Source organism: Metopolophium dirhodum, chromosome 4 (genome assembly GCF_019925205.1).
Source record: "Metopolophium dirhodum isolate CAU chromosome 4, ASM1992520v1, whole genome shotgun sequence".
Taxonomy (NCBI): Eukaryota; Metazoa; Arthropoda; class Insecta; order Hemiptera; family Aphididae; genus Metopolophium; species Metopolophium dirhodum.
This window is the reverse complement of record NC_083563.1, coordinates 35,316,992-35,596,497: the sequence shown is the minus strand read 5'-3', so window position 1 is coordinate 35,596,497 and position 279,506 is coordinate 35,316,992. Positions and strand designations below refer to the sequence as shown.

Here is a 279,506-nt window from a genome sequence, read left to right as displayed (position 1 = left end):
TATTTCCATTAGGTATACTCGCTTAGCGCGATGTTACTCTGCTGGTTAGATACCTACAACCTACTAATTTATTATAGTATCTAATATCTATATTGTATACTTGTATTGTTATTTGTTAATATAGATTATTATATCTACGTCCTACGTATTATATTTTATGTGCGTATATACTTATGTATTATGCTACTGTTTTATGCTCTCCGGTCTCGAACAATAAAATTATTTTTATTTTCTATTAGTTCTATACAATGCCGTGTATGGTTTTTTTTTATTATTAGCGAACGCCGAATAGAGAATGCACAAATACAAGTGCGCAGTCGCTATTTCACGTTTAGAATAGGACTAAATGTCTAGATGTAATGTATGTTATATGTATGCATATTATAATAGGTAGGAGCGCTATAAAATATATATATTTATATATATCGCCATATAGTACCTTTATATTATTATGTCCAGCCCAGCTCATTGTTATATATCGATTGGGAATCGAGCAATTAATTGTATAGTCGTGTCATTACGTGTTTTAGATACCCACCTAGTATATGATTTCAAAATTTCCAATTGAGTGAGGGGAGACACCTACAATATAAATAATTAGGTCACCGTGGATAGTATGGGACATGGGTTATATTATAACGGGCAATTTATGTATGATAAGAAATGAATATGTACAAATTGTGAAATTAAACGGCCGACTTACATGGCTTATTTTTTGTTCAACAGCTTTAAATATTATAATATAATATTATGTATAAAATATAGGTGCATATCGTTTAGAATAATAATAAATACAAATTGATGCTATTTTGACCAATGAGCGAGTTGCCTGCAATCGTCATTTATCTTCGTGCATTGTCCAAGTTTCTGCAGTGCAAAACCCTCGGTGACTTTATTATAAAAATACCCACCTGGCTACCTATAACCTAGTCGACGGCAGTAAAATCAAAAGTACTGAAAACCACTCAACGCCATTACAAGCACGTGTGCACCACGGCCCATAGTATCATTCGTTGTAACTTGTAATATATTTCATCAATAATTGTCTTTCAATCAGATGTAATAGGTCGCAATTAACTTTAATCCTACATTGTTGACGCACTAGTCAACAGCTCGCGATATACTTGGACGTGTTTTCGTTATAGTAATTATTACTGGCCTCAACGACCTGTCAAAACGCCATTTTGTAATTTACCGTCGTATACGATGGTCGAATAATAATTTTTTACAACACCTACAGAACTTTTATGCATTATGTTTTTTTTTTAAAGGTTTACTCGCCCTTAATACCTAGTCTTAAATCTGAACTGTTTCGATTTTGTTTTGCGATGACGTGTTTTTTCTATTGTTTACCGACTACCGGAAAGGAAGTACTTCAAAAACTTCGGATACACAAATTACCAACTTCCGAATTCCATCTATATTGTTGGTAATTGTAATAATTTTTCGCTTTTCTCAGTTGTGAATTCACTAATCGGGCAAAAATTGCCAACAAATCCCGTATTAAATTTTTAAATAATTTTAATTAGGTACCCGTACCTATATATATTATATTTTTAATTGTATGTACTTACATGAAATAATAATAATATGTTCTAGAAGATTTACAATTTAATTTCGATTACGACATTTCTAAACATTTCTTTAAGTTTACGATATTTGTTTTTTTAGATTTGTTTTTAAAGAATTCGTATTTTTTAAACAATAAGGGGGACGCAGCCGACCCGGGCTCGATCCTCGGTCATGGGCGGCATTTTTCTTCGGACAAATCACGGTGACTGGAGAACAAGTGCCGCCATCCCCCACCCGGGCATAGCAGATACCTACGGGTGCTCAAATCAAAAATTCTGCCAAAACTAACACACACGTGTTCCTCCCCCTACCGACTCAAAAACCTACAAAACAAAAATAGCTAATGGCCTTAATTGCCGGGCACAAGATCAATTAAAAAAAAAAAAATAATAATAAGTTAAAATACATGGTTACTTATATATCGATATATTTTAATTATTTTTATGAGCAATTTGAAAACGACTGTTTCAATAACAATATATTTTAACAACATTAAACTCTTACTTATATACCTACGCCGAATTCCTGCGCTCGTTTTTCGAATCCGATAGTTTATCATTTTCAACCAATAATATATTATATTTATACATAGGTAACTAGTGGGTACACCACTAATCACTATGTATAGATACATGATCATATAACAGATACCCGATATGAGAACATGACGTTACAGAAAATAATATTATTTAAACCATAAAATAAAGTTATCTTACATCAAACAAATAAATAAATGATTTATTTTTTAACAGAAAAAAATATTGGTCCCAATCACTTATATGCATTTATTAATAAATAATAAATAATACATCAAAAGTCTATGATTCTTCAATTTTTATTTCATTTTATTTTGTGTTAAAATTACCTATATAGTACCCCTCAAATTTCGTATACAAAATTAACTGTAAATTACTTATACAAAGTTACTCAATAACAATTTTATATGGAATAATATTAATGTAAAAAAACTCAGATGGTAAATTTTGTTTTGAAAAAGTTATTTAGTTTATGGTACGATGCTTGAGTACCTCTTAGACTTAAATCTCCTGATTTTAATGACCTGTAAACTCTCCCAGGTCTACTCCAGTACTACCTGATGGTTACATGTAAACTCTCCCGAGTCCTAAGTCTGCAATAACTTCGTTTATGCCCAATAATTGTATCATAATAATTTAATGTTTATAATAATGTGAACATACAAACTTTTAAAGTTTAATATACATATGGATTTTATTTAAGAAAATTAAAATTATTTAAACTATAGTAAAATAAATAGTAAAAATAATAATAATTTAAACTAATTTCAAATTAACTTAACATTTTAATTTAATTTTTACAATAATATGAAAATACAGATTTCATAAAACTTTGTGTGTCTATTTTTTGGTCTGTTCAGTCTATAATAATTTTTTGCGTCATAATTTTAATACGATTCGGCATAGTTTACATATTTCCTTCAAGCAATCATAATGTTAACCCAGGAGAGTTTATCATTGGTAGAGTTCACTAGTTTTAAAAATTAGGAGAGTTTACCACCACCTCTTAGAACTTTATCTGGGAACCATAAAACTTACTGATCATAGACCAGTGTGGTGTGGCCATCCTGCATGAATCCATCTCACAACTTTTATAGAAGACTACACGTATGAACGTACTTATAGTTTTTTTTAAACCAAATATTTTTAATAAATAATTTTTGTTGGAAGTATTTTTGAATAATGTTTCTTATCCAAATAATATATGTCTTTTGTGGCGTTGATGATATATTTTATAAACATGTGAACCCCACCGCTTTCAAAAATCAAAAGTCTGCATTTTCAATATGGTTGGACAATGGACATGGATCGTTTCACTGTTTTCACAGTGTTAAGGTTTTGGCGATTTCACGTTTTGTGTGGTGAATTGCACAGTGTCGTTGGAAGTTGGTGAGTTGTTAGGGTTGAATATATTGAATCTGAGTACTTTAATTATTATAAATATTTATTTATTTTTTTTTTTTTTAGCTAGAGAATTTTACAATCTGTAAAGTAATGGTTTACAATAAGCACAAGTGATTGAAGAATTAGTATAGAAAAGACAAAATAATATGGGTAATGTAACAAACAGGTTGAATAATTACAATTATTTACATTAATTCAGACGGGGGGTTTGAGTGAATCGACCATCCGTTGATGGGACTTCATGACATGTGGTATTATTATAAAATAAAGTATTAAAATCTTCTAAGAAATTGAAAAATCACAAGAATTTACACATGACCTCAGACCTAGGAAGAAAAGTGTTAATAAAACTCGATAAACGTTTTTATATCATATTTGGTATTTAGAAAAATGTAAACATTGTTTTTTGTATTCCATAATTTCAACTATACCTGACTTCGGTTTGCGGGACATGAAACTCGACTATTTGATCATCAATCTCCCGCAGACAGAATTCTAAAATATGTATAGGTTAGTGAGTAATGTAGGTAACTGAGTTATGGAGTGAGACCAGTTTTCACGGACACACAGTATATTATAACTAATATACATAATAAATATTATAATTTATATTGTTACTTAAGTTTTTATTTTCTTTATATGAGTTTATGTTCTTATGTCTTATATTTCATTATGACTGAAAAATTAGATTTATTATAATATTTACTTTAAGTCTTTAACATCCTTTTTTATTACTAATCTACTTATCCGTGATCCGTCAGTATGGAACTTATTAACTAGGTACCTATAACAACCTAAAATTGCTAGTCCACTAGAACTCAAACCCCATTGACCATTGCGTATAGGTACCTACAATTACAATATAAGTTACAATTATTATGGATAGGTAGATAATGTTTGAAGTCTGAAATATTTCACTATTTGATTAAAAATGTCATTAAAAAATTAATGATTTTATGGTTCGGTTGCAATCATCACTAATGGGTTATAAGTGATTGTTCTACCCAATATTATACATTTATAAAGGCGAAGACAAAATTTGTTAATGTACTTAAAAATAAAACTTATTTAAAAAATAAAAATAAATTGTATTAATATATTGAAATATTTTACGTATTTTAAATATTTTATGTAATTTTCAAACACTTATGATGGGTACTGATTTTAAATACTTTTTAGTTTGTACATGTAAATCTTATCCTTAAAATTTTTTAATTGTTTTATTTGTTCAGACGTTCAGTTGAACTTTATATATTTATTCATTGATTTAGATATTTATTGTCATGAAATGTGTATGAAATATATTACAAACTAAAAACATCAACAATAATAATATATAGGTACTATATTGTATAGCGTACCGAAATTCAGTGGCGTAGCCGGGGGGGGGGGGGGGGGGGGTGTTTTGGGTGTTAAAACAACCCACCATGGCCGTATTTATAACAAAAAAATCAATATAGGAATACAATCATTTGGTCGTGGTAAACTGTATTCTGTTATACCATATTCACACACTACCACGATTTTGTCAACTTTACAAAAGGTAGGTACAATAGGTATCTGTGGATAAATATGCGAGAAGTCGCGTTGCGCATACGCGTTTCGACCACCTAATTCGGTGACTCGTCGCTATATCGGCAACGTTTTTTGTATTGATTTAATACGCCGTGGCTCCATCCATATAGTATATGATCTAAGGGTGTCGTATTATTGCACTCGTGCAGATGATATTTACACTACACCATCATATGGAATTTGCGTTATCTACTGCAATGGTGATAATAATCATTATTATTCAATTATTTTATAATTACCTTGTGTTTACAGCACTATAAAATATGTCAATAATTGTTATCAATATAAATATTATCATTATAAAATAGTAGGTAAATACATATTATAATTTATAAAAACAATTTATTACTACATTGTAGTGAGGGTAAAATCCTTCACAAGTTACATTTTATTATAAAAAAAAAAAAAACACCCCTTAAAAAAATCCTGGTGACGCCATAGCCGAAATTCTTCTCTAAGATTATTAATTATCCTACATCAGTGACTTTAAATTGCTTACGGACTGGACATGGAAGGGATCACCTGATACACAAATGGAGACTGCATACTACCCATTCCTTTAGCTGTGGTCATGAATCATAAATTCTCACAAGGTAGTATACGAATGCTCGATCTGCGCATTCAAAGGCACTCTAAATGATATTCATACGGGCAATGGATATGCAGTCGAATGGATACAAAACCTGGAACATTAATTATTTTTTAGGTTCCATAAATCTATGAGCTTTTGCCTATTAGAGTTATTATGCAACGATTAGTATTTAATATTATTATCATAGTTCACTTAATTGTTTTTGTAATGCTTATTTTGTTTTATTATATTATTTATTAATATTTTTTTATCTATATATTAGGACTTTAAAACTTTGATTTATTTTATTTTGTTTCATTTTATTTTTAAGTTGATTCTCAATTTATTAATATATATATTTTTTAAATTTGTTTACTACAAAATTATGAATATTTATGTTGTCTTAAGACAAATTGCTCTAACTTGTCATAAGACATAATGTATGTTTATCCTACGTTATTTTTAACATTGTATAGTTATAATAAATACCTAGTAAAACAGTATTAACCATTGGATAATAATGTAAAAAAACAAATAATTGTTGGTCGTTGTAATAGACACCAACCATTTTGAGTACCTACTATTATATTTTGAAAATCTGTGATGCTGCGTTATTATTTATTAACGTATATTACTGTATTATTTATGTGTATCCTCTTCGTGGATTGAGGCTCGGATTGCAAAAACCAGTTGTTGTTCAACTTCAACAAAATTGTATACAACAGTTGTGGATCCTCGAAGTTTTATACATACATATATAGCAATTATAAATTAGAATCACACTGTAGTATCTTTCGTGTTCGTAGCCCATGGAAAAATCTCCAGAATGGCTGTCTATTCAACATCAATTGGAATAGACCAACAGTTTATAAGAACTTAAAAATTTGGTAGGTCGTTGGTAAGTATATTATATTATTAATGACACTATGGTAAAAAATATTATAAGTAGGTAGCTGTAATAATATTAAAGTCGTGACTATTATTTCAACTAAACACTTAAGAACAATCAACTACATTTTTAAATTTTTTACACTTGCCAAATGTATTTCAAATATTTAAGGTGGCCCGGATAGCTTATTTTATAATATGTATTGCAGTTCAATAAGTACTCTTACGTTTTTCACGTTCATATTCTCTATACATTTGTTTGGCATACTTATGTAGGTAGTATAGGTATGTGAAATATTTTTTGCATACATTATAATTATATATTATATATACCTATATAATATACGTATCACTTATGGTTATAATTTGTTCTCTCGTATTTCACAAATATAAATGAAGGGTTGCTTGAGTGCTTCATTGTTTAACACGTTAAATTCACAAGTTTAGGGTGCGTGTTGCTGATTTTGAGAATGACTACCCTTTTACAGTAACATGTATTGGAAGCACAATTTAATTTATATACTATATATGTATATAATGTACATGAATATGTATTTGTATATATATATATATTATGTGATATAATGTATAGACTCCGTCTAGTCAGCACTAACCACGGCCATTACATAAATTATCTAGTATCATACACATTTATGCTGATTTTTATTTTATAGGCTTTTGATGTAATTATATCTACATATTGACTGGTGTCGTCAGTAATATCTGAGAGAAAATAATATATTTATGGTTTTCGTTTAGCTATATTTTATCACTCTGGTTCGGGGACGGTAAACGAGAGCTTGTCTCTTTTTCAGTCTTTCCTGTTTGGTATAGGTAGAAATGAGGGGGTTCTGGGATTATAAGCCCCCAAGTATCAAATTAGCCCCGTAAATGTTTTTCATATTTTATGAAATAATTTGTTTTTTATTTATGATTGAATAGTTATTGAATATTGCTAGTTAATAGTTGTGATACATTATAACTAAAAGGAGTAATGAGGCGTAATAAAACATGGTTGAGAATTTCATTGGTTTTAAATCCATACAAAATATCTGTCTATATCCTAGCTATCCTCATATTGAAAAAAATTCGTCAAAAAGTATTAATAGCGACGAAGACGGTATTAAAAAAATATTTATAGATATAGACTCAAGGCTGGAGAAGTTAATGATTTTTTTTAACTCAGTTAAGTTAAGTTAATATGTACCAATAACAAAAAGTTAATTTAACTATAGGTTAACTCAGTTAAGTTAAAAGTTAATACACACTTTTTGTTAACTTTGTATTAAGTTAAAAAAAGTTAATTTGTTTATACAACGCTAGTGTACTTAATTTTTTTCCAACCCAAAACTAAATTATAGGATATATAGTGTTAATATTTCATACAGTATTTCCATATAAGTTAGATTCGAATGATATACATTTTCAACTTTAAACAATTTACGATACATATTTTTGACATGAAAACGAAATAGACTGAAATAGTGAAATATTATAAAATTAAAAACAAAATAAATTAACTTAACTTACTTCTTAAAATGAAAAATTAACTCGTTAATTTCGCGTTAATTAATAAATAAATTTAGTAAGTTAACAGTTGAGTTAATGAAAAGCCAAAAGTAACTAGTTAGGTAAGTTAAAAAGTTAAAATAAAATTAACTTTTTAACTTAACTTTAACTTTTTAACTCATTAATGCCCAGCCTTGGATATAGAACTAAAAAAAACTTTAAATACCTATAAATAGCTTAAATTAGTTTAAATATTTTTAACATTTCATTATATATAGAAAATGATAATTTAAGTACTAGTGAAATATTTCAATATTTTCTACGATAAAGTTTTTATGAATTACAACAAAATAAATAAATCATAATTTATTTACCTAACCAATGTCAGCATTTTAACAATCACTCACAACAAATTTATAATATGTATACTTACTTTTTATGTTACAAAAAAAAGAGTAATCTTTTATTATATTTTTGAGCCTTAGGTAGGTATTATATTTAAAATTGTAATCATTATTAACTACAAAATAATTTACACATTTTCATGGTTTTGATGAATTTTGCAAAGATATGATCTTTAAATTCTTATAGAAAAAATGTTTGATCTTTAAATTACAAATTTCGTCTAATTTACTACCATCTTCAATACTACCTCGAAGTTGAAGATTGATCCATTTTAAAAGTTATTCAGATACAAAAAAAACACCGATTGGCTATATACCTACAAATACAATAGTTACATTTATCTCTTCACTCAGAATCTAAAAAATATATCATCCAATTTAACTTTTTGTAAGTGCTACGTACTTCATTTTATATTTATCTACTTTCTTAACTAAATCCGTAGCTGCTTCAGGATTTTATAAAGTCAGTACATTTCAGGTACCAATAGTAAAATCCAATTTACTATTCCCAGTCATTTTTCCAAATAATCTATTCCGAGGCTTCTCGTATGAGTCCTGAACAGTATATAGTAGAATAAGTGATCAATAGTTATATTTTATGTTCAATTTTAGTGTACTTGCAGCTACAGTGAGATTATATTCATTATGAAATAGTTTATCATAGTTAATTTACAGGAGGGTTTTCGCTTGAACGAGGATTGAATCAGTTATTATTTTTAACTGTATTAATAATTTTAATTTATATATTAAATGAAAGGTGCTAGAAATTGGACTGGAATACGGTTCAAGATAATATACTAAAAATTAAACGACGTGTTTGTTCCGGCTAGCCATTGAGCTTTAAGTAGACTGTAATCGTTTAGTTATATTTGCAAGGTTCCAGTTGGAAGTAGGTAATAACTCGTTCTTGTAGAATCGTGAGTGTACTGCCTGTTTTAGTGATACACGCTCGTGGATGAATTCATGGTCTCAGCCAAAACGACCAATCTCAGACGACTTCGGGTCATTTCTGCACTACGTACCGATGCAACGGGTGAGATTATGACTTTCATCCGTGAGGAACTTTTAGTATCAACTGTGGAATGCTGGCAATGTTGATTTGTCACTACCTCCAGTAAGGCGGTACTCCTCAATATAAGTACATGCAAGGAGTGTCAATGTACCTGATGAGGGATGTTGTTTTGATCACATGTCATCCAAGTATATTTCCAGTGAACAGCTCAGCACCCTGCGTCAAGTCATACCTCCCGCCGGCTGAGCTGGCTTGATCCATCGCTGAGATTACCTAGCAGTCCTGTTCTGGTCGTACCGCGTTTGATGTGCTCGCAGTATCTCCTATACCATGCTGTTGGGTTAGGGTCCCCGATAACATCAATAAAGACACGAATGTTGGCGATGCCTGCAGCATTCCATGTGCGAGTGGCGGTATTGTATGCTACACTTCACTGTAGCAGATGGCATGTTGTTGAACCTGAACCCCCAAAAACAGGGCCCATCATTCTCTTTTACCCTGGTTTTCGGGAACAAAGCTGCCGCGTCTACTCAAACGCAGAGTGTGGTAGACGATACGTCGTTATTGTCTCCCAACGGTAGAAAAATTGGACCGAATCGTTTCAGGAGCCGGCCCAGGATTCAGATCAGGGAACAAGACAGCTTTCTACGGGAAGGCAAAAGCTTCTTATTCAGCTGAACACGTTCAGTCAACTAGTAGTAGTGACCCCACAACCAATGGCAATTTTTCCGGCCAATCTAAAAAAAAAAACAGTTATTCTGCCCAAATACGGGAACACTGTCACCAGCATGGCACAATGCGAATGCTATCTCAAAGCATCTAACGACGCTAGCCAGTCGACTGCAGTCTAGAAAACCTGGACCCAGGTGGTGAAAATTAAAGCCAGAGGGTCTCACGGCACAAAAGGCGACAGCTAACTGCCACAAGGAGGAACTGACAAGGGACTGTAACATGGCACACGCTTGGCCTAAACAACGATAAATCAAGGGTATCGGACATGGAATAATGACCACTATAAGAACCTAAAATATAGGGCTATACGCACTGAAATTACAAACATGATACAATGGATCGTATGCTGTTGCGAAGGAACTAGAAAATCATGGCCCACAAAATCTTACCTACTTGGCACGACAGACCAGTTAAGGATTTTGGGAAAACGAGATGGCAAAGGCCAAAGATGTGGTGGGCATAATGTTTTGATAATCTTTGTGCCACACTCGCAAAACCCAGTCCACGATGGAAGAATTTGAAATGTGCAGTTAAGAACAGCTCTGATATTCCACACTATGATCGCATCGAGCTGAGCTTATTTAATAACAACATGTCTTCTGTGATCGAGGGAAATTCTGCGTGATGGAGATTTGTCTCTGGCATTGCCCAAATAAAACAGGATCCATTAATACTGTAGACTATACCTTTTATCCCCGTTGTGTCCGTCGTGTACATAGTTACGGTTGTTGACATTGAGATATTTACTCATTGCCCGTAGTTGCTGACTACTGTATTATGTAGTTATGCTATATAATATTGTTAAAAATTAATTTTAACGAGTTATTTTCCGCAGAATTTATTATTTAACAGTGGCATTCAATTTACAACAAAAATATAACGTTAAGACAAATAAAATGTATGAAACTTAAGGATCCTACCAGTCACGATATGCGACTAAGAGTAAGTAACGCCTGTTTCTACTAGCTCCTGGATGGGTAACACCCGGGTTCATAGTAGTAAACACCTTGCCACACATACACGTGTTTGCTTACACACCGTAACAACCGTAAGAACACCTTACCGTACCAACCACAGTTCATAACTCCTAAAACAGCTAATAGCCATAATTGGCATGTGTAATTATGAGATATTAACTAAGCTATTATTAATTGTAAGCAATTTATGAAGTATAATTATTTACTTTTATTTTGAAGTTTTGTAACGGTATCTATACATACAAATATCATAGTACATTGGACAGTCAATCCGGTGGTTGTCAAACTTGAGAGATTATGTACTAAAATACATAGAAGTGCCACAGCACCAACAGGCGTATCGCTTTAATAATAATATTTATTATTAAAACCAATAACAACCATTTACAATCAAACATTTCAAACGTAAATCTCAGAATCCCTGTTATTTGAGCACCTCCCTGGGTTGACCTCTAATTTACCCTTTTTAAATTAGCCTATTTTCTTCCCAGAGGTCTAATCTATCTCTGTACAAAATTTAATCGCAATCGGATGAACGGTTTAGGAATGCATAAAGGATACACCACTGACACACACAGTAAACATTCATTTTTATATGTATAGATAATTTAAATAAATAAGTCGTTTTAAAATTGAGTTTTCAATTATTGATATTATCAATATATTTTTAACTTTATTAATTGTTCACTAACAATTAAACAAATACATAATTTTTCGTTACCTAAATTGTATAGTGTTCTCGCCTCTTCGGAAGGAATTGTACAATGTACTATTTGTGAATCGCAGTGTCAGGGTACAGGACGTCCGACACCTGAGGAGAATCCTAATAGCGGTCTAGCGTTAGGTAGAATAATATATTATTGTCAACTCTGTTTATAATGTAATATATAATATGCAATTCGCGTAATAATAATAATAATAATATGTCATCCGTACGACAGTCGAAACGCCGAGAACGATGAGAACAGTGCCAGCGCAGCAACGACGGTTTATTTTTAGTCAAGTTTTTTTATTTTTAAAAAATGCTCTTAACTCACGGCCCCACGATTGAAGGCAATAATATTTATATTGTATTGAAGATGATAATAATAATAATAATAACAACCATAAGGCCGCAGTATATAGATAGCGTTTGTGTTGGTACTTATATATAATACGATATAATATTATAATAGTACAATATATGTACCTAACGTCGCGACCGTGTCGTATTGTCAGTAGTTGTCACATACTGTTATATTTGTATAGCATAGAAGACTTGAAAAAAAAAAAAAATTAGCGCACGACATATCATTGTAAATGAGGAACTAGTCTGAATGGAGACGGATATAATATACGTGTAAATGGGGTACCTCGGCTAGCGTAGTCGGTGCGGAGATCAGAGATGTATTGTGAACGGGAGGCTGCAATCATAAACAAGAAAAGGCGTACGAATAATGTGCGTCCGCATACATGTAGACTAATAGACATAATATATAGTTATAACAATATTATTACGTTTACGGACGACCTGTTGACGCAGTGCCTCGCGGTCCCCAAATAAACGCGTAGATTAATAATTCTTCGGGTTGGGCTCCGTCTTGTTATTTTCTATACATACTTCTAATAATAGACGATCGCCGTCGGCCGCGTGTACAAGTCGTATAATAATCGGTCGGTTGCGCGTCGCACACGTATACAACAGCTCCAACGACTGCTCTTCGGAGATCGTCGGCCGGACCGAGTCTCTGCGACAGTGCGACCGAAAGCCCGCCGGAGAAGTCATCCGCGCGGCCTCGCCGGGATCGAATAAACGACGGCGACCGCACTACTACGTTACTCTCGACGAACCGAATAATTTTTGAATTTAATTTTGTTAACGATATCCGGTCCGTTGCGTACTCCCGCACTCCCGAAGTGCGCGTGCAATATCGTCTCATATTATATTATACGACAGCGAGAGTGGACCGAATGTCGTACATTATAATTATTATTATCGTTTATCACATATCATTATTATTATTATTATATTATACGTGCCGTGTCTGCGACCGTGTTCGAAATCGTCACCGACAGAGTGCAACAGGAAACGCATTCGGAGTGCAGCAGCAGGAAACGCATTCTGATTGCATGTCAAGTGCATATACAATAATAATATTATATAATATCATTTACTTCGCCATCGCCCGCCAGCTGTTACCCGTTTGCAGTATAATCGAAACACCGAGTAACCGAGGTCCAACAAAGCAAAGGTAAAAAATTAATATCATTGTCTTATAAAACGAATCACACACACACGTGCCAACGGTAATGCAGCAGACTATTGTGATCAATTAAGCATTCCATATTGGCAGTTGGCACTCACGCGGCCATAATATTATTAAATCCACTCGTGTATACAGCGTGAATCACGAAACCCCACCGCAATGATGTCTTCTTACTGTGAATATGTTCTTTCTAGTTTTATTCTTTTAAAATTGTATTTAATTAATTTTATTTTTTAAATAACATTTAAAACACGCCTACCGTACTCTATCTCTATGACTATAATCCATTTACAGTTTTTTTAGATTCTGAGCGAAGCGATGAATGTATTGATTTTACAATGATGTGTGTTTTTTTATTTATTTTTTTATTTTTGTGTCTGTCATCACCTTTTAGGACAGTAAAAGTGCTTGGATTTTCTTCAATAGTAACTTTTCTGATAGGAAAGTGAATCTAGTTGGTACTTTGTAACATCTTTTCAGTAGTTTTCAAAAGCGACGTGAAAAACAAAAGAAAAATTAAGGAAAAACGGGAATTTTTAACGCAAAATCTGTTTTCGAGAAAATCGATTTTGGTTTTTGGTGTAACTCTAAAACAAATGACCGTAGGGACATGCAATTTTATGATAATTCTATTTTAAAATATTTTGACACTTTTTGAGCTGTTTACGGACATTGTCAGTTTTCAATTTTTTTAGTTTTTTTTTTCTATAAATATCTGTTAGGTTATATAATATTTGTTGGGTAAAAAAGCGTGAAAATTTAATATAAGGCTCCTGATATATCGTTCTAATAGCAGTTGAAAAATATTAAAAATACATAAGCACAATTTTTTTCAAATTTTGACAACATTTATCAAATTTATTATTTATTAATTATTTTGTAGTTAAAAATTTTTAACTTTTATGGCTAAGGATTGAAAATTTAAAACAAGGCTCCACGTAAATAGGTTATAATATATAAATTACTTTATTCACAATAATATCATCAAATATACTTGGTAATATCATAGGCTGACTGACCGTTTTCGCTCAGAACCGTTTTTCTTATACAATGATATTATATCATTGAATTCAAATTTAACACCATCCATTACAGTGACCCACTTGTAACCTACTGTACAACAGAGCGATATCCACTTACCCACCTTTTTTTAATTAAAAGTTTTAGAATTCTTTTAAACACTATGTTTTCAAATATTTAGATTTTTCGTGGCATTTACTAAGGCACAGTGTTATTTTCCGAATGAGAATACATTCATCTTTACCATATATTGATAATCCAAGAACTCCTTAAATGCCACTTAAAATCGAAGTTAATACAGAAAATACTTATTTAATTCTACTTAACATTTTAAAAATCAGAGAATAGGGGTGAACGTACGCTTGATGAGTTATCTTTTGTATAAATGTATGTATAGAAGGTACAGAGTCAGTGGTGTATTTAGGGGGGAGCAAGAGTGGCAATGTCCATGGGCAACATACTTTAGCTGGAAATGTTAACAACAAATATTATTATTACAATAAATTATTTACAATATGAAAAATATATTCTAAACATAAAAATTGTAAAGGTTAGTTATAAAATAGAACGAGGCAATTTTTTTAATCTCGATCCTCCCGCCCCTCCCCCCTCGAACAGTGATAAAATACACTCCTGAATCGAGTGCCGGAATATGTGTAATGACTGTAATGTATATATAATGATTAAAATAAAAAGACAATTTCTGTAGGAATCAACAACGCCTTAAAATTATATTGGCCACAATTTTTGAAAGCCACTAATAAAGTTAAATACCTATAGATTATCTAAACTCATAAAATGTCTAATATATAATTTTAAGTATTTTATTATTCTACAATGCGTATGATATTCAATGTATGAATGTAAATTATAGTCTATAGATACTAGATAGGTATAAGATATCTAGTGCATTTTTTAAATATATAATTAATTTAAAATTACAGTTTTAACTTTTTTCTATACTTAAAATATAAATAATTTATTATATTTTTTCTTATATAGTTATATTATGTGCATGTATAGAATCTACTGGTTTAAAATACATGTGTAATATAAGAAATATCGATGGCTTATCAACATTTTTTTAAAGGGGGTGTCTCATTAATATATACATTTATGTATTATGTAGGTATAAATCGAGGTATATAAATTTAAATATAATTGTTTAAAAAAATATGAACCTAATAAAAGCAATCGGCTAATCAAGACACTCATATAGCTGCAATGCTGCATGTATGGACAAAAGAACATCAATTATATTTTTATACTTATTTACAAAATAATATATAATTATTACGTGTTAAAGGGAGGTGTCAATAATGTGTCATATCACCCAAAAATCTCACTTACGCCACTGAAAAATATTATATTGTTTAATTTTATTTTCGCTTTAGAGTTTCGACATGATAATTATTTATACTTCATCATTTGTTTCTGTTTTAATAAACTCTATAGCATATCAGCATAAATATAATATTATTATAACAATTTGTCATATTATAATATGTACTATGTAAATGTATAGGTACATTGTAAACGCACTAAATAAACGGGCTGCATGTGGATTTGCACTATTGCAGTGGGCTTGAATTTAATCTCTTCAATGCCCACACACACTCATAATTTAAAATATTATGCGACTACCACCGTTTGTATATCACTTTGATATCACATTTTGAAATCGAAAAATCGAAAATTCGAAAATATCAAACTACCTATAGGTACCTATGTAATACATATTGATACCTGTATTGGATAGGAATAAATAATAATATAGACGATGGCGAATAGCGATGCACGTCTCACGTGTAGCACGAGTAACAACCTTTAGTATAATTATTTAAAGTCATCATTATAACACGTATAGAATACGCAGAGACAAGTATCACGAGACATGCTATTAAAAAATATCTGAAAATTATATTGCTCTTGTAATCGGTATATGATATAGACTTATAATCGTGTTTCGTGGAAATATTCCATTTCACTGCGATTTGAATTCTTAACGATTTTGTATCGTGCAAGCACAATATAATTATAATATAATAGTATTATAATATTAAACAACTAATTGGCCGACGATTTTTGATCGATATTTCTTGAAAGACTGCATAATATGCAGGCGTCCGAATGATTCACGGCGCAATTCGTAATTTATTATTCTGATATTAGTATTAATTTTAGAAAAACCGTTGAATTTGTAAAACGATTCTGAACGGTAGGTAAACGGTTGGCTGGACGTTTTTGAACAGTCAAAATTGCATTAAATTTACTCCTGTTTGATTTTCTAATCAGAAATAAATTGGCGGGAAGTGGACCGTATTACCACCCGGAACATTACCAGAAAATATCTACGCAAATAAGTTATTATAACCAACGTATATACATAAATGATAAGTGTTTGAGAATTATTAACGAATTACAATTTCGGCTAACAAATTTAAATTTTACTTCTATTATTTGACGATTTTAACGTACACACAGTTCAATAATAATATGTACTGTTCATACCGCTCCGAAGTGTTACGACTAGACAGTAACGATAGACATAATATTATTATCAATAGAGCTAAATGAGTTGCCTATACTTTTTCGCCGCAAGGAGTACTTATAGGTACACGGTTCGTTGTATTAAATTTATTATTATTACCACATTTATTGTACTCTCAATGTGGCCAGAGTATGAACTATGAATCGTACTCAGACACCGTCTAAATAACATTATTGTCTTGTATATTTTTAAATTTGGTGGATAATTAATATAATATATTATCTCTATACTAGATGAGTGAAAACCCGATGGAGGGTATTCACTATTTCACTCTGAACAGTTGGATGGATTTTGTGTGCAAAAAAAAAAAAAACACTTATGCCGGGAAAAAGATGCAGTAATAAATAATTATTCTTTTTCCACCCCCCCCCCCCCTTCACCATATTAACACGACTGTGTACACTAGAACACAGTGGGCGGTGGACAGGTACTGCAGTAGTTGACTATATAAAACGATAAATATCGGGTTGTAGGTAAGTGTAATTTATTTAATGCTTTAAAGTTTAAAAAGGTTTTTGTAAAATTGAGCACTTGCATGAGCTAGCTTATAAGTGTGATTTTCAGATCGATTTTTGCGTTAATTTGTTTAAGGCGTTCCGACGTGAGTAGGTTTACGTATTTTCGTAAAATATTTACATGGTGCAGTTACGACGCAATCGTTGTCAAAACTGGCTATGAAAAACAATACATCGTCATTCATCATCAACGTTTAAACAATTACGTTTTTACGACGTACACCTATCTGTATGTGTATGTATATTTCCAAGTTGTTTTCAACCATCAGTTACTATATAATCGAAAAAAGGTTACAAAAAAATTGTTAATCATTAATATACACCAATCTACATTTTATTATATATTATTATATTATGGTATGTATATAAAATATACTTAATAATAATAATAATTATTATTATTATAAATATTAAAAGTATTATCCAATAACTAAAATATATTATTTTTTTTTTTTCATTGAACATTTAAGCTTCGACAGCATAGGTCATTAGCTTAAAATATATTATTATTAATTGTGTCAGGAGACAAAAATATTCGATGTTCAAGGAAATGTACAACAAATTTAAAACGAAAAAAAATATATTAAAGACCGCATATTTTTAAAAAATTTGCTATATTTTTTGTACCCGTGTTTACTTAGAAGAATATAATCGAAATAATAGTAGGCAATAAATTAATGAAATTATTGACAACTCGGGCATCAAAGCCGTCAAAGCTCAAATATCGTTTTTTTCATTTTGGAATAACCAGTAGGTAGTATATAGGCATGATGAAATAAAATATTATGTACGATTTGACCGTTATTGATTTTTCGTCTTCTATATATAGAAGTAAAGTATTATCATATGTTCAATCATGTGTAATTACGCAAACTCGATAAATTCTGAAATGTTCCTGCTTGTATTTTAGCCTGTATACTTACCGTACGCGTATTTCAATACTATAGCTATTGCTTGATTGGAGTCCTGAAGACAATAGTTTCTGAAATTGACAATACCTAAAAAGCAAAATATGTGTCAATACTAGGCCTCTTGGTGGTCCCATAATATTATTAAGTTAATCCCAAAAAATCGATTATTATTCATAGTACATGTAATGCATATTTTATTCATTCGTAATAGATAATAATATACTATGTATTTAACAACATATGATGCAAATTGTATTAAAATTTACTATATTACGTGTTTTATTGTAATAAAATAGTATACATTATTATATCATTAAGTATTAACACATTATGTAAAATTAAATCTAAAATTTTTTTCGTAGAATGTTAAAACAAAGTTTGATATTATCAGTCTCCCAGAATGACAGGTTTTCCGGGAATATGACGTATTTATAATTTATATTCATCAATCTGTTTATCGTTTTGACCGCCGTCTCGACTGTATATCTGATTTCATGGAATTCTCAACTGTTTCTAAAAAATGGCATGTGATATTATGTGGACGACTCGAGTTCGCATTAAAGTGTTTACATTATACATAATAAAATATATGATATTTCGTATTATTTGTTACGTTTGTAATATTTAAACTTAAAATATTCTTCGATTACATATTATAATTCGGCGCAGATGGTACACAATACTATTATAGATGGGTTGGTTCTTGGTTTTAATTTATAAAATAATAAATATACCTACCACATTTGAAGCCAAGCCTCTCTTTTCGAAGGTTATTTTTCATATTCTGAGCGGGGCTCCGATGTATTGATTTCACAATGATTATTATTTTTTTTTTGTACCTACACTTTTTTATAGTAGAAGTAGTGGAACACATATGGTTCAATATTCGACTTCGATGGTTTTTTATTGTAGTAAATAGTTTATACTATGATGAGGTCAAAACAAAAGTAAAAATGTCGAATACATTTCGAAATAATCGGGGAAAAAACAACAACCGCGACAGAACTGTGTGCAAGTAAGTAACCGATAAACTATACAGTAGGCGACATCTAGTGCACCTCTTCATTGCGTAGGCGGAAGGTCGCTGAAATGAATGTCGATGGTTACGTGGCAAAACCTCGTAAGTCTATTTTACAAATTTTGAAAACCATTTTGTTAACTGTTTGATATTGATATTGATGTTATAGTTACGAGTTTCTGTTTTTGCGTTTTATCTCATGTAAATACCGGGGACAATAACTAATATCAAAAAAAAAAATTGAAAATTTCGACACGAGGTTTTAGCCATCGATGTGTTAAATTTGAATTTAATGATAAACCATTTCATACGAAAAAAGATTTTGAGCAAGATGGTCCGTCGTCTTATATTAATAAGTAGGTATATTTTATTATATAGGTACCTATGTATTTATATTACTAAAATCGTTAGGTATTTATTGTTTAAACATCAAATTTTGTCAAAATTTGAACTTGAAATGCCTATTATAATGTCTTTGAAAATATTATACAAAAAGTTTCTCATAAGTTCATCTCACAGCAACTACTACATTTGCACAATATTAATTATAGACATTTGAAATAGAAACTAAATTGAATTGGATATTTAAACGATAAATAGTGTTTTAGTAAGTTTATAGTAATTCGAAAAATATTATTCTTAGGGACTTGAAACTTTTCCCCATTACTTGTCATATAGTTTAATATTCAAACCCTTCCATGATATATGTTGATAATGACTTAAAATATATGATATAATAAATGTGATTTTTTTGGTAAAAATTAATTCAACCAACCGTATTTAGTAATTGCAATATAAATATATAATAAAATATCCATTGAAACCATATAGTCTGACAGACCACCCCCTCGTATGCAATGATTTATCATTGAATTCAAATTAAACACATTCATTACATTTACAATATTAAATGACGAAGTACCTGCACTCGACATCTATAACTACTATTGATAGGTACAGCAGAGCGACTTCCCGGTGTTTTTTTTTATTTTCATTCCAATATTATTGATTGATTTAATTATTATATAATACAATAGTCACAAATTTGTAATGCGCATTATGTTGATCGATATTTCTTGTACACATAAAATAATATTCTTATATTTAACAATTCGTCCTAGTAGATTAAAAGAACTAACGTAAAGACGATTACCAAACGCTAAATCAATATGAAATCGTGTGATTACCTTTTCACAATATTGATCAATAGGTATTCAAAGAAGAATGCCGAGGATATAATATTGCTATCTGATTTGTGGAACAGGAAAATTGTTGAAAAAAACAAACGCTGCAAACGCTTTTCTAAAAAAAAGAGATATTATGAATACCACCCATGGAGTATGATGTTTTTATTTTTGATTTAATAACACTGTTATTACGATTTAATCATTAAATATGGTTATCTGGCAACAATTGTACAACAATAATATCTGTTGTTCTCTCATATCATTATGGTAAATGTATATAATAACAATGAACAGTAATAATATTAATTTATTGCAAAACTTGTGGTTAAGAAGAAACCGTACAATGTTTACAAAGATGTGCAACTCGTTCAGTAGAAATCGAAATATTTTTAAAAAGTTGTGAGTAAAACATTAATATATCATAAGAAGAAGATCCCACATGAGTAGACATAATACGCCGTAATACGCTTAATTTAGTATAATTTTCAAATAAAATCCAAAAGCGAAGTTTTGTACTGACAACTTTGAATATAAAATTACACCTTTCACGAGCATAATATACAACATGTAATCACACCGTAATTCTCGCCACTAAACCATCTGTCGACTTCAAATTATATTTTAAAAATACATTTTTGAGATAATCATATGTTTACCCAGAACCACCGAACAATGAACAATTTTGCATAAATTTAACGCGTTTCACACGCAGATTTCCAAATCTAACAAATATAAATTATAAGTTATAACAATATGCCGACGTATACACTGATGCATCCCTGCGCCTTAATTGTGAAGGGGGAGTGAATATTTTAAAACGTGAACAATGGACATTAAAATTTACAAAATCATATTATAATGCCTGCAGATAATTATTTTTTCACGACAGTCAGTAAATAAATTATAATTATTTACAAATGTTTTAAGTTTAAATTAAAGAAATTCAATCAGATGGTAAATTTAATTTCAGTTTATATATAATTTGAAATGCACTATTTACTATTAAATTTACTAACAGTGTACTATTTTACAATCGTCACGATTATTGAACAGTTATAATATAAGCTGAAAAATACTAAACGATTTGGAAAAAAATCAAATTAACTTAAATGCATAAGCTAGACTTTATCTGTAAAAAATAACACCTTCCTCCCATTTGAAAAACAGCTTTGTGTATTCGTCTTTGACCAAGTATAGTCGCATAATACAATGATAATTAACATTGTAAGTTCGAGTCTTCTCTCGACTACATCCTTCACCACCATGATTTTCATATTGATGGAAAAAGTTTGCTGAATATAATATATAGTAATACAATATAATCATAGGCGTGCGCAGACCTGAATTTCGGGGGGGGAGGGGGTGCCTACAATATTATTAGGCCCTCTCTTAACAAGACATGTACATATTAATCGATGGTTCACTGGTACCTATATAACTACTATAATAGAAGCAACTACTAATTACCATAGTTATATATTTCCTTAGATCAATATATATTTCTAAGATAATTTAATTGTTTATTTATTATCAATTGTACTTGTTTAGTCAATAACACCTATAGCTGTTATAATCATAATTAGTAGTTATTCTGCACAAATTTAAATATTGTACCTACGTTTTATAATTTTTTTTTTTATCTTGAAACATGATTTTTTTTTGCCACATAGGTATATTAGAAAAAATTACATTTAATTCTAGTACCTAAACTTAATTAAAATACGGGCCTTATGATCTGAGACTTACATTTTAGGGCACCCATTACAAAATGGCATGGGTGCTCAGACACACCCGGCACATACGCACATGTTATATGTACAGCCGTACAGGACATAACTGCACGTAAATTAGTTCAATTCAAATCATATTATTGTTTTCTAACATTTATTTGAAATGCATACAGTTACAATGTTACAGTAATAATTCTGAATGATTTTAATATTGTATTTCCAACTCAAGATCTGTTCTCAATTTTAGACAATTTATAAAATAAATGAATAACATTATGATACAACATCATTGTTAGTTATGAAATCTGAGTATTATGACATTTGCGTGTATCTGAAGATGTTAGCTATTTATAAATTTGTTATGTGTTAATCACGCATGACTGATGTATAAAAATATACTGAAACTCGTTCAATATATAATATAATATATTCATTAAACACGACAATATTATGTATAAATTAATTTCCTAGAAATGTTAAATTATTTGAAAATCATCTATAATAACAACAATCCCAAGTGAATTAAATTAATGGTTTTAAAAATAAGGCAATATTCGAAGTAAAAATTGCAAATAGGTACCTAATAAGTGAATAAACTTATTATATTATTTTTTTCTTAGATTTTTAATATACATTTGCGTGGGACCACCTGACGGTACCCGACTCATTTGTTTACAATATTTTTTTTGTTTCGCAAGTCATCCACGGAATTAGTTGACATTTATTTTTTTAATAAATAAAATTACAATAATCGAAGCAAACACATGAAAGAGAAAATGGTTTTACTTACGTAAATCGTTCCAACAGTTGGACGAACGGTTAAATGTATGTGCAATGTGCATTAAATCAGATTCTGATTTCTGAGCAAAACATAAGAAAAATATTAATCTTAGAAAATGTTATTTTTTCCAACTCGAGCCCCTCCCACAAAATAAAAAAAATAGTATTAGATTTATTTCAGAGACACATACAAAAAATATGTAGAAGAAACAGATATTTATAGTCATTATAGTTTAATATGGAAGATAACATGGACAGAAAAATTAAATATATTTGCGTGTACTTATTTATTTATTCATTAAAATAAACGCCATATAGGCTCAACTAAAGTATAGAATGTAGATAATTTAGATATGACATGAGTAAATTTATAACAACGTTAGTTAAGTTATTACTTATTAATCACGTATGAATACTTAACTTAAATTACAGTTTTACATATGAAAGAGGTGGTTTACTGATGAAATCAGTATGATTTCAGTATGTATGTTTAATTTATTATTAGTGTTTGAACTTTCCTCCCTATCTGCACACTTCCATGTTGTCAACGACTTTACAAATTTGCATTCATCTGAATCAATTTTGTGTTGTTATAGCTTTAATGGTAATAGTATTTTACCAAACTTAAAGGTACTTACCTAAGGACGTGATCTATGAACATTCGTCAGTTTATTACAGTATTTTAAATTTTAAGTGAGTTATAACTTTTAATCATATATGAGCATTTTTAATTGCAATATTTTACTTACTCATATAGTCGTTGCTAACTTCCAAACTGTGTAATATAGGAAAATGTTTTTCATATCCATTTTAGGAACTTTTCTATTTACCGGACACCCTTTTTGTGCAAATTGTTTTTGTTTTAACGTGTGCAGTTAAGCATGCTGAAAACGATAGTAAAATCTGAATTTGACGTTTGGACTTAGTTTTAAACTTTTAAAGTTATACCTACCTAATTAAAATTTATATTATTTTCATATACATACGTCACCGTTGTGGTCACTCGCTCCAATAATAATTGTAATTTTAATTGTATTATAATCGAAAACATCCCTCGAATTGTTATGTACTTATGTAAAACCACCATGGATGAGTCTCGGACTTCAAATATTTATAACCTTAAAACCAAGTCCGACGGCCAAATTCTGACTTCATCATCATTTTTAGCATGATGAACTATGCATGTAAAACCAAAAAATGGCAAAACTAAGGGTGTCGGGTAATACAGAAATATATCCGTCCAAATTAAAAATATAATACCTACAATAAGTAAAAATAATGATAAAACATCGATAATGTTTTTTTGATAATTACAACCATGCTTTTGTTTTCTATTAGTTATACATAATATGATGTAGAGAAGATATAATATATAAAGCCGTGGATAAATATTGATAAAATTAAAAATAATAACAATAATAATGAAATATAAATAAGTACTTTTATGATTGTCCTTCAACAATTTTAAAGCATTGTTGGACGTAGGACAAATCAAATAGAAGTAGGACGGTTGGCTACCCCACATTTAAAATCATACAATTTTAAATAAAATCATATCTCTTATGAAAATCGAAATAATAATTCACTCTGATGAAAAAGGTAATAGAATTAAAGAGTCCTATTGGTTAACATTACACTATTTATACTTACAAGTACCTACCATACATAATATTATAATGTCTTTTTTTTAATTTCGTTACAGTATGAATAATAGTATGATAATACAATAGTATCGTCAATATTATAAACTGTACAAGTCGTTTTATCATGTATATAGGATTGTGTTTTTTTCTTTATTTTAGTATCTATTCAATTGTGCGTGTATTTACCTACTTGTTGTATGGAGTACGGACACTCGGAGTAGATATCGAAGCGTTATGTTATTTTTGAATATCAGATCATAGGAGTATAGAAAACACGTGCCAATTATATTATTTTTTTTCATAGAAAATGAAATTACATTTATTATATACGTGATCATTTTTTATAATTTTGAACGATAAGAACGCGGAGCCCAATTTGATTACCTGTACTTCATTATCAACTACTTGTAAGAGTGTGAGTTATAATATATGATATATATGAAAGTAATATCATATGAAATGTTATCAACCTTTTATTAAAAATATAATGTTGAGCGATCATATAGAATTAGCTAATTTTGTTAATTTTTGTATGTGTATTTTATACATGGTTATTGATTATAGGCTACCTAGGTCCTATGTATCGTTTAGAGTTTATTATTTTCACCAATATTCTCGATAAAAAAAAACCCTTTAAACGCTGATAAGAGTATTTCGGATTATTCTGTCAATACTAAAATATTTTGTTGATATTAATTTACTAAGTACAATTTATATTGTTATATCACAATCGATAGTTTCCTATGGAATTGGGATATGGAGTGACACGTGAAATATACCTGACTCCTCTGATTATGACTTTGAAAAGTTTATTGAGGTTAATTATGCTTGGTTGGGTAAGGTATTCTACTGTTCTATTACCTATACAATGAATTTAATGTTCTTCCAGTTACTAATACATATATTATATTTAAAAAATACTCCGCTACTTATTTATAAACATAAATACCTATTATGTAAATCCGTATTCAGGTATAATACTATAAACAAAACAAACACCAACCTAAACACAAATAAAATTTATAATAGGTACTATTGTTGAGCAACAAAGCACGATGAACAAAGGCACTAAATTATGTAAAAAAACTTGTAATTTATTTAGATAATTTTAGTACCAAGGTATTAAAAGGTATTAAAAATGTTGTTTGGAAATTAAATTTTAACCATGTAGTTATTTTATTCAACTTTATAATGTTATTATAATAAATGTTACAACTTTATAACACAAATTCCATACATTATATTACAAAACATTTTGAATATTAATTAATACAATTTTACTTAGATCTCTTCATTTCGGTACAAGCTTTTAGTTTTTAATAAGGAAACTATAAGGTACTGTAATAAAACATAGCAATATTATATATTTATGCGAGAGATTTAATGCAAGATTTATTAAGGACGGGTCTTACAGGATCATTGGGTAGAATGATAACATATTATAATATATAACCTACCTATGTCCTGTAATGGATAAACACATACAGACAACATAGTTTACGTATAGTAATTATTATATTCAGGTAATATTACTTTTGGACGCCTATACTTGATATCATTGTGAGTGACAAAAGCGTCACATTATCTACTACATTGCGCGGTTCTAATATGTTAATAGTTGTAATTTAGATTAGGTATTTTTAAATATTGTATGATGAAAAACACTAAACGATCCTCTCTGACGTATTTTCGTCCGTGGTTTTATGTTGAGCAATTTTTATTTGTTCCAACACAATGGACTGTATATATTGAGGTCATTAAGGGCGAGTCCTGAAATTTAACCAGACAAATTTAAAATGAAAATGAGTAATTTATCGAATTGGATTGGAATGCGATGTAATTAGACGGACGGTTATTTTACATTTTTAATATATAATAGTAATATAATATATCTATGTAACATTGTAATACGCTAATACTAATAAATATTAAATTAATTATTAGTCTTAGATTTTCTATAGTGTTTAGATTCATTGTTATACTTACATAGCGAGCTGAACAAATGATGAATTACCAAGCGATTGAAGTGTATAATTTTAATGTTGACTACATTTGTCAAAATTACGAAAATTTACGATTAAATGTAGTTAAAAATGTATAAAATGATCAATTGTAATATCTAGGGCTAGGATTTTAATGACCTAAAAACACTAAAAAAAATTACCTTAAAATAACTTATAAATTACTCTAAAATAATTTAATAATTACCTAAAAAATGATATTAAAATATAATTAAAAAATGTATAATAAATATTAATTATTTAAATTATAATATTATGAAAAAATTAAAAAAAACATTTAAATGAAGGATTTTGTTGATTTTTATAGGTGCTGCTGGTGAATGCTTGAACTGGTTTAAAATTAATAAAATAAGAAATACCTTTAAAATTTAAAAATAAATTTAAAATGCAAAATAAATACTATTTATTAAAACTCTTAGTTACTTATAAATGTATAAGGCTACTAAGTAACTAAGGCTTGAACATAAGATAAAACAAGCTTCCTTATAAGTTGTTCTAAAATCAAACTAAAATTCTTAAAAATACATATATATAAAAGGTGATTTATCAAACATTCTTACCCCCTTTTTTCTGTCAGTAACGCAGATTAAAATCTGTTTTTTTAAATTTTTAAATATTGAATGAAAATAATAACATTGGATATTCACACAAAAATAACTATTTCAATTTTTAACGGTTGTTATTCAAAACGTATAATTTGTAGGGATTTGAAAAATTTTTCGCCACTGCATATATTATTATTATTATTTAGTATACGTATGTTATTACATTTTCAAAATATTTAGATTCATTTTGAGGTATATATACAATATACATACTATGAAGGCTCGAACTTATTCACGCTGTTCTTCGGTACGTCGGTATTGATTTATAACTGTATTAAGTTAAAAACAGCTATAGTAATATTTTATGAAAATGAAATGATGTTATAATTATATGCGATTTGTTTTTGGCCAAAAGTTTTAGCTACGGTTTTTACGGTACTTGTTGGTTCAAACTACCGTAATACTAGATAATGGAAAAACAAATTACTAATAGAATTTAGTAACAGACCTAAATATATAAGAAAATATTTTTAAAAATTTAGACTTGCAGACCGTCTCCGCTCAGATTAGTTTTTCGTATGCAATGAATTTATTAAAGAATTAAAATTGAACACATTAATTACACTATTTAGTGACCTACTCAATGACAAGGGACACTCGACAGTTAGTGTCGTCTATATACAGCAGAGCGGCTTCCATGTTTTTCACTATTACTTTTTTTTAGATTCTGAGCGAAGCGATGAATGTATTGATTTTACAATGATGTGTGTTTTAGATTCTGAGCGAAGCGATGAATGTATTGATTCTACAATGATGTGTGTTTTTTTTTTTATTTTTTATTTTTTTTTTTATTTTTGTGTCTGTCATCACCTTTTAGGACAGTAAAAGTGCTTGGATTTTCTTCAATAGTAACTTTTCTGATAGGAAAGTGAATCTAGTTGGTACTTCGGGGGGTCAAAAGTAAAAATTTCCCAGTAGTTTTCACAAGCGACGTGAAAAACAAAAGAAAAATTAAGGAAAAAACGGGAATTTTTACGCAAAATCTGTTTTTGAGAAAATTTTTCTTTTTAAATCTAAGATTTGAAAATGTAATATAAGATTACTCATAAGTTTGTCTACCTTTATCAAAAAAAAAATGTCTAGAAGAAACTTAAATTAAATTTTTATGAGCGTCTGAAATTTATATTTTTACAACATTTGATATTTACTCGATTTCTCATGTAACAATTTTCTTATTTTATTGTAATTAAAAAACGAATGACTGTAGATACTTGAAAATTTTACTGAATGTTTATATTAGCATTTTCTATACACCATAAAATGTTGAAAATATTTTGACTCTTTTTGAGCTGTTTACGGACATTGTCAGTTTTCAATTTTTTTAGTTTTTTTTTCTATAAATATCAATAAATTTTTATTTGTTGGGTAAAAAAGCGTGAAAATTTAATATAAGGCTCCTGATATATCGTTCTAATAGCAGTTGAAAAATATTAAAAATACATAGGCACAATTTTTTTTTATAAGCATTTAAAGTTCAAATTTTGACAACATTTATCAAATTTATAATTTATTAATTATTTTGTAGTCAAAAATTTATAAATTTTTAACTTTTATGGCTAAGGATTGAAAATTTAAAACAAGGCTCCACGTAAATAGGTTATATATAAATTACTTTATTCACAATAATATCATCAAATATACTTGCAGGTAATATCATAGGCTGACTGACCGTTTTCGCTCAGAATCGTTTTTCTTATACGATGATATTATATCATTGAATTCAAATTTAACACCATCCATTACAGTGACCCACTTGTAACCTACCGTACAGCAGAGCGACATCCACTTATCCACCTTTTTTTTTTATTTATTTTTTTTTTTTTAGTGTCTGTCATTACCTTTTAGGACAGTAAAAGTGCTTGGATTTTCTTCAATAGTAACTTTTCTGATAGGAAAGTGAATCTAGTTGGTACTTTGGGGGGGTCAAAAGTAAAAATTTCTCAGTAGTTTTCAAAAGCGACTTGAAAAACAAAAGAAAAATTAAGGAAAAACGAGAATTTTTACGCAAAATCTGTTTTCGAGAAAATCGATTTTAGTTTTTGGTGTAACTCTACATGAAATTTTGACTGAATGTTTATATTAGCATTTTCTATACACCATAAAATGTTGAAAATATTATGACTCTTTTTGAGCTGTTTACGGACATTGTCAGTTTTCAATTTTTTTAGTTTTTTTTTCTATAAATATCAATTAAATTTTATCTGTTGAGTAAAAAAGCTTGAAAATTTAATAAAAGGCTCCTAGTTATTGTTTCAAAGGCAGATGAAAAAAATTAAAAATCCTTAGTCACAGTTTTTATTTATAAGCATTTAAAGTTCAAATTTTGACAAAATACGGAAAAATCACGAAAGATAGCAAATTATTTTGATGAGAACTCATAAAATTTTTTCTTTTTAAATCTAAGATTTGAAAATGTAATATAAGATTACTCATAAGTTTGTCTACCTTTATCAAAAAAAAAATGTCTAGAAGAAACTTAAATTAAATTTTTATGAGTGTCTGAAATTTATATTTTTACAACATTTGATATTTACTCGATTTCTCATGTAACAATTTTCTAATTTTATTGTAATTAAAAAACGAATGACTGTAGATACTTGAAAATTTCACTGAATGTTTATTTAAGCATTTTCTATACACCATAAAATGTTGAAAATATTTTGACTTATTTTGAGCTGTTTACGGACATTGTCAGTTTTTAATTTTTTTAGTTTTTTTTTTCTATAAATATCTGTTAGGTTATATAATATTTGTTGGGTAAAAAAGCGTGAAAATTTAATGTAAGGCTCCTGATATATTGTTCTAATAGCAGTTAAAAAATATTAAAAATACATATGCACAATTTTTTTTATAAGCATTTAAAGTTCAAATTTTGACACTATTTATCAAATTTATAATTTATTAATTATTTTGTAGTTAAAAATGTATAAAATGTTTAACTTTTATAGCTGAGGATTGAAAATTTAAAACAAGGCTCTACGTAAATAGGTTATATATAAATTACTTCATTCACAATAATATCATCAAATATACTTAGTAATATCATAGGCTGACTGACCGTTTTCGCTCAGAATCGTTTTTCTTAAACAATGATATTATATCATTGAATTAAAATTTAACACCATCTATTACAGTAACCCACTTGTAACCTACTGTACAGCAGAGCGACATCCACTTATCCACCTTTTTTTTTTTTTAATTTGTCGAAATATTTTATTATTGTATCATGAATTTAAAAAAAAATGTTTGTAGTTTTATTTTAATGCAAATTTTGATGTGTGTGTATGGTACGAAATCCTATAAAACGTCGCAGTTGTTCACTACATAATAGTGATTGAATTGGGAAAAATTTAGAAGGGGCCAGGGGGATGCAAAAGTATAATTAAAAATGTGCGTACCTGAGTGTTCAAATGTCAAGGATATAACATGGAGGGGTAGGTATAACAAATTTTTTTACAAAGAAGCGGGCTCCGTCTTCTTGTATAAAGTACCCTCTAATTTCTAAATTTAAGCACTGGTATTAGTTGTAACAAGAATATGTCACGTCATATTGTGAGTGTTGACACTTTTTTGTTTGACGCAATTGTCGGTACACTTCAAGAAACAATATATATATAATAACCTTACGTATATGAAACCAAGTATTCGCTATTTCGCTAAGTTGGTGTTGTATCTTTTTCTGAGTAATCATTTTGATGTCGTTTGTTTAACTTGACGATGATTGATGCACTTTATAATATCTGAATTTATTCTCTTATACAAGTTATGACGTGTGTTATAATTATTTTTTTTTCCACCCCTAACTTGGTAATAGTAAAATATGATTAGTCGTTGTTCGTTATACGCTATATATATCGTGTTCTCGAACTTACATCCATATTTTTTATAACGTCAATAAGTTTAACCTCCCAAGACTTTTTATGATATCAACGTCACTTTCAGTTGTGGTGAAAAATGCACAACCATGAAATATTTTAATTTTTAATGGACTTTTTGTAATTGTAGGTCTTAGCGCGGTGACGAGGAATCGTTTTTTAACGACAATTTTCTCAAATCACACTTAAATAGTTAAATATGTCGGTAAATACTCCTGGGATACAGACGCGTACAATTTATAATATTATGTAATTTTGAAAATTAGAATTGTTTGTTAAAATATCGAGTTGCAAAACACTGTTTGCGGTAAAAAAAAATATAAAAAAAAATACATTCATCATTTTGTACGTCGCATATTCGCGCACGATTAGGAAGAGTTAACCCCCTCTCCAACCACGAAGCAGGGATACGAATATTACAAGTATGATAATTTGTTCTCTGTTTAGAAAATCTGAAAGGACGTTACACGATGGTTAAAACTTAAATCACAAAAAATGATTTCAAATGAGCAATATTACGCTCACAGTCAACAATATATTACATAATATTATTATATCATACACTAAGGTATAATAGGTTTAATGTTTATATAAATTTAATTATATATGTAATTGTGTAATTTAATCGAGTTGCTACAGGGTTACCGCAATAACATATAATATAATCACATTCACACAATATACCTAGATATAGGTACTAACCTATACAATAATGATATTATATTATGTGTATTTTCTAAATTAATAATTTTACACAGACAACGTAATAATACACTTATAATATGGTTATATATCAACTCATATAATATTATTATAACATAATATAGTCCGATTTACTGCGTAGGTACCTACATGGGTAGGATCTATGGACAAAACACGAACGTGAGTAATTATATTTCGCGGGTTTAACCTTAAAAATGGGGATATGATCATGATGCGAGCGAATTACTGTTATTATATTGGCATAGTAAGTTATAAATTACACATTATAACCTATTTATTACACATCTCACATCTACCACTCGTCTAACGCGTGCAAATGTGACAACAATTCATAGGTATATGGTATGTATATCGTATACATTTTATTGAGACAATCGATTGTTAAACAAAGTGTCCCGCAAGATAAAAGAAAATCATAATTTTTAGTAGATAACTATTATAGATCTGTGCGCCTAAGTACACACAGTATTGTAGATTAACTTTGAATTGCTTGTGAAAACTATTGCCTCTTCGTATAACAAATTATAATACAATATATTTTCGATACCTACGCATATTGTAGCCAATAGTTATATCATTTGTCCTCCTCAATAAACTTAAAACTTTTTTCCAAATAATATATTTTTGAACTTATAAGGTTCTCAAAAATCGTATTAATTATTATAGTTTTGAATTTTTGAGTGTAGCCTCCAACTCTATTATCTAAAATCTCTTTTTCACTAACAATCCCTGCAAGAAAACCTCCGCGACGACTTAAGGGGAATCGGTGTTGTGATCTATTAAATTAACACATACAGGAATAAAAAAAAAATTAAATACCTAGGGTCGTAGTCCCTCCGCTGGGAGGCCTCTACATACGGGATAATGTGTCATTTATTTTTATTTTATTTTATTTTATTTATTTTCATCAATTGTTCTTATTGTTCATGTATTGAAAGAGATTGAATAAAAATACTTTAATAACAAAAAAAAAAAAAAATACCTAGGTATCTTATAACTTATCACTTGTAACATACTTTATACGTAATATAAAATAAATGATCAAAGTTTGAAGCGTCGTCAGGGGGGGGGGCTTCTTTTTAAAAACTGTTCATGTATACCTATATTTTTCAGTTATCATAATATATACTTATTATGATAAAAATATTTAAACGTTTATTTTGGCTTTTATACTTGAAAATCTGCCAGGGTCAAATTATTATATAAAGGTATGTTAATATTTAAAAAAAATATATTTATTTCGAACAATAAAATTATCCTTTTTAAACATCGAGTATTTTAATAGTTATGTATTTACAGGTGGGTGGAGTAGAATTCGAGCAACAATAAACATCCACCCATACAGGCTGCAAATTCAACCTCGATCGTCTGAATTTTTTTTTATTTTTTTACAATATATTCACGTGACTGCGCGAGTATTTACTCATACATTTTACACGGTTATATCAATGAATAGTTATTTCGTTTAAGTACTTGCGTAAATACAATAATACATAATATTATATAGATAGGACGTTCTTTAAATATACATATCGAGTACTTATTTGGTATATTAATTACGAACAGTTCTATTTTTAAACCCATGAAAATTGATAACAATTTTATGTAAATATGTTACATAAGAAGTAATTAAGAACAAAGCTGTTCCGAATCACATATATTTTGAAGGTTCCTTGTACCGTGCTATAATACCTCTATGGCTACATAATGTAATATTATAATTTATATTTATAGGAATGTAGGATTGGTAATACCGGAAATCGGTTTTATGGTTTTTACTTTTTAGGTATCTAGCTCAAATTCTCGATTTATTCCGGTTCGTAATACTGATATAGTAGTTATAAGCTAATAACGATTATACACGTTTTCATAAGTTCTATTGATTTTTGTATGTATCAGAAGTTGCCTGGTCTAAAAATATCAATAAATTTGCAACAATAAATTGTGTTTTTTTTTTAGTGTCCTCATAAATATTAATATCTACAATTTAACAAAACTGATTAAAAAAAAATTGATGTTTTAAATAATGTTACGTTTATATATCATAATATATTTTAAGATTCTTGATTTAAGTATTAATCGTTTGTTAATGTCCGTTAATATTTAACTGTTAGTTTGTAAAATAATTATCAAATGTTATCTTTTATGAAGGTATAGATCAATGTCCAGCTTAAAACAAAAACTAAATGAATATGAATATGCATAATATCTAAGATAAATAATAATAATAATAATTAATATGTTTATTGTTTTTATCAATTCCAATTATTTAATTTAACATAATATGAAGATATTATGTATAATATTTTACTATTATTTCAAAGAAGTAACTACCTTGAAAAATAAAGAAGTATTCAGAATACTAGGTAGCCAGGTAGGACGTATCCAAGTATGTGACTACCTAGCTACATTAATATTGGAATTAAGCCATAGTATAAGTTATATATTATTATTATTAAGGAGGTAATATGTATTAATAATTAAATATTGAATACTATTATATAATATATTAATATATTATATAATAGTCTTGTAGACCATGAATTATAAACCTATTATTTACCAATTATTAAAAAAGCTATACAAGTACCGTTTTATATTCGAAACAATAAACTTGTTTGTGAACCAAGTAAGTAACGCGTAATAATATAATATACACGTAAATAGGGCGTTAATAATATTTTAATGCTGTGAACTACAATAAAGGTATGAATATAACCTATAAAAACAGATTTCTATTGGTAAAAATGTACCTATAGAGTTACTTTTAGTTTTTACAATAATTTATTCTCAGAAGTACTATACCCGTACTTGCCTAATAAAATAATAGTGTAATGATTATATAAATATATTATAATTGCGTGATATGAACCAAATTTTTTTTTTTTAACTACTTTAGAATATTGTTTACACACTATTATTTCGAAGTAATTACTAATAATTGTATTACAGTTACACGCCGTTATATAATTATATTATTATTTGTATTTCGCTAATGGTAGGTACAGGTTTCTGCTAGTTGTATCAACGAGCGAATCGTAAATAATTATCAAATATTGTAGGTAGGTATGTGCAATGTGCTGCAGCCCGACGAAAATCCCTGCGCAACCACCTATCAATCGACGCCGGTTCCACTATGACAGGACGTCGGTTTTATATTGTTTGTAAACATTATGAGAATTTTCTAAACGTCGACGTTAACATAAAAAATATTATCAGTTACCTATAAATACACGGGTACCCGCACCCACTACATGATAATTATTGAAGCATTGCGTGAATTTTAAGCTTACAACAATAAATAAATATATAATATACAGTAATTATTGTCCGCGCGTCCCCTGTGAACATATCGGTAATTAGTTTACAGTTTTATGTCCCACTGAACGTCACGGCGTTTACCATAAAACGTTTACGACAGAAATAAAAACAGTTTATGAACCGTAATAAAAATTAAGAGTCTAACAACACAAACAAAATAAATGACAACTGTCACAATTATTATAATGTAGCTATACAGAAACCATAGGCACACAAATACACAAGTGTCGAGTATTGTAGTATTGTTTAAACAAACACTATAAAGTATGAACCGTATATTTATATTTAAGTACAAGTATCCGATCAGGAGATTAGTACCAGTGATATCTACTACTTAGTAGGTATTTAGTTGAATATAGATGATTCGTATTACCCGTACGAACGAATAAATTATCATTTTTTTTTTCTTATTATTCGTGTCATACTTAGAGGGCGCCGCGAATAGGAAAAGTTTGGCAACCACCGGTCTAGTTCCACGTGGTTAGTTCCGCCCGGAATACTGCGAGAACCGTAACAACAATTATAATTTGAAATCTCATTTTCAAAAATATTATAGCATGGTGAGAAATCAAAATCATGCGAAGACTCTCGAGGTGCCAAGATAATCAAGGTTTTATAAGGGGTAGGAGTTATTGTTATAGGCAGTGGCGTAACTGGATAAAAATCTAGGGAGAGCAATAAAATTAACCTCCCGTTCGGCCGTTCCTGTAGTCATAATCGCGATTTCAAGAATATAATATTATTCAACAAGAGAAACGTAAAATAAATATAAACTTTTATAAAGTAATTCGAGGAAAAAATATTTTAATATTATAATATTATGTTAACAGTCTTGTTAAGAATACTTTTTAAATGTGGATTATTTGGGGGGGGGGAAATGATACTTTTGCCCCCTCACAAACATTTCAAGTGGCCCCCGCAATTACGCCTATAACTTATACGACTTTGGTTACAAATAACTTCATGTTATTATAGTTTCCTAGCACAGCGGGAAGTTAACATTCTTAATTCGGGGTGCCAGGGTAGCAGATAAATCCGAATAAGTACCAAACATATGTTGAAGATTATTTGTTCATTGACTAAGCACGTCGTAAGTCAAGCTAAACACAAACTTATCAACCTAATAATAATAAATTGCGTTATTAATTTTATTTTAGTTTTTAAATTATTTCGCCAGAGTACCTATAACGGCTATAAGTTATTATTATCGGATTATCCCCATACTACTATTGTCACGTATGACGTAGGGCTTACGTCACGTCGTGTTTACATTGAAAACGTTTTACAATGTATTCATTGATTACTAAATTGTAAAAAAAAATACAAAAAAAAAAACGATATTTGTATTTTCTTGGTAAGTAAACTCAGCAGTACATATATATTATTATCAATGTGTTATAATAATAAATAATAACACATTAATATGCTGTCACGACGCATTTTTTCACTTTTCAGTTTCACCGCTGTCGTTGTTTTTACAATATTATACTTAGACCAATCGTCCAGCTTCTATCAATTTCACAAAGATATCACAACCCCTTAAAGTTATCGTTCAATCTGTATCTATGTAGAATTAAATTAAATGTCTCGTGATCCAACTGCCCAATATTGACAGTATTATACATTTGAATTTTTTTTTTATTGCAACGGAACGTTTCGTGGTTGAAAGGTGAGAGTGTATATTATAATTTATACAATAATACTAATATAGGCCCATTAAACGTATTCTATTTTTACAGTTAATTTCGGTTATATTATCGTTCGGTATTACAAAGGTCAGACATTTTGAGTCAATAGGTAGAGATAAGTAATTATTTTCAAATCTGTGACCTAGTAAATTTCAACGACGTACGTGTTCACTAGCAGTGGTACACTGGTACACAACATACTAGCCTAACATCGAGGACGGTCCTTATCAGAGTAACAATTTTAAGAAGACACACAAGAGCCACACCCGCACCTTTTGTTGTATCCGTCTACGTTCGGTAGTTCACGTTTAGCTTCGTCAGTTTTAATGTTATTGCGAGTTGACCTACCATCAAACTTAAATGTAACAGCATTGGTTTCTATTTTCGCGATATTTTAATTTTAGGCAAGTCGTGAGCATTTTTATATTGCAATATTTCATATACTCATAACTCGCGATCTGTCGATGGTATGTCCGCGAGGAAGGGGCCGTCAAATCCCATCATCTAGTTTGCTTCCATATTATATGAATTCGTACACTCGTTTTCGTGTTTACATTACCGTGTACACGTAATGTCATACAGCTATAATAATAAGTTAATGATATTAATTAACGTGATTCTTTGAACAGCCGTCGCGAGAAAAACAATTCTCAAGGTTAGGCTTTGGATCTTATTCAATTATTAATAATATATAATTTTAACTGCACGCGTATAGTAGTATGATCTTGGGTGCGAGATTTTTTTCAATTTGTTTTTTACTCGTTACCCCGTTACCAGACGGATTCTTTTAACGTTTTTTTCTCGTTCACCCCCACCTTGACCTGACCCAAAACAAATACGCAACCGCAGTTAATATCGCTCCTGACCATTACACGCGGATTTATACTTTTATCAATAACGTTATGACCTATGACAATTATAATGTATGATCTATAATTATTTTAGTAGGTACATTACACGTGAATAGTGTTGATCATCTGAAACGACGACTTTCTCTGTTATAATAATCGTGTCTCATAGATAATAGCATTGATTTTAATTTTTAAAATGCACGTTTATTTTTTAAATAAATAATAATAGTCGAACGATCGTAATATTCCTACAGATTACGTAATTCAGATGTTTAGAAATGCAATAAAACCAGCCGTTCGCTTTTTTAAATTCAAGGAATTGTGATTGGCCGCATGAGTTTGGAAATTATCTAAATTTAGAGTTTTTACGATTTGAACATGTGTTTTCGTGTAATTGATTTATCATTGTTCCATTAGGTTAGGTTAGGAATGTATCGTTTAATTTTATCGTTATTCGTTTATTACGGCTGGTGTGGATTGTTGATTAGTGAAACATATAATATAAATTGTAATAAATGTTTACTAATAATATTTTAACACTTTTTTACAAAGTGAACGGAGACAGTGTCTTCAAAAGTGTCCTTTAGATCGATGAGGAATTTGAGGCTGCGGGAATCCTATATTATATAATATAACGTTCTGATCGGACTGAAAAAGGAGCGAACTCCAAAGGACGCACGCTAGGTATACCTACCTCACTGTTTACTTAGGTGCCGTGTACGGTTCAAACCGACAATAACAGTTTAGTACTTCAGGATTTTACGAGATAACTTTCATATTATTGTTAATAGGTAAGTTAAATGCGCACCAAAAACTTTTTATCGATTACAATTATATTATATGCATAATGGTATTTATAAGTGTAAGTACATTCTGTACCTAGCGATAATTATTTATAAACTTGAATTCAAGTTTTAATTTACTCTAGAAACCCGATAAATATAATATACCTACGTAGTTTGTATTGTTTGTAATAATTATTGACTGTACAGTGCACACTCGATTATACAGTTATTGCGTTTTAGTATTAGTCGCAGAGTACTTACAATATAGTACATTAAAATATAATAGGTAGAATAATATGAACGGGATTATATTTTACACATCTCTTTGTACATTTCGTTATCACACATAGAATCATATAATAATTAATAAATGTCTATTAGATAGTTATCGAATCAAGTTTTATCTCTAAAGTCTAAACTTAATAGATGTGTTTTAATGTGGATTACATAGTAATCTTAGATAGAGCTTCATGTTAAGTGAGCGCATATAGGTACTTCCTAAACTATTTTCTTTTCCTCGTTGCAGATTGAAAATAAAAATATCGTTCTTAGTTAATAGTTTCTCTAAAAATCTAATATTTATATTTATCTACGATTTTTTTTTGTATAAGCACCTATTTTAAATTCAAATTTTGATAAAATTTGTTAAAATCGCATACATTTGCAAATTGTTTTGCAGTTAGAAAGTGTTTAATTTTCATAGCTAAAGCTTGACAAGTAATGCAAGGTTTCTCTTAAGTATTTCATACTGGAACCAGAAAATCTAAAACTATATGGAATAGTTTTTTTGAAAGACATTTGAAGATTTTTGTACAACGTTTGGACAAAATGCAATATTTAAACAAAAAATAACGATTTTAGTTATTTTTCTGTAATTTTAAAACATTATTCATGAGGATTTGAAACTTTTACAGTTTTACTTTTTTAAGAATATGATTGTATTTAGTTTGTGCAATGACACTTTATAAATATGAATGGATTTATTGTATGCTTATTGCCTATTCATAGTTTATATCGTTTATTATCGTATTACTTTAATAACAAAATAAATGTCTGTAATCATTAATATCAATATATATTTTATACGATAATACTAGCCTATTATGGCCTATTATGACCGACTCCGCACAGAATCTTTTGTATTATTTATCATTAAATTCAAATTTAACACATCCATTACGGCTACTAGCTAGTGACCTACTCAATGACAACGTACACTAGATTCCTACTGTATAACAGAACGGTTACTTACTTTACCAGTTTTTACTTTTGACCTCTTAAAAAATACCAATCAGTTCCAATTTGCTACCAGATACCGCCCTCAAAGTTAAAACTCCAATCATTTTTCTACCAACTAGAAAAAGTGTCTCTCAATAAAAAAAAAATCACACACATCACTGTAAAATCAATACATTCATCGCTTCGATCAGAATCTATTATAATAACATATACCTTATATCTATACATATTTATTTGTACATATTTGTCATATTATAAATCAGTAGAATATAATGGTTTTCAGGTTACTCATAATAAAAGTTTTGTGAGCCCAATTCTTCATACTTATTTTGCTGTCACCACTACCAAGCGAATTGAATGATTAAAATATAAATTTCACTACCTACTTCAGTGTTTTATTTCGAATCTTATAAAGCCCCTTCATTGATGCATTGGTGCATTGGTGTATATAGCATATATCTGAGCTTTTTTACCACTCTATATTTTATTTCATTTTATTATTGGAGTACTCTTTATATGAACCAGACAAAAAAAAAAACACTTATGCTTTGCATACGTGACAAGAGTACAAGACTGAAAAAACTGTATCACGTATTATGTTAAAGAAAAACCAATAGGTGCTACACAATTAAGTCAAGAGAGTCCCCGGACCACAATTAAAGAGAGTATATAATTTTCTAAATTATTTAAAATATGAAAATTTAAATCAGAAATTATAATGTGTGATAACAATAATTTGGAACAAATAGTAAACCATTGTAATACATATTTATTTTTATAAAATTTAAAATGCACAATAAATGCAAGTCATGATTTATCAACTATATTACAAAAAAAAAAAAAAAGAAAAAAATTCATTACCTAAAATCTTTCAATCTACACCATATAATAACCAATACCCTTGAAGAAAACAATAATTGCTGAAAAATAAAATACTTGCAAAAAACATTCGAAATTTAAGAATGCAACATCTGCTATAATCGAACTGCTATAATAATTGTATATATACCAAAGATTTTTAAAAAATATTGTATATTTATTATGGGTATATAAAATAAATAGACAAAACATAAAAACTTGGGATGAACATCCGATTTCTTTAAACCACTAATTTTGTAAAAGTAATAATATAATAATATAATATAATATTGATGTATTGTCTATATTATACATATTATTGAAATTAATTTACCATTATAAATTAGTTGCGCTTTATTATAGGTAGTACATTTTTCATTGGATAAGGTCATATCTTCTTTAATAAATTATTTATCGTTAAAATAGTATCGATTCCGAAAAGAATAAGGCTATTCCTCACAAAAATGTGACTATATTAGTTCAATTCCTAACCCTTGCGCAATGCGCAATGTCTGGAAATCCAAATACTAATACTAGTTCTCCATTATAGACCTCTTAGCATTAGCTCTGCACCATACTTTATACTAGTCGCATATTTATTGACCATAACCTAACCTAATCTAACCTAACCATACTATAATACGACTTATCGTCGGTTTTACCGCCTTTGAATCAGGCTTACAGTTTACTTCTCCACCATTTCTTTCACATTTCATTAGACTCATCCCCCCGATGCACCCTACATTAACACGTTGATCACCAAAGGATTTTCAACATAGTTACTTTATTTTGCTATAAAACCTAAATTTGAGCCTAAAAAAAAAAAATATATATAATATAAATATACGAATGACATCCATAGTTTATTGGGATTATCCTTTTCTATTTAACCATTATTTTACGTACATATTCTTAACTTCTGCCTAGTTAATAATATTTAATTAAAGTTTTAATATTATATACCTCAACCCATGAATTTTAATAACGATATGATTCCCTCAAAAAAAGTAAGTCGATATCTTGGAGTCCACCTAGACAAAAAACTTACATGGGCCATTTATATAAAAACTAAGATAAAATCTCTTAACATCTCCCCAAACTTAGACAAAATTTTTTTTTTATAAATTCTTTACATTGCAAGATTCATTATAATTATATATATTTTAATTTAAATGTATACATATTATAGTTTTAAATTAGTCTTATGAAATAAATGTGCTTCTTATATGGTATTGATGATAAATATAAAAAACATTGAGATTAAATATTGGACCTTTATAAGAAGATTTTTATACACGACGTGTCGAATTTTGGTCTCAAGGTAACAGTGTTATAAAAATAATTATTTAGTAGGTAGGTGATTTCGTATGGCAATGAGATGAGATTCGTTTTTGGATCACATTTTTAATTAATCAAAAACAAAATTAACAGCATAACTAAGTAAGCCAATTAAGACATATGTATACCGTACACGATTTCAGGTCATTTTTCAAATTCTTTTTAAGTAAATTGCCAAAAAACCCCTTGTTGGTAAAGACAAATACCAAGTATAGATCCTATTTCGGATCTAAGGTAGTCAACGTATAAAGAAGAAACAGTTTGTGACTTCAATCACATCATCATCAACTCTCCTTTTCTTCTTCTTTGTAGGCCCCCTTCTTTTTCAGTTTTATCCTCATTTGGTTACTTCTCTCTCGATTCAAATATCCTCCTTAATCACCACCGTCCTAGCTATTGTTATCGTACTGGTTATCAACTTTACTAACGCAACGATGTCTCATTTTTCCTAATTTTATTATGTATTTTTCATGCTTTATAGCCTGCCGTAATTTCCTCAACTTAATGAATAAAGTAAAAAAAATCAGACAAGACGTATATAGGTACCCTGCTGTAAATTAAATTGTTGAATACGATAAAGAATGATTCTAGTTATCTTATATTACATTTTCAAACTGTTTAATCACAAACAAACATTTTATCATACATTACCTATACGTCAAATAAAAACTAAATATGCCGAAAATGTCAAATGTCTATAAATAGCTTAAAAAAGGCAAAAATGGTTAAAAAAATGTATCGTATACTGGAAGTGTATTATATAAACATTAGTTGACATTTCAAGTTTCTACAGTTATTATATTTTTTTAATTACAACAAAAAATCGAAATCGATTTGGTCAAAAACTGATTTTGTGTAAAATTCCCGTATTTGTTCGTAATTTTGTTTTATTTTTGCTCGATTAATTTGAAAAGCACTACAGGTAAATGTATTGCTTTTTTTGCAACTTACTTTTTTTCTTCGCCCTTTTAAGTTAATGATCGTAGTATAACCAATACATTAATCGCTCCGTTCAAAATCTAAAAAAAAAAATTATACAATAAATAAAATATAAAATCTAGAAAACATTTTAATAATATACAGGTATATACGAAATATAACATATTATTGATATTATATAAAAATATCATCATAAGAAAATACCTACTTTAGACATATTTGTTTTATAAAAGTATGTTATGCTTAAAGATGATCACTTATTTTTTGTATTGAAAGGTTTATCTTTTTTTTATCCATAAAAATTTAATATTGAATATTTCTTATAAAAATAAAAAAAAATGATATTATTATTATACTTTAATCACATTTTTACATTCGGAGTGGAGCAATGAATCATAATAATAATAAATATTATAAGTTATAGGTTATAGGTATATACAATGTCGTCTAGCAAAAATTATTTTAACCTACAGTATAACAATTAAAAATTTAAATTACTAGTAATTGTATAAATAAATGATAAAATATTCTTAAAAAGAAAGGCTGACGTTCTCTGCTCATAATCGTTTTTTAGACCTATGTAATGATTTGAATTCAAATTGCACACATCAATTACAGTCACTTACTTAATGACGAGATACACTCAAGCTTACGAAATAGCAGAGCAACTTTTCCGATTTTTTTTCAATTTAATTAGAAATGGTCATTGAAATTTATATGCACTGCCTTTATAAAATTAAAATTCCAATTCCCTTATTATATACAACAGTTAACGATATTTTTATCAACATTTTTATTTCAAACATACATGTTTGAAGTATATTAGTATTAAAAGTAAAATATTCATAGGTATTATATGTACCAGTTATAAGTTTAAGTAGACCTTTTGGGGAAATTACAGCGTTACATCTGAAAAAAAAATGTTTAATTTAACAAGCGATTAGTTTCAATCTAATTTCGATATTATAATGATTTTGTTTTTATTGGGAAAATTAAAATTTTACGAATGTTTTTTTTAAGCAACTGATTTATTAAAGATTAATAACTGTGTAATGCGTATACTTTTCTGAACTAATATATGCTTTTTTATTACGGCATCGCCATATGGGGGCTTAACTGTTTGCACATTGTTGGCCCACAAGCAGCATCGTTTATTGTATAATATGTACCTATAGGTCGCGGAACGCACACGTCATGTTGGCTATCGGGCGTTTAAGTGTTTTACATCGTATCACGGCTCTTTGTATAGGCAAGATATTGTACTCGTTAATATTCCGAGACAACGAAGTATCAATGGCGGATAAACGACAATATTATTATTATTATACAATTTTATTATTTGAACCAAATATTTATACCCATAAACAATGTTTGTTTGCCATTATATTGATTCTATTTTTATATTAATAATATATTCGTATAGATACTCGTGTAGTCGTGCAGCTGAATTTCCGCATCGGCAGATAAATAATGTAGAGGATATATTATATGTTTTATTTGTAAATAAAACAATTACCAATAATATCACGTATTTCCTCCCACGTCGATTACGGACGTAGTACATGAGTAAGAACATCATCATTCGTCACAAACCAATGGAGTTTTTGATCGCGGCAACCGAGCACATTTTAAACGGCAGTGTACTTTTATAATATTGTCGGTAGGTATATTATTATGGTGATTACTGTGCGTAAGATGTATTGAAATATTTTACGTGACCAAATAGGCACGCGCACCGACAGTGTGCACCTTCTGCAATAAAACACTACAATTTACATTAATTCATTTCAAATGTTGTATTTTCGATCTAATTTATTGACGCACCGCAGTTGCACACTAATTATACTTGCACCAGTGTAGATGCAATACTGCAGCAGTAGGCATGCAGTTATACCTATACCAAAAATATTATACTCACTTGTTGTCGTGTTATTAAATTATAACTATAGTAGTGACTGTCGTGTTCTATTCCCAACTAAAAATAAAAACATTTTTTTTTCAACTTAATTGATTTAAAAAAATCACAACGTTTTTAATAATTTATGTAATATATATAATTATATAAATTATATAATGTTAAAATACTATAACAGTTATTATCAAAAAATTAAATTTGAAAATTCAGCTTATCTTGTTTTCTAATTTACACGAATCTTATTCGATTAGAAAATGTGGCTTATGTTATTATTATTTTGCTAAATCAGTCTTAGATTAGGTGAGTACCAGATTATGTTAATTATTTTTATGTATAATATATCATGTATCAGATACCATGTATCAGATATATAGATAATATATCAATAGAACAATTGTATTTAAAAATTTTACTTTATACTCGGCTAAATTTATGTTAACCATGTTATAATTTAAATGTTTTTGAATTTCTTTGGTCGGTTTGTAGCTAATATTATTTTAATACAACTTTTAATAAGTGTACATTATCTGTAACTAAATAACACAATATTATATATTAAATGCCATTATATAAAAAGAAACAGGAAAACAAAATTCTGCTGTATAGTATGTTTTGAGTAAACCGCATAATTTGGGAGTATGTTACACTGAAATGAAAGTATTACATTTAAATTAAATTACCCAAATACAACTACATGCTTAATACACAAAAAAATATTCAGAGTGGAAGGACTGGTGGATCAGCATATCTACCTACTTCTAAAGAAATTTTGTAATTTATATTGAAATTGGTAATTTTCAATTACGGTAGGTTAAACTAATTTTTTAAAAAATAAACCAAATTTCAAGTCGGCACCATAATAGCTTAAAATTAGTCTAAATATTTTTAAATGTTCGTATTCAATATTGTGAAAAGAAAATTATAACTTAAGTAATTCTGGAATTGTTTGAAGCTTTTGCGATTAATATTTTTTGTAATTACAATAGAAAAGCAAATACTGTTTGAGAACAAATCGTTATTTTTAACCATTTGGAACATCCAACTGTCAAAATATTATATTTTCAACTGTTTTTTTAGTTTTTAATTGTTTTGAAATGTGCTGCAGAGTGCAGTTGCCAGTTCTGGCAAGTTTTTTTTATGTTTGTTACCCCAAAATACCAATTTGATTAAATTTGTTACTAGAATCCATATTTTAAATTGAAGATTGGAGTTAATTTGTTCTTATCTCCACATAAAAGTGTAAGACCAATATATTCCTCACTCCGCTTAGAATTTAAAATAAGTTGATATATGTTACGCAATTTAGTACTATCACACATTATAAACATACATTTAAAATATTAGATAGATAATTATTTATTTTTAACATTTGAATTATTTGTATAATTACATACTCGTAGTTAGGCTAGGTTAAAGAGAAAAAATAACACAAACATTTTTTTACGATAACATAGAAGAACCAGGAAGTTTGCTTGGGTACTTATTTAATACATTGCTATGTATTTATTTTTTATATAATTTGTTCCGTAAGAAAGAGTACATTGTCATAATATTATACTATGTTCCATTGTTCTGAAACGTTTGGTGCAATATAATTATTTTATATCTTTTCTATGATTTGACACGAGTATTGTGCATTATAATATTACATATTATATTATTATTATGTCGGATGGTCGTAGGTACAATGTCTTAAGAATTGTCTGGATTCAATAATATTATGTTAATCATATTTAAAAGACATTAATGTGTCTTTGTTGTTTATGTAATTTCGATAAATCGCCATGTAGGACAAGTAATAAGAGATTTTGGATTTGGTAGTTTCAAGTATATTTGCGAATAACGTCATAATATTTGCAATATAGTCATATAGATACGTCATATTATAGGTAATTACTAATTGGTTAGGTACACTGATATTAAGTGTACAGATGATTGTCATTATAAAAATGACAATAATTATATAATAATAATTAAATAATGATTAACGATTGATAAATGAATTCAAAACCATGTAAAAAAAAAAATATAAAAATAATACGACTGCAGTCTTCTACATAACCGTTAACTATATACACATCTATTGTCATGTATCACATTGTTGCTGTGCAATACATTTGTTCTTGTCATTTTAAAATACCAAATAAATTTCACACATTATGCGCTGGCAGTCGATACTGAAATGTGGGGCGACAATCCAAAATGTGTACTAATTCCATTTTCTACTTAGATATTGAAATATTGATGGTTTATTGTTATGAATAATTGTACTATTAAAGGGATATACTTATTATACCAACAAAATTGTATAATGTTTTAATAAATATTTTTTTGTTTTGTCCGATACGTAGATATATGATAGTTTATAGTGGCCTAAATTTAACATTTTACTTTATTGATTTCGCCAAGACTTACCATTTCCATTAAATAGAACGTTAAACATTAAACGTTAATATTATCAATTATTTTAAGATAATATCACAAAATTAAGATTTTTAAGTTTTTAACACATCGAATTCACAGTAAAATTAACGTTTGGTAGTCTGCTTATATGGAAATGAGGAATAAAGCACAATACTGTAGTTTTGGTGCAATTTGTTATCAATAATAATGGAGTTAGTGACTTGATGGTTTTATTAGATATCAGCGGATAAAATATACAAACGAATGAAAATAATAAATTCACACAATATTTATTCATAATTTAATCAAATAATAATATAACTTAAAATGTATGGGTTTCATAAAAATGAAAGACCATAGGTAACAGTTAGTTATGTATTTAATTCAATTCCATTATCTATATTCGTACTATATATGGGAAATATTGCACTATGGTCTACATTGAAAATAGTATTACGTTATGTAAACATTTGAGAAATTAGTACCTACCTACCTACGTTTTGCTCCATTTTTGCAAACCATAAACTAATATTAAATAAGTGGTATAATAACTTTTGTTTTAGTTCCGCCTTTGTAAATAAACGTTTTGATGTCATTCATACAATTTAAATTTATTTTAAGGAAAACAAAATAACTTTTAGACGAAATATGATGGGTAGCTTTCTCGAATTTTTCTCTATAAGAATCATTATATAACTTATTTTTGTCAATTTATGAAAAGTACTTTGGGATTGTCGCCCCACAATTGTGTCTTGTAATAATAAATGTTATCAGTTTAGGCGAGTTTAATCATTGTTATTGGTTAAATGTTTCACTCTTTATATGGACAACAATAGATTTTGGAAAAAGACAAAATTCATACCAAACACAATATTATGTACCCTTAATTTGTAAGATATCTTTATTTACTATAGATAGAATATTATACTTGTACTAAGCGTATAGGCTATAAACAGAGTAATAAATCGTTTGAACACATTTTTCAGAATGACTATTTAAATTTACATTTTTCAAATAAATTTAATTTTTAATAACTAAAACAATTTTGAAGATTTTAACTATTTTAACGCTGTTTTCAATGTTGCGTATAAAATATAATGGTTATAAATGTCTGCGCAATATCATCAATACAACATTGCATTAGTAATGTTTAAAAATATGTAAAAAGACATAAATTTAAAATGTCGTGATAACTTATTTAAACAATTTTTCGATGTATATTTGTTCTTGTATGTAATTACTTTTCTGTTTTCCTTGAATATATTTTAAACGCATTTTTTACAGAACTGGGTAGTGGGTACCTAATACCTATATAATAGTTATACTTGACACTTGACAGTATCCGACATAAACTGGTCGGTAAAATATCTTCGATTACACATCTGCACAGTCCGGACAGTACCTATTAAATCAGTTCTTGTCAATAGTCATATTTTTTTTGTAACTATCAAACATTGCACTTGATACTGTCAATAATATATTGTGTTACTTCAAAAGTATTGTTAATTGTTATTCGTTTGTTACAAACTCGTCGGTAAAATGTGTATTGCAAATGTTTTTTAGTTGCGGCACGCATTTGTTTTGCGTCAAGACCGTTTTTGTCGGTAGCGTATTCAGGAAGGGGTAAGGCAGTAATGAGACATTTTCTTTGGGAACGATTTGTTATTTTTACTCGAATAACTTTTTTTCTGACATCTATCGTTTTAGAATTCTGCCGACAAAAATACCTGATGGTAGAGAGGGTGGTCAACTTATAATTCCTGCAGGCTACGCCCCTGCATTTGTGTTTTTTTCCCCCGAGTACAGTTTATTAAGCTAAACGATTTTATACTCTACTCCGAGGTTGTTCAATTCATTTTTTATGTAATTAAAATCAATAATTAAATTAGTTTGAGAAAAATACACACATATTATTATTGTTGTTGATAAACGCGGTAGATTGTAAATAATCACTTATTGATAAGATATATGTACATATATTATGTATATTATTAATAAATCAATACATATATATATACAGTCCAATGTTTCATTGACTTCAATTTTTGGACTATTGTGATTCAATTGAAAATATTTATGGCTTTGTCAGCTATCGCTATTGCTATTGTCTATTTGTCTTACATGTGAATTTTCGTTTAGACAAAATTAACTTTATTAATAGTAGTATATAACCCATTACTGAAAATTACAATAAATGTTTTAGAAAAATCCACAATTTATAATTACGTTTCCCACATTTATATTATATTATAATATGTATACCTACACTATAATATACTTGATTTGTCGAAAGCATATTATGACAGTTTTGACAACGTTGCGTTCTTGATGTATCATATTATCACGCGTAATTGTATGTTTTTTTTTATAAAAATTCATTTGACGGTTTGACCTGCCGACAATATGATGCAATAATACAACTACAAAAACAGATATAACACGCGTGCAAACATAATTTATTAAATTTGATCTAACAGGGCATAAACTCGTGCATTTATAAAAGTTGTCAATAATTTCTGATCACCGAAGTATGAATTTATTACTTTTTTCTATTTAGAACAGATAGGCTTACATGCCATGAAACATACAAAGATACTAGTGTATAGTAATATTTGACTAAGAATTATCTTTTTGTAAATATTTTTCAATTTTTGTAGGATACGTTTTTCAAGTAGTTGTTAAAAACTGTATTCAAAAAGGTGTCGCCCAACATCACAATTATTGAAAATTCGACGTTTTAAATTCAAATAATAATTTTTATACTTCTTGTTATTAGTTTTTTATAATATGTCAATTAAAAATTGAAGACGATAATATTACATTAATAATCTTCAAAATAATTTAAGCAGCCTTAAAGATAAGCACCTACATATGCAATATTATTATTATTATTATTGGGTTTTAAAGTTTAATACAATTTATATACAACAACAACATGTTTTGTATTCAGCATTATTTTGTAATAAAAAATAAACTAGCTTTACCAAAAAGGAAAATATTATCATAAACCTAGGTTAAATTTTCATCAAATTTAAATAAATTATTTTTTTATTTATAGGTATATTAAATACAAATACACACTTTCTAAATTGTAATTTATTTACAAAAAGGATATGAGAAAAAGTTAAAGAATAAAAATATTACATTAACCAGTTGTTATAATAATATATTATACGTGTATAATACACGTCTTGCCGTATTACATAAAATAAAGATGATAAATTACGACTGCAAATTTTCTTGTGGGTTGAACTGAAAATTCGCAAGAATTATTTCATAGGAGTCAGCAATATACAACAACAGATAATTTGAAATTACATTCAAGCTAAACCTATACAGTTTTTAAAGTCAAATTATCCGTTCCTGTTTCAAAAGACGAAATTTATATAATATATTGTACTACTATATTAAGAGAACGCCATACCCCGGCATGTGTTAACCCGTCTTAGAATAGTATACAACATGGAAAATTTGGGTCAACAGAATTAATTTTATATATTTAACCATAATATTAGAGTTAATTGACCTAAACTATCTTGAAAGTAATAAGTATGGGCGTATGGCTAATACTGGATTTTTATCTAGTTTTTTTAATTTGAAAAATCTAAAATCAGTAAAATTCAAAATTTAATATTGGTATTATTTTTTGTTGTAGGTACGTTGGGTTTTTACAAGATTTAAATTTTTAAGCAAGTTATGAATATTTTTATATTTTAAAAAGTAACATAGTCATAACTTATTCAAAAGTGTAAATATTGTAGAAAACCGAAGTACAAACACAACTAATGTTCTTAATTTAAAATTGTGAAATAAAAAATGAAATTTAACTATTTCAAAATTAACTAACGACGCATAATTGATTATGCTGAACACAAATTTGGTATGTAAGACGGATACAACATATTCGAGTGTAGCATCCTATTAAGCCCGCAGAAAACCGTAAATAATACATAATATGAAATCTGCGTTTGGGAACAGATGGTCTCCGCAAATTTGAAAAATAAAATCAAGGAAGAAACATCACCCAACAATTTCCATCAAATTACAATAAAATGTAATTAAACTCTACGATTATTATACATAATAATGTAACTAATATTTTTGTCTTGTTATTTCGAATTAATTAAATACGATGGTCAAAAATGTTTTTTGGCTAATGGTCAAAAAAATAACAAATAATATCGTAGTTCATTAAATTAAATGCATAATGAAACGTTATTATTCAACAATAACGTTGCCCTTGGAAGCGTATACATATGTTTTACGTTGTATTGTTTTACGATAATATGTCACCTCCTCGTATTCAAATGTTCGATTGCACAAAACTACCATAATAGTATAAGGCTTATACATTGGAAACGATTTTAAAAATATTAATATAGAACATAATAATGTGATTATATTATGAACATATTATATGAATATTTAATGATATGCTCCAATTGGTTCTAAATGATGCATCATCATAAAGCATAATATAACATTAAGATTATAATATTTCAAATATTATAACATCAGATCATGTTTCACTGTTTTAAAAATTAAAAGCATAATTATTATACTCTTAGTGTTAATTTAAATCTGCTTGAAAATTTATGAAACCTGTAATTGAATAGGTAGTCAAGAAAAATAAACGATTTTCTTATAATTTTCCATAAATAAATGTTATTCTATATAATGGACATTTTCATGTGGTTTATAAGAATACGAAACTTAACGTAAAAAAGGTGGGTAAGTGGATGTCGCTCTGCTGTACAGTAGGTTACAAGTGGGTCACTGTAATGGATGGGGTTAAATTTGAATTCAATGGTATAATATAATTGTATAAGCGAAAACGGTCAGTCAGCCTATGATATTACCAAGTATATTTGATGATATTATTTTGAATAAAGTAATTTAAATACCTATTTACCTATTTACGTGGTCTCTTGTTTTAAATTTTCAACCCTTAGCTATAGAAGTTGAAAATTTTATAAATTTTAACTACAAAATAATTATTAAATTATAAATTTGATAAATGTTGTCAAAATTCGAACTTTAAATGCTTATGACAAAAAATTGTGCACATGTATTTTTAATATTTTTCAACTGCTATTGTAACAATATATCAGGAGTCTTGCATTAAATTTTCACGCTTTTTTACCCGGCAAATAAAATTTTATAGGAAAAAAAACTAAAAAAATTGAAAACTGATAATGTCCGTAAACAGCTCAAAAAGAGTCAAATTATTTTCAAAATTTTATCGTGTATAAAAAATACTAATATAAACATTCAGTGAAATTTTCAAGTATCTACAGTCATACGTTTTTTAATTACAACAAAATAAGAAAATCGTTACATGATAAATCGAGTAAATATCAAATGTTGTAAAAATATGAATTTCAAACGCTCATAAAAATTTAATTTGACTTTCTTGTAGATATTTTTTTTTTGATAAAGGTAGACAAACTTATGGATAATCTTTTATTACATTTAAAAATCTTAGGTTTAAAAAGAAAAATCTTTATGAATTCTCAACTCAAAATAATTTGCTAATTTTCGTGATTTTTCCGTATTTTGTCAAGATTTGAATTTTAAATGCTGCCAAATAAAAACTGCGACTAAGGTTTTTTGATTTTTTTCATCTGCCTCTGAAATAATATACTAGGAGCCTTCTATTAAATTTTTAAGCTTTTTTAACAAACAAATAAAATTTTATTGATATTTATAGAAAAAAAAACTAAAAAAAATAGAAACTGAAAATGTCCGTAAACAACTCAAAATAAGTCAAAATATTTGGAAAATGTTATGGCGTTTAGAAAATGCTTATATAAACATTCAGTCAAAATGTCATGTACCTACGGTCATCAGTTTAAGAGTTGCTCCAAAAACCAAAATTGATTTTCTCAAAAACAGATTTTGTGTAAAAATCCCTGGTTTTCCTTAACTTTTCTTTTGTTTTTCGCGGCGCTTTTGAAAACTACTGAAAAGATGTTACAAAGTACCAACTAGATTCACTTTACTATCAGAAAAGATACTGTTTAAGAAAATCCAAGCACTTTTACTGTCCTAAAAGGTGATGACAGACACAAAAAAAAAAAACAATAAAAAAAAAACACACATATGATTGTAAAATCAATACATTCATCGTTACACTCAAAATCTAAAATGATATTTCTCTTACTTAATAAAATAAATAATAATGTAATATATTGTTTAAGTGGATATACAGTTGGAATTTTAAATAGATTACAAACTTTCCAATAATGCGACTTTAACAAAATTAAAAAATAGTATTTTTCAAATATTAGATCTACTGTTAAAATAACTAAATATGTAGAATGATGCAATATATTACTACGGAATAAGGTATAGGTATACTCGACAGTTCATGTTCTGCAGTATAATATTTTCTTGTTGAAATAGTCCTATGTCTAAAATAAAACGTACCAATGTTTAACTAACATAAGATTTCACAATAACGATGAATAATAAATAATGTGTTGCAATTATAATAAAAAATGTCAATATAACGGTAGTATTTTCATAAATATTTACTTAAAGAGCCTGTAATGCAAATTAGTTTACACCTAATGAAGATATCTATATATAATTCACTTGAAATAAAAAAAATTATATTGTTATAATAATATTAATTACATAATATTGTATAAATAATGCTAAGTTAATAGTAATTAAAATAAAGGAGGGATAGAGTTTAAGATTTTTATATATTGTTGTTCATTTATTTTGCCCAAATTTATGACTTTTGTTCTCAGATTATACTGAATAAAGTATATATTCTTTAAATATGAAATAATAATACATGTATAATATTGTTAATAACTACCGAGAGACATTTGTTAAATAATAATATTTAAATTATACTTACCTACAGACATTATTGATCTAATAAAAAAAAGAAGATTTTACGTAAGGTAGGTACTTTTTAATATCTTATAAGATCGAATATACAGAGGGATTATTTTAACAGAAAATGCTCAATAGTTCATATAATATACCTATTAGATTTTTTTCTAATTTTTTTCATTTGAAAAATCTATGATCAGTAAAATCCAAATTTAAATAATTTAATATTGTCGTTTTTTTTCACCATTATATTTTTCGATGATTTTTTTTTTGATACTGGTATCAACTTTTGAAAACGAAAACTAACGAAAATCTATATTATGTGTTTTATTTCTGAATATATTTTTTTTAAATTATGATTTATAAATGTATTCAGGTAATTAACGAATATAGTTTTTAATAAATGAGAATTTCAAGTTTAGATAAGAAGAGTGAAGTGGCAAGGGGTATCTCGGGAAATGTATGGTGCACCTCGGCTTATCTATAAACTTCAAATGTTTATTAAAATAATAACTATTCGTTCAGTGTTCAATATTTGTATTATTCATGTGTCAACAGTTTTAGATTATATGAAAATATGAAATTAAAAACCTATATTAGGTGCTTGGGGGGCCATCTGAAAATCAAAAGCTAATACAGTTAATGCTTTTCAAAACTTTAGTGTTTATTGCTGTTATAAAATAATCATCGCGTAGTATATTGTTCATACAATCTATACTTGTGCTAATGACTAATATTATACAAACTATGCACATATAAGGAAACATAAATTACGAGTACGGAGTACATAACATTTTATAGAAATTGTTTTGAAATTGTGTTATCAAATTGAATATACCTTGCGAATGTTTTAAAATAATCAGTGCAGTGCAGTTGGGTATAAATATATATTATATTGTACGGATGTATAAATGAAACTTTTTGATGACGGATGAGATGATTGTCTCGGTGTTAACAACCATTTTTTTTGTATTACATTTAAATTTAAGACTCATGTCTGTACATTGAAATAAATAAATTTAAAAAAGTCTACTACTCTTCCAATAACAATTATAACACTTAAATCATATGCGTTAATTATACTTAACATAATATAGTTTGAAGAAGTATAAAAAAAGGTTATCATAATATACTATAAGTATATTATTCGAAAAGCGATTGCGCAAACTAATACGCAAAAAGTTTATACTGATAATTATTGATAAATTATCGATCGTATAACATTTATCTATTAGCTTAGCTATGTACCGAACTCGTTGTGCTATAACCAAACTCATGATATAATAAGCTGAAGCCGGTAGTTGAACAAGGTAAAATTAAGTGAAATATTGAAATGGTGAGTTGTTAAGATCTTTAATTGTGTTTCGATGTTTTATAGAGTCTCATAGAGACTTTCAGAAGCGTTGAAAGTGCCCATGATGACAATCTTCTCCAAAATAATCAAATAGGGCTATAATCCTCCCATAACTTAACAACGATGACAACGAATTGGACTATTGTACTCACTAATTTTAAAAAAAATTTTTCTTTAATTTAACATGTAATAATCATACCGGTTACCACTACAATATAAATGCGTGGTCGTGATCGATATGTAACGTAAACTTATGTTGTACAGCTTAGTGTTTATTTATTAATATAAAAACATTTGACATTTTACTACATTATAATGTATAAAATATACTTGCACAAAAACACAATAAATATCGGACACACACACACACACACATATTTTAAATATACCTACTATAAGTGTGTTATCTTGTTGTATTAATGATTTTTATTTTCAGTTAATAAAACAGTCTGCTCCCACGGACTGAAAATCGTTTACGACGCCTCTGCCGTCTTCGATGCAGATACAATAACTATGTAAGTTACCATAATTTTAAATATATTATCTCATCCCTTTCCAACGAGCAACACATATACTATATAACAACACAAGTTTCATGAAACCCGACGTTGTTCCCGATGATAATATTGTAGTGTATTTGAAGTCATTTCCCACACTGATATTTATTAAAATGTATTCATAAGTCTCGGATTATAATAATATATTTGTATTTTAAGACAAACCTATACTGTCAGTTTACACAATGTTATATTATATTTAATAATACCGCAATATATTAAATATACATATTATGTTTAGCGGCAATAGCCATTGCTCAACTAATAAAAAAAATAACATAAAAAATATGTTTTCTGTGGTAGTATAATACATATAATAGTAGTCTACGCGTTTTGAATAAAAGACGTTCGGAGTTTAATATATATAGGTATACAACATAATCGCGAAAATCGTCATAATATACGGTACAGGCCTCTTGTCTGCAGAGCGTCGCAGTTATTGTTTATCATAACCAAACGCGGAAACATACAATTGTCAAAATAAATTTTAGTCGTTGTTCGTGATCCGAGAAAAAATAATAAAGTTAGGTCTTACCGGAAAACTAACGTTTTGAGTCTTGAGTGTTAATCAAACCAACTCGATAATTACGTAATATATTATGTATACCACAAGTGAAATTTAGATACTGCACAGTCACCCATAAATGAAACACAACTAATACAACGGACTACACTCTACAGTATAACATAATATTATTATCGTGCGTTATAATATTATATACAGGGTGATTCCCCTAGCATGCTCACCGCCGTTTTTTCTTGTAATAAAGAATTTATTCAAATTCTGATTTAGAAACCTAACCCCGACCAACCTAACCTATAAACCCAATCTCGTAATATTACGTTTAATTATTTCTTAATCCTTTAACCGGGTGACACGTTTTATACAATTCAGTGTGACATACCAGGTATACCGTAAACCGTTTACGAAATTTCTAAAAATTACCAAAAGTCACACATCGGACTATAGACGACTCGACGCTGATGTAACGTCCCAATATCGAACCGTATGGTACCTATATTTATTATATTATTTACTATAGTCTATAATAATAGTTCGGTAGAAATGAAGAATCATCGAGTCGTTAATGTTTTGCTGGCAATCGCTACAACTATCTCTCGCGAAATCTTTATGACGAAAATGTAATGTTTTACATAAATAATAATTATATAGCATTAATATCAAAGGTACAGCCACCATTTTACCCATAACAATCGGACGTTAAAAATATTTACGAATGTGTCATAAAACTTGTCATTAAAGGCCCGAGCATGTATTGCGTACCTATATATATACATTATATATATATATATGCGATATTGCTGTATAACGTGACGTAGGTAAACTATACCATGATATAGATTGGGACCACAGTTGTAAAGACTTGTCCGCACGCTTTTCATGGTAGATCAGCGGTGGAGGGTAAAATATTGGGGTCTGTTTTTTTTTTTTGAACATTTCGTCTCATTTCTATTTACTTGATTATTTCTAAAAATGTGTTTCCCTCATTGTTATTTAGGTCTACTAATCGGGTTCACCTATAGGTATTTCACTATACTTTTGTATGGTGCATAGTCCAAAATATTTAAAATAGATTTTTCTACATCACGCGTGGTTTTAAGTAATGGTTTTGACGAATCCATTATATACCTAGTAATTTGTAATTATATGACTCTACTAGAAATTACACAAAAAAACATCGCAAGTTGCATCCACTTTTTAACCATTTCTGTAACTTAACATCGACTGAAAATAAAACTATATAAAACTATTAATCAAAATTAAGTACTTTTTTTTAAAAATTATTTATTAAAAACATCGATTGAAAATTGTTTTAACAGTTGAAATATTGAATATTTTAATTTACAAGATAAACATTTTTATTTAAAATATATATAAATTATAATATATTGCAAAGTGAAGTTTAAATTATATACATATATTTATATAGCTATAGCTTATAATATTTTCTAATGATAGTATGTGAAATATAATACTTTTTTGTTGAGTGGAGAGTATATTCTGAATGTTAGGATGTTGGAAGATTATAGTTCTGGATCTGTGTGGTTAGTCGAAGTGAGTGCCGATTTAATTTGACTTGTCCCAGGTTTTTGACATAGCTAGAAGGCAGGCGTTGCTGCTAGAGGCAACGAAATTAGATAACTTTTAATTAATTAATCAAGAAAACGCGATAAACTCTATGCGGTTAATTAGTGGGAAGATTTAGCCACCAAGATGTTAACGACAAGAGGTAAATAATGAGCGTAAGTCATGCTTTAAAAGTTAATACTTAATATTTTCCGTACTTACATAATGGAAATCCATAAACATTCAATACATAGATTGGAAAGCAATATAAAGATTGGGAACGTAAAATATAATGTTTTTTTTTGCTTTCATTCAAAATTATAATGAAGAAAAAGATACTTTTTGGTACCGTATAACGATCGCCCCCTTAATCCAAGTTATGATCTTGAATCATATTTTATATTTTGTAAGTTGTTTGTAATAATACATAATATATATATATATATATTATATATACATTAAATGTGGATAAATTTACACAAAACATACCACATAAACACACAGATAATTTTGTTAAAAAATAATAAATTGTTATATTAATTAGGTATCAAAAAACATCTGTTTTATGCAGTGAGTTATCGGGTCGCTTAACGGATACACTATAATGCAACAACCAAACCCAAACATATTTTTATGTTGGTCAGAATATGAATTATTATTTATGAATTATATTTTATGAATATCAATTATCAACAACCAAATGCGATAGATACAGTGTTAATTGGGGGAACGAGTTAACAAAACGCGCACTGGTGGAAACAATTTGTACCTTCCGATTCGGGATGTATAGATATAGTTTTATATTGGTTATTTTTACTTTTTATAATTAATTAATTCTGGTATCGAAACTTTATACGCTTTTATAGCTAACCGTATACGTTGGTAAGTACAATTTCTACTAATATTATCAAATACATTCAAATACACTTCACTTAAAGCAAATTATATGCGAAATGTCGGAAAAATACATACAATCTTCCGACTCGAGTCCCGACTCCAAGTTAGGGGGGGGGACCCGCCTAACCATCAGTACGATAGGCGTCGACAGCGCTCCCAGTGTTAATCTGTCTTCCCATAAAATCGGTTATACTTACGCGTCAAAGTTGGTTACCAAGATTAAAACCATGGTTGAAATATACAGGGTTATTGCATATACATACACCCCTTCTCAATCAAATACTTGATAAAAATAAAAATGGCAGCGTAAAGGGAGCCAATAATAATCAATTATATATTTGCGGGATTTTGAATGTGTTAGTTATTGTCATCGTATTTTTGATGATAAGAAAAATTTATATCAGTGATATCCCTTTACGCAGCCATTTTGTTTCTGATGATAACAATCCGAGACGATATGCAATAACCTGTATACTTCAACCATGTTTAAAACCAAAATGCACATTTGTCGCTCAGTCAGTGGCTTGTAAACGAATCGAATATTATGCATTTAAGTACTTGATATTATATTATGTTATCGTGCATAACTAAAAATTGAAATACAGCGCGTTATGCTCTTATTTTACCGAGGTTTTTCTAGGACTTCCCAAACCTCCCCATATTATATTAAGTAAATGCAATTAATTCTTACTTCTAAATAACAGTCATAGAGGATTATAATATACAACTATTCCTAAAAGGAACCCATCAAAAATCTGGTTGACTTTGAGTATCCTACCTTGATTACATTCTTTAATAATTGAGCAGCACTTGTCGTCAAGTAGGTACTGAACAGGAGGTGATCAAGACTCGTTTCACCATTGCAACACTATAGTACTTTACAGTACCTACGCACTCGCAGGGTAGACGGGAACCTAACAACTACATACCTACCCTTCGTGTATACCTTGCCAGTTAAGTATGATAGGTAGTCGCTCACTCGCTTCCTGAGTAATAGCCCACCCAATATAACTAAATAAAATCAAATATTGTAAATATAAAAGTTTAGGTCGACCCAACTTTATAAATGAATAGTAAATAATACCATAATTTCAATGGCCAATCAAAATACGATAAAATGCTCACTCTACACGACAGACGACGTAGCTCTGAATTCGGTTTTATATATACTATCACAGATATATATAATATCTAGATACTCGACTCTCCATATACAACACCATTATTGAATTGTGATGCCCAACGCCATTTGTCACTTGGGCAATGGTTTACAAATTCTAATCGTTTTGATTGGCAGCGGGCTTGTTTGATATGAAATGTTATTGTTTATTATCATATTACCTTTCTAACGATCAGTAAACATTGTCCAAGTCTGCCAGCGTCATTGATATGAAAAAGTCGGGTATCTAGTAGTTATTATATATATATCTGTGTATACTATCGACCGTGTTATCACTTGTCTGCACGCGCCAAATGAATTATTATGAATTATAATGATTTTTTTAGATTTTTAGTAACGGTATGAACTATTTAGGATAAACCTCTTATGTATAATTTTTTTAATAGCAAAACTGTTTGCAAATTTTGTAAATTTGAAAAAATTTGAGCTTCAAATGCTTATAAAAAAATTGTTCATACATATAAATATTTTTAAATAGCTATAATAACAAGTTATGCGGAAACTTTAATTATACATTTTTTAAACTTTTTGACCTTGCAAAAATTATGGGAATAATCAAAAAACATTTGAAAATGTTATGTCTATAAATAGCTCGAAAAGAGAGCACATATTTAGAAAATTATACCATGTGTAAGAAATGAAAATATTGAATTGTTGTGAATATTTCATGAATCTAAGATAATATTTTGTTTTTAGTCTCACCGAGTCATAGTAAGTACAGTAATGAAATTAAAATATTTAACGGTAGATATATCAATTAAGAAGATAGCGCAGTATTTGTTCTCTCTCTCTGACCCACGTGCAACATGGCAAATTATATAATTTGTATTTTAATGATTATAATTATATTAATTTCTAAAATTAGAGTGAAATGACCTATTATACAATTTAAAGGTAAGATTATTATCCCGGGTATCTCTAGGCGTTTTATTATATTTTAATTTTAAAGCGAGTTAAGAGTATTTTAAAATATACAAACAATTTACAATTTTAAAGTACTCATAACTTGCTTTGAAATTAAAATATAATAAAACGCCAATGATGAAACGCCTTAGATGATAATCTTACCTTTAAATTTTATGATAGGTAATTTCACTCTAATTTCAGAAATTAATATTATTATTGATTATATTATTAAAATCATTATTGTGATTGTAAAATTTGTTATGTTGCGCGTGGGTCAGAGAGTTAAAACAAATACTGCACTAACATCCTATTAATAAAATTAAAATAAATGTTTACAGACTAGGTTTATAGGTCTAAGGTATGGAAGTATAAATGCGGGCGATCATGACGAAAACGTGGTCGTCAGTCTGTGCGATTTGAAATTGCCAAATAATTATCTGCAAAATAATATGTGTAACAATAAATTAAAAATAAAAGTAAAATTAAAAACTCTTTAATATAATTTTAATCGTCGTATGACATAATGATAATATAATAACCGAAATTTTTTTATGGATTTTGAGTGGGAGGGCATCTCTCACATGAGTCATGCCCCCTGTGTCTGGGTAAAACAGTCGAGTGACACACACACATATTAAGTGCATAATCGTTGCTTCGAGTTACTCGTATTAGTCAATAGCTTATAGGAATCATTTCTATACATTTCTATATATCTACAGCGATCTTCTAAGTTATTTTATTACTGTGGCTGTCAAGTGACAACGGAATAATTGGGTAGGGTGTGATTGCCGTGTGAATTCACTGCAATGAGGACAAAAGTTCACCAAACATAGGGCATTTTAGTATAGCCGTGTGCCTATGTATAGAAAGGTATCATCTAATATTAATATAAACTAATAATTTCAAAGAGTATTGATCGAGATAAATACCTTTCAAAGTTTTCAAAAATTAAAAAAAAAATCGAAAAAAATAAAAGATTTATTTTTAAATCGTTGGATAGTAATAACTACTAATAAGTAAGTAATAATACTAATAAGTAATTTTTTTTCTTACGGGTAACCAATTGTTAGAAGAAATAAACAAATATGCGGTTATTGTCCACTCGTGTAAAAAATATAGCGACCAAATATCAAATACAGGTTAGTATTGTTATCCAATCATAATAACAATTTAATTGTATACAACCAGTACCTACAACTATTTATGTATAAAAATAATAAATATTATACAGAACGATTTGTTTAAAGCAGTCATTCTCAAAGTGGGCGATAGCGCCCCCTAATGGGCGTTGGTGGTCTTCAGGGGGGCGGTAAGATGCCCGAAGGAATTTTGGGGCGTTGAGTTAGGTTTAGGGGGCGATACAAAAAATTATATATATAAATATTATAATTATATTATATTAAAAAAAGTCTCATTTATATATTTATACATATATTAATACAAAATGTAATATAGTAAATCTATATTTATTAAAACAAAATACTTTTTCACTTTATAAATTTTATATTTTGAATTCATAACTTTTTTAGCATGATTTTAATAAAAACAATTTTAATGTGAATAATTTTAATTATAAATGTTTCGTTTTAATAAAAATACTTTTAAGTATGAAAAAGTATGCGTTTTAATTGCTGTCATCCAAAAAGCTAATTTAAAATGTATGTTAGAACTCAGAAATTAGATATAGCATATTTATATATTATAAATTGTAATATCTATTTTTAAAAGACATAACAGATGCTAAGTTAATTTTTTTTTTTTTTGGGGGGGGGGGGGGCGCTAGAAAATTTTTGATTCTCAAAGTGGGCGTTGGATGAAATAAGTTTGAGAACCTATGGTTTAAAGGTAAACACTTATTTTCACAAAAAGTAACACCAAACGTTTATGGAAATATTTTTTTTTATATAACTTTGTAGCATAATGTTTATTGTTTCATAATGCCTTCGAGTTATTTAGGAAAAATATATCCAAAAACGTTAATGTTCTTCTAAAAAATGAGTGTTTACATTTGAAAGGACCGCCCTGTATAATAACAACAAAAATATCGCGGCGGAACGTACAGGCTAAATAAAAAATACAAACTGCGTCGCAGACTCCCGCGGCGGGAATAATTGCGTTTTGAAACACGCCACGGGCCAAAAATCCTCGGCTAAGTTTAGCCACGACATTCCGAAAATAAATATGGGATCGAGCTATAGGTACAGTGTACATAGCAATCGTGTACCGTTTGCTTGACATATCGTTGGCGCGTATATAATACTCATACCCGGGTTCTGTTCCACGCGAGTTCCGGTAAAGTCTACAAGTCGTATGTGACACCACGCGTGCTTTCCCGAGCACTGTACGCCTTACTATACTTATATGAGTTACGAAAATCGTAATATAATTTAATCACTGTCGTGTTTTAAACGCCTGCAGTCTTTCCGACTACACTATATTATTACTATCCTTATTATTATCCGATCACAATATTCATATCGAGACTTAACTCATCATTTATCACGGCTGCAGTCGACTCGTGGACGTGTTTATAGAATTTTCGCGCGCCCCCTGGCACACAGCTGCGGTCAATACCGCTAGTAAATGTCAATACATTGATACACTATATACTTACAACATACAGCACGATAGAACTCAGAAGTTCTTCAATTTTTTTTTTACGATAAATTCTAAAACCGACTGCAACTAAAACATTTAGTGGTGGATTTATTTTTGTCTAATCGATATTTTTGACACACTGCTGTCTGCGATCCACGATATATACTTGTCAAAACGGAAAACCGTCTTCATATTATGTGATGGGAAATAGCAAGAAGAAGAAATAAAATCAACTGTGCAGCGTGTCTGAGTCTAAAATTTCACACGAGCAAGAGTATTGAAGAGGGTCACAACAAACTACAGGTAATAAGTGGTTTTTTTTAACGATAATAATCCACCTAAACATTGTATTACGAAAACCATCAATAGTTATAGTTGAACATCTATATTTATCATAATATGTTTAGCATAAGCTATGTTCCCAATGTCGCCATTACGTAAAATGTTTTCACCACTGTGTATTATCAAAATATTAACGTTTGTTTAATGAAATATAATTTTATACATGGTCGTATTCGGTGTCGACAATTTAAACTTGAATCCTGCGGTGGCGGATCTCGAATTTTTTTCATGCGGGGACATAGTATAGCGAAACATATTTTCAATTTCCTTGAACTTGGATTCTTTAAGATTGTTACTATACCTACCCCAAGTTCATACAAATTTTATATGACTACTCATTTGTATTCTCATATAAGTAAGATATCTACGATTTTAAATTTTCACTGTATAAGCATGAAAATCGAACTCTTTAATATTATGAGAATGTTTAGGAAGAAAAACTCACATAGATAAAATTAGAACCTAAGACCAATAAAAATGTTAAGTTGGGTTGTGTACTTGTGTTTTAGTCTTCGATTTTTTTTATGGTAATTATTTTTTTATGTATGTCGTCTGTCGAATAATAGTAAAATATGTAATATATTACCCATAATATTATACGTGTATTATAATATTTATCAATTATTACCATAATAGCGATTACAACTCGACGAACGGCTTTGTGAAGTACCTATAGTTAAACTGATCGCATATTGACTATCTGATCCGTCGTTATTTCGCCGTAAGTATATGTATATACCTATAGCCCATGATAAAAGTAAACGCCGAAATTGCGTCGTTGCGCCGGTCAAGTTTTTGGGTGTCGCAAAGCTCGAAAGTTTTTCGATTTCGTCTCATATCGCGTTATTTTTTTTTCTCGCGTCTCCCCGTCGCGGACCTAAGCCTCGACCTTTAACTACACAACGACATTATACAACATTCGACGCAGGTACTCGAAAATAGTATAATATTATCATCCGATAGCGTGATAATGATAATAATAATAGTGTCTCGAGAGGCGATGGTGCTCATCACCTGCTGCAACGGCGCTTCGCGGCGATGTGAAGGCGTGGTGTACGTGTGCGTATTATACGCGTGCACATTGTGTGCGTGCGTGTGCGCGCGCGTGTGTGTATGCGTCTGTGCGTGTGTGTGTGTGTGTGCGTCTGTGCGTGTGTGTGTGTGTGTGTGTGCGTGTGTGTGTGCGTGTATGTGTGTGTGTGTGTGTTTGCGTGTGTGTGTGTGTGTGTGTGGTGTGTGCGAGTGTGTGTATATTACTCACTGTGCGAACCGCCGCTTGCGGTACAACGCGTTTGTCATTGTCGAGGCTGATGGACGGACAAACCGGTGGCAGTTTATACCGGGCTTTCGACGAAACCGGTTAATCCGACGGATCCGCGTGCAAGTCTCCCGGCACTTTTGAACTTGCCGCTCGTACGCGTCTTGCGTTGTCCACCCGCCGCCGCCGCCGCAGCCGCCGCAGCAACTCCACCGACGTCCCCTATACACCGCGGTGCCGTCCGCATTATCCCCGACGGCCGATCGCCGCGGCGCGTCGTACACGGTAAGCCTATGTTATTGTATCGTAGTTTGTGCGGGTTCGAGTACTATACGTACGAACGAACGAACGGTTATTGTTGTACGGGGCTGGGATTATTTACAATGCTCACTCGTTGTTTTGTAAATCTCGCGGGCCGCGTTTCCAAAATACGTGGTATACAGAAAAAAAAAATAACGATATCACTCTATCCGTTCGATTTTTTTTTTTAAAACTGTCCTTAAATTGTTGTTTAAGTTTAGCAATTGGGAAAAATTGATGAAATTGCAGACGTCCGTTGAGTAGACCGTTATATATTTAGCAGATCTCGTGTTGAATCGGACAATTTGTTGGTATCTATACCCAATCGCAATTCTATACCTTGCATTTATTAATTGTTATTGTTATATTATAATAATCTTTTGTGTATCAATGGCGGTCGCGTTTCTATTTTTTTTTTTTTCGATTTCACTACGGTTGAATTGAACGAACCAAATAGATTCACTAGCTTTATGAATTAAAATATGTAGATATCTTATAAAGCATGTAACAAAACACCCTCGTGCTATTGGCTTCTCTTGGATTTTATTAAAATCAACGTTATATAATATCTATTATAATAATACACCATACACAGCAAACCTACGTGTGAAACAAAACTTGTTTAAAACGGTTTATTAAATTATTGATATTACAATATTTTCTAGCGTCGACTGTCGCGATAAATAAATTATTATAAACATATAGAAATGGTGTTCTGAGAACTTTCAAAGATAACACGTATTAGTTTATACATTTTTACATATTAACTACCTAAACACATAGGTAGGTTTTTGTATTGCACGTATTTTTGGGATTTGTAGAATAGCTATAGATATTACCTAAATGATATGAAGGTAGTGTTAATTTTCAAATAATAAAGCAGAATTTATAAACATACTTTACGCTAATAACCTTTGTCGTTGAAGCGATTTAAAAAATAATAAAAAAAAACCTGAATAATATAATATATATTATTTTGATTGAGACGTACAATTTATTCTATTATAATATGATATATATTTTTCATTTTTCTATGTATATTATAAAAGTTTGAGTAAAACTAATGATTTAAAATTTCAAATGAAACAAGATAAATAACATATTTTTACGATATGTTTTTTATAAACTTCGGTAAATAATAATTTCTATGAATTAAAATATTATAATAAAAATGAAAATGAAAATAAAAATAAATGTTAAGGTATGTACAAAAATATTTTACCTGCAGCGTGGATTTAAAACGGATTATAATTTTGACAACTTATTTTACATTATTAGGTAGGTACCTATTAGAAGTATTACTGAATAAGGTGAAGTTTGTATGACATTCAACTGGCTCAAGAAAATTCTGCCGGCCAAATGGTTTAATTTTCTCAAGTCGTTACTATAATAGACAATAGTCAATCTTAACATAAATTTAATTAATTGTATATAAGTTTACCTATGCTATAACACATTGCTGCATTTATGACGTATAGAATTTTATATATATTTATACATACAAATATAGATTCACGTTATACTCACATTAATGCACATGTTTATATATATATTATGTGTGTGTGTGTGTGTGTGTGTGTGTGTGCAGTATTGGTCATTGGCGGAAGAAATTATATACATTTGTTTTAATATTATGTGAGGAATATTAAACCATATTGGCTCGTATAGGTATGACCTTTAGATGCGTATTGTTATTATTTCCATATTCAACCAATTTGAACGTTTTTATAATGTGGCCAAGAAAAAACCTATTCCAGACATTATTGTCTTTGATTTTACTGTTTTTTAGTACCTATCCTGAAAACGCAGAATTTAAAGCTTTAAAGCTATACAATTTATTGTTATGGCTGCAATATGTTGTATAGTGCGAAGGTTCTTGAAAATCCATTATATATCTACCTACGTCACAATATAATATACCTGAATATATAAGGTCATCCACATTATTATACAAATGTCAATATATCGTATACATAAATATCGTTCATATAACAGAAAATAAAATTTGTATTAAATAATAAAAAAATTTCTCGTCTAAACAGATATTGAAAATTTGATAATAAAATTCAGATAACTAGGTAAAAAGTAAATGACATCGTACATACATTATAATACCTACCTACCTACCTATTAAATGGGTAAATGAGCAATGGGCGTATAAATAAATGATGATTTATAAGGTTTTTGTTGAAACGTTTCCAAAGTGCGTTTACATGTTATACATTATGCGCAATTGTCTTTTTTTTAAATTGGAAAATATCTAACTTCCCACATAAGTACTCAAATATGGTTTTTGTCAATAAAAATACGAAATTAATTTCATATAGTTAAACTGCGGATAAACCTTTATAATATGGATAATATTCACATCATTGTAGTTAAACATATTATATACGTGATTTTAGTAAATTATTTCCAGTAAAGATGGATGAATAATTATACATTAATGTAGGTATCCACTATCTACATAGTATATTATATTGTTTTGTTTTACCAACCCATCACACCATATTTTATAAGACTAATTTTTATTTTACGAAACAAATTCATATTATTTTTTTTTATTTATGTTCAATTTAAAGTTATATCTATATTGTTATGTTTTGCAACCTACAAGTCAAATATTAAATATGCAGGCTATCTAAATAGTTAAATGGCTCCTAAAAAGTTCATTACCATGCAATAATATAATAGTGTCCATAAAATCTATAAAATGTACATTTTTTACCATCGAGTTGGTTCAATATCAAGTTGTAAAAAAAAAACTATGGTTAAGTATGGTGTAATAATGTCCATACATTTTGAGATGATATTTTTAACTATATTTAATTCAATATTATACTTTATTGTGTTTTGAATAAAATATGTAGGGCGAATTAGAAGAACATAATTTTAAAACGTTTTAAAAAAACAAATTTATAATTATTTAAGATATCAGTTATTTATTATATAAATATACACCTACAATTATTAATTATCGTATAATAAATGGGACTGCTGGCCGTATGGGTACATTTTTATAATAATAAATAATAAATAATAGTTATTATAATATTCAATCTCATGTTTGTGCCTTTAGAAGACCAAAAATAAAAAATTATTTATTTAAAGGTACATTTTTATATTTAATCAAGAAAATGTTGTATTAATATTTTTAATAGGTAACGTTTAATAATAATAAAAAAAAAAATTGAAATATTCATATGCATAGCTTGCTAGTCTTATATAATAATCAATTACTAGTATACAATATATAGGCACATATTATAATATACAATATAGGTGATAGGTTTTTAGAATATTGACTACCTATGTGTAAAAAAAATGTAATACAATATTGCCTCTTTATCATTATCACTTAAAAATATTTAACTTTATTATATTATATAGTGATATTTTAACGTCCATGATGTTTATACAGAGTGATTATTTTAACAGTAAATACTCATTAATAAAAGCATCAGCATTTTTGACGGTATTTTTTTACATCATTTGAAGTCATAACAAACCCATTTTTACTATTTATACTATTAGATTTTTTTAAGTTTTTACTTTTTTTAATCACAGCAAGCATTTTAGATTCTGAGCTGTGCAATAAACGTATTAATATTACAATTACGTCACCATTTGGAGCAGTAAAAATGTTTCAATCATCATATTTTAAGGTGGATTCTAATAGAAAATTGTATTGTTTTTTTATGGATTTATGTTGAGAACATATTTATTTATCAAGTCAATTTTCTTGAAAATGTAATATATGGCTGCGATTTTTATTTATTGGAATTTAAAAAAAAAATTATGCCTACATGATTTAAGTTTTATCATTTCAAGTAATTCGGTAATAATGTATTTATATTATATTACATTTTACAGTTATTATTATTTATCTTAAAAAATTTCAAAATGTGTTTTCCTTATGACGGAAGTATTTTATTAATTCCCAAATGAAACATTCTTTCAAATTGAATTATTTTATTGTTGTTTTAATATTGAAAATATTCTATTTTTAATTTTGATTTTAATTGCTTTAATTCCGTTGTATATGGTTTCCTATTTATAGAAAATATTTAGCAAAGGATATGAAAATATTTTTTTTAGATAATATTTATTTACATTTTATATGCTGCCAAGATTTTTTATTGAAATAATTTACAATTTAAATAATATTATTATTATTAGTAAATTTAAAAGTACAACCTGGTCCCCGCTGAGTTTATCTCCAACCATACCTTCCTAGTGACTTAATTCAATTTTACGAAATATTTCACTACAATATTAAGTAGGTATTAAAGTACCTATCCCAAAAAAAAAGAATAATATTGAGCTAGAGAAAATAATAATCATAATAACAATAATAAACCATCTATTATACATACAGTTATAATACTTGCATAATTCATATTTCGAAAAAATAATCGGAACATTATAGTTGTTGACGTGTGTACTTATACATATACCTTAATATAGTTCATCATAATATATGCAACTGTAAATTAAACATAACTTTTTATATTGTAGCTTACACCTTAGCTGTGAATCGTTAGTTATAAATTAGTATAATAAATAATGAGTATACTATGATTAATGTGGTTTGTTTTTAATTTTTTTTTTTTCTAGAAAGGAATGATTTGTTTAATAAATGATTACATATTTATTATGCTTATATCATTTAAACCCAACATTAAATCGAAATCATTTTGGTTAGGTGGTTTTTCATTATAAAAATGTAAACTATATTTTATTCTAAAAATATTAGTGCAGACTCATCGACTCTGCTTAGAATATAATATACCTAATTGTATTGATTGTAAGTAGGTATATAAGGTATTATTTAAAAATAATATTTTGTTATTCCAATAGAAATAAATAATAACATTTTTTTAAATAAATTTATCGTTTAAATATCTTCATAATGAATTGTAAAACAATGTTTTACATATTTAAAAAAAAATATGATGTACTTAATACATACAATATAAACATAATAAATTTGTGTATATAGCTAATACTAACATAATAAATTACCGTGACATTTGCTTTTAAATTGATGATAATTTAAACAATATACTGTCCATTTTTATGTTATATGCAGGGACACATTTTTATTATAAAATAATAACATGTATCGATAGGTATATCTATTTTACATTAAGAGAGAATACGCCTGTAATCCAATTTTTAGTTAAAGGTAATCCACCAGGTACCTATAGTGGAATGTTCTTAAATATATATTATAATAAAAGTAACTTAAAATCGTAAACGAATATACATATCTCATAGGGATAGGACTCTGTTATTATTTGTCTTTAAATGTAAAACTTTAAAATAATAACTTAAAAGTAATTATATAAATTGTATACTAATATAAACTACATAAAAACAAAGAAACAAGATATACTTATATTTTTTATACATTTAAATGTATTATTTTTGTGTGATAATTCTATAATAATATTGTGCTGATCAAAATGAGCTGATTACTTATATATTTATATTTTTTCTCTCTAAGTGTATTTTTTTTTTATTAAATTTAAGATGGATTATATTTTATATTAACAATTTAAAAACGTTGGTAGGTAAATTAAACTTCAATTTAAAATTTAAGAATAATACACTAGATTGGATTTTTTTTATTTAGGGTTTTGACTTGTAGCTATTAATTATTAATTCATTATCTAGTATGTATAAGTATAACTATTCTTATATGTATTATAATAACAATAATAACAACAGTATTAATTAGATATCTTAAGATTGATAGCTGTTGAACACTTAAACAGAAAGTTATATCTAGCTTTATCCTTTTACAATTTGTTACTTTATTGATTATTATAATTTATGGCATTCGTACTTAACTAAAAATAATTAATCATTTTTTTTCTATGCAGGTCCATACATTATTAGTAAATTGAACTTATACCTACATTATAATATTATGGTAAAAACGACGAAGGTATATTTAAGATTGGGCTTAACAACCTTTTATATTCAAATTTCAAATGAAACTATATTATTAATTATTATAATTCACATTATTGTATATTATCAATATTTTTACGTTATCATTTCTATAAGTTCTATTTTGTTTATATACATTATATATTTGGAACCACAACTAAATGTTTAGATAAATAATATACAATAACAAAAAATAAGTAGGCACACACTACAAACCATCATTTGCTGAACTCGTGAAAATTTAGTTTAGAAAATTAATTGGACATTGGTTTGTATTAATTTGATAACAATATACCTAATATTGCCTCATACAATGCTTGTAATAGGTACTACGTTTTACTTTTGTAAATTGAGTATTGACTACTAAAGTGTATATGATTGGATTGAAACAATTTTTCTTAATAATATTAAAATAAAAATGAATTCTTTAATAATATAAATGTCTGCAGCCGGTCGAAAATAATAACATAAAAATGTTACACCAGGAAGGATTTGTGAAATAAATAAATAAGTAATAAACGATAGCTCAGTGTTACTATTTAAATTATATTATATCAGAATCATTCAATGTAACAGCTATTAATTATTTACTTATCAACTTACAAAGAGAAATGGGCGATTGTAAATTCCGTCGATCCTTTTTTGTATATAATTTCCACCGGTACGATTTTTGTGCCTGTGAAAAACATGTAAGTTCCTCATGTACACTAATGTTTGACTTGTAAATTAAACGTTAACTCCGCTGATTTTATTTTATTATACCAACTTAATTTTTAATTTTTAAGTTAAAACTAAATTTGATTATAAAATCACACGCATTTTCTTTCCAAATTTAAAGCTAAAATCAAGTATAATAATTATATAATTTACCTTGTATAATTGTATAATATTATATTAATAAGATTTAAAATAGAATAAAGATTAAGGTCAAATTATAGTTATTAACAAGTGAACACTTTATATTATATACTATTTCAATTTTAAATTAATTAACTGCCGGTGTTAAATCGTAATAGATAATTTATTATTATTCTTTAAATGTATTATTTATAATTTAGTAATGTATATAATGTATTTATCATTTTTTATACATATAAATTATATATACTTTTTGATAATATAAATTAAGCTGTTTGTCGATTGAGGCCCAAAACAGGGTGTTAATTTAATTTTTCAATGAATATAAACTCATTTAGTGCAAGATGTCCTAATTGATCAATTAGTATGATCGTGGGAAATTAAACCGGCAATGTATTCTTATTAAAATATTTAATTAGCGTATATAAATAAATACATTCGATAACACTTACCTACCAAAAAAGTTTTTATATGACGTACCTGCATTTGACATTTATCCTAGAAAAAATAGTCATTAGATTATGGTAATTATAATCAAAATACAACTTAAATTATACTAATATAGTAATATCACCCAAGATAAACCAACTACTTACGGCGACTATGTACTTATATATACAGACACACAATTATAATATATATATACAGTTCAAAAAGAATTTTTTATAATTAATTTAATATAATCGACATAATAAAAAAATTGTCCGTTATTCAAATATTTGTTTTTAATTTAATACCAAACGTATTTGAAGTTGTTATTTATAAGTTTAAATTTGTTTAATTCGATGTATCGGTAATAATGTATTTATGTGATACTATACCTAAAACCTACCAATAATCTTATTTCATTCATTAGGTGTGTTATAAACCCTCTTTAAATAAAACCGTCATCGAGTCATACCACATAATGAATACTTAAGAATGTTTAGTAAAGTTATGTTAATCAATGTCCATGGATAATATAGGTGTATTATGCATAATATAGGTTTGGGTAGGTACCTAATACTGTTATAAAAATCATAATTCATAACTATACTATTATAGTCATGAAGTAGACAATAGCTTACCGAAAAGTTTCTTATATTTTTTTATAAGCGTTCGTAGTTAAAATTTTTACTATAATACATTGGATATTCTTCCATCGAAAGATTTTCTTATTTTGTTTTACTTCATAAACGAATAACCGTATTAGCATTTTCTATATATGGTAACATTTTCAAAATATTTTGACTCTTGACTTTTGAACTATTTATAAACATTTGTAATTTTAAATTTGTTTAGTTTTTTTTCTATTAATATGGATAATATAATGCAAATTTAATATAATAATGTTCAGCATATAATGGTTTCTCAAATAGCAGTTCAAAAACATTAAAGATACTAATACCCATTTTTTTTGTAAAAATTTAAAGTTCAAATTTTACAAAATTCATCAAAATCATGAAAATTTAAAAATTATTTTGTAGTTAAAAATGTATAAAATTTTCAATTTTATAGCTAAGGATTGAATATTTAAAATAATGTTTCTCATAAGTAGTTCGTATACTGTACCAAAAATTATATAAACACAGTTATTATTTTTTATACATATAAGCACAATTATTTTATATCATTGAATTCAAATTATTTAACACATCCATTACAGTGACCCACACGACACAATATATAGTTCAGCAGAGTGGTGTATACTCCACTTGCCCACTTGCCAACCTTTTTTAAAAAAAAAAATTCCATACAGTTTGTGTATTGTCATTCGTCGTACAGCAGCTGATGTTTCCTTTTTTCGACACATGTGAGCAGTATAGACTATACAACTGCGCAGTTAATTCTAAACTATTCAATGGATTCCATCTGGAGGGACGAAAACGAGTAGGAAGTTAGGTGTATGGTTTCCCGAATTCCCGTACTGAAAATCTCACCCTTATTTAACAAAACCTACGCCCAAAAAAAAATATATAAACAAATCATCCTTAAATCTATTTAATATATTATATATATATACCTATAATATAGGATAACTGTATTAGTTAATACTCAGAGGAGACGTTCGTGTATTTAGTATAATATATACAGTTATCCCATTATATACGCATTTAAAATGTTGATGGATTTTAGATTCTAAGCGGATCGATGAATGTATTAGTTTTACAATGATGGGTGTTTTTTTCAAAAATTTTTTTTTACTTTTTTATTTGTGTCTGTTATCACTTTTTAGGACAGTAAAAATACTTAGATTTTATTCAACAGCATCTTTGAGGAGGTCAAAAGTAAAAAATGTCCAGTTGTTTAAAAAGTGCCGGAAAAAAACAAAACAAATTAAGGAAAACGGGAATTTTAACACAAAATCGTTTTTGGTTTTTTGGTGTAACTCTAATACAAATGACATAATGACATACAATTTTCACTGAATGTGTTTATATTAGTATTTTCTTCACACAACAAAATATTTTGAGTTGTTCTGAGCTGTTTACAAATAAAATATTTTAGATGTAAAATTTTATTCGTTGAGTCAAAAAGCTTGAAAATTGAATACAAGACTTCTAATATATTTTTACAATGGCAGTTGAAAAATATTAAAAATACATAGTCACAGTCCTTTTTTTTAAGCATTTAAAGTTCAATTTTTAACATTTATCAAATTTAAAATTGAAAAATTATTTTGTAGTTAAAAATGTATAAAATGTTCAACTTTTATAGCTAAGTATTGAACATTTATTACAAGGTTCCACATAAGTAAATTATTTTGTAACCAAAAAAATATAGAAAAAATAAAAACAAATTTTTTTTTATAGTTATTTTATGTTCAATTTTGGACGAAATTAGATATTCAAACGAAGAAGAACAATTTTAGTTTTGTGTTATATTTTTAAAATATTTGTGGGTACTTAAAACTTTTAAAGTATATTGTTATATAGATAGAAATAATATAATTCAACTTGCTGGCTATCGAATTAATAATAATAATATAAATATAATATAAAATATCTTTGGTGATGACCTAACCGTCTCCGCTTAGAATCCTTTTCTGTATACAATAATATTATATAATTTAATTGTATAATTAAAATGTAATACCGTCCATTAGAGTGTTATACTTGTAACCGACTGTACAGCAGAGTGACATTCACTTAGCCACTTTTTTAATCATGAAGTTATTAAAAACTTAGCAATGATTTTGTATACGGTTCTATAACTTGTGTATTACTTACTCGTCCCTGATACCATGACTCAAGTAACTAAATATGATTAAATAATTATTGAAACCTAAAATATACGATTTTTATTTTAAACCATACCAAAAAAAATCTGTTATTTTTTTATAACATGCTAAATAATGTATATTTTTTAAACTTATATCCAACCAGAGTTGTCAGTGTCTTTATTTGTGATGTGGTATTTCTTAATTCATGTAATATACGCGATAATATACTGTATGCGTCGTTAGAATTTCCTTACTTCTCCCTATGTAACAATAACTAAGGTTTCAATAAAGTCGTTTTCGACATAGTTCTCAGAAAATTCCAAAAATGACCTCTGTATAATATCTTACCATTGTATATTCGTATCTCTGTACATTTCTTATATATTTACAAATATATGTCTCTACTCTCTTCACATGCATTCAAGAGAATTCTAGCTTATATAGGTACATCCAAAATACTGATCATGCAGACATACACATAACAAAGAAAAAGAAAAAACGCATCTACCAATAGAATCCGCTCAGAATCGAACATAATACAAAGATTATTATATGGATAATGGATATAATATAGTAAAAAAACAAAATATGTACAAAATGAATTGTATAGTTATTATTTTACCATTACTATAAAATCAGACACAATGTTAATGACTCGCCGCTGAGTATTTAAAAAAGTTAATTAAAATTCCTTACATTTATAAATAGCTTACAACAGTTAACAAATTCAATTCAATCTATGCAAATACAAAGGTGTAAATAATAACGTATGCATTGTTTTTATATAACCGTATTTTTTTAGTTTGTAAAAATTATTCTTATATTTTTCAAGGCACCCGTGAAAATAAAAACTTAAACATTCATTTATGCACAACGTTTTTTTGAAATTTTTCTAGAGCAATGCGATTTATTGTTCTATATACACAATAGTATACATAAATTGTAATAATATAAACTCTAATAAACCAAACAGTGATTATCATCGTTTATTACCAAGCAGTGTCATCATTTTCAAATTAATATACAGTAGGTGGAATTAAAACGATCACCTAAGGACTTCTACGTATATTATATACCTAATAATGCGCTCGGAAACCATTTCTTCACAACACCGTGATGAATCACCTATGTCGAGTTCATTAATCCAGTAATTACTGCGTTTGAACCCGTTTTAAATTCAACGTAGGTATAATGAGCGAATGGTGCAGCGCCGGATTTGACTTATTAATAATATTTCTGATGGTCGTCAGTAGGTTTTACTTACGATTTTTTTAACGTTTGTTAAGAAAATGACAATTATTTTCGAAAAGACCTAACCTTTCCAATTGATATATAAAAGCAGCGCCATATAAGCTAATCCACCCTAAACACCTGCAGGTCTAACCAGAGGCCTTTCAGTCCTTTACAACGCATAATTAAATGCTTGTTAACATGTTAATATCGTGTCATGTTTTGCACAAATAATAAATTGTACCTATGCATTAAAATGTATACCCAACTTAAGAAGATAACAATTTCATTTAAGTCGAATAGTTGTACAATTTCTAAAATGTCGACAACACATTAACTAAAAATATAAACAAGTCATGTTATTTGTTTCAGTTGACTAATTTTTTTGAACTTTGTACGTGGATATTGTGGCCTATTCCACACTGCATAAAGGTACTAAAAGACTTTTTAATTTGAAAATCCTTTACAGAATTGAATAACATATGACTGCAGGCAGCTTATAGCCACGTACCATTAGGAATGTACCCAGATTTTTTTATGGGTGCACAACACATCAGGGCTCAGACGAAATCTATTTCGGAATTTACCTTAGATGGTTCGAAAATAAAGATTATATCTACCTTTTTGTGTCTACTGCCCAACAAAGTGATTACGGTATACCATAAGTCCATAAACCATTAGTATTGTTTTAATAGGACGCGGGTTCGACATCATAATGATGATGTCGTCATCGGCGCCATGTCATGGTGTTTCGTGAAACGTCCAACACGATACTCGGTATAAACGGTACGGCGCCGTAGTCCGCGGCTGTAGATACATAACGATGTAAAATAATAATAATAATAAATAATAATAATCGTTATGACGATAAACAATAATTGCCGAGGGAAAATCCGCGGTCCAAAACCGTGGAGCAAGCTCGTGGCGAAATATTCGCATAACAGTTTCTATTTTTTTTTTCTACGTGCCGATTTCACGGTAACATTATAATTATACGGAGCTCGTCGTGGCTCATGGGCCGACATAAATTTCCCACCGCCTCCTGTACCAATTGCGCACCCCTCCAATCGCCATCACCACTACCTAAGTCTAGCATTTATATTTTATTTGTTTGTCAGTTTCCCTCGGAAATACCATGCGGAGAACCAACCGAGCACTTAAACACTGGTTGTTCACGTCCGAAACTGGTCCCGCGGGATAGGGCACGGAGGTCGGTCGGCAGTGGGCGGCGGTGAGGGTTGGCGCGGGGATGAAGATTTGTTCTGCGGGAAAGTCCGCGAACCGCTGGGTACGGTGCGTCACCGTATTGAGATGAATGGAAAAGATTTCGTTCCGCGATGACGGCAATAACACGAAACTCCTATTTCGTTATTGTACCTGTCGTCGACGTATAATAGTACTACGGTACTATCATCGTCACTGCGATAGCGATAACCCAGCGTTTCCCGTCCACTCGACCCCCCCACCCCTCGAACTCCCACCACTGCTGTCGAGCGTTTGATGGACCCCCACCCCGTTTGCCCCCCACCCGAAAACTTCAGCGGCAACCGGTTTGACTAATAATAATAATAACATATATATATATAATATGTTTTATAAATTATATTCTACGCGGCGGCATGCCCATACACTATAGTGGCTCCACAGAGTACCTTTACTCTGCCACACACCCCCTACTCTTCCGCGGAGAACGCGTATTTTCCTCTCAGTCACGCACCGCACACCGCACCGTCTGCAATAGTACACCATACTCTACTGCCACATTATATTATATTAACACACCGCGACCGCATTTTTTTTCACATATATACCAGAGATACCTGGCACATTAGTGATATTGTATATTTAAATTCAATACACCTACGAAGTACAGCAGTGCAATTTTTTTTTTTTTTCGTACACATAAATACGTTCGCGTGTGCATCATTCGCTGTATTACGTACGCATCACGCTCGCACGGAGTCGCGTCATACGCTTTTTATTATAATATAATACAATCTAGGTACACGTCATACCATCGAATATAATATACATAAGTACAACCGAATACATAACGCTCATATGTGCATTTCGGGAGTGCGGCCCGCGTGTATTTGTATATATATATAGTATAAAGCTCAGGTTTCGGCGACTTGTATAGATCACATCGCATTTGCAGTGCACCGCGACCGATCCACGCGCACTGGAGGCGTTTTCTTCGATGGGATTTCGCAATCCGTACGTGTCGATACTGTCGGTTGATCACAAGTTGCGCGCCAAGTTGATGCCACTGAGGTCCTAGTATATATTTCACGTATACATCATCTTAGCTGCATTACATAATTGACGAGTAGAGACCGAAATTCCCAAACACCGCCGTCGATTCGAGTACTTACATATTTTTTACTATACGAACGCATCGTAGTACTTACACACGTACTGCAGCCTGTATAATGATACCTTTTTATACAGTACCTATATAATATAATAAATGTGCGACTGTGTGTTTTACAGACTGTGTCGAGTCATAGCGATTGAATATTACACGCATACATTATAAACGAAGGCAGAGACAACATTGCAAAAATGGCTTGGATCAGACGCGGTCGCGGAGACAAAGCGACGCAGCAGATGACGTTCACGATCGTAAGTTTTTAAATCGAGACACAGTTCTATCGTTATTATTATTATTACTATTATCATCATCATCATCATTACGATCTTAAACACATACAATTAACCGACGTTTTATACGAGCTTCGCGCACTACAATCGCACAACCGTGTGTGCGGCTTTCAATTCGGTTTCTTAACCACTACGTAATTGTACCCGTCGTCGCTGCTAATTGATCGTACTATAGAGCTGCAGCGGGACCCGCGACCGACGCAACGTGCGCGGAGGACGGTGTGACGTCGTATTGCCAACCTAAATCGACACTACCTATAATGTAATACGATAATAATGGTGGCGTTATTAATGTGTTATTTATATGCTTTACCTGGATCCCGTGATTTATTAATAATATATAATAATATTATAGGCCATAGTATATTTCGCATGTCGTCCAACGCGACCGTCCCATTTACTGATAAGGTAGCGCGGTGCCTAAATCACGGTAGGTAGGTACATACGCCATCGAGGCGAACCGCGAACGGTGAGCGGAAAAAATTCCGTTTCCGCGTCGTCGTGTGCATTTTTCCGGCCGACTTTCCGCGCGGATACAACACTGCTGTCGCTATAATATCGCACGGAAACAATAAACACTGTAATGCGAATTAATGCAACACGAAGATAGTGAATGAGACGCTGTCGACCGTATTGGTGTAGGTATAGCTTAAAATGAATATTATTACGTTCATTTTACTATCTTGGCGAAAATCGACGGACGCGTGAAAGACCTCCGCAACATATCGACAAATATTGGTGTGCGCACATATTACGTACAATGATAATAATAATAATAATAATAATTTGTATATCGTGTGTGTGTATAAACGTTAAAAATGTCTCTAATCAGTACGTTAATTACCGGCCTCTATAAGATGCTAATGGACAATTTTTATGTCAGTCGAAACCTTTTATATATTCGTCGCGGACGTGTGCGTGTTGTGTCCGGTCCGATCGGTTTTTATGCTACAATATACAAACGCTTTATTATACACGACCGAGACACACGGAATATTATAATTATTAAATTATCTTTACTTCCTATATTATACTACATTTTATATTCGTTCGATTATCTAGTTTTTTTTTTTTTTATATAAAAACATAAACTCGATATTATTATTATTATTATTATTATATACACGTTTGATATCGTTCGATTGGTCATGAAACCATCATGCAAGCCACCGTCACGTTGTTAGAAAGTCAAAATACGTTTTTTCCTTCTGTCGTTTTTTCTGCACGCAGACTGCAGTCGAACTTACGCGAGTGTCCAGCGATATTATTTTCTTGCGCCGTAATATCTACCTATATAATATACCCCGTACAGACCACCGCAGCCACCGAAATCATAAAAATGGAAGTCGTGACACGCGGGGGTAAATAAAAACCATATTTTATTATTATTATTATTATTATTATTATTATTTACTATCGTTATACAATATCCTTTGTTTCTTGTAATTTCCTATATTTTTTTAAATATCTTTAAATACATTTGGAATAGAAAATTAATAATGATATTTTCGGGGGAAAGGGTTCATAATGCACTTGGCGTTAAAAAAAAGGTTTGTCTCCTACCTTTTATTTAAGTTTGCATTATCGTGGAGCGCCAGTGCTACCGTACCGCTGTTAAATCGTAAATAGACATTTCAGTGATAATCTGTTGTGTTGGACTTTACTTGAGGCTTTTGCTACGACGCTTATCTGCGATCATTTCCGGTCTACACGAATATAAATCAAAAGTGAAGCCTGGACAAATATTTCAGGGAAGCGAAATATTCTTAAATTTAAATGTTTAACTTATTCGTTATTTGCTTAATCTTAAATGTTTCTTTTAAATATTTTGTTTCATAATAACAATTTAAATTTATCAACTATAAATAATATTACTATTCTGGCAATAAAAGTGCACTTAATAGCAGTAGGTATCCATGTATAGTATTGGTTTACATGCACAATGTATAACCATATATTATAATACCATCTTTTTTTTTAGTTTATACAATAATTAATCTATGATAGACATTTATTTTAATTGACCTGTAGGTACTATCAATTTCGTAAGCTATATATTTTATTAATCGTGATAAATATATCAGATATGTGCTATTAATAAAACTTTAAGTTATAATAACACATTATAATTAATTGTCTTGATAATATCAATAGATAATTGATTTTTTAAATTATAATTTATGCTACAATTTTTTTTAAGCAAAAATATAATTATAACTTCATGACAAAGTATAATATTCGTTAATAGGTTGTAACCCACAAGTTAGTAACTTGGTGTTGAATGAATAACCATATTATACACTGGCATAAAGTAAGCACTATGCCAATGTGTATGTATTTTTCCTATTTGTGCATGCATTATGATCACAAAATAAATAATTACAGTATATTATCGTTGTTCTAGAATATAATAATTACACAACTACATTTGCCATAGACCATTTTTCGTATTTATCGAATCCATTTATCCGAGGTATATACTATATATTATTATCTTCTTTTCTACATGATATGCAGATAATTTATTTATACACTAAACACATTTTCAGAAAATAACTTTTATTGTTACTCTGTTCTGAGTTTTTAAATATGATGTGTCACAGAGAAATAAAACGAGAAAAATATAATATAGGTGCTATATATAATATTATAATATATTCTAAGTTCAACGTCGATTTTCCTTGTTTGTATAATATACGCCCATAAATTTTCTTGCTATTAGCAAATCCATTTGTATTGTATACTCGTTAAAACATAATATGTCATCATTAACATGTTTCTATACTCAATTCTGTACATAACCGGGCGAAAATAAATAATATGAAATCAGCAGGTTTTGAAGGTTATACGCACATTTTTGAAGCTAAATTAAAAACTGATTGCGTTTTATTGCAATTTACCGAAATTTATTTATTCGAGATGATTACTGTACGGTGTACTGTAGTCTGTAATGATTTCATTTGAATTTGATATTATGTTCAATACGTCATGCTCGACAATGTGTATTGTGTAATAACATTATATTATGTACCTAATTGTTTTAGGCCACGTTTGGTGATCGGAATGGTACGATATTTTTCTTTACATAATATTAATTATTGTACCGTTAAAACTGAAATCTATCTGTAACAATATAAGCATGTATAAAATGCTCACACATACACATAGGTGATAGGTATACCAACTTGCGATTCGTGTAAGTTGTAACGCGACGCGAGCGAAATTCCATACACGGCGTTTAAAATTTATATATAAATATATAAATATATGAGAAAATACATTGTGGTGCACAGACGTTGTATTTGTATGGAAAAAAATTTTTTCGTCGGTGCTTATTCCAGTAATGAATTATCACTATTCATTTTTTTTGTGACGTGAAATTCCAGGATAATCTTTTCTTTTTTTTATTGGAATCGAGATACAATTTTCACTATATTTACATGCACAAGAACCTAATATTAGCGATTTTTATCCGTGCCCCGGGTTCATCTATTTACCCGTTTGGGCATGTGTTTATCATTCATCTATCATGTTCCCATCATCTACGCATATATATTGTATGCATTTAAATTTATTTATTATTCCGACCCTATATGTATAAAAAATTGTATTCAATGGAAGTAGTTATTATATTATAATAAAATCATAACCGGGGTTATGGGGACCCGATAACGGCTTTCTATGCAAGACGTTATCGTCGTAGACTGAGAAAATATACGATAAAATAATCCGACCTCTAACCGTGTAAAATTTCGATCCCGCTCACATACAGAATACTGTGTGTGTCTGTATACACTGTATATATACACTATGGTTTCAAGAGCGAAGCCGCACAAGAACAATCATATTACTTTGAAGCGTTCGAGTTTAAAATGTTCGCATCAAACTGGCGCGGGCGAATTCAAATTCGAAATTCGCACCGTCCGTTCGTGGTTTTTTCGATATTTTCTTTGACATTCCGATAATTTTTGGGAAATCGTTCGCATACACGGACGCGAGAAACTGCAGTACAACACTCTGGCGTGCAATCCCTCTGTATAAACGACGCTCGTACAGAAATAATAATAATATTGTTTATCGAGAACAAATGAACGCATATGTAAATGTGTAGATCGACATTATCACGACAAATTTGTCGAGACAATTTATTCTTTTTTTATGAAATCCAGAGTGCGTTTCACGGAAATGACAAAGACACTCTTTTCCGCGAATCTTGCGTAACAATATAATATAAATTCGTATTATGTTTTCTACCCAAAACCACACGTGTGCGTGTCAACGGCTATACACATAATATAATATTATAATATATTTTCTGGTTTTAACTTTTAAGTACGATGCAGTATAAAACGGTGTTCCGATATCGTTTTGCATTTTTTTTTTTCCAATTTTTATTTATACGCGTGCCGTCGTCCTTGTCAGCATCTGTCAAACGCTCCGCAATGGATTTATATGTATGCGCTTTAATATAAATCACGCTATCGGTCGGATAATGAAGTTTTTTCATGATATATGGTACATAATCTATATCCGGATGTTTCTAGCACGTAAGGCTTATTAAATTTTGAGTTAATTCGCTCGTGTGGGTTTATTGTAATTTTTAATTTTTTTTTTATTGAAATAATAATGTATGTACACGTTTTCTTTTTGCGAAGGACGATTTGTAATGTATATCGGATATTTTTCAACAAAAAATGTGTGTACATTTTTAATGGAAGGTAAATGCAATCAACGGTTCAAATGTTTCGAACTTATTTCAACTTGCACGCCAAGTTAAATTCCATTAACAACTTATGATGCACTCTTGCTTTCAAAAACATTTTTGTATTATAATGTCAAAGAAAGCACTATTAAGTATTCAACATTTTATTTGGTGGCAATAATTTATATTAAAAAAAACATTCAAAAATTACAGCTGTGGGATATTTGTGTACAAATTTCATGAAATGCATTAATAATGATATTATAATACATTGCATAAAATAAAAAGTGACAATTATACCTAAGTATTTTTATTATTTGTAAAGTTATTATGTGTAATTTTTTAATATTTAGGTACTAAGTTTCTATTATCTTGAGTAAATATAAAATTTGGCACTTCAGACATTGTTTACATGCATGAATATGAGTATAATACTGTGTGACTTAGGTAATTGTTTAAATAATTTATCTAAAAATAAGGATATATAATATATATTCATATGTATTGTTTTAAATTATTTATGTTAAAAACCTTATCGTGTATTCAAATAATATATAGGTAAACATGCAAACATAAAATTTAAAATTGGCACATTTTTTTCTTCATAATTTATGCAAACATTTTCATTTTCAACCATACAAATTATATGTGTGTTATTCTTGTTATGCTTTCGTGACATTTTTCTAAAATAAGAAACCGACAACCGATAGTTAATTGTTTTAAAAATTGTAAGCCATATGCTTATATAGATAGTTAAGGTAAGCAGTTGTAATACGCTCAGCATTTATTTAGTGTAAGTAAGCTTGCTGGTAAGAAGAGTAAAAATCTTTTATAAACGTTTTGGATTTTAAAACTTACTATAGGTAGTTTGATTAATTAGCAAACACAGTCATTTTTTTCGAGTAATAAAAGCATTAATTCAATTAATATTGATATAATTTTATTTGGATCATCATATTATACCAATATTACTATAAATTTACTAGTGCCTATATAATATAATATGTAATTGAAGTCAAACGTTATTCTCAGGGTTCGTACTATAATATGTTGATAACCTTTATGAAAAACTATAAAATTGATCGTATTATTTCTAAATACTTTGACCGACACAATAATATTTACTATACCTATAAAACAAAGTTTATTCATAGTTAATACCACATTCACTGTTCGCCTCATCCCATCTCCTGAGGTCACTCTCTTTAATCCCTACAACACAAACAGTTAATTATCTATTGGTTAAAATGAGATCGCAGACTAACTTTGGCACATCGTATATGATCCAATTTAAGTGCATTTGCTTGAATAGTAGATTTTGTATATTAAAAACAATATAACGCTTAGTAAAAAAAAAATATTGTAACCTAAAATCAAAATTACTCATTTACGAAGCTCTACTCAAGGATAATGTTTGAACTATGGGTTTCCAACTTTAGGGTAATGGCAACAAAATAAATCTTAATGAAATACAAACGTTGCAGAACATAGCCTAATGGACCTCCATACGTTTCTAATGATACCCTCCTTACTGATCTTAACTTAAATCCATGCACGAAGAAGCAAAAACATTTTATAAAAGATTTCACAACAAGTTAGCCTCGCACTCTATTCCCCTAATCAGAAATCTCTCTACGTTAACATCTCCAGGAAACCTCTCAAGACGACTTAAATGAAATTGGTGATCTATTAAATGATCTCATACAAAAATTCATACATAGTTATCATAATTCGTATGTGTCAGGAAGTCAGCGAGTGTCATCAGTGGGGTGCTTCTTTTTCAAAATTGTTCAGGTTTATATTTATCTGTTATCATATGCTTATTGTGCTTTGGATCATAGATTGTATATTTTCTAATAAAAAGATTTAAAAATAAATAATACATCGTAATTCGTAAACATTATTTATCGAATTTTCAAACAATCGGGAAACACATAGAGTATATAAACCATTAAATTTTAAAAACAAAATATCATACATTTCAATCTGTCTGATGTACATAAAATCGGGTAGTACAAAATTGCAATGAATATAAACAAGAATTATGTGATGTTTTTTAACCTATTTAATACTGGATCTTAAATTTGCACCGATTTCAACGTAGTACGGGTATAATAATATGTATATAATTATTAATTTCTGTAATTATTATAATTATTTCGAGACACGCGTGTTATTGCCCGAGAGTATATTTTGTCTGCGTATTTTTAAATTACTTTGCAAATTTATTAAGACGTATTTTATACGAGTAAACAGTTTGTTTAAAATGTTCATACACACATTGTATAATAATAATAATAATAATAATATAGGTATCATTATCATCTAGTGATAAAATATTTAAATATCTACAGTCGACTACGAACGAACAATATACGTACCTCGTGTCTGCATTACAATTCACAACACATAACATATTTTGGCGACACGGACGTTGCAAAATGTATCCTCCCGAGCCGCTCGCCTCCCGACTCGCGACGGTCCGGCGGGAGGGAAATCGCCGAGCGGCGCCGATAAAAATCTCCAAATACACCGGCATACAATGCACGCGTCGGGTACATCGAACACGCGAGTTCTCGGGCAGATACGATATCGCACCTAATATTATAATAATAATTATATTGTTCCCCGAGCACTCGATTACAGCACATTATTACGACCGATAAGATCGCCGAGAACGCGCCCGCGAATCTCCGTCACACGTCGTTTCGTACGTATATTATATCGTCGCGGCATGCGCAGGTATCCATACGCATTCGGGCTGATTATAACAATGCCACCGTCTTATCGACAGCTTCGGCATACAGGGTGATTATTTTATCCGGCGACACACTACGCGCGACGTTCGGCAAATGTTTATACGATTGTACTGCTGCGGCGGGGTCCCTGCAGTGCAAGATATGCTAGGCAGCCCGTATAATACCCATGCAAGCTTGACCGTAAATTCATACGATACACAGTCTAACCCAACGCGCAGAGTTTCGCCTAAACCTAACACGTGTAACCGGTTTTTCCCAACGCCGAAAAGGGATCACACTGTATTGTGATGTGACGTATTGTACAATACACATTATTATTATTATTATTATTATTATGTAGCTCGTTCGTGACACGAATTTTTTTTTTTTTTCGCACTCGCCGAGACATGTTACAATCGCGGCGCCACTAATACTATCGCGTTTGTCTGTCTAGGACATGCCCATCAGCGAGGACCAGGTGGCCGAGCTGTACGGTGAAGGCGCCCGGATCCACAGCGTACACCACAGGTCCAAACCGGAGCAGTCTGTGTTCGCGTCCACAATGTCGTCCAACGCCTCGGTGGACACGACGGTGGGCTCGACTGCGGCGCTCATACACAGCCATGCGGCCAAAGTCAAGAAGAAGAAGTACGCTTTCCTCAGGCAGGGCAACAGCGGCGGCGCCCAACAGTCGGCCTCGGCATCCGGCAACAACGGTTATTTGACAGGCCGCCACTGCCGGGACGCCGCCATACACAGCCAGAAGGAGCTCAACATCCGGCTGGCCACGCCCACGGTGCCAAACTTCATCGATCAGATACTCAAGAAAAAACAGGCCACCGAACAGGTGTCCGCAAAGCGTTTGAGCAGCGACGACGACGACGACGACTGCGACGACGACCGGGACGACGACGAAGACGACGTGTTCCTGCAGGACCTCAAGTCCGCCGCCAAAATCCGGACGCCGCAGAACACATATGTCCCACAGGTAACGTCATTTTTAGACTTTTTTTTTAAAGATAGAATTTTATTTTTATTTCTACCTGTACACGATATTAAGTTAGGGATGGGTGGTTACGTTACTAAAATTACGTTTAACCACTGGCGTCATGTGTTTAGAGATATTACGGTTTTATCAGATTGATATTAGCATAATGACTAGTAGAAGAACGGCTCATATAGAGAAAAATGATGTTAAGTTCCATAACTTTCATTAACTATGTATTGTAGTATGCCAGTTTTCAAACCAGAACGTAGTTATAGTACCAAAGACTTTTACCTGATTTTTGCCCAAAGGCAATTCGTCCGTTTATATTTAGGTAATAAGCACAGTCGCACGCATGTATTGAAAATATAATAAGTGTATTTAAATATCCGTGTACGTAACTCATAACTATTACAACGTAATCTATAGTTACATAACTGTAACTTGTGACTGAGTCACTATTTATGCCCAAAGATTCAAGTAACTATTGTTATAATTCGTGGTATCTGCTCACGTTACTTAAAACGTAGGTAGGTACTTCGTTGGTTGGCCAAGCCTATATAGTGTGTTCGAGCAGAAGAAATATATTAAATACATTTCAGTCAGATTTTGGGATGTTTGATTTTTCCGATTTCTTTCGCATCCCCTACTCCGATTGGGTTATTCTGTTTTGCGTTTCACCCTGACCCAAATAAACGATCGAACGCCAGTCCTAATGGATATAAGACGGGGAGCGACCTCGTTTCGACTACATCAATTAATATTCTAAAATATGATGTATAATCAATATACGCGCAGTTTTCGTGTGAATCGCGTCCGTCAGCGACTTATATTAATATCAATCGCACTCGGCTGTCTATTTCACTGCGTCTCGTCGTCCGGTCCACTTACCCGCGTTATGGCCCAACACTTTAACAGGACCATGTCGTTGAGGGCCTGGCCCTCCATGTACGGCGATTATGAGTTTAACGACGACGACGACGACGACGACGAGGGCAAGAACACGAAAGCCAATTGCGAACAGGTAAAAAGACAATAATAATAATAATAATGGTTGGAAAAAAAATTATACAAGTCGGATGCCACGATAGGAGGTTATTTGCGCAATATCCCACGACACACATATTGTATAGTAATTATTATCCACTATACACGCCGGTCATGGTTCGTTATAATGTTACGAGTTGCTCGTCGCGTTCATGGTCGGTCTCGCGAGGTCGGCGTATCAATATATTCGTCTATATGAGGACCTGAAGTACGAAGGGATTTGACCGCTAGGAAGAGGACTATGTATTCTTTTATAGAGAGGTACGCGTGGATTTTTTCCTTCAACACTTGTCCATGCCTCACAACCTGGAAAGTGTTTTATGCCAAACATTTTTTTAACGTATGTATCCGAAAGAAAAATTAAATACTAGGACTAAAAAATCCCACCATTATTCTTATATTGTTCTTATCGAACGCATAATTAAATAATTTAAGTTTATAGTATCTTGTCCTTAAGACGTTAACTCTAATTTTTTTCTTAATAATAAATTATTGACAAATATTGTGAGCTATTTTGTACACACAAATTTACCAGATCATTGACGAGGAGGTAAAAAAAGTTATAAAATAAATATTCGTAGTTCTGTGTAATGAACGGTTTTATATTGTATGTTTATCTAATTAGTCTTACTCACGAAACGGTTTTTAACAAGGCGTAGTTTTATAAATAGAACATGTTTTACAATGATGCTGTGTTATTCAATAATTATTGTGTAATTTATTTTAAAAATGAACTCTACCTACAACCTACAGTGAATTCAGTACACGCCCTTCATGTTTGAAGTTTTTTATTCGATTATTATCTCTTTAAATTTATATTACATTATAATAGTATTATATGCGTGAACTGTAATTTTTAATTCATAAAAATCGCTAAATTAAAATATCAGTTCAACCATAGCCTTTATAAACAAAAATGTTTATCTTAGAAGAAAAAAACTGCTCATTAAAGGATATTACTATATATCATGCATTGTCTTTGTTGTCTTTAAGAGAAAACTAACAATTCGTTTACAATTTGGCAATATTCATTGTATATTATAGGTAACGTGGGCTTAATTTTTTTACTGCGGGTAAATATGATTTTGTTGTAGTATGATATTAATTGTGAGATGTATTCCCAACGTATTAGTATTTTTTCAATATTATGATTTCAGTTACGAATTTCGCAATAAAATTAAATGGTGTGATTATATTTCCGTTGTTTCGCAATACGTCGAAAACGATAATCGAAGCTTTCAATGTGTTTATTTTCATAACATAATATAATCGTAATATTACCATTGATAAAATATTTTAATAATAATAATGTATGTTTATCTCACCCATCCTGTGGACATAATGTTATAATTTCTAACGTTTACCATACTTGTTTGCTTGAAATACAAACTACAGCCGTCGCAATCGAAATTTCGTTAGATCCAATAGTTTATAATATGCATTAAATATTATACCGGTAGGTTTTGGACGCAAAATGATATCTCAAATTTCCTTGAATTTCTCGAAGTACGCAACATTGTTGTGCACAGTCAACCGTTTGTTTGCCTACCTTCCGGGCGCGAAGATTCCCCGGTCACACGCCTCGCATATTGAAACAACGGCCACTGGTGCGGGAAGGATTGCGACCTTGGAATACACTTACTGTAAATTGATCGATCATAAACATTGCGCGTCTATTACAGGAATTATTGGAAAACTCGTTAATGTGTACACACGCTGCGAGAGGTATTGCAATATTATATTATCACGATACGGTCGCACGATGGGAATGCAAATTTGCGCGAGGTTTGGGCGATCGTGCATACGTGATGTGAAAACTTAGAAATATTAATTGAAAAACAGCTCTAGTGGTTTATTGAGTAAAAAAAAAAAAAAAAATGATAATGTCATTCACGTAAGCACGCACACATATTATAAAGAAATTTGAGCCAAAGGTCGTCCGGCAGACGACATCAATTGGTCGGACTATCAACACGCGAGTGAACGTGCTGAACATACATACACAATGTCGCATATTTCAGTCGAAGCCGGCAGTAGTTGTAGAGGGTTCAACCTTGATCTTGTAATTGACCCTTTGCCGGTAGGTGATTCAAAAAATAAGACAATTTTTTTCTTTTTCCGTTCACCAAAGTAAATAATATGTTTTTCTCAAATAATAATATAATCTATACTAATTGAAAGATACGACATAATATGTACGCTGCTTTTATAATTGATCAATGTTTTTCAAAAACACCATAGATAAAATATGTAGCTCGTGCAATGAAATTGTTTTGTTCCTATGCTGTTGGAAAACAATAAACAAAAACAGCAATTAAGGTTCTGGCAAAAATTAATTAAAAGATTAAATTTTTTTATTATTTCTGTAGTCTTGTTTTTTTTTAAAAAAAATCTTGTAGAAATAAATGGAGTCCTAAAATAATGTCTCCGCAACTATATACTTTAATGCAGGGGTCACCAACATTAATACTTTTGGACCACCGCATTAGGCTTTTAAGAAGTTTTTTTGTGTTTTATACAATTCAATTCACATAAGTTAAGGAAAAATCAACAAATTCAAATTATAACATATGAAAACATAATATGTAAAAAATAGATTTCCTGTCGGCGGGCCAAATAAGTTCGTGACATTTGTTGACCCCTGCTTTAATATCAAATATTATGTATAGTGTCTCGCTTAATGAAACTGATATAATAATATTATGTTGATGAATAACAACTATATCGATATCTTTTAGAATTTCCATTGGTTTGATACCTTGATATCATATCCAATGCACCAAAATAATAGATTGCGTTATTTTTTACTCTAAAAAATATCTAACATTTTGTTGTTGAATAAGTAACAGTTTTCAGTAATTTTATTATTATGTGCGATAATGATACACAGCTGAATGATAACATGATATTCAATATCATTGTAGAAATACTTTTTTTTTAGGTCTTATATTGATCATGGCTGAAACTACGTGACAGTACGAAACATATTTATGTATTGTTACTCTTATGACGTATCTAGTGAATTTAATAGAGGAAAGACAAAACTGAGTGCAATAATATCGTAAACAATTGTTCAACATTTAATCGTTTAACTATTCTTGCATTATAAAATTAACGGACCCATATTTTTTTTTTTGATTTATCACTATGGTCGTTCATAACTCATCTACAGTCACCTCCCTGACATAAATTACAAATCATATGCATAATATTTACCCTTTACGTAGATACCTCGCGTTTCACGAATCGCGATTGGGTCGATATTCATTTAGTTTATTCCGATAAATGGTTTCTATATAATATTATTATAATACAAATATTCAATTAATATGTATTCGAATCGTACACGTTTGTTCGAAATAAAATATATGCAGTGGGGTCATTTAAAAAATGCGTTTGCGAATTCCTTTTATAATTATATCATTTACCTATTAACTGGTACAACAATGTTGAATGGGAATTTCGGTTTACCGTGTACAATATAATATAATGGTGATCAACAATCGCGTCTACATGCCACAATAAGACATAATATTTTTTAAATTTTTTGTTAATATTATTATTGTACTTGTTGTGATAAACACTAGCACGATGTCCCTTTGAGATCGTAATGATATTTAAACGCAAACGCGTAATATGACAATGTATTTACGAATATTGTGTTGATACCGCGTTAACGCACGGTATAATATCATATACGTATTGAGCAATTTCGCTCGCCGGTGTTAATTTTTTTTTACACTCCCTCCTAAAAAATGTGAATATTTGACAATAACAATTAATTTGATATAATAATATGTTGATACATCGAAAGGGAATAACAAATCTAACAAAGAATAATAATCTTTATTGTTGATTACATTTTAATAAGCAATGTAGCAGCAATCTGCAGTTGTACATCATGACTAGAAAACGTTTCAAAATAAATAAATCAACGCTCGGTGTGTATTAGGTATGGTAAAAATTGATTTCTTATGATTGGAAAATTAGCTTGGATCGTGATGGAGATTATATTATATAATAATTATTAATGTATCATGTAAAATGTATTTTACAGTTGTACAATAATAATTGTAAACGCGTGAATACGTCAATATGATATGAGTGCCGAAATAGAGCCCTCCCCCGCCAATCAACAAGTACGTCTCCGCGTGTGTACCTACGCAGTTTTCTCGCGGCACCTTTGCAACTCGAATTAATTTAAGATTCGGACAGTATAATAATAATTTCTCTGGCGTAGGTTTTGGAGTCGAACAAAACTACGTAGACAAACGCTTTAATTATTGACGCCGACGATCCACTCGTTATCGTGGCAGTCTGTTTCGTGTCGAAAACCCGCACGTATTATTATCGGCTCGTGTTATTCCTCGAATTGTGTCACGTTTCGTTCGACGGTGTCTGCACGGACTCGAAACCGGCATATTCGCACTACTTTTGACCAAAACAACCGTGCTTGAAAAGCGATATATGTTTTGTGTGTCGCCAGTACGATAAAAAAAAAAAAAACATGACATTCAGAAAATATTTTTTACAGATTCTGCAGGACTACAGAGCGAGAAGTGTTAATATGTCAATGAAATATTATGTGAGGCGGTCCGTTTTGTGGACGCCGATAAATTCGACGATTATCTTAATGATAATACGAGAATATATTGATTATATAGAACTATATTATGGACAGCAGCGGATTGAACAACTTAATTAATAACGTCCTGAACAACGCCACTCCGGGGCAAAGACAAAATAATAATCGCATCTGTCCAATAACCTCTGTCCGTACATAAAAATATTTCATTAACTTTTGTCGATTTATACTTTAATGTTCACAGTTAACTAAATTTAAAATAATATTTTGTTTTAAATAACACTACGACGTGTCATTGTTCATCTTTGCTCCAGTAAAATTTTAAATAAACTGTATTTTTTATAGATTAAATAAATGTGCTGGGTGTGGAATGTAATAAACTAAAGGATTCTGGATTAAGTTGCAGAATAAAAGTGGCCCATGCAGGCAAGTTATTCGAACTGATTTTACTTGAAAGTGTTCGTGGTTTAATAATCGATTTTGACATAAATTACAGCGATTTATAATATTGATGCAGCATGCAACGAGACTCGTAAATCGTAATTATCTTCTCTTTTTTGAAATTTTTATGGTCCAATCTCATAGAGATTTACAGAGTTGGTGTACGGTCTATGTAGGCAGAGATTGGCAAGTTAGGTACACGTTTAGTTGTGACTGGTTACAACTAATAACTTAGGTTACATAATAATTTATGTTTATTTCTTCGAGAAAATAATGACACTGCCAAATATTGGTTTGTATGAAGGGTGCATAAGAAAAATATAAATTTATAAACTATGGTGACTAAAATGTATTAAAAGTATAGACATTAAAATGTTTTAAAACACAGGTTACAAAATATTACAAAATATAATAGCTATGGTGTGTATAATATTACATAAACAGAGAATATACAAACATCAAATGTCAAACTATAATATATTAGGTTGACACGAAATATGGATAACACACTTAAACGGTTACCTACACACAAACAGTACCTACACCTATACAACAATATTACAAATTCCTTTATATTATAAAATAAAATAATACATTTACCATTATAACACTTACTTATCTTTGTAAGCTTGTAATATGACTAATATTAGTGAAAACTGCAAAGAAAGAAAAATAAGTACCTAATCAGTGTATGAAATGACGAATAATTGATAATTCTATTCAAAGTTTAAATAAATAGACAGTAGTTATACCGACAGATTTAAAAAAAAAAATCAAATTTCAATTTTTAAAAAATAATATTGATATTACCTAATTATCATATATTTAAACTTAATTTTAGATACATGTACCTTCATTTAAAGTTTCAATACAAATTATTACCAGTTACAAGTAACTGATTACTACCCAACGTTGAACGCAGGGGTATGATTTTCTCACTTTTGGTTAAAGTTTATAATTCAATATCCATTATTAATATTTAAGACTATTTAATGACACAAAAACTACATGAAATATCTTCAAATCGTTTTTTGTTTTACAATATAATTATTTATACTTTTTCAGTCAATTGTCCGTTCAACGTCTATGTCGACTTAAAAATGTATTTCAATCCAGAATTCGATCATTTTTAAGGACTCTAAATAATAAGATCGTTTGTAGAAAAATTAAACATTGCGATCCTCGATGTATCGTACATCCCGAACTAATCTATAATAACGATTTTTATTCGAATCGAATATCTTAGATCATCTTATACTATATAGACTTCAATCAACAACATAATATTTTCTTGACTCGTCACTAGACTTCTACTAGAAATTGTTATTCGAACTACATAACAGCCAAACTCAGGAGAATCGGAGAACGTGCAAATATAACTTGATAGTAGGTTTGTAACATCATCATTAAATCTGTACTTTCTCGCATCACGTTGCCGCTGTGTTCTTGATCTTATCGTGCAGTTTTCTAATTCATAACAAAGTAATAATAATTACTGTTTATCGCGTGCATATCATTATAACTTCGCTCCATGAATATGTATTTTCCGTTTCTACCAAATGTCATTGTCACACAAAAAACGGTCACAATAACGAGCAATATAATACTATTATCTTTGTGATTTCCATAACGCTGGTGTGATAATTATTTTCGTAATAAATTACCGGGTCAAGTAATTAAATGTATTTGGTTTTTTTTTTCCCCCCCGTTCCAACCACTCGCGCACTAATGTAACCAGTCCTGTGTTGTGTCATCGTCGACATATTATTTTCAATTTTGGCGTTGTTTGGTCCGACCGCGCTTTGTTAACACGGCATTTACCACATCACGCGCCGTTTCGACACCAGCATAGGCAAACAATATTACACCGGCGCACGTGGTCGAGTGTACGGCGCGGCGGTACCGATCGATCGCATCGGACTATGGTTTAATATAATATTGTGTTTCGTCCGAGGAATCTAACTGCGATTTTCGCACGTTTGGTATGATCCGTTCGCCCCCCCCCCCTAAATACCAATTCATCAAACGTGTTTCGTTCACGATGCTCGGACGGTGGACATATTTTATAGAATATTCGAAATTTCCAAGACGCATTTTTCAACTCTATCCAACAACAATGGTTACGAGTTAAGCCCGTCGAATAATATTGATCCATGTTTTTTTTTAAATAAATAAATAAATAATTATAAGAACGAACCAATAAAAACCTTCGGTGGTTTGGTAAAGTTTCTTTAAGTGAATTTTTAAATTCATCATAAAGACCCATTTCTCCACAAACAAATCATGTTTCAAATATTTCCGGGGGTCTATTCCAGTGGTACATGTTGTATAATATTTGTCTCCCGAAGAAAGGAGAACATTGATAATTTTATTTTATTTTTTTGGATAGAAATAATACTCCATAAATTTCAGATAAAGAAAGAAACATTAGATAGATAATACTATTTATTGTACTTTACTTCTGACTGGGTAGGTTATGTACAATGTTAATTTATAGGAAATGTATAGTTTTAGTGTTATACGCTTCTACTCAAATATTTTGGCACTTTAGCCCCCCCCCCCCCTTACACACACACACACACACACACACACACACACACACACACACACACACACACACACACACACACACACACACACACACACACACACAAATATGCCTCTGGTTTTACTGTTATACGTTATTTATGTGAATTGTATATGCGCAATATTGGCGTAAAACGAATACTATCTATAACCGGTTGAGTAGTGGGACGATAATGTTAAATTTAATATTATTAGTGACCGTCGGGGAATTTGCTTAAAACTGTGTGTCACATGAAAACCTCGAGTGCGTTTTTTGCGCACGTACCGGTGGTGGCCTCGGCCCGTTTACGTTTCTCGTTTAATTAAATAAAGTACAATAATTCCAAAAGATATATTTTTAGACCACCTTAATGAAATGTCTTCTTCGCCATGGCCATACGGATGTCTGAAAAATGTTTTATTCAATTGCGCTGTATTATACGACGGACTGATGATACTCTAGAGTCTAGAGATACCGTTCACTGAAATAGTTATCGTCTTCTCATCGATTTTGATGTAGCGATATCCCGCACTGACTTGTAAATCCTATTTATGGCCGTGTGCTGACTGAGGGCCTCCTAATCGGATTTCCGTTGACGACGTTCGACTAATACGTACGGACGCCTGCAATACGATACGACTCGAGTGTAATTTATATTCGTCGACGTAGCTGACAAGGGTATACTTTTTTTTTTTTTTTTCAAAAATAAGAAACGCCCAATACCCCGGTTTCGGTTATAACGCTGTACGCGTTTTGGAGTGCTCAACTGCAGCGTTCGCATAAAGATCTCTAGGAACAACCGCCGCGCCGACCTAGAAAAACCCACCCCCAACGACGCCGAATCGTATCTACATAATAATAATAATAATATATTATATTGTGACCGAACTCGATCGAGATCGGGCCCCCGCCGCGAATCGATCGTAAAACACACCCGACCAAAGCGTATAACATTACGCGTATAATGTACGCCGCATCAGGGCCGCTCGATCTTTCGGCAATGCTGACTCGACAACTGCTGCACATATATATATATTTGTAGTTTTTAAAAACACAAGTCGTCTGTTGTGCGGTGCGCGCGCGCTCTTGTAGTGGGCGGAGGAGAACAATCGTCGGGTGAAGATTGCCACGAGCGGCGGCGGGCGAGGACGACGAAGTCGGACAAAAGAATGGCGCGGGAACAACTCGGGGTGGAAATTATATTTGCGGGGGGGGGGGCGGCGAAAGGGGTGAAATAACCTCCGGAGAAGGACGGGGTTGTTTCATATGGGGGTGGTGGGGGGGGTCGCGTGGAAGTAGCCGTCGGGGAAGGCGCGGCGGTTACTCGGTCGTCCGCGCACGCGTCCGCGAAATCAACCCTGCAAACCGCGCCGACGACCCTCCGTCAGTGCATCTCACGGGACTCGTGGAGAGTACACGCGATATCGCTGCTCCGGTCAGTTCACGGGACACGCCGCCGCGGCACGTGCAGAAGTCTGAAAACCCGTTGTCGGCTCCGCGTCCGCAGTGCGTTTAACAATGTCATTGGATCCATCGTAGTAGTCATGATCGTAGTTGTATGATAACCGTCGGCCTACGAACGGACATTGGCGGGCGGTGTTTCGGGAAAAAAAAAAAAATAAAAAACCGATTTCACTTTTTGTCCGGCGCGACAAATCTAAATCACATCTAAATTATGACGACTCCGACAAGTAAGAAATACATATTATATTATTATCTGTCAATAGGTGGATAATATAAAATATTATACTTGCACTCGAGAGCTCGGGACGACTTATGGGTGTATTCGTTTCGATAACGGTCGCGTCGGCCTCATATGTGTATATATAACATGTGTGTTACTGCAGGGCGTACGCTCGTTAAATAGCATCTAATCGTCGTAGGAAATCGAGAGGATTTATCCTCGTGAAACGCTTTTAGGCCTACCGTAAACATTCCGATCGGTCGAGTGCGTGCGGCTTATTGTCGCTTTGTTGCGCATTACGGGCTCGGCGCTGTTTTCCAGTCGGAACCGATGCACGGCATTTCGGCGGTATTGCCACAGCCGTTATCGGACGCGTCAGAAATGGTTATAATACTGTTATCCCGATATTGAAAAAAACAAAAAAAAAAATCAAGTGTATTCGAATCAGGTCAAGGATCGCGCCGGAGACACTTACTAATCGTATTTTACGAGCACGTATATAATATTATGCTTTCGGCTGCGAGGGAATCGAAAGTGTGTACATAGCATGGGCTTTTCGAGGGCGACATTTTATTTCGCCGAGTTCGGGTACGTTCGGTAATCGTCGCCAGCTAAGTCATACGTACTTATTGACCAAAAGCAAGCAACACTTTTTGTTTTTTTTTTACTATTATTTGACTATGTATTCGCGCGTACAGTGTTTCAAAACCCGATTTTTAAACATTATTATCTGAAGATTTCGAGTGCAATATCTTAGGCTTTGGATTTCTTCAACGGCCGTGAATTTTAATACTATATTTTTCAACCTACATAGTATGCAAAGTCGCTCTAATCCGGACACGAGATTTTGACGTGACACGCATTAATATTATATTATAGTTGTAGGTTATTTGGAGAATATATTTTTTATCTTTAAAATACTATTGCAGAAAACAAAATTAATTACGAAGCATTAAATTTATTAAATCCTAATTTTTATTTCCGCCCGTCTATACACGTATTATAATGTATAGTTTTTGCAATTGTAACTAGGAGGTACACATCTATGAATTCCTAAGCGAATTCTAGTATTTAAATTTCATCAACGTTTCGAATTCGCCATACCTACTTGCTTAAAACGCGTCTCGAGTTTTTTTCATTATACGAATCGAGTTGCCTTGACCACAAACGTACCCTGATCACGTCCCGATGATCGGAACAATTAACATTTTTATAGCTTCCTAGTTGGCCCACTGTATAATATTTGCCAAAGTCTCATTGCTCGCATAATGATGGTTCGTTATAATATATCGGCGGTTCGGAGAATAAACCTTCGGACACACTCATCCTGAATGTGAATCATTCGGGACAGTCCTGACCACCGAGGCCGCCGTTTGTTCACATTTACGCGGTGACTTTGGGTTCGGGACTTGTGCCATTGACATGTCACCGAGAGCTTCGCACCAATGCCATACATTTTGCTCATAACGTTAATTTTTTGATATTCCAGAACTATATAATATTGTTATGCGTAAACGGTGCATTGGAATCCTCGAAAACTTGAATACAGACGTTTTCTAATGTTTTAAACTACAAAATATGCTCCGCACAATGCTCGTGTACCGAAGCTGTGGCGTGTAATGTGTATCAAAACTCGCGGGGACGTCATCCGGATTGCCAAAAGTCATCATATCGATCATAAATTTTGTACACGGTTTGCGCGTATATTGTGTCTTTTCGTATTGTCACCGTACATTCCGGTGGGATCCTGACGAAAGGCGTCGAGTTTCGATCGTTATAATACGCCCTTCTTCCGGAAGTGTAAATTATTTATAAAGCAATGGCATAACCAATAATAAACGTCTTTATAATGGACACCGGCGTCGAACAATCGGCGTAAACGACACGCTGTACCGCTGCGGCCGCCGAGCAACAATAACCATAAATGTTTGAAAATATAACCCAATAGATGTTAACGACACGGCATAATAATTATGCGCCGGGCTCGTAAACAAATAATAAATACACAAGGAGGCTGTATGCATCGTATTGTCGCCTTGAAATTTGCTTTGACTAGGTATATTTTAATACTATGAATAGACAGTAATTTAGTGTCGCTAATGTCCTTACTGTGTGTTCTAAAGGGTGTAACTCGTGGGCGATGACGATTCTCGACCGGACGTATTAGGTAGGCAGGTAGGTAGGTGCACATAGTAGTGGAATAAAAGCCGACGAATTCGCGGCGCGAACGACTGAATGAAAATATTTTGATCGATATATACCACCGCTCTCCTCCCTCCCCGCTCTCGCCGGACCAAATTTTGCGCAATAATAATATGTTTTGCGAATGAGCCCGCGACACGGAGTCCACGATACTACTATTATTTCGGTTCTCTTTTATTCGATTTTCCACGTTTTGCTGCGTGCAAAAATTATATTACATTTTTTTGTCCACGTCCACTGATTAAATATTATATTATAATAATAGAATAGTATAATAATATATAATATTATATTTTATAAACTAAAAGTACGAAACAATGGAATTTCCCCCCCCCCCTCCCCCCAATCTAACTATTTACGCGGGCCTCGAAACTCTTACGAACATGATAATTAATTAACTTATATGCCGTGGACGCAAAAGGCGTGTAACAGTGCAACACCCCCGGGACGTGAATACCGCTAGTGTACCTGCGGGTCTGGTATTAAAATCCGCCTATTTTACTTATATACCTATGTCCTGTATATACGTATTAAACCATACCTATTTATTATTTACACGTGCATAATATACAAAATTAAACATGGTTCGGACTGTACAACGTATACGATGTTAGGATTTTCTCGCGTTCCTCGCGCGGCCGCATAATGTGTAATTAAATCCGAGAGACGAAATTATAATATTTTATCGTAAATCGTGTATGTATAGTATTCCAATGCGTTTTACGACCGTTAACGATTTGTTTTAAACGGTTCTTCAATATAATATATTATTATTATAATATAATCGACGCTGTCTTTATAACCACTGTTCGACGTAAGTAGGTTCATTTTTGTTAATTTCGTTTTCCAAACCAAACTACGCGTATATGCGTACTTTTGCTTTGTTCAAAACAAACTGGTTCGTCGTTTCGTGTCGTCGGTGAACACTGTTTTACATAATGCGCCGCGTGTTTCGGATAATATCCTCAATTTCCTAATTAAAAAATATTGTAATTTAGTGCCTGCGTATGCAAATTTAAGACCGACGACGCGTTGAAACAAATGGGATAAGTAGTTGGGGCGGTATATTTCTAATCGATAATCGTCCGATATATTTCACAAATCACAATACACAGTAAGTTGTGAATTGTGATGCAATTTGCCGTCCGCACCGGATTGAAAAAAAACTAATAATTGTACCTTATAATTTTTTATGACGTCAATGTTTCCGAGAACGATATTTTAAAACAAAACCGTCCTTATTACATGTACATAATATTAATATAAAGGACGGTTATAGGTTAGCTTATTCCGAGTGAAGAGAACAATCTTTCGATTTTTTTTTTTTATGTGAATAACACAAATTACATTTCGTACTATAATATATATTTATAGGAGGTTAACACTAAAAGGATAAGAAGTTAAGAAATTCAATTTTTCTCTCGTCCAAATCGATTACGTTTTCGGTACCGGAGTGTTAACACGACGAGGTGCTTCTACTGCAGTAACTAAACCAATATAAACAAAGCGATTTAAAAAAGTTTGCACGGCGTTGATGTCGTGTTAAGTACGACTTTATACTTGACCATAAGTCATAGTGTATTAACATAGTTTACCAACAACCCTACGTCCCGAGCTCATAAAATTTGTCAAATCGCTAATCACACACTGTCAGCGCGAATATATAATAATAATAACAACAACAACAGGTACAGGCGATTTCGGCCGCTGCTATAGGGGAATATAATAGCTGCTATAATATACCGGAAGCGGCCCTACGGTCTTCGGCGTCGGCGGCGGCAGTGGTTTTTTCGGTTTGTAAACCGGGAAGGAGGATAGAGAAAAGGTCGCATCCGACACATCACCACTACGGCGAGCGAACGGCGGCGGTGGTGTTGGCGGTGATGGTGGCGGTGCTCCTCGGCCCGCGGCCGCGGTGGTGGCGGCGATCTGGAGGTCACATCGTGAAGGCGTTAGAGGCTTCAGCGGCGGCGGAAGAGTCCGCGGCGTCGAAGGCAGCGGCGGCGGAGGAGTCCGCGGCGGCGAAGAAGTCCGCGGCGGCGAAGACGGCCGCTGCGGCGGCGGTCGCTGCTTGCGGTGGCGGTGGCGGTGGCGGACGTTGACGGCACCGCGGCCCGCCGCGCCATTTCCACTACAACTAGTACGGCTGCACGCACGCCACTCCGAACACAAGCGCTTCAGAATCGGAGGCGACGGCAACTCACACGCTCGCACGCTGTCGTCAGCTTTGACTCGACCGTTACCTGTTACACCGCCGCCGACACCGCTTCACCAGCACCGTCTTCGTCGTCTTCTTCGTCGCTTCTCAACAACAACGACCGTCGCCGCTACCGCGCGCCAGACGCCTGCAACACACCACCGACCCCGAGACGCGCCGAAACCATGGTTTTGCTCAGGACCGACACCCATCGGCACATACGGGTGGTCAGACAGGAAAACCAGGCCAAGTCGAAATTAAACGCTTCGCAGGTATACCTATATATCGCGCCACCGCTTAATGATATTAATAATGATAATAATAATAATCATCTCGATTAACAGTCCGATGGTGGGATATAGTTTATTGCCTTTTTATCGGTTTTTTTGCTTACCCTGAGTGCTGTGCGATAGGTATCGGATATCACGTATTCTCGTACATATTGCAGCATCATCCGCGACTAATCGTAATTAACTTAATAAATATTATGATACAAGTGTTTGGCGATATAATCCAAACTTTGAGATGTGATCATCGATAAATAAAGAAAAAAACTGTTTACACAACATTGGTTATATAGGTATTATTTTGTACTACGACATTTTTAAAAAATTCTCTACTTTTTGAGTATAGGTAACATATTTTAAAGTATACCTACTGAATGTACTATATAAAAACCGATTATTCCAGATATATGATATTTTGTAATAGGTAGATATTTTAAGTATTATACTATTGTCAGCTTCGTGGTTCCATATTCTATCTTTATCATTTGGGGTGCAAATCGCTTTTAATATAATTCTGATTTGGCCTTCGATAGACGATTTTTTAACTCGAGATATTATTATTATTTTGTTCCAACGATAAAAACATTAGGGGTAGTCTCTCGAGTTATGAAAAAAGTAAAAACAATACAATTTATATTTGCTCCTTGGCATTACCATATAATGTACTATTATATCGCCTATTTTTATTCTCAATAGTGTGAATACAGTTGTATCGCTTTAATAACAGTATACCAAACAGGCGTTTTTCACCATATTTTTCGTCACTTATTTTATCTGAGTGGGTAGCAGATCTCGCCTAACGGATCCGTTGTTAGCGATCTCGCAAAGTTCAAAAACTGTTAAAAAAAATTCACCCCAACGCTCAACAATAATTACCGTCTGTGCCAGTTTGGTGTGACGACGAATGCCACAGACGCACACAGATAATGGTATTTTTAAAAACACCAGACGTCGGTACACGAGGTTTTTGTTTGGATTATAAATCAAAACAACACATCGCCGTGTTTATGCTATTTGGACCGATCTCGGTGTATTTTGCTGGCAAGTCAGTCTCGAGTAAGGAAATGAGTAAAATAAATTTTTAAATAAATCCGAAACGCGTAGGAACGTATCCAGCCCCGCTATACTCTCGGTAAGGTTTTTTTACAGTATAGCATTTCACGGTGCCCGAATAGTATGGGTTTTTTCTAAAACTCACTAAACCGACCGGTAGGTAGATGTAAGTCGAACTTTATCGCTCGCATAGTGCTTGCCCTGCAGTGCCAACCCATATGGTGGCATATTGTTTTTCCTCTGTGCAATCGAATGATTCCTTCGAATTCGTGGCGACCCGTTTATTATGTAGGTACATAGTAGAATATAAATGTGTTTGTGTGCCGACAACATCAATAAAATATGTAACATAATTTCATACCTATAGTGCGCTTATTGTCATATCCGTTCACAGTTTTTAGAGACCCGATTCGTTTAACTATTGTACGCTCGTTGTTACCCAGCACCGTTTATCTTTTATAATCATTATTATACACGAGGTAAACACCGTGCAGCGTAGCTGGTACACACATAGGTGTACATTTGGAGCAGTAATTATTATTAATACGATTATTAGTATTAACAGCGTTTTCCGTTTCCACGCGTTTAACCTGCCTGTATACACATAGTATAATAATAATAATACGATACCCATCATTCGTTTTGATCGAAAACCGACGCCGTCTCTGCCGCTGAGAGTAAAGAAAAAAAAAACGTCTAAATACATGTAACCTATATAATGTGTGTGTGTGTGTGTGTGTGTGTGTTTAATAGACGTTCGTACATATTTAACTTTGCGTAAGACATCAATAACGGTTTTGAAAACAATATATAATATAATCGCCGGCTGGACCTAAAACCTGTGCGCGTGTAATGTGGAAAACAACAAGTCGTACATATTATACGCGTGTTGTACATGACCGCAGAACAGGCTGCGGAGAATATTTCGCGATTTTACTGGTGCGATAGTGATAATAATATGATTACTGGCTGTAGGCGATATTATTATTATTATTATTATCATCATCACCACTATTATAACGTATTATACGACGACGTAGGTACGCGTGGCTATGAAATTCGAGTTCGGTTGCCGGCTAGCTGCAGATTAAACGCGTACCCGGTTTTGCGAACGAATTTCACCGCCTCCGAATGTTATTCGATTTTATATACATTGTACCTATGCAATTATTATTATTTATTATGGTCGGAACTGTAATGGCTGTTATGGCTTAATGGCATTATGCAGACTACCTATATAATAATAATTGTGGTCTATATACGAGTGTACCGTAACACCGTTGTTCCTACAGCTATAAAAATGTAACAGACAAATAATATTGTCGCTAATTATTATGGGTTTAGCGTTTAATTGGATAAACAATTCTTTTTCCAACACTAAAAAAAAAAAATCACCGTTCGTAGTCGGGATAAGGAGTGCATATTATAGTCTATTGGTGTATCGATAACGATTATAGACAAAAACATTATTAATGACATAGGAAATAGGAAGAAGGCTATTTGGTCGTAAAAGTCTAAAGCAATATGCCTAATATTTCTGATGATTCGAAACATATAACCGCGTATTTCTATTTTTTACGAATGTTGTATAATACTTGTATTCGGTCGTATTTTAGAGTACAAAAAATATATATTATATTCCATGGGCGGAACACTAGAACGTATATACTCTGAACTTTATATTATCATACTTTATATAAAATGTTTGGATAGGCCGCAGTTACCGCGTATACTAAACGACAGCAACCACAGCAAATATAATAATATATAAAATTATATGTATCGGAAATTTTTAAGCTATCGCAAATCTGCAGCCGCGCCGCGGGTCCTCGTAACGAACTATACGATTTTCTCCGCACTAGTTCGCGTACTCCCCATACATACACATAAATTTATATAAATGGCGTGTATAATAATATAGCCGATGTGTGCGCTATATTAAATGTGTATATATATATTATATTGTATTCATACCTCTGTCCTCGCTACGCGTTCGTGCCACGTTTTCAGCGCTGCGAGGGGGATCGTGTAAAATATATTATATTATACACGCGACTCGTAATGCTCTTACCCGCAGCAGCGCGAGCGAATAACGGCGGTGGGTCGGCTCCGGCGGAGGGTGAGCTAGTACCTTTTTTGCGCGATGCCGGTACACCCTGCGGCGTGCCCGAAACGTATCCCGCGGTCGCGTGGAAATGGCAGATCAACTGCGGTAGGTACCGCGACAACGACGGGTAGTTACCGAGGAAAGTTGCCGTTTTCTCATATACCTACATCATAATGTATTGTATCGACAACGTATCCGTCACGAGACTTATACACTTACGATTGGCTTCAGAGACGCCTGTACGATATCCTATCCCCTCGCATGTATTATAGAGGGGAAAATAGTGCTCGACCACGGTTGCTATAGCGTGCGGTTTTCATAGTTTGTCAATAGATCGTACTTAGTGAATATATGTTTCAAAATACGATGAACGATAGGAATCGAAAACATTATATATCGAGGTACCTAATATCATAATTCCTAATCATAAACCGTCCGCCCCAGATGACTATAGTGTACAGTGAGGTACGGTTTACCACGATATTTTTGAACTTAATGTTTCCAAAGCCTGTCGTCCGTCTTTAAATAATATGATTCATTCGGTTTTTTGTTTATCACGTACCGACATTTAAAATGTCTGGCGCGTCGCGTGAAAAAAGAAAGACAAAGCCGAATCTAAGCACTTTGTTATGTTTGGTTTATTTTTAACGAGTCGAATTTAACCGCGACGAGCTGGACTCGAAAACAAGTACCTAGTTAGAATATAGTGTTGGTGGATCACGATGCGCGACGTGATGACAAATATAAACTCGCAATATATTATGGGAATAATTTAAAATTTATAACCACGCGAATAAGTATATAGGTATTGTTTTCAACGATTCAAATCGATCATTTAAAACCTAACCCAACACCAACACCTTTTCCCACTCCCAAATCGCTGCCCCGTAATGCTGCGCTTCTCTCGGTCAAAGTTTTTTTTTTGGGATATTTAGTCCGTTAGTCGCTATAGACGACAACTGCAGCATACAGCATACAGCAGCGGCGATTCGACCGATTTAATTATTCTATTGTGACTGCGTCGCGCGAGTTCAAACCTTTATTTCAGCTAACTTACGAGCTTATAATATAAAATATGTATCCGTATAATTATGTACGCACGTTACGTTTGCTTAGTGCTAATATTTTTCACCCGTCGTTATTCTCTGCGATCGCAATCAGCATCGTTCTGGTAAGAAAAAAAAAACGAGCTCTCGACGCCCTCGATTTATATAACATAAACGATACGATGTACGAGAAACACTATTACCTGACCAATATAATATTAAAAACAATCGTCTAACGAATGTCTCTAAAGTCTCTCGGTTATTGTAACTCGTCGCATGCCGCAATCGCATTATTATACGCGGACACGACCGAGCGTGGGCGGAGTAAGTTTGTTTTCGCGTGTCCTACACCTTTGTAAATACGTTAATGCATAATACGTACGACGGTCTTCGGTGGTTTTCTTACGTCTGTTTCATTATACTATCGTAAATTCTACGTCTGTTATTTAATTATTACAATAATAGACGCCCCCCAAGTCCAAGACGACGTATTAGTTCGTCATCCGGCTCCTTTCATCGCCGCCGTTGACCATCACAATAACGATTCAATGCCAACGGAAACACGTATATGTACTATTATGAATTATGATATATATATAAAACACCTGGAGCTTTTGTACAATGCGCATTTGGACCGTGTTCGTAGCGGCCCGCGATCCGAATGAGCATTTTTGTTTTCGTTCTTTTTATATTTTTTTTTTTTTTTTGTCTCGTTATTATATATTATTTGGTCGTCGCCATCGCACGCGTCGAGGTCGATAAATCCTCTCGGTGTGTATGCGATATCGATCGAATTGTTAATTATTATTAATTAATTAACGCGTTCGTCATTATTACCCAACGACCGATATATATATATATTATATTATATGCACGCGCACGACCGAGTACATCGTCATGATCTATCTAATAAAAGTCGCTTTGCCGTCGTCGAGGCCTTCGGAGGAGACGTGTCGAAGGGCGGTTTAGGAATCACAGTTGAATACAATTGGTTTCAATAACGTCCTATATAGAATAATATATATTATATGCTTAAATTAAATGTACATATACTCTTTCGCCAAAAGTGTATACGTTTTGAATGTCAAATACAATAATAAGCGCACCTTCAGGTACGGCGTAGTATATTATATTATAAAGTATATAGGTGGATGTTAACAATGCGAAAACAAACTTTGATGAAAGGGAAAATTTAATTAACTTAGGTCGACACGCACATGCCACATATTAATATCATTGATTTGTTACGTGTGTATTACGTACGAGACTCTAAATGACTCTATCGTATCAATTTCATACGTTGAAATCAATATAGTATTATATTTTTAGGAGCTAATATATTGTATGATCCTTCTGGTCATCCTTCCGCGTAAACATTCAACAAAAACAAATATCATCGGCGGTTTAGTGTTAAAATCACCATCTGGGTCTTTCAGCAAAGCACTTCGTAAATATATTGTACATGACCGGTGCGTGTTTTTCTAAATCCTCAGTTCGTTTCATTTTCGCGTAGATAGAAAATAAATATATGCCGGTGAAGGTAAAGAGGCGAACGGTTTTGACCGTTGAAAAACAATAATATTGATTTAACATTAAATGGGTTTGGTTTTCGATTTTCGAATAAACATAAATATACTTGTAATACTAATACAGTCCTGGCGTACATGTGTATTTTGGTTCCCAAATATTAGTGTTTTAATTTAAAAATAACACGACTGCATATAATCATGGCTCATCTGAAAAGGATAATCTCTACGTAAACTGACGGACATAACAATAATAATATTATATCATAAGCTCGTACGACGGAAAAAATAAAAACGATCGTTTGGACGGTGTATACTATACAGGAGACGAGTAAAAATCGTTATTATGACGGTCGAAGATCATAAATGTTTTTATGTCGACAAAGAATTTAATATGCCGTGAACCGTATAGAGTAACAAAAGTATTATAATATAATATCGCACGCGTTTCGAATAACCTGCATTGTATTATTTTATTTTTACGAATCAATTAAAACATTTTAGGAGGACATATTATTTCATATATTTTTCCAACCATCTAGATTATTCTGTATGTATGGGTAGTAAATTCTGCACGCGTAAAACTGAAAAGAATAATTCGTGTTATGACTCGAAGCCAATACCGAGGCCAGTATAATATATGACTTTAATAATACTATTATAACGACTGGTTTTATTCGACACCTATTGTCGGGAGTCTCCCGAGCACACTCGATCACCGATCTGCCGTGATCACGAGTTTAGAGGGCTGACGAGCGTGGAACTTCTGCTCTGTAGTTGTACACTTGTACGATCATCGCAGTAATAACTGCAAGGCCGACTATCGTAAACTCCATAGTGTTTCGGGTTTCCGGCACCCGGACCGGTCGGACCATTATTGTGGACGACGCATACTTTAATGTCATACAGTGTTTTCCGCTCTTCAAATCAAAGTCCGATTGTTTCGCGTGGGCTAGTGAAAGATGCGAGGTTATATAGGCATAACAACAACAATAATACTTGAGTCCTAATAACCCGAGAGATTGAGAACATCGACCGAGACCTCGAAATATCAGCAAAGTCAGACCCGTCGTTGCTCACGAACACCCAACTGATTCGCCATTAAAACGCCGCGATTTCGACCGTTCTATATGTACCTATATACCTATAGTACCTACACAATAAGACTATAATAAGCACACCATTCATTGGCGAATTACGAAAATACATTCTACTAACACACCACTATAACACCTATAGGCAATAACACAATACCTATACCCATTAGACTGCTGTTTGACTATTATCGAGATCATCATTCGTTTGTTATTATAATTTTATATTTTTACGTACAACTGTCGTTTTTTATTATGTAACGTATATAAATCTGATTCGTCCGTAAAAAAAACTTTGAAACATTTGTATATTATGGTATAGATGCGTGTAACGAAATCTGCACCCAGTAGGCAGTACCGCATTATTACTATTAGCAGCTGCATAACTATGTTTTATGTTGTTTTGCACATTTTCATCCACCACATGATAACCTTGTCTATCGACGTTTTACTATTTCGTACTCTGCACGTGTTGTATAACTTTAATTATTTGTGTACGTTTTTTTACGTATACTTGAACCTTTTGAACTTGAAAATGTATATGAAAACGCATATAATAATATATAATTATTGAATTCAAAACGAGAAATAATATAATGGTTTTGTGATTTGGCGCAAATGAAAATAACACGCACTTAAAAAAAACGATTGAAAATATCGACAGTTAATCCATTACGATTTGTAATCGATAATTCACGAACACGAACGTATGTCATTGGAGGGATGTGTGGGAAGGGGACGCCTTTATGTATTGGAGAAAGGATTTTATATAGTAGTTAGTCATATTTGTCTATTATAAATGTTTGAAAAACTAATAAAAACGAATAGGATGAACAATCTATTTGCACGATGACAAGTCTCTTGTACTTTTGATTTTTGGGGCATATAATATAGTAGTTAGGCATGACAACTTGTTGTCATTCGTAGAACGTACTTTTGTGTCTTACGACAAATTCAATATTTTTGGACTCGTCTAACTTGCAAATATTACACGTTTGTTCATACAGATCCTTGCTTCATTAACAGTATCATTATGCTCAATGGTAGTAGGATTCGCGTCCGCCTACACGTCACCCGCCTTACCGTCGATGAACAGACCGGGCAGTCCGCTGTCAGTAACCGAGGAAGAAGTAAGTACCCATTTTTATCTGCGTTTGAAATGTGTTGGTGTGTTACTGATATATTAATGATTAATCGAATTTTGATTACAGGGTTCATGGATCGGCAGTCTCATGCCACTGGCAGCACTCATCGGTGGCATGGCCGGCGGGCCCCTTATCGAGTCCATCGGTAGAAAAACCACGATACTCGCTACCGGAATACCTTTTATTATTTGTAAGTAAACACTAATCAATATAGAAAACTTCATTAAACTTGAAAATCGTTACCATCGATTTCGTAATGAATTTAGTATTTAGGTCTAGGCCTATAATACCTACTTATGTTTTTTTGTTAGTATTAACCTACTTTTTGATTTGTGTGCATATTACTAAGCACATCTTAATCTGAGTACTTGTCAATATTAGGACAGTTTTTTTTTTTGTCGTTTCTGTTTACCACAAGTACTTATAAAACAAATATCTTGTTAATAATACTTTCATCAACTATTACAATGTTAACGTTTATTATTTGTTTGCAGCCTTTATTCTGATAGCGATGGCTGTCAACGTGCAAATGGTAATGGCCGGTAGGGCCATAGCCGGATTCTGTGTAGGAGTGGCTTCATTAGGTCTTCCTGTATACTTAGGAGAAACTGTACAACCTCAAGTCAGAGGGACGTTGGGCCTTTTGCCCACCACTCTCGGCAACAGCGGCATTTTGTTGTGCTTCATTGCTGGCAAATACCTTAACTGGCAGATGCTCGCTATCCTCGGCGCTTGTATCCCTATACCGTTCTTAGTGTGCATGTTCCTCATCCCCGAAACACCACAATGGTACATAAGCAGAAGTAAGTCGTATACTAGATGTGATTGTCTCTAAACTGAAATCGTATACTTAAAGACTCGATTTGTTTTATGTGTGCGCGTACAGACAAAAGTAAGAAAGCGAAAAAAGCTCTTCAGTGGCTGAGGGGCAAGGACGCGGATGTAACGCAAGAATTCAGCGAGATCGAAAAAGCTAATCACATGGGCAAAAACGAAGAAATGCCCGGGTATCTGAGCTTGTTTTCCAAGATGTACTCGAAACCCTTGCTTATATCTATGGGACTCATGTTGTTCCAACAACTCAGCGGTATCAACGCAGTTATATTTTATACCGTCAAAATCTTTAAGGTAAAATATTATATAAATATTACGAAACTCGTATCGTTATGAAACATACTTAACGAAGGCCTTTATTTTTCGCATCTAAAAATGTCGATCGGTTTTTTTCATTGTTATTATTTAGGAAGCTGGAAGTACCATCGATGAAAACTTGTGCACCATCATCGTGGGTATCGTCAATTTCTTGTCCACTTTCATAGCAACCGGTCTCATCGACAAACTCGGTCGCAAAATCCTTCTGTACGCGTCCAGCGCTACAATGGCAGTCACGCTCATCACTCTCGGAACGTTCTTCAACTACAAAAACAACGGTTACGACGTGTCTCAGTACGGATGGTTGCCATTGGCCAGTTTTGTGTTTTTCATCATCGGGTTTGCCATCGGCTTCGGGCCAATTCCGTGGTTGATGATGGGCGAAATTTTGCCCGGTAAATATCATAATTGACGATAGTTAACTTTTCTAAGCACGAATGCGATATTATATTATAATCATTGTAACGACCTACTACTTACTACCTAGCTAGGTTTTACATTTTTCGGTAAAGGGCTAGGTTCCTGCCTATTTTTTGAAGATTAAATAAATATGCCTGGATCTTATTATAATAAGCACTTATAGGTACTAACAACAACCCATATTTATTACTTTTAATTTTGAACCAAATTCAATGTCTGGATAAGTGGATAACCAATAATAAAAAGTCTTTTACTATACTTAAATCAAATTTCCGCCGGAACATCCCTAGCCTGCACACACCCAACACCACTAGTTATGCCTTTATGCATAATAATCTAACCGGTAAAATCATATTCTATTTTCAGCTAAAATCAGGGGCACGGCTGCTTCGTTGGCGACGGCTTTCAACTGGGCCTGCACGTTCGTAGTTACCAAGACGTTCGCCGACTTGTTGCGAGTCTTCGGCACTGACGGGACCTTTTGGATGTTTGGTGGCATCTGCCTGATGGGACTGGTGTTCATCGTATTCTGCGTGCCCGAGACGCAGGGCAAGAGCCTGGAGGACATCGAACGGAACTTGACCGGGGTAGGCAAAGGCCCGGTCAGACAAGTGAGGAGAATGAGCTCGATAGCGCATCTGAAACCACTGCCGATGGCCATCTAAACGACAGAAAAAAATTAATATTTTATATTATGTATTAACTATATAAGAAAATCGGCGTATATATATATATATTTTAATAACAATATTATACATCAATTTTTCTTCGGAACATTTTCGGCAATTACAAAATATGAAACCCGCAAGCTTTTATTTGGCGCGTATCTCTTTTAATATTTTACATTAAAAATTACGTTTTTATCATTACAACTTATTAACTACCTATATATAATATGTAAATGTGCATTGACCATTTTTAAAACGCGTTAGACTACACTGTTCTAAAGTGTATTATATAATGGTGCTAAAATATTTCAGACAATAATTAACAGAATAAAAACGACTTTTTTTTAAATTTATATAATATTAACTATATATATACATAAAAAAAAAATACGATTACAACAAGAATACAGACGAAGGCCGTCTCATTGCGTTTCCACATTCCGGAGAGTAGGTGAAGTTCCAATTTTTTTATATTAAATTATTATTATTTTTTTTTTTCGTGCTGTGATAGACACAGAACATCCCCTCCCCTCCTGCAGTTGTATGATAATGTTTACACCACAATACACGTATATAATATTATATATATATATATACATACAGATCAAATGCCGATTTTTACGATCGAGCAATCCCTCCTTACAAACCCTTCGAGTTTTTTTATTCGACTTAAGAATTTAATAGTATGATACGTATATAAAATATATATATATATTATATAATTATAGTTGGGCACTCGTTATTGTACTTACAATTTAATACATTTACATTATTACACTATAATACTTTATATACCTATAATATATGTTGATACGCTTAAGCCACTTTAGGGGGAGGCCTTCAAGTCCACGAAGGTTTGTGTGTGTGTGTGTGTGTGTGTGTGTGTATGTTTAGATTAACGTTTTTAATATTATTATTATTATTATTATTATTATGTAGGTGTAAAATACGTAATTGTAAACAAACGATGTTTCTAAGTGTTTATATTTTGTTTTTTTAAACGATTTTTACATTGCAGTATACTTGGTACCTATGTTTTTCCGGTTTTCCGATCCGTTATAGGTAAAACCTGCACGTATGATTCCATACAAATTGTGTAATATAACGGACCGCGAAACTGGAAAGGATATAACCATTATAAAATTGTACATCGAGTTACGATTACATTTAAAATACAATACAATAACTGCGGCAAAAAGACAATATTATTTTACTAACATCAAAAAAATGTAATAGTCAATTTTTCCGCGAAAAGCCGCCCCGCCGTGAGTGTGTAGGTACAACATTTGATCGATATTTGGAAAACCGATACAATTATGCGCGCCTATGATGCGGGGTGGGCTAAATATTATGTTTATTATCGATACAACTTTTTAAACGACTAGACTGTTTTTTTTTTTTTTTTTTAATATTTAATTGTGATTTGATATGATTATGTTATACAATAATATTGATATTGAAAAGCCTCGCGTAAAAATCGTTTTTTACCTAGTAAATATATTAATAATACAAATACTTACTGAAGTTGACTATAAAATCAGTGTCGCTTTTTTCCAATCAGGCGGGCAAACTTTGTGATTTTATTATTATTTTTTTTTTTGTATTAAAATTAGTTACCAATATATTAAACTATGAATTTTTTTTTTGTTAGGACATTATTATTTATTAAAACAATATATAGATTCTCGGATGACATGTTATTTATTTCTAGATTTATTTAAATTATAATATAGATTTATAATTGTGTTTTGAGCTCAAATCACTCTAAAAAAAAAAAGAATGTAGTACATATACCTATATTTATATTGTCAATTAAATGAATAAAACAAAAGCAATAGATATTATTACTATTATTACTACCAGCTGTAAACCTTTAGTTAATGAATTAACAACACATTCCATACTGTACGAAATTATTTAGTATTTTATCAAAATATGTATGAAATATTATTTTATTTTATTTTTTATTTTAATTCGATATATATTTCTGTTTTGAACAAAAAACAAAAACATTTTTGTGGCTTAAGTACGTTTTTCGAAGACGTGTTAATTCATTATTATAATATTTATTGTTTAATATAATATACATTTTTAGAGACTTAAACTTTTTTTATGAAACGAACATACGATAAAATATTGTTTTATTTATTTTTGTATTACAAAATTATTTGAATGTTTAGATTGAAAACATTGTTTAATTTATGTGTACAAATAAACATTATTTGTTAAAAATATTCAACGTTTTTTTTTTTGTCCTATTTTATTAACTTACCTAATAATAAGTTATCTACTCCTGTAGTAGATATCTTATCATATAGTGTCATGTACTGTTTATCTAAACCATAAAGATATCAAACGCATAGAATTCTAAATTCTTAAGTGTTTATTAAATAGTTATGTTATTAGTTAACACAATCGATACCGGCGACTTTATGCTACAAGTCATGATGTATTGTGTAATATACGGTTATGCGACTGTTCGTTTTCTAAAACAATGGTTTAATTTTATCTATATTGATTTATATTTTTTTTATAAAATCAGAGAAAATTTTTTTTTACAGATATCATTCCTTCGCGATAACGATAAATGTTCGTAACTCGATCCTTTCAAAAGTGTTTTTTTGTGCTCCGTGATTTTGTTACTTATAAATAATGCTACACCACTCGCCGTGTTTCGTGTCGTATTCCGTATGAACAATAAGTGAATACGAATACCTAGGTACAGATGACGATTTATAGTAATACATTTTGACATTTACAATACATGTCTGCGGTCACCTTATTTACCTATCACTTGGTGGTAATTGATTTATTGTATTATTGTACATAGACAAATGAAAAATTTCGAAAAAAAATATTCGGGCTCATCGCAGCGTTTTAAATATTTTTTAAATCTGATTTCTTTCCGTTTTACAACAATACGCAATTTCCGTTTCTGTGCGACCTGGAAATTTTTTTCAAGGTTAATTGTTCTCACTATGTAACTACCAAAACTACAAAAATCATTAAACAATTTTTCTTTTATTTTTATGACGACGTTGTAACACCAAATGAATACATTTATTTTGGTTTGTATTATAAACTGTGTTATTATAATTACAAATACAATAATACTCGTATAATATTGTGTACATTATACAAGGGCGCTGTTTAATATTCATAATTTACTTACACTCTATGTACACACATAATAATACTCTACATTATGCGGTTTGAGTTTTACTTAAAATAATAGGTAATGTCACGAGCGTGCTATTACAAAAGTACGTACCTATATATTAATATTACTATATATTATACATAAATTCATACTTGTACCTTTAGGTACAAAAAGGCACTATATTATGCATTATATTATTATTACAATATGATTATTATACAAATTAACTGAATAGTGCACCTACGTGTGACCGAACTGAATAAATTATTTTTGATGTAAAAACACGGAAAAAAAGTGTCGCATGAATGAAACAATAATTGAAGCCCTTAAACACGTCATGCAGACAAAAATGGTTGAAAAACAAAAGATAAAATATATGTCGTCATTGACGTGCGTGTATACCTGAGTATACCCTGAAGTAAGTATAGCGTGTGATTAATAACGCAACCAATATTGTATGAACTTGATTTCATCGACAACTAAATATAATTTTCGGTACGTTTAGAAAAATAAGTACAAAACAATTTAAAGTATCTGAAGCCAACGCAGTGTCTGCATGCATCTAATTATTTTGCACTGTTTTGTAATTTTTTGTGTACCTCTGCAGTATTACGTCACAACTGTTAACACCGATAAAAATACTTCAAACATTTTTCGTACCGTATTTTAGGTATACCTATGAAAAGTCAGAATAGGTCAACAATTTAAAAACGTTGTAGTTTTTTTATTGAAGACATTTTTTAGCGATATGAAAAAGTTGAAACCTGACAGTATAAGCCATAAATAAAATATGTTATAAATGCAAATTTCAAATTGCTTACATTAAAATCGAAGTAAAGTGTTTTGAGAATCCTTAATTATTGAACACATTATAGTTTAATATACTGTAGTATATTTAAGCATATAACAAGATCGATATATTATGATATTATTATAGATCTTTTTTATTAGATTAGTAAATAATTTAGCTTTTCTATGCTGGTTACTCATAAATAACTTAAAAATAATAACTTTAGCATAAATTACTGAAATATACTACTTATACAAGTGCAAAAAAATGAAACGTAACAAATCATATTTTAACTTTTCGAATCCTTTAAACAGGCCAGATATATTATAGTTTATATTATCATGTAATTTAAATGGTATTTTAATTATTGTCATGGTAATTTTTGAATTGTCAAGGGTATGGTACATATAGGTATAATTATATACATACCTGATACAAAGGAAGGAATAAATTACTTAAATGAAATTCAGTATTTATGTATACGCACCTCGACATAGTTACAGCGGTAGGTAACTTATAAGAAATAAATACGTAAAATAAAATATAAAACAGTTTAACCGTTTAAGTGTAAGTACCTAAGTTATTAAGTAATTGGCTGTCTATTTTTTTTCGATTTGTCGTCATAACATCATATACCTACTTGCGGCTCTGCAGTACCTACCTACGTTAAAATAATATACCTAGCGTTACATTTTACATATATTATAATTTATAATTATATTACAGTTTCCAACAATAAAACAATGCAACTTTGCATGGGGAGATCGACGCTCAAATATGGCTCTCGAACAGTCGAGTGGGTTATACGGCTACTATTATATTACCTGCACTTTTGAATTTTAAGCTAGTCACAGCAAAAAATCTACAGGTGCGCTTTTAAAACTTTTGTTTATTGGAGCCGAAATGCTAAAATTATACTCCATAAGCACTGTCAGTTTCGTAAACTGTGAGTCACGGGACATAAGATTTCCGTCATCTAAGCTACCATCCACCCCTCCCCCCCAAAAAAAAACCGTAATGTAAGAAAATAAGATTAATATTGGAATGTATTTCTAATTTCGATTGATTTTACAATAATGTGTGTTTTAAGTTTTTGACAGTGTTTTTGTATATGTTTTATAGGTGGTAATAGTAGATATATATAGTGCGTATATATTGTGCGGCGAGAGCTGGAAGTGAGGTATTTCAGTCACGGGCTACATTTCACACAACGGCCAAGACTGATGGGGATTGGAAGCAGCGATTGTCTGCCCTTGTCCAACACACGAAACATATAGACATTTAAACGTATTTTCATTCCAACGTATACCGATTGATCTAGTGAAGCGATAAAAATTCAAATTTGTCATCAATACTACACGAGATAGACTTTTTAATCGTATTCCCTCATATATCCTTAAAAAATGAGTAGCTAAAAAAATGAAATGTTTCAATTTTCGGAGAAGTTAAAATCAACTACCTCTATCAACATATCGGTAATCCATAAATAAAAATGACCTGCCCTTACTATTCTCGGTGCACCTGGATTCGCCAAACTGTTTCTTAGAACAGCACAGGATATTAACCACTTACCAGCATTTGAAATTTGAAACAAATCGTACTGATACGTTCACGCGTATAGAATCTGTTTTGGAGAGTGACATTTTCGGACGCCGTAGCGGACGGAATAGTATATTGTGTGGCAAGGGCGGGAAGTGAGCTATTTCAGTCGCGGACGACGTGTGCGGCACGAGCTGTAGGCGAGGGCCGCATTTCACCCAAGACTGAAATTATTGCCTTCCCGCACGAGCCACACATACTATTTTTTGCCACGCCTGTGCATTCACCGATAACGGCAAAGGTAATGCAGGGTAATCTATGCAACAACTAGACTATAATATAATTAATAGTTATACGACAACAATATATTTCATGAAAGAAACGATTTGGTTTTATTTATTTTAAGCGTCACGCGCATGGAGGTTATAATATGATAATGAGATGTAACCAAAAGTTTATAATTTGTAAATACCGACGACCGTGGTATAGATTTCAGTGACTGTTTGTGCAGGGTATACGCGCGTCGCGCATTTGCGGGTGAAATGTGCGCGCAGCACTTTTGGGGATTCCCACTTTACCGCCCGGCATTTTTTGGGAATTCCACTTTACCGCCGGCACTATTGGGGATTCCCACTTTACCGCTCGCTGGACGGAAAAAGGACGCTTTCCAACGCTTCAACCGCTATCGAAAACCAAACTTTCGGTGCAGACGTGACAAAAATAGTATATTGTGTAGCAAGGGCGGGAAGTGAGCCACACATACTATTTTTTGTCACGCCCCTGCGTTCATGGAAAAGGTTATGCAGGGATCTATGCAACAATTATAGACTATTCTACAAAAACAATCTCATGGCGGAAGACATTTTATTTTATTTCAAAATTACAATTTTCACTTTGTATATTTTATTATTGTAACTGATAAGATTATTATACAAATTGCGTGAAATAAACTTACTAACGCATCGTTCGACGCACTTATCTAGGAACAGTGCAAATTAAATATGTTTAAATGTTTATACGTCATGCAAGGAGGTTATACTATACATTTAAGATGTAACCAAAAGTTTATGTTTTGTAAGAACCGTGGTAGGTATCCATTTTAGTTTCTGGTTGTGCAGGGGATACGCGTTCGGCGGCCGGCACTTTTGGGGATTTCTTCTTTTCCGCTCGGCACTTTTGGGGATTTCCTCTTTTCCACCCGGCACTTTTGGGGATTTCCTCTTTTCCGGCCGGCACTTTGGAGATTTCCACTTTACCGCCCGCTGGACGGAAAAAGGACGCTTTCGAACGCTTCAACCGTAGTCGAAAACCAAACTTTCGGTGCAGGCGTGACAAAAAATCATTTACTGTTCACTAGACGTAAAAATCAAAAAGGTAAGTTTACAACGTTAGGTAAAATACAATTTAGTGAATAGTTAATTACTTAATTATCTTTTATCAGAAAATAATCAAGTTGTTATTCCGAGTTGAAAATAATTCTTTTAACTTTTCATTATTTGAAAACTACATTGGGGCAATAACCGTAGGTATACTTCAGATAGATCAAGTGTCACGACAGGTCATGTGTTATCAATAAAGAAAATATCTTCAGATAATTCAGCGTTGCTGCATGCAGAAATGAGAGGTTTCCATGTATAATTGATTTTCACTTTTACAGCTTTGATTATATTTATTATGAGATACACGAATAAAATAACTATTAATTATTTTTTAAATATATTACATAAAAATAATTAAAATGGATGTAAATTACAAAATATAAAAATCTTGGTGGTATTAGGGGGGTGAATCCATAAATTATCGAGGTTCGAATTTATACATACGGTACAATGTAGATAGGCGTACAGTGGCGTGCTTGGATAACTAAGAAAATGCTGTATTTGCCGACATTCACTTCTCTCACCTGACTTCTCGTTAACATTGGATTTTCAATCACGCTATTTTTGTTTCATCGTCCATAAGTACACATATTATGATGTGTGATAAATTCACATATTATGGAACACGTCATAGTAGCGAGCAGTGCGAGTATTGGGCGATGAAATTCCAGCGGAAATAATTATAATTTAATAATCGCATTCCCATGAGTGTGTCTCAGCGTAATTTCGTTAAATTTTAATTCAAATTTTCATTTACCCAGAAAGCATCTATCCATATTATACGTTTAACTATAATATATGTATTGACTTGACTGACGTAACCTCCTACAATGTAATCATAACATTGTTTAATATTTTATAATAATCAATATCGTATTGTCGTAAATTGTTTTAGCTAAGAATACCTGCCACGATTATTCCACGTTTATGATTGACGATTATCCATTGATACGATAACTAATTTTTAACTCGTCTAAGTAGAACGTAAATAATTAGGAACGTGCATCGTTAACACTATCTCAGGGCCACTAAATTAATGGCTATTTAAAAAAATATAATATATTGCACTGTTGTTTTTCTGACTTTTCTGTCAACACGTTTATCTTATATATATGTGCCTATATACATTATACATGTTAGTTGAAAACATTAATTTATTTTTCGATTTCAGTTGCTTAAATAACTGAACCAATCATAATATAATATCGTTTCCGATGAAATATACGGATAGGATAATGTATCAATATTATAAGAGTGCTTATGGATAATACTGCACTGTTGTTACAAACTTTGTCCTAGTTCTTTATAATAGTTATGGGAAACTCATTATTTTTAAAACAAACCCATTAGTATTATTATTTGCAGTAACAACTCATTACTATAAATAGGTATTATTCAATAAATGTTCAAAACCTTTTATCGCTATTGTTATTCTGCTTATGAGTTTATAGAATACTAGCCGACTTTTTAATTCTTACAAACCTGGCAACCTCCGAATTAAAATTATTAAAACAATTTCTAAAATGATAATACTCTAGTAAAAATACGAAAACAGTGATAATTTTTCTTGTTTAAAATATTACAAAGAAACAAGTAACCTAAATAACCGTTTTATCTAAGTTAACACCTATATAAGACGAAATAATATTATATACCTTCATTGTTATACCAAACTAGTATTTATAATTTATATTATTATATCATAGAATAGAAAAGTTAGGAAAAATACAAGGTAAACTCAATATTTTTACGAGCAATCAGAAATATAACATTGTAGCATCACCCTGTATACTAATTAATTAATTAAATGAACATAGGTATAGCGTTTAGTTTTATAGTGGGATATTAATATATATTGTAGAGGTAATCACGAATTAAATTAATTTGTCAGTTACGACCGTATATATACATATTATATAACATATCACAGGCGTATTACATTACGATATAAAACTAAAAAAGTCATAAAACAAACGGGATTCGACATTGACGAGTAGGTATTTTTTTTCATAGTAAATTAGTATATTTATATACATACTATATTCGAGTAATATGATATTTTATATACTTTATATATAGGGTCTACATTTTGTTAGGGAGTCGTGCATTTCGTGAACAATGTCTTGGGACACGCGAAGAGAAAATAAAATTAATACCAAGGTATTAACACGGACTGGTGTGACGGCATGAGACCCGTCACTTTATTAATGGTCAATTATTTTTAAAAGTGATAAAAGTATACTTCGGAAAAAATAAAACTTGAGTGTAGATCAAAACGAATGATATATAGAGTACAATATCATAAATATATGGTTAAATAATAGGAAATATAAGTAAAGGTACTTTTAACCAAATTATATTATAACGAGTTACTTTTTTTTTAATATAACTTTTAACTAACGAGTTAATTTTTTCCCGTTATATATACAGTTACTAATCAGTTAATTAATTTTATAGTCAAGTTAAGTACATTTCCCCCCTAATAGAGATGTATTTTTTTTCTTTAAATAAATCATTTTAAATGTTATAAGATCAATATTATTATTATTATTTTCTGTTAGGCTTTAAAAAAGGCGTAATGATTAATTTTTGATGAATATATAATTTTAAGTTCACACTTAAAACCCAAATAAACCATTTTAAATAGATGCATACACCTACGCCACCCGCACTTCTATTTAAACTTTTCATCAAAATAAAAACGGTAACATACAAAATTACTACGAAGATATTATAATATTATGGTCTCTCGGTATGCAAATTTGACCAAGACTATATCTATACTAATCTATAACCAAATTAAATTCTACCACCCAAGCGCTCTAGTTATTATCTCTTCGTAATAATATAATATATACACACGCTAGTATAGTGGTGTACCTCTACCCAAACTAACCTAACATCCTCAATATAAATGGTTAAGAAATAGAAAAGATTAGGAAAAAAATACAATAAAAATATCCAAAAAAATTTAAAATTCCCCCAAATACATTGTTTTTAAAATTCTCAACAATAGCACTACCAGACTACCCAGTTCGGTGTTTAAAAATAAGTTAGTAAAGCGATTTCTTAAAAATATATAATATTTAATATACTAGCTGAGCCCGTGTACTTCATTGCCCGTTTAAAGTGCCAACTTTCTGTGATTCAAACTTTCTCGATTCGTTTTTTTAATATTCGGTGCATGATGTACAAAACTTAAAAATGTTTATCTTGAATCTGAAATCTCAAAATACTTGTGCAATTACCACTTTAAAAGGCGCATTTTGGAAGATGTTATATTTTAGTGGTGGTGGTACGAAGGTACGGTGAAAATTGTAAGCCTCAAGCTATCATTATTTAGGATCTACGTTGATCGGTTATTGAGTCAGTCAGGACACTGCTGCGGATCAGAATTTTTATTCCAGGCAACAGAAAAGTTAAGATAAATTTTGAACACCATACACCGAATATTAAATAACGAATTGAACAAAGTTTGAGTCATATAGAGTTGGTACATTTAATGGGCAATGAAGTGCACGGGATCAGAGCTAGTAATATTATATAATTGGATAGTTACAACCAGGGTCTTGCACCCGAATTAACCAGAACCCGTAACATCCTTAAAAACCCTTAAACCCGAAACAAACGTCTAAATCCCATAAAACCCTATTAAGACATTCTGTTTTACCAGAAACCCGAATAATTTTTTATTTTACAATGTTCATGCGTGATATATCATTTTGAATATATTAAATGTGGTTAGTTTGATCATGTCGTTTGACTATGTAGTTAATTATTTATTTAATGATAACAATATTTGGACATTTTGCTAAACAATTAAAAATTTTTAAGAAAAAGTATCTAATAAAAATAACTAGCCATACAAAATTATGTTTTTTGTGATCTACTAAACACCCGTATTAACCAATGTAGAATAACGGTTATTAACACCCAAACATTTGTTTTAATTTTTAAATCGGGTGAAAAACCCCGATTACAACTTTACAAGATACGTATTATAATACATTTAAGATTTAGATAAACAACTATTATAGTAAACATTCGAGTATGATAATTTTTTCATATATTTTACGTATTTCAATAATACAATAACTATTGCAATATTAACGCCAAAACTAAATTAATCGAACATTTTAGGCACCGTGATGAATTTTTATTTGCCCTGGGGTCCGCTGGTCGTAAGGACAGTCTAAGTGGAGAGCTATACCGACTTGGTATTAATATTTAGTATCGTGCGTGTTGGCCACAAACATAAAATAAAACGTACATAAACAAGTTATTCATATTTAATAATATAATAAATAATTGATATGCTGGCTTAATAGTATGTTAGTTATTAATTTTCTTTTTAATGTTATTACCGTTTTAGTTTTGTTCAAAATGCATTTGTATAGTTTCCATCAGTTTTTACTTTCGTGGATAATATTTATATTTTTCCGATTACTGTTCCGATTTTTAATTTTCTTTAGTTTTTTTTCGTTCGTTCGTGAAGTATAAGTTCTTTTTATTTTCAATATAAAACCATTACACCTTTTTAGATTCATAGACGCCACTCACATCAACAATTAATGCAATTATTTACGAAGGATTATATTTCTCAGAGCTGAAATAGTTTTATGCACCATTAAACTTTACAGACAATTATTGAGTCGAACTTTCCAAGTGACGGTAAGGATTTATTTTTATATAAGACATGGTCGGCAGAGCTAAGCTAAACTATAGATGGCTAAACCAAGTAAGATAATTTTATGTACTTTGTAAGTATATATGTATTTAGACTTGTTAGGTATTAAAAGCATACTTATTGAGTATTTGTAGTATATTTATTAGTAGTGTTTAGACTTGTTAGGTATTAAAAGCATACTTATTGAGTATTTGTAGTGTATTTATTAGTAGTATTTATAGTAGTATATAATATTATAAGTAATAGTAACCTTTATAATTATTTGATAAACTAACGCTTAGAAGAGGGCCAAAAGTGAATCACAGGCTCTGATAGATGATAAAATTCGGTGTCTATTCGGCGAATTGGTAGATTTGAATGAAATGTATCCGTATAATTATTATTTTATTTATAATATAGTCGTCCCCTCGCCATTTCATCACCACGCCAAACACATCACCCGCCATCGCCGGCCGGCGTTACACACAAAATAAACACTTTGTTCCAGAACCGTAAAAAATGTTATGGTGATCTCTTAATAATATTAAATAAAAAGCCAGCGTCTTCATAGCGGAAACCCAAGCTCTTAAAGAAGCTTTAATACTCGGAAAGTCAACATTCTCAAATAAAATTTTAATAATCAGTGACTCCCTAAGCGCGCCCTTCTAGCCATCAAAGAACCGAACCCCTCTAACGAGATAATTTACCAAATCCACAATATCATCACATCGACACATAACGCAGTCGAATTCGTGTGGGTTCCCTCACATTACGGGCATCCCTGGAAATGAAAAAGTGGATATACTAGCCGGCAAACGAGGCAATCACCTCGACCTCAACCATCACTACTCGTCCATACCATGACGTAACAATAAGTATAAATATACATACTATCAATATGTGGCAAATATCCTGGGATGAAGTACCAACCACAAACAAGCTAAAATCGATCAAAAACAAAATCACTAAATGGTATACTCAGCTCAATGCATCTAGACGTTTCGAAATTATCATAATACCAGAACAAGAATCGGTCATACCAACTTCACCCACATACATATCATATAACACGAAGAACAACCTCTCTGTAGCCAATGCACCGAACCGCTCTCAATCAAACATGTAGTCTTATGTCTCATGTTAGACTGCCCGCTATATGTCAACGCAAGAAACATCCTCAACCATAACCTTATCGATGGAGGAAGGACTAGGAGAACACAACACCCACTTGACCCATAGCTTCTTCAAATCCATCGGCATCGCACAAAAAATTAATATTTAGATACAACTATATAACTAACAAATATAATGTAAATATACAGAGTGTATCTTAATGTCATTGACTTGTACGCGGAGTTTTTTAACGATTATGGATCGATGACATAAAATTTCGTTAAAACCAAAAAAGACGTGTTTCTTTATTTTTAATAGGCAATTTTTTTATAATGAATCCCAAATTGTTAAACACGCAGGTGTACCAATAGCAAAATAAACTTTATTTTTTCAAATGATAACTACTTTATTTTTTAACGGATTCTGGTAAACCTTTTTTTCCTGAAAATGTTGATAGTCAAATCAACAATTTTGGTTCGCTAGTTTATTAACTATAGTTTTCACAGTTTAGTAAAATATGCATTAATACTTTTAATTGAAATAATTGGTATAAGTTTAATTTACAAGATTAACCTAACCTAACCTAGTGTAGTACTATTGCCTAATAGTTAATTAGTAAATAAATTACAATTTAATCACAATAATATACTAAAAATATATACTTAGTAGTATTATAGGCTATCAATCTTCGCTCAGAATCATTTTTCTTGTACAATAATTTTATATCATTGAATTCAAATTTAACACGTCAGTTATCCATAACAGTGACTCTCTATAGACACCTATGATATACAGCAGAGCGTTACCCATTTACCCAGTTTTTTATTTGATTGATTCCGGCGATGATTATTGCGGATAATTGTCTGGTTCCCATAAGTATCCTTTGTGTTACAACTTACAACTCGCACAAGTCATCCGAAAAATGGACAGACGACGGTGGTGTACGTTTAATTGCCTACCTACGATCCCCGGATTATATCGCTATTGTTGTCTGCGAACATCCCGACGTTTATTGCGTATATTTATATATATTATTTTTAATTTTGATATACAAAATCAACGAAATAACGTGGTGTGCACTGTGCAGTATATTATATATTATATTATTTACTATTAATTATATACCATGTTTTTTTGTAGAGCGCTGCAGTGTACTTGGTAAGTAGCGCAGTGGAAAATGGCAAGTGAGTAGGACACTTTTGTTGGATTCACGAACTCTCAAAATGCCTGTATTCTCTCTCTGAAACTGTTTATATCAACAGTAAAGGGCCTCTAAAATATTTTTTAACTGGCACCTAAAAAAACTGTAATTGTGGCACTGCGCAGTGCGTGCTGTTTTTCGAACCTCTAATAGTTATTGGTAATAGCGATGATCGTTAAAATTATGATATTGTATAGCCATATAGGTAAATACTAAACACCTAATTACTTATTTTCTCTTAAAGTATTACCGTTTTTGGAAATATTTTAGATTCTGAGCAGAGTGAAGAAGCTAGTGGTTATACAATAAATTATGTTTATTTTTTTATTTTTTTTTATCTAAAATGTCTACCAGAAAGAGTACTTCGATTTTAACATATAGTATCTTATCTTTTAGAAAATTGGATCAAGATGGTACTTTAGAGAGTACGATTTTCTTAATAGTTTTTCAACGACACAGGAAAAACTATCAACTTTTATTTTTCTAACCTATTTTGTTTTAACGCGTTGCTTATCATCATAGAAATGAATAAAAATTAAAAATTACCTAATTCCCACTAGCCACTAGGTATATTATATACAATTAGTGGTTACTTATTAGTACATATCTATGATTCATAAATTTTCTTTCATCCGCTCAAAATTATTTTTTATCGAATGCAATCATTGTATTCAAATCGAATACTGTAATATAGAACAATACACTATCCTGTCTAAGGACCAAAGGGACTATGTACAAACTTCCACCACCGCTGACCTACTCCACCCCACTGCACTTATCCTTTTTTTTTAATGTTTTTATACTTTTCAATAATATGAATGGTTACTGGTTAACTTTAAAGATACCACCTTGTATATTATGTGTACCTATGTTATAAATTATAATATAAGTTATACCTATATTTATAATATTATATACGATTTCTTTGGAAACGTTAAACCCCGCCTACTAAATTGTCATTTAAATCCTACTGAAGATATCCATCCACCTAATGGTTGCTAAAAAGTAAAAGGTTATGCTTGGTGTGAGTAGGTTACTACCCACTCATAGTGAAAATTTTAACTATCAGTTATGACTAATCACTATTAAGCAATATTTTTTCCCATTGAAAAAATTTAAATATTACGTAATTATTAGTTATTACATACATAGTTACAAAATTACTTTGAAATATTCTACCTATCTAAAATGTTTTTGTAAAATCTCTAGAGAAGTATATGGCGAGCTATGGATCATGGATGGTATTATGGTAGTAGTACTATAAGTACTTGTAATTAATAGCAAATATCAAACCAAATAAATGAAATGTATGACATATCTTTTACTTTTTGAAATATACCTATGACATTTATTAATTCATTATATCGAATAATATCAGTTAATAAAAATATAGATGCACAACTTTTAGTAAGTATTGGGTACACCTATACGACCTATACCTAACCTATTAATCACGTTTTTACGTATGGGCAATTTAGCGTACCTCTATGAGGTACTGCACGGTTACTGGATATAACGGTATCGATAAACTGTATATTTTAACGATTTTGTTTACAAAGAAAAATGATCAAAGTCATAATCATTGTTAGTTATTACTACAAAGATAAGGATTGTTGTTTTAATCATCCTAACCATGATCATAAGTCATAACTGCATGTCTATATACACATAGGTATTAATGTATTATCTGTATAGGAGAAGTAATAAAATTAATAATATAGTACTTAACACCTATACAGGTACAATAATATATCAGACACAATATAAACAACAAACAGTAAACAAATTCAGGATAAGCACTCCGTGGCGATGTAGACAGCTATTGTCTTATAATGATGTTACTTTTTCGCTAGGTTATACCTAAGCCGCGACCGCCAAGAATCGGGATTACACTGAGCATAATAGGTCTGTTAAGTATTCAAATTGGCGTTTTGTGTACCTACGTATAAGGTAGTTATCTACACTGATTTGAGTAATTTATAGGTGTTGTGTGTAGATATGGGTATCTGTCTATTATATAACATTTATCACATTAAATAGTAAATACTAATGCTGAGTAATGCACTAACACCATTTCAGGGATGTTATTCTGAACAAGGCTCTCGGTTTCTTACGACCTTCGCGGGTTTTACTATTTTGCAATTTTGTCAAAACAACGATCACCAATTATATGTGTGTATACATAAAAAGCGAGTAAGTGTACGTCGATCTGATATACAGTAGGTTACAAGTGAGTCACTGTGTAATGGATGGTATTAAATTTGAATTAAATGATATATTATCATTTATCATAGTAAACGATAAACGATTCTGAGCGGTGACGATTTGTTAGTGTGGATATTTTATATTATGTTTATAACTATTGTTATTACTTATTATTAACAAAATAATTAAAATCGTTATTCTTGGCTATTTAATATGTAATTTCGTCCAAATTTGAACTTAAAATAACTATAAAAAAACTGTGTTTATATATTTCTTAGTTTTTTTTTTGGTTACAGAGTTTAAATGCTTATAAAAAAAATATGAGCTTCGTATTCTGTTTTCACACTTTTTGACCCAACAAATAAAATTTTAATGACATGTATAGGGAAAAAAACTAAAAAATAAAAAAATTGAATATTTCCGTAAGCAGCTTAAAATGAGTCAACATTTTTTTTTAATTTTACCAAGTATAGAAATTGATAAAATAAACAGTCAAATTTTCATGTTTCTGCAATTATTCTTTTTTGAATTACAACAAAATAAGGAAATCGCCACATGAGAAATCGAGTGAATATCTTATTTTGTAAAAATACGAACTTAAAACGCTCATAAGAAAAAATAAAAACGCACATCATTTTAAAATCAATACATTCATTACTTCGCTCAGAATCTAAAGTGAATGTTGATGTAATATGTTGGCTCGTTTTGAGTTATCTATAGATATATAGAGTTATCTATAGTCATCACATGTGCAGTGATGTAAGTCACATTAGACGTTACACATAATATAATATAATAAACCTATACACTTGATAGTTGATGGCTAATGTAAACACGAAATATTTCTATTTTCAACGGATTATGATATAATTTACAATATAATAACAACTAATGATGATATAATTTAATAGACACTAAAAGGTAATGATTTTTATAGTCGATCCTTCCAATTAAAAATTGTAAATAAAAACAAATCCTCCATAAATTACGATTTAAAACAGAGTTTTTTTTATTATATTTGGTATAAGATAGTACCTACACTCGACTTATTTGGTAAGGTCGCATAACAACATAATATGTTTACGTTTCGATATTATTGACTCAATAAAATATATTATGGAAAAATGTTTTTTAGCGTGTGATATGATGTATTATAGGTAAGTGATGCAACTGATGCTAATATTTATGACATATTAATATTGTGTATAATTTGGTTTTTAATAAATATCATATGAAGGTACATACATGCTATAACCTAAATGGATATATACATACATATGTTACCGGCAAAGACGTAAATTAAGGATGATATTTCCGATCAAAAATTAAATAGTATACGATATTGACTAGGAAATAAAGGTAATGTCCATTATTTTCAGGCACTGGTGCATTTAGAAATTAGAAATAATGTATTTGTAAAATTTAATAATTAGAAACGGCCTTGCGTTGTAAAGTCGATTTATCAATAATCGGTACTAACAAGTTTAACAATAAAATACTTTTTACTACTACATTTTAAGTGAAAAATAGCCGTCTATCGGTTACATATATCATCTATACAGTAGGTTTACAATATAAATCGCGATTACTTATTTGTTAGAATAATTGATTAATAATTATATATCAATTTAATTATAGATAATTTTTTGTACACACGCATGCCTATAGAACCTTCAATGTTTTAGGGTATATCAAATTGTGAAAATAAATGATTCAATTTATTTATTTTAATAATGTAATATTAAGTTTAAATTTATCTTATGTGCATTATTAAATGTCTGACCCAATTTAAATATGTCTCTAAACAAAATTATCAACATTGTCTTATCAGTATTAGAAATGTAAGTAATTTCCTTGTCATAGTTGTAAATGTGTTAAGAAAATATTTGAACTTTACAACCTTGCGTATGTTGTCAGTTAATGCCTAGGCATTGACGATATCGTCTACCAATGTTAGGAATATATGATAATGGCTAGGAATTTACGTTATTACCTAATTTACATCATTGACGGTAACATATACATTAATACATGGTACATATTATACGGCTTTACTAGATCACATGCGATAAACAAATAAATCGATAGGTACACGTGAACCTGTCGTGATTCTTGATCCTCATCAAATTGTTTACGGTCTGTAGAATATTGAACATTTCCAAGGATAATAATATTACTAATATTAGGTACCTTCAATACAATGATGAATATAAATATTTTTTATATTTCAATATATTTTTATTTTTTAAACTTCTTGGTATTGTTTTTTTATATTATTTTATTTGATACATATAAAACCATTTAATAATAATATTATGATAATTTATTGAATTAAAAAAGTACTTATATTATTTATAATAAGAGACAGTATATAGTGAACAATCATGGTTGTCAGGCATTCGTCATGCATGGTCAGTGCATTTTCCTTTTTGAAAGCCATATTGAGATTTGTGTTTAATATTATTATTTTCTAGGAAAGTTGTTTTTTTTTTTTGAAAGACTTTTGCAATATTTGAGATTATGAAAATAGGTCGATATAGTTGAAAATTAGATTTTTGTCTTAATTTTAGATTCTGAGTGTACCAATCAATATGTATTGCATATTTGTATTTACAATGATGTGTTTGTGTTTTTTCCATCATCGACAATATTGGGATAATCGAAATGTTCCGACTTTCGACATCAGCATCTATTCTGATAGAGGTGCATTCTGTGCATTCGAGAGGTTAAAATTGAAAATGTAATTTTTTTCGAACCCAAGTGCTGGTGACCAGTTGATAATAGTCATTTCCATACATACCTATATTACATGTTTTTAAATTTTGCGGTAGAAGCATTTCCGAGCGAATACAAAAACTAAGCTAGATAGTTTACGGTACTGCTTAACTACATTTTTGCAAAAATAAAATTTGAAAGTGTCAGTTTTTACTAGGGAAGTTAATGAACATTTTTTTTCGAGCGTTTTGAATAGTTTTGAACAGCGTTTTAAAATTGACATTTGTTTTCGAACTTAAGTGCTGGCAGTGCTACATCCGAACGGTATTCACATGTCCATACCTTTTTGAAAATTGTTGTTACACTAGATCGTTTAAATAGATTATCAGGTACAACTGAACTTCGAATACTTAGATTAAAAATGTGTTTTAATGGAATAGCTAATATTAATTAGTTTGATTTTAGTAAGTTAACCAAGATATTGTCAAGCCCGGAAGAGGACCCATTTTTAAGTTTAGAAATTTGGCTAATCATTTTTTCTTCCCTGTTATAGGTAAAGTAACTACTAAAGATAGATTGAAATAGATTGATATTATTTCCAGGTATTTCTGGTTTGTCGTAAATTAAATGTTGCTCGTATTTTAATTGATCTAATAGTTATCTGATGCTACAAAATAATTTTTCAGAAATAAGTAGGACATCACTATTGACATTTAGTTCAATTCCGGCATTTAATAATTAAAATAGAGTTATTTTTATTATTTTGTTTTTAAATTAAATTGTTAATTAATTACCTTTAGTTTTCGCTAATTCTGATTTATGGTAGATATTTTTGAAATTTTTATAAGTTATGTCACAATATTTCCATAATTACTATAATATTTTTTTTTGAAATTATCATTAGAAAGTTTATGTTTTACTTTTAGATGTAGGAAGAGGTCTCTACGCCTTATTGTCTTAATTAATTAGATTGTTGTCCAAGGGTTAATTTTTCTCAATTTAGAGGAGATTTTTATGATATAGTGGATGCTGATTTTAGCTGATATTTAGAATATTTATAAAGCAAGCGGTAGCTTTATTAACGCCTGTGAGTTCTAGAACAGAAGCCCAAGATTAAAAAGTTAATACTTATTAAATTTGATAAAAGTGAGAATTTTTTTTTATTGTTAGATTAGGATTGTTATTTCTGTTACTTAACATTTAACAAGTTTCAATATAGAGAAATATTGGATAGTGATCTACTACTGTAATTGGACTGGTTCCAGGACTTACAGAAATGTGCATTGTTGCTTTTCAAAATTATGTGATCAGGGTAAGTATTTGATGCGTGTCTGGTATAATAGAATCGATCATTTTAGTGTAGGTAGTAGGTACCTACCCAAAATCAGACATGAGAGAAAGCCAGAAAGGTCTATTGGTGTGTAGTGAAACACGAAACAATAGTCTAAATTGATGTCACCAATTATGATTTTGTAATCAGCGCTTATTGTTTTAGCTTTTTGTAATATGGTGTTTTGTAAGTCATTTAAAAATTCTACAGCGCTATTATTAAGAGACCTGTAATGACACCGTCATTTTGGTTTATATTTGATTTAGTATAATGGAGAAAATAGGTACGTTGTCTGCTGTATCATCATAAAAATATTTTATAAGATAACTATGCGTATAGCCGTATAGGAAATATATAGATTTTAATGCATATATTATAAGGGAAAATTCATACGATATTTGTATAATGTCCCCATGTAAAAAAAAACCATCATAATATTATGGGTTTAATTAAAAAAGTAATTATAGATACCTAAAAAAAAAAAAAATGTTATTTCATTTTCATTGTTGGTAATCCCTGTATTCTGTTTAGTAATTTAAATTTAATCAATTCTGTTGTATGCCGTTCCAAATAAAAGTGTAAAATGTATTCAATCCAATCCCCCTTAACATCAATAACATATCAGACGAAAACTATTATTATTATGTGAGATACCATGACGTATATTTTATATTAGGTATATAGGTGTACCTATATATAATATGTACATAATATTTATATAGCTAATAGCTATAGGTACCACTGCTGCAGTATGTTTTAAAATGTTGAGTTACAAAATTAGTTATATAGGTAGGTTAGGTACCTATTATAAGTATTCGAAGATTTGATGAATGACATGGGGGACGGGGGGTATCGCATAAAATGTAGGTCTATAATCTTACCAGTGGTTCTCAACGTTTTTTCATTCACGTACCCCTTTACCACTCACCACTATTTCACGTACCCCAAATATCAATTTTGAATATAAATAATATAACGATATAATTTTATCGCATTAATAACATTAAATCGCAGACTCTACATTGTAATCAGTACACAATAAATATTTCGTTAATAGCAAACTATTTCAGTTACATTAAATTTCACTTTTCTTCCATTACTCAATTTTTTTTCGCGTACCCCTTGAGATCATGCCACGTACCCCTAGGGGTACGCGTACTCCAGGTTGAGAACCGCTGATCTATACACGTCAATACGACAATACGTGTGTACTTCTAAACTGTAACATTTAATTACTTAGGTATATATATATATTTATTTTTTTGCATGTGGTATCGCAACTGAGGTGGGAAGTGGGAACCACAATAGTATTACTCAGTGGCGGACATTACTACCTCCTCAGATGCACCGTTTATATTGAACAATAATAAGAAAATTATTCAAAATACAAATCATAAATATAATATATATATATATATATATATATACACGTGATGGCCAAACCTTTATTTACACGATAAAAAATAAATTTGCAACAATTTGTGAAGCTATTATGTCATATTATCATGCAAACTGCCTCTCCGTGAGTCGTCTCGTACGCTCCATGTCCTCCTTGACGCACAATATGTCCTCTACTAACTTATATACTCTGTTCAGGTGAAGATTGAACCGCGTCGCGCATGAAGACTGAGCCGCCGAACAGTGTCTGACCCCCCCATGCGATGGCTATGCGTTCTGTGATTGGCCGACCGTCGTCGATCGTCGGGCGCCTGTGCGTTAGCTCTCACCGATGTCCGGATTGTGGTGGGAATGCGCGGAAAAAACGTGTTTTGGTCGAGCGAGCGGTTCAAACTTATCCTGAATAGAGTATAGAACCCTACTTGATGTATATATTGCATTACATACCTAAGTTTATAACTAATTAACTATATGTTTAAAATTCAATTTTATGCATAAAAATGATCAGTAAAATATTGCAGTGCTTCGGTATATATATATATTTTTTTTATATTTTTTATTTGACATAAACAATCTATACTATTTTTAGCACAACAAGTTTATATGATAAAAGTAAAAGTATAATAACATGAATGTTGTGAATAAGCAGCCACCCATTACTCATTGGTGGCTCTTATTGGCTAATGATAATTATTTATTATTATTTTTTTTTCTCTAGAGACGTTAGACATTAAAACTTTATAAAAGGTCCACTTTCTTTTTAATCTACGGTTAGGATTTCCTGGGAGTGTAAGGATGGAAAGATTATTTTATGAGGGGGTTTGGATGGGTTTTAAGTCGTTTATGGAAACGTGTGTTGAAAATGCGTGCTTCCGCTTCTATTGTTCTCATATGGAGATCGTAATGAAGGGCTAGGTTAGAGACATATCAGAGATATCATGATCAGGGGCAGACTGGCCACTGGCCCACTGTCCTAATGTAGTACTGCCCTGTAGGATAGTAGGCCCTTGTACTACGGGTGCACGGGGCCCTTCATTAATAATGTGGCCAAGTGGCCATAATTAATAGGGATAGCACATCTTAAATCTGTATTATCTCCAACTGTACTCTGAATTGCATAATACTATAAATCGATACTACTTGATAATAATATATTATTGGTGTAATTACAGTTGGAATGATGTTATTTTTATGGTAAAAATACTAATTTTTCCTCTGAATTTTTCTGAGTATGGGGCCTTCTTTAATATGAGGTTAATAGCGGGTTTTTACAGGGCCCAATCCGCCCCTGATGATAATTGAGACGAAATTTACCTTTAAGTAGACCAAAAAATAAATGAACAAAAACAAATTTTTAAAAATATTTAGGTTACTCAAGATTTTATTTTATTTTGGTTTATATGTATTTTATATGTGTTCTTAAGTCATCTACATTATCTATAAAAGGAATGAATATCGAGATTCTGTAATAGTCTTCTACATTATTAGTAGAATAGTTTGAACGGTTTTTTTGTTTTTTACATAACCGGGGAATACGTAATTCTACATCAATAATGTTTGCTAAATCTTCAGATGATTTAAAAATATTTGAAAATTCTGTATCAAAATTTTCACGACATTTAGTAAGAACTTGTAATATATCTTTAATAGAATTTGCCGCTGTATTCAAATCTAAATTTTTTTTGGAAAAATTTACATAGACAATAAGTGAAATTGAGCAAATGCGCAAGATTAAAAATAGCAATAATAAATTCACTGTCACATAGTGTTGTTACAAGTATTTTTGCTTTTCCAGAAGTTTGGGAATCTTTCCATGTTGTAATTTCAGTTGATGTATTAATATAATTTCAGTCATGTTTTGTAAAAATCTAGTAACTCCTTCATGCCTCTCAATTCATCTCGTTTCACATAATCATGTTAGCTGATGGCCAATATATTTCTTCAAAACTAACAGTACGTACACAGAAAAAGGCCCAACAACCTCTTTAATAATTCCAACTAAACTTCGTATACTTTGAACTTTACTTGATTTTGAAATCGAAATATTAGGAGAATGGTTGTAACATGGACATCTACGGGCATTCGGTGAACTTTTTATAATTTCAGCTACAGCTCCACAAACTTCTGATGTCAAACATTGCAGCCATCAGTACCAATATACCTACACACTTGTTGAAATTCAGACCCATTTCTCTCAGTTGATTTAAAACAGTTTGTCCTAGCATTTTCCCAGATACCGATATTCATATTTTTTCTATTTTAGAAATTACAGAAATATAAATAGAATTGACCGAAAACCAATATTAATTTTACAAAACATTATTATAATCAGATAATCGAATATAGAAAATATGTAATTTTCGTGATATTTCCGTATTTTGTCAAAATTTGAACTTTAAATGCTTATAAATAAAAACTGTGACTAAGTATTTTTAATTTTTTTCATCTGCCTTTGAAACAATAACCTAGGAGCCTTCTATAAAATGTTCAAGCTTTTTTACTAAACAGATAAAATTTTATTGATATTTATAGAAAAAAAAAACTAAAAAAATTGAAAACTGACCATGTCCGTAAGCAGCTCAAAAAGAGTCAAAATATTTTCAAAATTTTATGGTGTATAGAAAATGCTTATATAAACATTCAGTCAAAATGTCATGTCTCTACGGTCATTTGTTTTAGAGTTACACCAAAAACCAAAATCGATTTTCTCGAAAACAGATTTTGCGTAAAAATTCCCGTTTTTCCTTAATTTTTCTTTTGTTTTTCACGTCGCTTTTGAAAACTACTGGGAAATTTTTACTTTTGACCCCCCAAAGTACCAACTAGATTCACTTTCCTATCAGAAAAGTTACTGTTGAAGAAAATCCAAGCACTTTTACTGTCCTAAAAGGTGATGACAGACACAAAAATAAAAAAAAAACACACATCATTGTAAAATCAATACATTCATCCCTTCGCTCAGAATCTAAAATTAATAATGATGAATATGTATTATCCAAAATTATTTTGAGGTAAAAAAATTAATTAGGTTCAAGAAGAATTATATAAAATAAATTATTTATTGTTGGATTACGATACTTAAAATGTATACGTAGATAATAATTACAAATAAAAATGGAAGTAGTAATAAATACTGTTGAGGGAATATCAATATACCGTAAAATGGGGTGAATAAACATACTTGAACTTTGCAGTATCATAAAAACTTTTCTATTTGGGTCATCTATTAATAGATGATCAATACATCAAAATTGTCAATAAAAACTTTTTTTTGTGTATTTTTAACTCAAATATTTCAATTAAAAAACAAATAAGCAAAATTAGAAGTAAATTTGCAATCATTTTTTCCTGATTTTGGAAAAAACACATACTATATGCCTTTATGTTCTCTGCTTTTTTTTTTATCATAAAAGTGTCATCAAATATGGCTTTATTTTTTGTTTTTTACAATTTAGCTAATGTAATACATATGTACAAGCCATAACTATTGTTTCTATTCGCCCCTAAATTGGCAAGTCAGTATAACCTATATATTTGAATGATTAATAATACATACATAAATTATAAAACCTAACTATATTTTAAACAGATTATAACAAGAAAAATTAATTTTTTTGTAATATATACATAACACAAACCAATGATTTTCGTAATAATTTACTAGGATAATGATCAGTTTTTGTTTTTCAATGTTTAGCCCTATGGGGGTAGAAATAAACGGAGCGTTTAGAGTTCATCGAATTCCGTACTTATGTATATTCAGTTTAGTGAAGGTTCCATATTGATAACACGAATATTCGGTCGGGAAAATGTCAAAGTAATACCTTTCCTGATTTTGTTTCTATTCACCCCGTTTTACGGTTTTGTACATTGTGTTGGTCAACAATTAAAATATAAGATGTAAATATTGTATTTATTAAAAAAAAATTAATTTGCACAACTAATATTCCATCAATTTATTATTTACAATATCCAGGTAAAAACAAAATGGAAACAGAATTGACTAAAAAAAACGTACAACGGTTTTATTATATAAGTAAAAATACATTCAGACAATATTCTTCATACATACATTCATAAAAAAACATGGTTCCATAAAAAAAAAAAATTATCAAATAAAATATTATGAAACCAAAGAAAATATTGGATCAGACGCATTAATAACAACGCTCTTGTTTATACATTTTTTTAAAAAATATTCATAGATTTTATATGGTTAATCTTATACTTGGATTATTTACAAAATAATTGAACAATATAAACAATAGGTTTGATACAAGGTGACTTTGTACAATATTTTGTACAAACACAAACGCATTGTTACAAATGTTTTCTCTGAAACGTAATAATAATAATAATAATAATAATAATAATAATAATTGAAAGTTAAAATATAAAAATAATAATAATAAAATTGAGTCCGGCACAATGACTGAATAGTAATGATGAATTAGTTAAGTGTACATGTACAGACTTGTCAGTTTATTATTGTTTTTTTTTCATACCCATTTCATGGATATCATACACAACACATTGACAGTTGAGAGCATAGTGGCAACACGTGTTGTGCCGTTTATATGCTATGCATTTTCCTAGTCTTAAATTAAAAATAATGTTGATACGGCACAACAGCTAATTCACGCAGTATAAACGTGTAATATGTTGGAATGCATTGATTGATAACCGGCAACTTTGATAGTTCTAAAGACCTGTCCAAGAAAACACGTAACATGTCTAGTGCGAGTACAAAACGCCTGCGCAGACCTCCCGGGTGCAATTATAATATATATATATATACATATACATATAAATAATAATAATGTTGATATTCACACGTCACTGGAAAATCAATAAAGCGTGCATTTTAGTATACTTAAATCATTAGGATCATGATTTCCAATTGTGCGCAGACGTGGGTGTTTGTGATGCAGACCGGGACTGGCCTTGTTGGGGCATCATCTCCATTAAATACTGTCGTTGCAAATCAACTGCCTGTCTTTGTAGTTCAGCAAGGTTTGCGGCTACCGCAGCAGCCGAATTCTTTCCACTAGCTTGCGCCATGGCTAGTTGGTATGGATACAAAAGTGGTGCAAACTGCAACATGGCAGCTGCTGGATGAGGTGATAATCCTCTGAGCATTTGTTGTTGGAGGGCAAGGTGAGCTGCAGCTGCAGCATTAAATTTACCACCTGTCGGATCCGAAGGATGCATCTTATGCGGTTGTGGAGGTGTTGGGTTACGTTTCGGTGCAGGCGCTGGCTTGGGCACGGACGGCATTGGTGGATTTATATGAATTGGATGCACAGGCGCTGGGGAAACAGAAGATGGCGGCGATACTTGAGCCAATCTTTGTTCTATTTCTTGCTCCTGTTGAAGAGCTTTCACAAACGCAGTCTTCAGTCGATTTGTATGTTCCGCTTTGAGAGATTTCTTTACATTGCTAGTGACGCACAATTCACATATAATTTTAGATTCTTTATCTGCAAAATATGTATGTTTTAAAATTTTTTTTGAACCATTAAATTTTATATTTAATATAAGACACATACTTCTAGAAGGTTTTTCCAATTTCCAAACCGGCGTAAAGTTTGAATCACATTGAGAACACTTATATGGATCTTTGGGTATGCTGGCTTCTATCATTTCACCGTTTGTTATGAAATCAACAACATGTTCCAATCCCAGTAAGTAAATAAATTCTGTGTTTGATGGATTTGGAATAAAATGCATTTCAGGTGGTGGAGGTTTTGGTGGTGGAATCTAATTATTGTTTCAATAACATATGAATTAAAATTCTGCAAGATTAAATTAAAACTAAATTAATTACTTGTAATAGTGTTTTCTCCAATTGTTTTCTAAGGGCCAATTTAGCAGCAGCTTGCCTCTGAGCAGGTGTTTGACCATCATCATTTCTCAAACGTTCCTATAAACAATTGAAATTATTATTTAATAACAAATAAATAATGTTTTTTAAAAAAAAAAAATGTGTTTTTACCGATTGGGAAGTATTGGAGGAATGGTGATCTTTCATTACTCGTTCAAGTGTAATTGAAGGTGATGAATGCGCTGAATGTGCCGAATGTGCAGAATGTGATGATCGACCATTGGATGACCTCTGCAAATTTTGTAGACCATTGGAAGGAGGTAATCTACTTGAACCCATTAAGGGATTTGAAGACATAGACTGGTGAGATTGATGGACATTAGATCTTGATGACGATGGCTATATAATAATAAAATTGTTGGTTGAAAAAATATAATACAAGACATTAAATATGTTTAAATTTACCAAGCGATTTAATGGGGGCGGTGGTGGTTTTGCATGATGAGGTACATGAGGCATTGGCGGTTGAGCTGACTTCCCAGTCGGCAATTGGGATGACAACAAATTAGAATGATCTTTAGTATGAGCTGCCTGAGGTGTTATGGTGACACTCTGAGGAATTTGGTTAATTTGTTGTGATTGTTGCAATTTCTTCAACAGCACCAAAGTCATTTCCTCTGTTCGGAGATTTTCCTTTAAAACTCTGACAAGTTTTTCTCTTTCACACACCTCTTCGGGTGGTGTCACATCCTATAAATTGTTTTAAATTAATGTATTATAATAAAACATTACAATTAAAATAAATATTTTATACCTTAGGGGATGGTGGGAGTTCAAGGGGCATATCATCATCACTTTCCTCTGAAGAATCATTGCCAGTTGAGGAGAAACCATTAACCAAATGCCCATTCATATGGATGTGAGCTTCATCTGGCTGAGTACATTTTAAGGAAAGTGGTTCATCTCTCAGTGATTGACTTGTACGACTGCTAAACATAAAAAATAAAAATAAAACTCTATAGATAAAGGTTTACAGTAGTTGTTAATATCTATTTTTCAATTAAAAGTTAAGCATACAAAAAATGGAATTAAATGTAATATGCTTTACTATAAATATAAATATTATATTATACAATACACAGGATGTTCATACAAATTCCTATGATAGAACTACTTACTGAGTTGGATAAAAATTAGTTTTAAAAACTATAAATTATGTATTCAATATCTTATGTTGCGCATTAATTTATCAATACAGCGAAAATAAAAAATATGTCATCGAATTTAGATAATAAATTAAATAAAAACTAAATTGTTATTTATTTATTTTTACATAATATTTTAATATTTCTATAAAATAAAATGTAATTTTTATTATTATATAAGGAAAATTAAAAATTATAAAAGTGTTAATTTATTGTAAGGTTAGTACCTAAATGTATTTATTTTTTCATGCCTGCCTACTTAAAAAATGTTGAGACATTAAAACATATTTTTATATTACAGTGTTTTTAAAATATTCCCTTTAATTATAAATTATATAATATTATATTAGCCATTAGGTATACAATTACACATTTACACCTAATATAAAAGGTGTATATATAGTGTTTAAAAAACAATAAAATACCATATTTTTTTTATTACCTTGATATACTTAAATCAACGACATCGTCATCAATTTCCATTTGAGATGCCATTATCTAAAACATTAAAGAAATAATAATTAATTAGTCTGGATGTTTCTTAATTAAAAATTAATGATGAATATATATATGTATATATAAATTATGTACATGAAATTGATTCAATAAACCTATTGTTAATACTGATTAATTACCTACCTACTTCTTTATAATCGGAAACCATTTAATAAAAACTAACATGAACCTATAAACTACAATATAACAAACATAAACCTATAAACTATGATAATATACATACTTAACGTTATATTTAATAAATAAATTATTTCTTCAAATAGGTACCTAATACTCATGTTCACATAGCTACATAATTCTAATTTTAAACTAAAAATCAAATGCTTTCTTTGGAAAATGCTGTTAATTAATCCATAGTATTGAAGAACTAATAATAGGTTGGTTTATCTACTTCATGCTTGTATAATAAATAAATAGTTTCTTCATTACAAATTATTATGTATCTTTCTACAATTTTACAAATCATTTTCCTTCAAGTTAAGAGTTAATACCGACTAATGAATGTACATTTTAATAATTGTACGTATTATGCTAAGGTATAGGTTCATGAAAGACAATATTTATTTTGTTCAGTTTGTGATCTATAAAGTAAAGTACCGAATCAAAAATAGCATCTACAAAGGAAGTTACATAATTTTGTATTTAAGTAATTAAAAATTATATTTTATTAAAGCATATTTACGTGCCAATGACAGTATTTAGTACTGATATATATACGATATATACTCCATAGGTACCTAATTATTATTAACCGAATAAGAATCAGTGAACAATCAAACTATATATTTTGTACATAAACAGTACTTCTTCATGAAATATAACTATTGATAACCATTAAAAATATCCCAGAAAAAAATTCAAGTATAAAAATTAAAAAGCCTAGCCTAGGTGTCAACCTAACTATTAAGTAAATATGCATATTGTGTCTAAAGAAAAATTAAATTTACAGAGTGCATATAGTATAAGACATCAACTTAGAAATGAAAGGTAATTGGTAATCATTGTTAAAACTGTTTAGAATCGTATGAAACCTAACCTAACCTACAACAAAAAACAACCAAGTGATATTCAACATTGTTTTAAATAAATTATTAGTTCAAAATAGGTCCAAGGATATATCCAAAAATATACCTAACACCTTATGCGAGCTTTAATCAAAACAATAACTAATACCTACCAGATAGCAAATTATTATGTAAATTGGACGAAAAATCCAATAGGAATTTAGATAGCAAAACTAAATTACCTATTTCTTGTGTTTATACCATGTTTTGATAAACAAAATATAATACCTATCCACATCACTAATTTGTACCAATTCAATAATAAAAATAAATAGATCAATCAATAATTATACCTAGATACCTGTAGAATTTTAAAAATTAATAAATATGATGGTAACATAATTAATTGCTGAACTTTGAATAGGAAACAAGCACATTTTGTACCTAGGTATGAAAAAAAAGAAAAAATTGCAAGACCCCATAGGTACCCTAGCAATTTTTTCTATAAGCAAATTAATTAATAATAAAAATGAATTGAAATAATATATTATTATACTAACTACTGTTTATAACAAATAGAAAACACATGATATGGTACAATTAATGATGTTAATTAAGTAAATAATTAAAATAGGTATAAGCTATTTGGTAGGAGGGTAAATAAAATAGAATAAATTGAATACAAACAACAAACAATAAAACATACCAGGAAGTAAGTTATTGCAATATTAGGCGAGTACTTTACTAACTAACCATAACATCAACATAGATTGATAGCACAGCTTTCAAGTTATACTACTTCTTGATAAGAAACTTAAGTGCGCAATGATATGTGAGCCTTTAAGGTATGCAATATCTAAAAGAATCTTAATTCGATTTAGTGTATTTTATCTTCGAAATTATAATAAGATATAGAATCAAGAATACATTTAAATTGAGAAAAATGTAAATACCTTAATTTCCATATAGTTATTAGTCAAATATAATTATCACTTTAAAATTGAAATTGGTTTACATAGCGCTAAATTATCATCAGTCGATAAGAAATGTAATTGTACAGAGGCAATACTAAGGTTACTAACACCAATATTACAATTTACATTTATGGATTCAGTGCAGCAAGTAGGTATCTTTAATCAGCGTTATTGAGTGGTTTTTAATAACTTTCAACATCACGATCAGAGCGATTGTCTAAAAGACTCGGTGAAATCCTATTGAAACGTTAGCATTTTCTACACGGCATAGGTCTTCTTAGGTGGACGTGGACCAATACCTTATTGGCCTGGTCTGGTACTTGGCGAGATTTTGAGTTTTCGACAGTGCACAACTACGATAGATGGGCCACATACCATATGGACAAGACAACCGCCGAGAGGAGGTAGTGACTGGCGTAGACGTGTGTGGTCGGGAGCCTGGAGACAGGCCTCCGTTTATGACGAGTTGGCCAGCAAGCTAACGAAGAGCGAGTAAACCCAGGAGAGAACTTTTGGTCAACGGACGAGCGTGTGTCGCATTATTATTATAACACGATACGACCGCGGTCCGAATAATTCGTCGACACGTCCATCGTCCGGGCAAAACGTGTAATTTGTATTCGTGTCAAGGTGACGGGAAAACGACGAACGCGGCGGCGGCCATGACGCAGGTACAAGACTTTTCGCCGTCAAGTTTTTTTACCACACACGCGCGCGCACGCACGCACACACGCACACACATTTACAGAGTGCACACACGGACGAATAATAAATATTGACAAAAACGTAATGAAAATATATGACGACGAAATCGGTTTTTGCAGACGACGAGACGAAAACGAAAACAATAATAACAACAACAATATAGGTAACGATACTTACGCAGTAAGTCGATCGGCGGTGGCGGCGGCGGCGATGGTGGAAACAAAAGACGACGACGATATAATAATAATAATAATAATAATAATAATAACAATATTATCCGTAATCCGTTTTTCGGTCGTTGTGTCCGGCGGCGGCGGCGGCGGTGGCGGCGGCTACACGGCAAAATGTGATTCCGACATCAAAACAACACTGTAACGACGGATTGATAACAGCGTCAGCGGCATCGTCGACAACCCGTACTTGTTATTATTGTTGCAGTAGCGGCGGCCCGGTGGTCGTCATCGGCCATCGCGCCGTCGTGGTTCGACAACAACGGCACGAGCAACAGCAACAGCGGCAGCAACGAATCGCGAGCGTCGCGCGGCCCGCGAAGTCGAAAAAGCGACGGTCATCCGGACGACGGCGTCCCGCCACACGGGAGGGGGGGGGGGGTGTCGGCACGAAACAAAAAAAGTAAGGGATTGTGTGACGGATCAGAGTCCCCTGTACTTCTGCGATATTTTTGATTTTTATTTATTTTTACTATTAATTGGCGAAGATGTGCGGCAAGTCTCGATCGCCGGGATTGATTCGTCGTCGTCGTCGTCCAAACAACACTCGCGGTGTTTAATTGCCGCCGCCGCAGTGTAGCAACAGCGTACAGTTGTCTTGAACGGCGGTGTTTCACGACGCGAGAATTACGGCAAAAAAAGTCGCGGATCGGGCGAAGCGGATTTCCACGATCCAAAAAAATTTTGAGTCCGAGTTGTACGGTCGTAGCGCGTCACACACACACACACTAGGCGAGCTCGGGTAATCCGGTAATGGCCGGATACGCGAAAATTAACGCGCGCGCACACATACACAAACGCGGACGTCGGATTCAATATGGCGCGTCGCGCGCGAGTTTGCGTGTGTGTGCGTATTATACACTTATTAATGCGCGAGACTGTCGTGTGTGTGCGCGCGGGTTTGTGTCGGTGTGCGCGGCGCGGCGTGCGTGCGTGCGACCCGCGCTGCCCGTGTGTTGTTTTTCCACCGATTCTTCTTCGTTTTCGTACACCGATCGGGCCCCCCATCCCCACCTCCGCCCATGACTCTATCGTCGCGACCCGGCCGCCGCCGTCCGTGTGTATCAATGTCCCGCAGTCGGTCACACTCGTACACTCACACACGCGCAAACACCCATCTCGTCATTACGTACCGCACTCCGCCATCCCCAACCGGCGGCGACCACCTCCAACGACGACGCTGCAGCTAAACCACCGTGGCCCCCGAGCTCCGCCGCGAAAGCGGCAAAGCCGCACGCGACCTCCCCCGACCACCCGCTCTTCGGAAAGCCAGCACACACACCCTTCCTTCACCGTTGTGTCCCGGTCCGTTATTATAATATTATTATTATTATTATTATTATTTATTATTACTATTGTACTATTACACACGTCGGCGGTATTACATATTTTATTATTACCGTAAGTACGTGATGTTGTGTGTACTGTGTACTGTGTAGGTATTATATTATTATTATTATTATATTCAATATTGAATACCCGTTCACCGGTATATCGCTAATGACGACTACTGCGGTAATGGTTAACCGACGACGACGAGTCGCGCAGAGTGCCGACTGATATTCAATCGACGACTACGACAACACGACTGTCGGGGTACTATTGACTCATGGTTCCTGCCAAAAAAAATTCCGACCAGATTTTTAATCACTTTTTTAACTAACGAATTATACACGCCATGAATCATTTACATATCCTGCTATCAATGATGAATCATATAATTAACAAATAAAAACCTAGCCGATGCATATATATTAGTATATAATATTATAATATATAGTAGGCACCTAGGCATATCAATATCCGGTCAAGTTAAGCTAAAAGCTAAAACAGTAAAGCATCTGAAACTCAGAGACCCATCGTCCAACGCATAGAAGATCTTGTGGTTACTATTTCCATAAAAAATTGAAACCCAAACTTTGAAACGATCGAGCAACAACTAGTCTACTCGTATTCAAAGATCGATAACACGTAAAAATATTATACTATTATGTCAGATGTGCATTCAGTAGTCGAACGTCAGAAACATTTTCGACGGTTAAAAAATAAACAATATTGAAGCCATGATAATTACTAATAACTAAGTAAAAAATTATAAACTGACTATTAAGTCTGAAAACATTTTCAACTTCCAAATTCTTGACAAAAGTTAGAATTTATTACATTAAAGAAATTATAAGTAGAAACCTATACCGATTACCGGATTACCGGTTATACGCCTATACCTAATACTTATACTCAATTATTTTAATAATTATTAAAATAAATAGTAAATATACAGCCATATAGTTATGTTCCATAGGTAATTATTTATTTTCAGTTTTACTGTGTCAAATAGTTTTATTTACTATTTTGTATTTTATAGTAACGTAATAAACATGCTACATGCAACGGTGAATTCGGGGAGGGGGGAAAAATAGCAACTTTTGTACCGTTGACAAGTCGGTAAGTCGGTTCTAAGTTTTCTACACCCTTAAAACATAAAAGGAATGTATGTGCAAATGTACATTTTCCGACTGTCAAATGCATGTACGTCATACCAAGTGTGCATCAACATAATATATATACTTAAAAGCCTCAACGGTTGCCGTACATTGGATCTGATTAGATTTCTAACATCGGAACAAAAAGTTCAGCAAGTTAAAATGTGTGCGCGCCCTAACCTAACCTAACTGGGCAACCGACCTGATGTCTACCTAACAAATTATCCATCCCCTCTCCCAGAACAAAATCATAGCAATACATCACTTCTCAGTTCTCATATTATGTAGTTCCTATACGTTATACTGAAACCCAAAAATCTTCATTTGTAGACATTTCAAGTTAAAATTTTGATGAGATTAGATATCTATTTGTTTAAACAGAATAACGATTTTACTTAATTTGTTGTAGACTATCGAAAAATAAGAAAATCGTTGTATGAGAATTTGTTAATCTACGTGTGATTATCTAATGTCCAACTTCAAAAATGAATTCGACTTGCCGGTAAACTTTTTTTTCGTTAAATGTAGAAAAATTAAAGAAAATCATATATTACATTTTTAAAGTTTAGATATAAATAGATCATTTTATAAATTTATCACTAGAAAAAGTTGACAATTTTCATGATTTTAATAAATTTTAACTTCAATCGCTTATTAAAGATCATCGAGTTTAAGTTCAACCTTTTTTTAAATTTCCATTAACATCAACTAATGAGGAACGTTGCATAACATATTAAACTATTCAAGTTTTTAGACCGACCGAATGTTGTATCCGACAATAGGTAATCACAAAAAAACTAATTAAACTCGACATTTTCTCATGCCTATAAATAGCTCAGAAAGAGTTTCAATACTTGAAAAATGTTATGGTGCATACAAAGTGCTAATATAAACATTCAGTGAAAATTTCATCTATATTCTGTTATTTTTTTTAAAGTTGGAAAATAAAATGAATTTTTTCAAAAACTGGTTTTGCGAAAAAATCCGATAATGCGTTTACACAGAGTGGTTTTAACTAGGGTCTCCCATAAGTTTAGCATACTGATTTCGAGAGTTTTATTTTAGGTTTCGGTTTTTGTACGGCTATACAAATTTGTATTTGCAGTACTTAACTTTCAATTTGCATAGACCATAGGAATAATTTTTATTTTCTTAAAATATCTGACGAAGGGCTACAGACATATATTATATTTTAACACTTAATTATTAATATTTTTTAATACATTTATACTCAATAGGCATCCTTTAACAAACATGAGTTGTTACTATATTTTTATTGTGTCCTATATATATTTTATGATAATGATATGAATGGTTTATGATTATACATAATTTTTGCTGTATCCTTGTTCCTTAAAAGTTAAATGTAACTATTATAAATTGTTAACATTTCTGTACAATTTGTTATTGATAAAATACTACTATCATTATTATTAAATAAAGATAACCTGTAAGTACCTGAATAATCTAGATTTCATGGATTATCCTAGTTTCAAAAGTATTATTTTTTGTCCGACTTAATTTTGTGTATTGTCAAAGAATTGGAAATTCAATACATAATAGAAAATACTATTTATTAAGAATTATATACTAATAATATTTTTAACAACTATTAACATATTCAACATTTAAAATGTTATACGCATTATACTATTATTATAGTATTACACTACGTATGCGTTTACTATGATTTCAGATTTATATTATTTATTAATTATTATTATAACCAAAATTAATTGCATCACATCCACTGACCACTTGAATAAAAAAAACTATATAAATATATACGTAGGTATAATATATAAACATATTGAACAAAAGTCATGAGGTTATCAAATCTCAACGCAACTATGTTGCAGTTAAGCAATCAAACGTAAATTATTAGTGAAAGTTTAAAAAAAAAAACAAATTTTGAGATACTGTTGAAAAAAATTAATGCAGTTATACTGTCCCAAACAGCGGTGACAGACACAAAAAAAAAAAATCACACATCATTGTAAAATTAATACATTCATCGCTCCGCTCAGAATCTAAAATACGAAGAATAAGGAAAAAATCTATTTGAATTCATAAAATCTGCATCGTGTTATTTAAAAAAATAATTTTAATTTATGCATTAAAATAAAAATTGAGAGTTATTTGATCATTTTATAGACCTTATTTTATATTAAATTTTTGAAATCTGTATGGCACTATTTCAAATAATAATCGTAAGAATCTATTTTTATGTATTAGAAAAAGAATAGTGATTTTATTTTTTTTTTATTGATCCTTATGCTCGGTATCTATGGCCATTAGCTGTTTGTAGGGTTGTATTGTGGTGGTGGTAGGGTTTGGAACGTGAGTGTTTGTGTTAGGCAGAATTTTTAAGCGGGCACCCATAGGTATCTGCCATGCCCGGGTGGGGGATGGCGGCCTTTCTCTCCGGACACCGTGACTTCCCGAAGAAAAATGCCACCCGTGGCCGGGATCGAACCGGCGTCGGTGCGCGTCGCTACCGACGCCTTATGGTCCGCTCGCCCACTCCGTCCCTCATAGAATAGTTAATAAACATTATATTATATACGTATAATAATTTTGTGTTATTCATTTGTGACTGTCCCAATCTCCGCGGGTAGTAAAATGCAAACAGATATTTTGTACGAAGCATGATTAACTTACAACTTAGTTAATCATGATACGAAACCGGTAGATTTTTTTTCTTATAAGTACCTTCCTATAGAATACGCTGATAAGGTAAAATAAAAATATCAACTTAAAATTAAATTAACTTAATACTTAATATATAATATACATATTTTATCTTTACTCAAAATTTACATGAGAAATCGTTTCTATTCCCAAATTTTACCGAAACATTTAAATAGGTATAACATTATACATTTGTATTGCTTTTTAAGCTAATTACAATTTATTATACTTAAAACTATCACAAAAATATTCAATTTAAATAGATAATATTATACCGTTGATTATTAAAAGTAATTGTAATAGTTGTACGCTATAGGTATATTATATAAGATATAATAGTTATAGATCAATAGACAATAATTATTATGCATAATATCGATATGTCCCGCACAAAAATGTAATTTATTAAATTAATTGGAGGTTCGTAATACGAAATTAAAGTTCCATTAGACAATTCTTAATTAAATATCATTGGTAAATTGTCATACGATTAATAAATATTGATCTAAACTATTGCAGAGAAATTTATTATAATAAAGAAAAAATTGAATAATCGTTGGAGTGTAGGATTGACCATAACGCTATCGCAGTGTATTGTAAATTAAATACGAAACTCATGAATAATTATGATTATTATATCTAAATAAATAATAAATTACGTTTATTGAGAACTAAAATATTTAAGATCGTGGGTTTGTGAAAAATTCTTGCTATAGATATGTGTAATGTGTCACAATAAATCGATGTTGTGAACAATGCAATTATTACAGATAAGTATACCTACAATATATATATATATATATATTATATACCTACTATAATAAAGTGTAAAATTCGATTAAAAAGAAAATCATTAAATGTGAGTATACTCAGCCCAATGCCTCTAGACGTCCGAAATTATCAATACCAGAACAAGAATCGGTCATACCAACCTCGCCCACATACCACATAATATCATAAGACACGAAGAACAACCTCTCTGTAGCCAATGCAACGAACCGCTCTCAATCAAACACGTAGTCCTATAGACTGCCCGCTATAATATGCCAACGCAAGAAACCTCCTCAACCAACCTTCATCGATGGAGGAAGCACCAGGAGAACGCAACACGCACTTGACCCATAGCTTTTTCAAATCCATCGGCGTCGACGCAAAAAATTTAATATCAAGATAACTAATATTAAGAAAACACATAACCAACAAATATAACGAAAATATATGATTCTGTAAAAACCGCATATCCCATAACTATGTAATCTTAATTTTTAACTCAATTATCTATCCATTAATAATAATGTGACCACAACCACAGGCTAATGACCTAGCTGTTGGAGCCTTTATTCTCAATAAAAAAAAAAAAAAATAAAAAATAAAGTATAAAATACATGGTAATGCATTCAGATTTGTCAAGAATATTTTTCGAATCGATCACTATAGAACGAGTGAATAATGAATAATGTATCAAAACGCCAAAGGTTTTTTTTTTTATAGAAGGTATATAATTTAGTATAATATACGAAATAGGTAAAATATGAATTTAAAATTAGACGTGCATAAACATGCGTGTGTTTGTGGCAGATCTTGCAGTTGCTTTCTTAACAATTTCAACAATAGTAAAGTTATACCCAACCGATACCGTTGTATCATTTTGAAATTTAACTTCGACTGATCGAATGAATTTTTGTGAATAAAAAATGTTTATACAGTTAAATTGCAAACAGTAGATATTATATTGGACTTAGAATATAATAGAAAAGTTACTTTTGTCTAATATAAGTATATAACCATATGATATTAATTAACATGTAGGTATTACAAATAATGTACCTAGGTATTACTGTATTAGTGTATTACATAGTATTATAATTTATAAGAAACACACACGTGTTCCTCCCCCTACCTACTCAATAACCTACAGTAAAACTAAAAATAGCTAATGGCCTCAGCTGCCGGGCTCAAGATCAATTAAAAAAAAAAAAAAAAAAATTTATAAGAAAATAAATACAAATTATACACGATATACCTACCTATCTACATAATATCAATTACCTATACGACTATACCCAATATATAGTATTATAAGGCTACAGAACAGTCAATATTTTTATATACGTAAAAAGAAGAACAACTGGACGATTTAACAAATATTAACATCACCATCCTTCAATCCGAAGATAAATCATCAAATTTTGTGTACCTACTACTCCATAACATAGTACCTTGGCCTTTGGTATTTTTTTTAATATTTTAACAATATTAATAATATCATAGCGCAAATAGTATAAATAACAATAGTTATAATATAATCAATTCCCCATATATATACCATATATACCTACATAAATTCGGATAGTATTTTCATTCTAACAACTCCAAAAATAAAATTAACTCATATTTAATATTACATTATTACAATGGTGTAGAATTAAATTATTAAAATGGAAATCAAAATTGTTGACAAATTTATTTTCTAATTATGGTACAATACCCGCTTAATATACCTAATATAACATACTTATAAATGTAATTGCACAATCGCACTTTTTTTAACTAAGTAAAAACTGTAGGAAACTATTGAAAACTTTATAATTTATAATATATTAATATAATGATCTTGCTATCTCGCCTGTTCACGATATAGCAAGAACTTTTTACAGACGATTCAACTTAAATGTTCAAAACCACACAAATCCTTTAATCAAAGGACTAGCATCAGCTAATATACCCGGTAAATTAATCCCAGAAAGAGACTGAAAAGGCAGTGGTGTCGGGACCTTTGCTAATGTCTGTATTATATTTATATTTATAAATTAAAATATATTATTATAAACGTATATGGTATATCAATAAGTATTAACTGAGTGCCCACAATGGAAGGCTCAAGATGACAAAATATATTGTGTAGGTATACCGTCTAATATGTACCTTTTTTTTGTGTCTACTGTCTAAAGATACTTGATCTTTTGTTTGAAAATATTTTCCATATTTAACTCAAAAGAAGGTACCTATCTCATTTGATCTAATTTGTACTTTAGTCGGTCAAAAGTAAAAACTCGTATAATGCTTACAAAACAATCGAGATCAATAAAAAAAAAAATATAAAAAAACGTGATTGTTTACGCAAACCCAGTATTTGAGAACATCGATTTTGTTTTTTTTTTATTTAATTCATTGACAAATAACCGAGTATAGTAATTTTCTTATTTTTGCCTACCTACCAAATGTTATAACATAAAATATTAAAATTTAAAAAAATGTTTTGGATCTTTTTGAGCTATTTATATATATTTTATATGCTCGACTTTTTTTTTCGATTTATGTATGTAAACATTTTATGGTTACAAGTTTTCTTATGAGTTTTGATTACGAAAACCAAAAAAATTAGCATATTTAATCCACACAACTTTTTTATGAGCGTTTGATTTTCCCCAAATGTCAAAATCGTGAATTATTTAATAGACAAGTAGAGGAATAGGGCATAGGCTCACTGTTTCCGCTCAGAACCGATTTTCATCATATCATTAAGACAACGTACACATTATAGTGACCTATTCAATGACGATCAATATGAACACTCAACACTTACTATACAGCAAAGCGACTTCTCCCGATTTTTTTAATAGGTACCCACGTAGATATTTCTCTTTTTTCATAACTAACGCACTATTACGCACTGCGCAGTGAAACTCTAGGACTCTACTGGACACTCTTGGTCACTGAAGCTTGCTCCCAAAAAACGTTCGCTATTTGAAGGTTCCCGCTATTAAGAGGTATGCGTTAGGAAATGTTTCACTGTGTATATACCTAGGTTATAAGTAAGTTGGACAATTTTTTTTTTTTAATATTTCTGATGAATGGATTACTTGTCAACATTCTTAAATTGTTATGATAATATAATGCACCTACCTACCTATACATACACATTGCACAATATTATTCAGTATAGTTAATTTTAGAGTTATAGGACTTACGTCCTTTTCTCGTATGTGGGTACGTCACTGTAATAAATATTGTGATGTGTTGTAAACCTGTAGGTGTATATTAAATAATGACGTGCTGAAAATAATTGTTTGCATATTTTAATACGATTATACCCATAATATAGTCATATACATATAGATATGTTTAATATATTTATCAATTTATGTGTCCGTCGGCCATATCATAGACATTCAATAATGCACATTGCATACTGATATCAATAAATTATTTACTCAGACTTAGCGTCTTAGCTGTTACATAGTGGTATATGGTCATAATATATTATATGGACTGCTGTTCCCGGGGACACTGATGAGAAATTCTGAATTAAAAGCGGACCTATAACACAAGTCATTTTTAGAAATGTGTCTATATTGAGATGAATGACATTTGTTTGCTATCATTACGAGGGGAAGTAATTGCGTTGTATAATAATATGCAGGTATGCCCGGTTATGATTGTCTGATTATAATAGTAAATCGAAATTTTACATTATAATATTATTTTGGTATATTATAGGTACTCTATACATATATATAGTAAGAACAGTCGAACAGGCGTGTATATAATAACACCCCCGAAAATCTACCGTACGCATACATGACGTTATTGATATAATGATATAATAATAATTCTTAGAACTTATAGAACGACGTTCGTATTTATAATTTATTCTTCTCCAGAAATGTTTATCTATATATTATACAGTATAGTTGCGTCATTCGAGTAAAATGTAATGCTGACTCTCCGATATCCAATACTCGGTCGGAAAAAATAACCGTACCTACATAATCGCGTATAATATTAATATCTATATCTTATTTATATATATATGTGTGCGTTTTATGGTGACAATAAAACATTACAGAATATATTATAATATAGTATATCGACTTATGCAGCATGCTTGAACGACCTCCATTTTTTTTTTTTTTTTATAAAATGATAAAAAATTAAAGTAAAGCAATATTGTTCGTTGAACACGAATGTTTTGATCGTTCCAACTTTTGGTAACCATGAACACGAAAAACAAGGTCAATTAGACCTCAATGTGGTATTATAGGTGTGGGCTATAGTGTGGTTTTATTAAACACCACTACAACTGCAGAAGATCGACGTTATTGATAAAATACAATTATATGAAACAAAAAAATGCATTGGTGCCCAAACGTATACACAAACATTTTAAACGGTGAGGGTGTATTATAGTTAATAAACGTGTAATTTTTTTTACTATTTACTATTTAGACATTTTTGTCTTTTTAGGTCATTTTATTTTATCGCACATTTTACAGTATTTCTTTTAACAATTTTTGTTTTTTTTTTTACTTTTTTTAACACACATTTTAGGAATTTTATTTTATTTAACAGGCTGTGTAGATATAGCTTTTCATCATTTCCAAGCACCTACCTAAATAAATGGAAGAGTTTTTACTTATTTTTTTTAAAACTAAATGTATAAACATATTTGTATTTGTACATGGTTTATTTTCAATAAGACTTGATATTATTTTTTTTTATAGTTATAACTTAGGTATAGCGTATATTTAAATATTTTAAATGCATTTTTAGGATCAACTTTGACACATTAAATACGTACTACCACAGATAGATAGCTGTAAAATGTTAATACTAATAGTTGAACAGTAAAAAATAAAAAAGCTTTTATCTTTAACTTTGAAAGTAGTTACTAGTACCAAATCGGATTTAGTTAGTACATGTACTTAATAGTTTAGAAATCAATATTTCCAATAGATATTTTTTATAAGAATAAGTCAAATTAAAAAAAAAAATACCCGGAACCAACAAAGTTTTTGTTGTTATTGCAATAACGATTAACTATGGAAAGTAGAAACTTGAATTTTAGAAAAAAATATTTATGTATAGGTGAACATTTTCTAGACATTATACATAAATTTCAAAATGTTTTGGTTTTTTGTGCTATATTTCTAAAATTAAAAATGCTATCAGTTTTCATTCTTTTTTATTTTTTGATTTATGAATGATAACATTTTTTTTGTGAGTGAAAAAGCTTAAAATTAATGCAAAGTTTCTCATGAGTTTTTCGAAAATCAATTAAAATAGATCGATAATACGTCATGTAATCATAATTTATTTTATGAGCGTTAATAGTTTAAATTTCACAAAATTACTTTTGAGTTATTTATACAACGTATCTTCATAACCTATATACCGAATACCTATAATGTTCAATAAATGATTTAAATTTAAAATTGGAAAACGTTTGGAGGACGTTACCGTCACACTCACGTTTAAAAGCATTATGTTAAGTAATAGTTATTAATTATACCAATTTCCCTTATTATATAGTCAATTTACGAACATCACTCGTTAGTTTAATTTGTTTTAATATTAGAATGTTGAGTGAATCGACCTATTTTAAAATTTAAAGGTACCTAGGTAAAAATAGTATTTATGATTTATCGTAGTTAATTTTTGATATTTCAATTTGAAAGGGAGTTATAGCCATAGTTTATAACAGCCAGGTAGTATGTAGTATTTTGTCCTCGTCCTCACTATCAGGACCGACTCACGGGAAAATAGTGGACAAGGCAAAATCAAATTTTGCCGCCCTTAACAATAGAATATTATCAGTATTTTAAAAATGCCACCCTCTTACTAATGTGCAGCTTAAGAGCCGCCCTAGGCATGGGCCTATGTCACCTACCCCTTGAGCCGGGCCTGCTCACTATAGTAATAAGAGGACGTCACAACTCACAACCGCTGACCGACTGACCGAGTTATCTTTGAGTAAATAATTGTCTTATTATTAAACTTAAAATTAAAAACAAATTCTGTGTTAATGTGTCGGTTTTTGATATTTCAGCTTTAAGCGAGTTACGAGTAGGTATGTAAAATATTGTAATTAAAAATGATCACAACTCGCTTAAAAATAAAAAATATTGTAAAAACCTACTTACAAATATAGATAATACCTTCAAGTTCGATGACAAGTCAACTGACTCTAATATTAAAGTTTAGGTAGGTACAACACAAAATTGTTTGCATTGTACCCAGATTTTATGTTGTACGATCTTAAGACGAAGACAACACATCGTTGTGTGATGTCTTCTAAATAGTGGGTAATAGGTATACCTCATATATTCAGGTATGTACGGTATTAAAGGTAATCAATTAAGAATGAACAATTTATTAGATATTTTATACAATTTATGAGGTATTAAAAATAATATTTAGAGATTAATCGAAAGATAAAGCAATTAGGTACTTTTTAGTATTTTTATATAGGTAATTAACACGGGTTTCATCGATTCCGCCAGACCTTTTTATGCTTGGGGATAAGGTTTATCGATTCCGCCAGGGAAAAAATAATCTTCCCAAACAAAAATTTTAGTTTAATTTTATTTATATAGCTATATATTATAAATATTATATGAAATATCAGTATAAAAATGTTATCGCTAATTGATGACTTGTATACGCGTAATGATGCGAAAAACGACTAATATAGTATTGTCCAACACTATAATCTGGTTAGTCTCGATTTATCCTCGTGTCATTATACTTTATAATAATGAATTTCGAAATCGTAGCAGGTGAACGAGAAAATAACTTAGTTATTTATCAAAATGAAAAATTGTTTAATACAAACTGTGAAATATTCATGTGCGTATAAGTGGAAATGTGTTAGTAAAAAGTGTAACTTAAAACTATATTTGACTAAATTAATTTATATTTAAATGAATTGTTGAATTATTTTGTAGATACCTATATTATTATTATTATAACATTTTATTTATTCAGCTGTATTGTATTATTTTTTATATATTATATTGTATTGTATGAATTATTATACTGATTATTAATTTATTTTTAATATTTAAATGAATTATCGAATCATTTGTTAGATATATTATTATTTTTATAATGAAAACAGGTTGACAGCAGCAGTTGCCAGGTTGAGGTAAAAATTGGTAGGTGGCGGAATCGATAGGTTGTTTTTGGACTACCTGAACTGGCGGAGTCGATACTGGCGGAGTCGATGCTACATTGGCGGAATCGGTAGGCCCCCCCAATTAACAACGGACGATGAGGTGATACGATCCATAGACCAGAACACTACGTACCTATATAATATGAAAAACAAAAGATTAAAGGATATTTAGAGTTTTAACCCTGATAAAAATAAATAATCGTTTGGCATTTAGGTACATGGGGAAATTATTACTATGCAAACAAATCTATTTGTGTTGAATATTTTATGTGGTTAATTCGATCAATATAGTAAAATATATGAACACGATTCAATATAATAGAACGATGTAATAATACATTTTCTATACCTAGGTAGTAGATGGCTATGATTAGGTATACGGTATACCATACGTGTGTATTATATTATATTATCGTTGCTTAAAATATATACTATTATATTAATTAATCATCATGGTATATCTTTGTAGTTGAAAACATTGTTTAAGCAGTGTACCTAAAATAGTATTGATAAGTCATATAGTTGATCATCCCGAATTCTTATAGGGGTGTTTTATATTTATAGATTAATATAATATGTTGTTTTATTTTTACGAACAAATAGGCGTAATTGTACCTAGCTTTGTGAAATAATTCGTATATATATAACATGCAACCAAAGGCAACCATAATTAATAAACAACTAAAAAAAGTTTCAATTTCCACCGTGAATCTTAAGATCCCTGTTTGACCACCTTTTTAAAATATGAATATCAGAAAATCCTTTCTTATTGCACATCTATAGATCATTACTCGTCGGGAACCACTATTCCAAATATCAAGTACGTACATTTTGTATTTTAAAACCAATACGTTGTTGCAATTTAAATTAGATATTGCTTGATAGATGGCGCCACTGTTGTATTTTCACAATCCCTTATATTCCCCTTTAGGGGCTGAATTTCCAAAAGTCCTTTTTACCGGACGCCTTCATCATAGTAGTTATATGCATGCCAAATTTTAGCCCGATCCGTCCAATAGTTTGAGCTGTGCGTTGACGGATCAATCAGTCGGCTTACTGTTTTATGTGTACAGATGACGTATTGAGAAATGTTCTGAAAAAATAGTTAAACTTTTTATGAATATAAAGATAACCACATTTATTGAAACCTATAGGTATCCAATTGAAAATAATCCAAAAATTAAATCGTCGACGGACGGCTATGTACCTGTATTTAGTCCTTAGATAAAGCATAATATTATTAATAATATAATATATAATATGTATAAACATATCGACTATGTAACGACATTACCACGAAAAACCTGGGCCTCGAGTACCGGAGAGCCTATTCTAAAAATAATCGTTCCAAGTTAGGATTTCTCTACGACACCTCTGCAATGATGGATAAAAAAATGCCCCCTCCCCCCCTTGATAAGTCTCTGAAGCCACGCATGCCTATGACCCGCCTATCAAATACAAATTCAGGGTCAAAACGATTCGTTTTCGATGTTAAATTAATTTCATCATTATTATAAAATGTAGCTAGTGTAGTAGTGTACATTATAACATTATACTCGTTATGGGTATTAATTGTTAGATATTAAACATTTTTCTCAAAAAAATAGCATTTTGCACTCTTTTCAGTGTTTACTCTAATCGGCCGATATGGTATAGATACCTACTTGGCTAGTGGCTACCTACAGTGGTGGTGCGAAAATGCGGAGACTGAAGCATATTGTACCTATGTTTTAAATATTTCTACCACCCTTCATTGAACAAAAATTAGCAGCAGAGGCCAATATTATTAATTATAATATTGGCCGTGATATTATTGACATTGATTGTGTCGCGAGGTCTAACGATTATATAATATATATTTATACATCCGCCCACCCATTTATCAGACATGAAGCAATTATCGCTTCAAATGATCCTATATCCCGCCGCCAATGGTTACCTATATAAATATACGGTAAGCACAATCAATATCGATGGTTTAAATTAGGTAGGTACTTTATTTTATGCAGTCATTGACCATATTATGGTCGGATTTCGCTTAAAAATGTATTTTATTCGTAGATCATATTATTATATTCATATTATGCATTATACATAAATAACATTATATATATATTATGGATACAATAATATACATATTGCATAATACATAATATATTTCAATTATTAGATATATAATAATAATATAGGTATATATAACCATATAGACCTTAGTAGTTAGTATAAGGTGTATCATATTGTGTATAAATTGTTCGCGACGTTACATAATATACGTAATATATGATTAAAAATTATTGCCGTTAGTGTTATACCGTTATGTACATATATTTATTAAGTTCTAGTCTTAGAGGCTGGCTGTTCTACAAACGAGTTATCCATATTATATTTAAAAAAATTAGTGTCAAATGCCCATAATTGTTTGAATACACACGCGCGTTTATAGGCAGGCACTCACAGCTAGTGCTTCCCAAAGGGCGATCCGTGAAATTTTAAGTGTGCCATAAAAACTAATTTTATTTTAACGCTACGTCCTAGCATGACGATTGGCAGGTTTGAACGTTACTGTTTCGTACAAATATACAGTAGAATAAAATATTATACGATATTGAAAAAAAAAATAATATAATGGTACTAGATAACAGATAATTGAAAGACTATTGTTCTATGATTATAGGTACCTGATAAGTACTTATTTTTGGAAAATAGACAACGTGTATACAAAGTGTGCCGTGACTTATAATAACAAATAATTATACGCCGTGATGGAAAACACGTTTGGGAACCACTATATTATAATACTACTATGCTAGTGTTAGTAGTACTGTACTATTGTAGTAGTGACTATAGTGAATAGGTACTAACTGATGGGAATAGGAAATCATTTTCAATAAATTTAATACTGGGTATTTCAGAATTCAAACCAGCTAGATGTATACCGGAAAAGAGTTTGGGATAGTAATTTTAAACAAACTTATTTAAAATGGCTATACATACACAATTTTTTAGTGAAAAAACTAGAAAGTTCAATTTGAATCATGATATATTTAATGATTTTTTTCTATTTTACAATAATTCATAATGAATACACTTATATATATATATAAATTATTTTTGAATAATATAATGTGTTGATCAACTTATTTATGTAAATTATTTTTGAATAATATATTGTGTTGATCACTTATATTTTACCATGATCAATCAAACCATGAACCCATAAATATAAATTTAATACAAATTAACAATTATAGATTATAAGAACAAGTTTGATTCTAATACAATAAAAATAAGATAAAATTAAATAATAATAATAATACAACTTATATAATATAATAACATCAATAAACATGAATTAAAATTCTAGCATTTGGTTAAAACATATTTTATAGTATTTTATCAAGTTCGTTTTAGCTGAGGATAATTATATTTTGATGTAGTGGCAGTGGAGTAGGTACATTACTACATTAATAAATCTAGTTAAACTAATAATAACGTTTGAAATTTGACTTTAAAAAAAAAAAATAAAAACTATAAAACCGTTTTTAACAGAGATTAAATTGTACAAGTGCACACTAAAATGTAATTTTTATCTTTAAGTAGGGGAATAATAAAATCTTAAATATATAATTTTTTTTAACAAATAACATTTTAAAAATGATAGAATTCCGACAAAAACAGATTTTCAAGATAGATTTAAATTATAGTCCAATATAATATTTATTACTGCCACATAAGTTTAACATTGCATTTGTTAAAAAAATTATTTTAATAAATATAAAAAATTTATTATTTTTGTTGTCTACTAATGTCTGTTAGAAGACATTAGTTTAATATTATAAACCATATAATTAGCTAAAGATGTAACAATGAACACAAGCAAAGAATACATGAATGAATACACAAATTAATTTTTTTTAACATTATTAGGATACTAAGAGTACAATACTTCTCTGAAGGAATAATATCTTATTTTTTAACAATATGTTGGTTATTAATTTTCTATAAAGATATAGGTTATATACTAATATAGGTAATATAAATATAGTATAGTCTAAATAACTAATAGCCAATAAGTGTATTTTAAAATATTAAATACAAATTCAAAACAAAATATTTTTATTTTATTTCCTAACTATTAATAAATAGTTTTTAAATCATAATATCAACATATGGACTATAAATAGAATAAAATAGTAATTAATTTACTAAAAATCCAATATTAATACTGGATAACAATATAATAAAAATAAATAAAATAAATCCAAAATCAGTGCGTATTCCTTTGTTTTGAGATGAGTTTAAGTTTGTTAAAAACAAAGGATTTATTTTAAGATTTTGAATACGTTCTTTTAATATTTTTGTTATCGATCACAGAAAAAAAAAATTTTTTATGATAACAAGTATAATCTATCACGAATTGTTTTCATCATATTCGCTCAGTCATAGTTTTGTTTGTGTTACTTGTGTTACTGTTGAAAAATATTCACACAAATACATCGTAACAATTTTAACAATATTAACAAAACAATTGTTACAGTTCTTACGTCTTTTATAAAATGGTTATAGACAATTAACCTACATTAACAACATAAGAAATGATCTTTTTAAACATCACAATAATTTAGATCTTAATTAATCAAAAATTTCTAAAATCACGTTCTTTTACATTTTTATGATATTTATATATATATATATATTTTAATAGACACATTTCAACAATATTATTTTTAACAGTATTAACAACTCTCTGATGGTCCGTTCTAGTCACGACCAGTTCTAATTGCCTAAACACTATAATGTTGTACATATTTTAACAGATGTTATCACAGTCTAATTAGTAAAATGTGCTTTTTTTGAGTTGCACTCGTTATATAAGTAGAACCACATAGTTATATAGTTTGTGGTAGGAACACTTTTGCTAACATAATACAATATAAATATTTTGTTTTTATCATTATTGAAAACAAATGTTTTATTTTAAAGCAATTGGATTGATCATTGCATAAAAAATTGATCTTGGTGATTTATTATTAAGTAAAAATTCAACTTGAAATTAGCAAATACTATTCGAATATTACGATTGTTTTATCATGTTTAATTTTTTAGTCAAGTATGAATTAGAAAAATAAATGAAAGTGTACAACACTGATATTGTAACATAATAATCAATAAATAAAGTAAATGAAAAATGTACCTTGGTAACTTTCAATCATCTTTCTTATGGTTATCAGATTTTTAAATAGGTATGTTAAATAACATTTTCTTTTATTATTATACATTTTAAACAAAAAATAAAGTATCTAATACTTTTTTTGAACTAAACCTTTCACATATTATAAAATTAGTGTAAAAAATATATAATATGTAATGAATCAAAATTTTAAAATGTTCCTATATAAGATATTTTGTATTTTGGAAAATAGCGAAAAAATTATAAAGTTCTTTCTTTTCAAAATGATTCCATATTATTTAAAATTTTAAACAAACTCCAAAAGTAAAAAAACATTAAAATGAATCAATGACAGAATCATTGTATACAATTGCCATGAATAATGGATTTAAAGTAGAGAATAACAAAAAAAAAAAGGTTAATAAAAATAAAATAGGACTAGATTGAAAATTGTTTCTTTAAACAACATCTATGATTCAATGTTTTTGTTTTAGAGTGAATTAGGGTGTGGTAGTAAAACAATATTAGAGTATTTTATTTACTATTACCATTTGAATCTTCTACAATACTTTACATTTGTATGCTAATAAATTATTGAATCATAGTTCTAGATAGGTACTTCCAAATTATGTAAATATAATTTGCAACCGTAATTTTTTAACCACACAATCGGCATAAAAAAAGTGTAATTTGTTATTAATACATATTATGATTTAACAACAAATTATATTTTTAAGAAGGATTTTTAAAGTGTATATTTAATTTTGTAATTTAAACCTTTTTTCGTAATTAAGATATTGTTTTTTTTCGTGCTAACTAATTATTAATGACCACAAAATATAATGTATTATGTAAATTTAATAAAGGTATTTTAAGTTATTGTTGTGGTAAATTTTAATTAATATCTAATTTTGTTGTTAAATCTTTAGAAATACATTTCAAAATGTAATGTGAATGACTTACAAATAAATTATTTTTATTTAACGGTTTCCAATTTGTATCCATCCAGTTTGATACATCCTGAAAGCATTTAGAAAATATAATTTTTTAATTCTTGTTATTATTATACTACTGTCTAATATAATTCACAGTTTTAATAAAATATATTTATAATCAGATGAGGATATTTTTTAAATATAATAAGCTTATAAATGAACATTATGGCTAATATTTCAATAATGATTATCTTATACTATAATATATTTTAAGTAAACACAATTGTGAAATTTGTTGTCTCTGTTTTATGATCTGTAATTTAGTAAAAGTGTAAAACTATTCACCGTATTTCTCCCATTGCAACTACATAGTTAATATTAAGAGACTATGTAGGTCATGACAAATATTAATAAAGAATAGTGAATAATATTATCTGTTTTGTCAAAAGCTTTTTAGTATTTTAAATTTTAAAGCAGTTTAAAATTTAGAGATGATATGAATTTTAAATAAAAAAAATTTTTGGTAACTAATTTATCGAACAATTTTACTTGTAAATTTATGGTAAAATTGGTTAATTTTAATAAAAATTTATCCACCAATTGAATTTTTTCACAATATTATGTAAAGAAGGCAATAAACATATAAAATAAAGCGAAAATGTTACATATTAAGCTATAATAACCAGTAACCACATATAAAGGCAGTGACTCAATGGTTAACGAAATGTTGTATTTAAAAATCATAATAATTTTTATCACTTATCGGTCATTATCATTCGGTAAAATTGTACACGGTAAATTTACAAACTCACATCACTATTTTAAATAATTTAAAATGTATACAGTATATAAAAAAAAACCTAAGAAATAATATATTTATATAATATTATGATAAGCTAATAAGTTAGTGTTGTGGTACATTAATATTAACCATTAGTCACAGAAGGAAGAAACAGCAAGTCTTTTCTGTTACATCTGTGTAACATGGAACAAATATGACTAATTAATTAATTATTTTTATGAAAGTGGACATTTTTTGATACGATTGAACATATTGTTTTTATAAAATAAAATAATACTTTAAAATTTATATTTTTTTTAAACATTAGGATTGATAATAATGGAATGAATTTTGCTGATGTATTAACTCATAGTTGACACAACAAACACATGAGGATTCTTTTGTTTTGAGTCTTACATTGTATATAAGCCTAAAACTACTGATACCAATAAGACATTAAATGTTAATCACCAAACCTCAAATAATTTTACATTAATATGTAATAGTTGAATTTGAAAATACTTACTAAAATAACTTCATCATAAATCATTTCAGTTTGTGGTTGATGAAAGCAAATATCTTCTTCTAGTAATTCATACCGTTTTAAGTTAGAACCTCTCAGTCTTGCAATTCCACATACGTCCACTGGTTCAATAAAGTATCCTAAAATTATTGACCATTATTTACTACATTTTAATGAAAACATATTTATGATAATTTTTAAGGAAAATTAGATATTGTAATATGATATGTCTTTTTAGTATGCAATTTTTTTAAGGTCTAAACTAAATATTTTGTCACAATTTGTAATTTTGGAACTTGACATATCTTTAAATGTTATTAATTATTATTATGATCTATTAAACTAATAAATACACTAATTTACCCAATACAACAAGTTCTGTAAGTTTGCTGCAAACCCATGACAATATTATCAGTGGATTAGTTTCAATGCCATCTGCAGAAGGTTCAAGATGCCAATGTCCTTTAAGTAAGCCAGCAGGGTTCATTGATTGTTCGTCAACCCAAATTAATGATTGAAATGTACTTCTATAGTCCAGTAATTTATGTAATACTTCAATATTCATCTATAGATTTATAACACTTAGTAAATAATTTTATTACACATAAATATTAAGTAATTAATAATTATTATAATTAATAGATATGTTAAAAAAATATATCATAAGTAACTTACTACATTACAAAAAAGAACTTTGAGATGTGTCAATGGCATTGATGGACGAAGTAACTTAGTATGAAGGTGCTTAGCAACAATATGACAGTTGATAATTGTTAATCTTAGTTCAAGTTTCGGGCTGTAAAAACAATTTACAAAAATTTAAAAAAAACAATTAAATGTATTCACAATTTAAGTACAATATTACATAATTAACACAGGTAGCTCGGGTATTTATTATATAGATAGGTATAATACAAACAATTATAAATAAATAATGTTAATAGTTACCAGTATTTTTTAATATCTGCCCAAATATCATCACTTATATCTATATCCAACTCATTATGAACATGTAAAACAAGGATTTCCAATTGAGACATTGAACACAATGCTGGAAGCAATTTGCACGTATTGGAATTTAGGTCTAAACTTAATTTCTAAAATAAACATTTTTATTATTATTAGTAGATCAACAAACCTAATCAGATTGGGAAAAGAAAAAAAATACTGACCTTTAAATTGATTAGCGATGACATACTATCAAAAGTAGAATTAAAACATGTCGTTTTGCTCTCTTCGTTAAAAATCGATGGTCCCAATCCAGCTAGTTCCAAACGTTTTAAGCTATCACAACTATATTTGGATAGCATATGAATCAAAGCATTCCAATAGTAAAACATAAAATATCCAAAACTAAACCCTTCGATGTTTCCTTTCTGCACGACATTGAGAATAGCAAACTCAAAATAGTTTTGAATTGACCACCTGTACTGAAATCTAATAAAATGTTGCCGTTAATAACAACCCTAAACAAAAGACCTATATTGTCTGACATGTGTTCAAGACGACCAGACACTCACATTTCGTCCTTCGACAACTCACAGTGATTGAGTTCAATGTCAACGTTTCTCAACAGTTGATTGCCCATCAACGCCTTGACAACAGATGACGCCAATTCAAAGCACTGAGTGCTACGGGAATCAAATGCAAGGTGGATGTCACGTACCAACGTCACTAGGTTCTTATTGGCGTGCTTCACTTTAGACTTGACTTCAGCATATGAAGTTCCAGCAGACGATATGTCCAGAACCAGACTGTGCCAGAACTGCGGATGGTATAGAGCGGTTCTCCAGTGTTTGCAAGTGGACGAAGCGGCCACTCTGGATTCAGGTGATAGGTGAGTGAACACCTGGTGGAGAGCCAGGCTGGGAAGAGAGTTCCAATTGACGGTTTCCATTTTGACAAGAAACAATAGAGATATCGGGGTCGTTGATTCAACGCACTAGGGTTCACAGACATTTGACGAGAAGCATTTTCGATTTCGGTCTCTGGGAATATATATTATTGTAATAATATGATGTACTTTCCTGTAACAGGTAGATATGTAGCTTCGTAGCCTCGTAGGAGCAAGTGTGCAACAATATCGATATAAGATGGTAATAATATTAGAAATACTGTACGGTTAGTCTCAGAGTGTACTAAGAACTATGACATGGAGTTTATGAATTTTTTCTCTCTAATGTTTGTAAATTTGTAATTAATCTAACAAGTTGCTCTAGTAATCTAGTCCGAAGACATTTTGATATTTGATTTCCGAGCTCAGCTTCTGACAAAAGCGAAGCGAACAGAATAATATACCGATACACTGATACAGCGATACCGTACACGATCAACAGCTGCAGCTGTTGTAAAACGTAATTTGTTATGTGTAAATATATTATAGTAAATACTGTGAACCATATGACTGACAGTGTGCGCGAGACGGGTATGAAAAATATCGGAAAACCGTACAAATAACATGTTGTAATATTGTAGTGAAAAAAAGTCGGCCTAGACTTCTGAGTTTCTGACGACTATTAGCAATTAAAGGGTGGTGGGAGGGGGATGTTTTTTTTTTAGAACTACTTCAACTAAAAATATTATAAAAATTCATCTAAATCACGAAAGTTTGCTAATTAGGTATATTGTAGTTAAAAATTATAAAAAAATTTTCAATTTTTATAATTTACGATTGTTAATTTAAAACAAGATTTCTCATAAGTAGTTAATACCTACACTTAATCTATAACCAAAAAAAAAAAACTAATAATTATAATATCTATACACGCAGTCTTTTTTAATAAATATTTAAGTTTAAATTTGGATGAAATTAGATATTTAATTTAATTAATATATTAAATATTTACTTTTTATAACTTTTTCTAATTTAAAAATATTATTTTAATATATAAGCTGACAGACCATATGTACTTCAGTCACGTATGTACTTCAAGACTCGTAGTCTTCACTCAGAATCGTTTTAAGTATAAAATCCTCGTCGCTTAGTAACATTGCAAATTCACGTTCAGCATAACTAATTTCCTAATTATATGTATGGTCTTATAATTATATAAGACAATTAATTCACTCTGATATTAACGATAAACTTACTATAATTTATAATAACATTTAAAAGATTGAACATTTTCTGTGTTTTGTGTTGGTTTCTACGACAATGTAATATTATCTTTTAATTAGGTATGCTCACAGATAATAACGCAGCTTAAGTCAAAATTATGTGACAGACAGTGGTGTAAACACCCGGGGGGAGGGGGTGTTCATTGTTCAACCCCTCCCATCGGTATTTTTTTCACTATACCAGAGGTATTCAATTTTTTCATCGTGCTCCTTTGTGTGTTTACAATATTTTTACGGCTCCCAAATCATTATAAAAAATTGAAACAATACGGACACAATACTCGTATTGTTATAGCCACCAATATATTATATATGGGTATAGTATTAGAAATAAAAATTCAAATAGTCGGGTAGGTAATATGTTTCACTATCGTTTCCATATTATATTTATATTAAGCAGGGGCTCCAGCGTATCATGTTTTAAGGAGTAATATTTAGGCAATTCGTAAGACAAGTATACCTATTTGGGCTATGTCTATGTACGAGAAGTAAACGAACACTAGTGTGTGTGCTTTATCGCTTTTGTCACAATGCCGCCCGCTCATTTCAAAAATTCGGATTCCTATAACTACGATAGTATAATAATAATAATTATAAGTTATAACAACAATAATAATAATAATAATTATTATTATTATTATAATACCTACTACATACCTATTAAAAATTTAAAAAATATAATACAATTAATAAAAATGACAGACAGCCTCTTCGAAGACCAGATGTTCAGATGACCATCTGATGATGGTAATTAATGATTACTTAATTATGGTTTATAAATTTAATTTTAAATGAAAGATAAACTATTAATAATATAATTTTCTTCAATTCAACGATTCTGAGCAGAGCATGTTTAGTATATAATATAGTATATTATACAAATGTTTGTAAACAAGGAAAAAAGTGAAAAAAAAAATGTTTTTTTACCAAAATATTTACCACATTATTCTCTAACTATATTTTAAGTTTATTAAGATTGGTTTGTGTTAAAAAAACAAAAAAATAACAACATAACCAGAATCTACTCTCCGCACTCAGGATGTAACATATAATTTTGGTTTCCGGTGCTTTTACGCGGCTCTCTTCGACTTCTCGCGACGCCCCTTGACGCCGAGTTTGAATACCTCTGCACTATGTGCAAGCCCGGTTAAGGGGGGGGAGGGCAGAGGGGGCCATGGCCCTGGGCCCACAACATAGGCTGTATATTGCTATATTATATCGATAATGTATGTATTATTATTATTATGCTATCGTAATATTGACAATGTCCTCTATTCTTAGCAGGATGATAATGGTAAGGAAATGGAATTTATGTATAGTATTTAGTAATACCCGAGTACAGTGAATACCGTCGGTTACGAATTAACGACGGTTGAAACATTATAGCTATAAAACTGTTTTTGATGTTAAACTTTGAATATTACCTAGAATAATGAACACATTCATACATATATTTATAAATTATTACGTATATTATGTTCATTGTTCAAACACTAAGGTATACATTTTATAAAAAAAAGTATTTAAATGATCAAATGTAATATACGCCTATATGGTAAATATTTTTTTTATCTCTGAAATATAGGTATTTATTTGTGGGTAACCAATATTTTGATTATGTTTATGGTCTTCTAAAATTGTTTGGCCCCAGACCCAAAATTAACTTAATCCGGACTTGTCTATATATAAAAATGAATAGGTGAAATTGAAAATGTGTCGATATATTTTTATATATTAGGAATATAAATAGAATTATTAGAATTTTTTATGTATGCCTAATCCTTTCTATTGAAAATATCTGAGTAGGTATTGCCACTATACAGGCGCGTCCCCTGCAACGCCCCTTCGCCACCACCATAATAATTTTTAATGTATGAAATCACTCTCATTGTCAACAAAATAATAATAATCAACCTTTTAATTTACTGTTATGAAACAATACTTTGTTACGTAAACTTATTTGTAATGTAGTCGCATTAAAAAAAAAAAAATCAGAAAAATTGACTTAAGTTTGCTCAAACTATTGAAAAATATGCATAGGGTATTATTGATTTAAAAAATAGATTTGCCCCTCCCCCTAGAAAACTGTCTAGGGACGCCACTGCAACTATATATCTATACTTAAAACAATAATAACATTCAAATTGTATAGGTACTACTGCAGGGACGATCTTAAAAAAAAATCATGGGAGGGGTGTAATCTTCATGTCTTATATTTAATCATTATCATTATTCTGTGGAAAATATGTTCAATCTTTCGTAGATCGCAATAGAGAACTTCGTAATAAATAAGATGAAATAGATAAACGATTTGTAATTTTTGTTATACATAATATGACTTTTTTTATTAGGCATACCTACCTAAAAATCCGTGGCCTTCTAATAGGTAACTAATAACATTTTTTGATTTTATTCTGAAAGTGGTTTTGATTTTATTGGTAGATACTCAACAATTAAATTAGCCACTCACAGCCTTGTATAAGTATAGGTATTTAATAGTTAATACTAATTTGATTTGCATCTGTAGAGTTTAAAAATGTAACCTAATGAATAAAAATGAGAGCCTAATCATCAGTCAAACCGACGCATTGCATAAACCATAACATATAAATAATAATTTATGTATTTATATTTTATAATATTTATATTTACCTACAAATTTTTATACATCATACTTATACCGAATACTTACTTGTATTTATTAGAATACATCACATGTCCACATTTAATTTGCAAGTTACATGTAGATTGTAGTTTGTAAGTTCTAAAGAATTACTTAAATAAATAAATTTGAAATATAATTTTAAAAATTAAATATAACTATTGAAATTATACTACAGTTAACATAGATAATATAAAATGCTGTTGAACAAAAATGAATCATTATATTTTATTATTTTTCATTAGGTATTAGCTTAAGAAGGCAGGAACATTAGGTTCTGACTGTCGAGTGTCGTACGTCTCGTACCCATACCTAGCTATACATTTTAAAAGTACTGAAATACTGAATTAACTATATATAATATAATATAATATTATACAAAGTACTAACTACTAGCTATTAAGCAGACATATATAAATATGTTTATTTAACATATTAAATCGTCCATAAACATATTTCCTAGTTTACCACTTTTTTCATACTATTATATCGTAATTGTTGAACATTAGGTATGTAATAATTTATTACCATTTTAATATTTAAATATCCACTATCCATGTTATACAGTCATATAGAGTAACCTCCAATAGTTTGTACTAATATATTTATATTGTTATTTGTATTTTGTTTCCATGCATCATAATCACTAGACGAACTTTTAAAAACCTAAAATACATAGGTAAATATATAATATATGTACTTATATATATCTACTCAATATGACAATTGACAACATATTAATATAGTGTCATTATAGATTAAAAATCGAAATCGTTGAAGTTGTTTCTACAGAGGTTTCTACGCCCTAATGGGCAATTGCCTAATAATTTTAATGAGTACTTCGTACATTACATAATAGATGTTAACCGATATTCTCAGGCATTAAAAAGTAATTATTTCATCGCGTGTTCGATATTATTATATTATAGCTCAATAGACAAATATAAATAATAAACTAATATGTAATAACTAATAACTAATAGTAACTAGTAAGTATGTAATAGCTATGTAGTATGTACCTATAATATAATATATTGTTTGAATACTGTTCAAACAGAGTTTACGCAATATTATATTTGAAGAAAATTAAAATAGCCATGAAGACCATGAATAAGTTATAGGTGCAAATACAGTACTAAAAAATAATATACGCGATTACAAATATGATATTGTAAACCTAAAAAGCGGTTTACTTAAGGAAAACTAAGTGAATCGGCAAGAACAATCGGACCAGGAAATTACCGTGTGACAGGCCCACCCAATATAATATAATAATCATTTTCCATTAAAATATAAGTACCTACGAGACTTTTTTATTTCATTAACACTTACAGAAGTTTCATATAGCTTATAAGTTCCTAACCATATTTATTAAGCATTTGAAAAAAGTTAGTTTAAAATCACAAATGAAAAAAGGTGGGAGAGTGGGTCCAACTTTACTGTACATTATAGGTGTAGTGTGGGTCACTGTAATGGATCACGGATGTGTTAAATTTGAATTCAATGATATTTTATGATTGCCAGTCCCTAAAATTGTGTGTAGTACGAGTAGTACGACACACTTTGTGTAGTAGGAAAAGTGTAGAGTGTAGTACCAAATGTAAAAGCGTGTTATTCTAATTAAACCTTTATAATAATATTATGTATAATTATTTATATCTTCACATTTTTTTTTTATATTTTAATGTTTTTTTGCCAAATTGCATTTTTATTATCTACCTACTACACAGTTACATAGTAAACAATATTTTGTGTTGTTACGTCTTTTATTATAATTTTTTTTTTTTTTTGATCTGAAGCCCGGCATCTATGGCCATTAGCTGTATAGGTTGTGTACGTTTTAATGTCGGTAGGGGGAACACGTGTGTGTTGGGTTTGGCAGAGTTTTTGATTGGGCACCCGTAGGTATGCCCGGGTGGAGGATGGCGGCACTTGTTCTCCGGACACCGTGACTTGGCCGAAGAAAAATGCCGTCCGTGACCAAGGAATCGATCCGGCATCGGCTGTGTCGCAAACCAATGCCTTAGACCGCTCGGCCACTCCGTTGTAAATGTTGTAAGTACATTTTTTGACGAAAATGAGTCAAGTGCATAATAGTATAAGAATAGTAATAATTGTATGTTTGCAAATATGTGGTTAGTGATATTAGATTCTGAGCGAAGCGATGAATGTATTGATTCTACAATGATGTGTGTTTTTTTTTTTATTTTTTTTTTATTTTTGTGTCTGTCATCACCTTTTAGGACAGTAAAAGTGCTTGGATTTTCTTCAATAGTAACTTTTCTGATAGGAAAGTGAATCTAGTTGGTACTTTGGGGGGTCAAAAGTAATAATTTCCTAGTAATTTTCACAAGCGACGTGAAAAACAAAAGAAAAATTAAGGAAAAACGGGAATTTGTACGCAAAATCTGTTTTCGAGAAAATAGATTTTGGTTTTTGGTGTAACTCTTAAACAAATGACCGTAGGGACATGAAATTTTGACTGAATGTTTATATTAGCATTTTCTATACACCATAAAATTTACAAAATATTTTGACTCTTTTTGAGCTGTTTACGGCCATTGTCAGTTTTCAATTTTTTTAGTTTTTTTTTCTATAAATATCAATAAAATTTTATCTGTTGATTAAAAAAGCTTGAAAATTTAATAGAAGGCTCCTAGGTTATTGTTTCAAAGGCAGACGAAAAAAATTAAAAATCCTTAGTCACAGTTTTTAATTATAAGCATTTAAAGTTCAAATTTTGACAAAATACGGAAAAATCACGAAAAATAGCAAATTATTTTGAGTTGAGAATTCATAAAAATTTTTCTTTTTAAATCTAAGATTTGAAAATGTAATATAAGATTACTCATAAGTTTGTCTACCTTTATCAAAAAAAAAATGTCTAGAAGAAACTTAAATTAAATTTTTACTCGATTTCTCATGTAACAATTTTCTTATTTTATTGTAATTAATAAACGAATGACTGTAGATACTTGAAAATTTCACTGAATGTTCATATTAGCATTTTCTATACACTATAAAATGTTGAAAATATTTTGACTCTTTTTGAGCTGTTTACGGACATTGTCAGTTTTCAATTTTTTTAGTTTTTTTTCTATAAATATCAATAAATTTTTATTTGTTGGGTAAAAAAGCGTGAAAATTTAATATAAGGCTCCTGATATATCGTTTTAATAGCAGTTGAAAAATATTAAAAATACATAGTCACAATTTTTTTTTATAAGCATTTAAAGTTCAAATTTTGACAACATTTATCAAATTTATAATTTATTAATTATTTTGTGGTTAAAAATGTATAAAATGTTTAACTTTTATGACTAAAGATTGAAAATTTAAAACAAGGCTCCGAGTAAATAGGTTATATATAAATTACTTTATTCACAATAATATCATCAAATATACTTGGTAAAATCATAGGCTGACTGACCGTTTTCGCTCAGAATCGTTTTTCTTATACAATGATATTATATCATTGAATTCAAATTTAACACCATCCATTACAGTGACCCACTTGTAACCTACTGTACAGCAGAGCGACATCCACTTATCCACCTTTTGTACATATTTAAGTCAATAGAAAGCGGACGTATAGATGTGGTAAGTACCTACTACAAATAAATATTATTATTTCTAAAATGTGTTAATTCCTATAATTGTGTACTAATAACAGTTTTGTAATAATGTGTTAAGTGAGCACTTACAACATTTTTACCGTCTATGAATTTTTTACTGCCATAATGGGTGTGTGTTAAATAAATGTGTTAAGTACAGTTTTAATTTATTTATCTTTAAAATGTCTTCTACTTGTAAATAGTTATTAATTATTATATACTATTGATAGTGTAAATAAGCTGTGAATCACAACTATTCAATTTGGTTTAGTTATTGCATAATCTCTTCAGTGATACATACAAAATTAAATCATTGAATTGGCTCTACTGTAAAATTCATTATTTTCTACATACAACATTTTTAAATTAAGCCATCGGTGTGTAATACGAACATTTGGATATTTTAGGAACTGATCATTGCATACGAAAAAAGATTCTGATCGAAGAAGAACTATCAGCCTATATTTTATGATATAATTATTGGTTTACCTAAAATAATTAATTTTACTATTAGTAAACGTATACAGTTGGTTGAATACTTACATTTTTGCATTTAAAAATTTCTTTGTGTGTATAAAATATAATAATATATTCGATAAGTTTTAAATACCCACCGGCCAGGAATAACATATATATATATATACTATTTAATGACATCAAAATAACTTAAATTTTTATTCTTCATTAAAATATCTAATATCCTCAAAATTTGAAATGAAATATTCTATAAAAAAAATTGTGTATGTATATTATTTAGATTTTTTGGTGATAGTATAACTGTATAAACTACTTATTAGATACCTTTTTTTAAATTTTCAATCCATAGCTATAAAATTAAAACATTTCTTACATTTTTAAGTATTTTATCTACAAAAATTTGTAAATTTTCATGATTTTGATAAATTTTGTCAACATTTGAACTTAAATGGTTATAAAATGCTTATGTATGTTTAATATTAATTAAATGCTATTATAACAATTTATGAGGAGCAATGAATTCAATTTTCAAACTTTTTGACAAAGAGAAATTTTAGATTTCGTGCGGAGCGAATTTTTTTTTGTGACTGGCATTACTTTTTGTGTCAGTAAAGATGCTTTGATTTTCTACTTTAGCATTTTTTCTGGTAGGAAAGTGACACTTATTTGTACCTACTCTGGGAAGTAAAAATCAAAAAATTCTCAATAATTTTCAAAAGCGTCAGGAAAAACAAACAACAAATAAAGGAAAAACCAAAATTTTTTTTAAGTTGATTTTGTTTTTTAGTGTAATTCTAAAAAAATTACCGTAAATAAATGACATTTTTATGGAATATTTATAATGAAATTTTCTATACATCAAAACATTTTTAAAATATTTAGATTATTTTTGAGCTATTTATAGATATAAGAAAATTTAGATTTTTATACGTTTTTTAAAGATATTAGTACTATATTACTATTTACTATATTATGTCTTATACGACAATAACCTGTTAAAACGTTTAGAAATAATAAGTTTTATTAAATTTATAGGTACTACATTTTTACTTTAAATTAATGTATTAGGACCTAGACTATAAAAAAAAGGTTAGGTTAGGTTAGTCTATTCAAAATGAGATGATGACTCGGCGGCCAAGTTGTGCGCATGGGCGTGGCTTTTGTTCCGTAGTAGCGCTTGAGGCACCGCCGCGGACGGGAGCTTTAATTAGTCTAGTATCGACTGCCGATGTGTGTGGATAATTTAAAATGCATTGCGCGTATATTTTGTATGTCTGTTGGTCGCGGACGCACACACGCACATCCACGTCTCGCGTGACACGTCCCCGTTGCTTCGGTCACGTGATCGATGCTTGTGGAGGGAGTATGACCGTCGGCTGACCAAAACTGGTCGCTGCCGAGTCATCATCTCATTTTGAATAGACTATATGCACTATATGCATTAAAATTATGTAAATTTATAAACAATTCTTAATATATTCTTTAATATTCTTTTAAAGCGAGTGTATGAAGTTTTTTGGAACGAAATGTTAAAATAATAAATAATAATATTCTGTTACTCATTACTATAATGGAAAAATAAAAACATAATTATTTAAAATCGGTATAATTGCACTATGGTCACCACTTTTTTGTGGGATTTGTATGATGCCAATGTAAATTATTATCAGTGTCCAGGCCCTGGTTGTAGTGTTGTTACTTATAACTTTTATAGGTGTAATATATATCCAACAAAAAACTAACCATGAAAAAAAGGCCAAGCCCATAACCTTAATTCTTAATACACAAATACATCCATATGCATTAAATCTTTTTCAATTTTATTGATGATCACTTGGTCAGTTTCTGATATCGTTTCTTTGGCATTATTAACCACTGAAATAGATTTCAATCACGGACTAAGATAGAATGGACTGAGTTAAGATAAAATTGTCTTTTTTTCCAAGGATTAAATTTGTCTGATTTGGAATATAAATATTGCATACAGAAATTATATTGTGCATTAAGAATAAGGCAGCTACTGCTTCCAGATTGGTTACTAGTGGGATTTCTTTACTAGGGATAGACGATTCAATGAATATGGCTACCCCACCATAAGTGCGACGACAGTCATCCCTATTTGTATTATAACAGCTATAATTTTTGAAGTGAGGTTTTTGTTTTCTTTTGAAATTTGTTTCTTGGAGGCATAAAGTTCCGTAATATAAGTTCAAGTTCACTGCGCTTTTTAAAGAATTCCATTGGATTATATTTATATCATGTTCGCTCATATCAGAGGCCATCCTGTTTCTAATTTGCGAGGTATTTTATTCTCAGGTATATATTTGGTAGTATATAAAAAAAAAACGATTTAAGATGAGGCTGTTAATTTGTGTAGGTTTATGGTGGGGTGGATGGTTTTGAAAAATATGTTTGATATTTTTGTTAGTTCAGTTTGCTGGAAACGTTTGAGTTAATCTCTTCACATAATGTGTGGATGTTCATTTTGTGGTTTCCAAAGTTTTCCAAAACAAATTGTAACTGATCCATTGTAATTGAGGGGTTCTTGCTGTTGGCAAAAAATACATCAGCTGGCTTTAGCAGGGAGTCTGTTTCGTTATCCTCAGTGGGGGTTAGTGAATTGGATTTTGAATACATTTTTGGTTTTATTTTTATCAGGCTAAGTAAAAGGCATAAGTTATAGCATTTTGTTGCTTGATGCTGTAAGTGAGTTGGGAGATTTGGGCGTGTTTTTGTCAGATAAAGGTCTTTTAAGCTGGCTGTTGGTTGATAATTTCATTGGGTTTTGTTCTATTTTATTATTTACTGAGGGTATGGATAGTATTTCTTCTCGATTTTCCACACTCCAGTCAATGATGTTTTAGTGCGGAGTTACATTTATTGGAGGGAGTACTGGAGGCTGTATATCTTCTTTATCTGTCGTATCGTGTTTTAAGGAGGATTGAGTAGGTTGAGAATTATCTATACTTTTAGTAACTTCTTTTTGTGGGTTTTCATTTAGAGGTATTGGGTTGAGGTCATGCAAAGGTTTGGAATTGAATTAATTCAAAAAATCTTTTTCGCATGAATTGGATGTGTGTCCGGTAGATTTGCATGTATTTGTATATGTTATTGAATCATCGATAAGGACTTGAGCTCCATTTGAATTAATTATCAGTGATCCCGGGAGCTTAGGTGTATCTTCACGATTTATATACATCTCTCTTCTAAAGCTCAGAATATGTTCATCAGTTACATCAATGCCTTTAAGCACATTAAGTATTTCTTGATTTCATATGTAGGGGCAAATATTAGAAATAATTATTCTCTTTGATGGATTGGTTAATCTACGCAGTTGTATTTCATGTTCGTTTATTGTAATTATTTTAGTTTTTTTCCATCAAAGCGTCTATTGTACTTTTGTTTGATAAGAATATGCAAAACCGATTATTAGATATTCTAAAAACGAATTTGATTTTTTTGGAGATACATTTCGTTTTATGGCTATAACATAGTTTTTTTGAGGAACTCATTTAATGGAATAGAAAACTAATGCTTGGTTTCTTTTAGGTGTATTACAATTTGCAGTTGTTGAAGCGAAATTTCTGTTAGGGGTTTGTTACCGTAAGAATTGTTTGCGTTTGGTTTGGGTGCGTATTATTTTATTGTACGTCTTGATTTTTTTATAGACGCAGTGTAGATAGTATTGGAACTGATAGAAGGAATCAGTTGTCACAATACCAGGTACGGTGGAGGAGGCGATTGCATTGTAGATTAGGTGTGGTGAAGAGGTAGTAGTGGTGGTCGTTTCATGACTGGTGGAGAGGTGTGCGATTACGTTTGTTATTTCCGTCCGTCGGAATAGGAATTGATGTACGATACGAGTTAATTTTAGTTGATTTAATTTACGTAGGGATTTTATGTTTTTGCAATGAGATATTTGCCTGACTTCGAATGTTTATAGTGTTTGGTGTAGAGTTAGAGTTTTTTCGTTTTTTTGGAAGGTGTTGGGATGTTAGGCATTTTGCCTGTTTGCCTGTTAGTGTTCATTACAGGTCCTACGGTATTATTAAATAATTTCCGTATTACCTGTTTAACTGCTATATCATGACTAAAAAAATAATTAAGTATGATTACGAAAAACCTGTTTTCGGCCGGTTTACGCATCTCCCTACTATTCTACACGCAAACCCATTGCCCGTAGTTCTCCGCATTTCAATCGTCGTCAATATGAATAAAATAATATAGAAGCGGAAAACTACACGATAGACGTGGAAAGGGTGGTATGCGTATCACAAAGTTGTGATCATACCTGTTTATTTAGTCATAGCACGGAGTATATAATGCTTATCGGGAGCTGATAATTACGCACTGTTAAACGCACGTGTTTCACTATCGGTGGTCATTTTTTCGAGAGCTACCTAAGAAAATGTTCATGTATAAGCTGCCATTTAAGCTATATAATTAGGCCCTATAGTACAGGGGTTGAATAATTAAACTATAAACATTCTCAATGGATCTATTGATATAACTTTTATTTAAAATTTTCGATTAGTATTTGACTCTAAGTCTTTAGTCTATTAACTTAATATAAACTGACATCGAACATGTTGTATAATATTATACAATAAAATAAGAAAATCGCTGTGCGTCCCAAAAATTAAGAAAAAAGAAATAGGAAAAGCAGGAATTTAAATGCAAAAACCAAAAACCAGTTTTTGACAAAATTGGTTTTCTTATTTTAATGTAATTCAAAAAGAAATAAGTAACTGCAGTAAATACTTAAAATTTTCACCAAATGTTAATTTTAGTATTTTTTATACTTTGTATTATTTTGACTCGTTTTGAACCATTATTATAGACAATTTAAATTGTTTTACTATTAGTATTGTTAAATACAAATTCATTACTTACTTACTTAAATATGATGTACTGCTAAATTAAAAAAAATTGTTATTATTTACTTAATTTTTTGGATTAATTGATAGATTTGAACATGACTTATTTTTTAGAACTTAAAAAAGTCCTGACTGCCTTGTACCTGTACGGCTGTATGATAAACATGCAGTGCCGGATCTATATAGGAAATTTGGATACTTTTATATTTTTATATTATAAATATTTTTATTGAAACCATTGTTTTCACATATCATATATAGGTACTGTATGAACGCGAAATCTGGGTATACTCTATAACTAATTTAAATACATTGCACAGTACAGTACCCTATACATATTTTAGAATTCTATTAACGGGAGATTGATGATCCAATAGTCTAATTGCATGTCCCGCAACAGATTTAAAAAATATGTATATACTCTATTCAGAATAAGAGCGGTACTGGGCAGCCAACTTGTGCGCATGGGCACGGGCGTGGCCTCGTTCTGAATACCGAAAACTGGTCGCCGCCCGGTACCGCTCTTATCCCAAATAGAGTAGTCTCTATATTATAATTGAAATAATTAAATGCACAATACTCGAAAGTATTTGAAAGGATTTTTATAAAAATATAAAATATATTAACATTATAATTTTTCAATAATAATATTATGTACAACTGAAAAAGAATGGCCACGAATGAATCAATATTGGTCAAACTGTCAAGTTTTCTTTATTATTATTATTATTATTATCTGGATAATAATTATAATAGGTAGAACAAGCTAAATGTATTTATGTACTAATAATAATGAATTTTCGGTGATTGTTTATGTTTTTTACTCAAAGCTCAATGTTTGGTAAATTACTACCCGAACATTTAAAAAATAAGTAATGAACTTTTTATAATATCAAATCAAGAGTTCAAAACAAAATTTTTTAAATATCTCAACCCCGCTGCTTAAATTTTTTTTTAAATTTATTTCACAAAAGCACATACACAATCTATACAATGAAGCACAATACGAATATAAGATAATGGTTACATAACATAGGTTTCTTGAATAAGAAGCCACCCGTTAATAGCAATTATCTTAGGGGGGAGGTTATTGAGGAGAGACATTTAATTTAAATGGTCACGACATCATTTCCTTTTGAGTTTACGTTTTCAGGAAGTGTGAAGGTATGTAACTCTTTTATTAGAGGGTTGGGATGATTTTCTAGTCTGTCAAAAAAGCGTTTGTAGAATAGTTTCGCTTCACCTATAGCAGGTTGGATACCTAGATCTTGGTGGAGGGTTGTATTAGAAACAAACAAAGGAGCTTGAATTTCATTTAAGTTTGATTTCTTAGCCGATCCCCGTATTGTAACCCATGTGTCCATATAGGGTTTAGGAGAGTTTTGGATATTAGTGGTTTTGTTTATAAGCTATATTTTATTCAGAATAACTTTGCACACTTTCGAGCACGCAACTGAGCCGCCGGCAGTTGTCTAACCCCCTGGCTAGAGTTCGGTGCGCTTTTCTAGGTGCGAGATTGGTCGTTAGTTGTCAACAACTGCCGTCACCCATCGCTATCGACAGCAGCTGTCGCCGTGCATACAGATGATCATAATACCAATATCGTAATAATTATTACATATTATTTATTAATTGGCTATTATGTTATAATGTATATATTTTTTTCTGTACCATGTTCCTTGTACCTTATTGGTCTGCACTAAACACAATGCCTACGTCGTACAAAATTATCCATGAAAAAGGTGCGATATTATTGTTCACTACGTATACACCTGCTGAACGTCGGCGTCGGCGGCGGTGGCACAGCAAACATCAGCGCTCACCATGGCAACAGACATGCGCAAAAGAGACGAGTTTTCATCGATCGAGTGGGCAAATAGTTATTTTGAATAGAGTATAGTACATTTATTTTTTGATAAAAACGTTTTTAACGACGAATCAATCTTTTAGTTTTTATATGTTTGTTCCAAGTTAATATTTAGTCGAGAATAAATCCTAAATATTAAACAGTATTGAGGGGTGGGATAGGTTATTGATTGAAACCTTTGAATAGTGATCGTGTATTCGTGTCTAAGGGTAAAAGTTGTAAGAGGCGATTTATTGTGATTTCCTTTTACACGTTATTTTTCATACCATTCAGATAATAAGGTTAGGTTAGTAGGGGCTATAATTGGGTCGTTATGAATTGAAAAAATTACTTTATCATCTGAAATTAATGGGTTAATTAGGAGTTTAAATTCGTTTAGGAAGCTTGACATGTATGTATTGGTATCTGGAGTTAGTAGAGGAGTATTTTGAAGGAGAAGTTGATTCTGAATGGCTTGAGCATACGTTTGAAAATGAGTTGAATGATTATTGGGTGGAGTGTTAGTTGATTGATGGCTGTCTTTTACATTATTAGGCTTAAACTTAAGATTATGTAGGTTATGGTTATTTGCATTTGGTTTCTTACGAAGCTGGAGATCTTTATCAGGTTTAGCAGCACTTATAGTTCGCCGGATGGTTGCCGGAGCATAGGGCACATCTCATATAGGATCTTGGAGTGAATTTGGGCAGGCAGATGAGTAGTGATTGTTTCTGCAACGGACAATAGGATTTTGTAGGACCATTAGCTTGGCAATTTTGACATTGGCTGACGGTCTTTGGATTGTGAGGTTCTTCAATTTATATTTTTGTATGTAATAAGGATTCTAGTTTATATATATCTTGTGAAAAGTCTGAGGGTTCTAAGTCGATGAAGAAGAGTGGAAGGGGTGTTTATTGAGACAATGTACTACTTGGGTAACTTGTCTTACTTGCTTTACTTGGAATAGTTGTACTTCCGGTTCATTTTTAATAAAGGTTGTCGGAGTAGAGAGATGTAGATTACGCAAAATTACGTGAGTTGATCTGTCTTCATTTAATTGGTAGGAGTAGAAATCGGCTTTTTCTTTCCTTAGAAAATGCACTACAGTTCTATAAGAATCTTTGTTCGATGTTTGAATTTTTAAGTTATGCGCAATTGATTTGCAGTAAAAATTATCGACGCCTATCAAACCGATTAATTCAGTACATAAGCTAGGAAAATCTTCGACTCCTTTAATAAATATTGGAGGGGGTGGCTTGTTTTGGGGTGAACTAAAACTGAATTGGTGGGTTGTGATTCATCAGTGATAATTTCTTCATTGGTTGTTTCAGCTGATCTGGGTATTTCAAAACTGTTTGGTGAAAATAAAAGTTTATTTTTGTGTTGCACTTGTGGAAATGATAAGGGGTTCAGAGTTTGAGGAAGAGTTATTTCTTTTTTTTGTCTAAATCCATTTATCACTCTTTGAGTCACTAGGCGGTGTATTTATTGTTAACTTTAAATGAGTATTTGGAGGTTGTTTATCTTTTTGATTCTTAATTGTTATGCTCATAATTACATTAAAATTAAGATTAATATAATTGGTGTATATCAGTTTAATTTTAAATTAGATAGGAACGCGTAACGTAAACGCAGGTCCAAAGGTCACCGCGAGTAACGCGAAGTAAGATTAATATTATACCATACACTGCACTATTAAGCACATACGATTATAATATACAAAATTGGGTACTCCCTGTAGCACGAGTGGGTCAGCTAGTGAATTGAGCTGACGACGCAGGGTTTTTATACGCTATAAAATATATTATTTAACTTGACAGGTGTTAATATTGAGAACCATTAGTTTCTGTTTTTGAAAATAAATTGAGGGGTTTCAATTCAAAACAAACCTTTTCTATTTTTCTAATTTTTTAGGATAGCTCTTTTTTGTTTCTCTAATTTTTAAATGATTTAGATTATATGTGATATACCATTAAAAATAGTTAAAAAATAAAAATAATAAATCAATTTCTGATTCAAAAATTTTCTTCTCAACATTTTAAGTTTAAAAAAAAGCGATTTTGGACAAAACGTTCATTTTCTAGAAATACGTACCTTTATCAATAAAAAACTGGAAAAAAATAAATCAATTTAAATGCATCATATTTCCTAAAGACAATTAAACGCCATCGTTGACACCGGCCATGGGCGCTAAATTATTTGTGCCCAGTTGACATCAGCGTTCAACGTGTTAAATAATGAATGACTGTGTGTCTGTGTAATACTCATTATTATTTTTTGGAAATATGTATAAATTATACATATTTTATGTTCATGACTTTTTATTTTTCATAAGCTTAAGAGGACCTGAGTGCCCTGAAACCAACAGCGCCCGGGGCAAGGATACCCACTTATATTTAACCGTAAATGCATATTTGGCTATAAATGCATATTCGTTACATATTTCAATGAATGCGCTGTTACGAAAAAATTTCAGTCAGTAATACGTCGAAGTAGCGACACTGCAGTTCTAGCTATCTTAATTTAAAATACATATTTTATAATATGTAATATATTACCAAACTACGCCACGTATTTTATTGTAAGGCATTCAAACTACAACGAAACTACAAAAAAAAGGGAAAAACCAAGTGTAGTAGAAAATTATCAAAATTTTAATTAATGTATTATTTATATACGTACTTACCATGTTTTATTTATCATTATTCATTAGACTTGTAGTCATTATAGAATATTTTGAATTTTGAATTTTATCTATATCAAACACCTTATGAACTTTAATCGTATATTTAGGTAAACTTTAACATGACCAGGCGATGAATAATAAATCATAATTTATATTCCATTCGAATTCAAAAAATCAAAAAGAACGTACATTTATAATAAAGTACGTATAATGAGTGGTAAAACGTAGCCCTACTATCGAACGACGCGCTCCTGGTGGCAGAGTAACTGTGTGACTTTTGTCGGGCCATATTTTGTAAACGGAGTTCATCTATCCATATCTCTAATCTCCATGGTTATTATATTCACACATATACATATTGTCAACCGAAATAACGGTGTTAGTAATACGAACTGTACTGAGCGAGATTTGCATTTTTAAATTAACAAATGTTGATTATTATACTATGTTCAGATTAAGATTGAACCGCTCGCTCGACCAAAACATGTTTTTTTTTCGCGCATTCCGGACACCGGTGGGAGCGTACGCACGGCGGCCAATCACAGAACGCATAGCCATCGCATGGGGGGATCAGGCACTGTTCGGCGGCTCAGTCTGCATGCGCGACGTGGTTCAATCTTAACCTGAACTGAGTATGAAGTAATGGGGGATAACTCCTCTTCTGACAGATTACCTGAGTTCACTAGTTGCCATCATAAATGCCGTAACAGAGATACCTTCTTTAAATTTACGAAATTGACCAAGGTATTCATCAGGGGCGCAATTTCAATGAAAAAACTGGGGGTGCTGAAGCCCCTCTATTTTTTTTTGTCATATTATCATATGGTTATTGATATAGTCAGAGGATGAAATCGTACAATACCCATTCAACAATTACCTAAAATATTTAGTATTGACTATAATGCTTTGGAAAGTATATTATGTAATTAAGAATTAATTAATTAATAAGCGCAATAACTAATATGTAAACATTTATTTTTTAAATTTAATTTAACTTTACACTTCACTCTAATATCATTCTCCTTTCAGTTTTACCAAAAATATGTATATAAATATGTATAAATATGTATACTTCATTTACATCAATTTGATTGGTCAAGTCTTTTTCAATATACAACATTGACAAATCAGTAGTTTAGTAAATCTCTGTTGACCCATTGATACCCTAAGCCAAGTTTTAATTTTTCTTAAGGCTGAAAAGGATCTTTCACAAGTAGCTGAACTGATTGGAAGCGTGAACATGAAAACAATGGTAAGAGTGGACAATAATTTTTCTAATACCACTGAGACAGATGACAGTGCAAACTTTAATTTTAGCTTTATTTTATAGGTTTTTACTTACCGGTAGTGGCAGATATTTCTCCATAAGCTTCACAATTGGTCGTTTTTTTTTGTTATATTTATACTTTTCAAATATTGAAAACATTTTGTTATGAGTAAAAGTTTATGACTAAATTACTTATAAAACAAAATAATCCAAATGGTTCTTTCAAATAAACTTACGAATTCATACGTTCACTGTTTTCTATTCGAGCGGTTGATTGTTAATGAATGCAGGTGGCAGTGTGCACTTATGTAGACGATAAATACAAGCAAATAGCAATTCGAAAACATTGGTCACTAGTATAAATAGAATTATTTACTATCATTATCAATGATAAAATTATAACAGTGGCAATAGTGGATTGGGGTTTGACCATAGAAACATTGAGTATTCTGAGTAATAAATTTTGGCACACTGCAAATGTGTCCAGCGATGCGTTTTCGCCGAATTGCTGTACGAACGGGTGTTATCGACACCGCTACGATATTTACAAATAATCTAAATTTAAAATGTTCATTATGATTTTATGTTTTTATTACACGTCTTACGTATTACCCGTCTACACTCTACATACACAAACATTTCAACAGAATATCACTTGATTAGTTTTTTTAAATAATAATATTATTTATAAATATAAATAAAAAATAACATAATAAAAACTGTTTTTTTTTATACATAATGACTATTAAAATGAAAATTACCATGAAAAAATTTGGGGGTGCTAAGCACATCCAAGCCCCCCCCCAATTGCGCCTGTAGGTATATTGATGGAAAAGACAGTTCTTCTGCATGTTCATCAAACAATAAACTGATAGGAACATTATTTTCTCCGGGAGCTATGCATAAGTACTTGTCTTCATTCCACATTAATGTTGGCTGTTGGGCTACTAAACTTTTTTCAATTGGAATATTAATATTAATATTAACTCGCGTAAGCAATAATAATGAAAATATATTAAAATTTATTACTTTAAGTTTTAAAAATTATAATCTTAAAACATGTATAATTAATAAATTGAAAATATAAAAACTTTTTATTATAAAGAATTTTAAGTCTCATATCATGTAAAAAGAACCAATTAATAATAAGCATACGTAATTTTTTCAAGACATACAGTCACAGCCCGCTAAAAGAAGTAAGTTTCTGTCGGAACTCCCCAAGTGCCCCCTGTTTTGAATTTCACATACCTATTAATATATAGCTGCAGCAGTGCTCCCCACCCAAGGTGTATTAAATATAATATTATCAATACACCTTGGCTCCACCATAGCACACGTTGTCATAACCAATGTTCCGTCTATTTCTATAATCTATGGGGATAACGTGAAAACGGACTACAGAACAGTATGACAAAATTAAATACAAGAAAACAAATGATATTATATACTAATTATATATGTATACTAATAAATTACCAAGTAACAACATACATTTATAAATTTTAAAACAGCCAATTATAAACCAATTTTCTCTCATTACAACCACCAGAATGAATATTTTTTTTGTACACAGTTCGCATTTGATTAAATAGTTAGTTGGAACCCAGATAATCAACAAAAAGCTGGCCAAAGGATTTTTTTGTATATTTTACCCGTAAAACTCTATGCTCTCGTTTATTAGTAGAAATAAAAATGCTATTTTCAAATTTTTTTTATTACGAAGGATATTGCATTTTTTCACAAGCAGGGCCCCCAGCAATTTATAATTTTGTTTTGTTGAACCCTTTATATAAAATTATTCTTTGTATGTTATTTTGATTTTGTTGTAGAATGCTTATATACGTGTCTTTAAATTAGCGCCTCCCCAAATCAGAAGACCCTATTGGAAAATGTATTGGTAAAAAACAAAATAAGTAAATATTTAAATTATAATCTTGAACTAAGATATTATATTATTATGAAGTCTCTTAGTTCATGATTCTAATCAAAACGTTTACAACTAAAAACCAAGGTTTATAGATTATCTATAAACCTTGGCTAAAAAACTATATGGTTATGATAACTTTGTGATAACTATGCCATGGCATACCCAGCTGCAGCATATGAGTATTTCATATATTATGAGCTCTCAAAATAATCGCTAAAAAAGTAATTACCAAAAGCACCTAAAACTACATTTAGTCCCACAAAGATTATTCCAATGTTATTATATTAATATAATTTGTAAATATGGAAAATAGAAGATGGGCACAGCCGGGGTCATTTGTGCAATTGTCTTCCCCCTCTTGGTTGGGTGATTGTGTAACCTCTATGATACCTAAATACCTATGATACATCTGCATAAGTACCAGATGGACATTAATTCATGGAGTACAAGGGTGAAGGGATAGATCTCCTATAAACTTTTTTTTGGTTCTGAGCAGAGCGATTATTATATTGATTTTACAATTATGTCTGCTTATCTATTGTCCATCATCACCATTTGGGGCAGTAAAAATGATTCGATTTTCTAGTAGGAAAGTGGATTTAGTTGTATTTTGGGGAAAAAGTTGACCAAAAGTGAAAAATTCTCATTAGTTTTCAAGAGGCTGGAAAAACAAAAAAAAAGGGGGAAAAACAGAAATGTCTACAAGGTCGATTTTGTCATTTGGTTTGACTCTAAAAAAAGTAACCGCGCTGCAGTTAAATTTAATTTACACCGAATGTTAATATTACTGTTTTCTATACACAATAACATTTTCAAAATATTTTGACTCTTTTTAAACTATATATTTATAGGCAGAAGAAAATTTCGATTTTTAATAGTTTTTTTTAAAAATTACTGTTTAAAAAACTTGAGCGTAAATCCACAATATTTTTTTATGAGTATCTGAAGTTAGACATTAGATATTCAACTGTAAATTAACAAAATCTCATAAGAATTTTCTAATTTTGTTGTAATTCAAAAACTAATAACCGTAGGTAAGTATTTAAAATTTTCAAAATATTTTGAATTATTTTGATCTTTCTATTAAATAATTGACATTTTCGTTTTTTTCTACAAATTTCAATACATTTCTAAAAGTACTTATCTAGACACTTACTGCACACCCACTTGCCCACTTTTTTTATAAATAATATTAGTGTGGAGGGCACTACATTGTGATTTATCTTAAAAATTATGAATATATACTCCCACCCCCCCACCATGAAAATTCCTGTCTACGCAACTGAGTTAAGTTAATTTTCTAATTAACTCTAGAACTTATCTAGTTTAATTCACTGTTGAAATAACTTTTTTTCAGTTGATTTAAAAATAACACACTCATCAAGTTAAAATTAAAAATGGTTTTTAACATTTTTAGTTTTAATTATTTTACACAATAATTACTATATACACTGTTTTGAATAAAAATAATCTTCTACTATAATTTCTGTTATGTTTTTTGACAAAATATTATTATATAATATAGGTAGCGCAGGATCAAGATTCTTTTTGTGATCCAAATTTTTTTAAATTAAAATAGTATATAAACTGTTTTTTAAGTGAGTTAAATTTATTATTTGTTTACTACTAAACAATCTTGTGGTTAATCAATTTAACTTGTGTTAATTATTTCCATTAACTTACCCACCTTTGTCTATGTGGAAATGCCTAATAAAAGTCTACGAGCGGGATACACACTGACTCTGAAAAATGACTGCCAGTCGATGATAATTTTTCAATTTATAATTATTAAATCTTTCCCAACTTGCCATTAGTTGTTTACCCCTTTGTACTTTTTTCAGATGGTTTACCTTGAATCTTGATATACATATTTTAAAAAATATCTTCAGTACCTTCATGAGTATTTATTTATTCAAAACATGTCATTATGTCAATAAGTACTAAGACCTGCGTCCTGTGCGTTAAATCTTGACCGCTGAGAGAGACCATGTTTTACATTTCACATTCGAGACACCTGGATTATACTATAGCATTCCTTGAACGCAAGTAACATTTTCATTAGAAACATACATTTTGTGGCTTGGCGAGGCACATTGGCTGCTATCAGTCACGTAATGTGACTGAGAGTAAGGTGTAATGTCTGCTGAACTAGTCCCTGTTAGGTGACCACTGGGGTTCATAGTAGCAAAAAACCTTGGCACACATACACGTGTTGCTTACCTACTGTAACAACCTCACCGTACCAATCATAGTCCATAATCCCTACAATAACTAATAGCCATAGTTGCCAGGCTCAAGCTCAAAAATAAATAAATATGTATTTGTGTTCAATAGTAGTGTTACCTAGCAAATATAAATCAACAATAATATGCCTATAGAATACCTGAAACTTACAGTTTCTGACCATTTAGTAGAAATGTTTTTAGATACATAATTATATAATTATTACTATTAGGCGTACAATAATTAGGGTCAACAATAAAAAAAAAATAATAATAAAATTAGTAATCACATGTATTAAATTAAAACTTTTGAAAAACAATAATACTATAGCTTATCAGTTGTAGGTAAAAATTGTCAAAAAATTTAGGTATAGGTACACTTAAAAATTATGATAGATATTAATTTTGTATAATATAATTATTTTATCAAGTTGTATTAATACTTAAAAAATATTGTCATATTTAATATGCATTTTTATATTTTGTTGTATAATATATACAATATATTACACTTCCAAATATCATACGAAACACGAGAAAAAAAATATTACACTCGACTCGATATTCTACATGGTATGTTTTCAGTTTTGACACTAATTATTGAAAAATAATAAAATATTTTATTAAAAATAAAAAGATAAATTACTAAAATATTATGGTGAAAATCATCGATCTGTACACAATAAAATATTTAAATACTTGTAAAACATAAAATGTGTAATTTTTAGTGAAAATGTAAAACCTTTATAGGGCTATAAAACTATTAATTCAATTAATTAATATAAAATCTAATTACATTCAATTTACCGTCTGCTTTGAAATCGATTATTTTGACCACGATTGAATCGATTATTTCTATTATTTTCTCTAGACGTTCCTTGGTATGTGTCAGGATAAGTATTATTAGTTTTATATGTATTTTTACCTTTATAATAACTGGAAGCATTTTGATGATATTTATTATAAGAATCCTGTTGTTGCCCTTGGTAATAATTGTTACTCCGATTTTGTGAGTAAGGATCATTGTAATTATCTACTTGGTTAGCTGAATACGGATCAGGTTTCTCTGGAGATATATTGTACTCATTAGATTGCTCTTCAGCAGTATTATATTCATTAGGTTCCTCTTGCGGTATATTATATTTACTTGGTGGCTCTTGAGATACACTGTATTTATTGAGCAATTCTTGAGACATATATTTATTAGGTGGGTCTTGAGATACATATTTATTAGGTGGCTCTTGTGATATATTGTATTTACTGGGTTGTTCTTGTGACATATTGTATTTATTAGGTGGTTCTTGTGATATATTGTATTTACTGGGTTGTTCTTGTGACATATTGTATTTATTAGGTAGTTCTTGAGGTAAATTATACTTACTGGGTTGTTCTTGCTTTTTATTGTATTTTTTAAGCTGATCTTGTGTTTTACTGTATTTATTAGGCTGTTCTTGAAGTTTGTTGTATTTATTAGGGTTTTCTTGAGGAACATTGTATTTTTCAGGTTGGTCTGTTAAAAATGTAGTAGACGTTGATGGCTGTGGAGAGTAATTATTAGTTTCATTTTTTTTAGCTGAATATGGATCTAAAGAATATGAAGTGGTATGAGGTTCATTGTTAGGACTTTTATAAAATGATTGGTCAGGAGTGGTTTGCATTTGAGTGTTGGTAGGTTCTAAACTGTAATCCGATTTTATTTCTGGCAAAAAATGTTTTATACTACTTAAAAGTTTCTGCTGCTCTTCAGTGATTTCAAAATTAACGCTCATGTTGTTCACGTCTTCGTCTTTCTGTTCACTAACTTTTTCTGTAACAGCCTTACAAACGTCTGATAGTTCATAATTATCATCATCATCATCATCATCTTCTTTAAACATAGAAGTAACTTCTTTTAAGTTAGATGGTCCCATATCTATGTACTTTCTCAATTTTTTCACCTCTTCTGGTTTTTTTTTCACCCAACTTTTTTAAATAAGTTATAAGTCCATCTTGTTCATCAGTATTTAAATCTCTGAAATTCTTCAATAAGTTAATTATGTCACCCTGAGATAATTGGTCTAAATTTATCTTTTCAACTTCTTCCTTCTTATCAACTTCTTCATAAGCAGTTTTCATCACATCTCCGTTATTTATATTTGCTAATAAGTTCTTGGCTCCTTGTATATTATCTCCAGACTGTGCCATACCCACCACAGCATTTATGAGAGTTTCTAAATCGTTTTGTGACACATCCACTCTACCTTGTGCTAGTAATGCTTGAGTTATTTGCTGCGCAATAGCCATTTTATCAATAATACCAACTCCGGGCACGATAATTGGAGCAGTTTTAGGTATAGGTATGGGTGTATGTATAGGTGTGGGTACAGGCGTGGGTATGGATGTAGGTGTAGAATTTAACATGCTTGACGTCGGTATAAACTTAGGAGCTAACTGCATTAATTTTTCAATGTTGCGAATAGAAAACATAGTAGCATTTACTAAACTCCTTTTGACAACACCTGCTAAAAGTTGTCCTTTGAGTTTTTCCTTTACTGTTTCAAACATCACACAATTGTCTGGAGTCAGCAACTTAATTGAGGATTTGGGTTCAATTTTTTCCATTACAAGACCTTTAGACAACAAATCAACTATTTTAGGTGCTAATAAACCTAATTGACTTTCCAATACGCTCAATTGTCTTAAAACAGTAATAACATTTAATGGATTTTCAATTTTAATTTTTTCCCTGGGTTTATTATGATCATTGATTTCATTTATCGAATCTTCTGAATCTGAATTAATAGGAGACGCTCCAGCAACTCTAGGTTTTTTATCATTAGATGGTTTGTTAATTACAATATCAGAGTCTCTTTCGAACACTTCTGATACTGGAATATTATGCCAACTATGTTTTGAATCAATTATCAACTTTTTATCTTTTAAAGGAGGAGAATCTCTGGAAGGTGATTCAGAAGAACTTTTATCCATATTAATATCACCCAGTATTTTATTTTTCAGTTTTTCCATCTTTTCATTAATTTCTTCATCATGCATTTCCTGTGTACGTTTACTCCATGAAAGGATCCATTCTGGTTTAAAATCGTAAGTACTTGGATCTTTACCCTCCATTTGCAATTCTTTAAAACGTCTATTCCAAAACTTTTTCCATTCGTCTGGATATAATGGATGATTTTCAGGGTTTTTTTCATGATAACTTAACTTTTTCTCCATTTCAATTTTCATTTCTTCTACAGCTTTTTCGTATTCTTGTATTAATCTTTTTCTTTTACTTGAATTTCTGAAAACCAAAACTTATTATTAAAACATACATTTATATTATAAAGATTTATTTTATTGTAAGCATAATTTAAATTAATAATAATTAAACTTATTGTAAACATAGTTTATATTTACATCAGAAAAAAACCCCACCTTTCTTTTTCTGTATGGTATTCAGCTGAATACATATCTGGAGAGTAGAACCTAGGTCGATTAGGTGGAGGGAACCTCATAAATGGTCTTGGGAAAGACATATAAGGTGCAGCATAAAACATTCTAGGATGTGGGTGTCCTGAGACATAACCCGACATAGAGTGCATATGATGCACATTTGGTGAAGGGGATATTTGCCTTCTGTATGATTCATCTCTTTCTCTGCTTCTATAACGCCTTCTGATACAAAAACAAAAAATATAGACTAACAAATTCTTTTTATTTTTATTTTTAGTATTAAATTACCGATGACTAGAGTATTTATTATTACGGTTGTAATAAGGTGAACGAGATCTTGAACGAGAACGTCCAAGAGAACGTGAACGAGATCTTGGTCTAACCATTACAGGTGTTTTTGAACGTGTACGTGATTTATGACGTACTGGACTCCTAGAACGGCGATGTCTTCTAGGTGGTGATCTACGTCTTCTATCTTTAGAATCTCTACCTGAAAATGAATAATTATCTATTTTGACTTGAACTATTTTATTTTTATATATTATATTAATTGACAACTTTACTTGATATACGCTTTCTTGGTTTAGATTCAGTATTTGGTTTAATATCAACAAATTCTATATCAGAATCACTTTCTTCTTTATCATTCTTTGGGCGTAATTGGGATTTATTAACAGCGATTCTTGGATTTTTATTAAATGACCTAAAATGTACAAATTATTGAATATATTAATGAATTAAAGGTAATAGATAGATGTGCTAAATATTTAATATAATTTTACTTACGTTTCAGCTTTAATAGCCTTTTGTTTTTCTTCTTCATCACGTTTATTTTTCTCGGTTACTTTTTTTAAAGGAACTTAAAATAAATAATTCAAAATTGCAACATTAAAAAATTGAAATAAAAATTATAAACTTACGCTTAATGACCAACTAATGATATTAAGATAATTAAACATAAATAACTTACATTTTTCTTGTAAAAGTGAAGGATTTTCAACAAATTCTGACTTAATCATATCTAACATCCATAGATCTTCTGGATTTTCCCTGTATCAAAGATAAACATAATGTACTACCAAATATTATATTCAATATTTTTTTGAATTTTTACTCGAGTTCATGTAGGTATATTCTTTAAAATGTATAGCTTGCAGTTATTATTTTTGTGTTGGTCAGACAATATTTAATTGTAATGTTTTGTTTGTAATATATTAATGATTGTCTCTAAATACGTGTTTACATAAAAATGTCAGAAAAAGAATGTTTTTTTTCAACTTATTTACATACTAATTATGACATAAATAGCAGCCATCGACTGGGTAATATTCTTATAAATAGCCTATCACTATTGATTACAGGCATGTAATTATTTGTATAGGACTTGGTAAAATTACTGATGTACTAAATATACAAAATACTGTACTCATGTAAGCAGCGATTGATCACGATAAAGGAATTTGGTGGATGATGACATTGAAGATGATAGAGTAGCAAATGATAAAAAGTGAAAACCCACTAGTACCATCTTTTATTTAAGTTCAGTATATTTTTTTATAGTAGTTATTGTAATGAAAACAACTTCAAAGTTACAATGACACATAACATCAGAAATATAATTACTAGAAACCACAATATGTGAGTTCTAAATAGCAATATTACTTATATAAATAACATAAAAAGAGTAAGAGAAAAAGTAATTGTAAGGATCTATTTAAAAATGTTCTTTATGTGTTGAACCAAATCAGCATATCAGCAACACAATCAAATAGTTTTTAAAAAAGGTTGAAAGTCCAACGAGAGAGCATGCTGTGGCAAAACCAAAATTGATCATGTTTACACATCCCCGCACGACACCTAGCCATAGCACTTCCACCATCCGACAGTGACCACTGGTCATGAACAATCAACAGGTTACTACAAGAGGCTAGACTGCATGGAGAAGAAAATAAGTTCTTGGTGGTCAGTCTACATGTACACAACTTGTATGCTCTCATTGGACATAGTATGCATATAACTAAGTAACAGTGAATTGTATACTTTAATTTTTTCATAATATTATTGTGTACATATTTTTTTAAAAGGGTTTATAACTTATACCTACTTACATCTATAAAATATACCCATAACAGTTAAAAATATCTAATATTTACCTAAATTATATAAGAATTAATACAATTTACTTACATGATATGTTTTCCATTATTTACTTGTCTTAAGATTTTTATTTTTTCAGTAGATAAATCAAATAGACTTGCATCAACCACTATTGGTTTCATTCGGCCATAAGTTTCTTCTATTTTCCCAATAACATGGAATACTAATTCTTGAAATCCTTTAGAAGACACTTTGTTTAATTTTTCCAATGCACTAGCCAATGATCTAAAATATCTTCGCTAGGGTTTAAAATGAAAATATTTAACTTTACAATTCATGTTGACGATTTATGAATAAAGTAATTACCAAATATGCCATGTGATGATTAAAGCTTCGCAAGTGATTAGGAAAAGTTCTTGGATCACCTCGTTTGTCACATAATGCACACATGTACCTAGGTTCTTCAGTTGGTTCAGATGGCAATAATTCAAGAATAAATTCTATACCTATTAATGGTATAAAAATTGAATCCAATGTAGCTTGAATACGGGCTAATACATTATCCACTTCATCTTCCATTCCTGGTGGTATTGGTTCACCCGATACCATTGACGGCATACCAACACTTATCCCAGCTATTTCAATAACACCACATAAATTTAAAACACAGTATGAGGTACGCTGAATTATTTAATTTGTATAAAAAATATATTTACTCTCTGAACATGCTCTGATAAAGTTTTTTGCCGGAAAACAAGATTTTCCCATTTCTAATAAATGCATTTTGTTGGTTAAATGTTCTTCGAGCAATGACAAAGATGGAACTTTGAATGGATAACAAGCGTGACATGACCATGATCCTGTTGTTTTGTTTAAAGTTATTAAATACCCGGTTGTGCCATTATCCAAGTGAACAACTGTAGATAACAACTGCTCTTCTCGAGATAAATCACTGGGTGCCTAAAAAATTTAAAACTTGAATATATATATATATTTAAAATTTTTACTATTACAGAAATTAACTAATCAAATGCAGCTATTAATCAATTTTATAACTTTAATTTCAACCTTTGTAAAATCATTCATTTTTATCATTGGTCAAACCAAAATTCACTGCATTGCAAGGTAGCTTAATTTAATTTAACTTATACCAAAATAACAATTATTAAAAAAATATAATCGTATATTTTTTTAGAGCTTTCTGAATAATACAATTAAACTCAATAATTACAGGTTAACAATTAAGCACAAATACAATAGGTAATACAATTTGAATATTATTTAATATATTATAATATAGATATATTTATTTATATCATAAAATAAGTAATCCTATCAAAATTTCATAAATTATAAATTAATTTCAATGCGCCCCTGGTAATTCAGCTTTCAGGTACAACCCCCCCTCTCCTAAAGATAATTTATGTTCAGACCTTGCACCTAAGTGCAGTCAGGAGTAATATTTCTCACAGGGGGGAAATGGAAATCAGCAAAGAATAAGGGATGAATATTTGTATGTTATATGAGTGAGAATATATAAGAAAGTACTCAAGTACAATAAATATAATAAATTGCACCTAGCATATTAATTAGCATATTTTAACCAGGGCATCGCAAATCTTAACACTGGCACTGTCCATTAACATCAAAGGAAGATTTTGACTGATTTAAATTAATCAATATAAAAAATATTCAAATTTGTATCAATCTCAATAAGTCTTTAGAATGAATATTGTAGTAATAGGTATATAATAGTTATAGTATATTATATTGTATCATAAATAAGTAGTTTCTCTAGTTATTTCAGCAGTGGTGAGATTTATTTTTAATTGTATACATCAATGCTAAAATTAAACTAATATATAAAAATGGGTTGAATTAAATGGGAATGTGAAACTCTAGAACAATAAAATATATAAATTATCATACAAATAGAAATGGAAAAAATATTGTAAAAGGATTTAAAAATTATTTTGGATTACAGAGAAATTAGATTTCAGTTCTGTTGAATTTTAAAAATCATCTTTTAATAGTGATCACTCCTGTCCACCCAAGACAATTAAGTACAATATTGAACTATAAATAATTACATTCATGCAACATTTATAATAATTTGTATTTTGTGTTTAAGAAACTGTGTGGATGGATTGTGATGTAAAATATATTATTAAATTATAATACTTATTTATGAAAATTAATATAATACTGTTTAATGTTAAATCATACAATAACACTATATTAATTATAAATTAAATATAACGAACATATTATAACAAAACAATTTAGTTATATATATATGAAAAAAAAAAACTATCAACAATTACAAAAATTATAATAGCAATAATTGTTCTTGAATCTTGAGAATTCGTTAATTTTATGTTTTAATTGCATACTTCAATATTTGTTAATTTTACTCTTTTTGCTGCTGTCAAAAATTTTTAGAAGACATTCTCTTATTACATAAAAATTTCTTCAGTTTGAGCAGATTAGTTCAATAATATAAATGATATTGATACTTTTACTGTAAATCTCAATATGGCTTAAATATTCTAATATACTTAATTGCATCTATTGTTTACAGCTAATATTGAATTATATTTTATTATTATTGACTATTACATTAGGTTTTAGAATTTAAGTACTTAAATAATAAATTAACTAACAATTTGATTAAGACAAACATTTTTTGATATTAATTCAGATAATAAATTAAATAACTAAAAAATTTCTAAAAATTGTATTGTGAGGCAAATTTTCATAATACAAATATTTTAAGGTACAATAGTTCTTAATTTATATCATACAATTCACTAAAAATAATATTTAACTATATTAGGTACATTATTATAAAAAATATCCTTGGGTGAAACAAATGGATACAGTAAATAAAATTAGGGTCAACGTATTTTCATAATTCATTTTTGATATAACAATTAAACTATAAATAATTCATTTTTAATAATTAGTACAATGCTAATTAATCATATATTTCATACTAAAAATATTAATAGTAAGCCTATTAAATTAATTAATTTTAGATGTTAATCCACGGTAATAAATAACTAATAGAAAACCATGAAATAAAATTTGAAGAATTATAGGCCAAGAAATATAAATATAAATTAATAAATAACTAAATTAACTGTATTCAATCATGACTAAATAATCTAACTTTTTCAACGATATAATATGGTAAGTATTTGAAAATTTTAATACATAAATTACATTTAAAATACATATAATTTGATTTTAGTTTATAAATAATAATAATATTTTAAATGAAATATTATTATAATCTCTTCTAAATTTATAAAAGTAACATTTCTGAAATAATAATAGTAAAAAAGAAAAATGTAGTCTTATGTAATACCTAACATGTAATACCTAACTGAATACATCAATATATTATGTGAATAACGTATAAGCTAATAAATTGAAATAAACAAACATTATTACCTTAAACGTTGAACGTACTGGTGGCGGAGATGTTGATTTTGGATGTTTGGCCGGAATAAAAGGTTTGTCAATGACAACATTATCATCTTCTTGAAAACTTGACTCGATATCAAAATCGTTAAAATTTTGATAATGCATTGAAATAGCAAAGTTGTAAAATAAACACTCGATAAAAAACAAAATTTATCTTGCAAAAATAAAATAAATTATAGTATTATCACTGCACTCAAGATCAAATCTTATTAGAACTTATGCTCTTCTAGTCACTTCAATGGAAGGATGTTTCTTACGTGGTTGATTTTAGACAACTGAAAAATAACAATATATTTTACTGTTTATAATTTTCTAAAATTTATTTACATATAATTTATCATTTAATCCATTTCCGTGGATAAAGTTATTTTGTTATTGTTATATATACATACAAGTTGATAGGTCACACAAATTTTGATGTATTTTTCCTGATTTTGAAAATTCAAAGAAGCATAATTTTTTGTAGTTTGAAGAATTTAACAATAATATATCTAACAATACTATAATAATCAATTTTGAATTGTTGTCTATAGTTTTTTTTAATGGCAACCTTCCAAGTATTCAATTAATATTCAATTAATATTCTTGAACAAAATACTTTGCTAAATATTTTGTAGTATAAATATAGAACAGATAAGAATTATATTTAAATATATTAAGTTAAGATAGACAGAGTATTCTTAAATGTTATGGTTCATTATTCCGATCATAAAATAATAACAGTTAATTACAAATTATATGTTTAATAATCAACATTTTTAAAAAAATAATCTGCAGCCCAATATGAAATTAAAGTTATATTTAACTAATAATATTAAACTAATATGTGTTTAATATGCAATATTGTTAGCAATACAATTAAAACAAAATTGATTTTGTTTTCCTAAAATGTTATAAACACCTTTAATTATATAAATTGATAAAAATTACTAGAATATCAAGGAATTAATACCTATATCACCTTGTATATAAACATAATTAAAATAAAATTACAAAGTAATATCTAATAAATTAATTAGTATATAAAATATGGGTAATAGGTAACATGTACATTTTAAGCGTAGATATTATTTTAAAATGGTATTCTAAGTAACAAGGCCGTACTCAGAACAAATTTAAGGGGCGGATGGTTGAAACCTTAACCTACCTAGGTACGGCCTAGAAAAGTAGTACTTATTTTATATGATATTTAAGACTTTATTTAAATCATAAGTTTTGCATTAAAATTTACAATGACAAATGTATAAGAATCTCAACAAATTAAATAAATTATGGCAGTAATGTAATGTACTTATATTTATTTATTTAGACTTTGAAAATTTGAATTGTCTTAATATATTTGATTCACTATTATTTTTATTGTCAATATAATTTTAGCAAATGTCTCAAAAGATAGTTACAAAAATTCACAAGCACAAAATATTTAACAATTAATTATTTTTAATTAAACACAGAAATATAAAATATGAATTCACAATATTTTAGAAAAATATATGTCATAAATTGACAAATTAATATTATGTGTCTTTATTATACTTACCTTTCCTTAATATCCAAAGTGGTTGTATTTAGTATATGATGTATTGTAAAATATGATGATGTGTCATTTAAAAGTTTAAATCACTTCGTTTTTTATTATTATTAAAATAATAGTAGGTATTTAATATAAAAACGCATTAAATAATATTATATAGTATATACAATTTAGTATATAATATACTAAAAAATTAATAATATTGGATAAAAAACCCTACACATAATAAATTATATACAACCATATCGTATTTCTGAAAAATTAAAATACTTTACAAAAATTAATACATTTAATAAAACATTTAACTATAAGACTATTTTCTGATTTTATTCTAATATGTTAAAAAATAAATGAATTATAATTTGATTTTAGTTTGTTATTTACTTAATTATCATGTAGCATATTATATAGGTAGCATATTATAAATTGTATATATTACCAGAAATATATACAATTTACTATTAAGCCATTACTTATATATAATTCATATTTACTTTATATTTTATAAAATTTTAAAAGGTCAGACCTATCAGGTTATTATATAAAAAATGTTTAGGTATTAATTACCTATAGATTGTATGATTGTCACATTTAAATTCAAATTAATCGCAATTATCTTTTGATAGTTATTGACTGATATTTTTACTGAAAACACAAACATACATCAGTGTGCAACAAAGTGTGTTAAATGTTAAAATTATTATTTTAATATACTGGTTATTTTTGCTGTGGACGAAGCCTTATTAATTAATTAATTTAAAGAAACTATAGACATTTTACACTGGATAATTATACTAAATGAAAACTAATATACATAGGTATTCAATAATTTGAACAGTAATTATAATGTAAAAACAAGGATAAAAAATAAATCCAATCCTATGACTGAGTCACCACAGTGGTTTTTTCTTTAAGGATTTATAGAAGTCAGAAGTAATACTAAAAACCAATATTGGTATGTAGGATTTAGGAACATTTTTAACAATTTTAACACTAGTATATTATATTCTGAACTGGTTAATGTAGAAAATAAATAGATAAAATAGTATTAAAAGCCATTAATTTTGATATTCATTGATTACCTACAGTTATGTTATGTGATTACTAACTGCAGTATCTCAACTAGCTTAAACCGAAAACCAAAGATTTTACAATAAATTATAAATATTATATAATTTCTGTTCCAGGCAATATTTAATGTCAACTAAGACCCAACTGTTCAAGAGACGTAAATGTTTACTAAAGGGATTTGACACCGTGATTTTCTGTCTTTGTCAAAAGGGTTGTGCACTACTGCATCAGATCAATTGGTATGTTTGGCAAAGAACACACAAGTGCGTAGCCAGTAGATAGGCCTGGGGGCTTTCATATAATATGTGGTCTACTGGCAAACGCGTTCTACCGGCTGCTGTAGGATGCGGTCTACCTGCTACCGGCCGGTTTTTACATAGGCCTAAGTTTATCTTACACTTTTTTTTTCAGTCAACACTTTACCTTTATTGCCTTATACACAGATAACAATACTTTGTAAAAGTATGGGCTCAATAGCTCAGTAATAATTAACAATTTATAGTTTATACACTCAAAATGTTGGCAAAAGATTTTTATTTAATTTTTAGTAGTGATCAACCACAAATTTTTTAATTGGCAAATAATGAAAATTCCCAATGTCTTAAGTGTGGAAGTGCTATGAATTTATACCTACGCAAGGAGAGAGGTAAGGAATGGAAAATTTTACGTTGTAAGCGAAAGGGATGTCAAACAACACAAAGCTTAAGGTGAGAAAAGTATATTCTTATATTCATTTAGCTTATTTTATCATAATTGTGTATACTATTATAGGAAAGATAATGCTTTTTGGACTTTTATTGACAAAAATGGTCGTCTAAATTAAACCTATATATAACCTAACCTAAGCCTCAGTCAACAGTTAGAACTGGTGTTTTACTGGACTCAAGGTTTATCCAATAAAACAATTATGACATTAACTGGGAGATCGTCCAACACCGTATGTGACTGGATGAATTTGTGTCGGGATATACCAGTAAAAATGTTCGAAAAACGTAATAAATTTATTTTCGGTAGACCGCATACTATATTCGTAAATCGCCGGTAGACCGCATACTATACTTGTAAATTCACCGGTAGACCGCATACTATATGACAGCCAACACGGGACCCGATTTTCTCTCATAAAAAAAATATATTTATAATAATATACCTATTCACAGATATGTATACACATATTTACAACAGTATTATGCTAAGGCCACACAGAGAGATACGTACGATATATCTGCTATGCAAACGAAGAATAGTTTTCTATATTGACAACGTAAATGCCAAATGGCCACACAGTTTAATGTATGCCATGTTCGCTACGTCGGATACATCATACATCACAGCTAGGCCTTAATAAATTAAAATCAAAATATTTCACTGAAACTGTTTCAAATGTTTTGGATCCGCTAATAATCGACTTTTCTAAAAATTGTATATATACTGCAGTAGTTGAATAAGTAAAATCCGATTCGAAACAAACAAACACACTTTTTAAATTTAACATTCTCGATTTAAGTTCAACTTGTGATTAAAGTGCTGTGCAGCCTGTTATTAGTTTTCCTTGTATAGTTATTTCTGGAAAACATTAATGTTTTCAAAGAAGTTGGTATATAGTAAGTATCCTTGGTTGGAATATTCAGTTATGCTAAATCCTAAATGCCATTTTTGTAATTATTGTCGTGATTTTCTCTTCACCTAATAGTTTCTCAGTCCCAAACAGATCTTTCTAAATTGTTGAATCAAGTACAAATTTATCAAGTTTGATTAGAAAAATTTAAAAAAATAAGTAGGTAATTGAACGTTTTATTATAATTCTTGTACCTCCTGTATCCAAATGTGAAAATTTACCTCAGACTAATTATGAAAAGTCCTAGTCTAAATGATCTGATGTTACTTTCTATAGAAAGGGAAATAAATGGACAATTTATGCATAATCCATCGGCTGTTATTGACAAGTTTGCTGTCATAAAGGAAAGAAGATTGGAAAGTTTGGATATTGTGAAAATACATTATAAATATTAAATTGTCAATACGTATTCTGTAAGTTATGAGTATATTAATTAATAATTGTATTTGTATTTTGTAAAACTCTCTTGTATTCAGATAAGTAAAAATTGTATCTATTAAAACTATCTACTTATTTTTTTAGTTCACTTTGTTTTAAGCTTGGTTTGAAGTTATTAATTATTGATAAAAATAACTTGACAACTTTGAAATTATGGAAGGCTAATACAAAAATTGGGAAAAGTCCCCATTTTTGTCGGTAAGAAGGTTTATAATGGGCATACCCAAACAAGCAGATATTAAATAAAAATTATTAATCCTAAATAATATTTTTTATTACACATTTCAATTTATAAGATGTTTTATTAAATAACAACATAAAGAAAATAAACCATTCCCTAAGTATAATAGGTATATTCAAAAGAATAATATTATCTTATTCAGAGAATTGATATTCAACACTATTCTAGAGATGAATAAATATAAATACGTAAAAGTATTGATTTTAGTATAGGATTTTTTTTTAATTTTAATATATTGTAATAAGTACATACATGTAGTAATTCTAATACTTTCATTTTCTTCCTAGATATATTAAAATTAACCATACAAATATATAATCAAAATGTAATAAATCAGATCTGATTACTCAATGTCGTACTTGATAGTATAGTAACCATTTACTTACCTTACGTAAAGTTGATCTTCAAAACTTCTATAATACAATTTATTAACTGATCTTTTCCAAAAATCTTGATAAAAATTAGTTATAAATAACATAAAAATTAAATACTTTTCTGGTTTAAGCATAGGATTTATAGATAAATGTATAATATATATATATTAATTATATTTATCTTTGTTGTGTTATCACAAAATAAATGTATCTCTACTTCAAACAAAAAAAGAAAAATATTTGCATCTCATTTTGAAATTATCATCAAGTATATAGAATGTGGATAATTGCACGGAATCATAAAAATATCTTTAAGTTTTATAGTAGTATCTATAACATAACAATAAAAAATCAATTTAAAGAATATGATATATTTGATCATCACTATACAAATAATTTATATTCCGAGTACCTATGAAATTAGGAATAACCTTATTAATTTTAATAACAATATAAGTCATAGGCAGGGCCTGCACTTATAGCATTTGCTTATTTTTATGGTTTGACATAAAATCAAAGAGAGTATGGAAGTGTATGTTATGTTTCAACATGTTCAGTTAAGAAATTTGAAAGTCCTTTTTTTAAAGATTTGAAAAAAAGCTTATTTCCAGTTTTTCTGAATTATTTTTCAGAAAATCGATAAGAAATTCAATATTAAATGTTTTAATGTTTTCAAAAACTCAAAAAGACTTCAAATTTTTGATTTTTTTAAAGATGACATTTGTTTTTTTTTATGTATTTGAGTATACAAATCAAACAATAATATAGAAAATAATTGTGTTGATAATTTTTGTCGCTTATTTCAATATTTTTAAGTGCTTATAATGAAGTATTTAAGTGCATTTTTCAGCACATGTCAATACACATTTAATAAACACAAAAATATAGTCACAATGGATAAAATATGTGTAATTATATTGAAGAATGCACAATATTTTATTTTAACTGATAATTTGTCTCTGTCTTACATACAAAATCTATCAAAGATTGTCATCACCAAATTTCAAAACAAAACGCGGTGATTTTTATGGATAATTGATTTAGTGACAACTTAATCAACATATCCCATTACTTGGGTGTTAACACAAAATGTATAAACATATTATATCATTACAATATTATTCAATTATTTAATCTATCTTTTTTTGTTTATCTATTATAAGACTAACAATTTAACATTTTATTGATTATTATGTGACTTTAATCAGTGTTGCTAATGGTGTATGGTAATAATATACTAATATCATATAGGTAGCTTCAATATGTTGTATTCAACATATAGTTAAGTTATTTAACTTGTACATATTTACACAAAATATATTAAAGGCACTTAGCACTGCGGACCCCATTGCTTATGAGTTATGACCTATAGAGTAAAGTCAACCGCTACTACTGAATATTTTCACTTTAAACTATGTACCTTTGTATTAGATTTACGTAAATATTAACAATAAGAATCAATGAAATAGCATCAGAAGTAATTTTATAATACGACTATTTAAATTGGTAGGTATGTTTTACTGTATTCACATTCAACCATTTACTAGGTATCAGGTAAAATGTTTATTTTTCTAAAATAATATTTTAAATTTATACTGAAAATGAGTGGCTGGACATTTCAGGTAAATAGGTACCTATTTTAACCAACAATAACTTTTAAATCAATTTAACAGTGTATTAAAATGTAAAATAAACTATTCAATATCTGAAACGTTTAAAACCTGATTTATTTTGGAAAGAAAATATAAATAGTTGAACTTACTTTTCAAATTTACTTCTCGTCGGAAAATATGTAAGCACAACAGTTTTCACGTTTAACATTTATATTTACAGACATTGTCACACACGACTATGTGACATTTGAAAATTTTGAACGTAACACACACGAAAGAAAAATCTCAAATATGTAATGATTGTTTATTCATTATTGTCTACCCGTAAAAATAAAACAATATTAATAACGTACAATCGATTAATCAAAACACAACGTATTGTTATTTATTGTACAATATACGGCGTACATTCGTACATGAACTACAATGATAAAATATATTAAATTGTAAGAAAAATACTTTGGACGTAAACCATGAACATTGTATTGTGGGTAAGTATCACGATTTACGAGTTGCCGACAAACTTATTTAATTTGTCATGCTAAATAGTAACATCACTAACATCGACGAACTGAATATCGATATTTACATAGATGATAGATCAATGATCAATTTATATAATTGTAGAATAATAAATTGTTCTTTGATATCCACGGGCAGTGTTGCCAGATTAAAAACTTCATCCATTCTGCAATTGTATTATTTATGATATTATCTTAAACCCATAGATAATATTAATAAAGATCACGATTTAAGATAACGTTGTATAAACTTTATCGTGATAAAGATCCATAGACCTAGATAGTTGTATAAACTAATGGACAGCGATTAGGGAGAGAATTAGTCAGGGGCACGGTATAGAGTGAGCGAGAAAAGAAACGAAATGGTGTAAAATGTTTACGGTTCCTTATGCGGGCTCCTTTACTATTTATGTTCTTTACACGGACTATAATATCTTTACCACGATTTAAGATAATATACGATTTATGATATCGTTTCGATTGTTTCCACTCCATTATCTTAATTCTTAGTCCCTGGTAATAACCATGACAAAATATAGAGGATAGGTTAGGTCACGAATTAAGATATACGTATATCTTAATTCGTGGGTTAGGTTAATAGGTTAATTTAATGACGATATGATAATACGGGTAAGCAAGTGACATTTGCGCGGACTCGGACCAAATCTGGACTTTTGCGATCATACCATGTTGTTTATATCATAACAATAACCACAATCAATGATAAACCTTTTAAAATCGATTAATTTAAAAACTATTTCCAAAGTTTAAATATTTTCAATTTTAATCAGTTCATTGAATTGAGTTAACTCTGTAGTCTGTAATTTAATAAGCAATTGGTAGGTTCCAAGTAATAACAAATTGTTAACAAAAATGTCTTATGATTTTAAGAAAGACGAAGATGTTAAGGAATATATTAAAAACTTAGGGATTGAATATAGATTTGGCTGTTTCAGTGAAAAAGATGCACAAAGTAAATTCGGAAACTGTTATTTTATTCTTACTTTTTTTTTAAATATTTGTAGTAACAGAATTTGTTTCATTTAATGATTTGTAGCATGTCAGTTGCTTGGTGATTATTTAGAGACTATAGAAAACAACCCTGATAAGGCAGCCAAAATATATAAAGAAAATTGTGATGAACGGGACTTCGGTCGCAGTTGCTATAAGTATGCTTCCTATTTGGAAAAAAATAATTTGAAAAATCTCAAACCAGTAATTCCTGAGGTAATGAGAATATTGTTTTTAGTCAATACCTATCCAATAAAAGTTTTTTTTGATGTTTCATTTGTCATTCAACATTATTCTTGTGAAATATGTATTATATTTATAGATGATAAGATATTTTAAGAAAGGTTGTGAATATAATTGGTCTGATGGATGTTTTGCTGCTGGAATGAAACTCCGTTATCACAGTGACTCAATTACTGATGTTGATGAAAGAACAAATAGCTTACTTCAAGTAAGTTTTTTTTGGCAATACTCAATTTAAATTAAATTATTTAAATAACGAAACCTATCTGTCTTAGAGTTTGCAATACTTAGAAAAAGCATGTAACAACAGGCATTCAGAAGCATGTTATGTAGCCAGCAATATTCATTTTGCTGGCATTGAGGAAATTGGATTAGAACCTAATAAGCCCAAATTTTTAGAATACTCAATAAAAGCTTGTGATCAAAATGAATTGAAAGGTTGTGTTAATGCATCAATTATGTATAACAAAGGAGATGGTGTACCTAAAGATTTGGATCTTGCTCAGAAGTATAAAGAAAGAGCATTAGATATACAAAGACAAATCAAAGAAGAAAAAGGTATAAAGTTTAGTTAATAGTTTTACTATGATTGTTTTAAAATTATTGTTATTAGTTATCATTAAAAAACAAAAATGATGAGTTATATATTTGAAATAAATTATTCTGATTTATGACATTGTTCATTGATAATTGTTATTCATATTAATAAACAGCTAATTTATTGTTTATTAGACATTATTTTTGAAATTTTTTTATTTTAATTTACATTATGACACCTAATAGATTCGTTAAACTATACAAAAGAAAATACCAATTAGAATGTAATGAGTGTAAACATAATTTTTCACAAAATAATCTTTTATGATTGTATAAATAAGTCAATCATAATAACTTTAATAAAATTATTCTGTTTTCAATATTTCTAACAAAAAAAGGGGAAAAGTAGACAAGTAATAACAGCTCAGCAGTACAGGGTACCTTAATCGGAATGAGATCATGACCAGTCGTGCATTTAAAACAACTTCCTCCACCTCATACCGTTGTAGCCACTACCACTTTTGCATACAGAAGGCGTGCGGCAAACCAATAAGAAACCAGCTGCGCGTAAAGGACGCTAAACAGTCTGCCGCCCGGTCATGTTCTTATTCCGATTAGAGTATAGCTGTATAGGTGTTTGGTGTATCTCGCCATTAAGAAATTTAGTGTAACGTATGTGTTAAATTTGAATACAATGATCAATCATTGCATACAAAAAAGTAAAAACTATTCTGGGCAAAGACAGCCTATATTAATAAGTATATTTTTTGAAATATTTATGTTACAATTTTTAATACAGGAGGTTGAATTAATTTTCAGTGAAAATACCACATTTATTATATTATTAATATTTAATTATTATAGAACATATAACATATATATCATGTTTGGTATTGTTATTAACTTATGAGTCAATACTGACTTTCTGTAGAATGTTGGAATACGTTTGTGGTATACTAGTGCACAACAATTTAAATTTCTACAATATAATTATTTTTTATTTATTAATAAAATACTCAATTTTATTATTGAAATTATCTGTTCCACGTACGTGCGTGTTTATGATATGGTTTATTGATGTATTTTCTGCGATTCGGGAAAAAATAATAATGTATATTGTATAGAATAATATTATTATAAGTAAAATAATTTTAATAATTTTTTTATGTTTATCTATTAACTGTTTCAATGTTTAAACCAGAGCTTAGCGCCCGAATCATTTACTAATTGACATATCAATTAAAATATATTTTCAAACAAAAAAACAACAACACTATAATATATACATTCCTACTTTGCTCTACTTGATAGCTTTTTAAGTTATTCTTCCCTCAGAATCTAAAAAATATTGTTACACAGATTTTAATTTTATTGTTGTTACAAGTGACATTCCATAACTTTATAATATTTATAACCTTATAAAAATGTAGTGTTATTAATTTCCAAGGAAACAAGTAGTAGATAATGTAATATTTATACTAACAGATTATAAAACAAGTTGACAAATTTAATTTAATTAAAAACTCATTGTTGTCATTTAATGATAAATATATATAATATAGCTATATTATTTATAAAATAGTTAAATCTGTACAAGTTAAAACTAGTTAACATTCAATTATTTACAGAAAAAATATACACATCCAACATTTTGATGATTGTCATAATAACAAAAAATAAAAAAAACATTGCTCACTTTTTTATTTATCTCTTATTTTTTCTTCTATTAATAATATTGGGCCTTGAAGGAGATTGTTCAATTTCAGCAGACCTAATTTTCTCATCAAATTCCTTACAGATATCATTAAACATTTCTCCATTTTTGGTAGCCATCATAACAATGTGTTTTTCAAAAGCTTTGGGTACTAATGTTTTCAAAACGTTCAAGTCTTCATTGCTCACTTCACCGCGATCCAACCCTAAAGTGAAACCCATAGTTTTCAAAATTTCAGTGTCGTCAACCATGCTAAATTTATCATTGAAACTCATTCCGTATTGTTTTTGGTCTTCTGATATTTCTACTTCAACAGATGTATCTTCATTCGCACTAATTGCCATAAAGGGTAGATTAACAAATGTGTTATTAGGTGGAGGACCAAATTCATTTTCCATATCTTGATTACGTTTCACTAAACGTTTAATAGCTACTTCTTGCATAATGATCTCTTGAAGAGCTAAAAGTTTTCTTTTTACACTATTAAGGCGATTTTCTTTTTCTTGAACAAGATATACACTGTTTTGTATTGATCCAGTTGGTAACCCTTTCCAGGTTATATCTTTTTTATTCTTAGCAATTATATCTAAAGCCATTAATACATTCAAGGCATCATACACACGGCGTCTAATATTTTTTTGATCATATAAAAAGGTTGGGCTATTACTGTTGCCCACACATTCAGCCACTAATTCATCTGCCACTTCTTTGTACGTGGTAACCATTTTAGTCTTAACTTTATCACATACTCTTTTGGAGAAATGTCTCAAACCTTTGTTAGCTTTTATAGGCCGAACTTTAAATGGGCTTTTATCATTAAATGTAGAACGAAATTCATTCGGAGTTAGCTGCATAGGCAAATAAGAAATCTTAGTAGAATCAAGAAGTTTTTTAGTAGTTTTGGTCATACGCCCTTCTAGTAAATCGTTCAAAATGTCTGTTCGTACGACAACATCAGAAGAGTTGACATCATTATGCAATTTGCTTTTACTGGGTTCTTCATGTCTCATGTCTTCTATGAATTCTAAATCACTACTACTAGATTGATCTAAATCATCACCACGGACAACAATGACCTCGGGATCTTCTTGATATTCACAATTTACTTCCAAATCATCATAGCTTGAATCAGACATAGGTTCTTCTTTTATCTCTGATGAACTGTCATCAAAGAATTCTGGAGAAACAGTGATGATTTCAGTATTGTTTTCTCTTAAATCGCTCATTCTAATAATTTTTCTCATTGGCTTTTGTTGCTGTTTTTCAATAAGATCCTTGACTTCTGGTTTTCTGTGGCCACCTTTTACAACATTACGATTTCTAGTTGGTAAATGGACAACTTGAGAGTTAGCGCAAGGATCTTTTACTACATACTTCACTGTGCCAGACATGATGATATCAAGTTGATTTAATAAAAAATCTGTAAAAAATTTAAAATAATTATATAATATTTTTAGATGTACCTCGGTACTCTACAACATAATTTTTTATTTTGAGTTCTTATTGACTCGCATGATAAATCTTGGCAGAACGCATATTGAGTAAGGTCAGAATATGATGTTAACAATCTGTCACATGTTTGCAAAAAATGATTGAAATAAATTGAAATTCGATATTAGAATGAATCTGAGGTTTTCTGATAGAAAAAAACCCGAGGGTGGCATAATCTGTGGACTGCAGACGAATGACAAAGTGTGCCTTCGTCATTTTGGAGGTCTCGTGGCTCTTTTTTTTTATCCACGAGGGTAACTCTAACCGTGCGTGCCGTATACACCGTGAAAGTGTTCTATATATAAATATATGTAATAAGTACGTGGTATAACACGGTGTGAGCGATTATATAGATATGGGAGCGACTAAACTATCGAGGGGACGACTGGAAATCTAGATTTAGCGGCTCTGAACGTTAGGGGGACGGGGCCGTGCGGCGTGAAGATCGAAATTTGAAAAAAAAGCACGCGACAAGTCCATCCGGGACGATATCCGGCACCGGTTTCGACGTACCTGGTTGTGCTGAGACTGCTCGACCGCATAGCCCGGGCGTGAATTTACTTCGACCAGAGCCGTTGCGAATTTGCGACGGGTCGGCGTTGATAGGTCAGGACTGTCGTCGGAACTATGGGGTCTGGGAATATTGACACGGAAGTGGAATCGGATATTCAGATCCCGGACCCGGACGGCGGCGAATAATACGAAATACGAATTACGAACGTGCAAACAAATTTCCTCGCATTTCATGGAACAGTAAAACCTGTAACCACGACGGGCGCGGGCTGTTATCACAACGTAGTGCGAGACCTCGCCGTTATCAAACCACTCATGACTGCGCCAGTCGCCGATGTTGTTGTTGTTGTTGTTGTTGTTTACGCCGCTCACCGCCAACGTTGGACGGAGGAGTCACACGCACGCACAGGCACCGACCGGCACGAAGACGGGGGGAGGGGGATCGGGCACCAGTACGCCGCCTGCCACATAAAACCGAAACCCAAAATGGCCGACCGCCGGACGGTCACAACGACGCCGCAGTAGCCTTTTTCGTCGGAACATAACGCGCCGCGAGCTTTGAACGCCGTCCGAACAGCACGCGAAGCACCGAGCACGACGCACTGGGACAGTGGTGAGTACAGCCCGTTCGCGACCTCGTCCGCCGTTTTCCGGTCGCCGGCGTTATTTTTTGGTTGGTATGGGGACGGGAGGCCGTCGGCCAACACTGGGACGACAATGCTGTACGGGCAAATGTTTTATCATATTGGCAACTTTGGTTCCGACCGTTACAGGTTGTCCATTTTTCGGCGGACACGGACGGACGTTATTTTTTCTCGCCCGCGCCACTATATTGCGCGTGTAAACGTGAATTTCATAATTTGTTCGGTGTCGCCCGACCACTCCAACTGCGAAGTGCGCGAAGCTCTTCCGGGCCGGTAGTCGCGATTCCGGACGGTTACTGTTCCCGGCGGAGTGCTGGCGCGACGCCGCGCCTAGACACAACAATTTCAGTGCCCGTTTTCAGTTTTTCATTCTCGACGTCTTTACAGTAACAGCCATTAATTCCCACCGACGACTTGACGTGTGTTCGCCGGCCTCGGGTCGTTATGAAATCGGTGACGATACGTTACGCGTACCGTTCGCTGTAACGGCGGGCGACGGAGATTTTTAGAAGAATGATCAATTCGTTTTGCAGTTTTTGCCGGTTTGTCGAGCTTTTGGTTTTTTCTTTTCGCGATTCGTCCGTCACGTCGATAAATTTGTAATATATTATATATGTTGTTGTTAATGGCCATAACGGTGTGGAAACACGGTCGTTGTTGTTGTTATGCGTATGCCCTCGTAGTTTGTGTCAAAGACTGTTCTAGGTGTCCGATAGATTTATTACACCCGATCACGGCGACATCATATTTATTCAGTATAAATGTATGATAAACCTTGAAAAATTTCATAATTTTCACTATTATTTATTGTTAATTTATACCGCGATAAACGATTTCTTCCAACAATAAAATCAAAAAAGTCTGTTTATTGTTAGTGATTCGTGTTGGCGGTGGTTAGATATCCATCGATCCCATTTTTCCCTCCAAAAATATATTTATCGAAAATCGGACTATTGTTTTTATTAATAATAATATTTTTTTAGTTTTGCGTCTCATGTGTATTACACTCAAATACCTTCATTAAAGGTTTCGGCTGTAGGTACATAGTTTTAGTCTAACCGAATATGTTTGGATTTGTTAAATTTTTTTTTTAATTTGTTTTTTTATGTTAGGACTATGTCCCAATAATTTTCTCGTTCGACTGCAAATATTAGAATTTTTAATATTATTTACATAATATATTCTGTTATTTTTTAAATCAATTTATAATTTGTTTGAACTGTTATGTACTATTATTGAACTTCTATTGCAATTTACTGTCATACTACTAATCCGAGGTTTTCAATCCAGTATAATATATATAAAAATAGGAATAAATTCCTGTATGAGTTAAGTACATTGTTTTCAACTGATATGAGTTGAGAGTTTATGTCATTTAGATTTTAAATAATTAAAACTGCTGCCTACATGGTTCCAATCTCATTATTAGCAATGTATTTTTAATGATTGTCTAATAAAAATAGTATACAATTAATTAGGTCAATCTTATCAGTTTAAGTTCATTAAATTGTTAACTTTAAAATTAGTTTCTTGCGGTAACTAACTGAATTTCTGAATTTTTTTTAGAAATTTAACAAATTAGGAAGTTATCATGGCAACTGATCTAGAACTTGAAAGGTCTTCAACAACGACATCAAATACATGCTTAATTTGTGATGGTAGCACAGGAGTGTCAGCTCGAAATGCCATCTCTATATTTCAGCACCGTGTGTCATCTTCAGATCGTACTGTAGTTAAGGTAATTGATGGTGTCCTTGGTATAATACTCTCTTCAGAAGATGTACATTCCATTGTTGTGTGCCGTCGATGTTTTAAATCTTTGAATGAAGTGGATGAACTTGAAGATCGGTTAGCTGACATTAAATTAGAGCTTACCTCTCAATATCAACGTACACTGAAGTAATATATTGAAAAAAAATAATTTATATATTATGTATTTTAATGAACAATTTATTATTCTAGGAGTAAATCTGAAGGTTTAGATATACATACAATAGACACTATTGATACTGAACTTGAAGTTGATACACCAAAACCGGTTAAAAAACGAGGACGGCGTCCCAAGATTAAGGAAGAATCTATTGATATACCTATTTCTAACGAAGACATTTTACATGATGATATTGATTTAAAAGAAATCGAAAAACAGCAAAAGTGTTCATCAGTAGATAATTTAATTGAAATGTTAGAAGAAGATGGTAAAGATAACAATTTGGTTTCAATGAATATTGAAGAAGAGTGCTCTCAAAAATTGATCCAACCTGCGGATATCAAACAGGAATCTATTTTACATGCTGAGATGGAAAATATTGATGAAGATGATGATCTAGATGGCAGCGCAATACTTGATGAAGATGATTCAGATTATGAAGGAATTGATGATTCCAAAAATGATGATGCTGAGTCTGGTAGTCCAAAAAAACAAAAAATGGCTAAAAGTTCCCTAAAGAAAAAAACTCCTGAAATTCTCATACCGCAAATGGTAAGTTTGTATGACCATATTTTTTTTTATAGTATTACTTGAAGATTAACTATCTATATTTTATTCTAATAGTTGGTTCATCATGATGGAGATGTTTACACTTGCCTGCTGTGTAGTGTAGATAATAAATTTACAGCAGATGCTAGAGGTATTGTGATTCATGCCAAAAATGTCCATCAAATCAAGTTATTTATTTGCGATATATGTGGGCAAGAGTTCCTTAAAAGGTAATATAGAAATTATACAGAACTACCTATCCTTTATGAGGGTTTAACATAATTTTATAACTAAGAACACTAGTCTTAAATAAATTGATACCTATTAACAATAAAAAATTACAATTATTTAAATTTTTTTTACAAAATGATTAAGTTCACATGTCATGTCCTGATGACTCATGTACTTAAAAATAAATATTTATCACTTGCAGTTCCTGAAAATAGGTTATAAGGCTCAGAATTTTACCTACTTACATTACATTACCTATCTTTTCACAACTCAAGTATTAGGTGTATTAGCTTATTGGCATGGTGTCTAGTCTATAGAGATGTTTTGGTGATGATCTTTTTCTCTTTCGAAGGAGGCAGTCCTAGTTTCAAGTGAATAAATGGCCAATATACTTATCAAACCATCCTTGTTTAAAACTAGTCATCAGAGTACTTTATTTGTAAATTACGTGATTATTATCTATTAAGATAAATACTTAAGTGGTGAGATCCCAGCTTTATAGATGAGTTAAATTATTTAAAATGTATTAAATCCCTTTTATACTTCATAACAACTTCTTTTCATGAAAAATGAGTTAGTTTGAACGATTAATAAGCTACCTTTAAAGCAGAATAAGTATTGGGTTAAAGACTATCGTACTGATAATAATACAGTATAGTAATACATGTATTGCAATGATCAGATATTTTGTTTCACTCTTCGCTTTTGTGACATAGTTTATTCGGTTATTAACATTAATTTCTAAAAGTTTTCTTTACTATTACACTTCAAACTATAGTTTATACAAAATTATTATAAAAAGTTGTTAGGTTTTTTTTTTTATTAATATTAAAAAAATAGAAACATTTAAAATCTGTTTTCAAAATAATAATTTTTTATTTTTGTTTATTTATTTAAGCTAAGTAAGTAAATATTGAGACCAGTTTTGTTTAACCTTTTGACGAGTGAATTAATATGACGGTATAGGCAACTTCTTATACATATGGAAAATAATAATTGTAATAAATATAACAATTATGTTCTAATCTAGTTAACATTTTTAGAAGAGTTAGATGACAGATGGCAGCACATATTTCATTATAGGTTCGAAATGTGTATAAAAATAATTAAAATCACTAAAATTCTATAAACAGCCTATATTCGTCAACAGATTAAGGCAACAAAGGGGATTATCGGGAATAGTGGCAGAGGACAGATTATAATAACTTTCTGAGTATGTGTGTGGAAATTTGAATAATAAATGCGGGCATGGGTATAGTGCAGATATTAAGGTCATTGTGTAAAGTAAGATTACTAACATACTATGGAGCTTTTGTTATTAGCCTTAAATTAATTGACTGAAATTATTGAAATATATTTAGGTTTGATATTTTGGCATAGTCAGGCGAATAATTTGTTTGTATACGAGTAATTTGTTTTCTAGTGAAATATTTGACCTAAAGAGATGCCTAAATTTATGTAGTTTGAGGTTTAAGGGTTTTCTTTTGATTTTTATGTGTTGCCTTGATTAGCCTTTTGTCAAGATAAACACCTAAATATTTGACCGAGTCTTTCTTTGGAATTATTTGTTCGTTTAAGAACACTGAAGGATTGTTGTTGAGGCGTAGACTAAAAGTGATGCGGATTGATTTGTCCTCATTTATATTTATTCTCCATAGTTTAAACCAGGTTTTTTTGTAGCTGTGTTTATATCTAGGTTAGTGGAAATTACACCTGTATCAGCTGTAGCTAGGCTAGTGTTGTTAGAAAGGGGAATATCGATTGTGAAAATATTGTACAGCTTAGGGACAACAATATTCTGCCTTGAGGTACACTTGCTTTGATGGGATGGACTTTGGTTAGGTATAAAAGTTTGTTTTTAGCTAATCTAATATTTTGCATGCTTTGTTCTAGACCTGAACTGATGAAACATCTAGAACATCATGCAAATAGTGAAGATGGTAACTTTGTTTGTGACATTTGCAGTAGAGTATTTACCAATGTGCGTATGTTCAGGGTACATAAAAAAATGCATATGCCACAATCTAAAAATCATACTTGTGAAACTTGTGGCCGGCAATTTGCGTAAGTAAAGTTTATTGATCATATTTATTTCTAACAATTAGTGTTAAAATTAATTATTCTATAGGTCACGGAACACATTAGAAGAACACAATAATACACATACAGGTGTGCGTCCATATCGTTGTGAAATTTGTGGTAAAGATTTTACTTCCAAGTATACATTTAAAGCACATGAAAAGGTACATACCAATCGTGAACGAAACTTTACTTGTATTAACTGTGGTAAAGCTTTTCTTACTGAGCAAAATCTGATACATCATGAACGAACACATTCGGGACTTAAAAATTATGTATGCCAAAAATGTGGTAAGTGTACAATTAAGTATATATTTTCGGTACTCGTATAGTATGCTAGCTACCGTAAAAAGCTTCCTACCTACTAAAAAAGTTGATGGTGGTTAACCATTTTTACATACTGATTAATAACAATAAGTAAAAATATAACGTATATAAGAGTAGGTAGGTATATTTTCCCTAGGTAGCATACTGCATTTATGCAGTTTTTGGGTAGATAGCATACTACATAAATAAAACTAATCAAAAAATAATCGTTATCCATTTTAAACATTTCTTAGGTATAAACTACTAATCACCCAATATGTACAAATTATATTTATTGTTGTAGATTTGTATCTTCTCAAATGTTTTCATATAATATTCATTCTTATCCCTTTTTCAGATAACCTAATAACTTTTTTTTTTAGATTGTTAATATATTATTACTGAGCACTGATTATATTATTTTATTTTGTTTCATGTTTTAATTTTGATTACAACTAATATTATTTATTAATTTTAGGTAAAGCTTTTGGCACTGCACGCAATTTAGAAGTGCATTATGTTGTACACACAGGTTATAAACCATTTATTTGTCGTATGTGTGGCAAAGCATTTGCTAGAAAAGCTGAGATTAGGGATCATGAGCGTATTCACACCGGAGAAAAGCCATACCAGTGTGAATTCTGTGGAGCAACATTCAGGTATAATTTGTTAATTATGATATGTTTTATTTTATCAAATATTAGACAAAAAATATTCAAATTTTATTATTCACACATCTAGTCAAAGAAGTAATTTGCAATCTCATAAACGAGCTACCCACTATGACGATAAGCGTTATAAATGTACAGATTGTGGTAAAGGTTTTAAGAGGCGTCGCTTATTAGACTACCATATGAAGGCAGCACACACTGGAGAAAGACCATTCAAATGTGATGTCTGCCAAGCATCATTTATTTATCCAGAACATTTTAAAAAACATGCACGCATTCATACAGGAGAAAAACCTTATTTATGCGAAGTAAGACCAGTGTAAAAATATTTCTTTTAAAATTACAATATTGAAATTTTGTTTTTAAATTTATTAAATTAAGGTTTGTGGTAAAGCATTCAACAGTAGAGATAATAGAAATGCTCATCGTTTTGTGCATAGCGACAAAAAGCCCTACGAATGTTTAGTTTGTGGTGCTGGATTTATGCGTAAACCATTACTTTACAATCATATGACTCAAGCTGGTCATTTGAATGATACTATTGTTGTTAATCAACCACGGCTAGCATCTAGTCCCGTAACCATACAAGAAATTCAAGAAGACATTCAAATGCCAGTTACCGATACTGAAATGGAACTGGCCATGGTGGTTGATTCTGAAGGAAATCAAACAGAATTAGTTAGTATTCAAATTAAACTGATTAGATTAAATTACAATAATTAATTTAATGTATCAAAAATGACAATTTAGCGTGACATGACTGAAGAGGAAAGAAAATTGTTTGCTGGAGAATTAAAAGAGCACATACTTTTACCAGGCAAACAAGAAGACCTTGGAAATGATTTAAATTCTGTTGAGCAAATACTTGTTGATAATAAATATCAAGTAATTTACCATTTTAGATTCAATGCTTTTGTTCTTTTTATAATTATCCCATATTATAGATCCAATACACAACGACTGACCAACATGGTGATGTTCATACGATGTTGAACATGGATCATCATGGAGATGACGGGGATGTGGATGTTGGACACATGGAGACTGTTACTGTCAGTGTTGGTGGTCAAGAACATCGTCAATTAATAGTGCCAGCCACTCGTCATATAACATTGAATGAAAGTGATGCTGCGGCATTTGCTGAACATGCTACTATAAATGGTGAAAACGTGCAAATAGTACAGATACAAATACAGGATGATGACGGAGAAGACCAAAAACATTGGTTCAACATTATTCAACCACAGCAAGGATAACAAAAAAATTTCTAAAAACTACAATTTTAATTACTTAGTACTAATTTTAAGTATGTAATATAAAAATATATATATTTATATAATGATGACTGAAAACTAATTTTTCAAGTCTTAATATTTATCTTCATTTTAACTAAGTTTTAGCATATGCAATATAATGATTTTTATTTTATGTTCATATTATTTACATTAAATACATTTTCTGTATTTATGAATTTAACTTGTTGATCATTATATACAGGGATTATAGTTGGTTGACTTTAAGTTCATTTTAGAATATGTTATTTTAAGATGAACTTGACTTGCTGTTGCACTTAAAATTAACTTGTGATATAACCTCCTATATTTTCCTTATTTTTAATTTTAATACAACTTAAATGATTTAGAAGTAAAATTATTTTGTTCAATTTTATACTAATAAATGTCAGAAAAATTTTTTATTTATTTATAATTTATATTATCTATTCTTTTTTTATTAGCACCTATATGTCTAACATTGACTACTGTACATTACAAAGAAAAAAATTAAATTAAATTTCATTTTAATTTAGATAAAAGTATAAAACATCAATATATTATGTACTTGATTGTTGATATAGTATTTTACATACTATCAAAGTTGTAATCGTTTGAATAATAAAAACATAGGGATTATTCATGTTTTTTTACGTTTTATTGAAAATATATGCATTATTTTGAAACATGATCCTTATTTTTATAGCTTGTACACAGTTCCACACTTGGACATATTTATTTTTCATAACCTTTGCCCATTTAACATTCTTAAGAAATAAATCTGAGTATAATGTACCTAAATATCGATACAAAATGATCAGTCAAGAAGACATATGTGTTTGGTATAAATACTAGTATTAATAATCAATGGTATGGTTAGGTTAAACCTATGAACTATGTATGCCAACAATTTAGTTTTTTTTTTTTTTGAGCATTTTAGATTACCGATGTAACAATATATTTAAATATATATTTAACTATATATAAGTATATAAAAAGGTAGTTGTAAGAAAAAATTATTTAGCTTTATTAAATTAGGTATTTCAGTTAAAAGTATTAATGCATAATATTATACTAAACTTTAGAGGACTATAGTAGTTGATAACCTAGCGAACCAAAATTGATTATTTGACTGTCAAATTGTTCAGAAAAACAACTTTGCCAGAATCCATCAAAATTATAGTGGTTACCATTTGGAAAAATAAAGTCAATTTTATTATTGGTACAACTGCTTGTTTAAAAATGTTATAAAAAAATTGCCTGTTAAAAATAAAGAAACACGTCTTTTTTTGCTTTAACGAAATTCCATATCATTGATCCATAATTGTTAAAAAAAAAATTCACGTACAATGACATAAGATCACAGATATCTATATTATATTATCTATAATATAGATATCTGTGCATAAGATACACTCAGTATATTTTTTGTATACTAAACAATTATACAATAATATAAAGTCGTTAATATGTAATGATACAATTATTTTGAAGTTAAAGTTGAAAGGGGGCCCATTAAGTGTATAGTGTCCTGGGGCCCAATTGATCCTTAATCCGGGCTTGATAGCAATAAATAATAAATAGTGTATCACTTTTTGCATACATTTTAATTTACAATCTTTTTTCCTCGCATCAATTTTTTTTAGGTGATTTATGCAGAGCTATAGCCTTTATTGTAAAATCGCGCCATGGCCCCCCTGGACTCCCCTTAATCCAGGGGCGGGTTTTATCACTCACCAAGGGGGGAGGGGGCTAATAGAGGTTCAAGAATTTAATTAGTTGTTTTTTAAATCTATATAAAATTTAAAATTACAGATTATGTTTTTGAGTCCCTCATAAGTAAATCATTTTTTTTCTTCACAATAGTGACAAATTTTAAATAGTTTACATTGGTATCAATATTTATCTGAAGCCATTTAAAAAATATAGATATATAATTAACAACAAAAATTAGCTATTTATTTATAAAAAAAATATACATAAAATAGATATTACATTATTAATTCCATATTTCTTTTTTTAACTTTTGAAAACCGTTCAATGATATTATCTGTTGATACTTCTTTTTCCTTATGAACATGAAGTAAAGCTAAACCATTCAATCTATCTTGACACATTCGTGATCTTAACCAATCCTTTAACCTAGATTAAACATCATAGAAAACATTTTAGTAGAAAAATAAGATTATTTGGTTATATTAATTTAATATTATAATTTTAAATGTAGATAGATATACCTGCGCAAAGTAGAAAAACTTCTTTCAGCTGATGCAACACTGATGGGTAGACAACCAATAATCAAAAGCATTGTTTTAATATTTGGGAATAGTACATCCTGACAATGATCCAAACCATCTATGACAGTAATTGGTATAATATGACCTCCTTGAAATTAAATATAAATAATTTTAGTATAAATAATACTAAAAAAATAAATAATAGATTTTATATTTACCTTCATTTTTAACTCTGGTCCATTTGACAATCCATAATTCAAGTTGAAGGTTCTAAAATATTATTTTCTATGGTGTAAACAGTATTTTGTTCATTTTCAGATAGTTGAGAAGTAGATGGAATCGGAATATTTATGTTTTCTATTTTATTACTTGGTTCTAATAAAATATGTTTTTTGTTAAAAAAATGTAGAAATATTTACATGTTTTCTTTTTGCGGTTGTAGTTGTTTTAGTATGATCTCCATCTGAATTGCTCATTGTGAAGATTATCAGAAACGCGTCGTTAACGATCGAAAATCGGACTAAAACTAAACACTAAACAGTAAACAGTAAACACTAAACACTAAACGAACTTATTATTCAATCGAGCTAATAATACTCCGACCGTTGATGTTTACTCGTCGAGCGTCGATGGAAAAAAGTAATCGTTATCTGCATTCTGCACTGCAGTCTGCACTTCTGCAGACTGTCGTTTGAATTTCGGGCTATTTTTGTACCATTTGCTCGATTCTCGTAATAAAGGAAGATAACCAATTCTTTATAAGTTATACATATACATTATATATATATTATATATATAATTATTACTCCAATAAAAAACCCCGTATTATCTATACATGACATCTTCTTCCAACTAATCAATAAACACACCATACACACATCTGTCAAAAACAAAATCACATACCCAAACCATCCCACTTGGTTTTGGAAAATCAAAGTCAATACTGAGCTTCTACAACTTAACAAACACGACACAAATCCCAATATTATCACCTCGCAATTTTATGAAATTATCCAAGACAAATATTCACACTTCGAAAAAATATACACTGATGCTTCTAAATCCACTCAAGGTGTTGGATTTTCAATAATCCAAAAAAATATCACACTCCTTCACAAGCTCCCACCGGAAACTTGTATATTCTCGGCTGAATCTCAAGCCATTAATGAAGCTATCATATTAGCCAATACTATCAACTCAAACCACATTCTAATTTTAAGTGATTCACTCAGTGCTTTACTTGCCCTTCAAAACCCACTACCCTCAAACGAAACTACCCAAAATATCCAAATAATATTTAAATCGACCACCAAAAACATCGAATTTATGTGGGTTCCATCACACATTGGTATTACTGGCAATGAAATGGCTGACAAGGCAGCTGACCTTGCAACCAAAATTATCCTCCACCCAACAATTTCCGACCTACCGACTAATGACATTAAATCATCCATCAAACGCAAAATACATGCTAGATGGCAAAATCATTGGGATGCTATTCCGCCTACCAACAAGCTGAAATCAGTCAAGAAAGACACAAAAAAGTGGAACCCACCGTACTTCCTCAACAGACGCCAAGAAGTTGCCATCACAAGATGCAGAATCGGACATTCCTTCACAACCCACGCTTTTCTCATCAACAAAAACCCACCTCCCACCTGCGACGAATGCCATGCCGACCTCTCAATACAACATATCATCCAGGATTGCTCAAAGTACAGGGACGCAAGAAACAATCTAGCTATACCACCGAATATGGATGAAGCACTAAACGAAAATAATATTTTTAAAATTATCTCTTTTCTTACTCAAATCCACCTAATAAACAAACTTTAACAATGTAAAAACCCTTTCCGTAGTCATTAAGCTATACAATTTTTTTTTTTTTTGTCTTGTACTCTTAATTCAAGCTAGGCTAATGACCTGTGATGTCGAAGCCTTATTTTCCTAATAAAAAAAAAAAAAAATTATTACTAACATTATTAAACTGGGCTCCACGTGGAGCCATATATTATATTTTCATAATAATATTACACGTCATGTCAGACGTCAGTCGTCGAACGTAAAACAATCCAAAAATAGCTTGAAGCCTAAATATTCAAATATCCATAAATAATCATATTCATCATTAATCATCAATGACGATTGATGGTATTTTATAATGATTATTAATATATCAATATAATATCATAATACTCGGCTTTGTAAAATAGTTGGCTTAGTCCCAAGGGGGGGGGGGGGCTATAGCCCCCTTAGCCACCCCTGCCTCAATCCGGGCTTGAATTCCCCACGGCCCACTGCCTATTGTAGTATTGTACGACAGATACTATACCTACAGGCTACAACCTGCTACTGTGATACTACCTAATATTATTTAAATATTTAACTTTATTAAATTTAATATTATTTATCAACCATTGTGTTTCGGTTTACACGCCGAACAAAATACATCGACAGTCAAATACTACGAAAATCGAACGGAACGATAATATTCGTTGTAGAGAAAATCGCGTGGGAACGACTGTTATCCAATGCCGTGGTTACGGAGGTTCGTTGGAATATTTTGTTTCCCACTCCCACCGTGATATTGCTTATTGTTCTGTGGTGCCACTACTGCGAAAGCCTCGTGACTTGTAAATAATAATTGTAATGTTTAGTGATAACGATAAGTGATTTACCATTTACCAATTTTGTTTTGTAACCGCACGGCGCACGTTACATTTGATGTCCACCGCGTTTTTGTCGTTATTCGTAATATAATTTTTAGTCGTCGATCTATAATATTATATAATATAATATTTCATAGCGATTTAGTTGGATCTATATTGTACATCATGTCAAATGGGAATGAAGAAAAGTTTGATTCAATGCTTCTGGCATTGGCGCAGCAGCACGAGAAAGGAGTAGAACAAGTAATTGGAAAAAAACATTATAAAACTCATGATTACCTATAGGTCGTTTACATTAGAAACTTCTTTTTTATTTATTGAGCCGTTTTTTTTGTGAAGAGAAACTAATATATTTTCAACGATAAACAATTCGGTTAAAGTTGTTGAATTTGATAGTATTTTTTATTTTTAAAAAGTAGTAAACTATTTTTTTTTGATCAACACTTATGTAGGTAATTTATGTGATGTATTCCTTTTCGTAAGCATTTGTGATGATAACATTTCTTTACTTTAATTTATATTTTTATTTCATTACTTAGTTACTTACCTATAACATTATATTATTGATTTTTCTATTGTTAATTCAATAGGTACTCATGTTGCTATAGTAACATATTTAATATAATATAGTGAAATCTCTAAATTTCAGACACTTGCGTGTCCGCTAATCATAGGGTTCAAGTTTGTAGTTGGTTCCCAAGACAACGTCTGCTATTGGGAGATGTTTGTTAGGCAAACACTGTAATTAAAAGTAGATAAAAAAGGTGAACATAACCAAATTATACTTAACAATAAGTAGTGTAATGTTTGTATTAATGAAAAATAAAAATTAAGTATGGAATTATAACGGAAATATTATGAACTTGAGGCCAGTGGTGTAACAAACTCAAATTTTGTCAGTCAAACATTTTTTTCCAATTCATCTGTGTCGGTCTGCATTTACTGCTGCATCCACCAGTTGGCCATTATACATAAACACCTTTGTGTTTATCTCTCCCTTAAAAATTGTTACTTACATATTAAACTGATATAATTCAAACAGTGATGAGGTGGAAATTAGTAATTATTACTCGCAGAAACCATAACTAAAAGTTATGTGACAAATAATACTATATCATAATATAATTTAATTTTCTATTTTGTTATAATTAGAGACCGGATTTATATAGGTACTCTTAAAAACTTAAAAATAAGATGTTTCTATGCTCTATAATTTCATCAAAATAATCTTTTATATGTAATAATATTCTTTTTCATAAAAATGTTTTAAATACTGAAAAACAAATAAAAGTAGCATTTTTATCTAGATTCATTTTTAGATTCTGAGCGAAGTGATGAATGTATTGATTTTACAATGATGTGTGTTTTTTTTATTTTTTATTTTTTATTTTTTTTTGTGTCTCATCACTTTTTAGGATAATAAAAGTGCTTGGATTTTCTTCAACAGTAACTTTTCTGATAGGAAAGTAAATCTAGTTGGTACTTTGAAGGGGGGGGGGGGGGTCAAAAGTAAAAATTTCTCAGTAATTTTCAAAACAAAAGGAAAAACGGGAATTTTACGCAAAATCTGTATTCGAGAAAATTAATGTTACAACTTTAAAACAAATGACCGTAGGTACATGACATTTTGACTGAATGTTTATATTAGCATTTTCTATACACCATAACATTTTCCAAATATTTTGACTTATTTTGAGCTGTTTACGGACATTTTCAGTTTCCATTTTTTTTAGTTTTTTTTTCTATATATATCAATAAAATGTTATTTGTTGGGTAAAAAAGCACGAAAATATAATATAAGGCTCCTGATATATCGTTCTAATAGCAGTTGAAAATTATTAAAAATACATAAGCACAATTTTTTTTTATAAGCATTTAAAGTTCAAATTTTTCAATTTAATAATTATTTTGTAGTTAAAAATTTATAAAATGTTCAACTTTTATAGCTTATGATTGAAAATTGAAAACAAGGCTCTACGTAAATAGGTTATATATAAATTACTTTATTCACAATAATATTATCAAATATACTTGGTAATATCATAGGCTGACTGATCGTTTTCGCTCAGAATTGTTTTTCTTATACAATGATATTATATCATTAAATTCAAATTAATACCGTTCATTACAGTGACCCACTTGTAACCTACTGTACAGCAGAGCGACATCCACTTACCCACCTTTTTTATTTTGTTTTAGCTTTTGGATACATTTTTCAGTTTTTTGGGTCGTAAAACTGATTTCTTTATTGGAAGTCCTGATGAAAAAGCTTCCGAACAAGTATATAATTAAAATAGCATTACATATAAAATTAATATCTACCTTTATGTATACTATGTTAATATTTTAGATGTTAATGTCAGTATTTAATAGACATCGTAATATTGCCCTGAATGAAAAACGTGCAATAGACGAAAAACGTAAACTGGAAGCATTAAAAAGATTACAAAAGTCACAAAAGGAGAAAGAATTAGAGACTAAGCCAAAACTAAAAGAATTAACTGATGAAGAAGCTGAGCAACTCCAAAAAGAGATAGATTTGGTAAGAAATGTTAAAAAATTCATGTGTACCTTTTTTATGAATCAAATTTATTTTTTAAACTTCTTAAGGTACCTATTTTGTTTACTTGCGACAATAATAACCAGAATTATTATTTAAATAATTATTAAATTAGTTTTAATTTACATAATTTTATATTATTTGTATTTTATATACTATCAGACAACAGAGATCTACCCTTACGCCGAATGCTTCCGATGTAGACTTTAAAACACACACAATAATTAAAATATAACCCTTTATTACTGTCTTATCGAACAGTGTCATACATCAAGTGATCACCGCTTAAGGGTCACATTTGTCCATAGTAATAATAATAACATATATATATATATATATATATATATAGCAAATCAACAAACAGATCATAAATATAATATATAAAAAATAGTAAAAAGACTTGCCACTCCCCTATAAGCATAGCATGTTATGGGTAGTTAAAAATTGAGTTGTGATATATCTAAATTGATTTACATTTAATTAATAACTATAAACATATATGAGTGAAATCGACATTATTATTAAGAATGACGTAAGTGAATTTACATTATGGAAAATATTTTAATTCATTTTCAAAATTAAAGGTAATTAGAACATTTTTATAATATACATTTTTAATACTAAGTAAATTCAATGAGTCATGTACACAATTATTACTTATAATTTTGGGAATATTAAAAATAAATTAAATTACACTTTCTTAAAGAAATAACATGATAATTATATGCTCGTCCCCAATAAACAATACCATAATTAAAAACTGATTGAATCAGGGGGGGGGGGGGTTCAGGAGGTCAGCTGACCCACAGTTAATATTTGCTGATTAAATTAGCCTATTTTCAGATCTTGGGTAGTCGGACACTTGCACCCTCGAATAAACACACATACAGTATAAATTAATTTTTTTTTATTTTATATACCTAGTACACCAGTATAGATTTCTAATCTGGTTTTAATAAGTGGCTCCTTGAGATGTCCTGACCCACAGTTTCCTAACTCTGGATCCGCACTGGATTGAACTTCAGATAAATATAACATTTGTTTCATATTAATATTATATATACTACGCATATCATGAAAAATATACATACAATATTTGTTAAATTATCAATATGGTAATTCCATTTTAAATTACTGTCTAAGGCGAGGCCTAGTTATTTAAAAAAATTAGAATTTTCTAGAAAGACAATTATTTTGACAATTAAATGAATGCACACATATTTTAAAATCATAGTAGATTAACTCAGAGTTAATATTAAAGTAAATATATTTTGATGATTTAGTTAGGTTTAATTCCAAAAAATTATTATCAAACCAATCTTTAATTTCTTTTACAACATTGTTAGCGTTAATATATAAATCATTTTCAGTCTTATCATGAAATAAAATTGCGGTATCATCAGCATAACAAATTATTTCAGCATTAATATTTAGGTTTCATAAACCATTTATATAGATTATAAATAAAACAGATCCTAGAACAGTACCTTGAGGAACACTGTGTGTAATAACTAGATCTCCTTTGAAAGAATTATTTAATTTAACTACCTGTGTTTTATTAATTACCTAAATAAAATGTTAATAATTCATACATTTTTCCTTTTAGACCAATATGATGAAGTTTTTTTTAATAATAATTTATGGTTTACACAGTCAAAAGCTTTTTTAATATCTAAAAATAATCATAAAACTTTTGCGACACAGTCTAAGTTATCATGAATGATTTTGTCAACCAAAGATAATGCATTCATAGAATCTATATAATAAACATTAAAACACATCTTAATGTTTGCAAATAGTATGCTCCCTATTCAAATTTCTGTGACCACACCTGTGGCTCTGCCTATATATATTAATGTGGTTGTTATTAAATAGCTCAAGACGGCACTGGCCACTGACAGTAACAAAATGTTATTCATCATCATTTTAATCATCAGAATCGACAGAAAACCCTGTATACTTTTAAGTATTTTAAATGTATATTATATATTAATCTAACGATAAATCATTGTTTTTGAAAAATCTTAAGAGTATTTAGGGTATTGCATTGCAACCCAACAAATATTCAAAAATTTGTCGTCTCCGTCTTACACACGTATGACATAGAAAATTTTTGTTTACTAGTTTCTATAGTGTGCTGTAAGTTTTGGTCATAGACCTATAAACTAATGGACAGCGCATTCTACTCAGCCCTGCCGTCAATGCTAGGTGGTCATAATATAACCATATAACAGAGAGAAAAAACATAAAGTAGTGAAGGATCCCACGTACAGCCCGCATAAGGAACATTTCAATGTTACTTACCTTAGACAATACTAATATATTTTATTTAGACAATTTTTTAGCTGTATTATTATATTTTTACTTAATTCGTTTTAAATATTTCTTATTATTTTAATAGCATTTTTTATTGTTTCAAGTAGTTCAGTCAAAAATATACATATGTATACACCTATTTATTATAGGTATTCATGAAAATATTTGGAAATTTATTTATATAGACAATATTAGATAATAGGAAAATAATAATTTCATATTCAATAGTAAATAATATAATATTATTAAATAGAAAACTTTGAAAAAAGGTGGGGGAGAAATTTGATTCGTTCCTGGTACCCGTTAAAGTAGGTTAAATTCTTTAGTATCAACTTTTTTAGAATTAATAATTTTAAAAATAGGGGGGAATGTCCTACCACACAGAAAACACCCGGGGGATGAGGGATTTGTCCATTTACTGTATTCATCACGGATTAAGGTAGAATTGACTGGAAACGAACAGACATACCTAACTTCATCTAATTTATATGAGGATTATCAATGGCGTATCCAGAATTTTTTTGGGGGAGTTGTATAATTATTTTTGACAAATTTTATCTGAAAAATCATTAATGAACGTTTTGTTATTATTTAACAATTTTTGTGGTGGGGTCACAAACCCCTAACCCTCTGGATATGCCACTGATGAATATATGTAGCGCTTTATACATATTTGCTGTTTTTCCTTCCCATGAGACTTTTATATTATGATTGATTGATTCTAGTTTCTAGCCCATTCCAGCTTAGTTTATGGTTTTCTTAAAAATAATGGTCGGTATTAATTATAATTTATTACTATAAGTTAATCTATCTATTATTATTATTTAAAAAAAAAAAAATGTGCATTAGTTAAAATAATTGTTTAAATTTAAATCAAATACATACATATTCATTATTTAAAAATTTAAAAATATATATATTTATTATTTACTAACCATAACATTCTAAAATGTTTCAGGAAGTGATATAATAAAGCTTTGAATTTTGATAGCTATTATTTGTTTTATTGCAGTTTATCAATTTGTGGTTTTAAATGATTATAATATGATTATTTACTCATGCCTTAAATGTTGTAAATAGTTTTAAAATTGTAATTTATATGTTTATAGAAAGGGTCTTTTAAAACCATAATTGTTGTGGTTGCCATTTCTAAAATCACCTGTATAGTTATAATATAAAGTATGTAAAACTTATGAAAGAAACATATGCACAATTATTTATATATTTTAATTTACAAAATAAATGAACATTTACAAATGACAAAATTATTGCATGAAATTATCTTTACAGGTACCTATTGATGAATTGAATTAGGTTATGTTTTATGTTACAATGAGCAAGTGATTTTTTAAAATATAATCATCAAACAATAACACAGCATTTTGAATGTTTTCAAAAGTTGTACTTGTTTACTATTGATAAGTTGTCTTTATTTAATTTTAGTCGGATCAGTTAATTTTTTTTGAATACATCATATTATTACCATGTCACCTAGATGCTATATTCAATATTGCGAAATACATTTTTTTTAAATATATATTTTATTTGGGTTGCTGTGTTTCACAAGAATTGTTAAATGGGTATTAAGAGGATGTAATACCCGCGTGTGTTGTCTCCGTCTTACAAGTGCGTAACATAGCAAATTTTACACTCAGCTGAACACGTGTACTCATAAGTATTTTAAAATTGTAAATTGTTTGTACATCTTAAAATACTCATAACTCAATAAAATTTAAATATAATAAAAAGCTTATGAGGTTGCCTGGATAATAATCTTACCTTAAGATTTTATAAAAGGTAAATTCACTCTAATTTTTAAAATAACGGAGCTATACATGTTCTGCTGAGCATAAAATTTGATATCTTACGCACTTGTAAGACTAAGACAACACATGCGGGGTTATCACATTCTCCTAAGGAAGAAAAGAGTATTTGAACATAAAATTAATTGTATTTAACTTGTGTTTTTAAATTTAATAATATATATATACCTCTGTTTCATATTTGGTGCTTTTGTAATTGGATTAGACATCTAAATTCACTAAATAAAATTAATATAGAAACAGTGTTAGTCTTAAAACAAAATGTATTCTACAAAATCTATAATTTTTATCAATAAAGATATAATTGTTTATTCCTGTTTTGTACTTAAAATATAATTAAGAATTATGTAGCTATTGTAAAAGTATTTTGCTGCACAAAACATAATTTACACAAAATGTATCAACCAGAATGGTATTGTACAATATTGATATCCATGTTTATGTATAATGTATAAGTGTTGTAATTTCAATATTATGTTAGTGTTGTAATTTTGTATACTTGACCATTCTATAATTTCTTGACAAATTATAATACATTTTGTATCGATTTAAATCTTTTTTAAGTATCATGGCAGCAATGTTGAGTAGTAACATAATGAAAGTAATGCGTTACTTTGTTTGTTTGTCTTTTCTATTAATTTTAATTATTACCAAATACGTATGTAAGTAGCAACATAATATTGATCATTTTTGCTACTCTAACCGTAAATTTCTAGGACGCCTTAGTATTTCGCTATATTAGGTATATTGTAGTGATACTATGTTCAACGCTACAAATAAAGTGGCCGGCTACTCCCGACTAAATCCAAGATGATAATTGTAATTTATGTAAATTAATTAATTTTATACTTTCCCATTGATTATAATAATATTTTTTTTTAGTTAGGTATCCAATAAATTAGACAATGTGTTTTTGTAATGAGTTTAAAATTCATTCATATCCTAACAACACTTTAAAAAATCTAGCAAAAAACCTTGCAATCTATTTTAGTTAAATTATAATTACTAAGATTGTATCAATGTTCCTATAAACAATTTGCTAACATCTAATGTGTCTTTTTAATCTTGTTATATATATATAATACTGTACTAAACTATATATTTAATTATTTGTTTTAGAAAAAAAACTTAAAAGCTGAAGATTCAAAAACTTCTACTGAAACAAATGAGTTATCACAACCAATTGAAGAAGATGAAGATGATCCAAAAGAAAAAGGCAAATTGAAACCAAATGCAGGCAATGGTTGTGATTTACCTAATTATAGATGGACTCAAACATTATCTGATATTGAAGTAAGTTTATTTGTGATTTTTTTTTAGTTAAATAATTTTGCAGACAAATTCTTGTTTTGTATATTAAAATTGTTAATAGTATAGACAAAATCATGTTTACAATATATAGGTACATGATAGATAGTGTCGTATTTTCATCTAGAGTTAAAGCCTATTACAGTTATATGTTGAAATTGTATATACAATATACATATTCATGTTTTGCATATTTCATCTATTTATAAAATAAGATGGTTTATGCTGGAGATCTTTTGTATATTATTATAAAATTCCAATTTTAATATTCAGTTCTTATCAATTTATTTAATACAATAATTTAAATTAAATCTGAAGGTAGGTAAAATACAATCAAACAACATACATCTCATATACTACATGATTTATAAAATATAAATTATAAATTATAATATTCCATTTTATTAGTCCATATTTCTTTGGGATCTTTGTATATTGATAAAATGAATGACTTGGTTTAAGCAAAGCTGTTTGTACAGTATATTGCACGTCCTAAAAAATAAAAATATATTTATATTATTAAAACAATGTTTATCTTACTAGTAATATAAAACGTTCAAAATATGATATTATTGATAATATAACTAACTAGCTGTAAAAACCAACTTCACCAGGGAAAAACCACAAGCCTCGGTTTGGATTTGGCTTTTAATATATTTTTTTGAAGTGGTTAAAACTATTTTCTAACCTTTCTGATATCTCTAAAAACAATTTCTAAGATTTTCGTCAAAACCAATAATCACTTATGAGTATATAAGTTACAAACATACATTTGGTTTTAAGGTATAGTTTCTTTAATCGAGGCCATTGTAAACGCTACAATTTGATACATGCTTTTACCTGATCTGCCAGAGTAACCAATGCCAATCATTTATAAACAAAAAAAATTCAAATAATATTGAAAGTAGTGATTTTTTATGTGTTTATACTTTATACTAATAGGAAAGAAAAATATACATCTGTTATTTATAATTTTGAAAGATTAAACTCATAGTTATTTTTCTAGGATATGCTAAAAATGTACTATATTTTGTTTTGGTGAGTTAGTCTCATTAAAATATACAGGGTGATTTATTAAGCATAAAACACACGTTACCTCAAAAAGTATTAATGTTTTTGAAAATATTTTTTACATTGTTTCAAGTTGTTAAAAAAACATTTTTATTAAAAAATTATATTTTTAAATATTTTTTATCCTTATAATTTTTAAGTTTTTTACTTTTTTGAATGACAGCATAGAGTTTTAATTTCATTTTCCAAAGCAGAATATTTTTCTAAGTATTTTAATACATAAATATCGAATTTAGGACGAGTAGTTTATGAGTTATAAGTATTTAAGGTTTAGAAGAGCGGAGTAGTGATCACACATTTGCGGAGTAACCCCATACAACTCCACTCCGCCCATCTAAACTTTAAATGCTTATACCTCATAGACTACTCGCCCTAAATTAGATTTTTATGAATCAAAAAACTTAGAAAAATATTCTGCTTTGGAATATGAATTTAAAACTCTATGCTGTCATTCAAAAAAGTTGAAAACTTAAAAAAATATATAGATAAAAAATATAATTTTTTAATAAAAACATAGTTTTTTTAACAACTTGAAACTATGTAAAAAAATATTTTCAAAAACATTAATACTTTTTGAGAAAATTAGTGTTTTACGCTTTATGAATCATCCTGTTTATACAATTTTATTTCATATTACAAATATTTGTTATGGTTATTAATAACTTACTAGCATAATATTTGTATTCTTAATAACTTACTGTGAACATAGTAGATGCAATATACAATTGTTAGGAAGAAAACTATTGTCATAGAAACTACCAATACAGTAAGCTGATGTCGTTCACAACAACATGTGGTAGGCTTTCTAGACTTATGTCGATTATGCCCTATGATGCCATTAACAATTGTAAAATGATTTGACGATGCTACTGATAAAGTATCTATATCATTGTTTCGATCAATATATTTGTTATGTGCATCTAAGTTTTCAGCACATAATAGTAACATTGAAGTTGTTGATGATTTACTCTATAATTAAAAATAAATGTAGTATTAGGAACATGTTTTTAACCATACCCGAAGAAAAAAAAGTCATTTTATTTTTCTGATGATACATAATTTAGGCAAATTTAAATATTGTACAAAAATATATTTTAAACAAAGTATTGGAAATAAAATTGTTGAAATAGGAGTCACTAATATTTGTAAAATATTGCAAAATAATTATTACACTGAAATAATTAGAGTTGCTTTAATTATAAAATTACATTTTCAATTAATATGCTACGTTTTTATTAAGCACCAATAGACAAAATGAAAATTTATATTTAAATAAGTAAAAAAATATATGTTGATTTTACTTGTACAAATTATAACAATAAAATTACTAAAATGTTGTGAAATTATTATTATATTCTTATTGAGTTTTTAACAACTTCGGTAGCACTGGCCATTAGAATTTTTAGTCTAATTTAAGCACGATTAATAAATTAAAACATATTATTTTCTAAAAATAACTCAGTAATTTCACTACTAATTTACGGATAGTTTACCTTTATGCTTAGTTGATTAGGCGATGTGGATGAGTCTGGCTGCGATTTGTCACTGGAATTTTCTTGTCTCCATGACGACAACGATGGTCTTGGTATAGACCATCTATACACCTACATGGTATAGTAGTTAACATGAATTAATATACTATGTTGAATTCAAAAATATAGTATGACAAACGAAAGATGTAGGTAATTTTATGATTATTGAAGATCAAGGTTATTGATGGGCGTCGTCTAAAACAATACACCTCGTCGCGATACCTACCTATAGGGTATTTGTAATAAGTAGTAATAACGCTTAGATGCAGGTTATGTAATATTTGAACCGGATTTTTTCAGTCAAGTTTCAAGGTCCGGGTCATGTATTGCAATTTTCAAGACTATGTAATCTAATTTTTTTACGCCTTCGGGTATAGAGTTATCCGGTTTTAATGTTATTTTCTGACAAAGTGTAATGAAAATTGTTCTATTATTAAATTTTTTCGATACATAAAAAATTGTATAAGTCGTTACATGTATGGAATTTCAATAATTGCTTAGTTATGTCTTTAGTCAACTAGTGTTGTTTTTTTAATTACAGAAGTACATATATAAAATATAAGTATATATAATACTGTCGTAATTTGTGATATTATTTTTTTTTTGTTTTTAAAGGGTGCACAAATTAAAACATTTCATTTTAACCTATTTTTTGGTAACTTATGAGCATAATATGACACATTAAACAAATATTATACGAGTATTTAAAAGTAATTATAAATTACAGTTTTTTCGAAAGCGGACATTTATGATTCTCCATAAATCTATTAATATTTCATATTATAATAATATTGCAAAATGAATAACTGCAGATAAACATTATATTTTATGAAATTTAATTATTATTAATTAAAAGATTACACATTATGTAATTTATATTCTGTGATTTTTATACCCTAAATGCTTGATATACTTACTAATATAATTTATTATAAATGTTTTATAATTGCATCATATTATAAATTATTAAAAAATATTTGTTCCTCGCAAAAATTATAATTTTTAATCATGTCTACCCACTAAGTTGTCGGCTAATTCAAAACAGTTAATAATAAGACAAATATCATGTCTATAAATAGGTATGCTTTACTTGTTATAAATAGTTAATAAATCATGTACAATATAGCGTTGAGTTGCGATTACAGTTATAAAACAGGTTTATTTATTATATTTACAATATACACCGATGATACACTGGATGCTAATAATGAGTTCCTTATATAACAGTATTGTAGATAGAAAACAAGTATAACAACACTGTTAGAGAATGAAAGGGGTCTATTTGACCATTGTCTTTTTGAAATGAGGATAATGCGAATAATGTTTCATTGCCAATGGCTGTCATTTATTTTTATTCCAAGTGGACGTACATAAGATTATTGTCTTGTTACTAAATTTCGCAGTCATAACTTTTAACATATTATTATCACTTTATCAATAATCAGTAAAAAATTAAATAGCATTAATATATTATTGTAAGATATACATTATATTGGTAATTTATTACTAGAATACTAGAATAATAATATTATGTATAATACAAAACGTACAGTAAAATAAACATTAAGATCGTCCCTACACCCGTTTCGTTGTTTCCGTCATACAAATGCGTAACATAGAAAAATGTACGTTCTGAATAATCCATTTACCTACGTTATGTTTAATATTGGAGTGAACTGTTATATTATCGAATTTTCTATTAAAAATATTATCTAGTGAATCTCTTAGGTTTTTTTATATTTTAATTTTAAAGCGAGTTATAAAAATAAAAAAAATGTTTTATTTTTTACACATTTTATAATGAGCTTAACTCTCTTTAAAATTAAAATATACTTACTATTCTTACTTGAACATTTGAAAATATGACAATTCACTCTAATATTAAACATAACAATTAAATGGATTATTCAGAACGTGCACTTTGGTATGCTATGCGTTTGTAAGACGGAAACAACGCATGCGGGTGTAGCATCCTCTTAAAAGGTAAAATTAAAAATCTCACCATTTTTTTTTCTATCTTTGTATAAACCATGCAATATAATATGTATAATTATTATATACGATTTTTTTTGTATTAAATTATTGCTCTAAAAAGTACTACGTATTACATTTGAATGATCATTTTATGATAATTTTATTACTATTTATGTTATAAAGTAATTATTATTATTGGGTCTACGTAACACGAAATATGAACTATTTTATCATTGATATAGTAATTTTTTCTTTGCTAAATCACTTGTAATACACAACTGTATTTTGTTAACGATATACGTAATACATCATCGAATTATTTAGTCCCTAGGGACTATTAAATAATATAGGTGAGAAATGAGATGTATTTGCACGGGTTTTATTAGGACATTTTATGTAAATGCTCAGAGTTCTTTAGTTTATAAAAATATTGATATGATAGGGTTAAAAAATATTTTGACCGTTTTTTAAGGAGGGATTTAACTGGGGACTGCCATCTTAAATTATACGGCCATGATAAAGGATTATGTATATACTATAATGTTTCGTGTAATAATTATAATAATATACATTTTAGTTCAGTATTTATTAGTATTTATACTTGAATAAATGTGTTATCATTAAAGTAGTGGGTGGGATATGATATAATATAAAATAATAGCAATACAAATATATAATTTATACGTCGTATCCTGGAGTCATGTCATGCAATTTTGGAATATGCAAAATTCTTTACAGCCTTACAGGTACACACCACATGGTTTAATATGTGATTATCTAGGCTCTAAGAACACGGATACAAATCCGGATACGAAGGCGGATCAATAGAGTTCAAGAGATCTGGTTTCGGTGCAAGGTCATATATTTTTATACTTTATATTATTTTTTTTAATAATATATTTGTGCAATTTATACTCTAAAATCATGTCAATTTAGACGTAAGTGCATGGTCATTATTATTTTTATTACAATATGGTAGGTACTGTACCACTGATTTTAATTTAAAATAGAATTTTATTGAAATTTTCGTATAACATTACTATTCAATACATAGATAATTTCTTAGTCAATGATTTTTCTTTATATAATCTTATTAAAGTCGTGGCACATGTGGTAATGTGGTATCAAGGTTTTTTCAGTCATGCGTAAACGGATAAGTACGTTAGTTTTATTTTTAAAAATATATTAAAATTAAATTAAACTCAAACGTGTACTTAACGTACTATACATTTTTTAAATTAGTTTAATACAATATTTACTGAAATATTTTTAAAATTTTAAAACAAACCAGTCAGTTATTTGTAAATCAAATTAAAAAAAAATTGAATTTGCAGTTATTTCAAGTGGATTCATTATTTATCATTGCATCTTATGTGTCCTGTAAAATATTTTTTATACACAGTGAGATTAAGCATTGCCCAAAATATTTACACAGAATATGTGATACTGTTGTTTATTTAAGTACAGCGTACTTGTATAAACTATAATACCTAGCTAGAAATTAAAAATGTTAATAATATTTTAACAAAAAGTTTAAATATTAAGTTTTGTAAAAAATTCGCTTTAACATAAATTACTAGTACGCACTTTAAGCTGAGGGAGTATGGTGTATTACCCATCTTTATATGCCGTGTGTCCGCGAAAACTGGGTACACTCTATAACTCAGTTACCTACATTACTCAATACCCTACACATATTTTAGAAGTCTGTGTGCGGGATATTGATGATCCAATAGTATAGTTTCATGTCCCGCAAAACAGAATTCAAAAATATGTATAAGGTTAAGTAAAAAGTACAAATTATTGTTATCATTGTGAATTATTTCTATAAACAATTTGTATTAATTTGTCTATAAATTATAGTATTTCTAAGTATTGGACGTTTTGATTTTATTCATTCAAATGTATTACAATATTTTATACGAATTAGAACAAATTTAAAATTATAATTTTAACTACCGAAGTCCAACTACATAATATACTTGAATACCTACTTAATTGCATATACCTATAAGAACAAAGTAATATTGCTTGCTTTGTGTTATAAATAAATTATTACAAATAATAAACTAATGGTTTTGGGTATGTTTCATATTATATTTGTTCGTTAATTATAATATTGAAATCTGAAATATTGGTATGAATGTTATTTATTAATATGGAATAGTGTAGTAATTTATTATTTAAAAGTTTTAAATTTTAATGGTTATGTTAGGTTCGTTTTAATTGTTTAAACGTTTTTAAATTATAGTTTAATCGTGTGTTTATAAGTATAATGCATCTATTAGTTTGATATAATTTTCTTAATTTAATTGTAAAGCTATTAGGTACTTACGAATTTTTTTTTAAGTTACGATATTTAATCAAGTCATTATGACTAAACTAACTCTTACAATTTTGTATTATTAGGGTTTTATTAGGTTAAGTTACTAAAATATTTTAGAGAAGTGTACTTACATCAATAACAGTGTTGTCGATATCAATAACGCTATCTACTTTTGGACTCATAGTTATTCGAAAAAGAAAACTTCCTGCTCTTGGGGTAGCGGCCTTTTCTTTTTAAAATAAACTACTCGCGCGCATCACTAGATACTCGTTAGCGATGTTGATAATTCCTCGTAGCCGGCGAAACATCACATGCACCGCATAATAGAGCGCACGAGTATTTTATATTACAGCCATAATATAACCAAGACATCATGGCGGAGTGGGAATATTAGTTGATCTCGATATTGAACTTCAAATTCACGAGCTCTCGGTGTTTTACAGTTCCTCTATTGTAAATACTTACACTATAATATAGTGTACATATTATGTACAATTGTTCCCTATTATACATGTGTTATATTATATTATATTATATTATATGGTATTTATATGAACATATTTTATATTAATTCGGTAGATAAGACTAATTTATTTTCCCATATCACATAAGTAAAATTGATTCAGGTATTACGCATTGTATAATGATAAATGATAAATGTTTATAAATAATACAATATACATTAGGAATCCTTTTTATCACAATCATGACCATACTCTTTTTGTGTCTAGGTACTTGTGTAAACCTTATTTAAAAAAATGTACCTACCTATTAAGTTTGCTTAAAATAGTTTGATATGTACCTAAACTATGATTTATTTAATAATATTCTGATTTTTGGAATTTTTAAATATACTTAGACCATATTTTTAAATTCTTGAGATTTTTTGAAGGGCATGTATTCGATTTTAAAATCAATTTTAAATATCGTTAAAAATCTTTTGTGAAATCAAAATAATATTTGTTTTATAATTTTTATTTATAAATCAATTAAAGTTTAAAAAAATGTAATTCAGAATTTAAAATTTAAGAATGACCAACAGACCAATAATCTTGTTTATCGGTAGGTAATTAAATTTTTTAGAAATGTTACACAGTCATGCGTAACAAACGTGTAAATGAAACGCACAAACGACGATCGTCTGCACGTATGTCTCGTAGGTAAAAATCAAAATTAAAATCGTAAACAATTTTCAAACCAGAGAAAGGTTAAATATATTGTGCAATATTATAAAAATCATAAAATTATAAAATCAATATATTATTTTTAAATTTAAATCAAAACAAACTAATATCAATAAATAAAATTGAAATTAAAATAGAAAACCTTGATTTTTTGCACTACTATTAAGAAGTGTCCTGTGGTGATTCATATGTCTGTTTTTTGAATGAAAATAACCTTTTTTACAGTAAATTGTTTAGTGAATAATACTTTTGAAAATGCTGATGTACCTCCTAATTAAGCATTTTATAGAGTAGTTAGACTTAATTTCAGAGGCTAATAACAAATTAATGTGAATTTAAGCTCAACTTTTTTTTTATTTTCCTCTAACAACAATTTACGAAAAACTTTCTATTAAATGTTCAAGTTTTTTGACCGAGTTTTTATATACATTTATTAAAAAAATTTATAATAATAGTAAATTGCATATTCCTATAAATAGCTCAATAAGATTTAAAATATTTTAAAAATGTGATGGTGTATAGATAATGCTAATATAAACATTCAGTGAATATTAAGTTACACTAAAAACCAAAATCGATTTTGTGAAAAATTCCCGTTTCTCCTTAATTATTTTTTTGTTTTTCCCGGCGCTTTTGAAAAATGCTGGGAATTTTGGCCTCTTGAATGCACCAACTAGATTCACTTTCCCACCAGAAAAGATTCTGAAGTGGAAAATCGAAGCCTTATTTCGACTACTTATCGTATACACAGACACAAATAAAAAAAACACCTCATTGTAAAATCAATACATTTATCGCTCCGCTCACAATCTAAATTTGTTTTAAGTAGGTAGGTTTTAAGTAGGTACCTACATACATTTTAAGTCATAAGTTCAATTTTTAATAATTAAATATGTCTACTTTGTGTGTATCGTGTATGTAACCTGAACTATTGTTTAAACCTTATTACCACTAGGGGAATTTTATTGTTGTTAATTGTTTACTTACATTTCCCAAAAATAAAATAATAATAATATTATATTCGTTTTGAGTCTGACAAGACAGAAGTGAATTAATAATTTTTCGTTTTTTTTTTATCAAGGGAGACGGATATACTACCGGATACATGCACAATTTAAATTGATTATTTGGGGGCTAGATAAATGTATACCAAAACATCCGGTGGGACTTGGCCCAATGCCCCCTTCACTCCCCTTAAACTAACCTTTAACAATAGTAATGGATTGTAAAAAATGCGAATTGCCCCCATAGATCATTTTATAGATATACTCGCATAGATATAATAATCTTATTATTAATAATCTATTTATTATATATTTATTATTTATTATCGATAATCTGCAGTGCATAGATCCAACTATCCAAGATCGCGCTATATCAACTTATAAACAAAATTTTAACCACGCAATTTTGTTCATTTTGAAATATTTAGTTTTAAGTAATAACTAATTATTTCATAAAAAAATTTAAATATTTACAAAACATTTTGGAAACACTGAGGGGCTATAATTGATTTACGGGAGGCTAAGCTCCTAACACCCGAATATTGCGCTTGAGTAAAAAGTTTCATATTACAATAACACTCTAAATAATTTACAGAATGCATTGTAATGTACGATATATATATATTTATATTTATAGGTATCGGGTATGTATTATGTAGATATGCTGAGTGATTCTTTGAACAGTAAATACTCATAATTTTGATAAGTATTAATGTTGTAAAAAAAATACTTTCAAAAATGGTACCTTATACTTTATAAGATAACGAGTTCAGCCAGTAAACCTGTTAAAAGAATTATTTTTCGTATGATAGTGTATAAAGTATAAAGAAATAACTATTATTAAAAAAATGAATGGATAAAACTGGGTTGATCAATAAAACATTCGAAAAGAGTCAAACTATTATTTAAAACCAAGTCAAAGTTCATATTTTTTTAGTTATACTTAATACCTGTGAAATTATTACAGACATTAGTGGCCATTTAAGTTATTCATAAATCATTTTTAATGTTTAAAAATCACTCAACAAAATTGTATTATTGAGGTGTACATATTTACGCATATTTATTTAATTATAAATTTGTTTTTAGTTATTTATGTCAAATGATAAAAAATGTTGTAAAATTTGAATTTGATTTATTGTGCATCAATTTTATAAAAGTTATGAACACTGGCTTTATCTTATCAAAACTTACAATTACCAATATATAATTTGGCAATATTGTTGTGAATAATTTGTATTATTACCATTCATTTTGGCGCTAAGTTGAAAATAAAAATATTAATAATATTATTCTTGATTAATAACTATGAATTAGCTAATAATGTAATTGATTAAATATGATATTATTTTCTATAACATTACATAAACAAATAATATTAAATAGTGTATATTGTTTAAAATGTAACATATATGTCATTCTCTTCCTAAAATTTACCTTAGTCCTTCCTTTTTCCTGTCTTGGATTACATTTTCGCATTATACCGTATAATGCAAAATTGTGATTCAAGACAGGAGACAATTTAAAATAATAAAAATACAGGTATGATTTATATCCCTTTTGCGACTTGTACTATTCATATATTATGTATAGACAGTAAATTTACTGTTTTATTATTAATAAAAACTTTTAAGTCAACACGTTTTGCAACCCAATGTTGCCACTAATTCCGAGTGTTTTATTAATTAAAATTGTATATTTTATTTTATTTTAATCTAATGTTTCTTCACACATTTTACAATTAGGTGTTTTTTTTTTTGTTTGAGAACTATAAATGTTTGGTAAAAGTGTCATATGATAGTTAGTAGATTCTATACAATATAAATATTAGAATTTAAAGAACATATCAATTACGAGAAAACTTTAAAAATTGTTGACGTTGGTTATTTTTTTTATGTTTTCCTTGCATGTAGTAAATGTTAAATAAATTTGCTTTAAGTGGTGATTTTTTCGTTTTAAAAGATTTAGAGAAGTATTTTGCACTGTATTTTTTTTAATCTATATTTATGGAAATTATTAATATACGACTTTGCTATCTAAGTTAGGTTAGGATATTGAACAAATTAAACTTCATGCTTGATTTAAAATTGTAATTGTTAAATTATTAGTGTTGAAAATCGAAATAATAATATTATTAATTTATTAAATTGAATTGAATAATATAAACGGGTTATTATGTGATTAATGGTTAGATCACTCAGATTCTAACCAATAATTATTTACTAACTAGGTATATACTATTTGACCTTAAGTTTCTGTTAAAATGTGTTTAAAATCTTCCAAAACTATTCAATATAACTATGTAAACAATTCATATTTTCTATAAATGATTAGGGAAATTAATTTTTCTAAATATTGTATTATTTATGTATATAAAGTATTGTAATTTTATTTCGCCAAGTTTTTGCACGTCAAAAGAACGTGATCCAAAAGGGGAACGTGACATTTATGGACAGACGGGTTTTTGTTTGTTTAGGACCGTTTGTTTTTTGTAATTATCAAACTCTGGTCACGTTATTAATTTTAGCTGGTCGTTCATTTTCACCAATCGAGTTTTTGTTTTTCAAAGGAACTCATAAAGTTTATCCTTTATTGATTTGGTTGCTGCTGATATTAAAAAAAAAATCTCTATAATATATTAGTTAAGTTTATGTACACATTTCAAGTATTGTAAAAACATTTTTTTCTTATAATTATAATTTATAAATATAATAACAATCATTGAAACTGTCTCGGGTGTGATGATCACCTTGTAGATACGCGTATGTGGATCAATATACCTTTTTAATATAGTGGTTCTTATTTGGTTACACCTCTTTGTTTTCCAACGAAATTATTTTATAATACTAATCTTTAATAATTAATAATAATATTCATTTTGAACCGGTCTGTGGTCGGCATTATTATTACACTGATTATTGATTAATCATTGAGTATTGTTAATTAATTTATAGCACCTCAATCTACTATAATAATATCAAACTGTATAGTATGCATACAATTTCCTTGTAATAATACTGTATATCCGACATAGTTTACATTATTAAAGTTATTAATCAATTATCAATAGTGTGACAATTCATAACTAATAAATTACAAAATAGTGCCATACACTTAAATATTTTATTTTATTTTTCTACGCGCGTTCCATAGATTCTGTTTATTTCATGAACATTGTTGTTAAGATAAAAAGAATATTTATTTATTCATAAATATGATGTGAAACCCATATGAGTAAATGTAAATAATTATTCGAGAATGTTAGCTACATTATATTATAAGTAGGTAGGTAACGACGTTTTGTTTGTCATTCATTGGTCTTTCAGTTAATCGTCTATGGATTTTTCATGATCGTTAAGGAAATCCCTAATCTTTGCCAAGGTCGCGAGAAAACTGTCAAGATGTCTGTTGCCATCTTTCAAAAATACATTCTTTATTGGTCACGACTTTTTTATTTTGGTAGTGACGTTGGGTTTTATGGAGTTGTAGAGAAACTCTATTTGGGAATGCCAGGAATCAACACTGTGATCTTCAATGGATGTACAATTAGTATTATTAAATAAAATACGTTTTTTAAAATTATGTATACATATTATTATTAATTTATGAATTGTGAATTATAATAATAATAATTCCATACAAATGTATAGATAGCCAATAGGCGTTTTTGTTAAAATTGAATGAATGGTTCATGCTAATAGTACCTTTATATATAGTGCATATTATAAATAAACTATGTTTAAGCTAGAACAGTCATATCATATTAAACAGATTTCGTATTAATTACTATTTACAAATTACCCGAGTCAAAACTAAGAAGTTATTTTAAATACATTAACTACCATTGGTTAGTAACTGTTTTACTAACTGGATCCTTTAAATAATTGTTATGATTGCGTGTTTCTTTATTTTTAGGTTTAATACATCCACGTAATTTTCGGTTCATATACCTAGTTGTTTGATAATAATTACAAAATATTAAACTATACTTGAGTGTAAAAGTTAAACTATACTAAGTGTTTCCGTGTAGTTTTAAATATTATATTTATATTAGCAATATTTATTACGTAAATTGCATAAAACGTAATATTATGCTTTTTGTGAATTAATTTATTTGAGCACAGCTCAATTCGATAATAAAAAGATGGGTTAGTGGATGTCGCTCTGCTGTACAGTAGGTTACAAGTGGGTCACTGTAATGAATGGTATTAATTTGAATTCAATGATATAATATCATTGTATAAGAAAAACAATTCTGAGCGAAAACGGTCAGTCAGCCTATGATATTACCAAGTATATTTGATAATATTATTGTGAATAAAGTAATTTATATATAACCTATTTACGTGGTCCCTTGTTTTAAATTTTCAATCCTTAACTACAAAAGTTGAACATTTTATAAATTTTTAACTACAAAATAATTATTAAATTTTAAATTTGATAAATTTTGTCAAAATTCGAACTTTAAATGCTTATAAAAAAAAAATTGTGCCTATGTATTTTTAATATTTTTCAACTGCTATTGTAAGAATATATCAGAAGCCTTGCATTAAATTTTCATGCTTTTTACCCAACAAATAAAATTTTATTGATATTTATAGAAAATAAAATTAAGAAAAATTAAAACTGACAATGTCCGTTAACAGCTCAAAAAGAGTCAAATTATTTTCAAAATTGTATGGTGTATAGAAAATGGCAATATAAACATTTAGTGAAATTTTCAAGTATCTACAATAATTCGTTTTTTAATTACAATAAAATAATAAAATCGTTACATGAGAAATCGAGTGAATATCAAATGTTGTAAAAATATGAATTTCAAACGCTCATAAAAATTTAATTTGATTTGCTTGTAGACATTTTTTTTTGATAAAAGTAGACAAACTTATGAGGAATCTTGTATTACATTTTCAAATCTTAGATTCAAAAACTAAAGTTTTTATGAATTCTCAACTCAAAATAATTTGGTAATTTTCGTGATTTTTCCGTATTTTGTCAAGATTTGAATTTTAAATGCTTATAAAAAAAAACTGTAACTAAGGATTTTTAATATTTTTTAAAATTCATTGTAACAATATAGTAGGAGCCTTGTATTAAATTTTCCAGCTTTTTACCCAACAAATAAAGTTTTATTGACATCCATATAAAAAAAAAAAACTAATAAAATTGAAAACTGAAAATGTTCCTAAACAGTTCAAAACAAATCAAAATATTTTGAATATTTTATGGTGTTTAGCAAATGATAATCTAAATGTTCATTGAAAATTTAATGTATCTACGGTCATTTGTTTTAGAGTTACCCCAAAAACCAAAATCGATTTTGTAAAAAAACCGATTTTGAGTATTAAAATTCCTGTTTTTCCTTAATTTTTATGTTGTTTTTCACGGCGTTTTTGAAAACTATTAAACATTTTATGTTTTGACCTCCCGAATGCACCAACTAGATTCATATTCCCATCGAACAAGATATTGTTGAAGAAAATCGAAGCAGTTTTTACTACCCCAAACCGTGATGATAGACACAAAAATTAAAAAAATATATATACCGGGTGATTCTTTTATCAAACAACACTCATTATTTCAAAAAGTGTAAATTTTTTTGAAAATATTTTTTACATAGTTTCAAGTTGCTTATAAAACAACGTTTTTATTTAAAAGTTTTTATTTTTATCCTTATAATTTTTTAAGTTTTTTACTATTTTGAATGACAACATAGGGTTTTAATTTTATATACCAAAACAGAATATTTTTCTTAGTATTTTGATACATGAAAATCGAATTTGGGGCGAGTAGTTCACGAGTTATAAGTATTTTAAGTTTAGATGAGCGGAGTGAAGTGGTACGGGGTTACCCCGCGAAATGTTTGTCCACTTCACTCCAAAACTTTGAATATTTATAACTCATAAACTACTCACCCCAAATTCGATTTTATGTATCGAAGCACTAAGAAAAATATTCTGCTTTGGAATATAAAATTAAGGCCCTATGTTGTCATTCAAAAAAGTTAAAAAGTTAAAAAATTATAAGGATAAAAAATATTTAAAAATATAATTTAAAAAAACGTTGTTTTATAAGCGACTTAAAACTATGTAAAAAAATATTTTCAAAAAAATCTACACTTTTTGAAATAATGGGTGTTGTTTACTAAAAGAATCAACAGGTATGAAAAAAAACAAACATCATTATAAAATCAATACATTTATCGCTCCGCTCAGAATCTAAAATCGGGGGGGAAATGTTCATTTGTAAGTCAATAGCTTATAATTATAATTTTTAATAATTAAACCTTACTTGAAATATGTACTAGAATTGAAGACTGAATACTAGACTGTGGATAATTTAGTGTTGTGGCCGCTCCTAAATCATACCGCTTTCAAAAAATAAATCTAATAGATTTTCCTCTTGAAAAGTATTTGTAAGATTAGGTTAGGTTAGGTTGTCTTTTGAATTGTGTATAATTTTAGGCATGAATATATTATATTTTTCTAAGTTAGGTTATCTATAAATACTTTTAGAAGTAGAGTATATTATCATAGTTATTGATTACTTGATAAACTTAATACTTAAAAAATTAAATATTATATGCAATCAAATAAAAAGCCGTTGTAAAATACTTTAAATCAATTTTTAACAGGATAGATATGAATTAAAATTTTAATAAATAACTATAATATGTCTTATACCTTTAATTTCCTTTTTTAGAAACCAATTAAATCGTACTTAATACCTAACGGCACCTATCTTATAATATTATATATATATTGTGTTTTTATTTTTTTTTCATCGTTGCTAAGGGGTAATGTCTAATATATAATAACATGCGGCTGATTCAAAGACCGCTCTTAATCAAGAGAAAATGGCATTTGTCAAGTTAGGTACTTCAAATTTGAGGGTTAAAATCCAATGCGTGTAATTGAAAATGTTCATCTTGAGTCTTGACTCGCAAAAATAAAAAACAATAACATTTATTACAAAAAGCGCTAACATTTTTTACAATCAACGTCAAAGTTGTAATTTCTTAGTATTAGGAGCCTACTATTTCAAGACATTAATTGATATTGTTCTATTATGTTGTACAATGCAATCGAATAAGAATTTAACTTAGATTAAATTCTAATTTGTTTTCCATCAAAATCCATTAGTCACTGCTCATTAATGATCATGTGTTACGTATAACGATGACGATTGACGAATATACATTTTTATTATAGGCACCTATATGATAAATATAATATATATGTTTTATATATTAACCTTGAAGTACTCTGCATGGCTCATGTATATACATATATTTTAGAGTATATAAAATCTATGCACATTATATCGTAAATAATTATAAGCTCTTTAATGTTGTGTTTTTTTCTCACAGCTTAAAATTCCATCTAAAGCTGCATTCAAATTGAGACCACGTGATGTTATTGTGAATTTGAAAAAGAAACACATTTTCGTTGGTATAAAGGGACAGCCACCCATATTGGACGATGAATTACAGCATGAAATTAAACTTGAAGAAACCACGTGGCTACTTGAAGACGGAAAAACATTCCTTATTAATATTGAAAAGGTAAAAGAATTATAAGTAATATATTATTATTATACTTTTATTGAATTATTAAAGTGCTTCCTATAACGGACTTGCTAGCCAAAAAATTAGAAATTGTTTATTTCTAATCCATTATTGTAGTGTGTGATATTCCCGTTTTTCGTTTTTATCCCACGATTATTATAAAAGTACGGGGAATTTTTATTTTTGACCCCCATAGTACCAACTAGGTCCAATTTGCTAACAGAAACCAGAAATCACGCTTGAAGTATAAAATTGAAGCATTTTTTTTACTATAAAATTATTTCATGATGTAACAAAAAACGCCATTGTAACCCCTAATACATTCATTACCTAGCTCAGATTAACCTAAATAACTTAACCCTCCCCCCAGGAATGTGTAAAATTTTAATCCTCATTTTTTTTATTTGATAAATATTTAAATACCTACATACTATTTTGTTTTGAGTTTTTATAGTTATTATAAATTAATTTGTATTACTTTTTAAATGTGTATGAATATTGTGTTTTCTGTTTAATATCTTATAATAACAATAAAATATAATATGTACCTGTATATTTTAAGTAGAAGTAGAAGAGTATTCGATATTTGGAGTTAATAGTTAGACTTTTATTGTACTACATTAGACTTTTCACTTTTTTTAAACTTTTTGAAAAAAATTTTACTTGATTTTGAATTACATTTTGATTTATTGTGAACGTCTGCACTTAAATATTTTCTTTATCTTGCTTTATCTTGCTTTATCAAGTTTGGCTCATAATTGTTTTTTGATTGTGATAATTTATTATGACTTTCAAATTGAGAGGACGTGATAGTGTGATACCCGCATGTGTTGTCTCCGTCGTACAAGTGCGTAACATACCAAACTTTACGTTCAGCAGAACACGTGTAGCTGCGTTAAATTAAAAATTAGAGTGAATTAACCTCTTATAAAATTTAAAGGTAAGATTATTATCTAGGCAATCCCATGGGCTTTTCATTATATTTTAATTTTAAAGTGAGTTATGAGTATTTTAAGATGTTCCAACAATTAACAATTTTAAAATACTCATAACTAGCTTTAAAATAAAAATACCCTGAGTTTGTCTAGATAATAATCTTACCTTTAGATTTTATAAGAGGTCAATTCACTCTAATGTTTAAACTAACGTAGTTACACGTGTTCAGCTGAGCATACAATTTGCTATGTTACGCATTTGTAAGACGGAGATAACACATTCAGGTATCACGTCCTCTTAACATCGAAACACACCATTATTTTGCACTAATATCCATCGAACCGAGTACCTACCCACACCAGGCTTTAGTTGCCTAACGTTTTTATTTTTCATATATCAATTTCCAAAATAAAAGGTCATGTAGAATAATAATTATTACTGTCTATTTGTGGTGCTGATTGTCTTTTAAAATATACGCTTTTGATCGTAATAAAAGGAATACATTTATTTAATGTGGTAAAAATTTTCGTTTCTTTCAGTGCAATATATAGGTTGTGTATTGAACTGAGATGGCACTTTAAAGTCGACCCATATTTATGTAAATTGTAACTCACCACTAGTTATTAACGAAATTAAATATATTAAGCCCACTACATCTCTTATAATCGGATATATCATTTTTATGGTAGAAATGTCCAATTTTTAGTTCCAAAGACTTTAAATTTGAATGGGATCTTCATAATATTTTATTTTATATTTAAATGGGGAATTTATATTCTAAGTAGCTTGGAACCAGCATTCCATAATCTTTATATTATAGGTTACGCCTCTAAAAAAGTTTAGGTTTAAACATTCTATACATCTCTGCAGTAAAATTTAATTACAAATTTCTATTATAGTTTATACAATTATATTGTAGTAATCAAATTCGTATTAAGCAAAAATGTATTTCTCAATATATTCCTGGGTTGATTTGATATATTCGTACGTTTCTAGCTGCAGTTAAAGAATAGTTGACGCCACTGAATCATATAAAAAACATCTAACAAGTGGTTTAAAATGTTAATTTCTTAGATCTTATAAACTGTGTAATTAATAATGTATTACCTACGTATATAACTTAATATTATACATTTTAATTTTTAATTTTTAAAAGGATATTAAATGTAATGTTTTTGACAAATTAATTTTTTATTTACTCTTTAATGATGAACAAAACTAATAAATACGAATTAATATATCTTATTAAATTTTAATAATAATTAAATAACTACCTATTACATTTTTAAACACCATATTTGTATAAAGTTTAAATATGAATCGAACAATTATTGACCTGAAAAATTGATTGGTAAAGTTATTAAAAAAAAATAGGACCGTCTATGTCATGACTTAAATCTATAGGTATGTAATATACAGGATGTAACAGGAAGACATGAAAAAATAAATTTTGTTACTTATAAACGTATGACAAAAATTGTTAAATTTATATGATAAGTAAATAATTTAAAAAATATACTCATGTCAGCAAATTTCCAAAAATTAAATTTTGAAAAAATTTATTATGTTCCAAAATTAATTTAATCAAAAAATATTGATATTTAAAAAAATTCTAAAAAATAAACTACTTGACTTAGATAAATGTTTTTACCGGCAAAACTGTTAAAATTGTATAATCAGATTCACAAATTGGATATTTTGAATTTATCCAAATAAAATTTAATAAATTTTTTTATTTTTTATTTTTAGTATTAAAAACTATTTATGTTATATATTATATTATATTAATATTTTATACTGATACTGTTTTGAATTTTATTCGTATACCTATCGTTAAAATGTTTAATATAAATTATATATTATACATAAGATGCTTTAGATAAATAAAAATTTGGAATATTTAATTTTTTGCACAGAACTTGCACAAAACGTGAGAATGGCTGCGCGTCGCTGTAACCTAGCTGTAACCTTATAAGTTATAATAGCCGTTGTAGTTAAATCGTTCTTTTTTCATTGTGGCATCACTACAAGGGGTCCGAATTGCTTGCACATTACTTGTCCCCCCATGTAACATCGTTTATTAACACAATAATGTGTACACGTTGGATGACTCTTAAAGAGCCGAAGACTACTTTCGATGTACTAGTATATTTGCTTAGAATCAAGGCTCCGTTAGGGTGCACAATTTGAGAGCATTTGACTGAACCCAAAAAGGTTGCCGTTAATTTTGCACCCGGCAACGCCACCGCTACAGGCTCGACACTCGACGAGGCGATAACCACCTTTGCCTAAGTTGATGCATGTGATGTGCGTCTTTGCACACAAGCGTAAACACGTAAAATAGTGTGCAAAATGCCAGCTTAGGTGGCCACAATCTACCGCCTCTAAACGTTGGACCGCACATAGTATTTATACTGCCGCGCTACTAGCTAGGGGGGGGGGGGGCTGCGCTCGCCATATATAATAAAAGATAAGGATAGGACATAGCGGTCTTATCAGCGGTAATCAAGTGGTCCATTTGAGGCCAAATAAGTATACTTATATCGAGTATCGACTATCAATATAAAAGAGCCTCAATTATTGCCTTCCCCTTCAGGACCACGGCCTCAAATATATTTAACACGGGCGTGGCCTATCCATATCTTTATGTATGGCTCTCGCACAGCAGCTGTTCTCCGTTGTCACTAATATGCGGGAACACAGCCGTCGCTCGTCTTTAAGTGATCTAATCATAAACCATAAAAAAACTTATATTCAGTGTTGTAGTCATATTTAAATTTTTTGGGATTAATAGGATATCAAAGGACTTTTGTGGAAAAGTACCAAAAAGTTTTGGTACAAATTTTGTACTATAATGATCAAAATATCTAAGTTAGCGTTTTTTTAGTAAAACTTTTTATTAATTTATAACTAGTATAACGTACGTAGTATATTGTACTCGACTTTTGATCGTAATTTTGTATTTAAAATAATATTTCATAATATATTATTATACCAATACTGAAGTAAAATGGACGCTTATAAATGTATTATTTTTTATAGAAAACGAAATGGCTTTATTAATATAGTGTTTATTTATCTTCGAAGCTAGTAATTTTTTTATGAATATTTTTTCTTTATAATATATTCTAACACTTCTATAATTTTTTTATCTATTTATACATAAAATGTGTATATAAAATGTATTAATTTAAAATTAATGTTAAAATGGTACTTAATCTAGTCATAATGATTTAAAACTTAAGTATATTTTTTTTATGAATCGTAATGACGTAATATTGCAGTAATAACAAGTTTAAATTTTTAAAATATATTACATTTTAACAAAGAATTTATTGGTTGTAAAATCTGGTGTTTTTTAGAACTTATTTACCTGTTTCAATTTGTTTCTTTAATTTAGTTTTATTTTCTAACATTTTATTTAATACAATTTGAGGACACCGATAGTATATACTATATTATACCCTATCTTTTTATCTACTTGCCAATTAAGAAAAAAAATTGTTCTGAATAGTTACCTTCAGTAGAAGTCAAACGTTTTAACGAATTCAATTTAAGGGGTTCTGTTAAAACTCTAATAATTATTAACCTACCAAGGTACTTATTGTACTAAAATTAGTACAATGTATGCCAGTTGATTATTATTTCAGTATTTTATTTATTATGTGAAATAATTTCAAAAAATATCAATTATTCCATTTATAATCGCAAATGTACAATATCGATACCTATATTTTCTCAGTTATCTTGACAACTTGTTTCTATTTTTAAAAATGTAATACTTATCATTTTTTGGATTGTGGGAGTAAAATTTATTGAACAAGTTCCGTGTCCGTTTCGTGAAAATATATCTCTATTCTGTAAAAAATTGAATTTATTTTCATACCGCATGGGCTTATAATACTATGCGTTTGGAAATTTAAATATCAGTTTCTTTAAATTAATCGGTGATTTATGAAAATATTGATAACCAAATGTTATCAAATGGTTATCAAATGTTCAATAATTGGATAAACTTGACTAATTCGTTAAGAAACCATGCAAATAAATAAATTAATAATAATTTAATTACACAATAATAGTATTAAGTAATACTTTTATTGAAATTAATTCCTATTCACGTGCGTCGCATATTATGAAACTTTATCTAAGCATACATAAATTCTACTAAAGTACCTAGATTTATTTTATTATAATAAAAAATTATAAAATATTATATTATATACAATGTAAATGTTAGACTATTATAAAATTATATTAATAACAACAAATCAAATAAAAATAACAAATATATAATACTCATGTTTTCTTTTGTAGTTGGTATTATAATAAGACTTGCGAATTCACCCAGTTTAATTGGTGCGTGGTTTATTTTATTACAACTATATTATAGAGTAAAACAGTCATTAAAATTTTGTACACGTATCCCACGTAGTCATTTTAATTTAAACGATTTATAAAGTCATAAACGATATTATCACCCTTGATTTTGTTTTGGAATCAGAAATAGTACGGGACATCGTACACAGACTGTAATATAGGCACTGGATCTTCGTTTCGGAGGTCTCTTTTTAGCACAAGCCAACCGATAGTTGATGTATTATTATAATATATATTATATATATTTGAACCATATCATTTGCAAAAACGATCTGAGCAAAATTCTAAATATTATTTTTAAATTGTAATTGCACATAAACAACTTCCAAATATAGGTACTAAATATACTGAACAGTGGACATATTATATGTATATAGTTATGATGTAACATTGCACGTTAACATAATCTTAAACCTACAAATAGCATTACATTTATATTTATAAATCTATAATTTATCAAATCATCAATTATTTAGGTATTATAGATTTTGTTAGAACATTTTTTTTCTCAGGGTGGTTTCTGGTAGTGAATTAGATCTAGTTGGTTATTTGTGTCAAAAGAAAACAATTCACAGTACTTTTCATAATAATTAGGAAAAATAAAACAGAAATTAAGGAAAAACTGAATTTTTATTTTAACCTTTAACCAAGTTTTTATTAAATCGGGTTTTTATGGATCTTTATGAGCTATTTATAGACTATTTACATTTTTAGATTTGGTTTATTTTTTTTCCATAAATGTAGATGGTAAAAAATGTTTGTAGTCAAAAAGTTTAAAAATTTAATACAAGGTCCCTCGTAAATTATTTATACGAGGATCAAAAAAAAAAAGATGAGCGTAAATTTACAATAATTTGTTACTGTAATTTGTCAAAATCACTAAACTGTGCAAAATGAAAAACTATTTTAATTATCTTGTTGTAATTCAAAATTCGTGGGGACATTATACGTGTGTTATTATATTTTACAATACGCTACCTATGATATATTCAAAATATTTAGATTATTTTTAACCTATTCAGCTATTGTCTATTTATAGTTTATTCCGTATTACTAATAGTAAAATAAATTACTATATATTAGTTAGCATTATAAATATACTATTAGTATCATAGGCTGACAGACTGTTTCCGCTCATGGTCGTTTTTCGTATACAATGATTTATTAGTTACCTATCATTAAATTCAAATTTAACACATCCATTACAGTGACTTACTCAATGACGAAGTACACTCGACTCCTACATTAAAGCAGAGCGATTATCTATACCTGCCCACTTTTTTTTTGGGGGGGGAGGGGGTGTTAAAACTGCAAACATTTAATTTCAATGTGTTTTAGGTGAATAAAATGGAATGGTGGTCGAGACTGGTGATTTCAGATACCGATATATCTACCAAAAAGATCAACCCAGAACCTTCCAAACTTTCCGATCTAGAAGGCGAAACCAGGTCCATGGTGGAGAAAATGATGTACGACCAGCAACAAAAGAATATGGGATTACCTACGTCAGACGAGCAGAAAAAACAGAACGTTCTTCAAAAGTGAGTTTATTTTATGTTTTTACTTTCGTTGTTTTAACTGTTAATATTTTTACAGGTTTATGGAACAACATCCCGAGATGGACTTTTCCAAGTGTAAATTCAATTAAACCAGCTCAAAACCAAGAAAATAAAAATAAATATATAAAGAAAAGCATTAAATGAAAATTGAAATAATAAAAATAATGTTATCACTTACAGTTTCTTTAGATGAATTCAAAAGTTTTTGGATTAAAATAAAAGTATTGTAAATTTGATTGTAGTTTTGTGTTTTTAACTGAATTGTACAATATTGTACTACCTGATTGCATTATATTAGATCATTGGACGTTATATTCTATCAGACACCAAGTGCTGCAAAAATCGTATTAGCTAAGTATAAGCTGCGCACATTATTATAATTCCAAATTAATGTCTAATCAATTATCTGTACGTATTGAATTTTTTTTTGTAGGTATATATTATTTATTTTAGTTGAGTTTATCAGTTAAACGATACAAGAATGAAAGTACGATTATGATCTGGATTGTAATATGTAAAATATTTTCAATAGTGGTAAATTATTGAATGAAACATTTAAAAAATCTAAATCTAAACTAGTATGTGCAGTTGTCAGATGAATTTGATTAATGTCCAAAACAATTTTGTAACCATAGAGAAAACTTAAGTTATTATAAACTTAATAAAAATATATAACTTTATAAAAAAAGATCATTGATGTGAACTGCTCAAATCCTTATGGAGAAGTAAAGAGTGTGAACAACTGTAAACATTAAATGTCACAATAACCTTGACATTTTCAAAAAGAAAAATTATTTTCTCCATTAGCTTTGTACATTTTGATTAGCTTTAATACAATTTTGCATCTGTTATAGTCAAGAAACGAAACGTCTACAACAAAAAAATTGTGGAATTTGTTTATCTGCACGTAATTTGTCTAAGAATGGTTTTTACAAAAAAAAAAAATAAAATATTATTTAAAAAAACTATAAATTCTAAACTAATCAATAAAGTAAAAACAAAATTATACGCCTTTTATAATTTTACTTGTAAGTTGTAATATGTAAATGCTATGAGTGTACGAGGCTTTCGATTGAAATTTACGGCTAATTTCAGTTCGATAGTGATGGTATTTAAGTGTCTATGCACTACCTATACGGGCTACGACTTGAGTTCTGTGCTTAAGAAATAAACGTACCTACCCATGATCAGGCATGGTTAATGTCAATGTGACGCGACTCTGGGGACTAAAAGCTTAATTTGTTTGGAAATTACACAGCTGCGGTGTTCTATATAATAGAAGGAATTTATTTGGTCAAATTATATCAACGCTAATGAACACATTTATCAATGATTGCGTAAAATGATTGACCAAGTGATCTACGAATTTGAATTACAGCCAACGCTGCGCTATGTGAATAAATTAGATATGCACGTAGATGTATCGAGTCGGATAAATATGGAAATTGCGTAAAATTAGGTATTCATTATCGAGATAAATATCCTAAACGCTTAACTTAACGAAATCTCGACATTCCACAAGGTTAAACTTATATCGTTTTACTATTTAATAGCATTGATTATCAATTAGATACCATATATTATTTATTGTCAATGGTAATAGTCGGTTCTTGCAGCATTTCGCTAATCCGATATTCCGTTCACAAACAACGACTAATATATCCATAAAGATTATGATATTCTTTAAAATGTAAACCGTAGACGCCTAAAGATCGTGCGAATTGTCTTTTTATTCAAAAAACGAAACGTGTTTTAATTTGTTTTACAGGGGAATTGTACATTCAATAAAATCATAAAAATAAAAAAATACCCACGAAGATGAGCTGAATAAAATAATATTCTACTTTTGTTTTTGACAGCTACAGACGAAATTATATTCTAACGATAACGAAACGTGTTTATAAACGGGATGATAATAATAAATTGTTTACTGCTACTTATTATCCATAATAATATTATGTCCGTGCCGGATACTCACGAAAGAGTAGGTACCATAGGTATAGGTACAGTAATACAATATGTATATTAAGTTAGTGATCTATACGTCATTACAACTCTATATAGTGATCTGAAAATGAGCCTATATATTTGATTTTGTATACTTCATTAGGGTTTATCATTTATATTATTATATAGTGTACATAGATCACTAATACATATACATTTAATTAGTACGTTAACGGTCAACACGACAATATAATAAAAAACCCGTTTGTATAATATAATATTATATTTTCATTCCGTTTATGGAAGTACTGTGCGTAGGTAGGACGTACCTATCAGGTTTATCAATGGCCTATCCTCTGTTATATGCAATCGCGTGCCTGCAATCGAGTTGTGTTCAGTTATGAGTCACTCAGCACTCTATATATACATGAAAAATTTATGACAATATCAAAAAGCGGAAATCTGAAATTGTTGTTTTTATTATTTACGAGCGTACTGTGCATTATTGTATCAGCTATGCGCACAGAGGGAAAAATCATTATCTATACAAACCGACGAAAAAGTGTATTTCGCGAGAAATCAATTGGGTACCTACCGAAATCAAAAATGTTTTAGGTAGGTATTATATAGGTACATAATAGCCGATAGGTTATGATCTACATTATAATATTAGTTAATAGTTATTACTAGTATGGTATGCTGTTAAATATATCATATATATATTTTATGTACGTACTTTTTATGTAGGTTATGTATCTATTATACATTTAGTGCGCGATTACAATTTTGAGACACCAGTATAAAACTAATAAAATAGTTTTGAAGCTCTTGCCTCGTCGATATTGGCGCAAATAGAGTGTAGCTCAGCCCTTAATTAAAAATTTAACCCCTACGCCAAATATTATAGTCAACATCAATACACTACAATGTTTTATTTGCACCTATATTATATGCCTATGGATAAAGTTCGTAAAATCGTAGAAAAACGGAACTAAACTTTCAAGTACATTATAGGAAAAATCAAAATATATTTAAGCTCTTATAAAGTAACTATAAGGGCCGTATCCGTAGTCGATGCTTAAGAATAAGTATAGCAGTTGTACTTCAGTACCTACTTGTACCAACACTGTATATTTATTATAAAGCAATTCAAAAATAACTGACATTAAAATTGTTAGTTAATTTAGGTGTTTAATTCATTCAATAATTAGATTTTGAACTTTTTAGATTCTGAGCGGAGTGAGGAAGCTAGTGGTTTTACAATGGTGTTTTTTTTTTTATATCCTGTATATGAAATTTTTTTACCAGATGGAGTGCTTCGATTTCAACATATAGTACCTTATCGTTTAGAAAATTGGATCAAGCTGGTACTTTAAAGAGGTCATTTTTCGATTTAATCAATAGTTATTTGATGCCACGGGAAAAACTACTGACAAATTATGAAAAACTGCTTAAAATGGGATTTTAAATCACTGTAGCAACGAATAAACAATTATAATATTATAATATTGATTCTACTTAAAGGCTATAATAAGATAAATAATAAAAAAGCGGGTAAGTGGATGTCGCTCTGCTGTACAGTAGGTTACAAGTGAGTCAATGTATAATAGATTATATTAAACTTGAATTCAAATATATAATATCATTGTATAAGAAAAACGATTCTGAGCGGAGACGGTTTATCAGTGGATTTTTTAAATTTGTATTATTTATTATAACTATAACCTTTAAGTTAAATTAATATTATAATATTATAATGTATTATTCGTTGCTACGGTGATAAACAAAGCGTTAGAAATTAAAATCCCATTTTAAGCGGTTTTTCGTAATTTGTCAGTAGTTTTTCCCGTGGCATTAAATAACTATTGAGCAAATCGAAAAATTACCTCTCTAAAGTACCATCTTGATCCAATTTGCTAAAAAATAAGGTACTAAATGTTGAAATCAAAGCACCCCTTCTGGTAAAAATTTTGTATACAGGATATATATATATAAAAAAATAAACACCATTGTAAAACCACTAGCTTCCTTGCTCCGCTCAGAATCTAAAATTTAAAAAATCCAGACTGATAGACCGTCTCCGCTCAGAATCGTTTTTCTTATACAATGATATTATATCATTGAATTCAAGTTTAATACAATCCATTATACATTGTCCCACTTGTAACCTACTGTACAGCAAAGCGACATCCACTTACCAGCTTCTTTTTTTTTAAATATAGAAATGATCTATAGATTTATAGATTTCAAGTTGTAGTTGGTAGGTAAGTAGGAACATTACATAGTATTTAAATTTAATCCATCACATAGTTGAGTTCTTCGGTCGTGTATTTTATTAATCAATTGATTATATTAAATTGTTTTAAATTATATGTGAATCTTCAAGGTTCACTAATAAATAGAAACCGAAGAGCAAATAAGCAATTTAAATTTAAAATGTATTTTTATTTTATTTTACACAAAATTGACTCAAACAAAAGCAATACAAAAACGTAACGAAAAATCAGAATATTGGTAAACGACTATAAAGCTGTAGCAGAAGATTGACTTCCGAAACTATTCAATAATCAGGTCTGACATCACCTTTTGGAGCAATAAAAATGCATTAAAGTTTAAATTCAATATATTTTCTGGTAGGAAAGTGAAGCTAGTTAATATTAGGGAGTAAAAAATAAAAGATTTCAAGAAAGTATATTTTAAATAATTGGGATTAACAAAAACAAAAAGTAAAAAACGGGAATGTAAATATATTACCAAGGTAATTGCATTATATTATATATTATTTTAAATTGTATTTGTGTTAAGCTACAAATAAAATACACTGAACAAAACTTATAATTTAGAGTTTTAAATTGACTCATTAAGAATTTGGAAAATTCTCGCGGGCCATACGAAATTCAAAGTACATAATATTTATTATCATATGCCGATTGGCCAAAACTATTTTATTTCTTAATAGGAAAAATATACACGTATTATATAACTATAACTAATGAAAATAGAATTACATTTAATAAATAAGTGAAACAATTATGAATTTTTAATGTGATAAATGGCAGATCTTGCTCTCAACTAGCTGCTTTAAGTTGGGGTTATGGTTTGTGGTCGCTATCTTCATCATTATTTTAAGGTGTTCGTTGGCGAGTCGGGATATGAATTTGTTTTTAATATAATTCATGTTTACGTATTAAATTGCTTCTTTTCTCCTTATCTGCGAGCCGGTCAAAATTCATCCGCGGGCCGCCATTTGGTGACCCCTGCTTTAAATTAAAAGAATAGCACAACATATCAGTATCTGTACGTCAAATTCTCATACGGTGCTTTTAGAGTTTTAAACGCTCTATTGATAATGTTGATGAACGGAAACATTCATTTTCGGTTTTGAAAACCTCACAAAATATGATTTGATCATAAATCATAGTTTAATTAAAAATAATTTTGTGGGGGACACATTTTGCCCCAAGTCCTCCCCTCGGGCACGCCCGTGCGTATCTATCGTTATTGTTTCTCCGCGCACTTGTTCCGGAATCGCAACCAAAAAGTCGCCGTGTCTCGAAATATTTCAAAATATGTATCGTTGTTGAACACCAGCCATATATAGGTATACACGCGAAAAGGAGAGTGAAGACCATAGGACATAATACACGCCACCACGTGTGACATATGCATTGATGTGCGTGGGTAACAGCTGTATACATAATACAGAGCGTAGAAAATATCGATTTTCGATGGCAATAGTATTCGAGTCGCGGACCACTCCGCACACGCGTCGCTTCGCCGGGACCTGAACGTGTGAAGAACCGTCGTGGGACTGTGCAGGGAGTGCCGGGAAATCCGACTTGACAGCTAACGCGTTAAGGTGGTATAATAATAATAATAATAATATGTACGCGTGCGCCCGTTTTTAGGGGTTTACCACTTTTAGTGTAAGCTTATGGTGCTGCAGGGCTCAACATCGGGAAATGCGTGACAAGGCGAATCCGCACGTGTCCGCTTTTGCGGAAAAATGCGATTTCGCTTCTTTCGCGTGTGTGTAAGTATGTATAAGTATATTGTATAATGCCCGGTGCATAACTATGTTATTATATACAGTGCAGCTGGCATGGCTGCGGTGGTGGTCGGTCGCTGAGACATTTCAACAGACGTCAACAGACCGGGCGGCCATCGCAGCTGCAGACCTGCAGTGAGATTTTCCGACGCTATCTTACATTCTTACCGCAACTATAATAATACAACACAACGATCAATATTATTGCGACGAGTGATTATAATCATATATAATAAGAACACACGTCATCGCCCGATCAATCGCCGCTGCAGTTTGACGATGATGTGTTCTCGCGTCGTTCGATGTGTGTCATAAATTATAAATAATATGATATAATGGTATAAAATATCGTATGATAATATTACAATTACCTAGGTACCTGCAATAATATTACAAACTGCCTACGGATAAATTCAGACTTTATAGTACCGTCGTTGGTAACACAATATTACTGATATCGTTGCGCGCACGATCGTCGATTATTATCATTCATTTATTCGAATAACTTGAGACTAATGCGCGCGCATAGGTTACAGATATACTATGTAAGGCATAACTCGTGTAGGTCTAGTACAAAACGGGATGATCTGTCGAGAGGGTTGAAAAAAATGTTTACCGGGCTGAATGACATTGGAGGAGGGGGGGGGGGGCTGTCGTGCAGCGAATAGACCTGAAAGTAATTGGCCGGGTTTCGGGAATGAAAAGTAAGAAATATATTTAAGTCAGATTTTAAATAACCTTGCCGCTGAAAAAAATTAACGTTAACTGAGTTTGGGAGATATTTGATTACGCGTATTATTATAGGGGAACGAGTATGTCGTATGTATTGTGTATCACGTATGATTGTACATAACAAAAAGTTCAGTAAATAAGTCGAACTGAGACATTTGATTAATATAATACGATGTTAATTTATCGGGCTTCGATATTACGCACTATTGTTATTTGTTATCTAGTTAAGAGTCAGTAAAATATCTAATATTTATATAATAATTTTATTATATACCTAAATATTACATCTAAAAAAGGATGTATGAAATTAAATATTCGGACTGGATTCCGCCGAATACGATTTAGTGCACAGGTACCTATTGTTTCAATACCAATGATTTTTGTATGTTGCATGTCGTGAAAGTATCACACCAATCATATCCGTGGAAAATCAATTTATTTAAACGAGGGAATTTATACGGTAATCAATAAGCATAATAACAAATTGAATGGCACACTTATACCTATTTCAAAAACAAATTGTGAAATTTAAAATAAGTAATTGTTTTTGAAAACCAGTACATTTTAGTAACATTGTTGTTTATGCTTATATACCTACTATTTTCACAAATATCAAAAAATTAACACAGTTCAATTTCTAATCAATTTCAATAGTTTACAAAAAAAAATCAAATTAAAAGAAGGCTATTCGAAAAATTCAAATATTTAATTGTACACTGTAAAGATAATCATTTAAAACTTTTTTTATGCCATTTATTTAGAATTTTCTTATATAGATTATTGAACACATATAGGTATATTGATTTTTCGCGAAGATACAGGACTTCTGGACAGACTGTAGGTATATAATATATATAGGTATAATAGGTACATGCACGTATTTATGATTTTATATACACCCTCCTCCGTCTTCATCAGATTAAATCGAAATCGTGTTTTATATTTTAGATAAAGATGCGATATCGAACGTATTATAATATAATATATTATGTTATATATATATATTTATCTATAACGGTGTACATACGAAACCCTTTATAAAATGTATATAAATAAATATGTACGCTATTTAGCGGACGTTTCGTTAAATCGTCGGTAATATATTTGCATGCGGAAACGTTGCCTTTTTTGGCAAAACATTTTACGCGACACGTGTCATTCGGCGGACCCTGCTATAAATATTCATAACGGTATAGTGGCGCGAACGGACCAAGAAATCCGCCATAAAGTTTCATTTAGAAAATTGCACCGATATATGACCGTTATCTATATAGGTTTGTACTTCACACGATGTTGTTTTGCATATATTATCGACCCGCGACGACCGCGCCAGCGCATATATACAATACATATTTATTATATAATAGTATTATGTACCTTGTGTGAGTGTTTAGACGCACAACAAACATAACGAATGCGTGCGACCGGGATCCTCTGAGTCTGGTCGGTAAATCGCGAAAAACAGAGTGACACACAGCAACGGCATTAGTACATAATATTATATAGTTTGTTTCTGTAAGTGCACACACTTATCATTTGTCTTATTTTTTTTTTTTTTTACTATACTGCGAAGACCGTTTGCGTGTCCGGCGTGGCGGGATGTAGTACATAATATAATTTACGTTGGGTTAAATCAGTGGCGTATCCGCGGAGGGGGTGGTTTTAACTCCCCTCGCGAAAATTGTTAAATATTAAAAAAAAAAAACTCTTTACAAAATCATTTTAAGATATAATCTGTCGACAGTTAATTTTCGATGATTATCTCGGTACGATTATATTTTCGGTAAATACCGTACAACCGGCGATATACAAATACCGGATACCGGTATAAAAATTTGGAACACCGCCTGCAGCCCTGCACTATCCTTTAACGGCATAGAAATCTTCAAGTTTTCAAAAATGCAGTCCCCACGTCCATGCGTACTTAAAAATTCTCAAACTCAACATTTTAAACCAACGAGTATAATAAAAGGATAAATATGGGTACGACCGCGGTTGGCGAATCAGTGAATCGCCCTATGCATAGCTGGGTGCCTGGGTAACGGATATTATAACTATATATAGGCGACGTGCAGTGTAGTGTAGCTGGCGTTCTATAGTCTATACAACACTACTCTTACTCATGGATATTATACGATGGCCCGACGACGCGGATTGTCCATCGTCGAGCCGTTGGTTTGTATACATATTATAATAATAATAATATAATAATAAAAATATATAAAACACGTGCGTTCGCTATTGTTTCGTAAATTTACAATGGTCCGACGTCGAACGTATAATATATGCGGCGTATATTGTACACGACGATGTTTTATGGTCACGACGATATTATATATTTTATCGTTTATCGCGTATACCTACGACTTATTAATCAATATAATAATTATTGTTGTTTTATGCCGACCCGGGTTGCTGTTGTTGTACGTTGAAAAAAAAACAAAAAAAACCAACACAGTAACATGTGATAATAAAAAATTTAAAACAATGGGTGCGGACACGATTGATATCGCAGCCACTCCGGCAGCCAATTGCGAACATTGAATAACGATATATACATATACGCATATCGGCGTATAATATAATACCAGTGTAATAATAGTGTGCACACGGTGTAATGAAATGACAACGGCGTATAATATCGTAACGATGATGTTACCTAATACGACGTGTGATGATGGTGAGCCCAAATCGAGTTTTTCGCTTCGGGAGTTCGGAATTATTACTACCAGCCGTACCTACATAATATACACGCAGGGGCATATACCGACCGTATAATATTATCATGTATTTCGATCGGTTCGGCGAGTACTGCACCTACCTATCATCGATGTTTTCGTTTTCCGGTGATACCTATATTATATAGATTATACCTACGTGTTATGTGTACGTAATTATGCAGTGGTGTAGTATTAACGCCATTTGAGGAAAGCGGAGATAGAAATATATATTATTTTTATTTTTTGTTATACCGACGATTTTTTTTATATATATTATAATACTTTTATTAATTGCACTTTATTTTGTACATTTTCATAAAAATGTAATTTTTATAAAAACGCGCGTGTCGTAATTTTATTCTTAAGTTTACCATAATGTCACATTTTTTTTTTTTATCGGCGTGTAATGATAATTTAAGGGGCGCATTTAATATTATATTCATTATACGTTGAGCTAGACGTCAGAATTACCCAACACTCTGTGCTACTACAGTACTACGTAAAAATGTGAAAATATTATTGAAAAATAAAATAATACTGGATCTTCCGTGCCGTTGAACGAATTATTCGAATATTTTCGATGTACACATCATAATATAGTGTTCTGTGGAATTGCTGAATAAAAATCCCCGGAAAAAAATCCCCGAGGAACTGAGAAAGAACTCCGAAAAAAATCCCTGGAAAACAATATTACTTACACAGGATTTTCAATTTTGCAGTGAAAATGTCGATTGAATACATTTTTTTTTAAAAACGTTGCCACTATATTAATATTCAATTACAAATATTGAAATATATATGTGGGCATGTAGCCATGTAGGTAGGTACTGATGAATTAATAAATATATTTTATTTAAATATCGTATAAGTACAACAATTATTATTTAAAATCAAGTATTGAAGAATCATATTAAATTTAATGTTTAAAATATAGGTATATTATTGAATGCAATTTAAGTTACTTTTATATTTATATTATTATTTTCAGACATAACAACAATATTTTTGTTTTTTTTTTTTTTTTTTAATTGGTCATTAAGCCAGGCAACTATGGCCATTAGCTGTTTGTTTGTTTATTTGTAGGGGAGGATACTGTTGGTTGGTGAACACGTGTGTGTAGTTTTTGGCAGATTTTCAAGTGGGCATCCGTAGGGTATTTGCCATGCCCGGGTGGGGGATGGCGGCACTTGTACTCCGGACACCGTGACTTGTCCGAAGAAAAATGCCGCCCATGGCCGAGGAATCGAACTCGGGTCGACTGCATCACAGCCGACATCTTAGTCCGCTCGGCCACTCCGTCCCTATATACCTTAAAACCTAACCTAACCTATTTCTGTTTTATATTACTATAATATATGTAATTTTCAGTAAAAAAATTAAATTGAGTTTTGTTATTTTTTAAAAGCTATAATTAATATAATTATTACGAGATATTTTGAAGAGTTTTACCAAATACATTACCTATTCAAAAAATATAATTATTATTACGTATTTCATAAAATATTTCGTATGGCCGATAAACTGAACAAAAAATTAAAAAATGTTATTATTAAATAATAGTTGGGTAATTAGTACAGTTAATTATTAAGTACCCACATTGTTTTCTCATATTCTGCTTTATTGAGTTCAAACAATTGAGAATATTTATTTTGTTACTTCAAGTTCGGTAGTATTTTTATTGTTTTCTTCAAAATCATACTAATGCTAATTTTGCATAAGCCACAGTAACATCAAGTTTCTTTTTTCTTGGAATAATTTTTGTGGAACATCGATTACGTTAGTAAAATACAAATCAAATCGTATTCACCTATCAAACCCAATAGTTATGCTGACTTTTTCATAAAAATGTACCTATTCAATTTTGAAAAAACTGTAGTTACAATCATAATTTGAAAATAATAATGTTTTCTTAAATTTAGTGACACTGTAGTAAAATAATTTTAATCCGAAAAAATGTTGTATGTCATGGCCGTCAGTCAAAGTTTTGATTTTGTAAAAAAAATAAAATAGTTTAATAATATATTATTATTAAATAGTTAATTACAATACCGGTCCAATATTGGAGTAAATATTTAATGAGTAACATTAATGAGTATTAATTATTTTAATAAGTAATATATCTAGTATGAATATATACTCCCAGTAGGTAATTAATAACAATCTAGAAAAATAGTTTATTGTTTTTTGTGTTGTAAATTCTGATACAAATATCAATAACCAAACTATTGAAAACCTATGAAAAAATTTAAATGGTATGTTAAAGAGAAGTGTTGGCGATCTCTTCACCAGAACAACCAAATTAAATCCGACAAGTTCTTAACAGATACAAAGGATTCTTTTACAATGTAAGTTACTAAAATCGAAATTTTATTGCTTAGAATACGTAAGGATACTAATGATAAAAGGTGTGCACACGTTTTTAATTTTTAACAATTCAGTGTAACCCGGTGTATCCGTGTAAGGTATTAGTTAGGCGTAGGTCGCGTATTGGAATCAAATTGAGTAGGTAGGTCGCACATTGGGCAGAATTTAATTTTATGTTACAATATTTTAGTGATTTTTATGAAAATGTTGTCGTTACTACTTACAGTTTGATTTAGACCGAATAGACGATTGCGATCTGTTTTTGTAATTTACTGACGTAAATGATAATTTCGAAAAAATAAAAACTAACCAGCTATAACCTGTAACTAAGGAGTTAGGTGGCATAATAGGTAGTCAAATTTTACTCAAATGACGGACCCGGATCATGATCGTACTGCTTTTGCCGGCTCAGGGCGATAATATATTTCCCCAACTCCCCTGGCCAGCACGCCATCCCGCATGCTATTTTTGTATGCGATGATACGTCACAATATCACAATCATAATAATATGGCCGTTTGTCCGAACACTGCAGGACGGCGAAGACAGGATATGGACTTTCGTATACAGTCTTGAGTGGAAAAAAAAAGAAAGTAAAGTTTAATTCCCGTGAAACGGTCTTTGTTTTTCAACTTTTTACGTGACTGTTACGTTTCATGCGCAATAACAATAATAATAATAATATTATTTCATTTATATATAATATGTATATAATATACACATACGTACAGGACGTATTAACACTAATACAGATAACATTATACTATACATAAATATTATTATGTATAGAATGTCGTCGTCGTCACCACGCCTCGCTCCGTCGACTACATAGTATATAATATATATATAATATTATTCAATGTACTCCGTAAGTATGCGTGTGCTGTATAGCGAGAGAGTGTCATGAAAGGCCATCGCAGTAATATAATAATTGTGTTCTTCTCTCAAAATATTTCTCTCGCGTGCGGCGTGCACACGAGTTTACTTCACAGACCGATTCATTTAAATCGAACAGTACCTACCGTCTGTATATTTTTTTGAAACCATTTTCAATTTTGAGGTTAAACTCTCTACAGTATTCGTTTTACACGGTTCGAAAAATCCTCACCCTCTTCCTCGCCACAACTAAAAACACAAGACGGCCGAAAACGTGCTTGACGATAACATCGTCAACAACAGAGACAGATCTACAAACGGCGTCACCAATAACATTATCGTTATTATGATATTATTATTTGCCAAAGAGGACGTCGCACAGACGCTTGACTTCGGTGTACATAAACAAGTTGACACAGCCGATTGGCTTTATAATCTACAACTGATTTTAGAGTGATATTATACTGACCAGTGACCAAGAACCTATTATAGTATGAAAACGAAATACGACAGAATTTAGGAAAGTGATTGTATAGGGCTGGTTTTAAATATCATTTTAACAAAAGTTATACAACTATTAAAATTGTATAAAAAAATTAAATATACAGAAAATTACTTATAATATAAGTAAATGCCTATATATGCTTCACATAACGAAGACCTGTAACAAGATGTTGTCTAAAATGTAGTAATATTTAATTTTTATAATAAGTGTTTTTACCCTGAAATTACAATAGAAGCAGTAATACGGCGGATCTGCGTCAACATTTTTAATGCATTTTCTATACAAATTTTCAATCGTGCTACAACCAACTACAAACGATAACGACACAACGGATCACACTCGTAGGTACCTATGCCATTTCGAGTTGGAATTTCACAATATATTATGTTTTAAATTTTAAACCCCTCGACAAAACGCCGACGAAAATTCATTTAAACTCTTATTATATATCTGCAGCTATATTATATAACGTTTTTACGGCCGTGTAAATTGTTTTAAGCCGTTTAAACATGCAGCCTGCAGCTACCAGCACAATACGATAATATTATAATCGTGTCATATAGGCACCTATAGTCACGATGGAGACGTCAAATCGAGTCGAACGAGTCACAAGCTGCGCCCCGCGTAAACAGAACGTTGCTTTAAAGTTTGGAAACATTCTGCGCGTGTACAATAATAATATATAATATAATACATGCACCTAGCCTCTGCACGAGTATGTTGTACGAAACGTTCCCAAAATCATTATTGGACACCTCGCAGCGGTAGACAGGTGTGTACACCCTATATGCGCGTATATATATATGTATATTATATTATATAGGGCCGTTTAGGATTTGCGCGTGGGTCATTGCCGATTCAGCGACAGTCTCCACCTCGCGCGCGCGAAAACTTCTGACCAATTTCAGCACGGAGAAATCCGCAAAGGGGGGTGTGGGGGGGTCGGGGTTGGGCGCATCTCTCTGCCGTGGCGACCATTATTATTATTATTCCGCTTCCGAAGCTGCTGCCGCCGCCGCCGCCGTGCACGTGATCGGCGCGCACAATAACACCGTGATTGTCGTCGGCGTCTATATACCATATACCACGTGTATACCTATACATAGTACAGGTTATAGCCCTGCATACAGTGGGCCGCGTTCGGGGATCGGGGAGGGGGGGGGGGAGGGGTGTACGTCGATGGGGTTCATGCTCGTCTCGCCGAATCTCGAATCGCCGACGTCCCGTTTTGCCGACAGATTACAGATGTATACCTACCGGTCTTATTCGATTCATAAAATCTTCCAAATTGGCCGACTGCAGCAGGCGAACAGAACACCGACATTCGACTAAGACTAAGAAGATGATTGTAACAGCGTGATGACGTTTCGTCCATGCTTATAAATTAAAAATCGTGTATTATATTTTCAACTATTGCCGAATGTCCACGTCTGGCGAGTTTTGAGATTTTCACCGGCCCTGTTTGTAAGAAAACAAAATCGCAAATGACGCCTGGTCGATTCGTATGATAACATAAAACTGTAAAAGGCAATACAAAGGTATCGTTTATACATCACGGCGGTTATTTTTGTGATCGAATTATTTCTCATCGCCGACCTCCTTAGACCAAATCGAATTTTGTTTTCAACAAAAACCGATACCGAATACAAAAACGGGTTGTAAAATAAAAACTCGTATGCATGGTTCGCGACTTTCTTTTCGTTTTTCGGCTACAATACGACTTCCATCTACGGAGAAAATTCTCATATTGCAGTCAGATTTGACCAACGCGCTTTAAGGAGGTTGGCGGTCATGATTTTCCTTTACGCAAGGGTTTTAACATTTATTTTTACCTATCTGTTCAATGTTTTGTATACTCACACATTTGCGTTATAAAATTGAAAAACCAACATATATTTAAAACTATATATTCTTGATCGAAATATTTTAATAATTATTTTTCGATTGACATATAACAATATAATATTATCAGTAAAAAAGTCGAGAAACTTTACAATTATTGTTTTCTGAATTCCTAAAAATTATTACAGCAATGTACCTATTGACACCTAGTACCTATAATAGCCCAAATCGATTAAAACGGGTTTGCCTACATTTTTCGTTTAATAACAATTAAAACCGCTATTAAATCCTACACACATTACTACAACTCACCCTCCGATCAGAAATATTTTAACAAAAAATGTAACCAAATCCCGGCAATCCTCCCAAATGACTAAAAAAGGAAATGGTGTCGCGACCTTCTTCCCGTAAACCCTTCGCGTAACCCTATAATCATACCCCAGGAGTGTCATCAGTGGACGGCTCTCCACCTCAATACAACAAGCTAAACCTAATTAACCTCACTTAAGCTTATTATACAACAATTGTATAGACTGATTAACCTCCCCCCACAAAAAAATTAGAAAAATCAAAAACACTATTCATCTCCATCAATAATAATTATAACAATAAATAAACGAGATGAGTATTGAGTATGACATATGTACATAGGGTACGCATTTTTATTTACAAATAGCATGAATGATTATGTGTTTCTCCCTATTGTGATTGTTCCAATTTAAAAATAAAATTCATTATGATTAATGGTTGGGGAGAGTAGGGGTGAAAGTATACAAGATGAGTATCTCCCATTGGCAACTATTAATATATTATAATATTATATACAGGGAGATTAACTATTTTGTGGTATATATATTTAGCGAACACGTTTAGCACGAATATCACACCTCGTCACATGAATGCATAGTGGTATTGCACGACACCGTATTGATTGAGACCGGTTAATGAGTGAAAACCCAAAGATCAACGTAAATAATATATAATGGAATGGATTTTTTTTAATGTTAAAAAAACCATTGTTAACTTGAGGGTAGCTGCAGCAGTAGCTGGTATACGTAATAAGTAATATCCAAGCTTTACAGAGTTACCGAACCTCGTTATATACATTATATATCGGAATTTAATATCGCACTCTCCTCCTGCACGTCCTGGACGCGTCACGCGTCATCGTCACAATGATAATAACAATAATAATAATAATAATACTAATAATGATATACACATATATAATATAATAATATAATAATATTATGTTGATTATATTAGTGTGTAAACCGATCGGATGTTTTTTCCTCTCAATAATTATCGTTACGGTTAAGGCCGCAACAACACGGGGCTTATATGGGATCAAAAATTAATGGACGGGGGCGTACCACGTCCATTATTTATTCGTTATCGCTAGACGATAATAATTGCACCTCCACTTCGCTGCTGTTCTATACATAGATACTTTATCCGACTTAATTATTATCATGATCACAATGTAATTTGGGTCCTTAGGATAACATACAACAATATTATAATGTATGTTTTGTGTTCACTATACTTCATTGAGCGGATGATGTATTATTATATTCTGTACCACTTTACGGTAAGTATATTACATTTTTTTTATAGATACTTGTTTTTGGTCTTGCTTAAATCTAAAATAATTACTGTCGATTCACAAACCGTATAATCTTTGGTGAACGTTAACAAATCAACATTCTTTCAATTAACTTTAGATAGGTATACCCACATTTGTTCACTTGCATTAGTGGCGTCCGCTAACGGGCTTACTTACGTATTACATTTTTAAACTTTTTGACCGGACAAATAATTTTTTATTGACATTTATAGAAAAAAAAATTTTAATTTATCAAATACAACCCAAGTGAGGACGGTATAGTATAACCAAGCTGATTACCAAACAATTTTAATACATTTTCATTTTTTTTTTCTCCAATTATTTTAAAAAACACTGAGCATTTTCAATTTCAACCTCCTAAAAGTACCAACTAGATCCAATTTGATTCCAAAAACATACATCGGGTATCGAAGCTTATGATCAGAGCGTTTTTTTCTACCAGAAAAGTTGAAAAGTTTCAAACATTTTAAAATGCCTCAAATATAAACGTCTGAAATTATTAGACTGGAAAAAATAAAAATAAAACTGTAACTAATTTTTATTTTGTGTGCTTTTTGGGGTCCGTTGAAAAATCGTGCGTACGCCACTGACTTGCATGAACTACTCGAGTTTGAAAAACGACACTAACCCAATTTAAAATTGGCCTTCTCTATTAGTTTTTGAGTTAAATTCTATAACACATCTATCTTTGTTTTACACCAATAGAATATACGTGTATTATACTATTATTATATGGGTATATATATCAAATTGATATGATAATTGAATACTTTATAGAGTACTTTTATAGAGTTTGACAGTTTGTAGTTTGGTATTATTACATTTTAGGAAACATTGAAAGTGTAAACGATATAATATACCTAAATTAAGTTGTATTTTTCAAAAAAATTATGAAAATATAATATGAATATCACTAAAATAATGTAGCATAATAAATCCAAATATCTGACCTCTGAAGCATTGGTACATTTTTTTTGCTTGGAAAAGTTCCCGATTGAAATTTCACAAAGGAAACAAATAATACTAATAAGATTTATACAATATTTATAAAATTAATCGATTAAATATTTATTGAAACATATACAATTATATATCATTATTTATTATGAGTTAGTGCATAGTGCACACGCGTCACCCTCGATATCATTTTAGTTCACTTCACTGTTAAACAGTTAAACTTTCATATACCTACATTATATTACTACTGTTAATGAGAATGTTTAATTAGTGGACAGGAAACTTTAGCATAACAGCCTCCCGCGTTCAAACTAAAATTATCAAACTACCCTAGGGGTAGTATATACTAAAATCACCAATACACGTAAATGTATACTACCTGGGTATATTATTTTTCTAAGTTATAAATTATAATATACTATAGGTATACATTATATTGTTTATTAAATATGATAAAATCCAATGTGTGGAAATAAAATGAAATTTTGATTTGTTAGGGTTCTCGATGCATATTTAAAATGTACGTACAGATGATTATGGCATACAATATAACAGACTAATAATGATTAATGATTTTATTTCATACTTAAATCTGAGCTAATTCAAATATGGAATTCAACACTAATGGGTCGTATTTCAATCTAGTTAACCTTCACGAAAGTTTAATTATAATCATTGACTATACATGAGCTCGTTATTAATTAATATGTTTTGCGAGAAAAAAAATGTAACCATTAAATGTATATTAGTTTATCGAAGTGTAATACTGTAATCACACTTTTATTATGTTAATACTGTAATATTATATCTGTTTTTTTTTATTTATTAATATCGCAGGTAGATAGCTATGGAGTAATTAAACTTTTTAGTTTTTCTATAGTTTTCTCTCTTCAAAAAACTATTCAAAACTTTTAGACTAGAAATCTTGTAAATATGCAAAAAGTGGATTGCAAATTTTACAGTTTCCCACACTATAGTCTATAATACTATAACACTTTAATATGGGTTAGGTTAGGTCATAATATTTACGTGCGACTGTTCATGCGTTTTCCAATAGTTACGTCAGATATAATATAATGTAGGTAATCAAATCTAGAAAAATATTTTAATTCAAACTGTTTGGTAAAGTCTTAAGTTTTTTCATATAAATGCTTGTTATTTCATTATAGTTTGTTTTACGTAAAATATCTTATATTTTTCAAATATTATATAGTACCTATCATCTCATACTCTACTTGATCTGTATATGTTCGTAGATTTATGCGGTACATACATTTTTGTTTTATAATTATATTGACTCAGAACATCTATCACATTATAGTGACGTGATTTCCTCTTTTGGTTTATTATTAAAATGTAGCATTCAGATTTTTATTTTTATAGAATCTTGATTGAAATAATAATCAATAAATCCGCATTTGTATCAGTAGGTATTATTATTTTCGCTTTGCGAGCATAATCTGTTAAAACATGTTTATAAAAAAGAATAATATTCGGGTTTAAATGAAAAAAAACCACAACGGAATACTATGGAGTATGGAATCGATTGAGTTATTTTAAATACTTTTTTTTCGGGACAGAATAAAAACATAAGAATAATATTCATTTAGAACTTTCCTGATATAAAAAATCAAATATGTTAACTAAAAATTAAATTACAATTTTTTTTTGAATGAACAATAAATATATAATTTAAAAAAGTATTTCTTCCACAAAATCAGAAAAATACATAAATTCCTGAAATTATTTTAAAAAAAAACCTAAGTTCCAATCTTTAAATTTTCATTTTATTTTCAATAATTTTTAATAGTAGGTATGTTTTTCTATTTATAAATAAAAGTACACAAGAAAACATAATTAATTGTATCAATATATAAAATTTCATCTAATATTAGCTAACATCTCATATTTATAAAAGTTAAATCTAATAATAGTTAAAATATATAAGATCAAATTGTTAAGAAATAGTTTTTTATTTTAAATTAAATTATTTCGTATATAGAACGTACGAATATAGTCTATACGATAAATGTTAAGTAGTACGATTGTAATATTGTATTAGTTTAAACGATGTTTAGAAATAAAACAATATCTTACTGTAAAGAGTATAAACATTAATCATTATCATATTGCAGGTATTTTATCATGTTATGCATGTATAGGTTTTGAAGAAATATATAATTATGCTATGAATATCACAATACATAGTATAGGCGTATTTAGACCTTCATAACTAACTACTGAGGACTGGGAAGGTGAAAAGTGATTTCATACTATATTTGGTAGAATAGGGAAAGATATCGTCCTAGTGGGAGATGATTTCAGCGTTCGTTTTTTATTTGCGTCTCTGTTTTGTTATTCCGATTTACTTGAAAATTGTTTATTCTAGTTGGATAACACAGTTCGCGGCGGGTCTATAGATCGTGGGACGCGTTTTGATGTTAAGGACATTTAAATTACTGTGCACGACGAGTAAATAAACGTGCTCGAGCGGAGAGCATATAGTATTAAATGCGAGTATGTGACACTAAATCAGGTCCAATGTTGACATTAATCGGCATTTAAATAATAAAAATGGTCTAGTAAAATAATTTTACCCAGTTATTTTTTCGACGTTTGCGAAACGTCTTGATAAATGAGTGTGTGTTTTTCAATATTTTGTTGAACTTGCACATGCACTTGTATTGTAATATAGAACTTACAGTTGACAGCAATATTATAATAATATACAACTTGCCGATAAACGAGAATATAACCATGGACAGGGACGTACGCAGATATAGTTTCGGGGTGCTGTTTTTTAAAATCAGTTATTGAATATTATAACTTTTTTTTTTAATAAACGTGATATATGTAAACCTAAACATTTCCGAATGGAGGGGGGGGGGGTGTTTTTAACACCCAAAACGCCTCCACGTGTACGCATATGCCTGTCCATAAAACACACAAATTGTTATTATGCCTATGTCCTTTATGCATTCCTAGACCGATCACCCGATTGCGATGAAATTTGGCACAGGGATGGATTAATCCCCGAGGAATAAGATGGGCTAAATTTCATCGCAAAAAAAGTAACCAAGATGTCCAAACCCGGGGAGGTTTTCAAACTTGGGCTCTGAGATTTACGATGGAAATTTTTGTTTATAAATGGTTGCTATTGGTTTTAATACTAATAATTATTATTATTATTATTAATGCGACAAGCCTGTGTGTTTTTAGTACAGAATGCATCCGAGTTCGAACCACGGTTTCGGTGGACCGAATTGTATGTATTTTGTGATACTTTAGAGTTAAATTACACACTTACCACTTACGTACGCACCACGCGGGGCCCGCGATCTACCGCAGGTAGAGTGCCTGCCTAATAATATACTGCCATCATAATCACAAGCGAATCTCACGGACAACACCGGTCGCGGGACGGCTATAAGTGTAATAACGTAAAATTAGATAAAATATAAATAATTATAAATACGACTCCTGTCGATAGTTATATTAAAATAGTAAAAGTTAGAATAGTATAATTACGCTATTACCTTCCTCCAGGTGTTCGGAGGGCTCTCGAGATCGTGTATTCGAGAATTATATCAAATACACCGTACAATATGATTTTATGGAAAAAAAGCACATAGAACGTATTGACTGCAATCCACATAAAATATTATATCAAATGCCTTACCTGATTCGCAGTTGTTCGTAGACGATATTGTAAGAGTTTTAGGTTTTAGATAAGATAAAGTACTACTTCAAATACACAAATTGAATTAACGAACGCACTGATTATTGCTTGCATAAGAAGTCCAGTTGTCGCTCGTTGAAATCGGTTTTGATACTTGAGAGGTTGTTACTTTTGTGGTTGGTGCTCATGCACTGGTTTAAGGGACGGACGCGAGGATGCTGACCAGAGAGTGGAGGGTGGCTTTGTCACTAACTTATTGTGGGCCTGGGAACTAGATTATTCTTTGGCGTCAGCATAAAATAAGGTCACACACATCCTACGTAATATTGTTATGAGTGCGTGTCGAATTATTAGTTGTCGTTGTCAATGGTTTTATTTGATGCGACCGATTTCTACAAGCGACAGTCTGGCCGTTGTTTATTATTCTGTAAAATTTTAGTTTATTATAAGGGTGTGTGAGCATATCATTACATCCACCCTGCACTTTTTTGTGTTGTGCCCTCACAACACCACTCGTAGGCGAGAGTGAGAGCAATACAAATATTCATGTAGAGGAGAGATAAAGTTAGAAAAAGTTGAAAGTTGAAAAATTAAAAGTTGAAAATTGAAAGTTGAAAGTTGAAAGTTGAAAAAAATTATACAATTTAAACTGGACATATATATATATATATATATATAAAGAAAACAAATTTTATTATACAATCTAAAAGGGGCAATGTAAGTAATATTAAAGTTTACATAATACATTGGAAAACAAAAAATTAGGAAGATAGAACTGAAACTGAAAGTTCGTATTCCCCAGGTGCATTTCCCTGGCACCCCCACCTCAGAATTTTGGATTCAAACCAAGGGCTTTCGTTTGTGCTACGTTTGTGCCGGATTGTGCTCGAATTTCATCGTTTGTGCTGCAACCCTTCTAAAGTTATAAGGGATAATGATTGGGGGTGCCAGCGAAACGACTGCACCCCCACCTCAGAATTTCGGATTCAAACCAAGGGCTTTCGTTTGTGCTACGTTTGTGCTGGATTGTGCTCGAATTTAATCGTTTGTGCTGCAACCCTTCTAAAGTTATAAGGGATAATGATTGGGGGTGCCAGCGAAACGACTGCACCCCCACCTCAGAGTTTTCAAATATAAATTATGCCATTCGTTTGTGCTACGTTTGTGCTGGTTTGTGCTCGAGTTTTATCGTTTGTGCTGCAAACCCTAATGAGCTAGAATGGATCTTTAGTGGGGGTGCCAGCGAAACGGCTGCACCCCCACCTCCAAATTTTTGAATTTAAATTATGCCATTCGTTTGTGCTACGTTTGTGCTGGATTGTGCTCGAGTTTCATCGTTTGTGCTACAACCCCTAATGAACTACAGGGGATTATTAGTAGGAGGGGGTGGTATGGAGCCATAATGCAACCCCAATTCAAAATATTGGTTCTCCAAATATGAGCCAATCTTTAGTAGTTTGCTACTGATATCCTGTACCATACAGTACTCTACTACTTCCGGAGTTATCCTTATAAATTTAATTAGGGGGTTGTAAAGACGAGCCGACACCCCCCATATTGAATTGTTTGGTCCAAATCAGTCCCATTGGTTTTGACTAAGTTAGTGCTTATTTATTTTGTACTCTTTGTCTCCTTCGTTATTATTTCTTTGCTCATTAAAAAAATTATAAGTCTTTCTTACGAGGAGATGCTCTGGAATGCCTAAAACGAGGACAGCCCCTAGAGTTTTAT

At 30.0% G+C, this 279,506-nt stretch overlaps 9 protein-coding genes and 2 long non-coding RNA genes across 26 annotated transcripts; 5 read left to right on the top strand and 6 right to left on the bottom strand.

Annotated features, from left to right (window-relative positions):
* The first annotated feature begins 56,038 nt into the window (after positions 1-56,038).
* On the top strand, positions 56,039-115,463 carry LOC132943808 (facilitated trehalose transporter Tret1-like). Of its 6 annotated transcripts, none has more exons than XM_061012920.1 (9): positions 56,039-56,060; positions 79,414-79,545; positions 87,479-88,012; positions 110,852-110,974; positions 111,056-111,179; positions 111,484-111,792; positions 111,876-112,117; positions 112,233-112,536; positions 112,928-115,463. In XM_061012920.1, the coding sequence occupies exons 2-9, from the start codon at positions 79,486-79,488 to the stop codon at positions 113,224-113,226; spliced, it is 1,995 nt and encodes a 664-aa protein (XP_060868903.1). In that variant the 5' UTR covers positions 56,039-56,060; positions 79,414-79,485; the 3' UTR covers positions 113,227-115,463. The 6 variants fall into 6 exon arrangements, with proteins under 6 accessions (XP_060868903.1, XP_060868904.1, XP_060868900.1 ...); XM_061012921.1 differs by lacking the exon at positions 56,039-56,060 and adding an exon at positions 64,055-64,075; XM_061012917.1 differs by lacking the exon at positions 56,039-56,060 and adding an exon at positions 65,417-65,657.
* A 23,156-nt stretch (positions 115,464-138,619) lies between these two features.
* LOC132942656 (transcriptional repressor p66-alpha) lies at positions 138,620-146,138 on the bottom strand. 8 transcript variants are annotated; one of them, XM_061011229.1, is made up of 8 exons: positions 145,131-146,138; positions 142,197-142,252; positions 141,364-141,535; positions 141,015-141,299; positions 140,721-140,948; positions 140,553-140,648; positions 140,275-140,485; positions 138,620-140,205 (listed from the first exon to the last, which is right to left on the bottom strand). In XM_061011229.1, exons 2-8 carry the CDS (start codon positions 142,247-142,249, stop codon positions 139,613-139,615), a joined length of 1,638 nt encoding a protein of 545 aa, XP_060867212.1. In that variant the 5' UTR covers positions 142,250-142,252; positions 145,131-146,138; the 3' UTR covers positions 138,620-139,612. The 8 variants fall into 8 exon arrangements, with proteins under 8 accessions (XP_060867212.1, XP_060867209.1, XP_060867210.1 ...); XM_061011226.1 differs by having other exon boundaries at positions 141,364-141,538; positions 145,131-146,137; XM_061011227.1 differs by lacking the exon at positions 145,131-146,138 and adding an exon at positions 144,548-145,112 and having other exon boundaries at positions 141,364-141,538.
* A 15,222-nt stretch (positions 146,139-161,360) lies between these two features.
* On the bottom strand, positions 161,361-168,076 carry LOC132942624 (F-box only protein 33). The gene is made up of 7 exons (XM_061011186.1): positions 167,244-168,076; positions 166,896-167,160; positions 166,672-166,820; positions 166,399-166,519; positions 166,087-166,288; positions 165,727-165,863; positions 161,361-164,504 (listed from the first exon to the last, which is right to left on the bottom strand). The coding sequence occupies exons 1-7, from the start codon at positions 167,618-167,620 to the stop codon at positions 164,379-164,381; spliced, it is 1,377 nt and encodes a 458-aa protein (XP_060867169.1). The 5' UTR covers positions 167,621-168,076; the 3' UTR covers positions 161,361-164,378.
* A 4,891-nt stretch (positions 168,077-172,967) lies between these two features.
* On the top strand, positions 172,968-203,307 carry LOC132942626 (uncharacterized). The gene is made up of 3 exons (XR_009664300.1): positions 172,968-173,557; positions 202,155-202,277; positions 203,199-203,307. It is a non-coding gene; the product is annotated as an uncharacterized LOC132942626 (long non-coding RNA).
* Positions 190,693-206,899, bottom strand: LOC132942621 (uncharacterized). Its single transcript, XM_061011181.1, is given in 12 exon segments — positions 190,693-192,370; positions 192,372-193,695; positions 193,830-194,069; positions 194,136-194,337; positions 194,411-194,550; positions 194,634-194,706; positions 194,818-194,897; positions 196,035-196,243; positions 196,311-196,579; positions 196,661-196,904; positions 199,401-199,708; positions 206,472-206,899. Coding segments are annotated over 11 exon segments (4,068 nt in total). The 5' UTR covers positions 199,539-199,708; positions 206,472-206,899; the 3' UTR covers positions 190,693-191,221.
* A 288-nt stretch (positions 206,900-207,187) lies between these two features.
* LOC132942625 (cytochrome c oxidase assembly factor 7 homolog) lies at positions 207,188-208,835 on the top strand. Its single transcript, XM_061011187.1, has 4 exons — positions 207,188-207,816; positions 207,901-208,070; positions 208,177-208,305; positions 208,373-208,835. Exons 1-4 carry the CDS (start codon positions 207,717-207,719, stop codon positions 208,670-208,672), a joined length of 699 nt encoding a protein of 232 aa, XP_060867170.1. The 5' UTR covers positions 207,188-207,716; the 3' UTR covers positions 208,673-208,835.
* Positions 208,836-209,980: 1,145 nt separating this feature from the next.
* LOC132942623 (transcription factor Dp-1-like) lies at positions 209,981-212,736 on the bottom strand. The gene is made up of 2 exons (XM_061011185.1): positions 212,353-212,736; positions 209,981-211,768 (listed from the first exon to the last, which is right to left on the bottom strand). The coding sequence occupies exon 2, from the start codon at positions 211,737-211,739 to the stop codon at positions 210,339-210,341; it is 1,401 nt and encodes a 466-aa protein (XP_060867168.1). The 5' UTR covers positions 211,740-211,768; positions 212,353-212,736; the 3' UTR covers positions 209,981-210,338.
* A 90-nt stretch (positions 212,737-212,826) lies between these two features.
* LOC132942622 (zinc finger protein 234-like) lies at positions 212,827-220,234 on the top strand. 3 transcript variants are annotated; one of them, XM_061011182.1, is made up of 11 exons: positions 212,827-212,965; positions 214,563-214,895; positions 214,959-215,478; positions 215,551-215,705; positions 217,600-217,770; positions 217,835-218,076; positions 218,570-218,750; positions 218,833-219,070; positions 219,144-219,440; positions 219,513-219,647; positions 219,707-220,234. In XM_061011182.1, exons 2-11 carry the CDS (start codon positions 214,588-214,590, stop codon positions 220,016-220,018), a joined length of 2,559 nt encoding a protein of 852 aa, XP_060867165.1. In that variant the 5' UTR covers positions 212,827-212,965; positions 214,563-214,587; the 3' UTR covers positions 220,019-220,234. The 3 variants fall into 3 exon arrangements, with proteins under 3 accessions (XP_060867165.1, XP_060867166.1, XP_060867167.1); XM_061011183.1 differs by lacking the exon at positions 212,827-212,965 and adding an exon at positions 213,203-213,538; XM_061011184.1 differs by lacking the exon at positions 212,827-212,965 and adding an exon at positions 213,580-213,595.
* Positions 220,235-221,976: 1,742 nt separating this feature from the next.
* On the bottom strand, positions 221,977-222,879 carry LOC132943948 (uncharacterized). 2 transcript variants are annotated; one of them, XR_009664397.1, is made up of 4 exons: positions 222,690-222,879; positions 222,489-222,627; positions 222,271-222,388; positions 221,977-222,175 (listed from the first exon to the last, which is right to left on the bottom strand). It is a non-coding gene; the product is annotated as an uncharacterized LOC132943948 (long non-coding RNA). The 2 variants fall into 2 exon arrangements; XR_009664396.1 differs by having other exon boundaries at positions 222,489-222,879.
* A 1,972-nt stretch (positions 222,880-224,851) lies between these two features.
* Positions 224,852-256,720, top strand: LOC132943157 (nuclear migration protein nudC). The gene is made up of 7 exons (XM_061012003.1): positions 224,852-225,182; positions 227,139-227,219; positions 227,290-227,481; positions 232,758-232,931; positions 249,407-249,601; positions 256,259-256,461; positions 256,517-256,720. Exons 1-7 carry the CDS (start codon positions 225,105-225,107, stop codon positions 256,566-256,568), a joined length of 975 nt encoding a protein of 324 aa, XP_060867986.1. The 5' UTR covers positions 224,852-225,104; the 3' UTR covers positions 256,569-256,720.
* LOC132943158 (uncharacterized) lies at positions 233,215-240,185 on the bottom strand. Its single transcript, XM_061012004.1, has 4 exons — positions 239,981-240,185; positions 235,511-235,621; positions 234,716-234,986; positions 233,215-233,438 (listed from the first exon to the last, which is right to left on the bottom strand). Exons 1-4 carry the CDS (start codon positions 240,029-240,031, stop codon positions 233,404-233,406), a joined length of 468 nt encoding a protein of 155 aa, XP_060867987.1. The 5' UTR covers positions 240,032-240,185; the 3' UTR covers positions 233,215-233,403.
* Positions 256,721-279,506: the final 22,786 nt, after the last annotated feature.

Coding starts and splice junctions, on each gene's coding strand:
- LOC132943158 (XM_061012004.1), bottom strand. CDS start 240,031: ATGAGTCCAAAAGTAGATAGCGTTATTGATATCGACAACACTGTTATT. Junction 234,987..235,510: donor CTAATCAACTAAGCATAAAG/GTAAACTATCCG, acceptor TTTTAATTATAG/AGTAAATCATCAACAACTTC. Junction 233,439..234,715: donor TTGCATCTACTATGTTCACA/GTAAGTTATTAA, acceptor TTTATTTTTTAG/GACGTGCAATATACTGTACA.
- LOC132942625 (XM_061011187.1), top strand. CDS start 207,717: ATGTCTTATGATTTTAAGAAAGACGAAGATGTTAAGGAATATATTAAA. Junction 207,817..207,900: donor CAGTGAAAAAGATGCACAAA/GTAAATTCGGAA, acceptor AATGATTTGTAG/CATGTCAGTTGCTTGGTGAT. Junction 208,071..208,176: donor TCAAACCAGTAATTCCTGAG/GTAATGAGAATA, acceptor TTATATTTATAG/ATGATAAGATATTTTAAGAA.
- LOC132942622 (XM_061011182.1), top strand. CDS start 214,588: ATGGCAACTGATCTAGAACTTGAAAGGTCTTCAACAACGACATCAAAT. Junction 217,771..217,834: donor ACTTGTGGCCGGCAATTTGC/GTAAGTAAAGTT, acceptor ATTATTCTATAG/GTCACGGAACACATTAGAAG. Junction 219,071..219,143: donor AAAAACCTTATTTATGCGAA/GTAAGACCAGTG, acceptor TATTAAATTAAG/GTTTGTGGTAAAGCATTCAA.
- LOC132942624 (XM_061011186.1), bottom strand. CDS start 167,620: ATGGAAACCGTCAATTGGAACTCTCTTCCCAGCCTGGCTCTCCACCAG. Junction 165,864..166,086: donor TACAGAACTTGTTGTATTGG/GTAAATTAGTGT, acceptor CAATAATTTTAG/GATACTTTATTGAACCAGTG. Junction 164,505..165,726: donor TTTATGATGAAGTTATTTTA/GTAAGTATTTTC, acceptor AAATGCTTTCAG/GATGTATCAAACTGGATGGA.
- LOC132943157 (XM_061012003.1), top strand. CDS start 225,105: ATGTCAAATGGGAATGAAGAAAAGTTTGATTCAATGCTTCTGGCATTG. Junction 225,183..227,138: donor ACGAGAAAGGAGTAGAACAA/GTAATTGGAAAA, acceptor ATTTTGTTTTAG/CTTTTGGATACATTTTTCAG. Junction 232,932..249,406: donor AAACATTATCTGATATTGAA/GTAAGTTTATTT, acceptor TTTTTCTCACAG/CTTAAAATTCCATCTAAAGC.
- LOC132942623 (XM_061011185.1), bottom strand. CDS start 211,739: ATGTCTGGCACAGTGAAGTATGTAGTAAAAGATCCTTGCGCTAACTCT.
- LOC132942656 (XM_061011224.1), bottom strand. Junction 141,539..142,196: donor GTTGATTTAAGTATATCAAG/GTAATAAAAAAA, acceptor TTTTATGTTTAG/CAGTCGTACAAGTCAATCAC. Junction 140,486..140,552: donor TGGAGAAAACACTATTACAA/GTAATTAATTTA, acceptor AACAATAATTAG/ATTCCACCACCAAAACCTCC.
- LOC132943808 (XM_061012920.1), top strand. CDS start 79,486: ATGGCTTGGATCAGACGCGGTCGCGGAGACAAAGCGACGCAGCAGATG. Junction 79,546..87,478: donor AGCAGATGACGTTCACGATC/GTAAGTTTTTAA, acceptor TTGTCTGTCTAG/GACATGCCCATCAGCGAGGA. Junction 111,793..111,875: donor ACAATGGTACATAAGCAGAA/GTAAGTCGTATA, acceptor GTGCGCGTACAG/ACAAAAGTAAGAAAGCGAAA.